This window comes from Hippocampus guttulatus, chromosome 4, assembly GCF_054856545.1.
Source record: "Hippocampus guttulatus isolate MCC_2025c chromosome 4, RoL_Hgut_1.0, whole genome shotgun sequence".
Taxonomy (NCBI): domain Eukaryota; kingdom Metazoa; phylum Chordata; class Actinopteri; order Syngnathiformes; family Syngnathidae; genus Hippocampus; species Hippocampus guttulatus.
This window is the reverse complement of record NC_141264.1, coordinates 5,692,515-5,933,769: the sequence shown is the minus strand read 5'-3', so window position 1 is coordinate 5,933,769 and position 241,255 is coordinate 5,692,515. Positions and strand designations below refer to the sequence as shown.

Sequence of the window (241,255 nt, the reverse complement as noted above, 5' to 3'; positions counted from 1 at the left end):
CAACATGAAAGTAAAGCGAAATGTTCATCTAACCTACGTCAGTCACAATTCACCATGTCTTGGAACCCCTTGTAAGGCAGCCAACAGTGTCCTCTTGCAGTCGGAGTTAGACATTGCACCCTCTTACACCCCCCCCCCCCCCACGCTGTTCTACATGTGTTGTAATGTTGAGTAAAAATTGGTTGAATATTTTTCTATGATATGTTCATATTTTTCATGTTTAAAAACGTACAGGAGCTAACATTAATAAAATGTTTAAGTACTTTCGAGTTTCATTAGATTTCAGTAAAGTGACTTGAAGTGACAGCTTAAAAACAATACACAAAATGTGATTGTGATCAAGATCATTCAGAAAATACATTGTGAACTTTCACCCCCCCCCCCTCCCCCCCATATTGTCTGACCCTAGTTTGAAATTATTTCTGCCATGCATATCATGTCCTTGATGGACACAGCGAGATTATACATGTATAGTATAGCATCTCATTAATATCAATCAGTTCATCGGTCCGCAAAATGTGTTTGTATTCTACTACGGTTTTATTGGACATGTTTGTCGAAAAAATGAATTCTTTTCTTCAATAGCAACCCATGCAGCTTAATTCCGGACGTCTCTGTGGGAGCTTCTTTCTGTATTGAATAAAACTGTGACATGCTACGAGGCATGCTTCATTGATGGGAAGCTGTTGTTATAGCAACTTGCAATGCAGGGTTGTTGGGCTTGTCTATTCATGACCTCCTGTTATTTGATTTCCTTGATGTACATATTCGAATCTTATTTATCCCAATTGTTTTTAGGTCATGCTTTTCTCAAATGAACTTAAATTTAACTGCCAATTACTTTTAAAAATACTTGTTCATTTCTATTCAATTTGTTGAGTTGGAATTTGTTTAGTTTGGAGTTTGACTGTGTTCCCAGCAATTTGCCGTCCGAGACAAGTTAGAGACAGACAGGAAGTTGCTAACGCAAAAGTACAATGCCGCAAATACCACATTGACTCCCAAAACACCATAATCACCAGTCACAACTCGACCATGTGCCACAAACTGTTCTTAGCTATGTTTGGCAGCTTTTCTAATCTTGGAGAGTCAACCCGACTGCAAAAAGAGGAGTCTAACGTTTAGGATGGTTACAATAACATTCTGTTCGGATATCCAACTCATGTATTTACTGCTTATTAATATTCACTCCACAAGTTGTACTTCCGTTTGGTTTGTCAACCGCGTCATGGCCAGTTGTCACTTCTCAAAAATGCTCCTTCTTTGTGTTATTCTTTGTGCCAACTCTGCTTTTCTCTGTGCCTTCTTTCATTCATTCATCCTCATTGACAAATTGACACCCCAATTCAGCTGGAGGACTTGAGAAGTTATTTGTTTGCTGCTCACCGACTACCCCTCATTCAGTACAGTTTCTGTTTCATTTAACCCCTTTTAACACGCTACAATGGCCTGAATGCATTTACACTGTGGAACACTTGTTTTGTCATTTTTTCTTTAAATTATAAATTAATATTTACCTCAAAAGCAGGAATTACTTTTCTTAAAATATAATTTATTTTAATGGGGTAATAAACACAAATAAATAAACAAAAGTCCTTTTCAAGTGCCACCTTGCTGAGTTCTGTTCGTTTTGCATTTTATCACACTTAAACGGTGGTTGTGGCTGGAGAGTGGAGAGGGACAGAGGTGTGCGATCGCAATGTCGCTGCTCAATGCTCCGTGGCACGTTAAAATGTCAGGGGAAAATACAAGCAACCTTAACCAATATATTAAAAATGTGCATCTCTCCTCACAGAAATACTTTGGCTCTGCACAAGTTTCCTTTTACACTAAATGTCAGGTCGTGGTCTGATAGCAGACCGAATGGAGTGTGGAAGACACAAATGCAGAGTCAGACAAATGGCGATGACAAAAAAAGGGTTTATTACAGAAAAGCGAGGGACTGACAAAGTATTCAACAAAAGGTGCTGGCAAAACAGGGAGCCAGAGAAACTAGAACGAGAACACAAAGCGCTTGCCGATTACAAGGAGAGAATGATTTTCGAGAACACAAAACAATAGAGGTTAGTATAATAAACGAAACCAAGTGCGATACCAAGACAAAACAAATACTCACAAACCCGAACGACTACGACGAGGAGGGCGACTAGAAGCATGAACGAGACATAAAGCACATGGGCAAAGCGGTGAACAAGAGCAATAGTCCGACGAAGGAGACAGGTGGTCGGTGTCTTGAGTAGGCAGCACAGATTGCCTGATTCAGCACAGGTGCATCGCTGGAAGGTGACGCCCCACACTCCAGCTGGTGCTGAAATCCATCCATCCATTTTCTGATGCGCTTATCCTCACAAGGATCAGGGGGGGTGCTGGAGCCTATCCCAGCTGTCTTCGGGCAGTCGGCCGGTTTCACCCTGAACTGGTTGCCAACCAATTGCAGTAGCAAGCAACTACGTTAGGCAAAGACATGACATAAGTCTAGAAAGACTTTCTTTAATGTAAGGGCACCATTGTGCAGTCGTACCATCCATGTGCAGAGTCATCAAGCAAAGATAAAGTGATTAATGGTGCGGTACTTACTGTGACGGTTGTGCAGATGATGCAGATAATCGGTGCACCATTTTTACGTGACCAGTAGTAGTAATTGTAGGACAACATTAGGTGTGCAATTATGCAGAAAGTCCTTAAGCACTTTAAAGTGTCTAGTGCTGTGGAATATTGAGCAACGACAACTGTTCAACTATGGAGAGAACTGGAGCTCAAAGGATCAGTGCTGTAATACTGTCCCTCGGGGGTGAGCAATTATAAGAATGAGATCCACCCTATGCCTCTCAGCTGGCCTGGAAACACATTGGATTCCCCCGGAAGAGCAGGACGTAGTGGCTAGAGATAGGAAAGTCTGCGTTTCCTTGATAAAGCTGCTGCTACTGAGGAGCAGATGAAAATAGATGGAAGGATGGATGGAGTACTATGCTGTTCTACCTGATGTAACTGAATTATAAAAACATATCCAAACCCTGAAATCATAGACACATTTGAAACATTTCAAAAACAAAAATATATTACATCATAATTACCTGTACTTTTCCGGCGACCTAACTGCATTTTTGATTGAGGAAGCCAGTAACTGATGAATGGGGGTGGGGGGGTTGTGCAATTAGTAACTATAAAAAAGTAATTAATTTAAAAGTAAGTCACACAACATTGCCCCTGATGCACATTCATATGGGTTTATGGCCGCGAATGAGCACACATGTTTTTGTCTGTGCTCCAGCAGACTGGAAATACCAGAATGAGTCACTGGCTGGTGGCTTTAGGGCTGTGTTTGATAACACAGCTGGGAATGCAGTGAAAAAGGAGGTTAGACAAAAACGCCTGGAAAAAAATGCATTAGGGAACATTTCCGTTTGGTGTATTTTGAAACTACACTACATACTGTCAGCATATTTTAGACTACAGGTACACAAAATATTTTTAAAGTGGAGCTGGTAATCTATAATACATGTTCTGTATAAAACATGTTCTGCATGTGTGCGTGCCTGTGTGCTTGCATGTGTGTCTACTCAACACTCATTGAGTCATATTTGCTTTCTAAGTCTGCCTGAAAACCCCTCGAAGCATCAGGCAGATGTAAACAGATTTAATGTCATTCAAGCTGCCTCTGTATCTCCCATACATTTTCAGTCTTTGTCACTGACAACAAAGCATTTCTATACATTGTTTGTACCTAGTTCATTGGTTGTAATTCGGGATGGGCATTGGACAAAGTGTCCTTGATTGACTATCAGAATAATTAAATCATTGGATGACTAGTGTTTGGATTGCACTGCTTCAGCATTGTCGTTAGGATACTTTAAATTACATCAGCATTGTTTTGGCTCGAACTTTTCTTAATTTCCCGCACAAAGTGATGATTTTTTTTTCCACACAATGACTCTTTCACACAACTTTCCTCCCTTTTTAAAAAAGTTATTTTCAATTGGATCTCTGCAAGGACTGTGATGGTCAGCTGCGATCGGCTCAGGAGGCAGAACCAAATGACGTCACTTCACTTTGCTATGACAATGCAAATTTACAATCTTTGTTTGAGTCCAATATTTTGTGCATATGTATTTATTTGCATATGGACATTTATGGTTATAATTTTCTGTTAAATCTTATTCATATTCCTGACTGTTTCATGTGCTTGTTTGTGGGGCTGAATTGTTTGGATTTTAACCTTGGCCATCATGTGGAGCTAGATTCTGAGCTTGATACAAACCCAATTCCAATGAAGCTGGGACATTGTTTTAAACATAAATAAAAACATTAACGCACAATACAATGATATGCGACTCATATTCAACCAATATTTAACTGATTACACTACAAGGACAAGATACTTAACGTTCAGACTGATCAACTTTATTGTTATGGGTAAATAATCATTAATAATTATTTGATTCGAATTTTATGTTCCAAAAAAAGATGGGACAGGGTCTTGTTTACCACTGTGTTACATCACCTTTTCTTTCAACAACATTCAATAAACATTTGGGAAGTGAGGATATTAATTCTTGTCAGTGGAATTCTTTCCTATTCTTGCTTGATGCTTCAGCTGTTCAAATGCCATTGAACACAATCTTCATTGTGGTATTTTACACTTCATACTGCGCCACATGTTGTCAATGGGAGACAGGTCTGGACTGCAGGCAGGCCCTTTTACTACGAGGCCACGCTGTTATAACAGCGGTGCAGAATGTGGGTTGGCATTGTCTTGCTGAAATAAGCAGGGGAGTCCATGAAAAAGCATATTTTTCTCCCAAACCTGAATATATCTTTCAGCATTAACGGTGCCTTCACAGATGTGCAGGTCGCCCGTGCCAATGGCACTAAAACAGCCTCAGCAACAAGAACACACTGCCAGATAAACTGGCCCGCTTTAACACACTCAGCATTGACAATGCAGAGTGACTGTAGTGTATTGTCACAGAGGCAGCAGAATGACCCCCTCTCACTGGACCGTCAGCTGATATGTGCCTAAGTACTGAGGAGGACTAATCCCCGAAAGGCAGCAGGCCCTGACATCATTGCTGGCCAGGTTTTGAAGGTCTGCTCTTCAGAGATGGTAGAGCTTACAGACATCTTTATCCTATCCCTTATTCACTCATCTGTCCCCACCTGTTTGAAATCCACCACAATTGTGCCGCTCCCCAAGAAAAACCCAGTAACCTGTCTAAATGACTCCTGCCTCAATGCACTCACCTCAGTCGTAATGAAGTGCTTTGAGAGAGTAGTCATGACGCACAAAGAAGGCAGTCACAGACACACTGCACACCCTTCATTTTGCTTTTTGTCAGAACCTCTCCACTGACTATGCCGTCAACACCGTCATCCATACAGCTCTCACGCACCAAAAAAAAAAAAAAAGAAAAGTATGCTTTCATTCAGCCGGCCAGCCCGATAAAGCTTACCGAGAAGCTGCTTACCCTCTGACTAACCACCTGCAACTTGGATGGACAGATCTCGGAAAGTCAGAGTTGTTACCTGGACATCAGGCACTAGAACTGTGAGCATGTGGAGCCCACAAGGCTCTGTGCTCAGGCCTTTCCTTTACACCCTCTTTACCCATGAGTGTCATGGTGACGGTGCATGGTGGTGGTGGACCCCAAAAAGCAGGCAAGAGGGAGGAGCAGGTTGTACTTCACGAATTGTATTAAAACACAGAGAAACGAAATCCAGAACAGACAAAGTCACGAAAACCAACAGGTGTGCAGCTGCAGAGAGAGCCCTACAGTGGCACCTGTTGGTCACAAACCGAAACATGACAATGAGTGCATCTCGTCTCCATCTCCAGAATGAGACCACTCTCATCAAGTTTGCTGATGACATATTGTCATTGGCCTAATCACCAATGGCAAGGAGGCAGCCTATGGGAATGAGACGACGGAGTTCTAGTGCAGTGAAAATAATCTGTCTTTCATTGTTGTGAAGATTGAAGAGATGATTATCAAGCCAAGATGAATGCTTGCACCGTCAACAATGGGACTTTGGTGGAGAGGGTGAAAACCTTCAAAAATCACTTTGTACCAACATCATCGATTACCTTACATGGACCCACAAAACGTAGCACATCTGGAAGGCTCAACAGCAAGTGACGAACTTTGGAATCCCCCCCAAACTGCTCAACAACTTCTAGAGATGCACGGGGGAGAGTGTCCTGACTAAGTTAATGATAGTCTGGTATGGGAACTGTGCCACACAGGACAGGAAGGCTCTCCAGCATGACATTAAAACTGCACAACACATCAGTAGAGTAGCCTTCACACCACTTCACCACATATATGACAGCTGGGCCACAAAAATGATCAGAGTTATCACACATCCAGAACACACGTTTCAAATGTATCCCATCTAGCAGATGCTGAACAAGCATGATGTGTGCTCATGTCCATGTCTCAATCCACCTTATTCCGACGCATTCTAGCAGATGCTTGTTCAGCATCTGCTAGAAGCCAGAACAAGACTTAAAAAAAAAAGCAACAACAACATCACACAAAAAAACAGCTTCTAACCGCAAGTCATCACACTCCTGAATGAATGACATCACAATCTGTCAATCTCACTGGGAATCCTGCTCACTTGAACAATTGACCAATACCTTTGCAGCCTGCAATACTTGAACAGCCAAAATTCAAGTTCTTTGCACATTATACACTACATTTTTCCAATAACCCGTCTTACGACTGCTGAACTCAAGTGAACTTTTTTCTAAATTGTGATTATGTACATTGCCTAGACCCGCTCAATTTCCTTCAGTATTTATCTTTCATTATTTAAAATTGATTTTAATCATTTACATTTACTTACAAATTCTTTGTATTAGTGGAAGGAGACGAGTGATGTATAATTTCCGTTGCTCGTGGTACCGTTGTGTTTTTACTGTGCGTCGGACATTGTCACGTTGCTTGGTGGTGGTGGACCCCAGAAAGCAGGCAGGAGCAAGGAGCAGGTTGTACTTGAAGCATTGTATTGATAAAAACACAGAAAAAACTACATCCAAAACAAAATCCTGAAAACAAAACGAATTCAAAGTATCAAACAAAACCCAGGCTGCGGCTAAAAACTAACAGTCACCAAAACATGATCGAGAACATGACAGACAAACGTGACAGCTACAACAAACAAACAATGACCCGACAATGAGTGGTCGGGCGGGAGTCCTTTTATACAACTAATTACATAACGACCAACAGGTGTGCAGCTGCAGGTGGAGCCCTACAGTGCCACCTGTTGGTCACAAACAGAATCATGATCGACATATCTTGAATAAACAACTTGGCTTATGGTGTTCCAAGAGGGCCATCACAAAAACAGCAAAAATATTATGGACCCTGCTCATGCTTTCGCCATACGGTACTCTGTGAAGAAATACCGTGTAGCTTAGCCACTGGGTCATCAGACGTCATGGCTAGCATATGTTTTTGGCTAAACTGTATGTCAAACTTCTTCTTCACTCATTTGAAACAACATTTTGCGAATGGGAATGTCGGTGCAGCAGTGGAATGTTGTACAATGTGAACAATCGCCATCTGCAGTGCAACTGGACACTGTTCAGGAAAGGTCTGTGAAAGAAGACATGTCAGTCTTTGGAAGGCTTGGGATTTTAAGGATGGGATCATGAAAGTACTATTTTAGCTGGAATTTAAAGGGCAGTTGATATTGCATTAGGCCCTGTGAGATATTTTTTTCCCCCTCCATCAGCAGTGAAACGATATGGCGCTCATGAGGAAAGAAGTCACATTTTAATTCAAGGCGAATTATCTAATTAAGGAAATTGCATTGCACAGAGTGTGCTTAATGAGTAGAACTTGGCTCTGGGCTAGGGATACCAATTAATTGTGAGTAGGGCAGGGATGGTCAACCACTTAGAGGCGAAGAGCCACAATCTTTGCTGTGTTACTGCAAAGAGCCATGTCATAGACATGGGCAAATTCAGTAAACCACTCCTGTCTCATCCCCTCACTCACGAGCTCTCTTTTTGTCATCTTACGTTGTCATTCATTAAGCTTACACAACTTGAATACATTGGTATCTCTGCATTATTTTCACATTATTTTCTGTCCCGACAGCTAAAATGCTATAGCGTGTGGCATAAGGTTGTACCCGCAAGTCTGGGAGAAGCGCTCCATGCACATTTCATTGACAAGAATGCAATGAAAAAATTCTCCTGTTAGGTCTATCTCTGAGTGCTACTCAATATTTCATCTGCATAATATTGTCAGAAAAATGAATGATGAAATGAAAACAAACCCCATCAAGGGGGGGGGCGGTGGGGAATGCAGCAAAATACCACCCTAACTTCTGCAAGTCACAATTCACAATGCTCAGATAATATGCTCTGAATGGTCCATGACTTTTTTGATGAATATTCCTTCCAAAAACCAAAATGAAAAAAAAAAACAGATAATGCCTCGTTTTCTGTTTTCCGATTTTCTGAGTGTTTTAGTTTTAGTTGGTGCCTGTATGGTGAGGCAGAACTTTAATGTCTAGAAAACCCCAAATATATTGGGGGAGATCCATCCAATTTTTGCAGTGGTTCTAAGTCGAGAAGTCCAATACATTTGGGTGAAATTTGATCATGGATTGCAATTTTCTGACATCAGGAGAAGTTAATGATCTGGAGACTGTTTTTCAACTTTGGCCTACTTTGTCCTTGTATGACACTGACTTGTTTTGTATTTTACTTTGTATCCGCACGTCTGACGTCTGCAACAAAACAAACCACATGAAAATCACTTGGATATTCACCGCGTTATGATGTGTGCTCATGTCCATGTCTCAATCCACCTTATTCCGACGCATTGAAGGAGTAATTCTACTTTTCACTAGGGAGGCAAACGAGGCAAAGAATTTCATTGCATGGTGTGAAGAATGCTTCTGCTGGTTACATGACACCAAATGTCTTTGATTCAAGTATCTTGGGGCCTTGTTCACAAGTGAGGGAATAATACAACGGGAAATCGACAAGCAGATCGATGTGCCATCTGTCATGATGCAGACATTCTATCGGTCTGTCGTGGTGAAGTAGCTGAGCCAAAAGATGGAACTCTCGATTTACCAGTTGAGCTACGTTCCTGCCCTCACTTAAGGTCATGAGCTGTGGGTCGTGACCGGAGGAACCACAAGTGGCCGAAATGATTTTCTTCCGCAGGGTGTCCGGGCTCTTGCTTAGAGATAGGGTGAGACACTCGGTCATCCGGGAGGGGTTCAGAGTCGAGCCGCTGCGCCTCCACATTGAGAGGAGCCATATAAGGTGACTTGGGAATCTGATTCGGATGCGTCCTGGACGCCTCCCTGGTGAATGGAGATCGCAATATCTGAAATTCTTCAGTCCTACCATACACACTACAAACCTGAATCTGGAAGAGAGATAACATTATTTTCCAAATGAGGTCTCGTAGAAGTGAACATTACTTTTAAATCAAAACCAGATCCCTGAGAGAAAAACCTTTTCGCATATTTTAAAAAGTGTGAACACACCCTAAATAACTTGTTTATTAACAACTCTGAAAGCACATTTGTTGGTTTCTCTCTCTCTCTCACTCTCTCTCTGTGGCGGAGGAAATACTACAGGGCCATGTTCCACTAATAAATCAGTCACACTCCTAAAAACCTTGTCGTTACAACCCTGAGTCATACAGAAACCAGAATCTTGAGCTTAGTGCGCTAATGCAAAATGTTCTCACCCTGCTCAACTTTGGCTGACGAAGACATGCTGTAACACGTCCGTGTTTTCAAGTTAGCATTGGGCTGTGAAGGGGACTCCCCGTGTCTGACAGTGATGGAGATAAATCGGAAGGAAAGACACAGAAGTATAAAAGGAGGAGTTACACCAAGTGGGGAGGATGCGCGGAAAATGGAGTCGCTTCAACATCAAAGCGATCTCTTCTGAGGACTCAGCAAATACCGCACATTAGGCTGCGAGGATCCCCACTTTATCATTGGTTCTTCCTGTGTGGCTAGACATCTTCACACTTGGAGCTTCATTTAAACACTGACATAAGTCAACATCGCCCCTCTACTTCCTTATGTCACTGCTAGGAAATACAGTTTAAAAATACTAAAGTGAAAAGGCAATAAAAATCCTCATATTTTGGGTTTTTTGTAAATGTTTGATCAGAATATTTCAGACAACATGGTTTTATTGTCAGTTACAACAGTTAACTTGCTTTATTTCAGACAATGTTGAACTTGTGACATAGAAATCACATTGTTAGAGTCTATATTACTGGTTAAAAATATCCATCATTCCATTTTCTGATCCACTTATCCTTTGTTTGTTTTGTTTGTTTGTTTGTTTGTTTATTGAACATAAAACATATATACAGTAATAATTTGACAGAAAATAAGGTAGATAAAAAAAGTAAAAAGAAAGAAATCAATCTTCATTCAACACAGTTATTATGTTCAAGGGAGTAGGAAGAAGTAAAAAACTTATCTAGTCCTACCCCGTTATGTGATTGTATCTAATAAATCATTTTTATATCAATCAGAAAAGTAAGAAGAAAGAAGTCTCCATTAAGGCTCATACTTTACCCTTAACCGTGATATTTTTACAACTTTTGGTTTGTATCGGGATTATATACTTCCACACCCTGACACTCTTGTGTCAATTTTCTCTTAAATTCATAATGGATATTTATATACCTTTCTCTATTTATCAACTTAGTTCTGATTTATCATTATATTTAATGTTTTGAATTTATCATTTTAACTCTGATTGATGTAGGTTGTTTGTACTATTTTTTTGAATTTGTTTTTTAACTCAGCAAGCGATTTACTCATTTTCAGGTCCGTTTCGAGATTATTCCACAGATTAACACCTTTGATAGATACACTTCTTTGCTTGATGTTTGTTCTTGTTTTGAGTTTTTTGAATAAGTTGGTACCTCTTAAATCATAGCTGCTTTCTCGAATTTCGAAAAACTTCTGAATGTTTTGGCAGAGCAGGTTATTGTGTGCTTTGTACATTAATTGGGCGATTTTAAAGTCAACCAGGTCATAAAATTTCATCGTATTTAATTTGATAAATAGTGGATTTGTGGGTTCCGTATATTTTGATCTATTAATAATTCGAATTGCTTTTTTTTGTAGGTTGAGAATAGGGAGTGTGTTTGTTTTGCAGGCATTTCCCCATATTTCCACACAGTAGGTCATATATGGTAATAATAATGAAGTGTACAATGTGTACACTTCATTATGTTGTGTACACAAAGTGTTTAAAGTGTTTTGGTACTAGTTAGAAATAGTATAATGTCGTGATTTGGAGAAGTAGCTTTGTCGTCTCAGACGTTTTGCCTGCCTTCACGGCACTCCTTTCGGATCCAACTCTTTCAGCACCAGACGAACATCGTCTTTTCTGATACGAAGTCCATGTTCTCTGCATTTACTGTACATCCGTGGATAAACGTATTGGTGTCCTGAATGCTCCAATCGGTTGCAAATAAAGTCAACCAGGATGTTGAATGTTTTCTGACGAAATAGTCTTCTTTTTTTCAGCAGCTTCAGATGTCTTTCGCTTATTTGGGAACTGTGCTCAATATCAAGAGCTGATTTTGTGTCTTTGTATTTCAAGCCAATTGCAAAGTAAAATTCAATTAAACTTGCCCATGGGTGGAAACGCTCCATGTCTGTTGTTTTCATTTACACGGAAGTAACCGCGTAAAAAAAAGTGTTCCCTTGCAAAAAACAAAAACAAAAACTTTGCGTTATCTCGCAAAATTTGTGAGGGAACACAAAGTTGTTGTTTTTTTTCCCATGTCACCTTAGGGCAGGGGTGTCAAACTCATTTCACATTGTGGGCCACATACGACCGCGGTAGATGTCAACTGGGCCGGACCATTAAAATTATACCATACTCTGCTATAAATAGCCAAAATAATATATTTTACCTTTGTTTTGGTCTGAAGAAGCACAAGAACATTGGGAAAATGTTGAAATTTAATGAACATATCTTTTACAAAAGATTTCATGAAGCACCTTAGATTTCCTCGGACAAATGTGCAATTTTCTTTTATCATTCACATATATATGCATTGCAACTGATCCCATTGATTGTACAAAGGCAAAAAACTTTAACAAGTAATTGGTATTGAAAAAGTATATATAGTAATGCATTTTAAGATTAAACAAGATTTTTAATGAAAGGAATTTTTAAACCATTAACACGTGCATATAAAATCTAAATTTAATCCCAGCCTACACCTTACAAACTAAGGAGAGCGCTATTAAATGTGTAAAGAATGAAGTATTCATATGTCCTTGATAGCGTCTGCTGTTGTCTTCTACTCTGATCAAAACAGTGTGTCCACTAGCGGATACGCCATGAATTGCACCTTATTTAAAATCTTCATTCAACTCACTTTTAAATGATCCTGCGGGTCTGATCGAACCTCCTTGGGGGCCGGTTCCGGACCGCGGGACATATGTTTGATAGCCCTGCCTTAGGGCATTGGTGTCAAACTCCAGTCCTCAAGGACAGTTTCCTGCATGTTTTCCATCTCGACCTTGTGCAGCACACCTGATTCAAATGATCAGCTCATCAGCAAGCTCTGCAGAGGCCTGATATCGATCCTGGACGGCGGCCCTTGAGGGCTGGAGTTTGACATCTCTCTGTCAGAGTCTCAATTTAAGTTAAAACATGCCAAAAAAAATGGCAGCAAAATGTCATTACAGGTATTTTTTTAAAATCCTTATTTCTTCATCAGAACATTACCTTGCCCATTAATATTTAATCACATTAACAGTAAAATTAACCCCCACAGATAACTGTACGGCCTTCCACACTCCTGACTTTGCTTCAACTAGTAGAAGCAAGCAGCTGGACACCAGGAACACTCGCTGCTCAGTGTAAAGGATGTGGCCAAATGCTAACAGGAAAGCGCCAATGAGATCCACTGGGTGTTATTCTAACAAAAGACGGTTTGTGATTGAACAGGCAGCGTGTGGTCAGGATGAGCGCTGATTCTCTGCATGAGACAGATCTGCCCCTCAAACGAGTTGATTTGACCATGGCGAGAAAGACGCTGTTACAACAAATGTCCTGACCGTTTGATCCTTGGGATATTTTGACACAAGAGTACCACTGACACGTTAAGACGTTAAGATACCTGACTAACATACACATGTTCAACACAAAACAACAAACAAAAAAATGTATAGCAGGAGTCTATTGCTTGTGTTTATTGGATTACTTCAAGTTAAGATTAAAATGTGCATATATTGTTAGCATTTTCCCTCTTTGCCATCACCACTACCCGTTTTGTGGTCACAGCCTTAAAAGTCAAAGATGTTCAGTGAGCTTAATTCTCCACATACAGTATGTTAAAGTCTTAAGTCTTAAGCTATATCATCAATGACTACATTTCAAGCTAGGTCTTTGCGCCAATTCAAGTTTTATGTTTGATTGAAAGAAGAGGCAACTCAGATCTTCTCCTCAAAGTAGCCCACATCAGAAATTCCAATTTTGTCCTCCTATTTTTGTCCTATTAAATGTAAGATGTGCCGTTTATGTGATAATATGCAATGGCATGCTTGTGCGCCAGCATAGCCGGTGGTGTATATAAGTTGGGCTATGTGTACACAGCTTGTCTAAGCAGGCAGAGGCTGTCTCCTGAGTAAATATGGTGAGCTCCAGATAACATTCATTTGGGAATAACAAGGACATTCACTCACACCCCCACACACCACACTGCTTGGCAAAAGGCAACAATAACGGGAAGTAGAGTAACATTTCAGCAGATTTTGATGAACTTTTAGGATATTTTAGCTGATGCCACATCTTAAAAATCTGGCTTTTTATATCAAATTATCTTTAGATTTGCATGACCTCAATGTTTTTTTAAAGACAAGGGTACATTTTAAGTCTTGTGCCTGGCCAGACTGTCACTTAACTGCAATTAAAGTGTGCTGATGTTACAAATGGCTCAGCGACATCTTTGGCCCAGGGTGGCTCCAAAGAAAATTGAGGGGACGTATTCACAAGCAGACACCCCGCCCAGATATCATAGTGCATGTTTTCAGGAGTTAAACATCAGTTTTACTCACCCAAGTTCAGGTTTTTGTTTTTTAGAATTATTCAACTGGATGATGTAAATGAAGCATATTGGTCAGCGGTTGAAATGAGGAGAATAAGAGAGAAATAAATGAGCATTACCGTCACATGAAATATGCACTTAGGTACCACTATTTGATATGAACGTTTAATCGTAATATTGTTAGAAAAATGGAAAAAATACAATCTGAAATATATATTTCACTCCAGATTTCTTAAGTAGTATAAAATACAATGTACAGGTGGACAAAGTAAAGCGGTATAGGACTACAGTGCAATCCCCCCCCCGCCAGTAGAATATACAGAGCAATCTTTGTCAACTCTTTCAGATGAAATCCAAGAGGCGCAGACAGAAAAGATCACGGCTGCAACAGCAAGTCGTGCAAAATTCACAGTTGAGGTCAAAGTAATTAAATGTGTTTGCACTGAACATTCAAAACCCAGCTCATCATGCATTGTCCAAAATTCTCTACTGTATGCGTTTTCTTATTTTTGTGAACAACAAATATACAGGTAATCATTAAAAATTATTCCCAGACTGTCTTCGTGCTTATCTTCTCAACCTCCTCACTTTATTAGTTTAATGCAGTGGTTCTTAATCTGGGTTCGATCGAACCCTCGGGGTTCGGTGAATCGGTCTCGGGGGTTCGACGGCGCCTCTGCCTTGGAGGGTAAGACACACGCGACTCAACACGTCAATTAGTTATAACACGCCTGCTTGGCCATCACTGGCTGCAGATGATCACATGACATTGCTTGTCCAATCAGTGCTGCGGGAAATTTAGTTCGCTCAGTAGTCAACGTGTGACTGTCGTGATAGTATGTCGTAAAATTTAAAAAAACTGTACTTATGTCGGATGGATGGATGGATATATATATATATATATATATATATATATATATATATATATATATTTTTTTTTTTTTTTAACAAATTCAAGACATAAAAAGACATTTTTTTTAAAAACAGAAAAATATCAAAAATCAAATTTCAAGACATAAGTACATCCATCCATCCATTTTCCGAACCGCTTGATCCTCACTAGGGTCGCGGGGGGTGCTGGAGCCTATCCCAGCCATCTCCGGGCAGTAGGCGGGGGACACCCTGAATCAGTTGCCAGCCAATCGCAGGGCACACAGAGACGAACAACCATCCACGCCCACACTCACACCTAGGGACAATTTAGAGCGTCCAATCAGCCTGACATGCATGGTTTTGGAATGTGGGAGGAAACCGGAGCACCCGGAGAAAACCCACGCAGGCCCGGGGAGAACATGCAAACTCCACACAGGGAGGCCGGAGCTGGAATCGAACCCGGTACCTCTGCACTGTGAAGCCGACGTGCTAACCACTGGACTACCGGGCCGCCACTATATATATATATATATAATGTATATACTGTATATATACAGTATATATATATATATTTATTTATTTATTTATTTTTACGAATGAAAGGTTCTATGAATGTGCATATTAACTGGTTGGGTTCGGTACCTCTAAGAAGGTTAAGACCCACTGTTTAATGGTGCTGTACTCGTTTGCATGCAACATGTGTGTTTTGTTAAAAACTTAGCGGTAACTCAAGTAAATGAATGAGTTCTTGATAGTCGGTTGCTACAATGTGTTCAGGTGTTGTTCTTTGTTGTTGGTCATGCTCGTCCGTCCACAGCACTTAGAATTTCACACGAGTCTTCTAATGCTCTCGTTGTGGTGTTTTTTTTCTCAGTGACCGGCACATGGCTCAGAGCAAAAGGCTTTTCGCTCTCATGTGTATGTGTACATATACTGTACTTTGTGTGTTTGCCCGCATGTACATGCAGCCCTGTTTTGGCATATTTACCATTCCTCTCGGCTTTAGTCTTCTTGCCAAGTGCTTTAGGTTGTTTTGACCGAGTCTGTGGGTCAGCAGGGGTCACCAAAAGGATGATGGTAATTGAGTGACAAAAAGATCACAGACGGAACTAATTGAACACTGTTCACTGTCAGAATCACAAAACTGAGTGAGAGTTGTGGCCAAGTGACAGTGAAATATATCAGCAAGGCAGAAAATAATCCTCTTCATTTATCCTCCAAAATACAAATACGTCTGGTCACATGATGGACTTCCATTCCTGTGATGATTTGGCCGTAGTCTTAATTTGAAATCCTCATGAAAATTCTTCCAAAGCTGTACAATTACTACGAAGTCAATATTCAAGTACTTCCTGTGCTCAAAAGACCAAGATCCATTGCGGATAGAGAAGTGGTTCTTGGAGGTACCGAACCCAACCAGTTAATATGCACATTCACCGAACCCTTCATTAGAGGGGAAAAATATATATGTATATATATAAATAGGGCAAAAAAGTAAATACAATTTCAAGAGATAATCCATCCATCCATCCATTTTCCGAAAGTATACTTTTTTTTTTAATTGTACAATGTACTATCACGACACTCACACGACTACTAAGCGAACTAATTTTCCCACTGCACTGATTGGACAAGCAATGTCATGTGATCATCGGCATCCAGTAATGGCCAAGCGGGCGTGTCATAACTAATTGACATGTTGAGTCACATGTGTCTTACCCTCCATGGCAGAGGCTCCATCGAACCCCTGAGACCGAGTCACCGAACCCCTGGGGTTCGATCGAGCATGTGCAGAACACCAACAATGTTCCATTCAAAGGAGGTTGTCCAATCTCGTTTATATGATCATTTAGAAAGGGGCTAACCCAGGGGTAAAATATGAGCATACTGTATTTGGGTTTTTGTGTACTGTATGTTTACATGGTCTTTTAAAATCCACATATTGCCAATATTCACGTTTTGAAAAGGTTATTGACTGCATGTAAATGTAGACACTCACCATTATTGTTCCCTTGTACTGTATGTGGAATGATGTGACAATGTTGCTTATTTTGGAAGCATTTCAATATTTTGTCTATTCAAATACTGTATGTCAAGATGACTTGTACAAAAAACAAGGAGAAACAAATCTCCTTTCAAGGTCTTCAGTTTGTTTGGGAGTTTGTTCAGTTTCTCGACTAAGGCTAAGCCATCTGAGGAGATGGCATCCTTAATTTGGCTTAAGGGTCACACAATTGGAATACCACAGTCACTTGACATTATACCACAATTGTGCTACATAGCTCTTGCTGTAAAAGTATTGTCTGAGCACCCTGCGTATCTGAATTTTTTTGGCTCTTTGGCATTCTGCTCAAAGTGCTATCAGACGCGTTGAATTTGTTAAGAAACCGGTACATCAAACATGAAGTGAGCTGCAGGCAGAGTGCTTTCAAACAATAGTCGGAATGCTGTGCTCTCTTTCATACCGAATATCTCCTTTCAGAATTATTCCCGCTTGCATGCTCGATAACTTTTTGTCTATTTATCTGAGTTAATATTTTCCACTTTAGTTCCAGATTAATTCTAACCCTAATACTTTGCCAAGCCCTAACTTCATTGACTAAAACAACATAAGGGTGATCCAGTGGTCAGCGCGTCAACCTCACAGTTCAGAGGTCGTGGGTTCAATTCCAGCTCCGGCCTCCCTGTGTCGACTTTGCATGTACTCCCCGGGCCTGCGTGGGTTTTCTCCGGGTACTCCCACATTCCAAAAAACATGCATGGCAGGCTGATTGAACACTCTAAATCATAGGTGTCAAACTCAAGGCCCGGGGGCCAGATCTGGCCCGCAACCTCATTTGATGTGGCCCGCAAAAGCAAATCAAAGATGTCAACGTTGCAATGATCCTTGCTAAAATCTTGACCAAAATTTCAAATTCTCATTTGGAATAAATAAGAGTGATACTGTAAGCATTTTCTTGTGACCAAACCCCTCATTACAGTAACTTCAACAATAGATGAACAAACCATTATTCTTGACTTCTTTTATGGTTTCAATCATAACGGCCCTCCAAGGGAAACTGTAACTAAAATCTGGCCCGCGACAAAAATGAGTTTGACACCCCTGGTCTAAATTATCCCTGGGTGTGAATGTGAGCGTGGATGGTTGTTTGTCTCTGTGTGCCCTGCGATTGGCTGGCAACTGGTTCAGGATGTCCCCCGCCTACTGCCCGAAGACGGCTGGGATAGGCTCCAGCACCGACGCGACCCTTGTGAGGATAAGCAGATCGGAAAATGGATGGATAATAAAACATGAGTGAATCAATTCAATGTCCATTTGAAAAGATGCAAGATTGCCCTTTTGACAGTGAAGTAAACATCTCATGTCATCGTCGGTTGTGACAAGCTGGTATTCCTCTTCTATGCATGTTGCTTGAATAAGATTTAGCTTTATCGTAAAGCAAACATTAACTTAGACGTTCAATCTGCAATATCCCAAAACCCTGCACACCTTTCCCAATTGACCAAAGCAAAACATCCTGTAGCCCCATTACTCCTACTGCTCCTTAAAGCGAACAGCAATACACACAAAGAGGCGCACTAAAGATAACCCTCATCAAGTAAGAACCACCCACAGTATGAAACCGTATTGTGACAGCATGTAAAATTCTGGTGAGCATACTTTATCAAGGGGTGGCCACACTTTCAAATAAAATCAACAAGTCAGTCCTCCTGATGTGCTATGCCATTACTTACCATCTGAAGATGCTTATTGGCCCGGATAATAGGAGTTCTTTCTGTGCAATGTTTAGTCATACAAAAAGCTAACCAATCCAATTTTGTTTTAATTATGTTGAGCTATTAAACGTTAGTCTGGATTGGTATGTAACATTTACAAACTGACGCTAACGATGTGACTGTACGAGAAAGGCTGCACATCACCTTAAATGCAAGTATCAGCAGAGTGGAATAATAAATACTGTGTGAGGTACCCATGATTTCCTGGGCAATGTTTAAACTGCTCTAAGTGCTTCTGTAATATCTTATATTGAGTGATGGCCCAATTTGTCATGTTCTTCCTGGTATAGAGTCTTCCTGTCGTGTGAAGTCCTGTTTAATTAGCTCGATACTACTGTATATATGTATACCGCCTGCTTTGTTTGTTCCATGTTGAGAATTTTCAGTTGTTATAATTTCATCAGAACTAAGTTGTTTGCATCTTAACAATGTATTTTTCTGCGTATTAGAGGATTCGAACTTGATTGTTGCACTTACTATACATTTCTAATTCCTTTAGCCCAAGGCCTCTTTTATTAATTCCGGTGACTGGAATTCGACCTCTGCTTTGTGTATTTTTTCCTTTACAGTGATTGATGGTCTAGCCAGGAATAGTCTGAACTATCTACTTGTCATCCTGACTAATGGGTGGATTTACTTCAGTATTGTCAATTCTTGTCCATGAAGGTTTTTATGTTAACTCAGGAATGAAAGACACATCCTACTGTCCTATTTCTTCCACCAGTTCAAAAGCCGTATACTTACAGGCTCTCATTTAAGATTTCATAACAGATGTTTTTCCCCCTGTGTTTAGCTATGTTGAAAGAATAGCATAGACCCATATAGAGAAAATGAAAGGGAGAAAAGCACTTAAAATGAGTTACCTGTACAGTTTTTACAAATACTGTTTGTGTATGCATGTGAGAATATATATCTGAGAATGTGTACATCATGTAAATAGAGCTATGGGAAGAATTATGAGACCGCCTTGTTCATTTTTATCTCTGGTGCCACATAAAAGTGTAAGAAGTCACTAACTGACACAAAAGAAGAATGTTATCCTTGTTTACGTTTATGGGATCCACTCCTATCTGGATTATTCCGAATCATAACAAGACTGTCACATAGATAGATAGTCTTGTTATGATGAATGAAATAAAATCCAAAACGAAAAAGGAAAAAATAGGTACTCAGGTCAGATCTATCTATCTATACGTGAAAGTGCTTACAGTTTTCACAGCATTATTTTTAATAACTATAATTACAATTAGTGTATTTTTGTATTTATTATTATTATTATTATTATTATGGTTGCCACAAAATTTAATTCTCTTCACTTGGATGGCAAAAGGTACAACCAACCTCTTCGTCCATCTGTTGCCAGCTTTGTGATCAACTGTATAAGTCTAAATTTCAAACTGAGTAAATGCATTTACGACTAAATTGAGACAAGATCATTATTTCAATATGCATACTTTCTATTTTTTTGGGGGGGTGGTGATTTGCCATGAGTTTTTGTTTTTACGTGCCTCCACAGGTTGGAAAACACAATCGAACAATTTCATCTCCGCGATGTTTGCGCCACACTCTATTCACTAAAACTGGTTTTCTGAGCCCATGTGGTGGTGTTCTTTACTCATTGATGTCAGTTTTTGATGCCGTGCCGCCTGAGGGACCGAAGGTCATGGGCATTCATTGTTGGTTTTAGGCCTTGCCACTTACATGTAGAGATTTTTCCAGAAAAAAAGTAATTTGTAATTCATAGATAATACATTTTTGAACACGCCCAACACTTTCTAAGGAAGGAAAAAAATTGTTTTATAAGACTTGTCATATTATCTAAAATGAATAGAGTAATTTCGTCAGTCCGTCACCGACAGACGTAGGTTTTGATGGACTAAATGCCGACGGTAACGGGGGGTTGTCCATCACCCGATCGTCTTTAACCCCAGTGTGGTCAGTCTAATAGTGACACCCTCCCATTTCACAAAGCATTGGTGACCAACTCTAATCTGTGCATCCAACAAAACTCAATGCAGCTCTGCTTACCTTTTGGCTCTGACATTTTTTCATTTGGTTTACTCCACTGGTGACTTGAAAGTGGCCAATCTTTACCCTGCCCAGCTCCCAAATTATGTACGGAGGACGCTCTGTGTGGGTCGGTATTATGTAACTGAATTGTGGCATCCAAATTAGCTTAATTCAGAATGACTTGCTCACAAACACATCTTTGGAAATAGGCGGCGAACAAAAATATTGACTTGGTTGTCTAATTTCACACCTCATGGGTGGGCAGGCACCACAGTGACCAAACTATTTTGTACAAACAATTAATCATTCACTGCCAGCGGCTTTGGAGCACTTTGACATTTTCAAGACCTGCAGGATAATGAGGTCAATATCATTGCGTTACCAAACTACCAAATGAAATAATAGGCTCTCCGTTTCACTTGTGTCTTTTTCAGTTCTTTTCTAATGAGCAGGGGTGCTGAGCTGCCGGCTAGGCAATATAAAGTGAACCGTTATGTACATTTAAATGCAATTTCATTCCCACGTTTAGGAAAGAGAAAAAACACATTTTGCTCATGGGCAGTCAATCAAGTTACCAGTCGCTTGTTGGTAGCACCTTGGTTTTAATATTAACACACACACGCAGGACATAAAGCGAGCTTTTCCCATTCCAACTCAAACAGAGGACAGCAGTACTCTTTCTGACCACCTGAAACCTTTTCGAGCGAGGAAAAAATAACTATTAACTATCTCCACCTGAACATAAATCCTGATCTACCATTAAGTTTAGTAACAACGACGACTGGTAATTGTGTCGATAGGTACTGAGTGGTAGAAGGTAAGATGTGTTCCACATATCCTGGTTTAAGGCAGGTGTTTATGATTTCCACAGCGACTGTCCTGTCTGTACATCATTTGACTGTGTATCATTTGAAGGTAGGATATTCATCTGTGCAAAGAGGGTGCACAAAGCATGGTCAGGGAGACTTTGGTAGTATTTATGCATGTAAGTAGCGTATGTTAACACGGTTCTCCAGCTTGATTAAAAAGGAAATATATCCATCCATCCATTTTCCGAACCACTTAATCCTCACTTGGGTCGCGGGGGGAGCTGGAGCCTATCCCAGCCGTCTTCGGGCAGTAGGCGGGGGACACCCTGAACCGATTGCCAGCCAATCGCAGGGCACACAGAGACGAACAACCATGCGCGCACACACTCACAACCTAGGGCCAATTTAGTGTGTTCAATCAGCCTGCCATGCATGTTTTTGGAACGTGGGAGGAAACCGGAGCACCTGGAGAAAACCCACACAGGCCCGGGGAGAACATGCAAACTCCACACTGGGAGGCCGGAGCTGGAATTGAACCCGGTACCTCCGCGCTGTGAAGTAGACGTGCTAACCACTGGACTACCGGGCCGCAAAGAAATATTTTTTGAAATAACAAAAAATTCTCTTAAATTTGAGGGGTTCTAGGATTCAATTTAGCGATTGAGTATTCTCAAAAAGCCCCATGTTGACAAGTATACTCGTCAATGGTAGCAGACGCGTTTTAAAAGTCAATTTTCCATATGTCCCCTTTAAGGGTTGTATATTGTGTGGTTCCTCTGTTGACAGAAACCCTTAAAAGTTAAACATTGTGTTCAGGTTTTAAAGGTGGGAGTCAGTGACCCAGTTGGAGCTATTCAGTTTTTTTTTTGTTGTTTTTTTTTTCATCTCTCATTTGAAAGTAGACGAACATATGTGACCCCTGCAGCCTGCCAGAAGTGCATTAGTGTGTGTGTAAAAGACACAAACCTTCAGTGCATTGCTTGGGAACGTTGTCCGGTGTGTTACTCTTTGGGTTTCATGTGTGAGAGTTGGCTAGGTAGACATACAGCAGGGTGGTGCATAGGGAATGAGGGTGTACTGTATATGTGTTCAGTGAAGCTTGTTATCTGATCCATTGTTAATAACCGTGCATCAACGTGTGGGACTGGAGTGTGGGAGCTACGCTTGTCCCTGGTACTCACCTCTAATCTCCTCTCCCTTGGGAAATATTTTTGCTATACATTTGCCCCTAGAGGTTCTTCCATAATATGATCATTCATTTCTACTTGTAACCTTCTTACGTGTATGTAGGTCCCCCTTTTTTTGTGGGGCGCGTGCAAAACTACCAAACGTTTTAAGCACCATATGTAGAAGGTCTGAACATGAGCTAGTAAAGTTCCCGCCTCCTACCTGTTGCAAAACAGACATGTGTCACTTCTGTGGCAGAAATGTGAGTCTCAGCCTTGAAGACTGGATATAATATTACTTCAAACTCTCAATTACTATTAACCTGAATATTAAAACCCTTTTTGGTCATCCCCACCCAAACATTTCTTCTGTTTACTAAAAGTACATTATGAATAGATAGTGTGCTTATAGAAACTGCTTCAAAAATTACACCAGGTGGGTAAGTCTACACCTTGCTGTTTATCCAAGAACAAAAACTTGATTGTTAAAGGGCAACCAAGACTGAATGGACCACACCTCACTGTTTTTCTACAAACACAATGGAAAGGGCTCTCCCTGTAACAACAGTGATGGGTGATAAATAGAATTCACTGATCTTAAATTCCTAATTGAGTTTCTTTGAAGGTGTCGACATCTTAGCCTTGAGTTGACATGAACAAATATAATCAATTGCTGCCTACCGACTAAATGTGGTTGAATTGTTTAGCAAGTAAAAATGGGTTCAAGTTAATACCTATCACACAGACGGTCTGGCTTTCCATGGATATCGAGACTTGACCTTTAAAAAATATTCCTCCTTTAAAGGTCAAGTGTGAGGTAATTTTAGAAAGTCCCAAATGAAATATTTTTATGTCACAAGTAAAATAATTAAACTAAATTAAACATTACATAAAGCATGAAACATTGTTTTCCCAAGGTGAGATTCTGACGAGCGACAAATTCGGAAGTGTGACATCGCTTCAAGGACAACAATAGCAGGGCTCATTATCTGAGAGAATGCACGTGTTTGAAGAGTTGGAGGAAGAGGAGGTTGTTGGCAAGATGTATGTAGGACCAAACCTGTCCCAGCCAGATGCTAAGGATGCCAGAAAGGTTGTGCCCAAACGGCCGGACATGGAGTGGAGATGTGAGTCATTGAGACTGGAAGGACGGTAAACTATACAGCCAGTTATTAACAGAGCATTATTGCTTGAAATTTGATAATGTGCCATGCCGTGAATTCCAAACGATGGGATTACCGACTTAGTTGTAAGTATTCCGTTCTGTTGCGTTATTGGCAACTCAGCACATATTGGCAGCATTGTTAGTTGCAAACCATTACACAGGATTACACTTATGTACACATGTAATACTTTGAATCGAATGCTTTCATAAACAACAGCCAGTTAGTCATATCTGTTGCCAGCCAATTGCAGTGCACACAAATAGACAACCATCCACACTCACACTTACACCTAGGGATAATTTAGACGAGATTGTTCCATTAACCTGCCGTGCATGTTTTTGGAATGTGGGAGGAAACCGGAGTACCCGGAGAAAACCCACGCAGGCACGGGGAGAACATGCAAACTCCACACAGGAAGGCCGGAGCCGGAATCAAACCCTGCCCCTCTGCACTGTGAGGCGGACGCGCTAACCTGGGCCGCCCACCTGAGCAACAAAGTGATTGAAATATATCAGTCTGGAAGAGGTTACATTTCTAAGGCTTTGGGACTGCAGCAAACAGACGTAGTGTTAAAAAAAAAAAAAAGTTACAGAGACATAATTGGATCGATCGAGTGTTTCTCACAGGACTATGGGATGGTTCAAAGAAATGGAGTGCTCTAGTGACATAGTGTTGAGAGAATGGCCAACAATCTGATGTGTGGCTTCAGATTGCGTAAACTTCGACAATCAACTTTCGAGTAAGATGATTCCCAGAGGATTTCGTTCCCAGCACACACGCGTGCAGAACTACTGGTATTATAATAGCAACAGAAGACTTGTTGAGATCGACTGATGTAAATAAAATCCATACAACGAATGACACATTTTTATCGAATCACATCTTCACTTTGGCACAGTGACATATTATCTGTTTAATATTAACAGCAGTCAAACCACATTTGCAGGCTTTTAGGTATGCGGGCAGCATGCTGTGCATACACACTGTCCCCATATGTTTTTTTTTTAGATGGAGGTAAAGTGTTCTCAAACGCATTGCTTGTTTGGGAGGTTACTTAATACAGAATAACTGACACCACTTCAAGTGGTTTGCAAGGAAAATGTTTGACAGGACCTGCTATAAGAACGACTTTAACACGAAGCGTTTAAACATCTCTGTGGCATATGCAGCATTGTGTTAGTAACCTTTGATCTTTATACAACCACCGATGGTATTTGCAACTCATACAATAGGTCTTTTTTTTTCAGTATCCCTTGGTTGTCTCTTGGAGGATAATACTTGGCTTTAAAGAAGCTGAGCTCTTTTCACCTAACTTGATGTTACCTGCCTAACACTTTTTCTGTGTGTGTGTGTTAACTTTTTCCACCCCTCTCTCTCATGGTTCCAACTTGACACCAGTTAAAAAATTTTAAGTTATATTGCTCATTCTTTAGGAAACTACAATCAGGAGACCCTTCAACTGAGAACATAAGCCTAAATAATAAAATTCAATGCAAGAGTACAATAATGCTGTTTTAATGAATACTGTCAGAAAAGTATTTACTTTCTTTATTATGGTTGTCATTTGAATGGTAGATGTTGAAAGGCATTTCTTAAAAAAATTCAGAGCGGTTCAGATCCACAGCCAACTATGACCCCAACAATTATGTGTAGTCAGGTTATTCAAAACGGAGCTTTTGATCATGGATAGGTATTAGTTTTTGACAATATTACTACTCTGAACGATACTGCTTAACCATTTGGTGCCTTAACGGTGTTCTTATCTGTATTTATTTTTATTTTTTGCTCGTTTGGAAAAACGACAACATTTTAAATAAATGCACTTGTCTTGCAACTACACCAAAAAGTAATGTAAACTAAAGACATTTAAAAAACAAAAATGTACATAAAAAGGTAGAAATTGAACAGATCGCTATTATATTGTTAACATAAACCTGCTGGGGTCGAAATTCTGCCCAGGAATTGTCCAAGGCCGTCCCTTGCCCAAAAAATAATCATCAACGAGGGATGGCGGGGGGCTTCTCAGAATCCTATCCTTGAAACTTGCTGACCTTGCGTCCCGTCCTCCCCAGCCGATGTTTTGGCTTCGAAGGTGGTGGGCCTGGGACCTTGGAGTCGGAGCCACTGTTACACAATTAACGAGCCCAGACATCAGACATATATATATATATATACACTGTATATATATATATATATGAGAGCTGTCAAATGATTAAAATATTTCATATTAAAAATGCAACTGTCATAATAACTCGAATTCACAAAAATTTAATCGTGATTACTCACGCATTTTTTATCGTTTCTGAATTTCCTTTAATATTTTTTGTTCTATTTTTCCCCATTTTAATGCTCTCATCAACATGGAATCACGAATCAGTTTTGTATGTGCAAAATGCAAATATTTACTGAAATAACAATTTCGATTTTCAATTTTACATGAACATTTTTCACTTGTAGCAGTTCTTCACACATTATCTCTCACACAACATTACTGTCCATCAACAACAGTGAAAAAAAGATTTTGTCACACAACAGCTGCTTTAACAGCTCTTTTTATGGAATCAAAAGATTTTTCTGCTTGGCTCTCAACGAAGGCGGACGCTTTTTGCTCAGCTCCTGCCCAGTGGCGGTTCTGGATCAATTTCACTGAGGGGGCCGGGCTGGGACCAGGGGTTTTGATGGGGGGGCACATTCAACCCAGGGCTAAAAAGACAGATTGGAAATCTTATTTGACTTTTTATTTCTTCAGACTTTGAAATTGTAGTCATAACATTACAGTGATGAGAAAAAAACAGTATTAGGAGGGCTAAAATGTCTGCAAGCGTAACAATACGCCGTGTCCATCTGTTGAGAATATTCAAGCCAGGGGATGATATGGTACCAGCCTGCCGGGGACAAAAATTGCAAATACACTGAAGCTAGATGTTTTACATGCATATAATTATCCAAATTTTAAAAGGCAATGTCTTATATATTGATCCTGTTAAATAAAAATTAAAATAAAAAGGGAGACTAAAAAAGTTACACACACACACACACACACGCACGCACGCACACACACACGCACACACAAACATGCGCACGCACACACGCACACACACACACGCACACACAAATAGCACTCGTGTCGTGGTAATTTCCTTCTCTGCGGACTGCTTCTCATTTTCCCGCTCATTTTTAAGTGGCGCAGCGCACTAAAGGGTCCGACTACAATGTTAAATCATGCACTTTGGTTCCACCTTTCGCGTCGGCGACTCGGCACGACTGCGTAATCTACGCTCGGAGTGGGGGCCACAGGGGGGACCAGAGTCGGTGCTACAGGGGCACTGGCCCCCGTTGCTCTCCACGCCCCCCAGAACCGCCACTGCTCCTGCCCTCACCCCCACCCTCTCCTTGCTCGTCACTTAGTCTTTGTGCTGTCTTTGTCTAACTTTTCTCCTAGCCTCCTACCGTATTTTCATCTGAAGAACTAACCATGGAATTAGTTGACTGGTCTCTCAATACAATGGACAAAAAATTTTTCGACGAAAAGAGCAGGCAGTGGGGAGCCTGCTTGCCCCCCGATGACATTGCTGCCGGATACGCCCTTGATCCATGGAGAAAGTGGAGAATGGTGTGCCTGTCAATACTGTCCGTTGGGGATGTGGAAGACATCTACATTATCGGCCTTTTGATAACAGGTATGCTGCTGTTTGGTGTTGGCAGCTTTCTGTTCTATCGCAAAATTCAACCGACGGGAGCGGCTTTATTGGAAGTGAAGAAGCTGCCGGTCATTCTGGATGGTTTGGCGGGAATGTCCAACACTCAGACTCAAGTGGTGACTGAGCTCAACCGCAATATTGATGCGGTTTTGGAGCGACTCCGTACGATCGACAACAACATGGAGAAGTTGGAATCCGCGCCGCGGAAAGAGATTGCGGATTTGGCTAATCGGCGCCAGTGAAGAGATACAGGCCACGGACTCAAGGCTGTCTGAAATTGTTGGCGGCCGTCCCTCCAAAACAAACAACGCTATCTGGCCCTTTCCCCTGGATGGAAGTATGCATGGAATCTAGGGCCCCCACCATCACCCCCCTCCTTCTCGGCCATGGACTGATAAGCCGGGACTGTCTTCATGAGCAGACCTCGACGAAGCAGCTATGACCTGTACATGCATACACATACACAACTGGACAATCACACGCGCATACACATCCTTATTATCACCGTCTTCATCGCTCTGATTCTTTTCCCCCGTGACGTAGTATTATCTGCAGAGCGCTCGGTGACCGTGCAGCTGGTCAGTTAAGCTGCGTCGCGGTCGTCCTTCCCATCCATCCGCCCTCTCATTACATGTTATGTCTTGTGACTTGTTGTAACTGTCATATGCTTATTTATGTGCTTGGGTCTTTTTTTATCCTGGACTTAAATTATCCTCAGATAGTTCGAGCGTGGGTTTTTTTTCCCTCTCCCTACCCAGTGTTTTCCTTTCTGAACTCTGACTGTAAATTTCCCCATTGCGGGACAAATAAAGGATATCTTATCTTAAAACAGAGCAATATAACATTATAAAGTGCACATCTAAGGTAAACTAGTACTCAGCCTATAGTGGATTTAAGCCATGGTTGCATACTTCGTTTTTCTCAAGTTTGCTGTAAACATAGCAGTTAGGCTATGTTGATTCTGTTGGTCCTTCTTGCGCGGAAGTCTCTCTACGGTTTTGTGTAGACATCATTTCGAATGACTACACTTGGTTCGATGACAACACTGGAGACGTTTTATTTTCGCTAGGTCGCTACCAGTGCACCGCTGAACTTCGCCGTCACTGTCAGACGAACAGAGAAGCTCCACCCGCTCTATTTATATGGACACGGAACACTGTAACCTTCCACACAAAATAGTTCCAAATAAGTAACAATCGCGTCAGTGGCATACATCGTTTACCTGTATGATACAGGTAACTTTGGTCTTGTCAGTGGAGCAATCTGGCAACTTTTTAAAGGTAAACTTTCCATTCATAAACTCTTTAAGTATCCATTTTCGGTGTCTCACGCAGCTGTGGCTGGCAAAACAAGTGTGCGTGGACCTATGCAGCGCGCTTGTTGTTTTGTTTCTGGTTTATTTATAGAGCAACGTAACATCCGCTTGTGACGTATGCCGCGTTAATCTCGCGAGAAAAAATTTAATCCTGTTAAAATTCATTTAAATTAATGCCAATAAAAACGCGCTAAACTGACAGCTCTAATATATATATGGTTATTTAGCTTGATGGACGTTTGTATATAATACTACGTGTCATGTCGTAATATGATCCGGCAGCACTCCATTATCACAGGAAGGCAAATCACCAGTACCAGGACTTTTTACCCATCCCTATTTTTGATACAGATTTTGTATTTAAGGTCATCAGACTGTGAAGAAGTACCTAATGAAGTGTAACTCCAAGAGACAGCAAAACAAAGTGCAGAGGACCCAGTGACTAATTTGGCCTTGTTGGGTCACACAAAGACTCAGGTCTGGGCTTGTCAAAAGCTCATTGTGTTCATTTTTTGCATCTGGCGTGAAGAGGATGTTTTTGAGAGATGCTTCACAGATAGGAACTCGAACTCCGAGCTTCAGAGGTTTGAATTTGAACCATAATTTGAGTTCACAGTTGTTTTATCATCATCATTATCATTTTTATTGTTATTATTATTATTTTGTTGTGATGTTGGTTTACAAAAACTACAAACTCACTACAAACTCAGATGACCTATTACAGCTACAGGAGGAGGTTCATAGAAAGGGCCTGTATAATCTGCTGCATGTTGTGTACAGTGAACTTTCCACCCATCTGATCGACTGGATTAAAATTGTTTGCTGTTTTCCATTTTCTGCAAAATCGTTGATAACTTGCGCAATCTATCTTTGACGTTATTGCTTGGATCCACGAAATATGACAAACAAACACAACCTAGTTCACTCAGGTCCTCTTGTGCTGCAATAGTGTTTACGTAAGTAAGTAATTTTTCGTCTTGTCTCGACCATCCAATCACAGATTAATAACGTTCACGTAGTGGTGGTGGCAGTGTGATGATCTGTGGCTGCTTTGCCACCTCAGGGACAGGACAACTTGCTGTGATTGATGGGACAATGAATTTTGCCGTCTACCAGAAAATCCTGAAGAAGAACGTCCCACAATCAGTTTGCGCCCTGAAACTCAAGCGCTCTTGGATCATGCAGCAGGACAATGATCCAAAACACACTAGCAAGTCCTTCTCTGAATTGCAAAAATAAAATAAAAATAAAAAAGGTTTTGGAGTGGCAAGTCAAAGTCCAGATTTGAAGTCAATTGAGATGCTCTTGTGTGAACTTAATCGGGCATTTAATGCTCGAAAACCCTCCAATATGGCGGGGGTTGATGCAATTTTGCGAAGAAGCGTGGGCCCGAATTCCTCCACAGCAATGTGAAAGACTCATCACCAGTTATCGAAAATGCTTCATTTCAGTTATTGCTGTCAAAGGTGACACACCCCATTCATACCTGTCAACTTTTCGGAGCGCCAACCTGTATAAACTACCAAAAAAATCCTTATAAAGAGCAAAAAATCCTTATAACATACCAAAGAATTTAAATGTCAAAATAACGGCAACCCCCCCCCCCCCCACGAAATTTTCAATGATATTTATTGTAGATCTCCATAATACAATGTCTGGTTAATGTCTAATCATCATTCTACTTAGTGGCATTACTGTGTTCAGAGTTGTATTCCTGCGTTACTTTTTTCACCAACTCCAAATACTGACCCATCGGCTCGAAGTTACAGCATCCATTCATATTTACTTCGGAAATGAAAGCATTCGAGTAGCCTAGCACTATTCTGGGCAAAAGCAAACGTAACTACCTGTTGGGGGGGGGGGGGCACGGAAATTGTCAGAATCCGTATGATTTGTGCGATACGGCCATATAGTAAGATTCACCACAAAATCCGTATGAACTATGGCTAAACCGTATGAGTTGACAGGTATGCCCATTGTTGGGTTCAAGTGGCAATTACGTTTTCACATTGAGACAGGTAGATTTGGATTTTTTTCGTGTCTAAATAAATTAAATTGGCATTTAGAAACTGTATTTTGTATTTCCTCGAGTTGTCTCTGTGTGATATTAAATTTTTTGTGATGAGCAGAATTCTTTGTGTGTCATAAATATCCAAAGAATACAGAAATCAGCAAGGATACTTCTTCACGACACTGACAAGTGTATACTGTCTTAAATCGAGATTTAAACATTTTCATGTAATTTCTGAAGTTATCAACAAAGAGCAACTTTCTATTTGTTCGTGCTTTCACTGACTGGGTCTTAAACCAAACCTTCTTCGTGTTTATGTTCTTGTAACCTGTAAGGAAAGAAAGCTATCATGTAATTTGTTGTGACGCATTTGGGTTGTCTATTCTTACAGTGTGAAAAGTGATGAATCCAGGAGGAAAATGCACCACACAACCACACACACACACACACATCATATTTGACTGATGCAAAACTACAATTGGATTCAATGCAAAAATTAAATATCGGTTCCATCTAAATTTTAGATGGTATCTGAAGATAGCTCAAGTAGCTTCGGTCAAATTTCAGTATGCCACAATATATATGTCAAAACAAAACCATTTTATAGTGACCTCACACACTGATGTTTCCGACCCTTTCTGGTAAAGCAGAATACTGCAAGAAGTGATATGATTATCATCATCCACCAACTGCTTGGGTTCTATTTTGTTCTTTTTTATCCTCATTTGTTATGGTGTGCCTGCCATTGCTGGCAGGTGCACATACCACTGACTTTTGTTTGGGTATTAAAAAATAATGACTAGTGTTCATTGAAAGGAGAGGCAAAGGACCATCTTCGGGGCCCTCCTCACATGGGAGCATTGTACTTCTATTCACACAGCATTTTGAATGTTTGGCCACACACTTGTAGTGTGTGAGGCTGGTGTCAAGGAACACGTTTCCATTTAGTTTCAATGCTTTCATCAAATTATCTCCGCAAGATATTGCTTTGAAAGGCTCGAGCCTCTCGATTCAATGGCCATTTACCAGCGCTTTGGGACTGTCTCCAACCACATGCCGCTTAAGCCACCATAGCTAACCCGCTCATAGGAATCACTGCTTACATACACACAGACAACTCACTCAAGCCAACATAGACTCAGAATGAGCACAGAGTACTCCCGCAGCCATTTTTGGCATTCTCTCATGCCACTGTCTCAGTGGGACGATTTCATTCAATTGACCAAATGGTGTAAGTAGCTGACAGAATTACAAGCAGGCATGAAGGATGGAGACTCACGGTCATGAAAAACGTCTGTCATTCCATTTGTAATAATGAGGTCGTGAAAATTCTCACGCTTCATAAAGAGAGCTTTAAAGTCTCATAATAGAGACATCAAGAATAGAATAGGATTGCTGGTTGATTCAACCCTATATCGCCCTGTTCATAGTATAAACAAACCCTCACCTCAAGTCTATCAGCTCCCCCTCCTAGACCCACTCAAGTTTGCCGATAGAGCCAAGAAACTCCCCTCAGGCAGGAGTTTACGGTCCATTCAGACCACATTCTCCCTCTCCACGAACAGTTTAGTCACTTCGGCTCTAAGACTCATGAACTCTCAATAAACCAGTATGACTTAAAACTTCACACCTACACCTGATGTCGATTGCTCATTGCTTAGCTTAGTGCACAGTGTTTATTTAGTTTTTTTTCTTAGTTGACTTGTAGTTTATAATTTGTATAATATCCCATATTTTCTGGAGTATAAGTGATAGTTTTTTTCATAGTTTGGCCGGTGGTGCGACTTATACTCTGGAGCGACTTATGTGTGAAATGGTTAACACATAGTACACATCACATGTTATTTTCACATTAAACCGCAGGAGGGTGCTCTCGGGTTATGTTGATACTTTCCACGTTGGCGGTAACTGAGAAAAACAACTTACGATGACTCTGACGTAAGCAACGTAGAAGAGGAAGTGCTGCATCTTCTACCTCCGGAGTGGGCGGAGTTGTTTAAAAGTGACACCGAGCATGAAGATTTCATTTGATGTCGTGATTTGGAGCAACGCTGATTGTTTGGTAAATTTGTTAGCATGTTCTTTGTGCTATAGTCGTCTAAATAACTCTTAATATGTGATGTGAACATACCAGGCACATTCACAGTTCGTTGTTTAAGCGTCATTGTCATGTTCCGTATTCGGCAGCAGGTGGCACGCGTTCACTTCTGCCGCCTGCACACCTGCTGCCTATTTGTCAGTGATTGCACCTGCTATATCTAGGCGCTCCGGCCGTGCCACTGCTGTTGCCCATATTTCACAAATTATTATTCGATACCATTCGCGGTTAGTTACATTTTCGTCGTCCCAAGGGAATCATTATATTATCGTGCTTGATCTAGTATTTGTATTAACATACGTTCCTTGCCGGTTTTTGCAAGCGTTTTCTGTTGTCGTGTTTTCTTATTTTCCTGGTTCTCGTTTTTTACCAGCGTTTTCTGTTGTCGCGTTTTTCCTTTCCTGGCTATCGTTCTTTGACCAGCGTTTTCTGTTGTTTATTAGGCGGGATTTTTGTTTGTAATAAATATTATTGTTTTTACAAAGTCCTTGTCGGTGTCTGCTATTTCGGGGATCCGCTTGTTTTCGTTTTCTCCGTTACGTACGAAGCAGTTCCCTTTTCCTGCTTCGTGCGTAACGTGACAGTCATGTAATGTTACCATATCGTACACTTATTCAGCCTGTTGTTCTCTACTTTTATTTTTATTTTAAATTGCCTTTCTAGATGACATGTCTGTTTTTGGTGTTGGACTTTATCAAATAAATTTCCCCCAGAAATGCGATTTATACTCCAGTGCGACTTATATATGTATTTTCCTTCTTAATTACGCAGTTTTTTGGCTGGTGCGATTTATAATCCGGAGCGACGTATAATCCGAAAAATACGGTACTTTATTATTTCCAATTGTTTCACATTGGAAGGCCTGGTGGATGACTGGTTAGCGCGTGCGCCTCAGAGTGCAGGGTTAGATTCCGGCTTCTGCCTTGGTGTGGGATTTGCATGTTCTTCCGTGCCTGTGAGGGGTTTTCTCAGAGGAACTCAGGTTTCCCCCCACATTCTCAAAACATGCACGATATGTTTATTGCAGTGTTTTTCAATCTTTTTCGAGTCAAGGCACATTTCTTTCATTGAAAAAATCCCGCGGCACACCGCTTGCTGAAAATGTGAAAAAAAAGCTTATTTTAACAATTAAGTGTTATATTGTTATTATAAGCATTTTTTAACATTGAAAAATAACGCTATATTACAACATGTTGTATAGGAATCAAATCAACATCAATCCAATATTTTATAATTTTTCATATTTATTCTCACTCGGTGTGATAAATGGTTTGGATGAACGCAGATCTGACATCCTGGCAGCAATCGATGAAAGACACAATCTCATTTACAGTGGCTTTGCAGGCGGGAAGTATGAATTGCTCTGCCAATTTTTTGATTTAGCCACAAATTCAGCGACACGGTAACTTGCTTTCAAGGCTCTCTCGTTTACCTTTGCGGTTTTTCTCATGCACGTTGCTTGTTTCTCCGTGTGTTCACACAGGAGAACAAAATACTCCACATTGTTGTTTCGAAGTGAAGGGTGTTTTCTTTGGAGATGGAATTTAAGCTTACTTGGGACAATAGAGCTGTTGGATAGTTGCTTTTCACCACATACCAAGCACAACGGAATTGCATCTGCGGTAAAAGTAAAGATAGGCAGCCATCGGCAAGTGCTCTTCAAGAGCCTTGCGGTTTTTGTTTTGTTTTTTGTCTTGTTTTGTCACATGGTGTTGTTGTTACGTCGTGTGGACCTGATGTGGACTGTTTTCAGCATTTTTGGCCATGACATTCGGCAAAGAAGAAGAATCTGTGCTTGTGCGCCTTCTCGGCAGCACACGCGCACCAGCACTGATTTCTTGATTGGGAGGAATGTCGGCACCATTTGACTGTCGTTGCTGGACATCCTTGGGGGGCTTGTGCCTTGCGCCTGAAGTAGGCAGCATTTTCACAGCCCCGCTTTGTTCAGCGAAAAGGTCGTGCTGATGGACAGTCTATGGCTGGATGGATGCATGGATTGAGGAGCCGACGATGAGAAGAGAGGAGCGTCTGCGCGGAGCGCCGATGCGTATGTGGAACTGGGAGTCGTGGCTTGGAATTGAAGCGAACTTACATGGGACAGGAGAAGACAGCCAATCTCTCTTTTTCGTTAATGGATGCGACAGCTTCTTGTTGCTTTCAAGCTTAGCTTGTAGCAGACGTGTGTGTGCACATTGCAGCATGACGTCTTTGATACACTGGTGAAAAGGACATTGATTCGCTCCTGTTTCATCTAGAACTGCTTCAGACAACAACGTGTATGCAGGAAAGTGGTTAAGAGTGCACGATTGTCTGTGTCTCATGTGTTGTTTTGTATTATTTTGTTCTTTTTTTGTTAACTTTTCTTTTGATGGCGGCGCGGACACCCGCAGTGGCTCCTCTTGTTTTGTATTGAGAGGGAAGAAATTTCATCTGTGCTGTGTGTTCCACATACAGTACATTTGACGATAAAGTTTATCCAATGCAATCCAATCACGCCGGAAACTTCGCTTGTTTCGAAGAACAAGACAATTCGCTAGCTGCTGCTGCTCCGTACCAGTATGGAAGAGTACTGGTACTACACAATTATTCTGCCGGATGATAGACCGCACAGGCATACTGTATACATATTGGATCATTTCCCCCAGCACACCTGACAATATCTCACACAGGGTTTGAAAAACACTGGTTTATTGAACACCCTAAATTGTCCCCAAGTGTGAATGTGAGAGCGAATGGTTGTTCATCCTCATGAAGAGAGTGTGGGACAAATAAAAGATATCTCATCTTATCTTATCTTATCAAAGTGTGCCCTGCGATTGGCTGGCAACCGGTTCAGGGTGTACTCACCTACTGTCCAAAGACGGCCGGGATGGGCTCCAGCACCCCCTGCTACCAAAAACATTCCTAATTTTGAATGTATCTTTCCCTGACAATGGTAGCAAAATTGATTCTGATTCTGGTATCCGAGCTGTGATAGAGTTGGAACACAACGTTTGATGCTATTCCATTGATGTTAGGACTATATTGTGAGGTTTCACATCTGACTCTTACTTCTCCCACCCAGTTGTGTTGTGCTGAAAGCTATTGGTGCTGTCCAAAAGTTTGTGGGGGGGGGGGGGGTTTGGTCACATTTTCTGTTTTTCCTGGAGATTTTGTACATACACGTTATAATTATATTGCTCGAGGAGCTGTTCAACAAAAGCTGTTTTTCTTAAAATATTTTTTAATCAATCATTACGAAAATGTTCTTTCATATGTGAGCCTTTTGGTACTTATGTTTTAATGAATTTACTCTCAAAGAGTGAACTGTCAACTTCCATTTGTGTGTTACAAAACAAGAGATATTTATGTAACTTTCCCTGAAGCCACTTGCGTGACTTCTCTCTCCTTATTAGTGGGAGCACCATGAACAAAATGTTTAGGAAAGGGCTTCAGTGCTGGATGTGTGCTGCTGTTTGCCCAGATGAAGAGAGATTTTGAGTTGGTCAGACGACTTCAGAGATTCTCGTCATGAGTCACATGGTCCAGACAAAACAAATTCCTTTAACAACAGTATTAGCACAGTGCATGTGTTTGTCTCTCTGTGCACGTTTGTCAGCAGGTTTCTTTCTGGTTGCTGGAGAATGACACAAGGCATTGAGATTCCACCGATTTGACAATTTGTGTTCCAGACTCGGAGCAACCGTTTGAACTCAAAAGGCTCGGTTTCTGCGTAATGATTGGATGAGCTGAGCTTACCCTCGTTTGAATGACCAGCAGCCGCCACTCTTTTCAAAATGTGGGAAATGTAAGAAAGAGAGAGATTTATACAGTAAGCATGCTTCAAAAATGGATCATTCGGAATACAAGTTAAGAGCCAATCACAGGGAAAATATAAATGTAGACCCTTTAGAGCAATGCTGATCCTTCACTTAAGCTACGACACGTTTTGGGACTGTGAGCTGACGTGCATCCCACGCAAACATCGGGAGAATATTTAAACCCAACACAGAAAGGTCAGAGTCAAGTTCGAAACCCACAACCATTCTGTGTGAAGCAGATGGGATGACCATTTTTGCAGCGTATCCACCGGACCGATTTTAATGGAATGTCATGAATAAAAACATTAATTTGTTTGTGTTCTCTAACATGTTGGACACCTGTCCTATCGCTGGGTATAAGAATAGAAATAGGACAGAAAAAAATTGCCGTTTCAAAATCTGATGAGAATGTGGAGCGTTTTGATTGGGGGTGGGGGTGGGGGGTTTAAAAAGCAAAACATCAACAGCAAATCGGAGTTAATGATTTCCCAATAGCTTTACCTGTTGAGCTAATCTACAATCACATTCTTACATTCCAGGGGAAAAGAAAGGAGGGTCTCTCTGCACTTTGACATTTCTACACCCAAATGGGAGTGTCCACTGCTGTGACAACAGCCTGTTTTCCAATGGCTACTAATCTAATACTATAATCAAGAAATAAACAAGATTTTTTTTTACTTTTTTTTTAATAATAATAATAATGATGCATTTTATTTAAAAGCGCCTTTCATGCCACCCAAGGACACTGTACAGACAATAAGAAAATACAATGTAAAAATTAGTAAACGAGATATTATATAAAAACAGGACATAAAATCATAAAAACATAGGAAATGGAAGAGCTATGTGTTGTAGGCAATATAATAATAATGAGCCCATAAGAGGTGTCAAAGCCAGGTCCACAAAGTAAAAACGCTGCCACGGTTTGGCTTTAGCCACAGGTGCTTCTCCTTAAGACTTTCTTTACTTGCCTTTTGAATAGAAGCAACTGTGGCTGATGTGACATGCATGCACACAAAGCATGACTTTGAGTGACGTGCACTTAAAAAAAAAAGACATCACGCTGCACAGTGTTGATGGAAGAAAATTTAGTCCTGCATATAGGGCCACTTTATCAATCTCATCGCCAAAGGAGCAAGGTGGGAGGAGGTACATATAATTTGGGAAGATGAGACAATGCTCCTCAATCACCTCTTTAATGGAGACATCTACTGAAGAAGACGTCGTGCCATTGCGTGTAATAAATGAACCCTGTCACCACAAATATCCACTTTATTCTTCATGTTTTAAATTTAAGTCAAATGTTGAGACAACTACCGTTTCTCATAACAACTGTGCAGATTTACAAATGAGGTCAGTAGTCTCCTGAGAACTCTCTCCCTCACCCACACAAAGCACATAAGCACATATTTGGCTTTTGATGACGTTTTGGTCAGATGTGTGCGAATGAGCGTTCATACTGCAAACGCATCCCCTACGTATCTGATTTATATCCCATATGAAAGCGGCCCGGGTGGGATTTGAAAAAAGAAAAAAGAGATCGTAATTGTAATGTTCACACTGAATGGAAAAATTTGATGTGTGTCCCATACTGGAAACAAAATTCAGAATTGAGATGCAGTGAGACGGTAGCTTTAGATTACACAGGCTCTTTTTATTACTGAGTGGTGTTCATTCAACACATTCTATTATTAACACCTTCCCTGAACTTTTAACACATTTCTTTTGTTCAGAATTATGTGAAATTATTTTCCCCCAACTCTATACAGTAAAATTGCCTTTTAAGAGCCAACCATATGTAAATTCCTGTTTTATTTATACATATAATATGTAAAGTATAATATTAACTGCTGTTACTTCCCATGGAAAGTTGCGGAAGAATCTTGCACAGGCATGAGGATTTCACGGTAACGATCGTTTCCGGTAGTGTGTCGTTTCCGTGGGATCATTTTTACGATACCGAAAAATCGTTTCTAGTAAAAATCAGCACGCACTAGTTGACTGTACGCGATCGAATCTCTCCTGTGTGATCAACACAATTTCACTGTGGCTGGATGTGTGTTTTTGGTGTGTTGCGTGAGTGTTTTTCTTCTAATCTACTTTTGTGTTTTTGTTTTTGTTTTTTGAGTGGTGGGGGGGCGGAAGAGATAACATTATGTGCGCATGCGGGTTGCTATTTTAGACTGCACGCTGAGAAAGCACGCGGATGTCGGAGTGAGAAGGCAATGAAAAAAACACAGAAAGGTGTATTACTGACGACATTTAAGCCAGTCGGATTTTTCTTTCGAATCATCCAAAGAAGGGCGTATCATTAAGCTCACGTGTGATGTATGGACAAAACAGAGAGATTCGACGGGAGGCACCTACTGTACTTTAAGTTGGTCATTAGATCTAAAGGCTAATCGCTCTGAAAAATAATATGAAACAGTCTCAGTTATTCTATAATTTACTAGTTGACATGGTAACTTTGTGAATAAAACATTCGTCACAAAGTGTAGTAATACTAATGTTAACTGTCGGTTGAACTAACAATGACGTATGGTACATTCGTAGGTCAAATAATTGATAGTTGATGGATAGTCGATTACACAGTGCATCGTCTTGGGGTTGCAAAGAGGATGTCAAGCCATGTCAATACTATAAGTCTTTATGTAGTAACAAGGTTATTTTAAAAAAAGATTCATCACATGATTTTAATCATTCAATTCCTAATACTGTACATACTTTTGTATTAAGAAAGGGGGTGAGTCGCCATTGATATTAAGTTTATTTACATAAATAGTACACACGCACACATATTATCATGTTAACAGTCTCAGGTTTACTTGTGGCCCATGGTATAGAGCCAGATTTTGTGGAATGCTGTATTCATGATGCCATATGAGCACAATAAAAGTGTTAAACAACATATTTTGATCCATTTCTTTTATTGAATAAACCTGGAGTACACAGCTGCTGATTCTGTTCATTATTAATGCATAGTTTTCAAACATTTACCCTTGAAACTTTTGAGTTTCAGAATTCTTGATTATGAATACCAGTCAAAATAGAAAAATGGGTTCCCATGATGAACGTTTACGGAACCCAAAATTAGCTACTGTGGTTTCCCATTGGGTAATCCAACGGAACCAACAAATGGTTTCTGTTTATTTCTGAAATCCTCAGGCCTATTGCAACTGAAGTTCGCATTGGTGCCAGTTCTTCACAAGTTTGAATAGTCTAAGCAGCAAAAAAGACGGATGTGTGGCATACATGCATTTTTACCATTGTCATCATCGGTAGCCAATACTCTAAATTATCCCTCAGTGTGATTGTGAGTGCGAATGGTTGTTTGTCCTGCGATTGACTGGCAACCAGTTGGAGGTGTCCCCCGCCTACTGCCCGAAGACACCTGGGCTAGGCTCCGACACATCTGCAACCCTCGTGAGGATAACCAGATCAGATAATGGATGGATGGATCAGCGGCAGCATGATTGAATGTGAATTTAAAGAAAAAAACAAACATTTTTCTAAGTCAGCAAAAATGTCTTTTTTTGTACCGGTTCCTTTTCATTCATTCATTTTCCGAACCGCTTGATCCTCACTAGGGTCGCGGGAGGGTGCTGGAGCCTATCCCAGCCGTCTTCGGGCAGTAGGCGGGGGACACCCTGAACCGCTTGCCAGCCAATCGCAGGGCACACAGAGACGAACAACCATGCGCACTCACACTCACACCTAGGGACAATTTAGCGTGTTCAATCAGCCTGCCATGCATGTTTTTGGAACGTGGGAGGAAACCGGAGCACCCGGAGAAAACCCATGCAGGCCCGGGGAGAACATGCAAACTCCACACAGGGAGGCCGGAGCTGGAATTGAACCTCTGCACTGTGAAATCGACGTGCTAACCACTGGACTACCGGGCCGCCCACCGGTTCCTTTTCATATACAAAATTCATATGAAACACAAACAATATTATGAAATTAGTTTCTAACTGATTCAGTCTGGCACCGCAAGTCTCTGAGGGCAGGGAAAAGTCTGAACATAATAAATCAGAAGTTCCTCTCATGGGAAATGGGAATGCATGACTCATCCTTCCCAGCGTTCCTTTGATCTGACTTGAAATTAGGTTGTCAAAATGCTGTGATTACACTTCGTTCTGGTCTAGTGAACCACTCAGTGATCAGCACAAACCCAACCGCTATATAATTGAATAAGAGTGTTTTTCCTTGCGTGAGAGCATGACACACGGGTGACCTGCTTTCGGGGCAAAAATCACACACTTCTGCGAGAAAGAGCTGGAAATGGTGACATGCGAGGTCTTTTTCTCACACATGATCCTACATTTCCACCTGTCAGAGATGGAAAGTGAAACACACACACACACACACAGACTGCAGAAGTAATAGGAAGTGGCAATCAGGAAAGCAGCAGGCAGCATCTGTTTCCCTCTATTCATCTTTGGTGATGATGATGATGATGTGGATGAGGAGGATGGAATCAGATGAACATCCTGTGCGTCCTGCGCTTACGTGATGGCCCGCTGTGTTTCATGCCAGTGCACATTTGCAGCTGTGACACTGGTCAGAGCAACGGGGCTTGTGAAATGGCACAAAATGTGTTTTGCCACAGATGACAACATTGTTTACTTCAATGGAAAAAGTACTTCACGAAATAAAGCATTTACCAGATTTATAGCATTTATCCTGGATTCTAAAGTCACAGAGCTGAGGGGAACAATTGACATGAGATGCTATATTAAAGGAGGGCGTGAAGACTTGGTCCTTTGCTGATCACAATCAAAACAACTGTCAATCATATCAATGTCTGCAAAAACAGAAAGTGAAAACCGTTGCAGTGGAATATGCACACATAATAGTTCGGAGATGTGTTCTCTATAATCACTGGAGTGTGCAAGCCGTAGACTCATAGTGGCATTAAAAACACATTTAAAACAGGTAATATATTTCAGTCGGTTGTTTTTGTAATTAAAGAAAGTGGGGCACTAAAAAGTAAAAACATCATACTCTCTTCAAATGGCTGGTATGCTTTGTACCAAACATAAGCAGCGTGCCGGCACATCAGTCAGTCAAGCAGAGCACTCATCAAAGTCACACAACAACATTCACAGATTTTGGAACTCTGTGCATACATAAGGCGGGGAGCCTTATGTATGATTAGGCGGCTCGTCTATTTTGCGGGAAAGTTAAGACTTTTAACTATGCCTTATGGTCGTAAAAATACGTTACTGTTTTCCCATTTATCAAAAAACATACATGGTAGGTTAATTAAACTGTGAGTGTGAATGGTTGTTGTTTGTCTTGGTGTGCCCTGAGTTTGGCTGGCCAGTTTAGGGTGTACCCCACCTTAAAATTTTCTGTTTGGTCTTGTGGATGTCCTCAGCATCACTAATGCAGTTATCTGTAGTTTGCATCAGCACCCTGTCTTAACATCCATGTTCCAATCCACCTATCCACACAAGGATCACGGGGGGTGATGGAGCCTATCCCAGGCGTCATCGAACAGGAGGTGAGTACACCCTGAACTGGTCGCCAGCCAATCGCAGGGCACACATAGACGAAGAACCATTCCGCGCTCACACCTAGGGAAAATTTAGTGTTTTCTATGAACCTGCCATGCATGTTTTGGGAATGTTGGAGGAAACCGGAATACCCAGAGAAAACACACACAGGCTCGAGGAGAACATGCAAACGCCACACAGGACGGTCAGAGCCGGAATCTAACCCTGCACCTCTGCACTGTGAGGCCGACGTGCTAACCAGTCGACCACCGTGCTGCCCTGTTCCCGAATAGCAATTGCCATAATTTAACGAGTACACTAACTGTCTGTGACTGAACAAGTCCCAACTGCATAACCAACATTGAGGTCCACTCTACCATTGCACTTGCAGGAGGGACTGGCAGGATCAGGATTTGACATTTAATAGGTGGATGTGTTTGTATGTGTCAAGAAGACCAATAAATCAATGGCACCCTGCACCGATACCACACACGTGTGGGAACTTGTTTCAGTGTTCACACCCACTACCACACACTAAATACATAACTCACACATTTAGATATGAATCGAAGAACTGTAGCTGTTTGCTGGCTTCCACCCAGAAATATTGAAAAGTCTGGTAAAAAAAAAAAAAAGCGTGTCACTCTCTTTGTAATCGTCATACTGTTTGAATTTCTTACATACACAAACAGCACATCAAAAGTCATATCATTTCCTGATAACATCAAGTTTGTTTGCCGGCGAAAGCAGTTGGGAAATGCGGGAGATTGACAACTTGAGGCAGTGCATACGGACTCATGGTTGATGTTTACATGAGTACACAATCTGGAGTTCACAACCATGACCGCTGCACCTACAACCTTGCCTCTCTGATAAATACAGAATTGCACTTTGCACTTGGATGGTTGAAAAAGCGGGTGTAGATGAAAAAATCGTTTAGTACTACAAATATTATCAAAATTCCCCCCATCAAAATTCTGCTGACTCGTTTGCAGCACTTGGTGGGCATTGGTGGCAGTGCTCTTGAGTGGTTTAGGTCCTATTTAGCTGACAGAACCTTCTGTGTCAGCCTTGGCTGCTCTGAGTCACGCACTGCTCCCCTGTCATGTGGTGTTCCACAGGGCTCAATTCTGGGGCCTCTGCTGTTCTCACTGTATCTGCTCCCATTGGGTTCCATCTTAAGGAAACATGGTATTCCCTTCCACTGCTATGCAGATGACTGCCAGATCTATGTCCCACTGAGCAAGAAAGACGCCTTCTCATTAAGGCCACTCCTATCCTGTCTGGAAGAAATCAAAACCTGGATGGCACAAAATTTCTTGAGATTCAATGAAAAGAAGACAGAGGTGATATTGTTTGTTCCCAGTGGCCCTTGTACATTCCATCCTGTAGACTTGGGCCCCCTGTCTCCTTATCTTAAGTCAACAGTCTCAAACTTGGGCCTTAAACTGGACAGTGATTTCAAACTCGATCGGCAAATTGGTGCCGTTGTTAAATCCAGCTTCTTTCACCTTAGACAGCTGGCCAAAATAAAACCTCTCCTCTCACATGAACACTTTGAGACAGTAATTCATGCCTTTGTCACATTCCGGCTCGATTACTGCAATGCCCTTTACTTTGGAGTCAGCCAGTCCTCCATTAAGCGCCTTCAGCTGGTCCAGAATGCCGCTGCTCGCCTCTTGACTGGTACTCGTAAGAGGGAGCACATAACTCCTACTCTGGCATCCCTTCACTGGCTCCCCATTCATTTTAGAGTTATTTTCAAGATCCTCTTATTTGTTTTCAAATCTCTGAATAATCTCGCGCCACCTTACCTCTCTGAGCTCATCCGCCCCTACACACCTGTCCGGCGCCTCAGGTCTGTGGACCAGACCTTATTAGAAGTACCAAGAACTAAACTGAGGCTCAGAGGGGATCGAGCCTTTTCTGTTACTGGTCCCTCTCTCTGGAATGACCTCCCACTGAACATTCGGCAAGCCTCCTCGCTGCCCATCTTCAAAACCCTCCTCAAAACTCACTTGTATTCTTTGGCATTCGACTCAGCATGACTTAGATTTGTTCTTGGTTTTACTGTTTGGTGCTTTCTACCGCCTTTATTACCGATTTGTCTTACTGTTTATTGTGCATGTTAAATTGCTCCATGTACAGCACTTTGTATGCAGCGATGGCTGTTTGAAAGTGCTCTATAAATACTGTTGACTTGACTTGACTTGAAATCACTTTGAGGTTAGCAATACATAATGATCAAAATGAAACTGTTCATCACATTTATACAACAGTTCCAACAATGTTGTTGGGCAAGGGTCACGTCCATGAGTGATGATATACAATACAAGAGAACTGGGACTTTTAACTTTCCACATCACTCCGCCTCTCTTCTAATTGGCCTCTATCATCTGTCAGTAGTTCGACATTGCTGTGTGTTCTTAAGAACTATCAGAAAGATGAACACATTTCCTGAAATGAGCATTATGCGCAACCAAGTCCCAGAGGTTGAAGTGTTTGCTTCCAATTCAGGTGGCTGGTGGAGCCTTATGGCAGGAGGCCCAGACAAAGCAGCTTTACAGATATTCAACTTCTACACCTTTCTTTTTTTTTGCTTTACATAAGATTGAATTGAATTGAATTGAATACAACTTTATTGTCAAATGTGCTGTACGTTGTCTTCATGATCTACCCTCAATGATCATATTCGATGTTTAGGCTTTGTTCATATACAAATATCAAATCATACATTGATATATGATATATGCATATGTGTGTATAAAAATGTCATGGGTGAAACTGTTGCTTTTTTTGTTTGTTTGTTTGCTTTTTTGTTTTTGGTTAGATTTTTGGGCACATATGCAGTTCCACCCGACCTGGTCCTGTCCATCTGGAAAACCACTGACAGAAATAGACTCATGAAAGCAGAACGGAGCGAAATGAGCATTTCTTTTGTTGAATGCCAGCGCTCTGGTTTGTTTGTTGTCTTCCATCTATTGTTTTTCCAACAGATGATGCACCAAGGTTTTGTCTGCCTCATTAACTCTCATTGTCACTTCACACATGAATGAGAGGAGTCCTCCTTTGACACATTCTATTATCTAAAGCTGTAAAACACATGAAATGTCTGCTCTTTTATGCCACATGGTCACGGTTATATGGCCAGCAATTTCTGAACAAGAATATGGCTGAGTTACAGTTTACATACATTTTTTATGGCCTTTTACACTGTTGTTCATTATCCACTTTGAATAACATACACATACACCATATCGTTTCTGTTTGGAGTCTATTCCACATGATTTATAAGTCTTATCTATGGAGAATGTTCCATTTTTTTCCTGTCATCAGTCTTGTCTCCCTGCAATGATAAAAATAAATAAATAAATGCAGAAAGAAAAAAATACATCATCTCATTTGTCTTAAATGAATGGGAGATGAGTGCAGAAGAAGAGCTGGGGACATATGAGTCAAGTCAGTGAAACGAACCGGCGCATCAAGTTCATAAACATCAAGGCCAACTGGCTCTCTAAATCACCCTGTCATTGCTCTTGTCTCCCTCTGAGAACACACAGCTCGCTTTTGTTTTCATCTCATGCCATCTATTCAGTCTTTCATCAAATCTGGAGCATGTGGAGGGCAAAACGAAAAAGATGCATAATTTGAGTTCGCATCGAATGTTGGGGAAGCTGCAGACAGAAGAAAAAAAATCAGCACTTGGTGAAAATATATATATATATATATATAAAATATTGCATATATATATATATATATATATATATATATATATACACTAATGTTTTTTTCAATATAAGTGCTAACAGGAGGAAATCAGTGAATTACAGTACAATTTTTTCAACAATCCAGAACAAAAACAAGAAAACAACCCTGACTAACTTTGCCAACATTCCAAACGGGTTTCAATCAGTCCAATCATGATTTGAACTACATATACTCGATTTATCTCGGAAAGAAAGAAAGACAGAAAGAAACAATGAGCACACAACTGAGTAATGTAGAGCTTTCATGAATACAAAGCTGAAGTTATTTCAGAGAAAGTATATCATTGCAGTCTAATTCGACACAATCTGGAATAGAAGTTGAGAGCAACAACCCCGCAATCAACCCCGATCGTCCTTCTGTGCTTGTTTCAAAATTCGACAAAGCCAGCTAGTTTGTCGTGCAATGTCGACTGATGGAACCGGCATCAGGCAGCTGTAACACATGTCTTTATGGAACATAAAACCTCATTTTGATTGAAGATATCTTGCCGTCTTGTCATACATAAATCACCACCAACAAACCCATACAAAATTGCACATGTTGCGGACTTCAAAAGCTTCGCAGACAATTTATGGTTTGAATGACGAGCAAGTGGACTTTCAGTGTCTCAACAGACCCAGCAGATACTGCTGTGATCAAATATTCATTCATTCATTCATTTTCCGAACCGCTTTATCCTCACCTGGGTCGCGGGGGGTGCTGGAGCCTATCCCAGCTGTCTTCAGGCAGTAGTATGGTGCTCGATTCCATCAAGCTCGATTCCGTCAAGTTCTTTGACATGCAAATATGACGACCCTGTGCATCAATGACTTTAGGTCACAGTCTGATTCCCAAAATAAAATAGTGTCATCATTTCCTCTCTTAATGCTAGTTGACGTGGCAGAACAGCAGCCTGGCCTTACAAGCTGTTCCTGCTTCATTATTCATGAGAAGGGTCGTCTTTAGCGGCTTCTTCGCTGTCGGTGGATTTTACAGACGGGGTACATTTTGGCACATTCTGCACCTTTTGCTAAATAAATAATGTCACTGACAAGCTGCATTAATCAAGGGCAGATTAGCATGTTATTCAGGGGTCACTGTTCCATTACTCGGGGAAAAGGTTAATGCTGATGTATATTGCTCACGAGCTACGCTGCAAAGTATATCATACGTCTGTTCAGCCTGAAGGCGTTAACATTTGCTGACTGTATATATTCACCTTAGTCACTCAAGCTGTGCCACTCGATCACTTTTGTCTATTACAAGGTTTATCGATTGGCCACGCCAGAATTTTATTGAGTTCTGTGAGATTAATGTTCATAACTCCTGGAAGTGAAAATGAATCACGTTATTTCTCGCTACTATCACCAGTAGATTGACATCTATTGTATATTCCACAGGAACGTATAACACCCCCCCCCCCCCCCGCCCCATCCAGGTTATACGTTACAATTCGATTCAAAAGCAGTCGGCTTTCAGTGCTCTTCTCAAATAAACTCAACTGTCAGCTCGCGTTTTACTGAATGTCCTTCTTAGATCACGTAACATGAGGAAAAGGCAATTGTTTTCTTTTTCCCAGGGGCATTTAAAAATTGTATTCACAATGAAGAAAATTTGGCTCGTACACAGTAGCAGGATCAAAAGACATTTTGCGTTGAAGATGCTTAGATTCCGCATACAGGTATTGTGCATGTATTGCATTTTTTCTTCCTGTCTTGGATGCGGAAGTTTAATTTATGAAATTACTGGACATGAGGGGAAGGATTCAACTAAAAACAAAAAAATGGTCGGAAACCAATGCCACTTTTATTTCAAGGTTGCATTACTACATATTGTTTCTTTGACGATTCATAAAAGTTCATTTTTTCATTGTGTATGAGCCTTGATGGAAGATAGGTGTCCAATGGAAAGACTAGTTGTTGCAATTGTTGACGATTTGTGATGCGCCACATGTTGAAGAGTCCTTCACACAATTTTATGCAGTTGGTGTGGGAACATTTCAATACCCCAGTCAGATATCATTTACAGTATAATAAAAAAAATTACAACAAATCTAATCATATGTTTGAATAATCAAAACAAATAAAATGCACATTCGATAATAGGATGTTGGTGTATTATCATGTCTGCATGGCCAATGCGCTTGATTCACCTTGTTTTTCAGATTCTTACTTGCTGACCAATTAGAAATCAAAATACAGTGGTACCTCTGCTTATGAAATTAATTGGTTGATTCGGTCATCTGATTGGTTGCCCTCTATGTCAATCAAGTAACGGGATAGACGATAGGCTGACGTAGTACGTTCTGTGTATTAAAGCGCTGTTGTTTGAATGGCAGTGTTTTCGACAATTGTCGTGTGAAAACCCAGGAACCGCATTGAACCAGCCAGAGAGCCGCGAGTTGGCCACCCCTGGAATAGAGTAAAGAATAAAAATGATGTTCATTTAACTTTTAACTGCATCCGCATTGTTTTTTTGCCCTCTTAAGTGCATGTTCTCTCTCAGAAGTGTTTTTTGCCTGGCGTTTTGCAACCAACTGATCTAAGGATGTTTGCTTTTGTCGGTTTTTAACAATCCTTCGAAAATGTCCTGGGCAAACATCAGCATTGTGAGCGATCGCCCTACTGGTGAACACTTTTTCCAGGTGACTCGTATTTAAGTAAAACTATCCGAGCCCCTCATGGCCAGAAGACACTTATCTATCTATATTACACGCATAGACTCATACGGTAGAGGTCCCACTTAGGCAACGGGATGCCAGGAAGATGCTAGGTAATAGCCAATGGCAGAGCAGCTATCACTATGTTGCGTTCAGGAAACTCGGAGCTATGAGTAGCGGCCACAAAATCCGCCACTACATCTGGGAAAGCCAGACGCTTACATACCACTGTAATGGCCATATTAGATTAAATCCCACACAACAGCAAATATACTGTAATGCATATCTCGCATAACAGCTTAGCACACAAATACACACATGCAACACGTGTTTCCAGGTTTTATGATGTAAACTGCAGTGTTTGAGGTTAAGAGATGCATGCAAGCTGTGTTAGCTCACTGACCTTGCACCACCCCACACACCTCCGATGAGCTCACCACCAAGTGGACGGAAACACACACACACACACACACATGCAACACTTTGCTAACACTTGTCTCTTCTTCAATCCACTCCCAGTTAACAGAAAGTACTGTACCACAATGACAAAACAGTCCACTTATCAAATGTGTAATACACCGAGTCATGTAAGGAAAAGCCTTTGTCCCACTCCACTTTTTTCTGTGCAGTAACTTTTTATTACAAGGACTGATCTGGATGTACGAAGGAGAAATAATTCAATCAGAACCATTCAATAATAAGACGACTTATCTCTGGACATGGAAAACGCTATTGTGAGATGGATGGGCCTCTGGGTGGAGTATCTTCGAATGTTACTTTCTTTTCAGTGACTTGCGCTTGTGTGTTACATTCCTTCTACAACTTCTCACTTGGAGCACAGAGCTGTATGATGGTTGTAGGTTGGGAAAATGTGCACTTATTACCGGTATTTCTCTTTATCAAAATACACTTGACTTGATCAGTTGACTGAACGACAATAATATGAGCATTCAGCTTTTAGTATCTCTAGCCTTAGGTTTGTTAGGATGCCAAATGACAGCAATCTGCGTTCATGTTGACTGAGGCCCACTTTTGTCCTAAATGCGATGATGGTCCATGGTCCAGGTCCCAATGAAGGCAAAAGCTGAATTGACACTGCTGTTGCCTATTGCGTCTATTGCGTGATTTATTCACACTTGCATTTCAAGTGACACACTTTGTTGACACTGAGAGAACAGTACTTGCAATGTCATCACGGAGCAGTGAAACACAGAAGTAAAGAATGATAAGATATCCTTTATTTGTCCCACACTGGGGACATTTAAATTTACAAATGACATAAATAACCTAAACATTAAGTGTTACATACTGTCAACGTGACCTGCACTGACTCCTTCCCAAATTAATTTAAACGTGGCGTCATTCCACAGGCTCCCACTGGTGGACACGGCGCGAATGTCACATATTTAGACAAGTTTTCAATGTATGTGCTTTCGCTGAAGTTAAGATTTAAGGCAGGGGTGTCCAAAGTCGGTCCTCAAGGGCCGCTGTCCTGCCTGTTTTCCAGCTCTCCCAGGAGCAACACACCTGATTTAAATAATCAGGATTCTTCAAATGCTGCCTCAGAGCTGGCTGATGAGCTGATCATCTGAATCAGGTGTGTTGCAGCCACGAGAGATGGAAAACTCAACTCAACTCAACTGGCAGGACAGTGGCCCTCCAGGCCCAGAGCTGGACATGCCTGATTTAAGGTGTGTGTGTTTTTAATGTATTTATTTGCCTGATTTGAACCCCAAGTATATGTCTTTGGTAGCAGTCGGTCTATTTCAGTGACAGAAGGCTCGCGTTGACTGTTGCACATCCACGGAGTGTGTTTATGCTGAGCTGTCATTGGAGTATACACTATCTGACACACTTGTGTTTGGAAGAGGGATAATTTTGATCTGAAAATACAGTATACCAATCCATGTATTACTTTCTATTTCTGATGTGTATCCAAATTGTGCCACTCGTTTTGATGCAATGTAAATCCAGCCTATGTACTACATACTCGCTATCATATGAACTAACAAAGACTACATCCCAATAAATACATTCACTCACTCATTCATTCATTTTCCGAACTGGAGCCTATCCCAGCTGTCTTCGGGCAGTAGGCGGGGGACACCCTGAATCGGTTGCCAGCCAATTGGAGGGCACACAGAGATGAACAACCATCCATGCCCACACTCACACCTAGAGACAATTTCGAGTGTTCAATCAGCCTGCCATGCACGTTTTTGGAATGTGGGAGGAAACCGGAGTACCTGGAGAAAACCCACGCAGTCCCAGGGAGAACATGCAAACTCCACACAGGGAGGCCGGAGATGGAATTGAACCTGATACCTCTGCACTCGTCGTCGACGTACTAAACACTGGACTACCGGGCCGCCCCCAATAAATACAATGATTTGCATATTTTTGTAGTTTTTAATTAAGACTACATATAAAACTAAAACATAAAAATATTATCTGCTTGGACCATCTATGGTAGCAAGCTATGTGTCGTGAAGAACAAGATCCTGGATACCAGCGGCTGAAATGAGTTTTTTCCGCAGGGTGTCTGGGCTCTCCTTTTGAGATAAGGTGAGAAGCTCGATCATCCAGGAGGGGCTCAGAGTCGAGCCACTTCTCCTCCATGTCGAGAGGAGCTAGATGAGGTGGCTCAGGCATCTGATTAGGACCCCCCCCTAAACGCCTCCCAGGTGGGGTGTTCCGGGCATGTCCCACCGGCGGGAGGCCCCGGTTACAACCCAGGACATGCTGGAGAGACTATGTCACCTAGCTGGCCTGGAAACGCCTTGGGATCCCCGGGAAGAGCTGGAAGAAGTGGCTGGGGAGAGGGAAGTTTGGGCTTCCCTGCTAAAGCTGCTTCACTCCCAACCCGACCCCGGATAAGCGGTAGAAAATGGATGGATGGATGGATTATCTTCTTAGGAGAGGGAGTAAATGTGAATTTTGCATTGACTGTATTATATTATCATGACATAAATATTTGGGTTAACGTGTAACGGGTTTTGATAAATTCAAAACATTAAATATAATGATAAATCAGAACTAAGTTGATAAATAGAGAAAGGTATATAAATATCCATTATGAATACAAGAGAAAATTGACACAAGAGTGTCAGGGTGTGGAAGTATATAATCCCGATACAAACCAAAAGTTGTAAAAATATCACGGTTAAGAGTAAAGTATGAGCCTTAATGGAGACTTCTTTCTTCTTACTTTTTTCTTTTCTGATTGATATAAAAATGATTTATTAGATACAATCACATAACGGGGTAGGACTAGATAAGTTTTTGACTTCTTCCTACTCCCTTGAACATAATAACTGTGTTGAATGAAGATTGATTTCTTTCTTTTTACTTTTTTTATCTACCTTATTTTCTGTCAAATTATTACTGTATATATGTTTTATGTTCAATAAACAAACAAACAAACAAACGTCAAAATTCAGGTTTCTGAAACATTTGGAATAACCCATCGACATGTGTGAGCAGAGACAGTTACTCCCATATGCATGTTCATTGTGATCAACTGCAATATCCATCCATCCATTTTCTAATCCGCTAATCCTCATATGGGTCGCGGGCATGCTGGAGCCTATCCCAGCTGTCTTTGGGCAGTCAGCAGGGTATACCCTGAACTGGTTGACAGCCAATTGCAGGGCACACATAGACAAACAACCATTGGTGTTCACAATCACACTTAAGGACAATTTAGTGTTCCATTAACCTGCCAAGCATGTTTGTGGAATGTGAAACTTGAGCACCCGGAGAAAACCCATGCAGGCACGGGGAGAACGTCCCAACTCCACACAGGAAGGCCAGAGCCAGAATCAAACATTGCACCTCTGCACTGTGAAGCCGGCATGCTAATCATTCGACCACCGTGCCACCACAACTGCAATATACACATTTAATATAAAATTTTCACGTCTTACTATCTGTCATTAATAAAAGCCATTTCATGCCTGGCACTCACCACACTAAGAAGATTGTGGCTCCAAAAGAGCGGTTCTGTGCTGCGTCAGCACTTGGCACGTTTGTTTATCTCTGCTTGTGTACAACAGTAGGTTACACGACAGGCACGGGATGCTTCCTGTACTTGAAAGGGCAAGATACCTTGAGGAGCACCCGCAAAACACAAGCGATGTCCCTTTCAACTGAGGTATTTATGTGTTTACGGTATTTTGGCATTTACAGTTTATGGCCAAATATTGGAATTGGAAAAGTAGTAACCCAGGGGTTTTATCGGGGTCTTTAATTGAAAACCCTAATATGGGCAATATGTTTACAAGGCCTTTTAAAGCCATGTAGTGACTTTCAAAGCCAAAGTATTGATAATGTTTGTGTTTTAAAAGGGTTCTTGATTGCATGTAAACATAGTCAGTGACTTTACTGATCTGAACATGAGTGCCAGTGGCAACTGTTCTTTTAAGGCATCAATCTGCTAACAGTCTTTCATTATAGACTTCAGTTTGGCAGTGTTTACAGTCACCCGCGTGTACAAGGAAAGGGAAACCGAGACAGCGTGTTGATATCAAACGAACCTGTTTAACTGCCACTGAGGACTGAAGAGTCATTAATGTCAATCCAAAATCAAAGGAGTCGACAAGTAAGTCAAGAATTAGCAACCGCACACCGTCATTAATACAACCGCAGGATGAAAACATGTTCCCTCTTTGACAAGCGACGTGTTGGAATGAGACGAACGGGGTTGGGTGGCAGCAGCTTGTATCGGGTGACCACCTTGACGTGAATCATGAGAAAGCTGACAGACAGCGGCCTCGGGACCCATGTTATCTGCACAAGGCAGAGTCAACGTTTGAAAGCAATTTGGCCACAAGCACACTATTGGGTATCACTATTAAACACATCCAGCACAGCGGTTCGGTCTGGCTCGCGGTTCAGAAGTTTGGGGTTCAAAATCTCATAAAACTACTCGGAACCATCAAAATTCACATGCTCATATGTACTCATGCCCACTCTGAAAATATCAAAACAATCACCCTTATTTTGGGGATTTTATAGGCATTAAGTGTTTCCCTATCCATTAAAAAAAAAGCCAAACGTCCCTTGCTGTCAGAAAAACGCAAAGATCTTTCAGAAAACACGAACATCCCTCATAATGAGGTGATCATTTTCTGAGGTTGATGTGGGCATAGGTAGAAATGTGCACGTGAATCTGGGGGACAGTCGATCATAGTTTTCTAACATGAAGCGAGGTTAAGCGGGCCAGTGTTCTCTGTAATAGCCAATCACGTTTATGCGTGACGTCATGTTTGCTTGTGAGAGTCTTGCACATTTAAAAAAGAGAATCTGCAAGTTTTTTGTTTTTGTGTTGTTATTGGCGTGTCATGTGGCATGCCACGTCTAACATGATGTATGTGTTTGTAAATAAAGAGAGCTGAGGACATTGCTTGGTGGTTGGGGGGGATCGGGGAGGCAGGGGGGCGTTGAAAAGTTGTCGACGGGTTGTCATGCACTGAAACAAATTCCAATGTGCCTGTTGCAACTGTAAGCCACAGAAGAGGAGCATGGATTGAACATGTTATGAGTCGCTGAACTGTGTCGAAAACAAGACAAAGTGGGGAACCTTTGGTATCAGACGTTAATGGTAAAGACAATTTTTGAAAAAGTTTTCATTTCAAAAACGTGTGCATGATTTAAAAAGTAGCAATATTTTATTGGCCCAACCTGTCTATTGTCTTAAGGCAGGGGTGCGCATTACGTCGATCCTGATCTACCGGTAGATCTAAGACAGGTCCCAAGTAGATCCGAAGAGTGTCGAGGAGAAAAAAAACAAACAACCATTTGTGTGTCTTTGTACACGTTAGTAATATATTTTTTTGTGTTAATGTACGCTGCACCCTAATCATCCTATCAGTCTCGTTTTCACAAAATAAATATTTAAAAAAATAAGATAAAGCAGGTAAATCTTGAATTTACGGTGGTGCGTGATTACGTCACTGGGAATTGTTAGCACTCAGCAGTCTGCAATTGCAACTTGTGATCAGAGCTGTTGCGCTCTATCTTTTATCGTCATTATTCTCATTCAGAGTTTGCTTTGTGTACAATTCACCGAGGGCACGGGCAAAGAATAGGAATCTAGGAGGGCCCAGGGAAGCACTTTAAAACGGTACGTGTGAGCTACGATAGTTAACAGGCTGCAAAAGTGCATCGCATACCTCAGTTTCAGGCTGTTTCTCAACATGGCGTGCGTGTGCGTGTGTGTGTGTGTGTGTGTGTGTGTGCGCGCGCGCGCGCGTGCCGGTAAGGGTAGATCCCGTGAGGTTAGTTGATCGAAAAGTAGATCTTCGGTCCAAAACGTTTGGGCACCCCTGTTTTAAGGGATAATGCTACTCCATTTAGGTAAGGAAGAGATGATGCTTAAAATACTGTATATAAACCATACACGTTTTTTTTTCCCATATGGACAGATTCATTTGAACTATGTCCTACTTTTTTAACAGAATTGTCAAATAGAAATTCCAAATGCCCAACCATCACCTTAATCCGAAAGCCCCATTTCAAAGAATTCATTCATGTTTTTACACACATTTACTTTTTAAAAAACTGCAAATGGGCACCTCATTAGACATCACTTTGGCACTAAAATGAGTTTATGGCATTTTTAGGTCTTTTTCCAACCATTTATTTGAAAATGTATTCTTTTTTTTTATGTTGACTTTAATGAGGGATTAACTATTGCTAGTAAGGTTGATAAGACATGTTTGTTTTACTGGACTCAAATGAATTAAATGATACAGGTAAATATTCTGTAGTAAGTAATCATATTTGCGATGTCCAATCTTTCCTTAAAACAGAATTTCCTTATGTGGGAAACGACAATGGTACATGTCCTTTATGAACATGCAAGTATGTTAAAAAAATACATGTGTATTCACTTTCTAGGCCTGCTGAATTTGCTAAACTTGAAGTTCAAATGCACGGTGGCTCACACCCAAACATGGTCAAAATGAATTAAGATGTTTCAGGAAGTGATCTCTACTAAAAGTGAAACTTTTTAGACTAGGGACAGGGACCCCCACCCCCTCCACTTGGCAAGAGCATGGCCAGACATTGAAATCTATATGGGGGTGGGGGGGGGGGGGATTTAAAAGCAGAAAGCTCTCAACTGCGAAGTAGACTTGCTAACCGCTCCCCCAACCCCTCTCTAATGTAAGATCTCGATCAGCAATTATGGCTTTGGGCAGTGATGTACTTGAGATTTGGTTGAGTTTTCAATCCGGTTTTATTGACTTTAACCACAGTACCGGTAATTGATAGAATTTTCTGTCTTCGGTAGTGTCAACGTTGTTACATTTACAAATCCAGACTGAAAAAAAAATCTTGTGCAGTTGTACATAAAGTTGTGGCTAGTGAGGATGCAGTATCTAAACTCTTGTTGGTCATGTCCAACGTGAGCAAAAAATAAAAATAAAACAAATAACATTTACACATAGTGCTGTACATATAAATATTATTACTATGCACTGATGATTACAACGAAAATATTTATGAATTTCGATCAGCACCAGAGTCCTTTTAATGACGCACCGAATCATGTCCTATTCATTGTAAATAGAGCGAAAAAATTAAAAAGAACATTTGCTTTAATTGCCTGCGTGTTCAGACAGCAGAGGCGGCAAGTGGGAAGTGGCCTGACCCTGGAAGACTTCGCCCGTAGGCTATGTGCAGGTGTGTTACTTTCATGGTAACATGAGCTCGCAGGAGTGTATTCACGTCTCTCTTTCAGGCTGTCGCGATTAGAGCAGAAGCTCATGCAAGAGTGATCAGGGAGTAACGACCAGCATACACATGTATTCATTCATACATGCTTGAATTCACACACCTTTCACCGTGGCCCCAGTCTGTGCGAATTCTTTTTCCATTTGCCATATAAAGCCAAAGCAAAGTTACTTACAGAACGCCGAATATAACGCCGCTCTTGACATGCTTCTCGTGCTGAAAAAAAAACAGCCACGCTACAAGTCAGAGGTTTTGCTGTTTATTTCGACACATACAGTCATGTGTAATTATGTGCTATAATGAAGCCACACTGGAGCTGATTGCATATCTGAGGGCATGTGGAGCCTGTGAGTCGCTGATCTGAAGCCAGTGATTATGAAAGCGATGTTGCCATGTTGCGGCCTGGGAGAACCCGACAAAATGGCCCTTAACTTGGCTCCAACAAATTTATGACTCTTTACTATTTTACTACTATATCAGACATGTAGGATTTGTCACCACAACAGTCTTACAATGCAATCCAACGGTGTTCATGTTAGCTTACCGTTCTTGCTTATCTGACAAAAAAAAAGTAATAATAATAATAATTGGACTACCTAACTAGATTGTTAAGGAATAACAAAATAAAGCCTAAAATACTTTTTAACTTGAAAGTTGCTGTGACTGAAATATATATTTCTAGAATTGTTTTCAAATCTGATGGTTCACGGCTTGAGACTCACAAACACAATAAGATGCAAAAAACAAAGACCAGGTCGGTTACTCAAGACCCGAATAAAAGACCATGTCTCAAAGAAAATGGTTTATTTTGTTTTCAAAAGGGAAATGAAAGATTAAGGTATGACATTTTGATCCACAAATGTCACAATGTCATGATCCTCATACTGCCTTGTAAGAACTGTAAAACACACTCTTAGCGCAACATGAGAAACTCAAATTTCATAGCGTCATCCGGGACAGTACTGAATTCTGTTATGTTTATGCAATGTGCAGAATTACTGCAGGTAATAATCCTAAAATATTCAAATGTTAACTAACTGTCATTATTGCAAATAAAATAATGTCTTCATAAAAAGAGAGATAAGTTAATCTTTTTTCAGTGCTCGAGAGTAGCGGAACAGTAGTTACTCTGTAACCAAACATTCAGAAAAAGTAATGACACTGTCTTGGAAGGACCGACGATTGTGCTGTTTCCACCCAGGAGAATTACAACTACTACTGGGCTTACGCACTTTACAAAGCACACAGTTGAGTTTTTCATGATTCATGACAGTATTCATGTGCATTGTTTGTTTTTTCGATTAGGCCGAAATGAACTGATGTCATATCTATAGGGCCTTACAAAGTCTTTATCAAAAGTATTCATATTCGTTTCAAGATATGTCAGCCATAAGTCAATAGATAACAACATAGACAGTGACTCGTGCTTGTCAAGTTATGGCCACTCAACAACAGCTTAGCATCCCCCCCCCCCCCCCTCCTAATGGTAGTAGATCATTATTAAATAATGACATGACTTGCAATTCACGAAGCAATCCTTTTGCCACTAATTACGGGAAACGGTTCAGAGTGACCATAAAATATTAACTATGGCGTGTGGTTTTCGCTAGAATTTGCCAAATATAGTGAGCCCCCCCAGATTGAGGACAACACCATGACAACGAGTTGAATGAAGTCCTCCGAGGGCCATACAGAATATATGAAAAATAGAATACGATTGAACAAATGTTTTGTCGTTACATTATAATTGTGTTTTGGAAACCAAACCCAACTTTGAGGTTTGACTTGTTTTTTGTTTGTTTTTAGATTTGCCTGGTGGGCTGGATCAAATAATCTTTCATCCCATGGGTTCCAGTTCGCCGCCGCTGTTTTGTAGAGTGGTAGCATGCCTATAATGCATTCGCGTAACCTTGTGGCTAACCTGTCAGAAGAGTCGCAGACTGTGCTGTGCTTAACCCTGGAGAACCCACGGGGTCAAATTTGGCCCCTATAAATTCTGCTACTCAAATGCTACCCTCAAATCCCAAAGGGTCAAATTTGGCCCTTATCCTAAATTAGGATTAAGGCATTGAATATTTGAAAAAAATATATATCTTGGTGTTCAGTGAACACATAGCAGTCATTGAATGTATAATTCATCATTTTCCAAAGAACCAAAGGTTTTATTGGGTTCTACAGGGTTTTAAATGTGACCGTTAATAGGAAAATACATGAATATGGTGGTCAGAGCCACTCTAACAGGAAGCTCGCTTGCTCTCATTCCAGGTGAGAATCTTTTTGTTTTCTTTTTTTCTTTTACCAAGTTAGTAGTTCATTTCAGCGTCAAACTCATTTTTGCGAGGGCCACGTTGCAATTTTGGTTTCTCAGAGTTCCGTTGTGACTGTGAAGCCACATCTAGGCTGAGGTAGAATTGAGTGATTTACTCCTTACATGCATAGCAAATTGATGGTGACTCGTTTTGGAACCAGAGGTCAGAAGAAAGCTGAGGAAATTGTTGGATTTGTTTTAAGAAGTGGTTTGGAGGCCAAAAAAAAAAACATGTTTGAAATATTTCAATGTTAAAGTAAATCCAAGAAATGTGGAATGGACGCAACATAATTTGCTTTCGTTGTACATGAAATTATTTGGCAGACCTTGAGTTTGACACCTGTGATTTGATATATTATATTGACATGCCAATATGGTGTACTTTTACAGAGTTGATAAAATAGCCCAAGAAGTGGCACTCTTTGAACTCACTCCGTGGTCACAAGTCAGCCATGGCCTTTCAAACCAAACGTTCGCTTACTCGACTAAAAGTAAATGTATGACTTTGCAATTCTAATAGCATTTGGATTGAGGTGCGTTGTTAGTCCATGTTATTTGGTTTAGACCAGAGACTCACACACAGGAGGGTTGTCAGAGTCCTGACTGTGCATGGAGCTCAAGCCTGTGTCCGAGTCCTCGTCGTTGGTGTTGCAGGCCTTTGACAGACCTCGAGCCTGCTCCACCCAAATGCCGCTCTTCTCCACTGGCATCACTGCGCCCTCATCTACCTTTGTTTCGTCGTCGTCATCATCATCATCATCATCATCCTCAGCATCATTATCGTCATCATCCAGTTTGCTGTCCACCTGATCTATTTCCATAGTTTCCACTTTGGCCAGTAGGTCCAGCATTTCAGTCTCCTTGCTCTCCAGGAGTGCAAGACTCAGGTTCAAGTCCCCCCGAATGCCGTCCAGGTCGGTCTTGAGTCGCAGGCCTATGTAGAGGCTGGTGTTCAGCTGCGTTTTGATTCTTTCCTCCTCCAACACCAGCTCCTCTCCAGACACGCACTCCAGCACGGGGGGAGCAGACAGGCACATTTCCGACATTTTCTCATCTTCTCTCTCCTCCCGTCGTCGCTTCATCCAGCGAAGGTTGAGCTCCTCTTGGATCTCCGCAGTGATGCTCTCCATGAGCGCCTCTCGCTCCGTCAACTCCTCCTGCAGCCGCACCACCTCCTCGCACTGCCGCGCGTACTCCTCGAACTGGGCCAGCGCTTCTGGAGCGATTTTGTGCGTACGGTCCTCCGGGAACGCAGAGGAGTCCTCCAAGTAGGCGTCCTGCACATAGTTGACGCCGTGTCTCTTCATGCGCTCAAAGTGCACCTTGGACTCGTAGCTCTCAATCTCCTTATCCAGCTCCTCGAGTCTCTGGATCTGCTGGCGGATGGTGTGATCCTGCGAAAGCACCAAATGGACCAAAGTTTCCATCTTTTCCGCGGAGCTCTTATCTTTACCGAGCGCTTGCTCTTTCTTTTTGTTCATCTTGTCCAGCTTTCGGAAGGCCTTCCTCACAATGCGCCTCTGCCGCTCCTGGGACAAGTTGTTGGCTGTGGCGGGCCAGCAGGTCCTAACGGGGGCCCTGATCACTCCGCCGGGACCCCAATTCTCCCGACGTTGGACCACACGGGCCTCAGCACTCCGAGGCCCATTGTTGGGAAGTGACGCATCATTCTTGACCAGGACAAAGCGGACGTTCTCCTGCTCGTCCCCCCAGGCGCTCCATAGTCGGAGGATTTTGGTCTTGTTGGGTAAAATCCTCTCAAAGCCCCTCCATTTCTCCACCATGCAATAGGACTGAGGGGGTCCTGATAGCATTCCAGCTGAGGCACCTTGCCGCAGGTTCTGGTCCTCCAGCAGGACTTGGACCACATCGGTGCATGTGGTCCTCTTAGTCAGCCCTGAGACCAGCTTCTCTTCCCGGCAGACCCACACAGAGACTTTGCCTTCTTCTGGCTCCATGTAAACGATTAGAGAGATGCTGTTTTTTTTTTTTAATCAATCCGTGGAACTGAAACGCCGGTGTCAGAGTCAATCGAACAAAAGTAAAACTGACGGCAAAATTCCTAAAGTGAATACTGAAAGGATCAATGAGTGTCAAAGCTCATTTCGAAAGTAATTGCATCCATTTCTTGTCCGTCGTCGACTCCGCACGGTCTCTTCCCGCTGCGTGGACATCGTGTCACTCTGTCCCCGGCAGAAAAAACGAGAGCAGAGAGCACAAGGCGCGCGTGCCGGCCTGTGGTGGGACAGGCTGCGTGTGTGTGTGCGCGCGGGAGACAAGAGCAGGCTAGTGGAAGCTTTGAGCCCCGCCCCCTCTCGTGTTCTCCTCCTCCTCCTTGTTCATGTGCACAAAAACAAATACAGGACAGAAATAAAATACAATTGGGATTGAATTAAGACGTAAACTTCGTTGTGCTATTGATACCAAATGTGAGTACAGTTACTCCAATTCTAGTTCTAATTCTTGTTTGCACTTCTTTCTTGACTTAGTGTAGTATAATAATAGTACGGCAGAGGCAAAACGATGTTTCACAGTACACAACACAATAGTTGAACCGACAATATCTGAAAGAATGAATGATATATTTAATTTTTTCACTGTGTTACTGCAAAGAGCCATATCACACACAAACACACACACACACACACACACACACACACACACACACACAAACGACAACCGGAACGTCATCGAACAGAATGAATTCGAAACACAAAGACAAAGTTTTTTTCGCACCCATTTCCTCCTCCCAACACTCGCGCTCCACTCGTCCGCTGGCTCCCAATCGATCGCGATTGACGTACTGGGCACCCCCACCTTAAAATCTGAGGTAATTCGCTGACTAGCTTAGCGTTTAGCGCCGAGCACCGTTGTTTGCGCATGCACGGTGATTCAGTTGTCATCTGATTGGTTGCCCTGTATGTATCGGGTTTGATGATAGGCTGACGTAATAAATTCTGTGTATTTAGCGCCGTTGTTTGAATGGCAGCGCCACCGCCGAAGCGTTTTTGACGCTTGTGATTTGAAAGCCCGGGAGCCGCATTGAGCCAGCCAAAGAGCCGCATGTGGCTCGCGAGCCGTGGGTTGGCCACCATTGATATATTTGATGACCCATACGAAACAGTCCCATGATGAACATGAGCCAGGTTTTTGCACAGCTGCGGGCCTTGTTATAAAAAGCCAAACAGATCTGATGATGATAAAGCACAGCTGTGGACTCATCACAAAGCAGATGAAAATCCGTCTATTAGGTCCTACAGAGTTATTCATATATTGCAGTTAAAAGTGTATGACTCCATTATCCTTTCTTTAACTATTTCAGGCTTAAGTATGGGCGAGGAATCCCATAAAAGGATTCATCTGTCTAAAGAGCATTTGTGTGTGAGATAGAGACTGTCACGGTAATGCTGTGTGTCATTAGTCTGTTTTTATCTAAAACTCTGCTCTGAAGAATCCATGAGGTTTGTTGGGAGACAAGCGCAAAGAATAAACACTAATAATCACGTCTCACACACACACACACACACACGGAGCAGGAGTGTATGTACACAAAAGTAGATTTGAGAAGGACGATTTGTCTAAATGTGGTGTCTCGGCTATGAGAGAACACCGCCTATTTTTCTAATCTTTGAACTAATTTCCTGTGAGGTCACCATTGCCAAAAACAGAACAGACACAGACACTGCCAAGAATATTTAAAATAACAATGATAAATGATTTATTCTTTCTAATTCTAATTAACAGGGACATAGAGTAAGGAAAAGCTCATATAATGTCACATGCTAATTTAAATAGATAAGTCATCTTATTGCTCTAGAGCAATTATCAACCGGCCTACGGGTCAATTCCGGCCCGTGAGACCAGGCCCGTGCCGAATCAGTGCGGCTTGGTGAGACCAACAAGTGGATAAATTGTCACATTAGCTGAATGGGCCACCTTGCCTCCACTCCCACGGTCTTATCTGCAATATTGGAAGCAAACCACGTGATCATTGCTGCCGTTTGGACCAGGGGAGCTAATGCTAGCTTTATGTTATGTTGACAAGTGACGAGCAAGTTGTTCAACGCCAAAACTGTGCGTTTATAAGAAAGAAAACCCACCAGACAATGTATAAATCTAGATTGGATTGTATTTTATGTTTTGTTTTTATTAGCACATAATGTGGGGTTGCAGAAATGCTCCTGACAGCTGTCTGTGGAGAATGCTCAAATCCATTTGGATATTTTGACACTCATTTTGTAGTTGATTGCTTCATTTGTTTCTACTAAGAGATTAACATCTTAACAATCAGCATGAATGCTACTGATATGGGTATGCGGGAATACTGTATTCCACTTTTGTATAAGAAAAACTAAAAAAAATCTGTCATCTTTGCATGAGCACACCCTTTTTCCACTTCTCTTGATCAAACTGCTCATATTATGTTGACCGAAATTTTCAAAAGGGGGCTTTGAAAACGCAAATTGATATTGGACTTTTTTCTTTCAATTGCACTTTTTTTTCTCTCTTGTCTGACCCTCAGTACAATGATACTACTCTGTGCTACATGGTATCTGCTTTGACAACAAACCATACTACAATACTACTTATAATAATACCAGCAACAATAAAATCTGCACATAAAACAATATTTAATTAGTCATTAAAAAAACCTCTTGGCAACCCTGACATAATTTGGCTCTCAGTGAGAACTAATTGGGGGATGCTAGTCAAGAGCAGTGTGTTTTATCTTGACAATAATTAATTCACGACAGGTTTGTGAGAGGTTTTCACTTTCCATGCATTTTAAATAAGCACATATGATGTAAAGTTTAGTACTCATAGTCTGGTTCCCTCCAGTGTTCACAAAAGGACATTACACCGCATAGTCCAAGACCATCCAGGTGCAAATCCATCAATCCATCCCTTCATCCATTGTCAATCCCTCTTGTCTTCATTGGTGGCGCGGGTAGGTTGGAGCCTATCCGAGTCGATTTTGGGCAGGAGGCAGGGTACACCCTCGACTGGTTGTCAATCAATTGCGGGGCACATTTATATACATGTTTTGCTCTTGTAAAATTTGGCATACTTTGTGCAACATAGACAGACTGTTGGCAAATTGGCAACTTTTTGAAACCACCGAGCATGAAATATTACAACTATTTGTCATTGAGCTCATACTGCAGTCCAATTACAGTGACAGGATGTAATTCACATTAAGTTTTGCTGATAGACAGACAAATCGTGACAAAACAGCATTTTGGAACTGGCCATTTATTTGAAAGTGAATCGCATATGCATACAAAGTCTCTACAAAGCTAGAAAAGATCTAACATACTTTAGAGTCATGTGGGGAAAATGTTACAAAGCAAAGATCAGACCCTGTGTGGTACCAATAGACACGTCAGCGGAGTTTGGATTCTCCTGCATGTTATAGTACTCTCTTCTTCACAAAATAGGATGGAAATTAGGATATCAAACATCTGTAATAAACGTTATTGTCACTTTTATACAAAGCACCTTAAAAAATAACAACACCGACCAAAAAAAAAAAAAAAAGCAAAAATCTCCCATTCTTCAAAGATGGGAAGCAAATATTCAAGGCCATTTGAGAACTTGTTACTGGGTTTCTGTGCCACGCATGGTTCTAAGTCTCCCAAGAGAACACAAACAATACATTACAATCATTCACAAACTTAGCAGGTGAACTTTGAAACAATTTGAAACACATGAAATATTCACCATTTTGGAAGGAGGGCTTTTTTATTAACTAGTAAGGATGTTCTCTCGCTGGAGGAGTGCCAACCAAGTTGATAAAAAGTGTCACAAAAGTATGCTTTTTAGAAAATATGATTACATGTGGATGTACAGTTGGACAACTACTCTGCTACTCTTCGTTGTCTTTAAATGACAAGATTTATTGGACATCACTTCTCAGAAGGATCATTGTTTTTGATTTTTGCTTTACTTTTTTCCCCTTTCCAGTTTTACGGGCAAAGTACAAATCACTGAAAACAATTTTCTTAATTTCCGACTAAACGCATGAATCTTAAGTGCCAAAAATGTAAACATGTATCCAGGAATGTGTTCACTGCAAATCGGCCAGTGCTAAAAGTTTGGGGACAGTGTTAAAAACAGAACGTCGGTGTTGCATTAACACGACTGTCGTCTTGGATGTAACACTGAGACATTGTTAAAATGGGGTGTCATCGGGATTCGACCCTGACTGGCAGCCATTTAAATTTGAAATGATGTCCGTAATGATTGAAGTTGGTCGCTCGAGACAATTTATTTTCAGTATCATGATGGCCGCAAGGCCAGTCAGGTTCATTAACATGTTTTGGTTCAAGGAGGTGTAGGCCTCTAGACTGGCGAGCTGCATGTTTATTCAAACTTACTTACCGTGACTTTTTGGGGGGACTGGTGAGTAGTCCAGCGGATTCCTTTCAGTCTAATAAGCGTCATTTGTCAGCCGATTGACAAGCAATGGGCCGAATCTCCAAAATGTAACATGGAAATGCGATGGTAAGAAATGCCATGTGTCCTTGAAGGAATTTGACTGCATGGAAGAGTTCGTCGGAAAAGTTAATGCATGCATTATCTATGTCTGTGGAATTGCTCATTCTCTTCCACAGTCTAGAAAACAAAGCCTCGCCAACTAGTTACCGAGTTGCAAAAACACCTCTCGTGTTATCTCATTTGGCCATGCAGGCCTACAGGAAATGGAGTTGAGGATGTCATGTTCATCGTTTTGTGCCCGTATTCTGCTTTGCTGCCATTTGGTTTTGAAGGTGGCTCAAAGACTCTGCAAGACCACAAAACGTCTGAGCATGTCTCAGGTAATGAATGCATGTCCACCATGAAACGTTTGGCCAACCAGCCAGTTGTCGAAAGTATAAAAATCAAGGCAACGTTCACGCACAGAGAGATGCACGCCAGGTGAAAGGGTCTTGTAAAAACTGCAATGTCTAGTGGCGCCACCACCTCCTGGGGGAAAAAACTCTGGAACTGACTGCCACAATGAAATGACTCTTTGTGCGGGTACTGCGAATGAATTCGCTACTTTCAGAAAAATTGTTAACATCTTGATGACGGTAAGACATTTCTTCTTCTATTGGGTGCTGAACATTTATTAAATGTTACTTTACACACCATTTGATGTGGATGCCTTTGTTAAAATGAACAGCCTAGGTGTTGAATTAACACCAGCACATTTGTAGTGTACCGTTCGTTGGGTGGTGACACACTCCAAACATCAGCGCTGTTGAATCTCAAAAATGAGCAGAATAATTAACAGTTAAATGGTGGTTAACTTACAGGGCATTTGTTGGATTAAAATACAGAACGGAACCAAGCAGATTGTTTCTACAAGTTAGTAGAGTTATCTCTCAATGAAGAACATGTGCCCAAACCACTGCATTGTTTTGAATGAGGCATCTGATACTGTCCAGTCTCAACAAGATCACTACACACAAGTCAAACACATGTATAGTGCGAGCAGATGCTGCTACGGCAAATGATCCAAAGTGTTTTATTTACAATATGTGGGATGGCAAAAACAGCTACAATGCAATGACTATCAGACACCGAACAGAAAAAAAAAAAAATCCTGGTAGTCCAATATTGGAGGGTATGTAACAAGAAATGCCTCATTCTCTAAGTAATTGTTGAACACTGACTACCCTCCTCCCCCTCAAAAAAAAAAATCAAAGAATTTAGTGAAAAAGAGAAGACACTTTAGTTTCCAGACAAAGGCACTTCATGCCATTTCACATGACATGGACCAACCAGCAAACATCACCTGCTACAATGCACAGCTTTTGGTTTCTAATATCATAAATGCATTTCTTCATGAATAGTGAGTGACCTAACAAGAAAGAAGGTACTGCCTTTAGTTGTTTAATGTGAAAATTTTCTTTCTTTTGGTATTTTGCTTGACTTAGAATTGGGCATAACGCGCCGTTTGCGTCTTTGTGCGCTGTTGTGGGGTGGAAATTGACTGGAAAGGGACACAGCCAATCCACGCTGTGTCCCTCATATGCATAAAAATCTGATCGGTCGAAGAGCAAACACGACTACGCCATGCCTGATGCTGCTGAAAAAAACAACAACATGGGGATCGTACACAAGCCATTGGCTTGGAATCACAGAGCACTAACTCCTGAGCTAAAATTGCACAATAACTGCAATGGAACGTACAACTGAGGCTGGCATCTATTATACATTTTCATATTCGGGACCTCCAAATATACTTCCTCTAACTCAGCAAAATATTCAATCAACATGCACATTAATGCGATTGCTCATCAGCCGACCAACGTGCACCTAATACATTTACGTTGACCAGAGAAATCGTGTGTGTGTGTGTGGGTGTGGGTGTGTATGAAATTGCATGCGCTGTGGATGAACACACACACACACACACACAATAGTTACAAATTTGCAGACGCGCTGGGGGACGAGGCAGAAACGCCCACTGAGGCGTAGCGCGTCTACTGAATTTGAAAACATGCTGAATTGGCCCATTGCCCTGTCAGGGAAATGTCGAGGTGTCCATTTTTACTGTGAGCGCAGACTACTTTCTGTTACTAAATTGCTGGATGACTCAGGGGCGAGGCAAACTGTGCGCCGAAATGCCCAAATGGCCGCAACACGGCCCCAAAGACACTAGACTTGCGCTGGGCCAAAAATGAAATTACGTCCATTTTTACGCCGAATGCATGACCCTATTTTCTGCCAAAATAGGGTCCTCGGTCTCTTGAAACACATTAGCTGGCCCACCTGTGTTAAAGCTCAAGTAAGCTTATGTAAGTCCACTGAATGGCATTGATTTGGAGGGATATCATCGGTTTGGCTTTTTGTTTTTTTTCTCGAAAACATTCTCCTAACTTGTAAATCAAGAGCAACTGTGTTATATAAAATTCACTGTGCTTTCCAAAAGATCCTTTACAACATAGTTGATATTTCACATCGTCACTACATCTAAATCAGTGTGATTTCAATAAAATGTACCTGAATTGTTTAATTTTGCTTATAATTTCTTATTAACATACATTTTTGATAGTTTTCCTGGAATTACAATATAGTGTATATATATTCTATTCATAGCAATTTCCCAAAGTTTTTTTTTTTTTGACGAAAACATACAAAATGGTAGAAAATTTTGATTATTTTCTTTGGGACAGATTTTTATTTTTTTTGTGTGCAAGACTGCAGTTTGCACTATTCAGCATCGCTACTTGTACGAAACCGCCTCTGTACTGTACTACCTAACAATGTGACAGTGCTATTTCCCCTAAAATGAACTTGCTATGGTTATTGATGATACACAGGGTCTGATCTTTAACACACACACACACACACACACGGTCGCAGGGAGTGAGGAATATTAGAATTTTTGTCTTCAAATAGGTAAGAAACAAAACAAAAAAAAAGTGAAAATAAGTGGCAGTAAATGGAAATGAGGCTTTGAGAGATGTGACATCATCAGGTGTTATCAGATCTGATTTATCTGGTTGAATTGAAACTTGTCTCGCTGTAGTTGTGATGGTGCTCACACTTTTGTAGATTTAATTTCAGCTCAGCTCAAATGTCAAATTCTTACATCATGAAAAGGCCATACGGGTGTAAGTGTGTGTGTGTGTGTGTGTGTGCGTGCGTAGGCAAAGGACAGGGAGGAGAGGAGGGGGGGTGTTATTATTCCTTGATAAGACGATAGATGTGGTGCTGTGCTCCATGCTCATTGTTTGACACCTCAAACACGCAGGCCATGCACAGCAAGGTCTCCTGAGTGTCCCTGTTGCTCACGACCTAAAATCCCCAAACATGAAGAATCATCAGAAATGTGTCTTAGAACATAACGACGTCGCACATACTGTGTTGTATGCTCACCAGCAGAATAGTGAAGTTCTCCAGTACACTGTTCATCATGTATTTCTCTGGCAGGTGTTTGAGCTTGTGGACGAAGTTGATCATGTATTCGCACATCGGCGAACGACTGATTCTGTAGACGAAATGTCCATTCTCAAACCTGGCGTACTCCGTCTGTGGGAGGAGAGCAGAAATGTCTCCAATACAACCAACGGAAGCCAGAATCTTCACACTTCCTGTCTGGAAAAGTGCGACTGAATTAACTGAGCAGGTCAGAATAGGTGGGTTTTCGTCTATCGGTGCATTCGTTACTAACTGGGTTCAAACAATACAGTAAATATTCCCATCCCCGGAATTCTATGGAAAGGAATATCCTTCACCCGGAATAAAAACCTATGCATTAACATTTTGACTACGATATTACGTGTTACCGGAACTTGCGTAAGCGGAAATTCCACTACCCGTAACCCGGATGGAGGTGTAATGCCGCGGGAGCTTAAATACACGTAACACCCACCCGATGCGACGGAAAATACACAACGCTGAAACAAGTTTTCACTTCGCGTTTTTCGATCATCAGATTCTAAACGACGACGTGTAAGTGATTTTTTATTGCCGTGCGTTTTACTGTAATTGTCAATGATTTTACCTTTATTCACTTACGTCCTGGAGAACGCGGCACTATCTTAAAAGCAGCACCCACTCGACATGACCGAAGAAACGTGTTCGCTTCGCCGTTTTCATTCATCAGATTCGAAACGAAGACGTGTAAGCGACTTTTTATTGGCGTGCGTTTTACTGTAATTGCGAAAGATTTTAACTTTATTCACTTACGTCGTATTGATCATCGCATCGAAACTGTAGAAGAACTGTAACGACTGGAGCGGAGCGAGTGAAATGCAACCGTTTGAGCGAGGCTGGACACAAAGTTAAAAAGATCCAGCAGACACTTGGAGTCGGAAAGACGCAAATTTACGAAACTTTAAAAAACAAGGCATCGATTCAACCCCTGATGACAAGCCACCATCCAGCAAGGAAGCAATGCAAATGGCAACAAAAATCCTTCAGTATGCACAAGAATTACCAGACATCGGTGATCAACGGGACAGTTACTTGCAACTAGCAAGAAAACTGTATGACACGCAGGCAAACATTGTCATAAACCAAAGAATGCATCCAACAAAACAATCCAAAATACACATTTTTTCCCCAAGACAGAAAAAAATAAACATTAAAATACTGTACGCATTTTACTGTTGTGATTTTTTTTTGGGATACACCTGTATTGCAGTTTTTGTTATATAAACAGTTTTTGGACAATATATTTTTGTATTTATTGATTGTGTTGTTACACGTGCATTTTGTCAACATACTTGCAGGTTCATAAAGGACATGTACCATGCTCATTTCCCAAATGAGGAATTTCTGTTATCAGGACAAATTGGACAGCGCAAACACGAGTCCGTACTAGAGAATATTTACTGTAACAAAATTCCTTGTTCTTGTGTGTATGGGTGTACGAATCAGAGTGGAAAGAGTTCCAAGAAGAAACAGGCCATTTCCAAAACACCAAATGAGCCTGTGGCAGTAAGCGATTCAACACCGAGTGGACCGAGGAAGTTATCGTGTTTGTAGTGCTCATTTCATATCTGGTAAGTTATCGTGGCCATTTGTTTGAACTTCACTTATATGTCGTGAAATGTTGAGTAAGTGGGCCAGGAATTGTGGAATATCAAGGTGTTTGACACTAGTACTAACTAGTAACTGGTCGCTAACTCATTCAGCTATGATGAGCTCCGTGTAACTTTTAATTCGTGAGCATTATGGCTTTTGTGATGTTTACCTCAGCTGTTTTTCCCAGGGCATCATTGAACACCTCAGAAGCTTACATTTGCGAACATTTGCTATGCCCGCCAATAACTTAAAGAGAATTGCGGCTGCCACCTGATACTGGTTTTGAGTGCCAGAATTGAAAGCGAGACCAGCGTACCGAGTCTGTGTCTCTCCAATGCAAGATCTCTGGTGCATCAAGAGAGAAAACTCTCATTGGTGAGTATGACACTGAAATGATACACAGGCTGATTGTACATTTTGCCATTCAATGGAAGAACATTTGGTTTTTCTGCCTGACACTATCCAGAGATAAAGAGACATTTTCTTTATGTATTATTTGGCCTTTAACCTAACTGCAGACGAGATATGCAGTACAAAGTGCTTGTGGATTTCCCAAACAGCCATTGCAGCCTTGTACAACCAAGTGAAAGAAGGCATTATGAAGGAAATGAAAGACTACAGATACAGATAGTACTGTATGTGGCGTACATGTTGTGTTCATATTTATTAAATGTTGTTAAAATCAATTAACATGATCAGTCTTTTTCGTTATTTATCCAAGGTGTACATTTCAATGCAAACGTTTGATAGCCTTGCGAATTTCTAAATAATTGCATTAAAAATGATGGACTATTTTTGCTCTAACATCAACAGGATATCAGTGGTACTTAAAAAAAACAAACGATACTATCGTTTATCGTCATAGTTTCTGGGTAAATAGATCATTGGGGGGGGGGGATGTTATCTTGACTCGCCAATAAATAATGTAAATACAGTTTACTGACTGAAATGAAATATCTATTCCAAAGCTGTGCAGCTTTTCTACAAACAAACATACAAAATAAAAATTATCTATTTATATATAAACACATAACACGGGGTAGGACTAGATACATTTTTTACTTCTTCCTACTCCCTTGAACATAATAATTTTGTTGAATGATGACCGATTCTCTTTCCTTTTTACTATTTTACTTACTTTACTTTCTGTCAAATTATTACTGTATATGTTTTATGTTCAATAAACAAACGAAACAAAACAAACAAGCCGAGCAAGTTTTCTGGGGGAAAGCCTGCATTTCTTTAGGGAGTAGAAAGAAATACAATCTTACCTCCACCTTCTCGACGACCTGCTTGCCAAAAGAGCAGACCTTGGTTGAGCAGGTAATCGTCATGTTCTCTGAGCTCTCATACTGGCTAGTGACCCCATAAAAGGCCGCGGGGTCTTCTTGTGCATTGTAATTTAGGTCAGCCTGCCGAGAGGGAAACAAAAAGAAAGAATGTCGTAAAACTACACAAATGAGATGAAGAGACAACCTTCACTTATGTCTCAAGGGTTATCTAATTCTCAAGTTTGCGTGGCTCAGGACGATTCTGCTCAAATCAAAACACTGGTCAAATAGCGCCCTCTGTTGGCTACCACTGTTCATACAGGAACCATATTCAAAATGCCTCACATTGATAACAATGGCCTTACCTTTCGGATTATAGTTTGCAGTCGGATAGAATTGCATCACATAATATTACTTTAAAGAATGTGAAGACATTTTTTTTAAACTGCATAAAATAATCAAAATGTTAAACTTGATAAATAAGTAAGTCATCGTTTATACCTGTAAGGCATTTGTCTCTGGCAATTACAGTAAAAGCATTATTACCTTCTGAAATATCCCTTCAGATTAAACAAGTGACTGAAAACGTTGTGGGTGATTAGTTTTATACATATTGTAGGTTCGGGTGTTCCTTATATTTTAAATTTTAACAGTTGATGGTCTCACTCAATGAAGCCACTTCACCAGGGCTAGGGGGTGCTATAGCCCCGTCAGAAATCTGTGTAGCACAGTTAAGCCCCTCTTGCATTTTATTTTACATTCTAAAATGTATTTAGAAATGATTTCCTCAGCGCCTCTATGTATCGGTCAAGCCGCCCCTCCATAAGCCTCTGGAGTGAAAAGTCCTGGAGCCGTGCCTGCTCTCACCTCACCAATACGCTTGAATAAATACAAGAAATGCTTGGCAAAACCTGAGAAACATTTATATATATATGTTTCGAAGTTGCTCAAGACCTTTTAAGTTTTACAGATGTACACAATGCATATTATTCATATTTCTTCTGTATTATGCGATACATTATGCTAACATGTACAATGTAATCAAATTGAATAATGTGTGCTTCTGGCAACCGTGGACTTGTTTGACCATGCAGTCCATTCGTATTGATTCTCGGGGACCAGCGTGGTGTTTTACCTGCATCACCAAATGAATCTAGAAATGGAAATCTTATAGTACCGTATAGTATGTACTATACAATATTTATAGTTGATCTCAGCTGCTGGTTTTGGTATTTCCCAATTAAATCTGTTGTTGGGAGCAATTTTCATGCCAACTCCTGCTTTAATTGTGATATGACTGTTACAGGAGGAACACCTCGATGTGAATGAAGCACAAGAGACAATATAAACTGAGACAATGGCAGAAGTTGTTGTATTTTTGTCAATGTTTTATTATGTGTTCTGTTGTATTGTTCTTATTTTATGCTAAATGATCTTTAAAGCACTTTGTTTCAGCTACGGGTGTCGTGGAAGGGGATCGTAAACTATGATTTCATATAAAGATGGATTGTATTGTATAAAAATGATTCCGGAAATATGAATTAAAATTTCCAAGGCCTCGAGCAATCTGGAGATACAGCGAGTAAAAATACACAATTTTGCAGTTTTTTACTGGTATCCTCTTACCCACACATTTACAAGGTGAGAGTTAAACATTTCACACTGCTGCAATAAATCTCAATTAAACCTCAAAACATTTGTGGAAACCCCAATTTAGGTCATTCATTCCAATCTAAACGGACTCATATACAGTACTTTGTATTATACGGATTCACCACGCACCATGACTGTAATGCATTTAAAAATATATACATTTAATGATTATGAGGTACAACTAACAAAGCCTCAAAGTTGTCATGGAAGAGTAAAAAGGAAAAAAAAAGAAAGACTAACCCCGGACAGGTCGCCAGCCAATCACAGGGAACATTAAAAAAAAAAAATCTTTTTAATGTAGAAATTGGGTACAAATTGGCCTAAGAATAATTTTATATGCTGTGAATGCCACTTTTTGAGTTAACTACTGGAATAAAAGAACACTGTGTGTGTGTGTGTGTGTGTGTGTGTGTGTGTGTGTGGGTGTGTGTGGGTGTGTGTGTGTGTGTGCGTGTGTGTGTGTGTGCGTGCGTGCGTGCGTGTGTGCCCCATCCAGTTCAGCAATCAAATTATTGGGAACCTCTGTCGACCTCATTATTAGAACTTGGTTGTTTTCTCAGAACAACTTTTGTACTGCGTGCTAACCGGCTTCAACATCAGGTTATATACCACTTGGCTAACAAGATCCAATACATGGGCTGCATCGAATATCAACTATTCTGCGGGAACAAATCATTTCTATTATTTTAACAAAACAGGGTGTATAATTGAAAATGGTGTCAAACAGCACCGCATCATTCCAGGACATGCTTTTTGTTGTTGTTGACACTTTGAAATGAGCATTTATCTGAAAAGGAAAATGATTTAATCTCTTTTCAAATTACTTCCTTAACAAGAACGATTTATTTTCAATAAGAAACCAAAACGTTATGTTAAGAATTGTAACGGTTTAAATGTAGTATTTGTGTTTTGTTTTTTTTAACCATCTGTAATCCTCATGTAGAATTCATCCAACAACACTTGGAAACAACACCGTAATTAGAATTACATTTAGGCAGAGAAAAGACAATATTCAGAGCAGACTAATGAGAACACGTTGCTCCTCAATGACTAATTGAGAGAAGTGAGGATGGTGTGCACAACTTGTAATGAGTTCTCCAAGGACAACAGTGTGGTGGGAGTCAGGTGCATGTGTGCCATGAACGCACACACACGCACACACACACACACACACACACACATACGCATATCAGTGTGCTTTTTTGTTAAAGGAGCATAATGTATATATTGAATAAAGTCGTCGCAAGCTTATTTAAATAGATTCAAACATTATTTTAACCCAACTTTTTCGCATGAATTGGCTGGCAACCAATTCAGGGTGTCCCCCGCCTACTGCCTGATGGCAGCTGGGATAGGCTCCAGCACCCCCCGCGACCCTAGTGAGGATGAAGCGGTTCGGAAGATGAATGAATGAATGCTTTAAAATACATATGTGATTTCCTTTTTTTTTTTTTGCAATATTTGCATGTGAATGTGTTCGATCAATTAAATCTTTAGTCTAACCACTATTGTGTTCCTCGCTCGCTCGCTAAGGAGACCAGTCTCTGTGAGAAAATGTGACATCAATTTAAAAATAAATTAAATTGTAAATCAAAAAGCATTGCTGAGGAAAATCTCGAATTCCCCTGGTACTTCCTGTCCATTTGTCGAGTCTCTGAAAATAATCCACGTCGAATCACACACTTTCCCAAGTGACACCTCTTCAATGTACCTGATGTTTATTCTTTTATTGCCTTATGATGTCAAAATAAAAGAAGCCGAGGTTTCAGCTTCCCAGCTCAAACGGTTTTCCCGTTATGGCCCATCAAAGTTTAAACATGACTTTGTTTAAACTTTGGGGATCCAGGAAAATCTATACACATTATCATACTATTTCGGGATGTTTTCTGAAAAATCCTAAATCCAGTAAGTCGGTCAACTGTTGTTGAACTGCCCATTCATGTGTCTGACAGCAAGCGTTGCAAAAGCCTGATAACGATCCTGATCATTTGAATCAGTTGTGTTGAAATAGGGAGAAATCTAGCCTAATGTGCCCTTGACGGCCCTGGTTCAGAGTGAATGAGTTGGAGACGTTTTTATTGGCTCAAAATGATGACGGCAGTTGACTGTTGATGGGGCAAAAAGCTCATTCCCAACATCATGTGCCCACGTGGCTATCTAGTGGCCGGAAGTAGGCCTGCGTGCCTTGAAACTCTGGAAGTCCAGCAGAGTTCCCAGCTATCATGCTAAATCATGAAAAAGAGGAAAAGACGAGCCCAACCCGGAGCTCAAAGGAGAAAATGTTAAAACCCTTTGCATATATATTTTATGATGATAAATCAATTGAAACCCCACCAACACAAAATATTTCCAAGATATGGACCAGCATAATTAAAACAATGTATTGCGTCATGAAAAAAAAAATCCACTTTTAAAGGGTTAATATATCTAAAAATTGTATACCTGCGCTTTTTTCAAGCACCTATTCTGATAGGTGGGGTCAGACTACATAGATTTACAATTTACAGGTCTGTATCTACCTTAAAATGACAGATGAGGGTCTCCAAATATGGTCTAAAATTTAGTGCGCAATTCCTGGATCCCAAAAGTGGGTGTGACCCTCCAACTTGGACGGGCCACAACTTGGATTCTTTCATTTGACATTCGTTGTAAGGCACAAGAGAATAAACGGCAGGCAAATTGAAGAAGCGTCACTGGGGAGGTTGACGTGGAATTATCCCGAAATCACACAACAATGAAGCACCGGCTGATCATTTCTGTTCAATCAAATTGTCCATAAATAATCACAACAGCTCTTGGGTCTCGGTGATGTTTAACGTCAGATGTATTTTGAATTGGAGATGGAGTAACATGGGAGTGGGGAGGTGAGCAGGTGTTCAAACAAAGCCAGTGTGTGTTCGTCACTGCGCCGCTTCCATATCCCAGGTGGAAAGACATCACACATATAGAATATAGACACACCCTCCCACTTGCCGGCACAATGGAAAACTACTGGATGACCTACAACCCTATATTGGACAACACTGAAGCCGATTTGAATTTGTTGGGTTTGGAATAGAGATGGCGCAAACCACGAATATACAATATGCAACAAGTTCAACTCAGTTCTGCGCTCACCCAAAACTTGATGAGATAGAAAGCATTTTGCGGGCCCTTTGCAAACAGCTCCTTCAGGCCGCCTTTCTTCTCTGGGAACTTGTCGTAGATTTGCCTGATGTCCACACATTCCAGCAGGGGGTCGCTGTAGCTGGGATTGCTCTGGTTGATGTGCACAAACAGGTGCTTGTTGCACTGAGGAGTGGAAAAGAATGGACATATCAGACGGCGACAGACACAACAAGAACATTTACAAGCAGGGTTGTCAATTATGGCATCAAGGTTTCGGAAATTTGTGACATGGTTTATTTATGAATTCTTATTGATGAACTTCAAGCCATCAATAGATTTAGCCATAGTCTTGTCACATTGGACCAATGAAACTGTCCAAGTCTGTCTTCACATTGTAGCTAATCAGCCATTTGCGGTTGGAGTGTGCACGCCTGAGGAGCAGGTTGCTTGATAGAGAAACGCACAGGTTTATGTGCGTAGTGGTGACGCAGCTGTGTAAGGTTCAATTGAGAGCAAAAAGACAAATCTCGAGTTGAGTTTAAGGAGCATAGGGAACCAGTGCCATAAATACAGCCATCTCAGCAGTGCGATGCCCGACTCTTTGCCCGTTTCTTTGGTTAGCAACATTAGAAAGAAGGAACACGAGAAACTCGAGAAATACCAAGGGCTCAGAGAGGAGCTGGAGAGAGCCTGGAAGGTAAAGGTGACAGTCGTGCCTGTGGTGGTCAGAGCACTCGGGGCAGTGACCCCCAAACTAGATGAGTGGTTGCAACAGATCCCGGGAACAACATCGGACATCTCAGTCCAGAAATGTGCAGTGCTGGGAACAGCAAGGATACAGCTTCCTGGCCTCTGGTAGAGGACCCGAGCTGAATGAGGGACGGACACCACCCGAGGGGTGAGATGAGGATTTTTATACTGTATATCCGACTATCCATCCATTTTCCATATATGTATATATATATATATATATACAGTATATATATCTCCATATCTAGATAGATAGATAGATAGATAGATAGATAGATAGATAGATAGATAGATAGACAGACACATACACACACACACTGATGCCCCCCCCCCCAACACACACAGAGTAAATTACGCTATTTATATTTACACACAGAGTGTACACAGTATATGTTGGCTGGTTTCAACTTGAGTCTTGTAATTCATATTAATTGGGCTGTAAAGGAGGTAAAAAATGTCAATTAAGTTCCCTCATACAAATTAATCACACACAGCACAGAAAGTCACATTAACTATCTAAGCTTTCATAGAAATCATATTAATGTGCGTTGAGTTCTTGAAGTACTCAATAATGTTTCTGCCTGTTGTAAGTTAAAGTATCGTGCGCAGTAATTAAAGTAAAAAAAAAAAGATCAAGATGAATGCCGGCTGTCTGTGTGTGCAAGGCAGAAAAATGGCATTGAATCCATTGTGTGGCAGCATGAACGATCGACTGAAGAGCTTTAACAAGGTTAGTCATACGTGGACACACAATGGAGGCTTAACGTGGGCTATCTGTCATTTGAGTGTGTGTGTGTGTGTGCGTGTATGTTTGTGTGATACTGACTGCTTCTTGGTCTCGGTGGGTTTCCAGGAACGACGAGAACTCCACCAGCCTAAGTTTAGTGGTGCCGATGGAGCGACCCTGCCATGCTGGTTCTCTGTGTGACTCGGCTGCAGGACGCTCATAACCTGAACCACACACACACACACACACACACACACACACACACACACACACACACACACACACACACACACACACGCAGTGGGGTCAACATTAAATTATGTTTAATTACAAATTAATGCAACAGCATTGATTTACATTTTTTTAAAGCAAGGCAACAGCCCTCAAAAAAGATTCCATCACTGTTGACAATATCAAACAGATCTGAGTAACAAGCAGTCAGGGCCAGTAAGGCCTTCTCTGCTGGCTGAAGCACTAACCTTCTTTTACAACCTAAATGTAATATTTATTCAATGATATTGCATTACTTTATTCCCAACGCTCTACTCTCTTCATTTTGTTTTATTTCTCGAGGCTGCACTGCTTCCAGTACTCTGTTCGATATTATTTTTTTTTTTTGTGTTGCCATGTCAGTTTCATCTGCTCTGAGCCTTCTGAATCAGTCGTATTGGCCAATGTTACTTCAACTCTGTGAGCACTTGAACCAATCAGACTTCAAATTCATCATGGCCTTCCAAGATGTCCTCTGATTGGTCGGTCGGAGGAAGTCAAGTTTGATGCGCAAAACACGTCTGTCGCAATCTACACAAATTAATAATCCATCATTTCGAGTGAGTATGATGTATTTTATGTCACTTGATAATTGATTCTGATTCTGAACCGCTCCAGATGACGTGGCACAGTTGCATGTTGTTATAGTGCTTTTTTTTCTGCATGGGAGGTTTCTATAATTGCGGCATCGTAAATTGTGGCATAAGAGGTTACAAACGCAGACTGATTCATGTCATCTTGAAAATGACATTCTTCTGAGAAAAATGTACTCTTTCCAGATGACACTGCTTTGCAATCACACGCTATGCAGAAATATCCCAAACCTAAAACCTGACTTTAGTTATCATCTCACTGCATTCCTGTATTCCATGGAACCTTTATGTGGTGTTGTTTTTGTTGGCCTGTTTTAGTTTAAGTCTCGTCTTTGTGTCAAGCTGTTTTTATTCATTTTTGTCATGTTCATACTCTGATTAGTCTCGTCAATTTTCAGTCATATAAAAATGTCAGCATTTTCGTCTCATTTTCGTCATTTAATCTTTTACAATTGTCAATGAGGTCTATACTCTAGTTCAGGGGTGGCCAACCAGTCAGAGACAAGAGCCAATATTTTTACTGTGTTACTGCAAAGAGCCCCACACACTCACACACACACACACGACGATGCACTCGCGCACATATGCATGCACGCCACGACAAGCAACAGCCGGAGCGCCCGACCATAAATAAAACATTAAGACACAAACACACAACCCCCCCCCCCCCCCCATTTCCTCCTCCCACCGCTCGTGGTCGACTTGGGACCAGTCTGCTGGCTCTTGGTTGATTGCGATCGACGTATTGGGCACCCCTGCCCTAAAAACAGAGGTAATTCGCTGACTAGCTTAGCACTGAGCACTTAGCGCCGTTGTCTGCGCATGAGCGGTGATTCAGTCATCTGATTGGTTGCCCTCTATGTCAATCAAGTAACGGGATTGATGATAGGCTGACGTAGTACGTTCTGTGTATTAAGCACCGTTGTTTGAATAGCAGCGCCATCGCCGAGACGTTTTCGACAATTGTCGTGTGAAAGCCCGGGAGCCGCATGGAACCACCCAAAGAGCAGAATGCGGCTCGCGAGCCGCGGGTTGGCCACCCCTGCTTTTAGTTGATGAAAACCGATGACTAGTTTTCGTCAAAGATACTGATGACATTTTTGCAGATGTGTCAAATTCAGGTCCAGAAACTAAAAACGCTGCCACAATTTGGCTTTCGTCCCAGGTGCTTCAGTCTGGTGGCATTTCAGTCAACTTTTCGTCAAAGAAATTTGTTTTGTAGTCTCTTTTCAGGAATGCAATTCTATTTAAGCCTGTCAATATCGTTTAAGTTCCTAATCGTATCGACAAAAGCAACATTTTCCTTCAAGCCAGACCCAATTGCAACCTTCTAGATCCAAGAATAAATCCATCTCAGACACAGAAGAGGCTCTGACTTGAATTACTTTGTGATACAACATATTTGTTTTTTTTTTTGTATGTTAGACGCGCAAACACAACCATTTAAATAAAATATTATCGCAATGCCGCCAACACACACAAAAACACACACTCACTCACGCTCCAGCTCGCGCACGCACGCACAGACACACACACACACACACGCAAAGTGAAATATTAACAACAGCATCATTGTTTGACGCTGGTTTTCGAAATAAGAAACTTAACATGATATGAATGTCTTGAATGACCTCTGTTTCTTTTCGGATGCTTTGAGAATTATTATCAGATTAGTTTGAATGTGTGATTTTGTGGCCACTTTTCTCCCCCTTTAATTTTTCCACAACACATTCATTTTCTTCTCTACAAGTCTACATGTAACAAAAGTGTGCCCAAATGTTTGTTGTCTAAAGAAAACCCCCGACTGGTCGGCCATCGCTCCCTTTCTCTGTGTTCAACTGTGCTGACCAAGTTGTCGCCCACCGCATTCTTCTTCTTCTGATCCAAATGCTACCGCTAGTCAGGATGGAGTAAAAGACGCCGAAATAACACATGACAATCCGTGACATTTCGACATGTCTCGTTTTAACGTCGTTTTTATTTTGGAAAGCACATTTAGATTCGTTTTTATTGGTCAAGCATCTGGCATGACAGATTTAGTTCACATTATCGTCACATGACCAGCATTTTCGTAGTGTGTGAAGATATTTTGTCCTAATTGTCGCTGAAAACAGCGACACTACATTTATGCATCTCCATGTCAGTTTCATTATGTTTTACTTAATTCCACTCTCTTATTGTTCATGTTGAGTAAGTAAGAAATTGTGATGGCTAATTTGCTCTTTCAAAATCGCTGGAAATGCAAGGTTTTTTAAAGGTCAAATGTTTTATGTGTGAAAACAATGCTGATGTATTTTTTTTTCTTCGCTCGCTTTTAATGTTAGGCTGCCATGCCACTCTGGCACACAAATTTGTAAATGTGACCGTATTGTCAGTGCCTCACCAGCCATGAGCCTCACCACTGTGTTCAATATGACAATCTCATATAAATAATGTACGGTACATAAAAAAAGATTTTTATGATATTTAAACAAAATGTTCATAATTTTGACTGTCAAAATTGGAAAAACATAACAGTCAGTGACTGCATGCACAATTAAATAAGCTTAAATTGATTGCTATATACAATCGAAGGAGACAGACGAACCCACTTAGTTCTACTCGGGACCTTTCCTCAAAGCAAGCCTCATGGTGACCTGGCCCAATCAAAGACTACTCTATGAAGAAGCAGCGGCCTAAAGAGTAAGCAGGAGGACCACCTGTTCGCTTCAGAGAAAAGAGATAATTGTCGTGCGGTTCCTCTCACCTGTGATTGTGGTGGTCCCTGCTGTCTGCACTGAGTAGGCTTGCTGCGAGAACGGCTTGATGCTGAGAGAAAGAGGCAGAAAGAAAGGGCACTATTAAAAGGCTGAAAGGACACAAGACACAGCATGGCCAGTCACATTGTACCTGCGGCGTACTGAAAGGGATTACGGTGTGTTCTGTGACTTGGAGAGAACACTTGCACAAGCAAAAGAGGTCAAGAGGGTCTAAAAGCTATGAAGGTCTCATTTCATATCCTCATTACCGTTCCGCAGTCATGTGACTTCAACTTGAACTCTAGACATGAAGGATTATTCTTATAGACAGGAGGGTCAAATCTAAATACGCTAAATTTAAATGAATTAATCTGTTCCAAACAAGAGAAGTGCTTTTTCCCCCGCATGAGCAACACAACTTATCACATTTTGGGGTCACACCAAACTACATAAATGCAAAGGCTTTTACGTGTCATTTTTCCAGAAAACATCTTGATTTACAGTGGGAGTCTTTAAAGAACAGTGGTAATAAAAAATGTATTACCCTTATTTTTCTGTCCAGTGGTACCTCTTTGTAAGTAGAGACGTGTTGTCCATGTAAATGCCCGTATCCGTTCCAAGCCCACCCCCCTCGTCCTCCCAAAACAAATTCTGATATAAATGTTTGCTAAAGCATAGAAATGCATCAAAATATGTAACAAATACATTTTATACATAGATTTTATATTGCACAATAAATGAGAGTTGTGCATAACGTAAAAAAACAAAGAATACACTAAAGAATAAAAATGATGGTCATTTGACTTTTAACTGAGTCCTCATCGTTTTTTGCACTCTTTAGTGCATGTTCTCTCTCAGAAGTTGTTTTTTGCCTGGCGTTTTGTAAAGAACTGATCAAATGACGTTTGCTTTTGACGGCTTTTAAGAATCCTTTGAAAAAGTCCAAGGCTAACATCAGCATAGTGAGCAATCGCCCGACTGGTGAACACTTTTTCTGGATGATTCACATTTACATAAAACGATTGGAACGCCGCCTGGCCAAAGGGGCAAATGACGAGGACGCTGCAGAGACACAGAGCTATCTGTCGATCTATCTATCCAAACTCAGACACATAAGGTAAGGTCCCTCTTAGCCAATGGTATGCCAGGATGATGCTGGGTAGTAGCCAATGGCAGAGCAGCTCCAAGTATGTTAGATACCTTTTGGATCTTGAGATTTCTTTCTTAACAAGAGGCAATTTTTTTTGCTGTTGAAACGTTTCAAAACTTGAAAACTTCGTATGAAGAGACGTTCATAAGTAGAGGTACCACTGTATAAGGCCCCTTCAGGGTATAAGGCCCACCTTCAATGAATGGCTGATTTTAAAACTGTTTTCATGAATAGACTGCACCGCATTATAAGACGCATAGAATAGAAGCTATAGTAGGGGCTGCGGTGGCGTTATGTATCCACAAGAGCAGAGGTCCCCAACCTTTTTTGCCCCACGGACCGGTTTCATGTCAGACAATATTTTCAGGGACCGTACTTTCAGGCCGGATAGATACAACAATATAATATGATATGACCTGCATGAAAAGTGTGGTATTTTCAAAACATAATAATAAACACGAATCATGACACAAGGAACATCCTATCTGGCCACAATATTCTCTGGTCGCTATGTTAACATTCAAAAGTGCCTTCAAAATAAGATACGCAGCAAATAAAAAAGCATGAAAAATCACCATCGCCGCTTATATCTTGGTGCATGTTGATCTCTCATTGAGATAAAGCCGTATTTGAAATAGGACTCCTGATACTGTCTATAAAATGTAGCCTACTCTTTCTTGAAAGTCGTAGGCTCCTCTTCTGTCTCCTGGCTGGGCCTTTTACCCTTCCCGAAAAAAAAAGAAACTTTTCTCAGAAATTTGTTTTTTATTCATTCTCCTAACTCCTGCGTTTCCTCTCCTATACGTGACAGCGAAGCGCACCTTCAGAGTCCCGCTTCCCGATCTGCTCGGAAAACGGTCAAAAGTCGACAATATTAAATGTTAAATCTGTTAAATATTTATGAGTGCAAAACCTTATGTTTGTGGTCGGTACCGAGTTTGTCATGGCTTCTCATATTCCTTCAACTACTTTTTCTTCTGCTTTATATTTGGTTCAAATTACCGGCAGTAAAAAAAAAAAAAAATTGGCATGTGTACCCGCTTTTAGCAATGACACGATTGTGAACACAACATAAGGGATGCCCGGTTTGGTACATTGTTAGGAACTAGCACGAACCAAGTGCCAACGAAATTATTTTGAAGTTGTTATTTTAAGGTCCAGTTCCTACATCTTCCCAAAACAAAAACTGGGAACACATTGCTGCTTAATTAAAGGCCACTCATACACACTACAATGCGATACACGTGATATTGAATAACAATAAAACAGCTTGAAAGAGTGCACAATGTGACTTACTCTTCTGAGGCGGAACTCGACTGTCCTCCAGGAATCATCCCCTGCCACAGCTAGAAATACAAAAATAAATTAGTAAGTATGATGAGATCAAGTTAGGAATCGCATTGTTGCACATTATAGGACCAGAATAAAAATACACAAGGAATCGGGAGAGTATTAAATTGTATAAAAATTAGAGATACCGCGAATGAATATCATAATTTCTTTGTCTATATTGGTTAAAACTGAGCAAAACGAATCTCTGAGCCAGGAAATAAACATAAAATAGTTGTTGTTTTCTTTTTAAAGGTGCGATCGAATCTTGTGCAGTTTTTCCAGGGCACAAGTTAGTATCGAACATTCAGGAGCCTTTTAACAACCTCGGTGACCTCAACCCCAGAACTAGGAAAGCCTGCCTCAGAAACCCCAAGGGAAAGCATTTTGGTGGAATTGAGTTCATAAGTATTCTCCCCACTGATTCAAAACATCCCAAGTCAAAGTCAGCATTTGCCCCATCCCCACGGTGCACTGCTTTCTCCCCTGAGACACCTTGGCAACAACAAAAGCTACGTTCCATTCGACCAACCAGGACCATCAGCTGCCTCAGGATTCCCACAGGCCAAAAAGGCCCGAAAGGACTTCTTCTGCTTGAGGGAAAATCTCACCGCTGGTGCCCACCAACAGGCTCGAGGGTTGCCGCCATGACAGTCACTCATCACCTCACGGCCACAGCTCTGGTCGGCCGCCTCAACAATGAAGGCACGGAGCATGGTTCAGTCTGACTCAATTTCCCCCCGCTTCCCCCGGGATGTGAGCAAAGTTCTGCCGGAAGTGTGAGCTGAAACTCCTTCTAACAGGGGACTCTGCCAAATGTTTCCAGCACAACATTACCAGTCACCGCTCGTTTGAGTCTGCCAGGTTGGACTGGCATCTGCCACCACCATCGGAGCCAACACCCTCATCACCTGAATGTCCAAGACATGTGGCCGCAAGTCCGATGACGTGACCACAAAGTCGATCATTGAACTGTGGCTTAGGGTGCCCTGGTGCCAAGTGGACACCCTTATGAATGAGACACGATGAGCACAGAAGTTCAATAACAGAACATCGCTCGGGTACTGATTGCGGCGGGGTGCAGTTCCTCCCAACCGTACCCTTATAGTTCTTACTGTCATTGCACACATGAGCACTGAAGTTCCCCAGCAGTATGAGGGAGTACAGAGGGAGCTCTCTCCAGCAACCTTTTCCAATGTCTTCAGAAAAACTTTGGTGCCTACGCATAAACAGCAGTGAGGACCCATTCTCCATCTAAAGGTGGAAGGAGGCTACCCTCTTGTCTACCAGGGTGAAACCAGATGTACAGGCACCAATCTGGGGGGCAATAAGTATACCCTGAGATGTTCAAGCACTAATCAATCTCTCCTGACGTAAATACAAGGGTGGCCCCTCCTGAATCATGCTCATGAATTCCGTCCTTGTGGCCATGTGAACAACATGCATGCCCTGAGATGTAATAAAGTACAAAATGCACAAAACTGTCCATGTCTTCTTTCTCAATGTCTTCTTCGCTCTTTGCGTTTGTCGCTTCTGCTCTCATCTCGTGCACTGATTTGCTAGGTAACAGCCAATCAGAGGGATCATTTGTCTCGATAGCCCGATTTGAATCAGCCGAAAATGTCCCCCCCAGAGACCCCGACAACGGGTCTGACTTTACAACGGTGCATTCTACACTAGGCCAATGGTGCATACAAACTTCCTGACAGCTGACATGTGAGTGGTGTGAAAGAGGCCTTAAAACCTCCAGGATAGTTGCCCTCGAAGTTTGGAGTTTGACACCTGTGCAATAATTTACCGCTAATTTTGAAAAAAACTTTACCTCTGGTACTGAAAAAAAAACACGGTATAATCAAGGGACATTCGATTGAAATGGAACAAGTAAATAACATTAAAAAAAATTTGGTTATAGCTATTATTGGTAAAATTAAGAATGTTTTGAACACCAAAGCATAACATGCATTATTAAGAGGTTGCTGTTACATCCATATATGACATATGGTATTGAGTTTTGGGGAAATACATATAAAGCAAATACAGAAAAAGCAAAAAAAAAAAAGCAAAATAAGATAAGATTAGATAAGATAACCTTTATTTGTCCCACACTGGGGAAATTTACAGTCTACAGCAGCAAGATTGTGGGTAGAAAGAAGAAATAAGAAAAACAAAGTGTTTGCATTCTTTAATAAATAGTTTACTTTAAAAAATAGTTCGTATACTGTACAGAGACAAGTTAAACATGAAGGGAACTCATGTACATACTCGGTTAAAAGTGTAAATCTGTGGAACAATTATGGTAATGATTTGAAAATGTGTGGTTTGATTATTTATTATAAAGAGATGTTTTAAGTCACAGTACTCATGATATATAAGAACCAAGCATTAAAGAAAATACATAAAAATTGTACATTTTTGAGTGTGCAATTTTTTGGTGGAACCCGTTTTGCTTAAAAACTAAAACAAACCTGTTGCTTTTCATGACTTTAATTCAGATGTATTTATGTTTAGGGGAGGATGAGTGTACGCCAGCACGTGTTACCTGTGTGCTTCCAGAAAAGTTGGCCCGCACGATTCCCGGTAGTAGCTTGGTGTGTATGGCAGTGGCTGAAACGATCTGAGAAGAGGACATGGATGAGATGCTCTGTAGTGCTTTTTCCTTGGCATTATGATCCTACAATGAAGCAAACACATAAAAGAAGAACGTGTGACAGAACCGTCAACAAAATAAGCAACACACAATCCAAACTAAAAGCAAGTATCAACCGGAGTGACGAACTGAGCCATTAACAGTTGACATGACAGTAATAGAAAGAAAAATCTCTTCAAAAAGTCTATTTCTTGGGTTGGCTATAAATTGAAGTTCAGCTTTTTAGACTTGGTCCGAGCAGCTCCTGAATTATGACTTATGGAGCTCACTCGCCATCTCTTGATTTCTTGCCTTGCTGACTCCCGGGGCCCTTTTTTTGTCCCGAGTGCAAATCTAGCACAAATCACAGTCTACATCCGCGCATGGGTGGAGTTTTCTTTCTTTTGGGATTTTCATAGATGCATAGTTAGAAACGGGTGTTTGCCCCATTGTGGGAGTGAACACAGCCAACTTGGTTCTCGGCCAGTGGAAGCGGCTCCTCTCATTCCCTTAAAATTCAGTGCACGAGAGGCATACAGAGTCTTTGACATGACAGAGGCAGAAACGGACTCACTGGAGTCCGTGCAGGAGATCAACATTTGCAACGTATGTTTTTAAGAACATCTTCATGTGCGGATGATGTAGAGGTGGCTGCTTTGAAGTAGGCACTTGGAGACTGTCGTGTGTTCGTGTGACATACACTCCCTTGCCCATACCTCACACAGCAGCATCCATGGGAGGCAATAATAATAATAATAATAACAATGATAATAATAATGATGATACATTGAATGAACTGGGTGGGCCCGGTGGTCGACTGGTGATTGTGAGCGTGGATGGTTGTTCGTCTCTGTGTGCCATGCGATTGGCTGGCAACCGGTTCAGGGTCTAACCCGCCTACAGCCCGAAGACAGCTGGGATGGGTTCCAGCATGCCCCGCGACCCTTGTGAGGGTAAGCGAATCAGAAATGGATGGATAGATGGATGGATGGATGAACTGATTTCTACAATAATTCAGAGGGTACAATGCATGCTGCTGTCATATTTACAAATGAAATACGATAACATCCACCACACAAGCCAGCAAAAATATGGGGTGGGAGGCCAGCGGCAAATGTGTTTCGAGAGCTTCTTCAAAAAGGGGTACAGGCCAAAAAATCTGACAGAAAACAAGCCTTCAAATTTCAACATGTGCAGTTGTACTTCAGGTTCGTTTTTATTGCAACTTGATTTGCACTCGCAGCTTCCTCTACGTAATATGTCGTGGCAGGCTCGCAAATGAAGCAATGACCCCATCAAAACAACCTCGGCACATGCCCGAGCCATTAAAAGACAAGCGAGACAAGCCCATAGAGGGTTGGTTTTTTTTTAAACCCTATCAGGGGCAGCGGTTACTACAGTGGACAGCTTATCATGTTATCAGGTTACAGGGTGCATGAAAGGGTTAAGATTATCCTAAGAAGGGACAATCTTGTTGGATAGAAAGAGCCGCAGAATGGGTTGTACATTTAATCTTTTTTTGTTTATTTATTTTTAAATAGGTAGATTTTTCAATATTTATTTACATGAGACCTGGTATGGGGATCACTGACATGCAATATGCCTTTTTACAGCATCACTGTAGACTGCAGAAGATCCACCTTATTCCTGGGAGCTCCCGTGTAGAAATGATTATGGGAGCGGCTATTCCGTTTGTTCCAATGGCTTTCGTTTCACAGAGTGGCATATTTGAACATTTGATCTCCTATTCAAAGCGCCAATAAGTCCCTGTGACATTCAAAAATGTGTTGCACGGCTTGGGAACTTGTAGCTGGTTGTACTAACAACCAGAAGAAGTACAGTCTGACTTCAAGGGCTATGTTTTGAAGATGCACCCCGGACGAGCAGAGGAGGTTGTATGTGATAATCGGTCCAGTTCCCAGCACCTACCTGGGGATGAGGAACACAAGATTAGGCTGAAAATTACTACCAAACTTATATGTGCTCCTCTCAGATTATGGACAAAAAGTCAAAAAACTGGGCAAAACAAACAGTGAACTTTGTGCTTGTGTTCCGACAGCCAACCAACGGAGAAAACTCACTGGGTGCCACTTAAAGATTGAGAGCAGTGTCACATCAGGTATGATTTTTATGTGTATGGTGCACACAACACTTTAATATTGGTCAATCAACAACATGTAATATTACCTTGCTCGGAAGAGTTCAAACTGGATGTGATGTGTGTTATGAATGTTGCTGCTTAGTAATAATAATGAACAATTCCAGAACAGACATAATAAATTGTTAAACTATGCAATATTTTCATCTTAATCTGGAAAATAATGTTGTTTCTGTTATTATATACGAGGTTTCCTTTAAGCACAAATGTGATGTGGTTACCATGTAAAATTAAAGGTTTATTTGAGTCCTACGTGTGCTTTAAGTAAGACTGTGTCTAACCTCTTTTAACAGAACCCGACCAACTTTATGGTAAGGTGGATCTCCCATGTTGAGGATGTCAACAGCATTTTCCAATTAGTTGTTCGGTTGTGGCGATGTGGCCTTTGTGGCAAGCATTCAAAGGAGCAAAATGTGTCAACATTATATACCCAGAACCATACTGTCTTCAAACCCCCAGTGAGCTGAATGTCTACTCCGATTGTTTTATTGGAAAGTTTGCCCACAGGCAAGTACAGTATTTACTCTTCAATTAATAGCATTGACACACACAAGAAGGCACTCACAGACCCCAGCGTGTCTTCAACAGTATCCACTGTACAACAATACCAACATTTGGTGGAAACCCGGCTTGGAAGCGAGATTCTGAAGTGGAAAAAACTGACTTATATGCATTAATGTATGGATATAAGAGATTTTGAGGAAGTGGATGATAAGAACCGAATTAGACAGGAAGAATCATAAGTAGCATTCTTTGCATATAGTTGGTTCTTGCTCTTTGAGCAGGGTAGTTACTGTGTCTTCACTTGTCATAAGTTGTTATCGGGTACTCCCAGCATGGTAACATTTGCAACACGCTCCATTTATTCGGGACCATAATTTCCTTTATCTTATCCTTGTCATGGTTCTGTTTGTGGCCAACAGGTGGCACTGTAGGGCTCCGCCTGCAGCTGCACACCTGTTGGTCATTGTGTCATTATCTTGTTTGTTTAAAAGGACTCCCCGCTCATTGTTATTGTTTGTTTGTTGCTGTTGCTGTGTGCACGTGTCATGTTTTGTTTTCTGTCTTAGGTTTTTGCTGCTTTGATTTCTTGTGATTTTGCTGGACTTTATTTGAATGGGTTTTTGAGTTAGTTTCTCCTGTGTACTCCTGTTTGCATTTTTGTTAAATACATTTTGGTCAGCCACCCTTCTCCTCCCTGCCTCCCTGCTTTTTGGGGTCCTCCAACTACCCCCTCGCAAAACGTGACAATCCTACCTTTATCTTCGACTGGAATTCCCTTGATTTCCTTCTGGCTAAGACCTGGATATGACTGGAAACCTGTGAGACAAATAGTGTAGAGTACAGTAGAATACAAGCCAATGCAAAAGAGTCGAAGAGAGAAGAGGAGATGACAGAAAGAGCGGAGGAAACAACCAACAGTGGGTTACCATGGTTATGAAAGGACTCTTTCCACGCAAACACACTAGTCCCCTGACAACAGACTAGATCCGTCTACATGCATCAATTGAGTGAGCAGAGATGGAACACCGGACCAAGGGCTGAGGTATTCCTACTTAGTAGTAATTGCTCTCATATACAGTACATATACAATATACCGTTAAGTATAGGGAAACCAACAACATTTACTTTGTCTTGATGGGCAAAACTGTATATTATCACGTACATATGGGACAATGAAGTGATTGAAAAAAAAAAACATGCTGACCGGATCCAAACACCCTCATTCTTGCGTACCTGTTTTCTTGTCCGCGTTTTTCCTGTGCGGAGTTTGATGTATCTTGCTATAAGCTCATTTCGACCTAGAAAGCAAAGACAAAACAGGAATTATTTCCCCTGCTGGACTGTATGTACACAGACACGCACAACTACCGAATTTTCCAGACTAGTGGGCACATCACAATGAGTCTGTTTCATAAATTGCACCACCTTATGTGACGCATTATCTTTGTGAAACATTTTATGTTGAATATCCATCCATCCATCCATTATATGAACCGCTTCATCCCCAGAAGGATTGCGGTATATTGTATGTTAAATAGTTTATTCTAATTGTACGATATGTTTATTTGATAGATTTAGCGCTATTATGCGAGGTTCAGACCAGACACAAAATATCGGGTAGCGACACGTGTCTTACTTGCGTTTGTTTGCCGTGCAACTACACAGGGGTGGGGTCAAGGGGAAAAGAAGAGGGGATCCTCCAACAGACGAAAAAAAAAATTTGAAACACCAGTAATTACACTGGTGACCAGCAGTTTTGTTGTTACTTTGGCTAATGCTAAATGCTACCTTGGTTACCAGCTGTAAGCAAGTCAAGCGCTCATTCTTATCCATCCATCCATCTATTTTTTAATCTGCTTATCCTCACAGGGGTCGCGGGCGTGCTGGAGCCTGCACTCATCATTATCCAACCTTTTTTCTCGGCCCCGGCGGATATTGGAAAATGGCTGTGTCGTTTACTTCACGGCCCCACATCATAACAATGCAAACGTGCGTTTGGTCTGACCAAGCAGTACGCACTACGTTTCCCATGATTCTGAGACACAGACGCAACAAGTACTTGAGCTTCCGTACGACGAAAGCACAGATGCCTGGTAGCGATTTGATGCTGCTGCGGATGAGAATGACAACGCGAACATCAATGTGAGGGTAAATAGGAAAAAATGTCACTTTTTGTTTACCTTGTTAACTGCTCTGCCACTCAGACCGCAATGATATTGACCCACATTGTAAAATTGGAAACGTGCTGCCAGAAATGTTTAGCACGCACTAGGTCTGACCGCAGCATTAAGCTAATAGGACATTTATCATGACACGCAAGCAAGAAGTAGTTCTAGCTCTGGTATCACAAAAATATGGAAACATGCGAGCAATTACATGTGGACAAGAATGAGAATGTAATCGGAAGGAATTTGAATGAAAGACAACAAATTAATGAGCTGTTATCCATCCATACAAAAGGTGGACAGGATGAAAGGCGCACTGTCAATTTTTTTGAGAAAATTTAAGGACTTTAAGATTGTTTTATGGTCCAAAATATACTTTATTTAGCTTTTCTTTCGTCACAATCACAATTCAGATGACACTGAGTGGTACAATTTGGCATTACTGATCCAGTGACCCTGTAACATGCAGCCAGCCTCACTCCATGGAGCTGGGATCATCATACTTCTCTCGAGTCGCACAAACACACACACACACACACACACACACACACACACACACACACACACACACACACACACACACACACACACACACACACGCACACATGCACACAATCAGGCACTACCAATAACACGCCGTGGCTCTGAATACACATGACCCAACAATACAAGCATTCATGCAGACTGGCCACCCCTCGATTAACGAAAGCACCAAAGCCAGCTGTAACCATGCTTACATGGGTGCACATGTGTGAGTGCATGCACGCACACACACACACACACACACACACACACACTGACAATGCTGAATAATTCAACCAATTGAATAGGGAGCACAGCATGACCTGGCTAGTATAGATTAGCGCAGCCCAAGAAGCAATAAAGGATAAAGTGTGTGTGTGTGTTCAGTCTTTGTAGAATATGCCTTATAAAGCACATCGGGGTTTTTTTTCTTTTTTTGGACGAGGCTGTCTGAAAAATTATGTGATGTGTTCGTTAGTTTGCAAACTAGTAAACATGGGTGTTTAGTCTCTTGTTTGGTTGGTGTCCTACAGTGCTTTCTGTTCCAATCAAGTGAAAAAGCAAAATCAGGCCAGCTGGCTAACTGATGGTCAAGATCAGCACAAAGCCAAACCTCAACACACAACCCAAATGGCTCCCAACAATAGCCCAAACTAACTAAGCAGATGGTGAGTGTGTACATGTGTGCACGCATGTGTGTTTGTGTATTCTGACCAATCGCACTCTCACTGAGATAGGCAGCCGGCAGCTTAGACTGATACAATCTACAGCTCCCCATGCAGGTGTTTTCCTTCCAGCAGTCAAACGCTGCCACTGACAACAGAACGCACACACTTAGATGTACATACATGCATGACTGCCAACACACTTGTGCGTGCAGACACACACACACACACACATGGACACAGAGAACAAGCCCTGGCTTCGGAGGCTGACATCTGACTCCAGAGGGGCCAGCTGGTCTTTCTAGGAGGCTTAACGGTGAATTATCATCCTTCACTGACCCTGCGGCACACATCTTTCTCGCTGGCCCTCCCTCTTTTTAAACTCTCCAACACGTACACACACACACACTTCTTCCCACTGTAGATCTATCTTCTGTTCTGGCTGTTCCCTTTCCCCTCCTCTGTCCCTCTCCAAGTGAATAGGCTTCTGCTCCCTCCCTCTTCCTGACTCTGCCTCCCGCTGTACTTGCCCAGTGAAAGACTTCAAGGCCAAAGTCAGATGGTCATTAACCGTGACCAACAGAAGCCCCGGAACACACTGTAAGGAACAGTGGTTGTTCCAAATGATTCTAATCAAAGTATTTGTATTCGTACAGAAAGAGAGCAACACCAATCCAAAGAAAACACGCAAATCTGTCACTGCTGGGTGACAGTAAAGACGTAACAAACAAATCAGCAGTGAAGACGTTTTGACCCGCAGGATGTGAACTCTGGCCCAGAGTTGGGTTTCACTCATGCCCGTGTGGACAAACATGAGGAGGGTATCTATTATAAGACAAAAAAATTGAGTGTTTGAGGAAGACTCGGGGTGAACTGTTAACTTTATGTTGTACCTCCAAGCACCTCCTTGTTCACTGTCAGTCTATGCAAAGGATTGCCCTTTCCCGTGATGTGTCTTTGTTTTTAGTGTGCCTTTTCCAAGGGTAACTTTCTTAGAGATTCTAATTGGCTAAACTGACGGGCTCACATTGAGAAACAGTGTTTGACAGAAGGCAAATAAATTTTTTGTGGACATTTTTTTTATGTCAATGACAAATTTGGTTTTCAATACCAGTATATGATTGGAAGAAAACTTTGAAGAAAACACATGAAACTACATTTTAAAGAATATATACCGGTAATTTGTTTTATCCATCCATCCATCCATTTTCAACACCGCTTAGCCTGAACGGGGTGACAGGGGGGAGCTGGAGATTCTCAGAGCTAACTTTGGGTGAAAGACGGACAACACCCTGAACTGGTGATCAGCCAATCGCAGGGCACATATTGAGATGAACAACCATTCACACTCACATCCACACCGTCACTCAGTGAGAACTGATCCCATGCTGCCCGCTCGCTGGTCAGGTGAGTGGACCACTGTACCATCAGTGACTAATTTGTGTCATGGATGCAACATTTAAAATTACCCAAAAAGTGGTCAAAAAATCATTTTTTTTTAGTATTTTCAAGTGGTGTGAAATGATTTTAAATGTGATTTTGGCCAAAAGCCAAATATCAGAAATAATACAAATTTGCAGATGATGCACTGACCGAAAATTGTCCGGTGTGACTGAGTCCAGGAAAAACAAAAAATCTGTTTAAGTATGACAGCCATCCATCCATCCATCCACTTTCTGATCCGCTTGTCCTCACAAGGGTCACGGGGCATGCTAGAACCTATCCCAGCCATCTTCGGACAGCAGGCAGGGTACACCTTGAACTGGTTGCCAGCCAATCACAGGGTACACCGAGACGAACAACCACTCGCTCTCACACTTACATCACACCTAGGAACAATTTGGAGTGTTCAACCAGCCTGCCATGCAAGTTTTTGGAATGTGGGAGGAAAACGGAATACCCAGAGAAAACCCACGCAGGCTCTGGGGGAGAACATGCAAACTCCACACAGGAAGGCTGGCGCAGGAATCGAACCCTGCACCTCTGCACTGTGAGGCCGACTCGCTACCTAGTCAACCACCGGCCCGTCTAAGTATGAATTAAATGCTATAAAGAGCATTTGGGAAGAGTGAATGCAGAGTATTGTATAAATACACAACTCAGCCTGTTCTAAAGAGAACATGAATTGTCGATCCTTATAATGTGTGTCATTTTACTGCTCATTATATTAAATCTCTGCTCCATAATCCCACAAATCCCCCATTATTCACCTTGTTATTCTTGCTCCTTTTGATAACAACTCATTTCTAATTTTTGACGCATTTCTTCAACAAGAACATCACGGCATCCATGCACATCTCTTCTTCCATTTCTATTTCAGCCTATTTTCCTGCAGCCAGTGGGGGGTATTTTTAGCCCCAGATAGGTCTGTCACACTAAGATATTACCTCTTTCATTTTTTGCTCATCTGCAGCTCATTCTAACTTTACTGGCACACGAAACCACCATTAATGACAGTGAGGTGTCGGGAAAATGGTTTTAGGAGTCCTCAGATAATATACGTTCTGTTTTCGCTTAAGTAGTACAGGCTTTCAACTTTTTTTTTTCTTGCAGAATACTCCATGTTTTTGCCAGCTCTAGGTAGTTTAACAATCATCAAATTTGCAATCTGGACATATACTGTAGGCTTAGATCAAGATTTAAGGAGACATATTGCGATTTTGTTTTTACTTTCCTTCCGCGATTTAAAACAGCCCACCGGTGTCTTGATAAAGTGTGTGGCACTCATTCATCAATATAGCGCAAGGACTACAAACTATCACCGTTTGACAGAATATTTCTGTGCATTTTGTTAATTTCTTTGCAGAACGGCTTGCTCACAGATTTTCTTGGATGCTTAATTTCACACTTGAGACACAATGATCTGTATAAAAGTTAGTTTTCTATAAGTATGCCGTCTTTAATGGTGTTGCTTGAGCTTTTCAAAGGTGATTTAAAAAAAATGTTTTCACTATTTGGAGTTTGAAAATGCTGACCAAATAGGTCTTTTTACAAATGAAAGTGTCACAGCGTCAATGCTGGAAAAGGCAGTCCATGAAACAAAGTTTTGATGGACATATAACATAGCATATATTGTCATGTTTCTTTGGCTCCAGATTGCATGTGACAGCATTTTTTCCAAATGTTTTGGAACTTATGAACAGCGATCAGTGTGATTTGTTCTTATACTAAGTTATTGTGTTGTAATCATACCAATTAGTCTGATTTTTTTGGGCCAACTGTTGCTCATTCCTTCTGAAGATTTCACATACGGTTCTGTGCATTGGCTTAAAAAAAAAAAGGCAACGTGAAACTCTAATTGTAACCAAACTTAGCAATTGAGAAGGGCTTTTGCTGTCAGTGTGCATGCATGCGTATCGAGCGACAACTGTGAAAAGTGTGAGCAAACGTTGACACATCCAACAGATACAAGGCAGCAACAACATTTATTTGGATGTACCTGATAAATGTGAGCAAACTATCCTCTTCACAATGCACACCAGCTGTTCACAAACTGTGCCTGTTTCTGAGCAGGTGGCGTGAGGTGGCTTTAGCACAGCATTTCACTGAAGCAGCTGACCACTGCTGCTCAGAACACAGATGAGGAGGGATTGGGAAAGGACCAAAGAAAGACTACGGGGCCCAAAAAGCAAAACAAGAAGATAAAAGCCTCAATAAGACGAAGAGGTCCCACACGATAATCTTCAAAATGGACTAAGAAGAGAGTAAGGCTGTAGAACAAATGGATTTGGGCCAAATGGATTTTGGCCATGTAGCACTACCAAGCAAGCGCCCCCCCCCTCCCCACACACACACACACAAAAGACTCCAACAGCATCAGGAGTTAAAGAAAAAGAAGTACTTCAAATCAAAGATCTTCTTTTTCTACTTATAGAAGCCGCGATCTGACACGGTATAATAAAGAATTCACTAGAGAGCACTCTGCAAGCAGAGAGAAGGGCGAGAGGGAGGCACAGCTGGTGGCAGCCAGAGGACCATCTGCTCATTATTATATTAGTTCAAACATGCACCCACACACAAGTACAAACACACATTCTGGTGTCCGTGTGTCGTGGGGACCCTTTGGGCTCTTCAGCTCTCCCGTGTGGACAACGGCTGTAACAGTGTAGGCTTGGGGTCACGTTTCAGCACTACATGGCCACTTGGGGTGCATCCTTGTCGGATGTGGTCATCACAAAGCTAAGCCCTCTATTTACGGGTAACCCTGCCTGCTGTGAGAAACACATCATGGGAAGCCTGCCCACAGGCGACTCCTTCGACCACTCCTTGTGGACTTCATGGAACTGTCTTTACATTGTCTTGGTAGTCCGCGATTGAACTTTCAAGAGTTTCCTGACCTTGGCGTGCCCAATTTTCTGGCTAGATTTGGAATGATGAAGCTTCCTGGCTCGCAATGATATTCGTAGGTGAATTTCAGAAGCTCAGCCATCTCTGTGTGCTTCTGTGGAACTATGATGTCTTCCATAATTTTTTCAGGGGTTGACCTTCCTTTCCAAAATGAGCCCAATTTACACAACTTGCCTCGCATGTACCACAGGTTTTTTTTTTTTTTGGCCGATGTCACACCATTGTTCAACGTGAGCTGCTTCACGCCAAGAATGACTTGGATTTTTTACAATATCCCTGACTGGGAGAGGATTCATTACTCGCATCACACTACAAAGAGCGGATGCTTACTTTGAATTTCACAGCATTACCTTGCATAAATAAATCAGATGAAAAGTGTCTGTGAAATGGTTGGCAAAACGTATACTGTACAGTATATGAAATTGCCATTCCAGGTTGTCATCATTAAGACAGGGAATCAACCGCATTTGGAAGGACTAGTTGTCTGTGGCGAATATATTCAGGTGTATGGGGTCCACAAAGCATGTCCAGATTAGTTCATACTTGATAGATTAATCTCAAATGGTTTCCCTTTTTGGTGCGCAAAGGTCATCAAGAGTGACGGTTATAACGAGTTTACAGCCACAAGATGTGATGGTAAATGCAAATAATAAATGGGCTGACCCATACAGCCTTTTTCCACTTTTGGCACTCAGAGCGCTTTACACTGTTTCCTCCTTTAACTACTGATGAGGCAGAATCAGGAGCAACTGGGGGTTCAGGTTCTTGCACAAGGACACTTCGACAAGGTCGCAAAATTGGGGGCTTGAATTCAGGACCTCAGGGTTGGGAGACGATGATGAATACGCACACACGTGCAAATACAAGCAGACAAAAACACACACGTGCACGAACGCACGCGGACACACACACACACACACACACACACGCGCACACACACACACACACACACACACGCGCACACACACACACACACATTGACAGTGTTACATCCATTCTGCAAATTTCTGACACCCCATGCCTGTAATCTGAGAAAACCACAGTTTTGGCTTTTAACAGAACTCTGGCTCTGTTTTATCCATTAATTTTCTGTCCATTAGGATTGCGGATGTAGGAGGAAACCGGAGGACCTTGAGAAAAGCCACGCAATATACAATACAGTGATCCCTCGCTCTAATGCGGTTCACCTTCCGCGGCTTTGGTGTTTCACGGATTTTTTTTGTGCAGTTTTTTTCATGCTTTTAAACAGTGAATTGCGTTCTGCATCCTGATTGGCGAAGGCACTGACCAACGTGAACAGTCTCCACGCCTCGTCTTTGTACATACAGTACATACCCCACAATGTCGACGAAACATTCTGCACCGGCAAAGGCACCTGAGGATGCGCTCAAGCAATATTATTTTACAGTACAGTATTTCCAAAAACGGTTTTGGTTTTAGAGCTATAATTACCATTTTTTTCTAAATCAATTAATCAGTTGCTTTTTAAATTTTATTGATTAATTAGATGTATTTTGATGTATTTATTTAACAATGGGGTGGCACGGTAGTCGACTGGATTGCACATCAGCCTCACAGTGCAGAGGTGCAGAGTCCAATTCCAGCTCTGGCCTTCTTGTGTGGAGTTTGCATGTTCTCCTCATGCCTCCCTGGGTTTTCTCCGGGTACTCCGGTTTCCTCCCACATTCCAAAAACATGTGTGTGCCATGTGATTGGCTAGCAACCAGTTCAAGGTGTCCCCCGCCTACGGGCCAAAGACAGCTGAGATCGGTTTCAGCACGCCAGCGACCCTTGTAAGGTTGAGCAGATTAGAAAATGGATGGATATTTAACAATTGTTAATTTCTTATCCTTTTTTTAAATTGAAAACAGGACATTGATTCAATTAGACACTGCAGAAAATCCACAAACAAATTATGACTCAGTAACTACAGTGGTTTGTAACAAGTTAGAAAATAGGGGGAAAAGCATTTGTTTGCCAATTACTTGTTCTGTAAACACATCAAGATGATCACTATTCACGTTTACATAGGGCCTTGTATTCCAATTAGATTGAAACCAAATTACCACGTGGAAAGAAATGTCATTTGTGTTAAAGGGGTGGTATATTCCTGGTGCCAATCCTGCTGGAGTATGAGTATGAAATATAATAATCGTAATCATCATCATCATCATAATTTCTTCAATAATTCCGTTAAGTGTATGTACAGTATAATAAAACGTAGAGGGAAAATAAGATTGCTTCGAGTAACATTTACATTTTCAATTGCAGTCCCTCTATCTGACCACAAGGTGACTCCCGCATAACCTGTCCTTGACGATGAAGAAATCAGTGACGTCATATCTATGCTACACCTTAAATATATCAATAAAGAAATATAAGAATGACTATTGAGATAACTGCAGCGATCAAACTTTAGTGTCAACAAGTCCAGACAGCAACTGCTCATTCGAAAATTCTTTGCGGCCATCGAAGGTTTGAGCTGAGCACATCGAAGCGAGATGCTAATGCTAATGCTAGCACTCTGCCGATGTCGTGGCAACGTAGATACTCCTGAAGGAAGATTGCATCCTCTGCCCCTGCACCTTGAGTTGACATGCGGATGTTCTGATTTTAATGCAACAAATTATATACTCTTCCGGATATTCCCTGCAGTGTGTTTCCGTTCCAGTACAGTAATTGCTGTTTGGGGCATTGAATCCATCGCTAATGCGATGTCCTACTGTGTGAGTGGTCATTGAACGCACCTCGAGTCAACGAGCGAACGCAAGTGAGCACAGCAGGCTGCTTGCTTTCATTTGCTTCTCCGCGTAGCTATCGATCGTTGAATCCAAGCACTTTTTTTCCACAACCTTGTTCATAAAACCGCTTTTTCAAATAACACGGAAGTGTGTTCTTCGTGTCTTTAAATGAAAACAAGCAAGTAATGTTGCACCGCTTTCACCCATTGCGTGTGCGCTCCCGCAGAAGTTGATAGAATTTTTTTCAGGGGTAACTCCATTGGCGCAAAGAATCAAAATAGCATTCTCATGTATTGTTGTTCCTATATGTTATAGATTAAATTAATTTGAAGTCAGTCACTTTTAGGGTTGAACAGATTGTTTTCATTTCATCAGTAGCATAATAACAGTGTGATAATAGTAGAGACAATCAGGCGTCCTAGGGTGAGGCCTTTATTTGTGAACATGGCCTAATCGCTTTATGCAGGTACATGTTTGCATTTTGCTGATTCATTGCAAAATGCATTGCTTGGCAGAAACAAGTTGTTCAATCGTGCCACACAGTGGAACAGGTTGAGAGGGGCTAACATCCAGGTGGCATCTAAAAAGCCTCCACATTTATTATCTGAAGAGCTGTTATATGTCTGGAGAGGTGCTGCTGTTTTAGTTAGCCACATAGAAAGCAACATCTAATATCCATGTGTGAACAATACTTCAGCATCAATGCATGGATAAATCAGAGTAAATAAGCACTGCTTTTTGTTTTGTTTTGTTTTGTTTTTTGTTCTTGAGGGCAAAGGAGATTTCTATTTGGGGTGAGGTGTTCATTTGTAGCGGACAACAAACCTGGCAGGTCATTGGGGCATTGCTGTTACAATGCAGACTATTATTGAATGAAAACAGTACAATTTATGAGTGAGTATTCCTCCTGAAGTGATTTAGTTCATTAGCACTCACCATACATCTTTCCTTCATCCGACAGTATAATTTTCCTTCTTCCGCATGGCGGGTAAATGGCAAGGGCTTCTTGGAAGCTTTGCTCAATGTCAGGGCTCCACACCCCTTCAGGGTCCCCGTCCATTGTCTTGTCCCCTCCAGAGTCACTCAATCTGTCGATGTCGTCCCCGGGACTCTCACTGCCACTCCAACTGCTACGTTCCATCCTGGCAGCTAATGTTGACAAGCCGAAGCGTGGTCAGCGCACAAGGCAGCAAACTACTACTACTTTGTTTTGGAAGGGTCGCCCCCAAATTGTTTACGATCCAAAATATTCCCCCAAAATTGGTTGGGAAAGCATAGAAAAGAGAACAGTTGGTCAAAATCCCAGGGCCGCTGGCAGGAAGCCTATGAAAACAAGACAAAGGAAAGAAATGTTGGTGTGATGTTCGCAGAGAAAATTAACAGATCAAATCACTCAAAATGATCAGTTATCATTATTATTTAGTCGTCAAGATCCTCCTAAACATTATTTCTGGCTGGTTTGTCAGAACATCTGCCTGGACGGGAATAACTTCTTTCATTGCCACTCGAATAACATCACCGCTGGAATTACGTTTATACATATTCTAGTAAGAATGAATGCCAAATATGTTCATGCTTCAACCAACATGGTATGGAGGAGTCCAGTGGTGTCTGTGCTTTATTACCCCGACCCGCATCTAGTTTGCCTCAAAGAAACTCTGCCAGTTATCGTTCAAAATAAAGTTTAACTTTGAAGAAGGATGTTGTTTCTGAGCTATAAATACAACAATAATGGCAGTGTTTCAATTCGGCGGGAAAGTGGGAAATTTAAACCATGAGTCAATTTTCACCCAACGGCAATCCTGGAGTGTTGTTTGAAGTTCATTCTGCCTGATATGAATAAGACTCATAGCAGACATCTAAAAAAAATAATAATAATCAACCAAACCATCAGAATAAACACATATTGACAATGGCCACGATTCATAAACAGTCCAGGTCAACCGCATGCACAACACTGTCCTAGATACCTGATGACCTGAAATTGCATGCACTTATTAACACCAAAATGTCTTCCTTTGAATTGAGTCTAGTTAACAATTTCTACTTTTAATGGATGAACTTACTGTATGGCTCACAAAAGTCCATAAAAATATCATTTGCGAGTGCAGAGTAGACGGAGAGCATATGCGCACTGCTGGAGGCATATTATTGCATCTTGTCATGATCAACAACAACAACAATTTTTTTTTCATGTTTTCCTACAATACATTAAGTGGAGCAGCAAACACTGCCCACCGCAACTAGCGGATAAGGAGAAGAAGAAAAAAAAACAACGGTTGCCAGCTGCCTACAATTCTCTTAGAACCCCTACGGTAAACAGCAGGGTTGGCACGGTACACACACACACACACACACACACCATTACGCAATTGCAGTGCCAGCTCCTTGGGCAAACATGTCATTTTGTCAGGGCTCAACTGTTCACACTCCGCATGCTCTGTCCCTTGCCAAAGTATGAACAAACAGTTTGAATTGTCTGTGTGGTGGTGGGGCTCTGGGAAGGGGGGCGGGGCTCACAGATTAACACATGTACATATATCCAACAGGAGCAACAAGGTCCATACACTTCAGCAGCGCGTGACAACTCAATAGGAACAAACAAGGTCGCAAGGGGACATCAGACGATTTGGACTCGCCAGAACATGCATGAAACGAGATGTGCTGTTTTCACGAAGAGTGTTTGTCCTCTGGTGTCCCTTCCGTGCTCATTCTCTTCACTTCCATTTATGTTTCCTCTCCAAATTCCTGCCCTTTACTTACACCCCCTCTCTCCTCTCCTGCCCAAACATCCCTTAGTTTTCCATTCAAGCAACAATCTATTCATTTAGAAGGCTGGATGTCTTTGCCACTGCTCTGAAAATGTGAGTGACAGTGTGCATATACAGCTGCTTGTCTGCAAGCGATCGTACACCCCCAGTAGTGCACACATGCAAGAAATCCAGACTTTGGCCAACATTGATTTAAATGTCTTAGAATACTGATGAGCAAGGATGAAGAGCTGATATTGCAATTTGACATTAATGAAGAGAAAGTCCATCCATCCATTTTCTAATCCGCTTGTCCTCACAAGGGTCGCGGGCGTGCTGGAGCCTATCCCATCTGTCTTTACGAAATAGGCGTGGTACAGCTTTAACTGGTTTCCAGCCAATCACAGAAGACACATAGACCAACAACCATTCATGCTCACACTCACACCTAGGGACAATTTAGAGTGCTCCATTAACCTGCCATGCTTGTTTTTGGAATGTAGGAGTAAACTGGAATAACCGGAGAAAACCCACGCAGGCACTGGGAGAACATGCAAACTCGGCAAAGGAGGGCTGGAACCGGCATCGAACCCTGCACCTCTGCACTGTGAGGCCGACGTCCCAACCAGTTGACCACCGTGCCGCCCCTGGAGGGAATGTCTGAATGTCTGAATCAAAAACGAGACATCCCTTCTACGTCTTTGTTTTGCTTATATGACCCACAAAGCGGGTCCTCATTAACCTACAAAAACAGTGGATTTGACATTCATTGTTTGCTTCCTGCCCTGATTCACATCAGAAAACTTCGAAAAAGAAACCGTTAAGTAAAATCAACCAATCAATAAATACCGCATTGGCCCGAATATAAGATGGCCCTGATTATAAGACGACCCCCTCTTTTTCAAGACTCATTTGAAAAAAGACTTTTTGAACACCAAATAAATTTTTATACAGAAAATAATTACAGTACATCTGAAACAAATAATTATAGCAATATATTTGAGAGAAAAAGCATCTTGAAGTTTACACCATAACCTGGCCAATCTTCGACCCACTTTTCTTCAGACTGTCGCTACGTTTCTGTTTTCTGTTATCTCATCTATTATTTTCTTCTATTTTCTTTCTTACCGCTATTTTTTATTTTACTTCTTTGTGCTACCGCTATTATTATTTTTATTCTTCGTAACAGGGGTTTGCTTTGGCCTGGGGAGTCAAGTTCAGCATTCGCTTCAATGATATCTGGCGCCATCTAGGGTCGTGAATGGGATAATGTCTGGACCCCGAATATAAGACGACCCCCACTTTTTCAGTCTTATTTCAATGCAAAAAACACCGTCTTATATTCGGGCCAATACGGTAAGTGCCACTCTGTGACAGAAGGTAAACACACAGATGGACATAAATTCGATATTTTCATCGTTTCATTCGTCATTTTCTACCACTTTTATTTCAGGATCACATTAAGACAGCCCCAGCTGACTTTGGGCACATTTTGGGTAAACCATGGACTGATTTATTTTTGTGTTTGTTTGTTGTATTTTTCTCATCTTACTGTATGTCAGGTGCATCACCTGCTCATATACATAACACCAAGTACCGTATTTTTCGGATTATACGTCACTCCCTATTATAAGTTGCACCAATCAAAAAATGTATAATTAAGAAGGAAAAAACATATATAAGTCGCACTGGAGTGTAAGTCGCATTTTGGGGGGAAATTTATTTGATAAAATCCAATACCAAAAACATACATGTCATCTTGAAAGGCAATTTAAAATAAAAATAAAATAGAGAACAACAGGCTGAATAAGTGTACGGTATACTAACGTTACATGACTGACATGCCTGGTAATGTCAGTAATGACGTAACATATTAAGAGTTGTTCAGATAACTCTAGGATAAAGAACATGCTAACAAGTTTACCAAACTATCAGTTTCACTCCAAATCACTAAATCCAATGAAATCTTCATCCTCTGTGTCACTTTTAAACAACTCCCCCAATTCGGGAGTTAGACGATGCGCCGCTTCCTCTTCTACGTCGCTTACGTCAGACTCATCGTCGATTTATCAACACAGGCCAAGAGCGCCCTCTTGTGGTTTAATGCGAAAATAACATGTGATATGACATAATCACGTGTTAATAATTTCACACATAAGTCGCTCCAGAGTATAAGTCGCACCCCCAGCCAAACTATGAAAAAAACTGCGACTTATAGTCTGGAAAATACGGTACATTTTTGTCAGTAATTTCCATGAAACGCCTTTTGCAATGCAAGCACGCAAAGTTTTCAATGCGACACCAACTGTTAGCTTCCATTAACGCTCAGCTTGATGATGGAGCAAATGACCATTGGAGAGCTTTGAATGACTTTTGGCGTTTTTGAATTTATCTGTTATCGCTCATGATGAGGGAGTTATGGAAGGGGCCAAAAGGAGTTTTCATGAGCTACTCGCATGAGAGGGCCCCAGGAACAGATGGATGCTGGAGAGAAACATTAGTCACACAACAATCAACTCTGACTACTGGCCCTTCATATCCTGAGTTACCCCTTCTTCTCTGTGCGTGTTTGTGCGTGTGCGCACGCGTGTGCATGCGTGTGTTGTCAAGCAGGCCTGGGACACTCCAGCCAGGACAGCAGGCTTCACGGTGTCAGTGCCAAACCCTCGGCAGCACACACGCAGGGCATTCAGCCACAATCCTGCAGCTGCCTTGGACCCTCACGTTCTCCCTTGGTGTTCCATTCTTTTCCTGTGAAGCCTACTAGTTTGTTGCAGCACCGCTACCAAGCCAAATACATGCATGGGTTGATGTGCATGTAAAGCCCATGGCTAAAAGCCTCCATCGCTCCACGTTGTTTTGATCGTGTAAAATCCGGCTCTTGTTTGCACACCGAGAGGGTATAAACATGTTGCACCTGGATTCTTGTTGGGACTTAAATCTTATCACAAGCTCTTCCTTTCCCTGCACTAATTCTTCGATTGGATCACTCGGCAGCATCTATTTTAAATGCTTCCAGCATGGACACGCATGTGTGTGTGTGTGTGTGTGTGTGCGTGTGTGTGTGTGTGTGTGTGTGTGTGTGTGTGTAGATAGATAGATAGATAGATAGATAGATAGATAGATAGATAGATAGATAGATAGATAGATAGATAGATAGATAGATAGATAGATAGATAGATAGATAGATAATATGATATTTTGTCATATTTTGCCTTCAGATCAAGGACCCCACTCAGTTTTACAGCAACTGAATATTTCAGTAGGTCAGCAGATTCAGGTGAGCTTTCATTTGTCTAGCCACTTGAACAGCCTCCCTAAAATTGTTCATGTATTGCTCATGTTTTTCAAACAGTTGGAAATTATTCAAGATTACCACTGCTGATGTACTTTCTGTCCCTGAACTTGACAAGGTCTGACACACATCAAATCAATTTCTCATTTCTCTGTGCTGTATGATGTGACAGCAAAAAAAAAAAAAAGCCAACTAGAACAGTTTACGTTTATTTAGGATTAATAAGAGGCCGTTTAAACGGTGACAGCTACGTGATGGCTCCCATTTAATATGAGTTTGAACGTGATTAATGCTGAACACAGTCACATCCTTGGTTATAAGAGCGTGTGTACAATTAAACCACATTAGGGTTGGGCGAGACCGTTTAATCATGGGTGTCAAACATACGGCCCGCGGGCTGGAACCGGCCCCAAGGAGGTTTGATTAGGCCCGCAGGATCATTTAAAAGTTAAAAAAAAAATGCAAAAAAGACACGGAATGAATATTTTTAATAAGGTGCAATTCATGGAATATCCGCTAAGGTACACACTGTATTCATCAGAGTAGAAGACAAAATTGTTTGATCAGAGAAGAAGACACCCGCAGTCCCAGTCTGTCACTGAAACAGATCCAATACAGCAGACGCTGTCAAGGACATGTGAATACTTTATTCTTTCCACATTTAATTGCACTCTCCTTAGTTTGTAAGGTGTAGGCGGTGATTAAATTTAGATTTTATATGCACACGTGTAAATGGTTTGAAAATTCCTTTCTTTATGAATCTCGTTTAATCTTAAAATGCATTACTATATTTTTCAATATCAATTACTTGTTAAGGTTTTGTGCCTTTGTACAGTCAGTGGGATCAGTTGCAATGCATACATGTGAATGATAAAAGTAAATTGCACATTTGTCTCAGGAAATCTAAGGTGCTTCATGAAATGTTTTGCAAAAGACATGTTCATTAAATTTCAACATTTTCCGAATGTTCTTGTGCTTCTTTAGACCAAAACAAAGGAAAAACATATTATTTTGGTTATTTATAGCAGAGTATGGTATAATTTTAATGGTCCGGCCCACTTGCCATCGACCGAGACCGTATGTGAAATGAGTTTGACACCCCTGGTTTTAAGAATGAAAGGCAAATAGCAGAATCTTAAAATAAACTCTAAAATATACAGGGAGTCAGTGAAAGGAGGCCAGATATGGAGTGATCTACTCCATATCTGCTTACTTTAACTAGCTGTCCAAGATTAAAAGAAAAAGCCAACTTGAACAACAGCACCTATTTGTTGGTCCAATTTAGAATCACTGTCCAATTTAAAACCCAAATTGAGACTTCTCTTCGCTTTCGATCAGATGACAAGAGCACCAAAGTCAACAGGATGAGATGTACAAGGGCCACTGGGACCGAACACCATGGGTGTAACTTAATTTCCGTGCCAGCGCAAGTCTAGTCTGCCGTGTTTGGGGCTGTGTTGCGCCTCTGGGGGTTGCGGCGCACAGAGTTGCAATTCCAAAAAGTATTGTTGTCACTAAATGAGGACAAGGAGTTATTCACTGGAGATGACACAGAAGTCATGGCAACCGCAAAGCTATTATGATATGTAGTCGCAAAACACCAGAATAAGGAATGACGTGGCCCCAGTAAAATCCACTTTTCAGAGAGTAACCGATTGAGCAGCAAGTCGGTAAATCAAAAGCATTTTTTTTCTTCAGTTTTCTGTCCTCATGCTTTGCATATGTACCTGATGCGATTGCAGGACGGAGGTTCAGACCTCGTTCATCAACAGGTGATAAAATATTTCACAATTGCTCGACAAAACAGGTGCGAAAAGCAATGGCAGGTGAAGGAGCAGGAAACAGTCAGCAGCAAAAACGAGAAGGCCAAATGAGGCTCAATGCAATTCCCACATTTCTTGTCAGTGGTCATAAACAGCACCTGTGATAACGATCTCAAACAGCAACAGCGACCAACCAAAGACACAACAGAATGTGGTGGTTATGCTGCCGCAGCTTGCGCATCTCCTCCCAACACGATACCCTTTGATGATTGCAACCTGAACACAGGTCATGTGATGAGGTCACACGCATTCTTGACAACTCCGAGTGGAGGAACGTGACAGCACCACTGCATAGATGGAAGGATCCAGGCCAAACTGATGAATGGATAAACAATCTTGCGAGGGACAGTCAATACCACACATACTGTCGTATTGACAGTATGTGTGGTATTGACAGAATGGGTGGCAAACTGCAGAACGCCGGAGTGGACCACCATCTCACAGCATGGATCATAGACTCCCTCACAAATCGGCCGCAGTACGTGAGGTTGCAGAGCTGTGAGTCGGACAGGCTTCTCTGCAGCACTGGAGCGCCGCAGGGGACTGTTCTGGCTCCATTCCTGTTCATCCTCTACACCTCGGACTTCAGACACACCACTCCAAACTGCCACCTTCAGAAGTTCTCCGATGACTCTGCGATTGTTGGCCTCATTACAGAGGGGGACGATCGGGAGTACAGGGGACTGACGAAGGACTTTGTGGACTGGTGCCAGCAGAATCTCCTCCAGATCAACCCTAGGAAAACTAAGGAGTTGGTTGTGGATTTCTGCAGGAAACAGTCCTCACCGGCACCGATGAACATCCAGGGTATGGACATAGAGAGGGTGACCTCCTACAAGTACCTAGGTGTTCTTCTGAACAACAAACTGGACTGGTCTACAAACACGGACACCCTGATTAGGAAGGGACAGAGCCGACTCTTCCTACTCAGGAAACGGAGGTCTTTTGGGGTTCAGGGGTCGCTCCTTAAGACTTTCTATAACTCGGTGCTGGCCTCGGCCATCCATTATGGCATTGTCTGCTGGTCAGGCAGCATCTCAGCCCGGGACAGAAAGAGACTGGAGCGACTGGCCAGGAAGGCCAGTTCTGTCCTGGGCTGTTCCCTTGACACTCTGGAGGAGGTGGGCAACAGAAGGATGCTGTGGCTATGGAAGGAAGCTAAAGGCTATGATGGGCAGTCCCTCCCACCCTCTCCAGCCTGCCCTGACAGCACTAGGTAGCTCCTTCAGCCAGAGACTGTTAACTCGCGCTGCAAGAAGGAGAGATACCGACACTCGTTCCTACCGACTGCTGTCAGGCTGCTGAATGAAAATAACAACAATAATAATAATAATAATTACATGATGTGAAAAACAATTGTAAATAGCACTGCGATTTATCCCTTTTGTATTTATATTGCACTTAATTGAACGGTGTTTGTTTGTTTTTTCTTCTTTCTTCTTTCTACCCACATTTTTGCTGCTGGAGGCTGTAAATTTCCCCAGTGTGGGACAAATAAAGGATATCTTATCTGATACCACATTTAGATGCAGTCAATAACCCTTTTAAACCCGAATATTGGCAGTATTCTGGTTTTTAATGGCCATTTAAACGTGCAAAAACCGGAATAAAACACCTGGGATACCCCTTTCCCAAGCTGAATATTGGGTCATTTCAACGCGATCGGTCACCTCCTTTGAACGGGGCTTTTGCTTGTGTTCTGTGCATGCTCAATTTTACAAGGAATCTTGGTCTTTGTAGTACAGGAAGTTCTTCTTTCAGTGGCAATTAGCAGAGATGCTCCTCACTGTAGCTAGAAATAAACCACCGGCGGCCGTCTTACGTTGCCACTCGCTAAGCGAGCCAAACTTGGATATGTCATTTTCAGTCGCTACACCGAAAATGATACAGTCTGTATATAGACGCTGCGCAAATAAGCAGGGCGCAGGTGCTCACGCGCGCTGGAAATGTTAAATTAGGTACCAGATTTAAGGGTGTCACTGTGAATTTGCGCACTTCGCATATTGCAGCTCAGTCAGGTCAGCCTCAATTCGAAGCCGAGTCAGCCGCCACAACAGTCCGCAGGAGGGCCGCCGGTGAGATTGTCACCTCCGTGTCGCTGCGATTTAGACAGTCCGTCAAATATTTCCTTCCACAGAAGCGATGCTTGGTGCAAAAAAAAAGAAAAAAAGGGGACATAGGATTGTAGCCCTAGACCACTCTGCTAAATAAGCTAAATAAACACAAAGAAGTTTCAGTCAGTTATATCCCTACATATTAATGATTATCCTTGCTCAGATGTCAGTATTCAAGTCCATCCATGACATGAGGTGTCGGGTTGGGAAAAACACAAGCAGCAAACAAAACCCAAGATTTTTGAAGCAACGCACCCAATTTTTCATTTTCGTTTTGGGACTGGCTTTGGCAGTGTATCTTCACAAATCCGCCGACAGATAAATGGACAGAAATTATCCCAAATCTTATAAAAAAAAAGTCTCTGCAGAGCCATAGACCACTTTCTTTGCCCATTTAAATGTAATGGTGGGGTGTTCCAATACTTTTCCATATCATGTGGATCTATAAGGTTCCTGTGTAATCAGAATAGTTGAATTCATTATGTATAACTGATTTGATGTTTTTTAGAAGCAAGTGGCATTTGTGGAAAAACATAATTATAATATAAATATAAATATATATAAATAAGACCTGCATGCTTTTATTGTGGTGAGAAAACTTTGATTCAGAGGAAACCCATTAAACACCATGTCTTCATTAGCAATGAAGCGCGCACACACACATGGTAATTGGTCCCAGGCTGCACACGAAGGCACCGATTGACTTCTTCCATGGGAAATGTGATGAGAAGGTTTCACTCTTTTGTCTGGTCAACGCACTTTCTTGCTGAGTCAGAGGAAGCCATTATCTAGCCTTTTTCTTGTGGATAGTGTGGGGACGGATGTCTCTCTCACACACACGCACACACACACACACACATATTTGTACACACAGAACCACACAAAACAATATCTGTCACGGTGTCACCAGAGGAAAGAGGCCAGGGAAGGTGAAGCAACACCATTTAATAAGTGTGAATTTAGGAGCAATACCGAGAATGACACTGGTGTGTGAGTGTGCGTACGTATAGGAACATTTCAAACATAACACGACAGTACCCCGAACATCCACCACAATTAGATCCTCTTCCATCGAATATTTGCATTCCCCCAACCACACACACACACACACACACACACACACACACACACACACACGCACACACACACACACACACACATATAGGGCAAGGCTGATAGAAATCCAGAAAACATGCTACAGTGTCTAAGTGTACATGGAGTTGCTTTTTAGACAATCCGAAAGCTTTTATCAAATCTGCTCATTTCCTGTTCTTCTCTCCCGAAGCCGTGTAAAACACAACCGGATTTGAGGGTTAGCAGAAGAGCTTTATTGACATGACCAACACGATCATCAATGCCAATCAAACGTGTTTTCAAAAAGAGCCGGCACAGAACTGAAACTTAACACCTACACAAGGTTTTGTGGCTGGGATGTTTTCTCCCTTCTCATCCATAGCTGAGGTCATGAAACAGAGGGACATTGTTTCCGTTTTTAAATCAATTCTAGACAAAAATCTAGATGTTACCAAGCTCTAGAGAAAAGAGACACCAAAAAGAAACAAGACCTGAAAAACAGATACACTTGTTGAGTGCACTATTACACGCACTGAATAGCATGTTAGTGAATGTTTTCTTTATAGCCAACTGTATTTTACAAAGAAATGTCAAATTATTTGAAAAAGTGATAGTTCAGCTTGAGATACTTTCAGGTGTTTAGTTTCCCAGAAGCATAAGAACAACCCCCACGCCTCAACCCGAGACATGACCTTTCACACTGATAGATAGTCAGCCACAGACAGGCAAGGGATTCATTTTTTTATAACGAATCTTTGAGAACAACAATTCAACTCTGGCTCTGTTTGCCATTCGCTTGAGAACAGCCTACAAATGGAAACATTTTAAAATGGGCCTCAAATGATTTGAATTCAAGCCGTCAGTACACTTCTCTCTTCACATCACCGATTCCAGACATCCACTTTTTCACACTTTGCACGGACGGGGGTGCTAGTCAATTTTGGGCCATCGATGTTTTCCTTAGAAATGTTGAAGAGGAATTACTCTCTTTTCGGCTCGTTTAGCTGTGCAGATATTTGCTGAAGACTTGGTCTGGGTTTTTTTTTTTCACGCAACGGAGATGCTCCTTGGCTCGTGCTTATGGTCGCGTTCAGAGACTAACAATTTGTGAGCGCATTAGCTCATTCCAAAGGTTTTGTCATCGATAGTTCACACTTCAAATAAATTGCAACTAGTTGCTGGAGAAATTATGGCCAGCTTCCTGATTGCTGTCAATGTGCCCTTCAGCAAGACACCCAACCACCCAGGCTCAGCTCAGAAGTGTAGTCGCCATTTGAGTGACCCATCACTCCTAACATCTGTTTGTGCATGCAAATGTTTGGTTGGGTTCAACCAAAAACAGATCAGATACAGCAGTGTTTCATTTCCCTTCAGGGATTATAGGAATTCTCATTTTTTTAAATAAAACTTCAAAATGTCAACACTATAGTGTTGACATTTCTATGAATAATATCTATCTATCTATCTATATAATATGAATAACTATCAAATGACAAAGATTGGTGTGATGAGAGTGGGCTCAACACACATTCTGATGACTTGCTTTGATTGATTATTAACAAAAAGAAAACCTTTTCCTGCACCAGCATTATTCTAAATCAGTGGTTCTTAACCTTGTTAGAGGTACCAAACCCAACCAGTTAATATGCACATTCACCAAACCCTTCGTGAGTGAAAAATAAATATATTTTAAAATAAATTCAAGATATTAAAAAAACCCTCATTTATTAAAAACAGAAAAAAGTAAGTAAAATTTCAAGAGATAAGCATACTTTTTTTTTTTAAAAATTGTACAATGTACTATCACGACAGTCACACGTTGACTACTGAGCGAACTAAATTTCCCACAGCACCGATTGGACAAGCAATGTCATGTGATCATCTGCAGCCAGTGATGGACAAGCGGGCGTGTGATAACTAATTGACATTTTGAGTCGGGCGTGTCTTACCCTCCATGGCAGAGGCTCCGTCGAACCCCTGAGATCGACTCACCGAACCCCTGGGGTTCGATCGAACCCAGGTTAAGAACCACTGTTCTAAATGCATTGCGTTTATCACATCTTCATTATTGTATCTGCACAGCCTTTCATTGTACTTCACAAAAAAAGTTCAAAACCAAAGAAAAAAGATCAATACATATGTTAGTTTAGTGCAGTTCATGTGTTCAAAGGGAGTACAAGGAAGTCGAAAAACTTATCAAGTCCTACCCCTTATTCTGTACAAATTATTAGAATGATAAATTTGATTAATCACACACTGACTGTTTAGGCGCTGCTATATAAATAAAGATGTGTTGTATTGTACTCAAGAGGCCTTTCCCAAAGTCCTATAAATCTATTTTGAATCATTCTGATAAAAACGACATATTTTTACCATCACCCACTCGTTGTCAATGTATTAAAACGCAATGCACTGCGGTTACAGTCAGGTCAATCTGATAACATTTTGACGAGGTCCTATTCGATTACAACATAAGGACAGCAGAGCAAAGACTGACGGGTCATCGCTGGGACAGCTGAAGACAACAAAAATCAAGGTTGTATGAAGAAGGAATCAGGCAACAAAGAAAGCCGTTTCTCAGTTGGTAGCGCACATCATGTCAGCTCGGCCAGCCGCGAAAGTAGGCAAGATGGAGCTGAAATCCCCACTTCCTGTTCGCCTCATGCTGGGCTCAGGAAACAAGAGGTTGATTCAGGCTTCCCAGTGAGGGTGAGTCACTCCGCTTTATCTCCTGGCTACGAGCCAACAAAGCAATGGGCTCAGGACAACACCGATGAAGACATATATCGAGACGGTTGGATATGGAGCCATTTTAAAATGTCAAATCAAGTTTAAAAAAACCTGCAGATTGAAGATACTGTAAAGTAGCCTTGAAATTCACATACAAAACATAAGGCATAAACGTAATGATTATAGGTTATATTCTTTTTGAAATAATTCATTGATTTACTTCCATGAGGACGACTGAAATCCTGGACAATCCAAGAATATCTGAAGTTCAAGTGCACCTGGTCTAAACATGTAACTATTGTATGGCATGCACACCACCTTTTAGGCAGTTTTCCTGCGGCAAGGAAATTTAACTTGTCTTTTACCACAATCATTTTCTGAATTTAATTTGCACATGTTGAAAACTTTACTTTTTTTTTTAATTGGGTCTCTCTACATTTAAGTTTCAAACGTTGCATAAAATAGCTGATGAGCGGCAAGGTAGTCAACGCTCCCTGTCAATCAAGATTAAGATGAACATCGATCAGTCGTCTCTTCAGGCAGCCTTCATAGCAGACGATTATAATGACAGGAATTGCGTGTCTGCTACGGTCGAAGACAAATGGGGCAGAATCAGACACATTCCTTTTTTCCCGTCACATAGATGTTGGCCGGCTAAAACCGGTTCTGATGTCCACACCGTTGTCACAGCACAGAATATTTTGCCAGAACACCACAACAACATTAGCAATTAATAGCAAATCTTATGAGTGCAACAGTTGTACAAAAGACCCTTACCAAACACATTAAAAAAAATGTTTTAAAGTTTGTACGGTACAGTGACATACAACCAAAACCTTCACTCCTCTTAAGAAACGCTGTCAAATGAGTACCTTTCTGACAGAAAGTAGAAAGTTATCTTTGGCCTACCAAATGAATTGTTCTGTGAATGCAGTGCAGCAATGAGATCTTACAATTGAGCATTTGAAATCAAGAAACGGTCTTTCAAATGGCACAAAATCTCTTTGGTGCATCTTCTGTCTATGGTGGGACTTCAAGCAAAACATCGGCATACACCACATAGAACTTCAGTTCAGCGCGCATTAAAGGGCATGTCTTTTTCTTTCTCTTTAATATTTTGTATAAAGTAATCGTTAATGGGAACCAAAACCACCCGCGATAAATGAAAATCCGCGAAGTAGCGACCAATTAACATTTACAGGGGAAAATATATATATATATATATATTTTTTTTTTTTTAAGTCCGCAAAAGTCCGCAAACAGTCCGCGAGAAGCCGCAAAACAACAGTGAATCACATAGAGCAACATATACAGTACTGTACTCCATGTATATGAAAAAAATTGGTTTTTTAATTTTTTTTCACGAATATGTTTGAAAAAATCCGTGATGCACTGAATCCGCGATAAACGAACCGCGAAATAGCAAGGGATCACTGTATCATGATCAGAAAAGAAGGAGCAATGTCTTGTTTTTTTTACCCTGAGTGACACATTATGTCTTCCGCTGCACCAATGAGAAAGCTAATCTCGGCGTTTACGATATGAAGAGGTGTATTTTGGGTCAAATTTCAGAAATGGCTATTGGAGACGAACTGAAAGAAAGACAAGCACAGGCCCCAGCCGCCCTCCTGTAGCCACAAACTAACCCCCACCTCCATAAGCAGACCCACTCATGTCTCCCACCCCACCCAGGATGATGCCCATTGTTCCCCCTATCCCTTAAACAAAGCCGACCAAACTCCCACACCAAAACCCACCCTCCCTTTGCCACCCCCACCTCCACCCATTGCCCCCTGCACCCCATGGATCCCACCCACTCGCTCAAGAGTGTAGCTCTAATAAACTGTCTCTGCTGCTCCCTAAATTTCATTACATATCCTGTAAAAAGTACCGGGTTTTTTTCTCCACACATACTGTCTAACGATCAGGGATCACATTGACGGTACACTATACTTAAGAAGTGGACCCTTCCTGGAAACTAGCATCAACATCATGATATTTTGGAGTAAATTGGGTCATTGTGATCCAGGAATTACAGCTGCTTCGGGTTTAGGTTAAGTGTTTTCAATAAAATTATGAAGTGGGCACCAGGGACCCCTTTTTATCCTGAAACAAGAGTTTATTCCCACATTTGCAGTATCACCTGTTGATGTGTGCTAATGTGAAGGATTATGAATGATTTGCCAGTCAGGCAGACTATATCTGACGTCTTTGAAAAAGAAAAAAGTCTGGATGCCAGATTTTGTCCTCATGTCAAGAAAGGAGACAACAGATGACACAAAAGGGAGCAGCTTGCAGCAAGCAAGTCCACCATACTGAGACCGCATTGGTTCAGTACATGAACACACACACAAACATGCACAAGTACACAGCAGTTGTGACTAAAGCACACAGAGGCCATATGGTGCGTCCTCATACACCGACGCCTGTTGCTGCTGCAACAATAGACCTGCCTGGCCGGGACAGCAAGAGGCAAACACATACACGTACACGCACACACACACACACACACACACACACCAAATGGTCGTTAGTCAGCCGGTCTGCGTTGCTTAGTCCCTGAACAAACGCCTGGATTTGCATTCTGCACCTCCCTTTATCGTCCTCCCCTTCCTCGGACACACACACACACACACATGCACGCACACAAACGCTTCCACAGTCTACAGGTGCACGGAGCACTCAAAACAGATGTCAACGGAATGAAGAGGCTGGGGGTGGAGGGGGAGGAGGAGAGCAGGAAAATGGGGGAAACGAAGGGAGGCTGTTTGCCCAGGGTGACTGAAAAGCTTTGTACACACCCAAGCCTGAACACAGCAAAGACAATGACCCAACACACACACACAAATATGTAGTTACACTTTCACAACAAATTCATCATTGTAAGGGAATCATCATGGCAAGTTTTGGATACAAATTTCCAAACAACACTAACTATATACTGTAACTGAAAATGTGTGCAGCAAATAAAAAAAAATCCAACATAAAAAAACTGTGCAAGCATCACTTTGTCATATTTTAATGTAACAACTCCTTTTAGCGTCCACTACAAAAGGAGTATATACGACAGTGCATGGTGGTTAATGGTAGTTTAAAAAAACTCACATAAATGACGATCGTTAGGAATTCTGTCTTGTGTGGAAATGATTGTTGTTTGCTCATCTTCAAGTGTGACATGTGCTACATATATCCATCCATCCATCCATTTTCCGATCCGCTTTATCCTCACAAGGGTCAAGGGGGGTGCTGGAGCCGATCCCAGCCATATTCGGGCAGTAGGCGGGGAACACCCTAAACTGGTTGCCAGCCAATCGCAGGGCACACACAGACGAACAACCATCCTCACGCCTAGGGACAATTTTGAGCGTTCAAACAGCCTGCCATGCATGTTTTTGGAATGTGGGAGGAAACCGGAGTACCCTGAGAAAACCCACGCAGGCCCAGGGAGAACATGCAAACTCCACACAGGGAGGCTGGAGCTTGAATTGAACCCGGTACCTCTGCACTGTTAGGTCTACACGCTAACCACTGGACCACCGGGCCGCCCTTGCGCTCTTTATATATTATCTTATATTATCTATATCTATATCTATATATATATATATATATCCATCCATCCATCCATTTTCCGAACCGCTTGATCCTCACTAGGGTCGCGGGGGGTGCTGGAGCCTATCCCAGCCGTCTTCGGGCAGTAGGCGGGGGACACCCTGAACCGGTTGCTAGCCAATCACAGGGCACACAGAGACGAACAACCATCCGCGCTCACACTCACACCGAGGGACAATTTTAAGTGTTCAATCAGTCTGCCATGCATGTTTTTGCAATGTGGGAGCATGGCATTGGTACCGACGCGGCACATGCGGACCACATTGTGGAAGTGTGGAGTTTGCATGGTCTCCCCGTGCCTGCGTGGGTTTCCTGCGGGTCCTCCGGTTTCCTCCCACATTCCAAAAACATGCATGGCAGGTTAATGGAACGCTCTAAATTGTCCCTAGGTGTGATTGTGAGCGTGAATGGTTGTGCGAATTAGAAAATGGATGGATGGATGGATGGATGGATGGATGGATGGAGATATATGTTTTTTGAAGATCATTATTGTTATGCAAATGTCTGGAAAAACAACAACACATCATCAAGCAAGAACATTTTCTGAAATGGCCAATATTACCACATCAACATTTGTAAAGTCCCTATTAAACATGTCACATTTCACTTCTATTGTATATCACATATACTGTATGTGATTAATTGTGAAATAGAGAGCTGCTACTAATTGATAGTGATGTTAAGCTAGGCTAGCCTGCAATTTTTTATTTTTTATTTTGGAGATATATGATTTTCATTTTCACTTGATATTGCTCATATTGCTCAAGTACACAGAAATCCTCACATCTTGCCATAAGAATTACAAACAGTCATTCCAATAATATACCAATGGAGATAATACAACCATAATAAATTATGATTTTCTGGATAATGTTGAAGGATAATGAATGGAAGCATCAGCATTTCCGTTTTTAACCCTTTAAGTGCCAAAGTAGCAACATTGCAAGAAGCAACATTTACAATATACCATTCTCTGGAAGCAATTTCAAACTGCATGCTTTTGAAAACTCAAACCTGAATCATTTTATTGAAAAAAAACTGACGCCTCAAGGATTAACGTTAATTCAGCGAGTTCACAACGTGATAACAAAGTGACATTCCGCTTTTAAGTCTTTTTTTTTTTTTGTAATGTAGTGTAGTCGTACTCTGAGCATGTGTGCGTGCGTGTAGGTGAAGGGAGGCTGTGGCCTGTGTGTGTGCGGTGCCTGGGGCCTGCCCGCCGCTTGCCTGCCTGTCTTCCTACCCGCCCTCCTCCCTCCTCCCCGCCTGCCGAGCAAGAGAAAAGCCGCCGATGCAACAAGTCCTCCATTGACTCTCAGCTTTGTAAACTGCCTGCAATGCCTGCGTGTTTCGATGCCTTCTGCTTTTTCCACGAACCGGCCAGCCACGGTTCGGAAACCCCACCGATGCTTCCGTTTGAGGGAAGAAAACAACATTTGTATCTTGGGAATAACGACTAAAAGTGGAAGGAAAGCGACACCGGAGGCTCTGAGGTGCACACGACAAACACTTAATACTTTCATATTCTTGGAGATACACTGAAAAAATGAGCTTTATGTGAGTGAGTTTATCTTCCTTCCCCTCGATGTCGACGAAACTGTTTTTGAGCACTTGGAGCTGTTCGTCCGACGGTTTACTAGCGAAAAGCGGAGGAGGGGACTCCGCCTGGATAACTTACCTCGATTCATTGGCCTTGTAATCGCTAAATTCCCCCACTTTTGCGCACACGGGTGCATCCGCAGCATGTGGAAGGTCCCCCGGCAACTTGGGAGCGTCCACTCGGTTTTGGTTTGACGGAGAATCGGGCGTGCTGAGTGCGTAAAATGCGCCGGGTCCCTCCAAGGATGCGAAATATGCGCGGAATGGGAGCAGGAATGAAATGAACGCGGTGGACTGAGTTGAACGGGGCGGGGTGACTGGCGTCACCCTGGATGGATGAAATGGAGTGAGAGAGAGAGAGAGAGAGAGAGAGAAAGACAGAGAGAGATGGGAGCATGGGTGGCAAAAAAAAAAAAAGAACGAAAGAGCTGGCTGGGGGGAAGGGACCTGACTGTAGTGGAGGCACACGGCTGTGTTGAACAACAAAAGAAAGAGTGCGGCGCCCAAACTCTTTCAATGGACCAAGAGAATAAGAGCAAGCAGCTGACAGCAACTCCAAGCAGCGTCAAACAAAACACTGACAACCATGACCGGCTGTAACATTTTCAACTTTCCTTGCTACATGAAGACAAGTTGCTCAGCCATTGCTGTTACAAACCAAAAGTACTCTTTTGGAAAGAAACGCGAGCATTTCAACACTTATTTTTCTCGTTTTATTGATATTCTATAAATGTAGAATTAACTCATTTTTCTCGATTGAAGTTTAAAAAAAGAATTCAGCTATCTGGCAACATGTTCATTATATTGCATAAAACACACATGCTTAATTTACATCAAGTTGCTGTACATTGTCACTTGCTGAAAAGTATACAGAAAAAAGAAAAGAGTCTTGCCAGCCACTTGTTGCTAGGCAGATTCCTGACACAACAATCATTTATGCCTTACACACAGGCCATTGAAAAAAAACAACATGCCAGCCACACCCGCTCGGCTGCTCCAATGGCAAATTTAAAAGCCAGCAGCAACAGGAAGTCAGGCAAACACACACTCAGGAAACAACGCCTAAAACAACACTACAGCAATTGTGACACACAAATATTCAAATGAATTAATTTCAGAATTGAATCACTGCATCATCACTTCAATGGCAGACGATCTGAACAAGCCATTTCCAAATTTATTCGGGGAGAGAGAAAGAAGGCCACATTTCTTGAAAGGCCCTTTGAAATAACTGAGTTGGTAAATTGGCGGTTGAAGTGCAGCCTTTGAAGGACCTGGCCACGGCACGGGAGACAGCTTATAGTTGAGATGGAGAGGATGCAGACAGACCGCCCGGGTTTGTGGCAATCATTTACTAGCTGTGCTGCAAAGCGGCTGTGCCTTCTTAACTTCTTAAAGCACCACCGATCGAATAGTTCGCATCCAATCAAATGACATTTTAAAGAGGAATTGGATAAACTGACTGATGCAAATAAAAATGGGTTAGTCCAGAAGTGGAGGGCATTTTCTGGCCCACCCTCTGGACCTCTCAAATAACACTGGTCAACATTTTTTTACCATTTAAAAACAAATCAGATCTGTAAGTAAGCTTTTTTTAGATTTCATAATTTATTTTTTTTGCCCTGATTCGGAATCTGCCCTCTTTTTTCTCTAGAAAATCACATTTCTGTAGTAATAATAACAATAATAATAATAATATGTAACATAGTATGTTCAGCAACAGGTAGATTTTTTTTCCTGAAACATCGGAGCTATAAATTACTATGCATTGTAAAATCCGTACGGTGCAAGCTTTTATAGGTCAATCTTAAAAGTAAAAAATAAAAATATCTCAAATACCTAATGCGTTACAAAACAAAAAGGAAAGATGAGTTTCAAATCAGCGTCAAAAATAACATTTAGGAATACATAAAACCATCTCGGATTCAAATTTGCTTTGAAGTCCTGAGTAAGGACAACTATTCAGATATTTGAGTCTTTCTGCGTGATTATTATTTTTATGTGGGGGGGGGGGGGTAATAAAACTATACTTTTATCATCCAAATTGTTCATTTGTCACACAGTAGCCTACTTTTACCTGAGGGGAAAATCAAAATAGTGAACTGACTTTCAAACATACGCAGCACAGTTCTGATCACGTTAATTAAATTGTTTGAGGAAGATTTTAATTTAAATGCCAATTATTTAACCTTTTTGTACTTTAGGATAGGATTTGATTTTGGTAATTATCTTTTTTATTTACTTTTGCAGTGATTTTTAGTTTCCCTTTGAGGGTGTTTTCGCACCAGAAAAGTCCTTTAGATTGCTTGTTTGGTCTGGACCTATAAAGCAGACTTTGGGTTTGTAATGGCTTAATAAAGATGTTAACCCCGCCAAAAAATAACAACACAAACAAAGAAACAAAAACGTCCACATCTACTTTGTGGAAATGTGACTATTGCGGAGTGTGTGTGTTGGGGGAGGGGGGGGGGGGCGCGACATTTCTTGCCGTTTACATGCTTTCTGTAAGATGGTCTCATGTTAGTGATACATAATTGTGGCTTTTATTTATAACGGTGTTTATTTGGTGTGATTCCTCAACCATTACAATGCCATTGTACTGTTTCATTATTGTGTGGGAATTGAAAATCTTGTAAATAAATTCCATGCTCAAAAAGTGAGATGACCATCTTTAAATTAACAAAACACATTTTTCAAATTCTTAAAGTATGCTAAACCCATGAACTGATCCACGGGCTACTAGTTATACAACAATTTTTTGGTGGACATTTTGAAGCTCTTTTCACTGTAATTTTGAAATTAAAATGTAAACTTATTTCGTTGTGGCTTAACCATATGTGGCCCCCATTAAAAGGGCTGCACAGCAGGGATCCCACTTTTGGGGAGCCACTGCCCTAACCAGAAAATCTTTTGTCTCTCTCGCTCTGTCAGATGTGTGAATGCATCAAGCGGCCCGCCTCATAAAGGAGTTGTTGTTTATTCCTAAGCTCTCCCTATCTCAGGTTTCATCCCCTCAGGCGAAGCAGGACTGTCATCTCCCCAAAGGGAGGGGCTGTGACATAAAACAAACGCAGATATGCCAGGGTCACAGCCCGGAACACCTACTGAAACCCAACACCACAAGCACCTAGCAAAGCGTTAGCAGCCACACGACAACATTCCACCCAGCAGCGTGTTTGGAGGAAATATTCACGCATACCCGTGCACAGCTGAGCCACACGTGCGTCGTCCACACACTGGCTGTGTGTGACGTACATCCAGAATGTGTCGCGACTCTTTCCTTTGCTCACAGCCACACCAAGCAAGACGCTCAAATATTCAACACAGTATCAGTCTGACCTCAAATATGACCTCACCTGGTTTCCTTATGTTTTATTAACACAGCCGGGGCCTGGAGGCCTAAATGCTGAACTATGCTTTGGAGCAACTGAATAGGAAGGACTTCATGTGTCTGTAAACCACTGCTATATATATGTCACAACGCTGTTTGACTTGGTTGAATTCAACTATAATCTTACCAGACTCTCTTCTGAAGTCTAATGTGTCAGTCTCGGGTGTAAGGTGTAAGCCAATAAAATCAACACCCACAAGGTCTTTGAGGTACAATGGGAATCATAAAACCTGCAGGCTTTCTTTGACTTGGCTTAGTGAACTGGCAGACAGAGCATGAAGTTATGTAGCGTTTTACATCAGCGCTCATCTTGGGCCAGAAAAACCTGAAAAGCCGTCCGGCCAAAGTCTTAGAAACACAGAGGTGACCTGCAGTGGGGTCAGTCCAGCAAGGCGCCTCTCACAGCGGTTGTTGGGGCAAACAGTTTTAACTCATTCAACAGGTGTAAAGCACATTTGGACTTAGTCTTTACAATACAGAAGAGAATCATGTACAACATAGTGAGAGAGGCTGTCACTATCTGGGTCATTCCGTGACTCTGATTCAATGTCCCAGAGTAAAGGGCCTGTAACAGGATCATCTAATTGTAACTGTCTCAACTGGGAACGGTTCACAAGCGAAACAGGAGGCACGGCACGAAAGTCAAAGCTGCCAATGACAAGCGTGCACAGGTAAGAAGTCTGCTGGACTGTCGCAAGTCAGAAGCAGTGGATTGTGCGATAGCTCATCAGGTACATTGTTGCATGTGCCAGGCTTGTGTTGTAAGTGAAGTGACCAGCTGGCAAGTCGGAACTTGGGATAGTGAGATAGTGACATGCATACCTTCAACTTATGGACAAAAGTGCTCAAGGGCCCATATCACAGCGAGGCTCTCCTTTTCTGAAGTGCTGTAGGGGAGATCAGCTCTGTGAAGGGAGCGGCCACAACATGCTCACGACCCTTGTCATCCTATTGCATTAAAGCAGCACACAGACCAACGTCGGAGGCGTCAGCATGGGTGAAAAAGGGACACTTGAAGTCAGTGAAAGACAGGACAGGAGCTGACGTGACACGGTCCTTCAAGGTGTCCGTAGCTCTTTGGCAGTTGTTGTCCCGGCGGAAAGCTTCATCCTTCCGTGTGAGAGCGTGGGGAGGTTCAGCATGACGGCCATAATCCTGAATGAAGCGACGATAATGTCCCATCGAGCCGAGGAACTTCTCAGACATGCTTCATTGCAGTGGGAGTGCTGAAATCTTCGACCGTTTTAACTTTGTCTGGGTCCGGTTTAATACCAGATGATGGCCAGAAGCTTGGAGTCTGTCCAGCACTTCCTCCAGATTGGGCCAGTGCTGTTCAAAGGGAAGTGAAGCGATAACAATGTCATTACACGTTTTGTAAATGAGACCAGCAAGCACAGAGTTCATGAGTCTTTGAAAAGTCAAAAGTTGAGACAAATTCATCCCTCTCAAGACTCATTGATTGACTCTAGGCAAAAGTTAAGAGTCTTTTTGGGTCACTTGATTCAGACCGCAAAAGTCCACACAGAACCTCTGGTCAGTGGCGGTTTTGTTGACAATGACCATTGGATCAGCCCAAGGGCTTGTCGAAGGTTCAATAATATTGTTCTTTGTCATTTGCTGCACTTGGTCTGAAATCACAATTTTTTTATTTTTTTTTTTGCAGGTCATGTGCAATCGGGTAGGAGACTCACAGGTTCACATAGATTATCGAAGAGCTTAAAAAACACATTTGAAGACAAAGTCTAGCCCGCTAGCACAAAGCCTCGAAACTGTGCATCCATTTGACGTGCAGCAATGTTCTGCAATTGGTTCTTGTAAATCCATCTCGTCAAACGTTTCCTCATTCATTCCTCATTTGACTCATCAAAAGAGAGCAAGAAATGAAGTTACCTCCGTTCCTGTGCCAGGTCGCTTTGCAATAGGCTTCAACATCATAAACGTTCGGGTGCAGGCACCTCAACTGCAGTATGTTTTGTTGATGTGACTGATCATCATTATCTGTGTCACATGTAGTCGATGCCAAGCATACCCAATCATAAATATTGTGCAACGTGCTCAAAATTTTTTCACATACAAACAAGGGGACTTCAGATTTCATCAATGCTTGCATCTTCCACATTAAAAGTGCATCTAGATGTGGAGCCAGACCAGCAACTTGGACGCATTGTTGTGCCAAATGGAATTTGTGATCAGAGCACAGTCTAATGAAAGGAGTGCTTAATATGAAGCTTGTTAAAAGGTCACCAATACAAGGACGTGTCTGGGGGTTTTTTTGAGGGGGGGGGCGGGCTGTGACAATTTGGTGAAGCTGGTAAAGTATGTCTTCAATACAAGTAAACAAACGGATAGCGAATGAAAACTGAGCTATGACTAATGCTTTGTTGATACTTCAAAATTAGTAAATCTGTAAATGAAGTAATTAAAGAACACTTGTGAACAAAAATTAATCAAACCTTCATATGATAGAATGTATTGTGTTGCAAATTCAGAGGAAAAAAAGTATGGCATTCATGAGTGCCATCGCATTGACATTCACCATAACCTTGAGCTGTACTGCCGTTTTCATCCCACTGCCGGGAGAGGAGAGGGTTTTTTTTTGTGCACACTGCATTTTTCACATTCACTGAAGCAATCTTAGGCATAATTGGAGATCTTTTTATTTGTATTTAGTTCCTGCTGTTTTGATTGCATGGTTAATGAAATGTTCTGTTTGTTTGTTTGCTCAGGTATTTATCTTCCGCACTCGATTGCATTAGTTGCATTTGAGTACCGGTACTCGACAAATCTTGGATGGAATTATAAGCAATGACTCCAGACACAATAGCACAAGAGCAACTTCAGTCACCAGGGTGCGAATAGGTTTTTTTGTAAACTCTTGCATATATACAGTCATTATTTGATCCCCTGCTCAATGTTTCTGCCCCCCCCCCAAAAAAAATTAATAAACAACATTTTAATGGTTGTCTATGGATTATGGCGAGAGACAGAATGTTGGTGAAAAATACAACTATATATACATAACTTATAAAATACTGTGAATTTTATTGCGTGAAATAAAGCAAAACCTAAGTTAGTACTTATCGGCCTTGTTGGCAAGCACGGTGATGACACGTTTGTTAGTGTTGGACACCAAGTTTGCACACAACTACATACCTAATATCTTTAGTTATTTAGCATGATGTGTTCTAGTTACGTGTGAGAAAAGACACTTTAATATGCCATGAGATGTTTTTTTAATGCTTTCTATTTGTACTTTTCTTTAGGTATCAAGCAGTTATAGCAAGAGTGTCAGCATCATGCCGTTTTATGCCTGTTTTATTCAACACTAGCATTATTTTTTTGTTGTTTTGTCTCAACAAGAATAACGGCAACGCCCAATGAGTCAGACCGTAGTGAGATAAGGCTGGTTGGCAGTGAAGGTGTGCAGATTGCCCTTTATTTGCATACCAACTCCAATCCATACTCTTCCTCATAGGCACAGATGGCACGGGGGACACACTACCCCCGACTCCTTCATGATGACTGCGCAAGCCCCCCCCCCCCCCCCCAGCACAAACACACACACATACACACTTTGGCCAGGGAAGACAACATATGAATAGCCACAAGTACAAGCACAGGACAGCAAAACCTGAGCTCAAAAGAATTCGGAGGTGACTAGTTGCTTCACTTCCAAAAGTGGGTCAAGAATAATTAAATAAAAACAGTGGATGAACACACAACTTTGCTGCTACTACTGCTAGGGAAGAAGTAACATCTAATATTATAATAGAATTTCATTTCATTTTAGATAATGCCACTTGGCATGCGGAGAATTCCAGCTTCAAATACGTCCTACGTTAGAATGTTTGGTATGCACAAAAGGGTACTTTACTTTGCAAGAGCTCAGAATTATATTTTGTAGAAACGTTTTTTCTTTCTTTAGGTTCTCTCCATACCGTCATTACGACTCATTCGCTTGCTCTTCATGCTGCTGAACTCACTGATGGCATCGATATTGTTGGGGGCAACGTGGCCTTCTTTCCCCCGCCATTCGTTGAATTTTGGACGAGGAGGATATTAGTTATCCAAATACAGGCTGGAGTCGATAAACAGTACCTTCAAAGGGTTTATTTGCAGAATATTCTGGCACCCGCGGTTTACAGACAATGACTGCGGCGGTCACGAGTGCAAAGAAGGAAAGGATTCACAACTCTTGGTACCAAAACTCATGGTGAGGCATCAGGATTTTCGTTTGTCCTAAACCAATTCTTAGCTTGTATCAACTGGTGCATTCTTATGTCTGTGCGTCTCTACAAGGTCTCCAGTAGGGAGTGTTCCAATTTTAAGTGATGATTGCTTCAAGGACGCAAAGTATCGCTGCGAACATGTGAACGTTATAGATCATGACTAAATATGAGCAGAATACACACTTCAATATATATGCGAAATAGATGGATACTACGTGTCTGTTTTGGGCTGCTTTGTTTGATTTTTTTTTTTTTTTTTGGTGAATGTTTTACTGCTTGGCATATTTTACCTGCCGCACCTCCTCCAGTGCACTTTGGGGTAGCTGCAGGGTCATCGCCTAAGTACCACCTTTACAGATTTCACGTTCCCTGGATGACGCTTTCCTCTAGTCTAGACATCCTGGCCTAGCTTGTTTTCTATTCCATTCATCATGGTCGCACTGATGAGCTTATTTATCATCGTTTTGGTCTCTTTGCTGCTGGCCTCGCAAAGCGAGTCAAAGGGAACAGGAGAGGAAAAATTGTGCACTCTGCTGGCAGATAGAGTACTTGCATTTAACTTCAAGCTATTCTCAGACGTATAGTATATTACATCGTGTACCATATTTATATGTTATACCAATATCCAGCTGCTCGTTAGAAACACCCAAAGTAAAGTGTTGTGTCCGAAAACGTGAGGAGACGACTTGCTTTGCCAACGGTCTTTATTCAACTGCCGTAACAGGTGTGTGCAGTCACTCAACCACTGCTCTGCGACACTGCCGTAGCATCGTGGCCATAACATAGGATAAGTGTCCAACTCAGGTCCCGGAGGGCCGCTGTCCTGCATGTTTTCCAAGTCTCCCTGTTGCAACACACCTGATTCAAATGATCAGATCATCAGCAAGCTCTGCAGAAGCCTGACACTGAACCTATTCATTTGAATCAGGTGTGTTGAAACAGGGAGACTTGGAAAACATGCAGGGCAGCGGCCCTCCAGGACCTGAGTTGGACACCTATGACATAAAGGGAGCCTTAATGTTAGCAGGCCAATGTGATGCGGGCAACGGAATGGTCCTTAGTTCCTGCGGCGGGCTCTCAGCGTACTCACGGCTGCCCGAGACGTCCTCTCTGTAGCAGGCGAGCGTTGATGCACCGCTCCCTGGCTGGCTCTTTTTTTTTTTTTAATGATTTTTCATTCTCCAGTTTTTAGACGAATTAATTTATAGGAAAAGCTTTGCATTTAAGTGACTATAGTGTTACTTTGCAATAGCTTTGGAAAAGCTTTATTTGTGTTTTTTATAATGATGTGCAAGGAAGCGTTTACACATGGAGTGACTGTGGGGTACATCCATCCTGGCCGGAGTTTTGGGGGTCCGATTACTCAATGGAAAAGTCGTTTGGAGAATCGATTCAATAGTGACAGCCCTCGTCTATTCAATCACTACGGTCATTTTTGTTGAAATTTCAGCATTACTCTGTACAAGATTTAGGTCAATATATGTACGGTAGAGTACATATTTCAGACTGTGTATACAGTATACTGTAGTTCTGGCCCCTTGTGGATGGGAGAATATCAAATAAATTCAACCTTGTGAACTCAATTCTGGCTTGTAACACTCAGGTGTATGTTATCTAATCAATACATGCTGGAAAATCAGTTTTCCAATAAATTAGGACCGCTTGTAATGAGTGTATGTTTTCAAAGTAATTAAAAATACTGAAAAATATTATTAACTTTAGGTGCATCATATATGTCAAATATAATTGTTCTACCTATTATTATGTTTCCTGATATCCATTCATTCTCAAGTAATAATTGCGCCTTGGCTAAAGTGTTTCTGACTTTGACCAGTGAGGGGAAAACACACTAATATAATCAAACTTGTATTTGCAAACTAGCAGGGTTAGAACCTGAGCCCAGTGGACATGGACAACAATCTATCGACCCCTCAACATTGTTACAGAATGTTGCGTCTTATGTGGGAGAAATTTTGCTCTGTGCACAAAAATGCAGTGCATGCTAACATATCATGAGCCAATTTAATAGATCACTTATTTGATCACTGGTCACCATCACAATGGAAAAGATGCTTTCCATCACTATGCCAGAAAACCGACTGTGAACCTGGAAATATTTTTTGTGCTACCAGTAATGAGTTTACATCCACTTCGTCTGAATACATGATTCATACACTCTTTCAAAAGGTCAACTGTTCTAACTACATGATCAGAATGCTTACTGTACAGGTTACTAGGATTCTTGCGGGTGGAGAAAAATCCCTTTTCAATTGTCAATATATATATATATATATATATATATATATATATATATATATATATATATATATATTCATTCATTCATTTTCCGAACCGCTTTTATCCTCACTAGGGTTGCGGGGGGTGCTGGAGCCCATCCCAGCCGTCTTCGGGCAGTAGGCGGGAGACACCCTGAACCAGTTGCCAGCCAATTGCAGGGCACACAGAAACGAACAACCATTCGCGACCACACCCACACCTAGGGACAATTTGGAGTGTTCAATCAGCCTGCCATGCATGTTTTTGGAATGTGGGAGGAAACCGGAGGACCCGGAGAAAACCCACGCAAGCACGGGGAGAACATGCAAACTCCACACAGGGAGGCCGAAGCTGGAATCGAACCCGGTACCTCTGCACTGTGAAGTCGACGTGCTAACCACTCGACTACCGGGCCGCGCATATATATATATATATATATATATATATGCGCGGCCCGGTAGTCGAGTGGTTAGCACGTATATATATATATATACTGTATGTAAATATATACACAGTATATGTATGCGTACCTGTAATGGGAGTGTTTCTTACAGCCCCGTTATGTTAACTGTTCTGTAAAGCGCTTTGTTACAGCTGCAGCTGTTGTAAAAGCACCATATAAATAAAAACAGATGTATTGCATTGTATCTCTTCATATATTGCTTTCACAACAGCTGCAGCTGTAACAAAGCACTTTAGAGAACATACCAAACATTGTGATATTCCAAGTATTTTTGTCCTCTTACTTTAATTCAAGGTGCTTTCTTAGCATTGTGGTGAGTGCATGTTGTCGCAACCTCGACAAGTTCCATCTCAGTGAGATCACAAAGTTGGCCAGAAGGTACAGCAAGCTTCCTCTTGCTTTTGTGCTCACACATGCTGCTTTAGAGCCAGTTGGGAGCAGCCTCGGCTCCCTCAGATTCCTGACATTTATTGGACGACAGAGTCCCATGCAGATGTGAAAGATAGCATTTACAGGATTGGCCTTAAGGCTCCATTTTCATGATGGGTATTGATCAAACTGCTCAGAGGAGGAGATGGAATGAATGAACTTGTCAAAAGAAGTCAGAACCTCCCTTACTCTTCCGCTGCATCTCAGAGTGGAGCCTGCTGATCTAATCAGTGTTACCTTTCATGTCTTTCTGTTCATGACAGGTGATCAGGGGACACATTTGAATTAGGGATCACACTGCACGGGGGGGGGGGGGGGGGGGGGGGGGGATTGAACCCCGGAGCCCCAGGCAAGATGGACCATGAAACCCATTGAAGAAAAAAAAAAGTGTGAATGTGCCATCATATCTTGATTATATTTTACGCCACGGTGCCTCAGTGAGAACACACTTGGCAAGCCTACCACCACTTTCCTCAGTTGAGGTTCAAGAATAATGTCATCCAAAACCACGACGACTGTTCCCTCAAGTAAGTGAATGGCTGTTGTCACGCATGATGTAATCAATCATGTTGAGAAACTACATCCGTTAACTTTTGTCTCCTTCAGCTATCCGTAGCAGATGGCGGGAAGACTTGGCACCCTCTTGTAGGGGACACACGCCTTTATTCACTCTAATTAGCGATTACATAAAAATTAATGTTGAGGTGAAATAAAAAAAAAAGTTGGGACCTTATTAAGTGTTTAATGAAATAACGAACATTGAAAAAGTCCCAAAAACCCAAGTTATTATTCTGTTTTGACACGTGTTAAATCCACAAGTGAAATTTAGGAAATTTGACGGCAGTGAAGATACTGAAATACTGAGGCCATTGTTAGTTTTTACTTCATGAAAAACAATGGTGGTGGCACCGATCACTGAGCTACAGTTCTTTCAGTCAGCTGTTTTTCTTCCGATAGACAATGGATTCCGTTAGTTATTGGAGAAATAAACTTCCTAAACCCCTCGCAGTGTCATGAATATGGATACTGTATGTGAAGTTTTACTTTGTACATCAAATCGCGTGGTTACTGTGGCATGACTATTGAAGATTGCAATTAGATGAGAAATGATGGATTCAGCGACGGGCGGGCTGACCTACAGGGAAGGTGACATTTTCCCAAGTGGGCCGCAGGCAGTCTGGTGGTCCGATCTTATTGTTTGTTTACACTTGGTTATTGGCATTTCACACATAAAACTTTTGGAGTTATGTTGATCAGGTAGGCATTATTTTAAACCACAATTCTTGTTTGTTATCATCTGTCTTTTATATTCGTCAACTGCATGGCCATGTGAAGCCCTTTGAAACTTTTCAGTGATTAAGAGCGCTATAAATTTTTTTTACTGGAGTTGTTTTGCCATCATTTCAAGTAAGATTTCTCCAGTGGCTTTTTCGTGTTTTTATATATGTAGCTGGCATCGGACGGAATCCTCATACCGCCAAAATCAGCACCGACCTATTAATTAATTAATTACATCATCAAAGAGAGCGAGCCATTTTTAACACTTCAGAATGGTCAAGTTTGTAAAAATAACATCCACATGCCTGGACTCACCAATAGTATCGATTTTTGAAAAAAATACTGCATTTCCCAAACTGTTTATGTCATGAGCCACTCTGTTGATAAATCCCTGGTCACTTTTTATCCCCAGGTTGGATTCAACATTTCTGTTGGATAAAAAACGACAATGAAATCAGCAATTACTGTATTCATAACTATTATCAGGATAAAGCTAAAACACTAAGAGCGCGACACCCCGGTGAGTAGCTGAGCCAGGTGAAAGTGACACAAAAGCAAATCAATGTGTCTCTCTTTTGAAATGACACAGAAGTAAATTTAGTGTTACTCTGGGTCCGGCAAAAGATAGAGTAAGCAATTTCCTGTCATTGAAGAGCAAGACGATCATCCATTGCGGCATAACTGTGTCCTCTCAGTCAGAGATATGCAGTTCAGAGTCCCCATGTGACTCCCACAAAGAGCACCGATGTTATAATCATGTAATCGTATTAATATAACAAGGTCCTAACTAGCACTGTGGAATTGTTCCCCGGGCGAAGGAGGGCAGAGGAAATGATGGTAACATGGTTTTCGGATCCCTCAGGATCGGTTGCATCTGAGAAGACATTAAGCTCCAGATACGATTACTCGAGCAAAATGCTTCTCTGCTGCAGGCACACAAAAACGACTTGCACACTGTCCACATGCCATCCCACCATTTTCTATGCCGCTGGTTCGAATTAGTGTCAAAGATGAGTTAGAGCCAAGACCAGATGACTTTTGGGTGAGAGGCTGGGTACACACTGGACTGGTCGCCAAGCAATCTCAAAGCACATACAGTATGGACAAAAACGAGCATTCACGCCTGCGGGCAATTTAGAGTCTCCAATTAACCTAACATACTTGTTTTGGGAATGTCGGAGGAAGCCGGCGAGTCAAACCCAAAACCTAAGAACTGTGTGGCAAGCATCGTATAATTTTGGGATACTTTTTATCATTGAACGGTTTGACAAACTTGATTGTTCACCCTTGAGCTTTGTTTATTATCTCCGTAGGCAAAAATAACCATTCTATCCTGATTTATTTATTTTTTTGCTGCTGAGACAATTGTTTGCTTCCTTTTTAGGAAAAACGAATACAGCTTGATTGAGATATTGGGCTATTTATTAAAATGACAGATTAGAACATAAATACACCAGCCTATCCCAGTTGACTTTGGGCGGAAGGCGGACTACATCGTGGGAACACCCATAATCCATTGTCAGTGTGACAAGCAATTTTGCATGGTTGAGCTCAACAGCTCCTAAGCCACTTTTTCCACAAAGATGCAATGGAGTTTACAACTTGTGTTGGGTTGCGCAGGTGAAGCACAATATTGTTTCAATTTAGGACTGCATAAGCAGGAGGATATCGTGACATACGTGAAAGCTGATCCACAAACCCCGGTGCACCCAGGATGCAGTGTTGGTGGAACAGAGCGCAAGACAACGCATAAATAAAAAACTGAGCTGCAATTTAGCACATTTGACTGACGGAGTCCTGGTTGCGCCTTGTCTGCAGATCAGTTTCCACCATTTCCACCAGAAAGACCATTTTTGCATGGGTAAACCGGGTCCTAAGTCTACGACAATATCGCTTGTGTTATATAATAGCTAACTAACATTGGCTGCGGAAGCACCATTTTAGTTTATTTTCTTAAGACGTCCCGGACATGAAGTAGTCAGCCCGTTATCAAGTCATGAAAGTTTAATCAAAGGCATATCAAGAGGAGCAGAAACAGCTAGAATAATATGCCAGGAGAAGTGTATTACATTTACAATAAATACAATGATGATGTTTCAATAAAAATGTGAAATGTGTTTTTTTTTTCTTCAAATGTGTCTAAAGGTGTCCCTTCAAAGTGATGCTGCATGGATTAACAAGTGTGGTCATTTGTAAAATGGTACGTATGAATTCAAATAAAAAGCACATTTCAACAAGAAATTGATGGATTTATAAGACAATAGCATGAGGTCCATTGACATAGAAAGTCTCCTTTTTGTTGCTTGGGTCCTCAGTCAACACTCCTGTACCTGGTGAAGAGATTGTAGAGGACCCGCAGGGTTGACTTAAGGTCACAGTTTACAATGTCTGAAAAGGGAAAAAGAAATGCAGTGATACAGCTATCGTGACAGAGCTAATATTCACAATAAAACATTGTGGTATCTTGTGGGGGTTTTTTGTTTGTTTTTTTTGCTAAAGTCATGTGCGCCACAAAAATGTCTAATAATCTACCACTTAAATTGCAATGAATACTCGCCAACCAGGTAACACTGAGTTGTTTTAAGATGGATCTTCACGTAACGAAACAAAATGATGAGTTTTTAGAAACCTTATTTTTATATTATTAAACAGATAAAAGTGGAGGTTTCAGTTTTTTGTGGAGAATGTCCCTGCATTTGTCACAAAGATGACTGCGTAACAGTTTCGTACCTTCTGGCCTTGGCTTTGGTCGCTCCAGCCCCCCATCCTGCATCAGCTCGAAGGAGAAGGACACATTATGCACCTACGGCGAGAGTGAGAAAATATTACACATTACACATCATTTTGCCCCCCATGCACCTAAATGAAAGCCGAACACTGCTCTGTGGCAAGCAGGAACCCCGAGGCTAAATGCCACCATACACTATGTGCTGCAGAAACTTCATTAGTTATCCATATTATCCATTTTTATTAATTTTCTAGTTTTAGACTTTAAATAGAAATCATTATAAAAGTGAAACCTTCCTAAATGTAAGATAGTAGTACAGTATATCCATCCATCCATTTTCTGATGCGCTTATCCTCACAAGGGTCGCGGGGGTGCTGGAGCCTATCCCAGCTGCCAATCGCAGACGAACAACTATCCATGCTCACAATCACACCTAGGAATAATTTTGAGGGTTCAATCAGCCTACCATGAATGCTTTTGGAATGTGGGAGGAAATCGGAGTACCCGGAGAAAACCCACGCAGGCACGGGGGAGGACATGCAAACTTGCTGTACGTATATTATGAAATGTAAAAATAATAATAAACCAATCTAAACTATGTGTACAAGAAAATTATGATCCAGGCTAATTTGCAGGTTCTTACTACAGTACTATGAGAGCTGAATGGATTGAAATAGTTCATCATCATCGTGTGTGGCAGTATCGTGCAGTAAAACAAGATGCTCTAAGTAAAAAATGAGCATGCGCGTGGTGCACATGGTGCGCGCTCACGCCCGCACACACACACACACAAAACTGAGCCCCAAAGCCCTCACTCCAGTCTTTCCCTGCGTAGAAGAGATTACAGATGCTATGGGCTCCTGCCTGTTCTTCCAAGCCAGAACTGTGTGTGTGAGTGTGTGTGTGGAGTTGTGCACATTGTATCAGGGATTGCCATTCTGCTTCACAGCTTGGCAGGGGTGGCTGGCCAAGACCGTTACAAAAGGCTACTGTGGCGTCTCCGTAGATTGCCTGTTTAGAATACCGCGGTACTAGAGAGGCCAACAGAGAGGAGAGATGGCTGCGCATTGAATGGGCTCTGAGGGAAACAGATGGGATGAAACCAAGCCTGTGAGGGCAGACCTGGGCTATGCGTGCATGATGCTCCTCAGAAAAATGGAGCATCAACTTAAAAGTGTTTTTTCAACCATGCCGCAGAGTCAGAGACGAAATGGAGAAAAAATGTGCACGCTCAACCTTCTGGTCAAAATTTTCTGGTGTGAGGAAGAAGTTGTAGAGTGGCACAAAGTATCCCTCCAGCAGACCCATCAGCAACACCAGATAAACACCATCTGCAAACTGACACACAGCACAGGCAGGTAAACAGAGCAGATGTCTGGTCGGAGACAATGCAGAAGAATAAATGACACAAAAAACAACCCCCCCCCCAAAAAAGTCACTTCACTGTCCTGACCCATTCCCATTTAAGTGGTGCAGAAATGTTATTTGTGTGTGTACGAGCATCATACCTGCGTTTCCAATTCAGAAACTTCTAAGTTGAGCTTGTTCAGGTGTTTATTCACAAATGTGATCAGTGTCTACGAAAACACAAAGTCACTCATTGATCAGACACCCAAAAAACAAAAAACCCTACAGAGACAAATGAAAAATAAGTTCTATTAAAAGGAATGATGGTTGGACAACGGTGGGCTGCACTGCTGTGTATCCCCTAGTTGTGACTCTCCCCTCTTACATACCTAGCCAATGTTAGCTTCATTTGGAAGCAGCCTCAAGAAGGTCCATTTGGGACTGTCTCTCACAGTCCAAGATGATTTGCTTTGAAGAGCTTAGCTGATGATGCTCTAGGTGTATTTGCTCCAAAGTGCTGAATTTCGGTACTTTGCGGGAGTTCAATGTTGACATATTTACTTGTGGTTAAATGTTTGCTTTAAGACATTTCATAATATAAATATGTGGTTCATGAATCAGCAGTGCTTGTGCAAAGCATCACTACCTTTTTGACAACATTCAGTTTATCCGGCGCATGGTCAAACAGGGTGTCAAAAGCATCACGCTCTGTGGGAAGAAAACGTGGAATAAATCATTAAACCCAAAAAGGAAAACAATATGTGAACATAACGAGAAGAAAATTATTGGGCAATAATACTGTATGTGCTAACGACCTACCATGTCTTCCAGAGAAAGCCCTGGCAAAATTAGAACAAGAGAAGAGAAAAAAAGTCAAAATAAAAATCACAGGTCATTTCATGTTATTCACAATTTCACACTTGAATCTCTATAGAACAGGAGAGAATGAAAAACAACTGCTTCCAATTCAACCACAGAGGAATGTGGAGAATGGGGAGGGATTAGAAATGATTGAACAATAGACGTAGCTATGGCATCATAATTACATTGTGGAGAAGCACAGGTACATCTCGGCTATTGAAAGAACCCGGGCATCATTTCTGTGAGAGGTCCACGGTGACTCCATACTGTCACATGATCTTGACAGCAAAACAACACTGCTGGCTACTGATACAATGAATGAAGAGCTGCAGCTTCACCATGTAAAGTTTTAGAAGTCAAGATGGCGCCCGAGTAGGCAGCCGTCGGCAAGTGTTCTCATGAGCCTTGCTTTTTGTGTTTGTTTTGTCACTTTGTGTTTGTTGTTACGTCGTGTGGACCTGATGTGGACTTTTTTCAGCATTTTTGGCCACGACATTCATCAAGGAGGAAACTCTGTGCTTGGTGGTTGCGCCTTCTCGGCAGCATGGGTATACCAGCACTGTTTTTGCCTGGGAGGAATGTCGGCGCCATTTGACTGTCGTTGCTGGACAGTCCCGGGGCGCTTGTGTCTTGCGCCTGTAATGGGCAGCGGAGAGATCGGTGCTGTTGAACGGTCTGCGGCTGGATGGATGTAAGACTTGAGGAGCCGACGATGAGAAGAAAGGAGCGTTAGCGCGGAGCGCCGATGCAGATGTGGAACTGGGAGTCGCGGCTTGGAATTGAAGTGGATTTACATGGGACAGGAGATGTGAGCCAATCTCTTTTTCGTCAATGGACGCTACAGCTTCGTGTTTGCTTTCAAAACTTAGCTTGTAGCATACGTGTGCACATTTTCAGCATGATGTCTCTGATCCACTGGCGAAAGGACACCTTGATCCTCTCCTCTTTCATCTATAACTGCTTCAGAGAACAAAGTGTATGCAGAAAAGTGGTGAAGATTGCACGACTGTCTGTGTCCTATGTGTTGTGTTGTGTTATTTTTGTTATTTTGACTTCAAAAATGGCGCCGCGTGAGTGGCTGCCTTTCCAGCAGCTCCTATATTTTGTTGTTCTACTTCTTCCTTTCATAACTTTGCTGCTGTGAATCTGGAATTTCTCCATTGCGAGACTAATAAAGGTTTTCTTATCTTAAACAGGGGACCTATCATCTCTCATCTTAATGTTTGGAGTGTGTGTCATGATCCTGTTCTTGTGTTTCTCCAGCAGGTGGCAGTGGAAGGCTTCTCTTCCAGCGTGCACAACTGCTGCCAATTTGATCATCATGTTTAAGCCATGTAATTAAGGACTGCCAAGATCCCATGTTACTTGTCAGATTATTGACCTTGTTGCTGCTCTTGCTCAAGTGTTGTTTGTCTAGACCTCTCGATCTCGTCAAAGTCGTTCTTGATCCCTTAGTTACACGTTTTGTAAGTATCATCATTGTTTAGTCATTTGAACTTGCTTTTGTTTGTCGTGTAAATTGGACTCTTGCCATTTTGTATTCTCGGTATTCCATGACCTTGCCTTTTGCAAGCGCCTTTTGTTGATTCCACGTTTTCCCTAAGTCCTTGTGACCATCGTTTTCTGTTTTGGACTTTGTCGGCTTTGAGTTTTAGACAATAAACATTTTTGTTATTGTATTTCGTCTGTATCTGCATTTCTGGGATCCTAAACATTATTTGGTTAGTTTCGAACCTAACATCGTGCTTTGGAGAAGAACTACGGCTGAAGTTCAAATGTCACTGAGGAGGAGAGGTCTGACGGAAATCACACATTTCACTACAATTACATTAAGTGTGTAAGCAAGGGAAAGCAAGTCTGGGCAATACTCCTGCTACTGTGCTAAGAACCCTACTATTTTTACTCTGACCATGGTCGTGCGTGTGATCCTGTGTGTGTTTGTTGTCCTGCTGTTATCTCTCTTATTGCAGTCGCTTGCTGCACAGCAACGTAGATGTGTGAGTTGCACGTGTCTGTGTGTGTGTGTGTGTGTGTGTGTGTGTGTGTGTGAGAGAGAGAGACAGAGACGCTCTTGTTCAACTACAGGTACCAGTACATCGCTTGACTACTTTACATAGTACAGTATTTCTGTCGATTGACTGAATTAAATGTACAGAGTAAAAGTTTGGCAGAAAGCACAGCATGCAAATCCACGGCCAGCAAGTATCAAACCTCTGAATACTATATTTGTGTGTGTGTGTGTGTGTGTGTGCGCACGCGATTCCTACAATGATGTGAAAATTGAATTACCCTTGAAGACCCGGAGTCCCTAACGTCTCCTCTTGAGTAGCACACAAAGCTCGGTCACTAGTACTTACGGCTATAAATTGGATGAAGTGTTTAAGTAGCTGAAAATTAGTAAAGAGTAAAAATGTTGCCAAAATGACTTTTTTTAAAATTCACAGTGTCAAATTATCTGATGTTTTCGATGAATAGTCCCAACATATTTTTGCTGAGTTGAGAAAAGTTGAGTGTAGTTGCTGCCATGGTTAAACTCATGTCATTTCAGTGAAAGCAACCCTTTTTCATGTGTGGCATGCTCTTGAGACCATCAACTAAATTCCTTAAACGTTGGCAGTCACTGTGGCTCACTTATCATCTCCAGTACTCTCCATCGCAAAACATACTGTCTGTCAAAAATGGAAAGTCTTTGTGCTCTGTAATCAAATCTTCAGTGTGGGACCCAAGGCTGAAAGGATATTTCCTTGTGGTAGAGATGCAACTTTTGGTAGGCGGTATCATCCATCCAACAATCCATTTTCGGATCTGCTTATCCTCACAAGGGTCGTGAGGCGTGCTGGAGTTTATCCCAGCCGTCTTCGGGCAGTAGGCGGAGGACATCCTGAACCGGTTGCCAGCCAATCACAGGGCAAACAACCATCCACGCTCACACTCACAACTAAGGACAATTTAGAGCGTTCAATAAGCCTGTCATGCATGTTTTTGGAATGTGGGAGGAAACCGGAGGACCCGGAGAAAACTCACGCAGGCTGGGGAGAACATGCAAACTCCACACAGGGAGGCCGGAGCTGGAATTGAACTCGGAACCTCCGCACTGTGAGGTCCACGCGCTAACCACTGGACCACCGGACCGCACTAGGCGGTATCACTTGTACGTATGGGTGAACATCAAAAGTCTATTACTTACTCTGTGTTCCCAGTAATTTCTTCCTGAATTTGTCTGGATTGCAGGATGCCCTCTCTTTTCTGAAAGCCAGAGAAGGGCTATGTCATTCTGACAGGAAAATTATGCCAAACATCTGTAAACACTTGGCAAGAGTTCGTAAAAAAATTAACACAGACAAAATAGCACAAAAATGTAAACACGACCATGGTGTTGACGCTCACCTGGACCACGACGACTTGAATAGAAACATGGTCCGGCAATCTGATTGGTGCTCTGAAGTGTTGTGACAGTGCTACCAGCAGATGGAGGATGGCAACGATACTCTTCGCATGAACCGCTTTATGTCGTGAAAGAAAGAGAAGTCATTAATCACTGATTCATCAAATGAATATTTGCTTGGCAAAATCTGAATTACCGTATTGGCCCGAAAATAAGACGGTGTTTTTTGCATTGAAATAAGACTGAAAAAGTGGGGGTCATCTTATATTCGGGGTCTAAACATTATATCCATTCACGACGCTAGATGGCGCCAGATATAAAGAAGCAAATGCTGAACTTGACTCCCCAGGCCAAAGTGAACCCGTCACGAAGAATAAAAATAAAAATAGCGGTAGCACAAAGAAGAAAAATAAAAAATAGCGGTAAGAAGGAAAAGAGAAGAAAATAATAGAAGAGATAAGAGAAAATGGAGAAACGTAGTGACAATCTGGAGAAAAGCAGGTGTTAACCGGCAGCTGAGGAGAAGTTATGATGTAATTTACATTTCAAAAACCAGAAGCCATTCATTTATGGATGTGATTGCACTTTAGATTTGAATGAGGCAAAATAACATGCTTTTTCTCTCAAATATATTGTTATAATCATTTTTTCAGATGTACTGTAATTATTTTCTGTATAAAAATGAATTTGGTGGTCAAAAAGTCTTTTTTCAAACTTGAGTCTTGAAAAAGAGGGGGTCGTCTTATAATCAGGGCCGTCTTATATTTGGGCCAATACGGTATTTCTACATGCAGTTCCTAATCCGAGTCCTTGTTATTCTTCTTCTTAAAACAAATTAAAATGTCACACTTATGTGTTTACTGCTCATTCCCTTTAGGAATTTTCAAGTTGTGTGCTACGTTTTAAAAAATTCATTTATTGGAGATATGATACCAATGGAGAAAAAAATGGATTTGTAAACTGTTGGACAAATATAAAATCATTCCTTGACTCCCCTGCTCTGTTTACTGTACCTAATAAAGCTGACATCATTACATTTTGACGACAAAAGTCGATGAATTTGTGATGGTAATTGAATGACCATTACAGTGTCACTTACAGTCAACATTCCAGCGAATATTCCTGGTGGAGAGTTTGAGTGAGTCGTTGATCCGTTCCAAAACAGTCTGCAGCTTCTGCTTCTGGGCGATCTCTGACTGCGTCACCTCCGCCACATTGAGTTTCTCACCTTCCAGCTTTTCTGAAAGCCATCACAAGCATAAGGAATAACCACGGCGAGCCACATGGACGAACGAGAGCAGGGCGAGCCACACGGAGGAGCGAGTGCGAGCGAGCCACATTAACGAGCGATCGCGAGTGAACAACACGGACTCCACCCATCACTACCTGTTAAGGTAGGTTCCATTTTTGCTTCCTTTTTTCTCCACAGGCATCGGCGGCGGGCGGAGTCCCTGGCTGATCCCCTGCTCATTGGATGATTCGTGGTAAGTATGGCTTCGTGCTCCACTTGCACTAATTGCATCCTTCTCCCCCTGCTTGAGGGCCGTGTACGTCAGCTAGAGCAGAATAATGTGGTAACCGCAGATGTGGCTGACACTACAGTTAGCGTGGGTTGTAGTCAGCCATAAGCGGCCTGCTAATTGCAGTGAGACTGCTAAGACGCATAGCAGTTCCCCTCCGTCTCGGTCTACTGGTTTCCTCACTTTCGTGAGAGGTGACTCCATCACCTGTAAAATAAAACTGAAAAATCCAGCCATGCTACTGTGTATTCCTGGAGCCAGAGTGCACGACATTGAAGCTAACCTCATGGAGCTGGCACGCAACAGCTCAAGACGCATGCGAAAGACTAACAACACGAGATACTCTGACATAGTGACAGACGTCGGCTCAAACGACATTAGGATGAGACAGTCACGAAGTTTGAAAGTGGCGACGGGCTGAGACATCAATCCAAAAATGTTTACGCTGAGGGAATATGGAAGCTTGTGCACAGATGGGAAAAGTGTGTGACAGTGCTGGGAGACTACATTGACAAATTTAAAAAAAAAGTTAGCTTCTATCTGTGTTAGAAGTCCTAAAAAAATCACTTTATTTATTGAATGACCCTCATATATAGACCAATATGAAATACTCATATGGTGATACACTTTCCAGTCATATCACCCAGCCCTAGTATACGTTTGAAATGTAGCCTGTGAAAATGTGAATCACGAATAACTCAATGAACTCACCGAATAATTTCTGCAGGACCTGTCCATCATAGAGATCTTCAGCCAGATCCTTCACAATGATCCTTTCGCCAACGAGAACATCATTTATCCAGTCGATCAACACCTGTGTTAGTGCATGACAAAAGGTATTGCAAGAATGTAAATTTGCTGTCCCCCCCCTTTTTTTTTTTTGCTTTTCATCCGTCTACATTTTAATGATATTGTTTATTTCCTTTAAGGTTTGTATGCTGAATGTGCCATGGACTCTTTCTTTAAGTTTCCCTTCTTCAGTTCTCGTTATGATTTCACTCTGGTTTTCTTCAATTAGATTGATTAGCAAACATTTGTATCGTGCTGCTATGCTGGAGAAATGTTGTGATTATATTTGATTGTGAGTAAGATTCCCACGTTCACGTCTCGAGCTTGGCTCATCATATGTGGGATGTAGACTCAAGTAAGATGTCGGAACGCTTTCTGGCAAAACTCACCTTCATAAGTTCTTGCAGTTTTCGGTCGTTCTTGGAGTTTGGATCCACCATCGTACGCACCTCATTCTCCTCTAGAAGATGAACAAGATGTCTGTTATGGTCTAAATTTTCTTCCGGCAGGCCATCAATGTTGATAACAATGTCATTTTATTTTCTTTGGTGGGATGATTGATGACTCGTCAGCCCTTTGCGCGACTGACCCACCATGGGACATCCAGACAAATGTGTTTTATATACTCAACCAAACAGTATTTCCCAGTGGAAATGGGGCTTCATTGCCAAGTTCGATATTTCCCTGCTTGGAGAAAAGTCTGATATTTGTCTTATATATTGTCATTGATCTATATTCCACAGCACCAGCCACTTTAAAGCACTCAAAGACTTCTGTACAACTGCACACCTAAAGTTGTTCTCCAAATATTGTTACTGGCCACTTGAAAAATGGTGCAACGATTACCTGCACCAACAGCACAACCATCATAGAATCGTATTCCACCACTGATCACTTTAGCTCTGCTAGACACTTTGCACATTGTCTCACAGCAGTCATTGGGTGGTACGACTGCTAGATGGTAATTCTTATTGACAATACTAGTGAAGCCTGTACTACCGGAGACAAATTTCTTGTGCGTCTTACATACTTGGCCAATAATGAAGATTCTGATTTTTGTATGTCAAAAGTCAGTATTTGCATATTCTTCAAGGCATTCCAATGAATGTACAGGGTGAGCGCAGCATTATGGTTTCTCAGTTAAACCTTTTTTTTATTTTTTAAATGACAATAGATTTCTAAAACAGTCTACAGCTTCTCAGTACTTTTCTACTATTGAAGCTTCATGTGTAATTGAGGGACTGTCATACAAATACCAAGCATGGTGTCCTCAGGGTCAAGCTCATAGTGGGTGGGGCTGAGAGGAAGGTTGATGGCATTTATCCCCTCTTCCTGAAGCTCAGACACTGGAGTGACAAAAACAGATATGAATTACATAAAACAACATCATTTTGATGTCAATGATAAACTCACTGGGTAATTCAATCTCTTCTATTTATATTCGATGTGTATTACGCAGGCGGCACGGCGAGCGACTGGTTAGCGTGTCGGCCACACAGCGAAGAGGTGCAGGGTTCGATTTCGGCCTTCCTGTCTGAAGTTCGCATGTTATCCCTGTGCGAGTTTTCTCCGGGTACTCCGGTTTCCTCCCACATTCCAAAAACATGCATGGTGGGTGGAAACACAAAAAAAGTCTGAGGTTCACTGCCTACAGAATCCGCTGGCACATCATCCAACTTTCATCGAAGGTTCTGCGTTGCAAAATTTCCAATTTCAGTTGACTGGCAAAACAAAATGCCAAAGGTAAAGATCCATGTTCAAGAAAAGTATTTTTTTAAATACCGGTACCTTGCTGAAAAGAAATGTCAGGGTTTATTTTTCAATTCACTTCATTTAATTTAAGGATTATTACTGATGCTTTAATTTTTGTAAAATTACATTTAATAAGTATGATTGCCTCATTTGCTGAAAAATGAAACAACAAATTTGATGAGATCCATTGCACTATTTCAAAAAGAACATAGCAGAATTTGTATTTGTTGCAAAAGAAATGGGTTCATTCCATGCCAAATCATGCCCCCCCAAAATTGAAAATTTTAACCAAGCATATTTTTGATTTTACTGAAACTTGCTGTACTTGTTGATCGGGATGGTACAACACTAAATCTCATGTTTTAGGTCAGTCAAAGCAAGGGTTTGGGAGCTATGGCCAATCAAATTTTAATATGTTTAGCAAAAATCTTTTTGTTCACATTTTGAATTGAATACTATTGAATATATTATGAATATTTAATGTTTGTTTTAGAGAACGTGAGAAATTTAAGGGAAAAAATGTTCATGCCACATGATTTGCAAGGTCAATTTAAAGGTCAAAAGGTAAAGTTGGGAAAATATGAACCAATATTCTAAGTGACTGCAAATTCGGATTCCTTGTTGAACGCTGTTTCCAACAATAACTGTTTTGTGAAAAATGACCTAGGACTTCCTCAGATATTAGGGTTCAAAGGAAAACGGTCACGCCCCTTTTTGCCAAACGGATTAAAATTCAGTGGGCCGTAGCTCCCAAACCCCTGGTATAATTGCCGTAAAATCAACATTTCTCTTTCGTTTCTTGCCACAGTGCCGTTCACTTTCAGGCGCGATATTGAAAGATGTAAAATCCTCCACCATCGCAAGTTATCTCCGCTTTGCTTAATCATAATGTGCGTGCTAAATTGCTCCACCCCTCAACATACAAAATGAACCACACTGCAATTCTACATGTTTGGCAGATGCACTCCTGTGTGTGGTTGGTTAGTAGATCATCTTCCATATCTGTGTAAGAAACCAAGCAGGTCTGAAATGAATCCGACCCATAGGTGAATTTTATTGGTTAGGGGGGACCAATAAAGAATACACTTGGCCATTTCATATCAAGCAAAAACACAAAACTGGGAGAAAAAAAATAGTGGCAAGAGTGTCTTGTTCAAAAACAAGTATTCAGGAATCATGCGAGCAAACTCAGCCTGTGTCGTAATGTGGCCAGCTGATTTTGTTTTCAAAATGAGCACGGTAAAATAGGGGAAAAGATCTGGTTCCCTTTTCTTGTGTGTCACTCACTGACTGTAATGAAATTTTAGCTATGAGTGAATTCATGGGGAACGCTATAACCAAATGACCACTGGATTAATCCAGAAACCTGTTTTTACTGCATTTTCATGTCAATGATGAAACAAGTGTCTGACTCCGGGCAAGGATCAACATTTGTACTACTTTCGAAAAGATTTGCTGCTTGAGCAAAGTGAACTACAATCTCACGTGTCATCAAGGCCCACAGTGTGGATTGCCAAGCGCATCACTTCCCTTTCCTCTTGTGTCTGTGCTGTAAATGCAGAAATGTGTGTACAGTCAAGCAATAACATCAATGCATCTGCACCACATGCATGAGAATTAGGCTCTTTGTATGTGAGGAAACACACAGCTGACGTATTTCACACGAAATGCAAAGCGCTCCAGCATCCCAGGTCTGCACTCCTCCTTTCAAGGCTGAGCACACAATTCTAAAAACCCTCGACCACAAAACATGTGTTTCACTCAGCATAGAGAATCGTGTCCGACTTCCCTTGTCTTCTGTTCAGCGTTGTCTCCATCACGCACAGTTGAGATCTGCCTATGTGCAAAGAGCATCCTTATGAATATTGTTTAGTCCACCTTCTGACCCTCCCCTCTGTCTATTTGATTAATCCTATCCTGTGCCGATCAGTAGAGCACTGTTAACGTCCTGATCCTGTCTTCGCTTTCGTTCTATCTAGCTATTACTCCACTTTACAATGGCAATTACGATGGCTGCTGATCATAAGTGTCACAGTGACTCAAAATTGAATCAACGATCGCCGAAAAAAAGTCAGCTGGCCAAGGCCTTCCATCAAATCATAAAACACACACGAACCAACGCACGCCGAGTGAGTGTGCACGTGTCTCTTGTCCTGCCAGTGTGAATTTGATGCCATTATATGCAACAGCAGAAAATGAGGCTCAGCTGTGGAACAGCAAACCAGAGCAGCACCAGGTAATCATCCATTTAATAGGAAACCTTTCCACTTTCATGTAAAAACGCTTGAATATCATGCTCAAAGAGGGAAGGACGTGTTTCCAATGATGCGACAGAAAGATCCCATTCTTGACTTCCAGTTGACATCCTCAACAACAGTCTCATATTTTGGTGTTTATTCAGCCATTCTGAACGAGTTGCATACTTTACTTGATCATCTGATCGTGTTCTGATCATTTCAGAAATGTCAAGAAACGGCGGTGAATAACATCCTATTTCTCAATGTTTTTAATTTTAAAAAAAAGTTTAAAATATCATATGGATTTCATTCCACTTCACAATTATGTCCTGCTTGGTGTTGATTCTATATTTTGCAAAATTATTTATTCCTCATTATGAACTATTATTAATTATGATTGTTGTTCAACGATTACCCACAACAAAATAAACAACAACAAATAATTGAGCTACCTTTTGGGTGCTCATTAACTCATTCACTCCCAAAGACGTTTTTAAACGTCTTTTCAGACAGTCCAGAATCGGCTGGTACTGAATGAGTTAATGCATGAGGGTACTAGCTTGCCCGTTTATTTCTCCCACAGCCGTGCCAATAAATTTATTTTGTCTTCCTGAATCAAGTCTGCACCTGGGCAGTGAGAAGATTATTCCATCATAGATTTGGCATTTTGATTGTTTTTAACCATGTGAACAAAGTTTAAAACAATAACAACTGCTTTAAATGAAAGAAAAAGTGTTTTGTAACACAAGTGAGTGCCCCTGCAAATCTTGGGCCTGAAGTAGTTACCTGGGTTTGCCTCATGTAAACTCTGCCTTTGTGAGTCAAAATACTGTCTGCTCCACTTTGCACTTTTTAATGTGTGGTTTATGCGATTAGCAAAACCAAATATGTAACACACAAATGTTACACAAATACATTACATATTTAACATTTCACATATAGTGTCACTGTAAAATTAAGAGTGCATATTAAAAGCGTCTGAAAACATTATTTGGGATGCGAAGAGCCAGAAACAGGCACATGCCAATGGCTGCTCGCTGCCACACTTTGAGTCTGGCCCATGTACGTGGACAGGAAACACACAAATCCAGCTAATTGGAATAAATCATTATTGGATTTAAAAAAGAAAATCAATATAAAGCACAGACTAGTGCACCAAAATTGAAAATAATTTGATTGTATCTTTTTTATCCCCCCCCCCCCCCCCCACACCCCACACACACACACACATACACAATGCAGCTGAGGCTCTGTTCAGCTTGCCCCACCGCACTTGACCCCAGGTCCTTGACGTAAAGCTTAGTTTGGTCACCTACAACTCTTGCCATCACAGCCTGCTGCAGTGTTTTATCATTTTAAATAATATAATAACAACTATAATTTAAATAATAATAACTTAAATAATAACTTTTGATTAGACACTAAACTGCATTTTGTTTGTCAATACTGTACTCAACGACAAAGTTGAATTTACGATACTAATAATATACAGTACAGCTCAATAGCCTTGCGGTCAGATAACTCTGTCTGAACCCAACCCCAACTTCGGGGGGAAGTTTACCTGTAAAGTTGCACAAGAACCATTGACAAGTCTGTCGTGTATGGTGTCGCACGAGACTCATGGCTTGAGAGAGTCAGCTTATGAACTCAGCGAAGCGAGCATCTATTTCTTACTCTGCGCTTGTGTTTTGCCTTTGAGTATGTTAAAGGGGAAGACCAACATATGCCAGCTTTGTAAAGATGTAATCGAAACATTATGATTCTAAGTTCAGTGTTATGTTTTATAGGGAGATGCATAAGCCATTTCAAAACTACAATGCTCATTAACATTAAACCATCATTAATGTGAGGAGCTATTGTATTGTTTTGTTTTTAAATTTTACTAACTCACGAATAAATTTCGTAAATGGCTGTATAACCCTTCATATTACATGACTGTAATTGTTTTATTACTTTCTATGGGCACAAATCTTTCCACATTAAAACGTAAACAGTGGCTAACCAGCTACGCGGAAAAGAATTTCTTTTCCACGATTATTGTTAAAAAGCAGTTAGTGGGTGGAAGGAGGCGAGCCTTGACAAAGACCAGCAGAACGAATTCTTTACCTTACATGGATAAAGACACGTAGTCCAGATAGACAAACTAGACAGTGATTTCTCAGTGATCTGACTAAATGAAAAGAAACAAAAAAATAAATAAATACCACAGAGTCAAAAGTGTTGTGTTATTAACGTGCGGAATCGATGTTTTTCGGATTTTGACCTGGATCGCCCTTACTCGGAATGCGGACTACTGGATGTTCAAACAACACAATCATTTCGTCCTCATTTACAGCACTAGGCACTAGTAACACATGCCGATTCATGACTCAGCGTGCTGTTTACCTTCTTTAGCTTTCTTCCTCCTCGCCAGAGTTCCACCAAGTTTTCCTAGGAAAGAGTCGTCTTTCTTTCTCGAAGAAGGAGATTTCGGCGTCGTTGGCGATTTAGGGGAAGACGGCGACTTCTGAGGAGAGGAAGCCATTGTAGGAATAATACTTCAAGCCAACGATGCTCGATTCAAACTTTCGAGTTTACTTGGAAATTAAAAGTTTGTTGGAAGTGGGGGCGGAAGAAAAAATCCCGGTCGACACCCTAAAGCGGAAATGGAATTCCACACTTTTCCTCCCGAAGTTGGTCAGTCAAGTGAGAGGCCCCGCCTTTCCGGAGGAACGTCGGCTCAAAGGATGGACGCAGTTTGGCCCACTTTTGTCGTTTTCGGAACTTACGATATTTGACAACAAATAAGAAATACTGTACAACAAAACAAAATAAAACGAGGATGTCTGCAAAATCTGAACTTTTTTAGTCTGCACTGTAAAGTTTGGTTGAAAAATCGTTTGTCTTTCACATACAGAACTGAGAATATACTGTCACCACAAAATGAATCAAATCAATCATATTCATATTTGTTATTTATCAGTGGGAAAACATGTAAATCCATTTTATTATAGATTGGGTTCATTTTAAAACAAACCAAACGGTATAAAACCAACACATGTTGCAACAACATTTAAATAATACCAAATTAAATTTGGTTTCATGTGTCTAATTCAAGTTCAGCAATCAATTGTGGTTACTTCGCAGGGAATAAGACATCCACTTCGGCCAAAAAGCTAAGCTAAGCAGCAGTTGCTGGTTCCTGGCTAAATTCACTTTGAACTACAGAATATCGGCACACTCCATTCTCAGTCATGTAGCTACTTATCTTGTCACTGCATCCCGGATTATTGGCTAGATATACTGTACATGAAAGAGTGAATCACTCAACTGTAACTATTTCTCACATTACAATTAAATGAGAAGTGCAACATGAAAAAAAACACCTTCTGAGGCTACAGCCGCTTTCATACTGGCCATTTTAGCTGGCATTTCACAGCCTTTGTCTTGCTCTTTTGAGTAAAATCCAGATACAGAAGGGTAAACTTGCCTTCTGAGCTAGTATCAGGCACAACGCTGCTAGTGTATAAGCGGAGTGAAGTTTAACTCTCAAGGCTCACTTAATGCTTAAAGCGATTTTAACTGTCGCACTGATGTCTCCCTGCATATATTTACTGCCAATGAAATTGCAAAGCCATAACAGTTTCCTGTGAGTTCTGCTTCAAAGGGACCAGCTAATAAATCTAGGGTGCCCCGTTACACCAATTTTTCAGGACGGCAGTGTGAAAGCGCTTTACACACACATACAAACAGGACACACATTTATATTAGTGAGCATAATATACATGTGTAATTACAAAGTTTTAGCTGTGCAAAACTGAAACCCCAGGTGAAGTGCCCGGTTAGTCCATGTGGTAAAACGTGATCATATACAACAACAGCCATATCTGTCAACAACCCAACTTTTGTAGAAAGAACAGCAGTTGTGGCTACAGGCAAGTTGAATTATGAAGTGAGCAAAAAGGCTGTCAAGTCATTCACAAGTCGTAAATAAACTAAATTGACATCAGATATTAATCTTTTCATTTGAATCATTAGTTCTAGTTTGGTTCTTCCTCTCAAGTCTCTTCAATAAAAAAAAAGAAAAAAGAAAAAACAGTTTAATAAAAATCTTAAAAGTCAAGACTTTTAGTTGTACGTATCCCATTTATGAGGAATGACTGAAACGGAATGGTAAAGAGTTTACTTTTCTTCTTTAAATTTGTGTTGTACATAAACCTCTTTGGACATTTGATTTGCCCTCCCTGGCTTGCATCTGCCCTGGACTCACTTTCTTTAATCATCACCCCTCAGCCCAGCCTCAACTGACTCCCAGCTATCATTAGCCTGGGCCCAATGAAACTCGTAGCCTTTAGACAGCACAAGGCTCTCCAAATCCTGGTCTTCAGCTCTCTCCATCAGCCTCTGTTCCTCAAGTTTAGATACCAGCATGTCCCTTTTCTCGACCGTCCTCATAATCTCAGACAGGATCTCCTGCTCCTTCTGGAGCTCAGAGGCGCTCTTCTTTGTATCTGGGGAAGAGAGAGAGGGGGGGGGGGGGGGGGGGGAAGCAAGTGATCAATTACAAATGATCAGCGCAAAGAATCCCTGCTGCAAATGTAGTTGCATATGACAGGTTTACCTTCTTTATTCATCCTGCGTCGAAGATCTTGCTGAAGTCGGCCCTGGGTGTCCTCCAATTCAAGCTCCTGAGCACTGAGACAGAGAGAAATAAATGACCTCTACTGGTCATAGATGGAAAGTGCATCACCACTGACAAATCTGATGTTTTCGTGTTTCTCACTCGGATGCAGTCACTTACAAGATCATGAGGTCAGATTCATATCGTACAAGTCTGTTCTTCTCCAAAACCAGTTGAAACCAGGACTGGTAAAGTTGGGAATATTCTTCATCATTTGTTTGATTGTCAGTTCCTTGGAGTCAAGAGACAAAAGCGCAAACAAGGAGCGATATGGACAGTAGGTTGGGATTGGGATTTGAAGGGATTCAAAGAAGGTGGTCAAGGGGATTTGAGGTGACACAAGAAGTTAACACAACATATTTTAGAGGGCCGAAAGATAGTAAAATTAAGAGTTGTTATAGTAGGTCATTCCATAACTTAAACCATATACTGATGCAAACACGCCCACAGGAGGATCACATTTTGTACTTGCCGCCAAAGAGATACTGCACAGTGGAGAACAAATCTGAAGAAAACTAGATTGACAGTTTCCGTAAATGGTCTGTGTATCTATCTCAATTTGACTTTTCTATTATTGCCGACCTGTTTTTGCCATCTACATGTGCATGTGTATGCGTCTTACTACATTATTCAATACCTGTTTCTCCCCGTATAAGCTTTTCTATAGCCACTCCTCTTTCCTCCAGGTCTCTTTGTTTCTCTCCAACCTCCTCTAGTTGTCGCTGAATCACCTGAACAAATCAAAACAACGCACGATGCATTCACACTAAAAAGGTGATTAACCATCTGAATTGTACATAAAGTAAAAAAAAAACCCAACGGATACAACAATCAACAACCGCTTCGAGACGTTGGCGGGAGTTTGGTTGGAAAAATATCATGAGATTTTTTTTATAACCCCAGAGATGACCGGGAAATACAAACAAGGGCAGAGTGAGTGCTGGCGGTTATGTGGACAGGACAGATCTGTAGATCATGCACACATATTTTGGAAATGTCGAAGGCTGAAAGGTTATTGGGAAGGGGTTTGGAGAGAACTGAAGAAGATACTCGGATATGAAATACCAAAGACCGGCTTAGTGATGTATCTGGGCGATATAAATCAAGGAAATGTACTGACGAGTGACGAGTATTTGGTGAAAGTGTTGCTGGGTGCCAGCAAGAAAGCCATAACAAGAACATGGTTTAAAACTGACCCGCCAACAAAGAACCTATGGCTGGAAATAGTGGGAGAAATATTTGAGTTGGAAAGATTCACATACATATTAAGGGTCCAAGTAGGGAAGTTTAAAACGAGATGGGAAAAATGGGAGGAGTACAAAAACAAATGAAAGAGGGAATGACACCACAAATCGGGAGAGGTCACTATAGATTACGGATATAAATCCAATAAAAGGGACACTTGTCACTGTTGATCACAATATTCTGCTATTTTTATTTGTATGTGTGTTGTTTTTTTTTCTCTCTTTTTTTCCCCAAATATGTTTGTATGTCATTCGTTGTTTCCTATGTTAAAGGGCCATCACATTCATGTATGGACGTTGTTGTGGAAACTAAACACGGGTGGAAATGTACGACGTCCACTGTATTGATATGTTCAGATTTGTATGGTCCTATGTGTGGTTGAAATAATAAAGATGCTAGTTACAAAAACAAAACAAAAACAACAACAATAAAAAAGACATTGTACTACTGCTAAAGTAGGTAATATGCAACTGCAGTAAGAATCACTACCTGAGCTCTATGCAACCTCTTTAGCTGTTCTCGTTTGGCCTGTTGGGCCACCGTCTTTTCTTGCTTCTGTAGTTGTCTTTCTGCTGACACCTGAAACCAGAAGTATTCAACGCTTAATATATACACAAATTTAAAAAACACTAACACACAGGGGCACTGCACAGAAATAGTACATCCAAGTGTACGAACCTTTATATTGGTGGATTCGCATTCATCATCAGTTGAGCTGGGCTCCTCCAGACTCTGCTGACTGGAAGCTAGATAAAAAGGAAATATTGACACTGTTGCTCAAAGACTCACACTCAAGTGGGCATTTAAGACACGAAATTCCAACAAATAAAAAAGCAGGCTTCTATTTGTCACGAAAACATTTGCAAACTGCTGAGAAGTGTATGGCTTCCATATTTTTTTATCTTATATATGAATGTACTTAACTTCTAAGAATATACACTAGGTAATAAGGTCCAATCTCAGGTTGCTATATCATGACACTGACTGTTGTTTCTCAGGTTGGTAAGGATCATCCTGATTTCCTTATGGAGCTCCTGGTCTTTCCCGTCAGTCTCTGACGACTCCCTCTTCCTGAGCCTCAAGGAGGAGAAAAGGGTAATCTTCCTTTTGGACAGTGATGACACTCCATCACTGAAGACCCTTCCAGAGTCTCTGCGGCCTTTCAGGGAGACTTGCTGCAGCAGAGACGGCAAGTCCACACCAGCCTGATGGTTTCTAGCTTTCTTCTCAGTGGATAATTCTGGTTCAGCAGAGTTGAAATTCAGCTCTCCCTCCGACATAGGCCTACGTCTGGGTTGGCCGCCATGTCTGGGCCTCCTGGTGAAATGGAACGAAACTGAAAGTGTGAAACATATCTACTCTGGCATTCATCACAGAAATAGATAATCACATCAAACATTTGAAGGAGAGACTTGACAAGAAAGGTTCCAGTACAAACAAGAGCAGCGCTGATGTGGGGTACATAATGATGTCTTTACAAACATTGTGGGGGCTGTGATGGAGCTGCTGGAAGGATTGGTCACACTAAATGTCCTCCTGAAGGCGTTGGCAATAAGATGGAATGCTGAGAGCGAAGCGGCAGAGGCAAATTGGCTTTCAGCTAGTTCTCCATGTTGGCTGGAGTCCGCCTGAAGCTTATCTGCTTCTCTCTCTGCTTGGACCTGATAAAACATCAGAGGGGAACGGGTAACACAGGTCATTATGAGGTGAAATTAATTTCTCTTATTTCTCACTGGACTATTTGCATTATACAAGGAGAGCGATAGTCATGTCTCAACCTGGCGATGCATTGTGGTCTTGGCGTCAGTTGGAATTGTAGTTTCCTCTGGAGTGCCCAGCATGTCCCAGCTCAAGAGTCTCTCTTTCTCATTAAGAGATAAGATCAAACGTTTCTTTGGGCTAGTTGAGTTGCATGCTGTAAACTTTTCACTCTTCTCACTTCTCTCTGAGAGATGTTTGAGATCAGATGTCTCGCCTCTAGAAGCCTGAGTAAAGAAAAACAAATTCCTATTTAGTCATAAAATACCCAACACTGTTGAGGGTGGGTGGGGGGGGGGGGGGTCTGTCAATGTACGGTTTGTTTTTCAGACGACTCGATCTCCTCAAAGTCAGAGTCCGCTTCAGGAACAGTCTCAGGTCCTTTGTCCCGCGGCCAGCTTCGTTGGAAGTTTTTGACAAATCTCAATGGGAATCCTGGGAGGGGCAGGAAAATGATGAGAAAATAATGTTTGCAAACATAAAGCATTTGCTTTATGGGAAAAACAATCATCAGTGGCAAATTGCATAGTTTGGTCAGTATAAGAAAGCAGTTCCCTAGTTATTACTAAACCTTCACCCCCACCCTCCCCACATTGGTCTAATTTAGCTTTCGATTATCACAATACTTCAAGATGAAGATAGAAAATGCCCTTAAAAGCCAGAAAAGTTAGCTACGGAGAAGTATACTCACTTGCTCTGATTCTTTGTTTCCAGCAATTACTGTGTTTGGTCTTAGAGTGACCGACATATACTGGGGGAAAACAGGAGACAACATCATATACTGACTTTTGAAAGTACCGGTAGAGGGATGACATATGACATTCTCGCTTGATCAGTTCAACATTTGTTGGGTGGGGGTGGCAGGCAGGTTTGAACAAGCATTGCCAGCCAGAGACAGTTTCATCCCCTGATTCATGTTGTAGTTAGCAGAGATGATTGCTTGTAGGAATGATTGCAAAGCTAGCTACACCCCAGCAGTCACATCCTTATTTCCTTGCCACCCTGAAGTGGAAGCCCAGCATTTATCTAAGCATCCTTTAAAACAAGAACATTGGGATAAGATAAATGAAAGGCAAACTGTAGTTACATTTATAAGTCACAACATTATAACTACTTGATTAAATACAGAAGCTGTATTTAATTAGGCACAGACACATAGTAAAATGCAGTGCTGTTCTGTACGTTAACAAATTAAAACAACAGTAGTAAAACATATTGCTCAACAGAAATGCAGACGGCCACAGAATTTGGTAACCCCACCCCGAAAGAAAAAAAAAACCAACAGGCTGTGCTCAAAAATAAAACTATTAACCACCATTTCTCTGCCATTAAATCTGAGTAAAATGTCATAACTTAACTATAGTTGGGGTGGGGGGTTGTTAGCCATAATGAGATCTCAAGGACTAATTCAAACAAAAGAACGTTTTAGACAGTAACAAGCAAAACAGATTATTATCCTGATGAAGACTACACTTTCAGTTTTTTTATCTCAAACTATGGAAGATGTATGTCTATATATTGAATACTGTATATGTGATCTAAATCATGGACTGAAAACCACCCTGACCTTCAGCACCCTTCGCCTGTGTGACATCGCGCTCTGCAGGCTTTTCTATGCAGGGCACATCGAGGGTTTCCACAGCCATGCCTGTTTTTCCAGGATCATCGTCATGCTGTGAATGCATAATAGATGGCCTGTCTGGAAGTTAAAAACAACAACACTAATTGGGTATGGGATATGAGCTGGCAGTCAAGTTCAAAGTACAGTGAGGGTGAACTAAGTACACTGTAGCACTCACAGTCTCAATGAAATTGATAAATTAAACAATTGCACCAGTTACTGTTTCACTTTTAAACTTGACAAGTACACAGCCGTACAATGCAAGGGGGAAAAAAGTAAATACAGTATGGATTCAGTTTCTCCAAGTCTAAATTTGGCTGAAACGCTGCCAACTACTCTACTATCATGTTACACAAAAGTTACAGGACAACATATTGCAATAGAGTACCGTACTCACGTTAAAGGATGTCAACATTTTACAGTATTTTTCCAAAGATGGTTCCTCTCAATCAGATAAAATAAAGCAAGAAGGGAAGAAAGAATGAAAGAGAGACAAATGGACAGAAGGAAAAAAAGAAAGAACAAACGATCAAACAAAAGAAAAGCATGTGAGGCCAATTCCTTTTTTAGCATAAACTGTCGTAGACTGAAACATTTGAGTTTGACATGGGAATATGAAAGAAATAAGAAAAAAAGGTATTTACATTTGCATATGAGGAACAACTTGAAAATAATATCTGCAACAATTTGTCAGAGAAGACCAAAATTTAAGGTGACCATAAGTACTGGAACAAATGAGACTACACAAATTTAAACTCTTTAGGAGGAAATATTTTGTGTGCAGTAACTGCATTAAGCTTGTGACCCATTGACATGATAAAAGTGATGAAATTCCTCTTTACTGATCATTCTAGAGCAGTGGTTCTTAACCTTCTTAGAGGTACCGAACCCAAACAGTTAATATGCACATTCACCGAACTCTTCATTAGTGAAACATAAATAATGTTATATATATATATATTTTTTTTTTTAAACAAAGTCAAGATATTAAAAAACACATTTATTAAAAACAGAAAAAAGTATACTTTTTTAAAAATTATTGTAAGACTTACTATTACGATAGTCACACGTTGACTACTAAGCGAACTAAATTTCCCACAGCACTGATTGGACAAGCAATGTAATGTGATCATCTGTAGCCAGTGACGGCCAAGCAGTTGTGTCACAACTAATTGACATGTTGCGTTGGGTGTGTCTTACCCTCCATGGCAGAGGCTCCGTCGAACCCCTGAGACAGATTCACCGAACCCCTGGGGTTCGATCGAACATATTAAGTACCACTCACTGTACTAGAGGCTTTCAAACTCAAATGTTTTCAATCTAAAAGAAAAAAAAATAGGCCCAAATAATTTTGGAGGTCAGTGGACTTACTCTTGTCGTTTGATGTTCCCATTTCGATTGGCTACAGGTTTGTGTGAAGCGATTGATCAGAGCCACATGTGAAGTGTTGGAAAAAGTGAAACAGTATCACCACCCAAAGAAAAAAATCTTGAGGAAGTCAAAAGTCCAGAAGAAGCTGATAGCCAAGGTGATTCACTTCAGCTTTGCTCAGGTATGAAATTCCCTTGGATGTGGTTGAATTTGTGGCATTTTAATATACTGCCCTTTTTTTTCTGGCCTTTCAGTTCCAAACATGTGGTTCTCTCAAGCTGACAAACAACTACGACAAACAGGTGATTGTTGGTCAAATAAGCACTAAGGCAGACGGAGGATTTTCTTGACAGATGACAGCGAATGCAATTGTTAATTGTGTGGTTAATAGATATAGATTTTGGGTTTTTTTTGGGGGGGGGGACAAACTTGATTTCTACTCCAAATGAAATCAAACTAGCCGACAATAAAGCACCAAACCATTATGTTATCAATTGGATTTATTTTTAGTTCTATTTACATTGCATAATTTTAACAGATTATGCATTCTTTACAGCGTTTGTGAATAAGGAAATAAAAAGGCTGGTGGACTGTATCAAGACCTATACCTACAGCAACGCAGACAATTAATATTCATGGGATATAGAAAGTGAACACACCTTGTTAAAAGATCAGATTTTTCCTGAATTAAAAAAAAGGAACCAATTCAAAACCTAGAATCTGTAAAAATTCAAGAATGTAAATGTGTCAAGCGATAAAACAACAAAACTAAAAATCCAACGAGAAATGTACCCTAAAATGAGTGTACGACATGCCCTAAAACAAATCCTTACCCTTTGCTTTAATGACAGCAGTTTTCTGATGTAAAAATCCATCTACCAGCTCATTATTCCTTTAAAGCCTAAACACTGTAAATAAAGAAAAAGCTGCATCCAGTAACATTAAAATCATTTTCTCCATATATTTATTTTCAATTAAGTCATACATACTGGTTATGGGTCAAATTATTTATTAAAAAAACAAACAAACAAAAGCAAAACAATTTAACCCTTTCATGCACCCTGTAACCTGATAACATGATATGCTGTCCACCGCAGTAACCACTGTCCCTGAAAGGGTTAACGTATAGTGTGATCATGAGCAAAAAAGCAAGGGGTGTGTTCATTTTGTATATTCCCTGCATCATATTAAATGTCTCATGCTGTGTGGAAAAAGCAGCTAGTGGGCTTCTAATCTTGGACAAATTCTAGCAGGTACATGACAGAGATCTGGAGAAGGGTTCTGAAGGGAGGAGGCCTTCTTCTGTAACAGAGGGAACCACACACAGATGTGGACACAAGCGTTACTTTCAAACTAGCCGTAAGAGAAGGATGGATGACGATGATGCAGCAACTGAGGCAGGCAGACGCTGTGTTGGTATAAGGGCGTTAGTGAGGAACTGCTAAGCACAAGGGTTACGAGGCTCACATTTGATGTTATCACTGCCATGGAACAAACGGTGACAATGCCATGGATATGTCCAATAAAAGGTTTAATCTGTGCGTCACAATTATTACAACTGGGAAAGTATTAAGAAACGTCAGCATATTGCCACATCTTGCATTATGACCTCAAATGGGTACTAGTTACAACAGACAATGCCAACTCTCACCCTTCTTGCATCAATCGCAAGTTGTACTGCCTTGTAAATGTTCAACAGACTGAACAAAGTGAAGTGAATGAACGAAGGAAATTTTGAGGAAAAAGGTCCAAGAAGAGTGTTGGGGACAGAACAAATTGACATGCAGAAAAGGAACTGAAAAAGCAATTGGATTTTTACAAACTCAAACCAGAAGAATTTAATTCAACAGTCAAAATGGAAATTTTTTGGTCTTTTTTTCAAGCACAAAATTATATAAATATTCTGAGTTAAAAAAAAAGAACATTTTTGTTGGCTTTAGGCAAAATAATAGTAAAAACCAAAGTGCTTTAAAAAAATAAAAGTGAGACAACAAAATGCATGTAAAGGTTTCACAAATGTTCTATTAGATAGATGTTTATCATTGTTGTCCCAGTACAACACTATCAGATTTTTACTTTGCAAGATTACATTGATTTTAAACCAAGGACGAAAAAGTGAAACAACATAACCATGAACAAATTAAAATATTCCGTTAAAAAAAACAACTTTTTGGCAGTTCCATTGCAGTCATGGTGCAGCAGGCAAAATGCCGTGTCAACAGCCATGTAGAATTCTTGTAGTGTCAATTCTTATAGTTCAGTTAAAAGCATGCAAAACATTCTAAAAGTTAGATTCAGGAGCACGTTCTTGGTTATTTGCAAGTTGGAATTCAATGCTGCATGAACAACAGTTAGAGTTTTCAAACATTCCAACTCCGATTCATTATCAAAAGGGGTATAGGTAATCATTTGCACTTGTTCAGAGATGTTGATAGTTTAAGAAGCCTTGAACAAGCAAATAGCATTACGCATGCATTCAGGTCTTTACAACATCCGTACAGCATAAATGTGCTGCTTGACATTAGGCTTCAAATGGCATCAAGTTGGATAAAACTAAATGGTGGAGACAAACAATAGAAACTAGTCAGGTGATGAATAGTATATCATGATTATAAAAATCGCCTTGGCCTTCCAAAATATATTCAATAAGGCACTTTGGAATGCAGATAAGAAAGATACGAGACAACTCTCGATGTATCGGGAGTAGATGGAGCACACTTATGTGAGACAAAGCCCGAGACTACTTCCGCAGCTCAGTGGACACGAGTTAGCTGAGCCTCCTGGCTGATCTGTCCAAGCACCTCATGCATTACGCAGAGCAGAGAACAGCCCATGCCCAGCAACTCAAACAGGAACACATAGTCATGTGAGTAGCTTCTGACATGGGTACCCACAGCTGCGAAAGACTCACGCACACTGCCCAAAAGATGTCCAGGAATCACACACACAGCCCGACTGGCATGCCTTGGCCAACTCAGGCCTCGCCTGAGCAAGGAAACCAGAGTACCTGGTGGTTGTGTCTGGATGCCGCTTGCCACTGGGTTTCTCCCCTTCTCTAGCACCAAGTCTGTGATACGGTTGTGGTCCTCCTACCCAAATCAATCACACAGGAGATTACAGAGCACAAGACAATGATGGTTGTGTATTCAGAACTAGTGGACCACGTGACTAATTTAGTTGATTTTTACAAGTGACCTTGTATTGCAGAGCTCACTGAGGTGCCATAATTAGGTGAGATGAATAGTTCAGTTTCTTTACTAACTCATAGGTAAAAATAAATACATACATTAAAAAAATAATAATTGTACAGTATTTTCCACACTATAAGGCGCACCAAAAGGCATTCAATTTTCTCAAAAGAGCACCTTATAATCCGTTGCGCCTTATACATGGATCAATAGTCTGATTTCTTGGACGTAGTTATGTTAATTAGTTAGTTAGTTATATATTATTTGTTATGTTATGTAAAGTACTTACAGCTGCAGTAGTTGTGAAAGCTCGATATAAATAAAGCTGTCAAGGGGATGCATAACGTGACCGTAGCCACTATTGTAGCCCTATCTATGAAAACAGTTTTAAAATAGGCCATTCATTAAAGGCGCGCCTTATAGTGCCGAAAATACAGTAATAAAAAAATAATTTAAGGGATGCAACTAACTTTTTATGAAGCACGAGAAATAATATTTTTTAGTGCTGTCATTTAAACGCGTTATTATCGGCGTTAATTTAAATCAATTTTAACGTTATAAATTTTTTTATCGCGAGATTAATGCGGCATCATGTCACAATGGATGCTCTATAAATAAACCGTAAACAAAACAACAAGCGCGCTGCACAGGTCCACGCCCATGCCTGTTTGACCAGCCACGCAGCGCGAGACACCAAAAACGGATACTTAAAGAGTTTACGAATGGAAAGTTTACTTTTAAAAAGTTGCCAGATGGTTCCACTGACAAGACCAAAGTTACCTGTATGTTTTGCAGTCGTAAACTGAGCTATCATCGTAGCACGTCGAGTCTGAAATGCCACTTAATGGCCAAGCATACAGCTGATGTGAGTACTCCGCCCCCTCGTCTAAGACAGACAGCTATGGATAATTTCAAAGCGAAGAAAATGGATAACACGACGAAGAACAAATTTGCTGATGCCAGAGCTAAATGTATGGCTACTGCATGCAAGCCTGTCAACATTGTCCACAGCTAGACTCAAGCTGAAATCAGTCGCATTGCATCTAACGACTCCACTACGGATTGCCAGCGAGAGCCTCCATTACAAGCTATGTACAGAAATTGTATGAAGCGGAGAAGACGCTATTTCGGGAGAGAAATAAGAGACTAGGTTGATGAGTCTCTGGTGAATAAAGAGCAGGTAGCCTGTTGAGTCACTGACACGATTGTTACTTGTTTGGAACTATTTTGTGTGGAAGGTTACCGTGTTCTGTGTCCATATAAATAAAGGGGGTGGAGCTTCCCTGTGTTCGACAGTGACTGTGCGCTGAGGCACGTCGAGAGTTCAACGGTGCAGTGGTAGCGACCACACTGAAAAGAAAACGTCTCCAGTGTTGTGCCTCGAACCAAGTGTAGTCATTCGAAATGATGTTTCCACAAAACCATAGAGAGACTTCCGCGCAAGAAGGACCAACAGAATCAACATAGCCTGACTAAGTATGCAACCATAGCTTAAATTCACTCTAGGCTGAGTACTCATTTATCTTAGATGTGCACTTTATAATTTTATATTGCTAAGTTTTGATTCCCTAAAAAGAGCTGTTAAAGGAGCTGTTCTGTGACAATTTTTTTTCACTGTTTTTGATGGACAGTAATATTGTGTGAGAGATTATGTGTGAATAGCTGCTCCAAATGAAAAATGTTCATGTAAAATTGAAAATTGAAATTGTTTGAGTAAATATTTGCATTTTGCACAAAGAAAACTGATTCACGATTCCATGTTGATGAGAGCATTATAAATGGGGAAAAAAATAGGACAAAAAGATATAAAAGAAATTTAGAAAAGATTTTTATAATGTGGTTAATTGCAATTAATTATGAGTTAACTACAACATTTGCTCATTTAATCAGGATTATATATTTTAATCGTTTGACAGCACTAATATTTTCTGATTTAGATCAGAATTTTTTTTGAAATTTTCATCCCTTTATTGAAAAACAAGCCATTATTTCAAATTGATTGACAGTGCAGAAAATGTAAAGAAATGGATTATAAGGACTGGTTTACTCTGTACCATCTGTAAGAAAATCAACAAAAATGTTGAATATTTGTTTACTTATGCCTTATTTTGATTTAATATAAGTATAATCAGTGTGCCTTCATGGAGGACTACAGAAACCAGAGAATATGTATTGCTCAGAAAAATTAGAGCATGCACTTGCAATGAAGTTGGGACATTGTGTTAAATAAAACCCAAATACCATGATTTGCAAATTCTGTTCAACTTGCCTTTGATTGAATACAGTACAAATGACAAGATATTTCAATGATTAAACTGATAAACTTTGTGTTCAGCATTTGAAATTTATGGCTGCAACATGTTCTAAAAAAGGTTGTAGAATAATATAACTTACCTTTCTTTTCCTGAAGTGTGCACTGGACTGGTATTGGGTATAATGCATCTTACAGTAGAACTTTGCTGAAAGAGCAATACAAACATCTACAAATAAGTATTTCACAGGCAATAATTTAATTTCAATGAAATGGTTAAAGTGATTAAATAGTACAGATGGATCGTGACTCAACCATACCCTCATATGAGTTGAAGGTGTGGCCGCCCAGTCGGAGAGTGCAGTTACAGACGTCACAGCGGAAACACTCTCGGTGGAAGAAGAAGCCTTCAGCACTCAGTCTCTCCATGACATATACCCGCTTGGAGCAGAAGTGGCAGATATCGCTGCCACCAAGTCCGGAGTGGAAGTCTTTACGTCCCATACACTGAGAAAAGACACGCACAAGGTTCAAGTAACTTTCTGGACATGGAGTTTCTTTTTATTCCAATGAATAGCTGATAAGAATATTCCAGAAATTAAGAAATAGGAACATCACATGAATGAACTTTCCACAAGTGGGGGGAAAAAAGGAGAATATCTTACTACTGTATGAATATTTTTCCTAGGCCTTCTTAGGAATCAATGCTGGAAGAGTAAGAAAGAGTATAAGAGCAACCTTGTTTAAATCCACCAACCTTTTTATATCCTGTATATTAAAAAAAAAAATCTGGATATCTTGATTTGACAGTATGTCTATCCATGAGGAGGTGTTGGGAATGTTTTAGCAAGCCCAGTTGCAGAACCAAGACCCTATCAGCAATGTTAAGCAAGCATAGCTTTGCAGTGCTTTCAGAGGGAGTTTTGTTCCAGGCACTGTTTTTTTTTGTTTGTTTTTTTTAGTTGAATGCGATAGAGTGCACAATGCAAAAGTGTTGGATGTCTTTTGTGTGTTGCTAATTTAGTATCTTTTCAAACAAAATGGCAGATGAGGCCATGAATTTGATGGTTAGCACACATCTTACCGTAGCAGCACCGGGCCTGTGATCTGTCTCATAGAGGACGGCTAGTATTTGGGCTTTAGCGTCTATGGTTGATGACACCTTTCCAACTGTGCGCTAACATCGACACCAACGGAAATCAAAGGACAACAGAGGAAGTAGTTCACACAAGAAAGTCAGAAGGAGAACAGGTGACATTGTTCTTTCCCTTTAAAAAAAACCTGGATTGAGGCTGGGCTATTAAATGGTACCTCTTTACTGTAGATTGGAGCTCCAGTTGGACAACTCTCAGAGCGAATGACTCGTTTTGGGTCTTCAAGACTATAACTTCCATTGAACTAAGACATACAGCAAAGGGAAGAGCAACCTATTAAAAACAGTGTGTCTGTGCTGATCCTTGTAAATGAGGTTTGTAAGCATGCACAAAGGGTACATGCCATGCGTGCTGCTGCTTCTGGCACACATCTGTTACCTTTGCATGTATACCACATTTGTGTCTCTCCGATGTCTCATGAGAAGTTTCGTGCATTTGCCGTGTTTCGAGATTGCCCTGAGGACTGTATTCTGTCCCTGTATTTTCTTCTGATAGTGCAAAAATTGGACATGAAGAGAAGCTGATTTCAGCGACAGGAGATGCAGCATCCTGGCTGGCATTAGAACCAGATATTTCAGTGGGGACTTTGCGCTTACTAGACGGGGCATCCACATGACAAGTTTGCTGTGTACTTTCAGAGACGGCATTAAACGTGGGAGAGGGAGATACTTTCTTGTGCTTGAGGTGAAGAGGGTTAAAGAAACCAGCCTGAGCAGTGGGGTCAGGGATAGGGTGGACCACAGGGTAGATTTTGGTGCTTTTAGATGGAAGAATAGAGGTAGATAGTTCAACCTAGAGAATAGTCAAACGTTCAAGATGAAGCAGAATAAGGACAACAGAAATTTAAGATATTGCTGGCATCGGGCGGAATCTTCATCTGTCCAAAACCATCACTTTTCAGGAAAGCCCCAAAGCACCCCCCCGCCCCCAACCCCTAATGTTTGTTCAACAATTAACAATGCATCATCAAAGAGAGCAAGACATTTTCAACACTGGATTGGTCAATATTCTGTCTAACTAATACCCACACATGTGGAATGACCGATAGTATAGAGTTGTAAAAAAATATTAAATTTACCAAATTGTAACACAAGAGGTTTGTGCCCAATGCCAGCAATATACAAACCCGATGATGAGCAGAACCTGTGCTTGAGGGAGAGCGGAAACATGAACAGGAGTAGGTTTGGTGGAGCCAGTAAACAAGGACGAAAGGAGAACAGCTCTTTCCTTGATTGTCTTTTGTGCAAACTGTCTAGTTGTCAGCCTCTCGGCATTATTCTGCAGGGCGGAGCAATAGGAGGCAGAAATCAATGAGAAGATGGAACTACATCAAAGGAGATACATTTGATATTTAATTCTAAGAAGCAAACAACTGCTAATGGCATCAAATTGTTAAATGCAGCTTTGTGTTTTCTTTCATTAAATGCCAATACAACCGTGTGTTCACCTGTTGCATTTCCTCCTGTGACCTTGATGAGGAAAGATCAGTGTTCAACAGAGAAGAGGCAGGATAATGGCTGTCTTTAGCAACAGGAGAAGTGCATTCTGTGTGGTGTCGTTCAGGAATTGTTGAGCGCAATGGGCTATTGGCATGCGAGTGTGACGGAGAGCGACTTCCGCTTATGGAGTAAGAGGCAGGATTTTCCAGTAAACGAAGGTAGATGGAAGGCTGAGGAGGTGGAAACAGATAGAGGAAGCCACAGGAAATATGAAGACAGTGATAACTATGTTTGCAGTGAGAATGCAAGATGGAAATGAATGAATTTGTGGAGCGTACCTGCCACTTGGGTTGTGGGGGGGGCAGATGAGGAGAGGGAGGGGGAGCATCCTTAGGCTTTGCAAAGCGGGGATTTTCACCCTCCTCCACCTCCTCATTTGAGAGAGGAAGTGTGGTGGAGGGAGGTGAAAGAGGTGAAGAACAGGATGGGCTAGGTAGGTCATCCTCAAGCTGATCATAGAAGGAATGGGAAAAGGAAGTATAGAAAAGGGAAATGAAAGAGGTGTCTGGAAATACAACATTATAATACCATGTGCTGTGTGCATACGTCCATGTGAGCCCACATGTGTCCTTGTGTGTGAAAATCATCAGTCTGTATGAAATGCACTGTGCTGCAGCACATTAGTGTTCCGTTAAAAACTGGGACATCATCCCAAATTAACAACTCAACTTAATTGGTCTGAAAATTATTTGTTTTCTACATTTAATGCAAGACTTGATTATTTTTGGAGGAGCATTTTTGCTAATCAATGAATCATTTGAAGAGCAACTTTGTAATATTGCATAGCAATTTTTTGTGGATTAATCCCAGTGACCTGAAACGCTGAAATATATTTCACTCTAAAGAGCAATTATATATTCAAAAGAAAATAAAATCTACAGTTCCAGTTTCTTAAATTCACATAGCAGCAAACGATTTTCAATTACAAACACAAATAGACATTACAGTTTAAATTCATCATTTGTTGGATCAACAACATAAGGAATTCATTAAAAAGAAGCATTAACACCTTTGACGTGACCTCACTTCAGTAGCAAGCGAATGACATGGTTTATTACAGCCGTTTCATGGCTGTGCGTTTATGAGCTTTTAATGCAGCTGACAAGGAATAAGAAATATTCTTTATAGGCTACTCCATTGGAGGTTTTGGAGCATTCAAAACCAAAATGAAGACATCTCAAGAGGGAACAAATATTTCCTTCATTTGACTTCACCAAAACCCGACAAAATACTCGGACACTCGGAGTACTACAGGGGCCGTGCCTACACTGAGCAAAACTTATTATAGAAGTACCGTAAATTCTGGGCTACAGACCGCACCTGATTAAGAGCCGCATGCTCAGATTTATGAAGAAAAATCAATTTTGTAATTATATGCGCCGCACCATATTATAAACCGCTGGCCAATGAGTAGGTGGGGGTTTGCTTCTGCGTCCCTGCCGCCTGCTCTAGGTGGCAGGGATGCAGGCGCTCCGCCTTCGGGTGAGGCCGCGGGCGCGGTCCCCCGCAGAAAAAAAACGCAACAATTTCTTAAGGTTAAAATAATCTCCATATTTTTATGAGCATGATAAATGCATTTGCACAACGAAATTACGCTGAAACACATAAGAGGCCAGACAAAGAGAGATCTTGATGCGCATTTGCGTAATTACGAGGAGAAATACTGCAGCCCACTAGGCTTTAAATAGAATAATGCAAATCATATAAATGGGAAAAGATATATGAAATTATTTCTCTAGTCAGCCGCTTAAAAATGATCATCGTTGGCAGCTTTAGGCCCGATGCTGCGCGGCTCAAAACACAGGTAAAATGTGTTCTCTCGTGGCCGCTTCTTTTCAGTATGACAGAGGAGTCACCTTTTTTATTTACAGTGCGAGTGAGGGGCAAATCAAATGTGCATGGGTCTTTTTGGTTGTCTTTTTACACTGGCTCAGTTCTTCTTGCCGGACCGGCCTCCACCTTCGCACCATCGACTCGTCTATGCCAAGATTACGGGCAGCAGCTCGATTTCCTTCTTTAACTGCCAGAGTGATCGCTTTTAGTTTAAAAGCTGCATCATATGCTTTTCGTCTGGTATTCTCCATGTTGATCAGGGTTAGAAGAAAGACTGAAATAAGGAAGTTGTGATTACCGGTAATCATACAATTTCATTGGACCCGTGTACTCCTCATTTATTTTATTGGTCGACTGTTGCCAGGTAACACATTTTTCCCCGCTTCGGCAAAAGAGCAGAAATTGAGATTAGTCATACAATCTCATTGGACCTCAGTGAACTACTCATTCATTTTATTGGTCCATGTTTTTCCCGCGATGGAAAAAAAATAATTAAAAAGCCACTTCATATTACACGCCGCAGTGTTGAAAGTGTGGGAAAAAAGTAGCGGCTTGTAATCCGGAATTTACGGTACTCGTTTGATGAAATGATGGTCGCGGGCAAATAACCTATTTGTCATTTTTATATTAAACAAGCCACAAATTCACTGGCATTCATAACTAATGCAGAGCTCAGACTGCAGAGCTTTTTTTTTTGTCATTCATGACTGTTGCTAGGTCATATTATTAGTGGCCAGAGACCTCGCCCAAATACATAGTATTCCTGAAAATTTTGTATGGCAGTGTGCATCAGGTTTTTGCCTTAGTTCAACAAAACCTGGTAAACACTGGTCTACTTTATGCCTAATATCTGACTTTAATTTATTTTAGTATGGTTTCATTTGATTTCAATGTAAATTGTATTAATCTGGTAATTTATTATGCAATAGTACAACATCAATGGTGTTGTGCTTACTTATATTTTGCAGCTGAATTCTACAGTCCAAGATTCTTAAAAGTATCCAAAATACATCCCTGCCTTGACTTTTAAAAGCATGCTCATAATTTAAATTACTCATATAATAAATTATCTTTCCCCAATTGAAATGAATGGGAATGCCATTCATTAGTCCTTGCGCCAAAATGCGTTCTTTCTTGTGTGGGCCACTTTCCTCTGTGCGTTTCACAATTGACTGAATTAGCTGCAATAATAACTTCTCGCAGAGGACAAATAATGAATGCCTGTGAGTATTGTCTGTTTACATGCTTTGCAGAACCATTTATGTTCAAATTGCCGTTACTTAAAAGGGTTTAAATTTATTAAACATTGATAGTTTTGCAAGTCCGTTTATGGAATTTGGCAGTTTGTGTTAGCATTAAGCTAGCGGATATTAATATAAGACAAGTTAATGTGTTTTATGGAACTGCACAACATGAATTTCTCAGTTTTAATTTGAGAGTAAACTTCAAGTGCGAGTGGCAAGAATCTTATTTTTAAACTATTGATCACAAAATGCGGATCTGCCCATTCCTGTGAAGTGAGCTCAGCTCACTGCCACCATCTAGCACTCCTACAATTTTTGCTCGCAAATCGAAGAGGGGGGAAGAATTGTTCTTTTTCTTTTTAAAATCAGTGGAGTGATAGCTTGTATCCTTAAAAATCTCTAAACCTGGTGAATCCAAAATCGATGTAGTCTTACACCCTGCCCCAAACAATTCAAAGATTATGTGTTTTACTGTAGAATGAGTTCACTTTTTTGGGATACTCTATGTAATTCTCTCCTTCCAGTTATTCTGCAGCAATGAACGCTGAAAAAAAGACAACACTTGAAAACTCCATGGTCCAAGGGTTAAAAAATAGTCCAAAGGCTGATGTATTTACGACTTATTCATATCTGACCTTGCCATGCATTTTTTCTGCCGAGTTCTCCTCGAATTTGGCCAGCAGCTGTGTTGCCATGGATCGGACCTTGTTCTCCTGCACTTTCCCACCCATACCTGCTGAGGGCGCACTGTGACAGGATAACTGATGCACGTTGCAGGACCCAAGGAACAGACAGTGTGAAGAATAGTTATAAATGAGATCAAAAGATAGATATGAAATATGGCTCATTTTTCACTCTTTCAAATATGATAAAATAATGGAACTACCTCTGTGAGGTAGCTGTTTCCCTTACGTCGCCTCTTATGAACAGAGTCGTCGTCCAATTTTTTGTCATCCTGCAAGTGAAACCACAGGATTCCTTGATCATAAAAATGAAAGCTAAACATTCTAATTGAGATAATTGAGCATTTCCCTTGCAATGTACATCCTGCAGACATTGTCAATCCATGCGATCAGAGATTGAACATTTATATGCACAACTTGGACCATTGTGCTGTCTTGAGAGAATCTAATAACATTTCAGTTGCCAGAAGAGAAGATGGTGCTCTTATTCATGAAAAGGCAAAGAGCTGATGAGCTGGGAAGTGCTATCAAGCCTTTCACGTTCAGAGAAATACACAATTATACCATGAATAAGTCAGAACATTCACTTAGAAGAGTGTTACACAACCTTTGGTATCCTCTTCCTGGGCTGGCCTAGGTTGCTTTTTGTTGATTGCCTTTCACTATTCTCATCTCTTTCTTTTGCTCCTGTAATGTAGATGCATAGTATGTTCATATTACGTAAAGTAGGAAATACTTTAACAATGAAGGCATGGGATGAAACAAAGCATTCACACGTATATTTGGATGTACACTCAACATGAATGAACACGTTTGACGCCCTAAAGTAACAATTTAGAGATAAGTGATACCAACACCAAAGACATTCAAGTTCTGCAGGATATTATGAACAGAGAAGGGAACAACTGGCAGTTGACAACACAATTGTTCATTTAAAAATGCAATTACTACGTGCTGCTTCTTGCATGCCAGATGTACATTTTGTGTTCTAGATTTATTTCTTTCAGTAATTGAAAATGCAATACAATGATGTTATATGGACGTTGTTTCAGTTGCCAACAAATATCACTGCAATTCACAAGTCTCAAACCAAGCAACGGAAACCAAGACAATCAAGCCTGAGGCCAAAAAACAAACAAAAACCTCCGTCAATAAAAATATTCACAATTACAGTCAAACCTCGGTTTTCGAACGTCTCTGTTCTCGACCAAAAATTGAGTTTTTTATGCCTCGGATTATGACCAAAAATCGGTTCTTGACCAAACTGAGCGCACTTGAATGCACCACTTGACTCCTCTCGCCTTCCTTACACGAGGAAGTGACGCTTCCTCGGGTAGACATAGTAAGTGACGCTTCCTCATGTAGCGTTCCATTGTGAGCAGACATGTTCAATATACGGTATATATATATATTTTTTTAAAGAGCGTGGTTTCAGTTTTCGAACAAATCGGTTTTCGAACAGCCTTCTGGAGCGTATTAAGGTCGAAAACCAAGGTATGACTAAGTATTATTTGAAGTCATTGTATCACTCTCTTGGTTTAATTTAACCTGGTCTGGATTTACACCAGTGGTTGAAGTTTAAATAAAGCAATTCATATTAAAAGGTCACGTGTGAAGTAATTTTAGAAAATCCCAAACGAAATAATTTTATGTAGGGTAACAACGAAACAAAATACATGAAATAAAGCATGAAAAAAATAATTTATATTTCGTAAATGTAATCGCCTTCCTGAGGTGAGATACTGGTAAGCGACAAACCCGGAAGTGTAGCATCACTTCAAGACTATGGGAAGCGTACAAAGCCAGTCAGAAACAGATTGGGAAAGAGACGTTTCAAACCTATCTGGGGGGTTCCAGGTTTTGGAAGAGTTGGAGGAAGAGGGGGTTGTTGGCAAGATTTATGTTGGACCATACATGTACGAGCCAGATGCTCAGGATGCAGAAAATGCAGTGCCCAAACGTTTGCTTGACTCAAACTCAAAACTCAAAAGATGCTTGGCCAAGTTTACTTCACACTTGACCTTTAATGTGACCAGCACTGATCAACAAAGGATGTGTTTGTATCAAAAATAAATGAAAAAAAATAACTGAAGAGATAAAGAGTTTATCTAATCCACATAATTAAATTTTCTACTTCATTATAAAATAAACTGCATTTGCAAAGGAAACTTATATGAAGCAATTTGGTATAACAGAGAAAAAGTCAAGAAATAACTGATTTTTTTTACTCTGACCTTTTTTGTTTCCAGGCAAGTTCCTAAAGGCTACGTAAAATTTGGAGAGGTATAAAACCATGAGCAGCTTGTCTGGTTCAGCACCGGCAACCATCTCCTTCCCAGTCGTCACTGGCTGAATCCCAAGGTGACGCTCAGCCACATCAAAGGCCAATTGATTGTTTGCTGCTACTTCATCCTCATGAAGGGAGTCATAGTCACTGAGACAGAAAAACAATCACATTGACATGTTTGGAAATAAAAAATAATTCAGACCTGGCATTACTCATCTGCCAAGGACCTATTTTTAATGTGCCAAAGGGGCTAAACTTGACTTTTGCATGACTGCAGCAAACGTTTCTTCTCGTCTCATATACATGTTTTAATGTCAAAACAAATCTCTTCAGTCCCAGGCAAAAATAATCAGTCAGAATACCATGAGTGCATTCTCACATGAGTTCAGGCCTCTGCTTATGTATGAGAGCACAAAGGGCAAGGCCACTCCTCCATGAAGATGTCAGGTTGGTGATGTCGACCCCTCTGTAGCCATTTGTCTGTCTCTGACACCATGTCAGCAGCCTGTCAGGGCGCACCTCACACTCTGCATGAGAAGGAACATTATTCACATTGCTGATCTTAAAACATCAAACGTCAAAATGTGGATTTGCGTAGCATCTTGTGAGTCAAAAAGTGCATTTTCTGCCTCATGAAAACACACTAAAGAGCAAAACTGAGAACTATAATTTTTTTCAGATACTTGAACCACAAGAATGACGCAAAAAGATTTGCTGGGCTGGACGGACATCACTACGTGTGGGTAAACCGAGATCCAGGCAAGCTCTGAGCTAATTATCCCACACCAGCTAGCATAATCATCGCCTCCAAGGCAAGGAATAAACTATACTTCTGACAAATATCGTCATGAAGGGATGATGAGGAAAGACGGAGAAGCGATGCTAATTGTTCAGCTAACCTTAAGACTGACATGTAATCGTCAAATCGTAAAATTCAGTGCTTGGGTGATCAACTACAATTTTCACAGAGATCTGGCTCTAACCGCGTTAAAGCGCAGAGTAAACAACTTTGAACAGCCAAATGGTTGCCAATTTAAAAAGTGTCTTATTCACTACATTACACAGCTAAACAAATGAATTACATTACGACGTACATCAAATATCTCCGTCTAAAACTGAAGAATCCTCTTTGATTAGCATCAGTGTTGATGCCTGTTATTTCTCACTGCGGATTGAATCGTGGAGACAGGAATTGTAACAATTTTAGGTATTCTACATTTGACCAGGGAATGCACATGCATAGATTTCACAAAGTGCTGCGTTACTTAGCAGAGGTGTATGTCTGCCATAAATGTGGCAAAGTAAACAACGATCTTGGAACGTATGGCGAGTTCATCATTTGAACAGCCACTAAAGACGAGCCCACTGCTGAAGTGCCATGGCGAATTTTTGTTGCTCACATCAGGTATATATTTCACTAAATCGTTCATTATTTTGCAATCAAAAGCCAGTGCTACGTGTTGTTTTAGCTGCTGTAAATGAAACCAAAGTTCAGATGGGAGATGCGTCACAAATGCAACATTGTTTTGTATCAAGGTCACTAATCAGCTGAAATTTTGTTTTCACAAAAGCTCATTTCCAACGGATTATGGAAGCGGCTACATTTTTAAAACGTATTCATATTATACATCCATGAATATTCTTGTGAGCCTCACCTCCTCTGGAAAGGTTGACAGGTCTACCTATGGTACCTTCAAGGTGAGAAAAGTCCTGTTTGCCATCAATGAAGAGGTGTCGCACCTTGGAGGTAGAAAGTAATGTGATGCTCTTTTGTGTCATGTCATATGACAAACTTTTATTCTTCAAGAAACAGTGACATTCAGTATACATTATCCATCGATACCGATTATGCGGGGTCAGGTCAAGGGAGTGGCAGTTTTAGCAGGGAAACCCAGAATTCCCTCTCTCCAGCCACTTCATCCAGTTCTTCCAGGGGACAAATACCCTCTAGCCCCACTTCTGAAAAAGGGGGACACCCTGATCAGCCAATCCAGAGGCACTGTCCCCAATTTCCATGTGATGTTGTAGAGGTGTGTCAACCAAGATAGCCTCAAATAATCCAGAGCCTTTAGGAACTCTGGGTGGATCTCATCGAACCCTGGGTCCTTGCCACCAAAGAATTTTTTTAACCACTTGGCAACTTCAACGCCAGAGTTAGACGCGCCCATCACAAAGTCCCCATACTCTGCTTGGTCAAAGGAAGGCCTGTTGGAGGAATTGTTGAGGTCTTCGAAGAATTCAGCCCACTGACTCATTGTCCTGAATTGAGGTCAGCAGCACCCCATCTCCAATAGACATAGTGTTAATGGCGCATTGCTTCCCCCTCCTAAGACTATGGATGGTGGACCAGAAGTTTCTCAAGACCGCCAAGAAGTAGTTTTAAATGGTCTCACCAAACTCCTCCCACACCCGAATTTTTGCCTCGGCGAACACTGAAGCTGTATTTCGCTTGGTCTGCCGATACTAATCAGCTGACTCAGGAGACCCACAGGCCAAAACGGCCCGATTAGACTCCTCCTTTAGGTTGACGGCATCCCTTATCGCTGGTGTGCACCAAGACAGGCACCACCCACGTTATCGCTACAGCTCCGGTCGGCCGCCTCAACAATGGAGGCACTGAACATGGTCCACCCAGACTCAACATCCACCCTCACTCCATTGGGTGACGTTCTGCCAGAGATGGGAGTTGAAACTCCTGATTGGGGAATCTACTACACATTATGAGTAGACCCTTTGCAATACGTTTTTGGGTCAGTCAGGTCAAACTGACATCGTCCCCCAACACACCACCAGCTGGTGATCATTTGACAGCTAGTCCCTCTCTTCCCCCGTGTGTCCAAGACATGCGGCAGCATGTCCGATGCCATGACTATGAAGTCCATCATCGAACTGCAACCTAGGGTGCCCTGGTACTGGAACTGTCACTACTGAATATTTTTAGAATCAATTCATTGATTATGCATTAAAGTGTATTAGAAACCCTACTTCTTACGATTAATGTTTATTAACAAATTACTGTTTGTTTGGTATTGTTTAGTCATTAAAAAACAACCACCAACCAATATCACATAAGAGAGGGATCGCTGTATTCTCAGCCTTTTTGAAACCGACTCAGTTACTGGTTCAATGTTTTCCAAAGTCAAAGCAGATGTTTTGTAATGTCTAATTTTGATTAAACACAAAAATATGCGATCTGTTTTCATGAAAAAATAAATACAAAAATCTGAAAATAATTATTGTTGAGAGGGTGATAGAGGATTTGGACAACATAAAGTTAAACAATGTTTTTAAATGATGACTATTAGTTTTTTTATTAAAATAGTAATTGATTAATTTGATAATCGATTAGTTGTCAATCAATCAATTAATTTTGACACCTCTACCTGGGATCAAGTGCACATATTGACAAACTTATGTTTGACCCAGTGAAGCACTCCCTTCAAGGACTCCAAAAAGGGTGTGTACTCTGAATTATTGCATGGTGGTAAAACAAACTGTCAGGACCCATTGCCCCACCCAAAGGCTACCTTCTCGTCCAGAGTGAATCCCAGTGCACAGGAATGATGCCCAAGCCTGCTTGGTGCCTCTCTCTGTGGGCAACTCCAGAGTGGAAGAGAATCTAGTCCTCAATAGGACTGATACCAAAGCCCAAGCTATGGGTTGAGGCGGCCCCGACTATGTTTCGTCAGAAATTCTCCACGTTGCACACGAGCTCGGGCCCCTTCCCCGACAGAGACGTAACTTTCCACAGCCCTACAGCCAGCTTCAGTAGCTAAGGATAGGAAAGCGAAGGTCCCTAACTTTGATCATCACCCAGCTCACATTGCAGCCGAGCCCTATGGCCCCACCCACAGATAGTGAGCGCAAGCGAACGGGAACACACGTGATCCTTTCAGACTGTGCCCAGTCATTGTGCCATGGGTGCACTCGTCTTCAAGCCCCACCTCCGGGCCTGGCTCCAGAGGCGGGCCCAAATGAAAAAGAAAAATCTAATATTTGAAAACTGTGTTTTGTCTGTTCCCGCATCTCTGATAAGTTTGCCATGGGTGATGTTACCAGGGCAACTGAAGGCCCAGACAACTCAGCTCCTGGGGTCATGGGGACACACAAACCCCTCCACCACGGTATGGTGACGGCTTGCATAGGAGCAGTATACACTAATTATATTTAATTTGAGAGCCACATGATTTAACAAAAGCCATTTCAACATAACCCAGAAGCACAATGGCACTCCTTTCTCTAATAATGGTGATTGATTAAGAATAGTGTCAGACTGACCTGGTGGGGGCGTACATGGCTGGAATTTAGGTTGGGATAGCGGGTTGCAGGATCAATGGTATACTGATCGAAGTTTTTACTGATGTTCTCTGTCGTGGTCTGAGGCAGTAGCCGGTAGATACTCTCCCTAGGGAATGACAGAACAAACATCTGAGGAACTAATTTCAGTATGACACTGCATGATTAAGCATTTTGTAAAAATACCATTAAAAAAGGCAGGCAGAAGTGGTGTTTGATTTGATCTTTATATCGAACAAAAACACATTAGCAACAAAATAAAGAATGAAATTATTAAGTTCGAGAAGGAGGATAAGAAAGCATAAGGTTACCTTGTTCTGCCTCCTCCTTACAATTCAAATCATCATCTATGACTGGTTTGCGTGTATGAATGTGTATCATTTTCAAATTGCATCTCAACGTAAAGTCTCTTAGAAATCTAAAAATAGATTAGTATTGACAATAAAACAAATAAATAGAAAACAAAGAATAAATACATTACATTTTCTAAACAAAATCAGCTTTCACGCCCTATGTACATGTCCATGAATGGTTGTTTCGAGCTACCGGTACATTAGAATTCATTAATAAGACTGAGACGAACTCTCTTCTAAGACTAATATGGACAAGTAGGATGCTTCACACATCCATAAGATTATTTTGGTATATTTCAAGGCAATACATACTTTAAGCATAATTTGAGCAGTTTTAAACTTCACCAAGTCCATGAATTTCAAGGTACCGGTACATGACTTGATAAAAAAAGGCAGGGTCGATGTAACATGATGTACACAGCATTTTTGTGATGTGTAAATATTTTATAAGTTGCTTCAATGGGTATTCTCCCAGACATCATATTAAGAGATATGGAACAACAAATGTACACTACAGAGTGTGCAATTTATTCAGATTCAGGATCTTTAAGGTTTTGCACAATCTTGGAGCACACATTTTCCATGACGTTTCCAGCAAAGCTTGTGCGCTATTAAGACACGCAAAGTCTTCACTATAAAGCCTTTCAACTTCAACATCGCCAATTTCTGTGTGTATTTTATGCTTTGCAAATATCATCAACTTTGTTTTTTTCAAGTACAGTATAAAGATAGCTTATGTCAAACCAATGTTTGCATTTATGCATTTCATATACGACCTCTTCTGAAAGTCTACCCACAACATAAAATATTTGTATAATATGCAAAAACAACACATTTCAAGAAAACTAAAATACTACAAATGTCAATAAATAAACATATAACTTAGGTCTCCTATAAACAGTTTGGATCCTTTGACTGATGACAAGTTACCGTATTTTCACGACTATAAGGCGCCATTAAAAGTCTAAAATTTTCTCCAAAATGGACAGGACGCCTTATGATGCGGAGCGTCTTGTCTATGCGCTGAGTTCCAAAATCTGACTGACAGCCGACACGCTGTTTATATAGAGAAAAGGCGGAAGTGACTGTGGACAGGCATGCGGCAAAGAAGTCGGCCAATCAGTGAAGGGTGGGCGTGTATATATACATATATGGAGAGAAAGAGAGAGAAAAGGCAGACGTGAGTGACAGGCATGCGGGGAAGAAGTCCGCCAATGAGTGAAGGGTGGGCGTGTAAGTGGACGCTAAAGGGATGCTACAAGCAGGTACCAACACCTGTATAGAGTGTGGCTATGTGCATTGTTGCAAAACAACTTCGGTTTTGGTTTCCAAGAACCCCCGAAAATAAATTCTACAAAGAGACACGCCTACGAAGCTCAGTTCAAACTTCAAGCCATCGGTTATGCTTTTGGCATGCGTGCCCATCTCACAGCAGCGGTGAAAAACCAAGTCAAGCAAATGAACTCTGAGCTTGCCGTTATTCCCGGAGGCTTGACTAAAGAACTCCAACCGCTGGACATCGGCATCAACCGGGCGTTCAAAGTAAAGTTGCGAGCGGCATGGGAACAATGAATGATCGATGGCAAACACAACTTTACAAAGAGTGAGAGGCAGCGCCGGGCGAGTTACGCCACAATTTGCGAATGGATTGTGGCTGCTTGGACGAACGTGTCTGCTTGCACTGTTGTTCGAGTTTTTGGCAAAGCCGGCATCATTTCTGTGGAGCCACATGGCAATGAGAGTGACTGACAACGAGAGGGAACACGGCGTTTTTGATGGATTACCGGTACTTGCACAATTGTTCAATTCTGATGCAGAGGATGAGGACTTTGATGGATTTCTGGGTGATGATTGATCGAAAAACGTGAGTACATTGTACGATGGCTAAATAAAATACAACGGAACTCCGTTTTGCTTCGTTGCCTTTTTAAAAACGTGTTTTTAGCTTGTATCTGTATGTCTTGGCATGCTACCGTATGCTACAAGCTAACGTGTTTTTAGCGTGCGCGCATGCATGCCGTATGTTTAAGCTGGCGTATGTTTTACCACTTTAAAATTGCGCCCAATAATACAGTGCGTTTTGTCTATGTGTAAAATACAGAAATAGCACCCATTAATGAGACTGCGCCCAACCATACGGTGCGTCGAATGGTCGTGAAAATACGGTACATAAAATGTGCCATCGGCTTGGCTGTATGTTAATGATTCAACAATTGCAGTCTCTTAATTATATTCTTTACCATGGACATATCATTTCCATTCCCATCAGTGGAAGTTTAAATGATTAAAAGTTCCGTTATAATGTCATGCTGCTTTGTCAACGCCGCCATTTCACTTGCCATTATGTTCATTGCGGTCTTTAAATCATCCATGTCCTTCAAGTAGTTTTGTCATCTTTTCCCTTGGTAAATTGGGCCGTAGCAGATCTAGATTAGAGGCAAACCGCCCTGTCATAGAACCTGCGCTGTTCAGCAATTTACTAGCAGTGAGGAGTGCTAGCTGGCGCCAACAACTCCGTCCCCTGGCGCTCAATGAAGCTGCCGGTTGCAGCTTTTCGCAGCCCACTATCATTCTCGACTAACAGGCTGTAATGTGAATCCCAGTCTGACGAGTGTCACTTTTTATGGTACACCCCAACGCCAAGCCTATGCAGCTCTGCACCTGTCAGATTGGAAGGTGATGATAAGCACGGGCTCTGACGTGGAGCTGATGTACAACCACAAATCCAATGAAGTCAGGAACTTGTGTTAAACATAGATAAAAACAGTATCCAATGATTTGAAAATCATGTTCAACCTAATTGGAATTGAATACATGCCAAAGAAAAGATATTTAAGTGTTATGTCTACAATATTTCGTGGCTTGTGTGTTCGTGAGCCCCTATTCCTCGTGTGTGTCTGAGACCACTTTTAGTGTAAAAAAATTAGTCCTTTGACATAGCCATCATCTATCCATTCGTTTCTCCACATTATTCATTCGCATGTTATGAAATCTTGCCATAATTAGTATTTTGTTATTGTAAAGTGTCCTTGGGTGTCTTGAAAGGCGCTTATAAATAAAATCTATTATTATTATTATTATTTGTTCATTCATTTCGTCACTATATCACGAAGTCAAGATGGCGCCCGAGTAGGCAGCCGTCAGCAAGTGCTCTCATGAGCATTGCTTTTTTTGTTGTTTTTGTGTTTGTTTTGTCACTTTGTGTTTGTTGTTACGTCGTGTGGACCTGATGTGGACTTTTTTCAGCATTTTTTGGCCACGACATTCATCAAGGAGGAGACTCTGTGCTCGGTGGTTGCGCCTTCTCGGCAGCATGGGTATACCAGCACTGTTTTTGACTGGGAGGAATGTCGGCGCCATTTGACTGTCGTCGCTGGACAGTCCCGGCGTTTGTGTCTTGCGCCTGTAATGGGCAGCATTTTTCACAGCCCCGCTTTGTTCAGCGGAGAGATCGGTGCTGTTGAACGGTCTGCGGCTGGATGGATGTAAGTCTTGAGGAGCCGACGATGAGAAGAAAGGAGCGTTAGCGCGGCGCACCGATGCGGATTTGGAACTGGGAGTTGCGGCTTGGAGTTTGAAGCGGATTACGTGGGACAGGAGAAGTGAACTAATCTCTTTTCGTCAATGGACGCTACAGCTTCGTGTTTGCTTTCAGAACTTAGCTTGTAGCAGACGTGTGCACATTTTCAGCATGAACTGCTTCTTTCATCTAGAACTGCTTCAGACAACAAAGTGTATGCAGAAAATTGGTGAAGATTGCACGACTGTCTGTGTCCTATGTGTTGTGTTGTGTTATTTTGACTTCAAAATGGCGCCGCAAGAGTGGCTGTCTTTCCAGCAGCTCCTATATTTTGTTGTTCTACTTCTTCCTTTCATAACTTTGCTGCTGTGAATTGGGAATTTCTCCATTGCGAGACTAATAAAAGGTTTCTTAAATCATTCGGGTTACATTAAGACAGGGATTCGGGAGTGTTGATTTATTTTATTTTATTTTTTTAACTCTTCACAAACTTCCACACTAATGTTAGACCAGAGGTCGGCAACCTGCGGCCTCGGAGCCGCATGCGGCTCATTCATCCTTATATTGGGGCTCTGTGTGGCTTGGAAAATAAATGTCTGATGGGGAAGTGTGCGTTATTTGTCTCACAAACGTGTATCACTTCTGTTATGCTCTCACAGTATACTAGGTGGAGGTGTTACTATAAAAATACTATTGAGATGAAAAAGGAAAGAGAGGTAATGGTGAATATAGTGAGTTGTACGAACTAGTGTTAATAGCCTGGTAAGAAAATACCGTGTTTGGCTACACTCTGCCCTTGTTATATTGCCTCCCGACACCACAACCTCTTTCTTCAGACCTTGTGCAATTTCTTTGATCAGCCTTCTCATTCACCTTCTTCACAGATCTTTGCGAGCTGTTGACATGTCAGGGCAGATTTGACAGGTTGCATGCGCAGAAAGCCCAGCAACACCAAAACTGCACAATTTCTGAACAAAATATTTTATTTGTGTTTGTTCGTTTGTTTAATTGTAGTTGTAAATTCGAAGATTATTGTGATCTCTAAATTAATACAATATATAAATACTGTACAGTAATTGTATTATTTTTGTCACTCAAAATATGCGTCACACTCTCCCACAGCCTGGCAAATCACCATACACAATATGCTTTTGGAGTACTGTCGATCTTAGGATCCACAGATGCATCTGAGCAGCTATTTTCCATCATGAACAATGTTAAAAACAAACAGCGGTCACGCCTCACAGATGGCAGGTCCTGCGTGAAGATGAAGGTGATTTCCAACAGCCCTGATTTACAGACGCTGTGAACAAAGGTTCAGGATCAGAAGTCCCGTTTACCAGGTAAAATAAATATTCAGGCAGTTATTTTGCAAATATTAATTTCATTGTTCAGTGAAATAGTGCTCTATTTTTCACTGAATTATTAAATTCAGGTCAAGGCTCCGCTAGACGGTCTGAAAGCCAAAAAGATGACAGCTCACAGCATTTGTTTGCTGAATGCAATTTGTAAAAAATGTTATTCTGTTTTTATTTATTTATGTTAATTGAGTTTGTAAAACAGCAAGGCAGCCCTAGCAGCCGCCTGATAACTAGCGCAAAGTCAAAAGTTTGCCGCAGCTCTCCAGCGTGCCTCACGAGCGGCGCTGAGCAACATGGCGACTCAGCAAGGGAGAGACTATGGAGAATAGGACAGCAGTGGCGCCCACGTGGGCATGACTGCAACATCAGGCCAATGGAGGAGTGAACTGATTCATTCCTTTACTTCAGACTGTTTCAGACCAGTAACGAAGTGATGTATGTCCTGTGTCGACTGTCGAGGCTATCAGTATATTTAACACAAATTTCAGAAGAATTGATTATTGGAGCCATGTACAAGCTGTCCGGTTGTAGTCATATTAGTGCCGTACTGATGAGCCAAGAGAAGTTGAGACGCATAATATTAAGTACTTATTCATGCTACCATATCTATATATAATAGCTGATTCCAAAAGTCAGATTATATGCGTTTAAACTAGAGCTGTCAAATGATTAAAAGATTTAATTGAATTAAAAACCCAACTGTCACAATTAACTCAAATTACAGTGAAACTCCTCAAGAACGAAACCTACATGGGCGAAAATACCCCCTAATGTGAAAAAACCTTCATGCATTAACACCATTCCCATTCTCCTGCCCCCATATGACGAAAAAAACCCTGTTGCGTTATACAAAATCATTTTCTCTGCTCTAGCCTCGCGAACAGATTCACTACAACGAAGTCTAATCCAACAGCGACCTCTACTGCTTCGTTCGGAAACGGCAACAGCAACCACCACACTGGTTTACGCAGCTCTGAGTTTCCTGACGCAACATACTCATAGCTGCTCTGCCATTGGCTTACCAAGCATCATTCTGGCCTCCGATTGGCCAAGAGGGACCCACTGTCTATGTGTGTAGCTGGATCGGTGGGAGATAGAGTGGAATGAATCCGATTAGCTGCTCAGAGTAAATTGCTTATGGCTCGACGGACATTCAAATAAACGAACGTTTCCTCGAATGCTTTACTTGTTATTATGCTAAAAACCTTACACTAACTGGAGCGCTAATTAGAGAGAAGGAGAGTTCCATCGCGCTAACTATGGCCATCGAGTTCATTGCATGACATCAGCTGAGCAACACTGTCTTGGGTGGCGATCGAGGGGAGGTCGAGTTGGAGACAGTGAGATAGTGGAAAGAAAGGCCACTGGATCCAGGAAGTATCTGTCATTTTTAGATTCAGACGCAGCATGAACGTTGCATTGCTAAAATGGCTACAAAACGGACCTTTGGATGTCAAGCAGCTAAGACAAGAAGCGCTCTGACGCTGGAAGAGAGGGTAATAGTGATCAAAAAGAAAGACGCAGGAAGCCAAATAAAAGATATTATCCAAGAAATTGATTTAAGTGAAAGTGAATGCTGATCGTAAATTTCGCAATTTCTTTCCCTTTTTTCTTTCTACACTAACTATATTAAGTGTGAAATAAGTGTGTGCTCATACTTATGCACTACTGGAATAAAATTAAAGAGTACACATACGATTGTGTGTGCGTGTACACATACGTTTGTGTGTGTGTTTAAATCTGAGATCAAATTTGCTACAGTGAAAAAAACGTGAAAAATGTCTTGCTGCAAACATGATTTCGTTGTAGAGGAGTTTCACTGTACTCACACATTTTTTATCGTTTCTGAATTTCCTTTTATATATTTTTTGTCCTATTTTTTACCGTTTTAATGCTCTCATCAACATGGAACCATGATCAGTTTTCTATGTGCAAAATGCAACTATTTACTGAAACAACAATTTTGATTTTCAATTTTACATGAACATTTTTCAACAGTGAAACCACACAACAGCTCCTTTAACAGCTCTTTTTAGGGAATCAAAACAGAGCAATATAACATTATAAAGTGCACATCTGAGGTAAACTAGTACTCAGCCTATATGTGCCGCTGAACTCTCGACGTGCCTCAGTGCACCGTCACTGTCAGACGAACACAGAGAAGCTCCACCCCCTTTATTTATATGGACACGGAACACTGTAACCTTCCACACAAAATAGTTCCAAACAAGTAACAATTGCATCAGTGGCATACATCGTACTCAACAGGCTACCTGCACTTTATTCACCAGAGGCTCATCATCCTAGTCTCTTATTTCTCTCCCGAAACAGTGTCTTCTCCCGCTTGGTGTACCTTGGTCTTCTCCGCTACGTACAATTTCTGTACATGGCTTGTAATGGAGGCTCTCGCTGGCAATCCGTAGTGGAGTCGTTAGACGCAATGCGAATGATTTCAGCTTGAGTTGCGCTCTGGACAATGTTGACAGGCTTGCACGCAGTAGCCATAGATTTAGCTATGGCTTCAGCAAATTTGTTCTTCGTCGTGTTATCCATTTCTTCGCTTTGAAATGATCCATAGCTGTATGTCTTAGACGAGGGGCGGAGTACTCACATCAGCTGTGTGCTTGGCCATTAAGTGGTATTTCAGACTCAACGTGCTATGATGATAGCTCAGTTTACGACTGCAAAATATCCAGGTAACTTTGGTTTTGTCAGTGGAACTGTCTGGCAACTTTTTAAAAGTAAACTTTCCATTCATAAACTCTTTAAGTATCCGTTTTCGGTGTCTCGCGCTGCCATGGCTGGCAAAACAGACATGGGCGTGGACTTGTGCAGCGTGTTTGTTGTTTTGTTTCCGGTTTATTTATAGAGCAACGTAAAATCCGCTGTGATATGTTGCCGCATTAATTCCGCGAGAAAAAATTTAATCAAGTTCAATTTTATTTAAATTAATGCCGATAATAACACGCTTAACTGTCAGCTCTAATTTAAACATTTTATTTTGTGGAAGTTTTGCTATTTGTCATTTAATATTAATGGTATTTGTTCTGAAAAGCAAAACAACAGAGTATTATATTTCAGAAGAATATGTTGAGATGCTAGTTTATTTTTCTTTATGTTAGAGTAAACCAACCATCGTCAGGTCTGAATTGGTACTTGTTTTGATTGATTGATGAAGTGTGTTTCTGCAGTCTGTTCTGATACCTTGTTGTCTGGGGCAGCAGGGTTATATCAGATAAAATTCAGAGGCTGTATTATGGGCCTTTGCCCTCTGATTTCAGCGAAGCAACAAGTGATCACGTGAAACATGAGCAGACAAATGAATGCAAGAAATGTAGTAAAGAGCCAAAATGTTACTTCATTTCTGAAGACTTATAGGAATGAGATCATTACATTTGTCAAGTTTACTATTTTGTAGGTTGAATACCAATTTGGAAGCATCACAGTTAACGCGAGCAGGGCGACTATAGATACAAACTTGGATCAAAAGTGACTTGTACTTTCAAGGAGAAAGGTTTGGGGATTGGGGGGCCCTTAACTAATACCATATCTAAACATAGACTGTACTATTTTGATGGTGGAGAACCAAAGAGAGCGTGATATGCTTTGGATACGCATCTTTGATGTTGTATTATCAATTTTGCTCATATAAAAACCACCAAGGGTGATTGCAGAAAACATATTTCTTGTGCAAGAAAGAAAGACAATGTCACACGAACCTCTCTGCCAGTATCTCCAGTGAATTCTTGCCCTGTGCAAAGGCCTTCACCATCCAAGCTGTGTCAAAAGCTGCCAGAAAACCCCGTGCGCAACCTGTACCCATTGGCCAAAAAGGCTGTGAAGAGAACATAATAATCATCATCCTCTTGGGCAAGCACGATCTTTTTTTTTCTCCCCAAGATCCAGCTCGTGCCGATTTCCGCTGACGATACATACCTCAAGCAGACTATCTCCCACCAATGCAACCAGTATCTGATGTCCATGTTTCTCCCTGATCAAAGCAGCATTCTCTGAGGCATACATGCTGGTGAAGTCAAACATTGCTACATCTGGCTGCCCGTAGTGGTTGATAGCATAGTCCAGTGATGGTAGCTGGTAATTTGTGCCAAAGTCTGCTGCCTCACGGGCATAAGAGAGCAAACCTTCCTGGTTTACATTGTCACTGCTTAATAAGCGTTCTGTTTCTACATAGTCCTAGATGAAAAACAAAAAGATAAAGTGCACAATGTAGATCAAGTTGTACAGTCAGAAAAATATGAGCATTTATTTCTGCATTCCTTACTGCTAATTGACTCTGACAATATAAAAAAAGGTAATGTAGCCGCCTGCATCTAATGTGGATTGGTCAAAATTGTTCTGAAATTAGAGCCAGATTATTTCTTTCTTTCTTTCTCTTCCAAAAATCCTCTCATTGACTGAGGCTCAACCAATCTATCACTACAAATACAAGGTTTTATTGTCAAGACATATGGACAAAACACATGTATTAAGCCAAAATTTTTGCAATGACAATGAATTTAAAATGGCGGGTTTGGAATGGTTCTTCAGTGCACAGCACTTTGAGTTGCATTTCTATGAATGTACAGTGTTATATGAATAAAATCTGATTGATTGAAATACATTTATAAACAAAATACTCCGTGTCCAAATTAAGAGAATGCTTTCATGTTAATGTATATGGACAAGTCAACTTACATTAATAATGACCCCTTTGTCCAGCAAACTCTGCTTCTTTGCAGTCATGACAAAATAATGAGTGTTGTCCCTGTAGTAAACAATGTTCTCCAAGTCAATTCCTACAAATATGAGGACAGACAAGGTCCGATTTTCAGACTTAAAACAGACAATCCACAGATACACAATCATGTTTTCTTGGTGTGTTTTTCAAAGCATCTTATTAATATCATTAAAAAATAGTGTCACAGAATGCCGCAAGATTCAAAGTGTGGGAAAAAAAAGTCGTGGCTCATAGTCCAGGAAATACGGTATATGACAATTTTATATCACACACAGACACGCACGCACATACACACAGTTTAGTGGTGCTATATTTTGTTTATTGACCTGTTTCTTCCTTTAGTTCAAGGAAGAACTTCTGGTTGAAGATAAAGGCCACTCCACTTATCTCTTCCACTTTGGCCTCTGCCGTGGTGTTTCTGTTGACAAAGTTAGCCGTAATCGCAATGGCCAGCTTTCCTCGAAACTCCTTGCGGCTGAAACCTACCCAAAGTAAAGAAAGAAATGTGACCAATTACAGCCAAAGTGAATGCAACTTGAAGTACAAATTATATTCTACCATTTCAGGGGAATCATAAATCGTTTGAGATTAGACCGTAGCTGAACAACGAACTGGCCTAATAATAATTTGTCTCTAGCAAATAATTGTATGCTTCTGGCCAAACATGACCTAGTTGATCATATTTTGGAACATGGGACATTTTCAATAAGAAAAAGTAGATTGGTATTCAAAATATGTGGCTCATGGGTTGTGTGAGCTGTAGTTTACAGCCATACTACTACAGTACTGTGAAAACACCCAATCACCTGATCTTGACAACGGCCGGAATAAAATGTGGCCAGTGGACCAGATGCAGCTTGGAGGTCAACCTATTAAGCACATCTGGTATAGAATATGACTGGATGGATGAATGGTTGGATGGATTTTCAGCTTTTGTTTGACTCGCCTCAATTTTTAAATTGACTTTAAATGGTCGTTCAAAATCCTCAGATCAACATGCACAATAAGAACATACAAACAACATTTACACAGCAAAACTGAGGTGAATTTGCTGAAATGAATACAGAGTGGTGAGCAATTTACAAAATTTTGCCGACCCACCATTCGTCAGCTGCCTGGGCATCCGTCTGTCATCATCAGTCATTCATTATTGTACACTATATACTGTATGTGAGACTCGGCAGCCAGACTCTTATATAGTACAGAAATATGACAATATAAAGTAGACTATTAATGCACATCGACTCAAATGAAACTGAACTGCATTTCATGTTTACCTAGGTTATCTTCTTTATTTGCATCGGTGTGATGATGTTGATCATTAAAGTGGGTAAACTATGGGGCAGGGGGATACTTTCTTCAAGGCCTTGTACTTTAAATGGCACTAATCTTAACAATGAGCCCAAGTTTTTTAAAAAAAGTTAATGACCTTAAGCACACACTCGGCTGGACATTTTGCAATACTCGGCTTCCACTTAAAAGTGTGTAAACAGGAAATGTTTTAGTTAGTGATGGAGGGTAGCGTTGCAACTGTGCACCTCATTTCCACTTAAAATAAACAGTGCTTTGACTACAGGGTGTATGGCAGATAAATACATTGCTTCGATCCTGGATTTGGGTGGACAGTATGAACAATAAGACAACATTTAAGGAATGACTAAAAAGCACACAAGTACAATAATTCACAATATAATTCCGGCTGTAATTCCCTTTCACATTACCTACCATCTAATGTGTTTTTGCGTCCATCAGCTCCAATCACCACATCAAAGTCAAAATCTGAGACAGAGTGGCTTGAGGGCTGGATATCTGCTCTCCAACTCGGACCTAAGGGGGGGTTATAGCAAAGCACTTTGATTATCTTCTAACCGTTGCATACAGTAAGCGAAAAAATTAATCTACATAAGAAGATGACAGGCAGTTGGAAGTGATGTCTTCAACAGTAATGATACTCCCTTGATTTCAGAGTGGGCAACATGGGATTGAGTATGGGAACGCTTTCATAAGAGACTGTTTCAGTGCCAGACTTATGATTTGAGTGAGGAACAATTGAATAGACTGAATGCTGATCCCTCCTCCACCCGTACCCCTACAATGGGTGTCAGTCATGCTATTTGTGGACCTGGCCAGCCCCTATCCAAATATTGGGGTCAACTCCAATTGTGGAAAAAGATTTTTTTGAAAAAAAAAACCCAATTAAAAACAGTTTGCTTTAAGTACGCCTACAGCAAATACTGTGTAACTTGAGATAACTTTATACCCAGCACGTGTGGTAGTCAGTACTGCACTGTAAATGAAGCCACTTGAAGCAGTGAGGAGAAATGTTCTGTCGCAACAAACTTACTGTCATCAGTCTGTTCTTCTGGTGGCTCCACAAGTTTGAGGAATTCCACATTGACATGAACCTCAATCCCCAGAATGAGGCAAATTTTAAGCAGCATCAACTGGAGCTGACGGATACCTGGAAGAGACATGAGCACGTACGTAGAGCTGTAATGCATGGTGGCTGTGAAGTGCGAAACACAAAAACTGAACACAAAAGCACATTTTTTTTCTGTTGCGATCAGCTTTTTTTTCCCCAAATTAGAGTTAGTGATTTTTGCTTTGCTGCTGTGGTCAGTCTTGTTTATATGAGTTGTCATTTGTTGCTGTGATTTTGGTTTTTTTTTCATTTGCCGTTGTGTTTCATTCTTTTATTTTATTTTTTAATTTTGCTGATGTGTTCAGTTATTTGTTATCGTGTTTTTTTTCATTCGCTGTTACAATTTTGTTTTGTGTTTTTTGATAGGTTTTTGTGTTTAGTTTTTTTGTTTTTACATTTGCTGGTGTGTTCAGTTTTTAGTTTTTGCACTCTCGGGTCAGTGTAGTATTACATGTAAAGAAAAAACGAAAAAATTAATTACATATTGGCATAACACACACATGTTAAATGTTCTCCTTAATTTGTACTTTTCATCCACCTTTTTTTTTATTGAATGTTTGTTGTGCATCATGCTAATCTGTGTTATTGTTCGATTAGTATTGTTTTATCTTATTATATCTTACTATTTTCAGTACTGTACTTTTGTGTTACAACTGACATTTGTAAATCTGTCCAGCCATTGAGGTCATACTGTATTTATTTGAGAAGTGCTGTGAAATTAAGGTCAAACAGCTCTGACAGCTTGAGGGCTATGTTGATTCCTAAATATTTAATATTTCCTGCAGGGAGGTAAAAATTTGATGTAAGAGCTGTTACTTCCTGTCATCCATGAGAAGGGATAGAAAAGTGGATTTTTTTAGGATGAGTCAATACTTATGAAGTGCTGTCAATTACTTAATAACTGAGAGACGTGTTTACTAATGAGTATTGGCTGTTGTGGGAGGGTCAATACATCATCTGCATACAAGATTATTTAATGTTCCATGGATAATGCTGTGATGCCTGTAATGCATCATTTATCTTGTCGTATTCTGGCATGCAAGTGGTTCAATTAAAATTGAGTTGGAGAGAGGGGACATCCCCGTCTAGTGCCGTTGTGAAGAGTGAATTGTTATGAAATTGACCCATCAGTGATAACTGTGGCCGCTCGTGTTGGATATTGTGCCCTACTCCAGTTAATGAATGACTGTCCAAATCCACATCTTTGTAACGTTGCGAATAACAATTGCCATTTGACTCTAGCATTATTTCCAATTTCCTTCTGTTTGAGAGCTGTATTAAGATTAATATTTTCTAGGTGCAATGGAATGAACGTCTTCCTTTCATAAAATCGGCTTGATCTGCATGTATAATAGATAGAATGACCTTTTCGATTCTGTTTGTCAGGGCTTTGCCAATGATTTTTACGTCTGTATTGATTAAAGAAAGAGGACGATAGCTCGATGGCTGAGTGGGGTCTTGATATGGTTTTAAGAGCTGCGTGGTTAAAGCCGTTTTCATAATGGGAGGTCTTGTGTTAGTTGTAAGGACTTAATCAATCATTTGAAAAAATTGAGTCCGTAGACCAGAAATGTTTGCAGAACTCAGCAGGGAAGCCATCAGGGTGCCTTGTTGCTTCTCATTTTAGAATTATTGCAGAATTCATCTCGTGTTAATGACTGATCGAGGGGAATTGGTTTGTTCTGAATTGAGGTAAATGGATATTGTTCAAAAATATGTAAATACCTTCCATATTCTGGTTATGAGATGATGGGTACAGATATTGATCATTGATCATCTGAAAATTGACTTACTGATATGATCGATGGAGCCAGCACAGAACTTGCCATAGAACTTCTTGGCCCCTAGGCCTCTGAGGTCTTCAATGGTGAAGGGCCAGAGATGAAGCACATTGTTCCTGGAGAAGGTGTCCCTCTTCTCAATCACCACCACCTTACAACCCAGCAGGGCCAGTTCAATGGCTGTCCGCAGACCACAAGGTCCACCGCCGATGATCAGACACTAAACAGGGTTAGAGAGGAGAACAAGAACGGCTAAAAGGGGAAAACAAGTTGTGCTCGTGATACCATTTATGTGTCGACTCGTACTGTGGAACTACTTGGAAATGCAAAAAAATTGAATTTTACAGGATAAAGATCAGAGGTGGGCGCATCAGTAAATTTTTACGGGCCATCATTCGTCAACGGATGGGCCACCCGTCCGTCATTGTCAGTGCATCATCATTACAAGCCGAACCAAAACTGTTAGTCGGTCACTCCGCCTATCACACCAGCAAGCAGCTGCTCTTATATAAGATATATCTTATATAATATATCATTAAACGCCTCTCGAGCAGAAGGCACGAAGACTGAGAAGGAGAAGGTCGTGCCTGTAGTGGCTTGAGTTAAACAAATTAATAAAATGTATGTTTTAAAAAGAACCAACACAACAGCTTTTTTTGTTTCGGAGCTGCAACAGTTTCTCTCTCTCATCCTTTTACGGTGTATTACTGCGGTGAGTGACATAATGAAACGTGTTTTATTGTCAGTAGATGGTGGCAAACAGAAATGACTTCTATTTGTGTTACAATGCCCATGCATCACCATTCAAAACGAGTCATTCAAATGATGGCGTAACTATGTCCCCTTCAAGCCTGTAAACAGAATTGTTCAGAGATCGGAATGTTTTCCTTAACCTGAATATTGACAGCATGTAAACAGTCACTGAGAACTATATTTTTGTGAGCAATTCTGTCTCTTACCCGAGTTCCTTGACAGGCTTTGTTCTGGCTGTACACTTTTTGCTGTGCCCTCTTGTCCAATTTGGTCCACAGAGCTTTGACCTTCCAGGAGGTGACAGCTGTTTTCAGTGAGCTGTAGAAGTTGCTGTAGTCCATTGGATCTAGCTCCAGCTGCCTGCAGAGGATACTGAAGGCCTGCAGAGTCCCTTTACATGTGGACATCTGGACAAAGTTCTCAAAGAGCTGGCTGGCCTTAACTGTGCGCTCATCCTCCGTCTCACCCATTCTGTCTGATTGTTACCAGGATGTTGCCATGCATATCTGGTTCTGGAAAATAAAGCATGAAAAATAAATAAATAAATAGATTGTTACACTGATTGACAGAAAAATAATTATATATATATATATATATATATAGTATATACATACATATATACACACACACAAATATATATATATATACATATATATACAGTGAAACTCCTCTACAACGAACTCATGTTTGTAGCAAGAATTTTTTCACAACAGGGGGTTTTCACTGTAGTAAATTTGATCTCAGATGTAAAAACACACATACACACACAAACGTATGTGTACTCTTTATTTTTATTCCAATAGTGCATAAGTATGAGCACACATTTATTTGACACTTCATATAGTCAGTGTAGAAAGAAAAAAAAGGTAAAGAAATTGCGAAATTTTACGATCAGCATTCACTTACATCAATTTCTCGGATAATGTCTTTTATTTTGCTTCCTCCGTCTTTCATTTTGATCACTTTTACCCTCTCTTCCAGCGTCAGAGCGCTTGTCTTAGCTGCTTGACATCCAAAGGGCCGTTTTGTAGCCATTTTAGCAATGCAACGTTCGTGCTGCGTCTAAAACTACCAATAACAAGTACTTCCTGGACTACTGCGCATGTATAAACCAGTGTGGTGGTTGCTGTTGCCGTTTCCGAACGAAGCCGTAGAGGTCGCTGTTGGATTAGACTTTGTTGTAGCGAATCTCTTCGCGAGGCAAGAGCAGAAAAAAAAAGATTTCGTATAATGCAACAGGGTTTTTTTCGTTGTATGGGGGGCAGGAGAATGGGAATGGTGTTAATGCATAAAGATTTTTTCACACTAGGGGGTATTTTCGCCAATGTAGGTTTCGTTGTAGAGGAGTTTCACTGTATATACACACAAACACATACACACACACACACACAATTTACAAACGGTATATCATTGATAGAAATCACACCTTGAATAGTATCGTTCTTGTCACTGATGCCTGAAGTCCTTCATACCCATTCTTAGCCTAACAAAGTATTTCTATTCTTAGCTTCAGGATAATCAGAACAAATTGAGCAGGGAGTAAAAAGGGAGCTCAATAGCAGTTTTTGTGAAGGAGAGGAGGAACAATTGCATAATTCATAACTAGCATCATAGAAAATATAAATGTACATTCAGTCAGAGCCTCTGCCATGATAGAATGATCAAAATGACTGACTTGTGGATATTAATTGCAATTCTCTACAAAAAAAAAGTACAGTGCGCATGCGGCCAATGTAAGTGCTACCGCATTTTGGCAGCTGGTGTCATTTACTGTGCTGCGGTCTGCAGGGGGAACAGAATCCATGCCAGGAACATGCCAGTGAGGTTATTGAACAAATCCCGAAAGGGTCAGATTACAATTTGAGACATGTAAGACAATGAAGAGGAAGTCTCTGATAAAACCCCCATCTTGACACGGGTTGCTTGGCCCAATCTCGCTCAGCTGAGTAGTCATGTAGAATAGTTCAAGGAATTATATGAGTTGAAAGGCCTTTCTCCCCACCAGTAAGCATAGGCACTGAAGCCAGGATGTTGCCGAGTTAAAGCGACGCTGATGACAAGGTAACATCCTCGGGCAAAGAAAAAAACTGTATATCCATTGGGAGCATGTTCTTACAGTCAAATTGTATGATAAAGTACGAGACAAAAATAACGCATACCAAACCCACCCTCTAAATGAGGTGATGGCAATATATGAGGCTTGTGAATGTAAAATGGTGGAATACAAAATAGGTGGAAGGAGTTTTTGGTGCTAAAAAAATCCACCATGATTGTGGATTATACGATAATGACGTGTTGCTGAAATCGCCAAACAAGTGAATGCAATAAAATGAATTGGGATTATTTTAATGTTATTGAATTGTTACGGCAAAAATAATTTTAAAACAATACATAGACAAAATTCAAACAGGTGATGGGGATTTCGTGCAGCAATTACAAGGTCAAAATAAAAGTTACTTAAGAGTGAACATTTGGAGACCTGTGACAACAGCAATGATAGTTAAAACTATGGACCTGAACGCACCAGCTACTGGATCAATTGGGCTTTCAATATGAAATGGAAAACAGTAAACTTGGGTAAAGGAAAGGTTACATTCCAAAGGCAAGAACTGCTTGTAAAGGGCACTAAAAATAGCCTCCGGGCGTCAATGTGGTGCCTTACTAAACGTGCGTGTGTGTGTGTGCGCTTGTGCTTTGACCATACATCCCTGCATGCATGCAGACGTACACTGTTCAAACTTGATGAATTTGGATCATTTTTTTCCTACAACATATTTCGTTCCTTCCGCTGCTCCCCAGAATGCCTGATAGGATTATGATTGTGTGTGCGTGTGACCGGATAGGTATTAAATATGGAACAAAGACTCACAAAATCCCACTTGCAAGCTGAGCTTTGGTTCGGAAGCTGAAACCTCATCCTTCCCATGCTATTCAGTTTCAGTCAACCACACATAAGCCTTTTAGGAAATTGAAATATTAATTTTAAATCACTTTAAATCAGTGGTTCTCAATTATGTTCTGTCATGCCACCCCTAAGAAGAAGAAAACATCTCACGCCCCCCATGACTATAAATAGTATAATTTCTCTATATAATTGTTATAAGTACACCTCTGCATAACACTGTATCCTTATTAACGTATAAGTTTAAAAAAAAATCAAAATAAAAAAGCATGTTCCCCGAGGCCAAACGCGCCCCCCTTGACGGAGCCTCGCGCGCCCCACTATTTGAGGACCACTGCCTTAAATTGACCTTAATTATAACTTCAAGGATCTACTGTATTAAAAAATAAATTGCGAGAAAATAATCAGCATGCTCTCTTTGTAGCAGAGCATGGTTCACATTGGACAAACAGTTAACACCAAATTAAGTTAATAAAATTTGTTGAGTTTTCAACACCAGAATTTTTTTCCAGTTTCCGTAAGTACAGACAATCTGTTTTTGAAACAAATCCCTAAATCCCACCTTGCACCATCTGTCTAATTCTGATTCTAAATCTGATATATACCGAAATTTCCTCTGACCTATGAACTCAAGAGAGGTTCATCATGAAAACAGTGATACACAGAGGCTGGTCATGGGAATGACTGTGACCTGTGAAAGCTGCATTGCAAAAAAAACAACAACAACAACAACAACAAAAACATTGCATCATGGAAGAGGAAGTAGTTCATTTGGTCTCCTTTGGGCATTTGTATGTTTAGTGGCGTCCAACTAAAAGAGCTGAGCATCCTATTATTCCACTCCAAACCTTTGCCTTCAATTACAGTTAGCCTGATTAGATCTACAATCCACAAGTTTGGCCAGAACGATGGGAGACTGGTTAACACATTGGTCAGCAACCCGCGGCTCCGGAGCCGCATGGAGCTCTTTCATCCTTATGTTGCGGCTCTGCAGGGCTTGGGACAATAAAGTATCCGAGTAAATAACCAAAGTGTTTGATAGAAGTCTATGTTATTTGTCTCAAAGACATGTGTCACTTCTTTCTTCAGACCACGTGCAATTTCGATCATCAGCATTCACCTTCTTCAGAGACGTTTGCGAGCTGTTGACGTGTCAGGGCAGATTTGACAGGCGCTATGTATACATACATACATACAGTACATACACACACACACACACACACAGATACATACACATATATACTGTACATATACACACACACACAACTCAACTCAATGCACTCTCTTGCATTGTCAATTTTAAATAATGTCCTTGTTTTAAATAAAAGCATGGAAATTTTAAATCCTTTTTTTTTACATCCAATTGCTCAATGAGTGAAAAAAAATAATCCACATATTGAAATAATCCTGAGTTGCGTTGAGCCTTACTGTGCTCTGAAAAACAACTGCATGAAGATAAACACGAATAAAATTATTAATCACCTTCGTTACTTGTATTACTGTTTAACTGCCTTCCTTGTGCAGTTCGATGAAAAGAATTTTGCTTCACACTGTGTTTTGTAGTATTTGATTTATATCTTACTACTTCTTGTAAAATGGTTTAACTCTTTATTCCATCCTTTTTGGCTCATTTGTTTTAAGTACTTGTTGTTTGTTTATAATATGTCAAAAAGTATATTATCAATGGGGAAAAAGCCCAGTGAGGATCCAACACAAGAGCCTGTGCCTAAGGGGATTTTTTTTTCTCAGACAATACCAAAAGACCTACTTGAAATATGGATTTATGGTGATGGGTGATTACCACACATGACCAAAGTCCGCTGTGCACAATATGTGGCGAGTGGCTCTCCAACGAGCTATTGAAATGAGCTCAAGTGATTTGTCAACAAATGTCGGGCCCTGAGAGCGTCATACTTGGTGGTTAACCGCATTCCTAGGGTTAAGAAGTCAGTCAATATTCATGAAAAAAAAAAAAGAATTGTGTTTACCTTTTACTGCTGATTATAAGAGAATGGGAAAAAGGAAACATCACACTTTTTTCCTGATTAAAGGAGAGAGCCTATTATTTCATTTGGTAGATTCATTGAATATATAATCACTGAACACAATGTGTTATGTGGGCCTTGAAGAATGTCAAAACACTCTAAAATGCATGCTATGATGATAGCTCAGTTTACGACTGCAAAACGTAAAAGGTAACTTTGGTCTTGTCAGTGGAACAATCTGGCAACTTTTTAAAAGTAAACTTTCCATTCATAAACTCTCTAATTATCCGTTTTCTGTGTCGCGCGCTGCCATGGCTGGCAAAACAGACATGGGTGTGGACTTGTGCAGCGCGCATTGTTTTGTTTCCGGTTTATTGATAGAGCAATGTAAAATCCACTGTGACGTATGCTGCATTAATCTCGCGAGAAAAAATGTAATCACGTTTAAATTCATTTAAATTAATGCAGATAATAACACGCTAAACTGGCAGCTCTAATTAAAACATTTTTTTTAAATCACAAGACGTACCATCACAACAGGCATACGTTGACAACTGAGCAAACTAAATTTCCCGCAGTACTGATTGGACAAGCAATCAAGTCACAAATTCTCAAAGAATATACTTGATATAAAGAAATTGTAGATGGTTTCACTATACTGGGAGAAAGCAGCGCTGACAGTAGGTAATTACGTGCTTCCTGGCTATTAAATCTAAATATAAACTATTTATAGCCGTAGTGCTCAGCGGTATCAGGCAATCTATCAGCCACATCCGAAACGGCCCAGTCCTGCGACCCACAGTGGAGGATGACACACCCAATGTCGAACATGTAGATAAAAGGCTGTCACAAAATGCATGCCCTTCATCACCTACAGCTTTGTATAAGGTGGGAGGGGTATGAGCAGTGGAGTTGGTGATTCATGTTTAATTACAGATAAAGTGTGTTGTACCCTTTCCCAGTTCCCCCGAGCAAGGGTACACAGTTAAGGATTTTTCTGATGTTAGAGTTTTTATCTTTGGCAAACCTAAAATAAAAGGGGGGGGGGGCATTTGCTAGCTTTGGTCATACTGTGTGTGGGGTGCTCAAGTAATTTCAACACATCGACCCACACACAAAGATTCTCTTCCACCACCGGTCAATAATCCAGCCCTCTAAAGGAGAGAAGTCACGTGCGTGATCACATGTGACTTCACAAACACGACCAGGACTATCCGGGCATATGCCGATGGTTGCCAAGTGTTTCCAAAGACAGAGGCAATGTCAGCAAGGAAATACTTGCTTTGGAAAATACTTCCTGTCCCGTAGGGAACCCACGTTTATACAAAAACGACAGCGGGTAGGCCGCCTACCACCCAAAGATGGTTGGGATAGCCTCCAGCACTCCTACGACCCAAGTGAGAATAAGAGGTTCAGAAAATGGATGGTAGAACATCATGTAGGCTACTTGTTTTATTTACCGGCACTTCGTCATTCATCAGTACAGTTAGTCAAGTTGCTCAGGAAAACTTTGCATCAGCCCACGCATACAAAAGACATCATCATGATTGAACACGTCATTATTTAAAATTGTCGACCCCGACTGATTTGGACCCTGTTGTCGGGACAAATCCACTTATAAAACAGCTCACAAATAAGGATAATCTTATAAAACATAAGAGGGTGTTTGGCGTCCATGGTCGGGAAGAGGCAAAATAGGGACAAAAACAGCCTGACTTTATATGTTCCCCACCTTCGTCGAAAGCAAAATGGTGTAAATATACTCTTACATTAGTTAAGCCCTTTTACCCACATCCGTCATTTGACATCTTTTGGATGAATGGGCTAATTTCAAATCAGAATGTATGTTAATAACTGAAGAGCCACATGTTTGTTTTCTTGTGCCTCATGACTTGACTGGTGAGCAGTCAAGGGTGGGTAGAACCTTGCCAAAACTCAGAGGTAGGATTCAGCTCGCCTGAAACATTACTGAGAATAATTGATGTCGAAACTGGATGGACGGGCAACACAATTCATGACAGTCTGTGTATTCAGATGGAAAATTTCTGTGTGCTGATTTTTATGTCCGCACTACAGGCGCACCAAAAAGTCTTCCATTTTCTTAAAAGCTCACCGAGCGTCTTAAAATCCGGTGCGTCTTTTGTATGGTCATTACGGTAACACGTCGACTCCAAGATGGCTCCTTCCTGGAGACATGCTTCCAATGTTATAACTTGCTGTTGGTTCAGTGAACTGTGCCGCTGCTTTATTAAATAAGTTTGTGTTGCAACTCCGAAAAAAGGAGAGCTGTGGTGTTAATTTTTTAAAACAGTTTCAACAAATACAGGTACGTCTGTCTGTCTCCGTGCCTTCTTCCATTCGATTCGAGAGGCATTCAAGACCGCCTCCGAAAAACGCAGACTAATGATTACTTCAATGAAATTACAAAAATTGAAAAAAATACATAAAAACTGAAAAGCAAGCAAGGATATCACAAAATAAATTCTATAGCCCCCCCTACAGAATCTATATGGAGATTTCATCATTTGTGAATACACAACAAAGGAATAAGTAACTACGACTGACATCTTGTGTTATTTTGACTTCAAGATGGCGCCGCGAGAGTGGCTGCCTTTCCAGCAGCTCCTATTTATTTTGTTCTTCTACTTCTTCCTCTCATAACTTTCGCCACTGTGAAGTGGGCATTTCTCATTGTGAGACTATTAAAGGTTTTCTTATCTTATCTTATCTGTTCGTACTGTTGGAGCTACGATCAAGGAAATGCCAATGCGTCTTTCGGAGGCAGTCATGAACGCCTCTCGAGTTGACAGGAAGAAAAGAAGGGAAGGAGACCAGCAAAGACGCACCTGTATTTGTTGAAAAAAGGAGAGCTGTGGTTGTGGTTTTATTCTTTTTTTTAAACGCAGACTTTGTTAATGGTTTTCGCAGTCTCAGCAAATACAGGTACTGTACGTCTTTGTCTGTCTCCATACTTTCTTCCGTTCCACTCAAGAGGCCCCCTCCGAAAAACGAAAATAATGCATCAAAACAGAAAATCAAGCGAGGAAATCACAAAATAAATTCTGTAGGGGGATAGAATGTATTTTGTGATTTCCTCGCTTGATTTTCCGTTTTGATGCATTATTTTCAATTTTCAGTTTCATTTACGTCCAGTAATAGGTAATTTAAATTTTTCAGAGGCAGTCATGAACGCCTCTCAAGTTGAACGGACGCGGAAAATACGGTATTTTGAATCAAACACATAAGTGCAAAATAACTGATTTTATCATTCATTTTCTTTTAGTCAAATTAACTGATCACTTTGTGAAATATTTACTTTGATTAGCAAGATGGGTAGCTATATGTAGGTGCTAAAACACCTGATCTTTTTTTAATTTATTTAATCGCCTATGTCAAATGAAACTAACCCCTGTACACCACGTTAAGTATATCAAGTCCATTTTATTGAGTTGTGATCTACCTCAGCCCGAGTGAACACAGTGTTCTGAAGGCCAAATGTTTACAAGTACTGAGACCAGCTTTGACTGTTGCATGCAAGTACTTAAATCAAACCCCTAATCCTCATAGCATGAACGCCCCACACTGTAGATGACAGAGGCTGGATTAATCCCATAAATGTGTCAGCATCACACTTCCATAGTACACCAGAAATGGATAATAACCATTAAAAATTAATCATAGAAAAAAAAGCTAGACATTCGCATATCGTAATCAAACAAAACCATGTTTGCAAAAAGATACCCAGGAAAGTAAGATCATGTTATCTGTTAGGAATCATTCAATAATAATGATGTCACTGCACTGGGGTTGTCCAGATCACATTTTTTTAAACCAGAGTTCAAATCCAAGTCACTTGATTTTGAGTATGTTGATACTGAGTCCCGATCCAATGCAATGATCTTTTTATTTGGGTAAAGGTATTCCAAGATAAGACCTTTTGTATACAGCTGTAAATCAGCAGTTGTTCAAATCAAATAAAGATTGGGTGGTATCAATAAGATTTTAACAATAATGCTTATCGACCCGGTCTGTATTATATGTTCAAAAGAGGCCTTTAACAAAGTGTTTCTCAAGCTATCTAGTGAAAAGATTATCTGACATACTCGAGCTCAACTTGGCCTTTCTCATCTGACAGCTACCCATATTGCGAGCCAGCAGCACTTAGCTCCCTGGTGTATTTTTGTCGCCTGATCTCTCCCCCCAAAGCTGATATGCGCAGCGTCACCCCCATATAAGTCAACCACTCATTCCAGGAACTAACAGCGTGTGCCATAATGGATTTTTTTTTTCGTGGCACCACACACTGAATGACAGAAAGATAAATGAGAAAAGACTAAGAGGAAATGTGACACTAACATCTTTGGTGTCAACTGCAACAGTGATAATAAAAACAATTTTTAATTCCAGTAATTCCAAACATGACTCTCATATTATCCAGACCTTGTCATAGCTTTGAAATTCAAAGCAGGGTGAGAAAACCAGATATAGAACAGAAAGGAATGGCCCTCCAACAAATACTATAGACAGAATATGTAATACTTTGCCAATACTATACACATACAGTACATTACTTTTGATATGTACAACAGCAGCACTGACATACTAAGACGCTTCGTGTTTGGAAAAAGCGCACGAAGAACTACACCAGCAACATCAGAATACGTCGCCACACGGCACAAGCGGGTTTGCTCGGTTACAGCCATACTCACCATTCTTCATTTCACTTTTTTATGCTAACGTCATAGACGTGATTGCCATACAAATATTTCCTGTAATTTGATCAATAATTGATAGGCAATGGTATGTTCTAAAAAGGGCTGCAAAATACGTGTATATTAAAATACATAGTGTTATGGCAGAATTGTATGCTTTTATCTGACAGCCAATATCCAATCAGATGCAACATTAAATCCACATTGGCATCCAATAGATGAACAACATGTAGGGACACAACTCACAAATACCTTTTTAGTTTTTAAAATTCCTTAGATAAGGTGAGCCTGCTTACTGTGCCACATGAACATGTTTTTTTTTTCCTTTCAATAGATAAGATTGTCATTTCTTTAGGTTCATGTTAAATATCGCAATATTCAACACCCGTACCGTGTATTCTTCCAATATCGGGCAGCCCTCGTTCCAACTGCTTTACATATTTAGGTTTTGTTGCTGCCTTAAAGGGTGTGTCAAGTAAAATCATGTTCCTTGCAATATGTTGTATGTGGCCCCACTAGTCTTAACACGGGATTTTGATTCATATTGCATTTTTGGAATATGAATGAAGAAGCAAAATCATGTTTATACTTGTGGGACCGCATCCAACAAATAGAAAATGTTTGACTTGACTTCTCCTTTAAGGGTTGATCTCTGTTACAAACCAGGAACACTTGCGAAGTGTATACTTCAGAAAATCCTCAAAGTGAGCGTACCGCTTAGAATTTCGTCAGAGTCCATTTTGACAAATTATTTTGCTTTGATGACTTTTTGTCTCCATCTACTGTAACTGAGAAATGTATTTATTTTGAACAGAGGTCTCAAACTAAACTTATGTGGGACCCAATGGAGATAGAGTCTTGGTTGAAACAAGTATTCGATAAAAAAGGGGTTCAAGTATTCCCCCCCCCCCCCAAAAGTACAATCAATCCAATTCCTCAATCTTTATTATATAACAGAAAAACTTCTTCAGAATGTGAACATTGTTGACCCCTGGCCTCATGTGCAAAGAATTCGTACCTTTCAGACTAAAACACCGCAAACGGCCAAATCCAGAAAAATGCACACACACACGCACGCACGCACACACACACAACTATCTGGATAGATGAATCTGTATGCGCATGAAGCTAAGCAACTTCCTTTCATAAATCTCAATCAATGCGAAAATGTTGGTGCATCAGACACCTCGCCCCCTCTCTCTCACCCTTATATAAATATGCAAATTGGTATAAAATCTGACTGGTTGTTGATTGGTTGCACATCACTGTCAACCGGCTGCATGCAAATGTTCCTCTGGGCACACCACAAACTGTGCGAAGTGGGTCCAACATGTTGAATATCCCGATTCGAGGTCGAACGTCCTCTCGAGGTGTTGAGATCAGTCTGAGCACACCACACACGGCAGGATTACCTGCTAAGATTACCTTTGGAGCCATTACGAGATTTGGGGCCGACCTTTGATTAGCAGAAGGGGAGATTCGAAGCTGAAATCGGGTCCATTATCCTGTCGTGTGGACAGAGCTTAACCTTTCTCTTCATGGCGACTTTTGAAAAAGCCATGACGAGGACTGGGTGACAGAATATATTTTCCTTCTACTTGGTGTCATTTCAGAATTATGATTAGCCAAATGTTGTCACGAACATGAGCAATGGCAAGACAAACTCGAGAAACAACATGCACACGCACAAACGCACGAAATACAAACCACCCAGGGCAGGGGTCGACAATCCAAAATGTTGAAAGAGCAATATTGGACCCAAAAAACAAATAAAAACCAAATATGTCTGGAGCTGCAAAAAATAAATAAGCCTTTTAATGAAGCCAACACATCCTGTATGTATCCATATTAGCTATATTAGCTTACTATCAAAATGAGTAAGTTGGCTACAAATACACAATGAACCTTCATGATATTTTTTTTTCCCTACAGTGCATCCTGTCTAGCAGGGGTGTGCAACCTTTTTTGACCGATATACTCGCTTTCGATATACTTTTCGCTCAACCAGCCTCCCGTTAACGCATGCGAGGATACGCACGCACTTACACACGCATGACATAATGAGCAACAGCCATAACGGCTCCTAAGATGAACGATGCACGGGACGCACTTTTGCAGCATGTTAACTATTGTACCATTTAAAAATGCTTCTCTCAGGCCTCCAGATTCTCATTCTTTGCCAGTACCCTCGGTGAACTGGATATGAAACGCCGGGGGGGGGGGGGGGGGTGTTGTTTTTTTAACCACAGTCACCTGCCTGGCATCCAGTCCTGCTAATAAAAAAAGTGTGTCGCAGGCTATGACGCAAATCTTCGTTGACAAAAAATGTTGAAATTTAATATTTATTCGACACATTCTTACAGCATTGGAAAACATTAAGAATGTTTGTGTCATGTTTGTCCTCCTACAGAAACCATATTAAAACAAAAAATGTATTTCCCTCTGACATCTTTTTCCATTTTCAAACATTTTTGAAAAAGCTCCAGGGAGCCACTAGGGCGGCGCTCAAGACCCCCGACCCAGGGCAACGACATGGCCAAAAGGGTGGTGGACGCATCAACATTTACTGTTGATGTCGAACAGGGGGCTGCAAAACATCACATGAGGCATAAACGACCTGTGCGGCGCAACATTGAGACCTCTGATTTAGCATATGTAACACAAAATGACAGACATTAAAATGTCGAATCAGTACCTGCACGGATTACTGGCTAAAATTTTCAACCCATCCTTCTCAAACATCTGAGGAGGTATTGCTTGTATATAAATAAATAAATCAATATAATATCCTCTATCTGGCACAACTGCTGTCAAGCTGAGGTGAGTGCAAGGTTTTAAACTTCAGACTTCTGTTCCGACAACTTCCCTGAGGGGTAACTTGAGGAAGAAAGTGCTGTCCCACTGCGGTTACAGTTCCAATAGGTAGACCTCGACACCCCACTCGCAAAATGACAGGTAAGAGTACAGTAATGTTTGTCCCATAAAAAATGGAATATGAGATGGTGTTTCTAGCTTGAGTGAACTACTTCTTAGAGAAGACCAACATCAAATATCTCTCGCCTTTTCTTTCACTTCGACACTTGAAATCTGAGCAGAACATTCTGTCGTATCTGCTCCCCGTCTCTGGAACTCACTGCCACTCCAACACAGAAACATAGTTTGTTTCACCCACTTCAAATCACAATAAGAACACACCTGTTTAAAACTGCCGACTCAATACGATGACTTTTGCTTTGCCTGTACTGTAATGTATTTAATTTTGAATTGACTTATCTCATTGTACTTTTCATTGTTGTTTTATTGAATGGGTCCTTGAGTGCAAAGAAAGGTGCCTCTAAATAAAATGTATGGGTACAATGAACAGAAAATTTTGGTTAAATGCCCAATGCACACAGATGTCGGTATTTTGTAAAGCAAGTACAATTCTTGCAACAATATCATGTTGTGCATACTAACCCGATTAACCACCTCCAGATGGATATGTAGTATTGCAGAAATAGTGTTCCCCGTCTTTGATGTGCTATAACTCCGGTGTTAGCCAGCTACGAGCCTCAGCATCGCAACCAGGTAAGTAAAATATGTATGAAGTTTGGCAAGAAACAACCAGGTAAAAAAGAGAAAGAAGTCCTAAGGCAGTTGGTCTACCGCAGAGATGACAACGTATTGAAATTTACCATGCTCTTTTAAAAAAAAAAAAAAATCTTTATTGAACACATCTATGGACAATTGAACGCTACACGAGGAAGCGTCACTTCCTCGTGTAAGGAAGGCGAGAGGAGTCAAATGACGCATTCAAATGCGCTCAGTTTGTTCGAGAACCGAAATTCGGTCCTCATCCGAGGCATAAAAAAACTCGAAATTTTTGGTCGAAAACCGATTTGGTCGAAAACAGAGGTTTGACTGTAATGGCAATACTAATCCTTTGTGAGCCGTCACCTTACCGTAGTGGAGGGGTTTGTGTATTGTTTGTTTGTTTATTGAACATAAAAACATATACAGTAATAAATTGACAGAAAGTAAGGTAAGTAAAATACTAAAAGAAAAGAGAAATCAGTCATCATTCAACACAATTATGTTCAAGGGAGTAGGAAGAAGTAAAGAACTTATCTAGTCCTACTCCGTGTTATGTGTTTATATATAAATAAATAATTTTTATATCAGTCAGAAAAGAAAGAAAGAAAGGTCAAAGTCTCCATAAAGGCTCATGCTTTTACCCTTAACCGTGATATTTTTACAACTTTTGGTTTGTATCAGGATTTTATACATACACACCCTGACACTCTTGTGTCAATTTTCTCTTGTATTGTATTGGATATTGCAGTACCTTTCTCGATTTATCAACTTAATTCTGATTTATTATTATATTTAATTAATGTTTAGAATTTATCACCTTAACTCTGATTGATGTAGGTTGTTTGTACTATATCTCAATATTGGACTGTATCTCAATGATCCTAGGAGCCAAGTTGTCTGGGGCTTTATGTCGCTGGTACACGCATGGCTAAAGGGTCCTAGGTGAGGGACGAGCTGAAGTATGGCTCAAAAGACCCCTTATGATGAGTACAATATATGGAACTCCGTTGCCCTTGCCCAGACATGAGTCGTCAGGGGCCTCCCTCTGGAGCCAGGCCTGGTGGTGGGGCTCGCTGGCAAGCGCCTAGTGGCCGGGCCGACCCCCATGGGGCTCGGCCCCAAAGAGGCAACGTGGGTCCCCCTTTCCATGGGCTCACCACCGATGGCAGGGGCCAAAGGGGTCAGGGGCTAAGGTGAGCTGAGCAGCGGCCAAAGGTAGGTCAGGTGGCGGTCAGATCCCCGGCTGCAGAAGCTAGCTCAAGGGACATTGAATGTCACCTCTCTTGCAGGGAAGGAGCCCGAGCTGGTTTGCGAGGCAGAGAATATTTGACTTGACATAGTCGGACCTGCCTCCACACACAGCCAGTGCTCTGGTACCAGCTCTCACGAAAGAGGTTGCACTCTCTTCCACTCTGTAGTTGCCCACGGTGAGAGGCGCAGAGCAGGTGTGGGCTTACTCATCGTCCCCACCAGCTCAGTGCCTGTACATTGGGGTTCACTCCGGGGGATGGTTCCTGACTGTTGTTTGTGTCTATGCACCAACAGCAGTTCAGAGTACCCACCCTTTTTGAGTCCTTGGAGGGTGTGCGAGATGCCACTCCCTCATTCTGCTGGGGGACTTCAATGCTCACGTGGGCAATGACAGTGAGAGCTAAAGGGACATTAAAAATGTCACCCACCATTAGCCATGCTTTACCGGGCCGTAGCCGTTTGGCATATTCCAACAAGTGTGGCGATTGTTATGCTATGATGAATAAAGTTGCTGTTCGCACATAGTTGTTGTCTGAAAAATATTGGACATAATCTGACGAAGTATCTTCACTTTGTGTCTCTGCCTTTGTTTCTCGCTGATGATATGAATCTATGAAGACTAACGGCAATCGGGGTGGAGTCAAGTCATTAGCTTTCAGCTGAATTTGGATGTTTGCGAACCTCTTTTTTTCTAAATTGAGAAAATATATACAACACAACAATCAGACAATCCAATTAATATCTTTTAAATGCATACATAACAGTTTAACAAAATAAATTCTATATTAAATTAACTAAAATTATAATAGTTCTAAGAAAGAAAATAAATAAAAATAAATCTTTCAAAACTGTGATATCCTTGAGTTAATCTTTCAACATTTATGAATGTATAGCATTTATTGATTTACATTTTTATGAGAACAAGAGACTTAAAAATCTACCTAAATTTTTTTTATTATATTCATTTATTTTTGTTGTATTGTTTCCTTCATGTTCAAGTCTGAAATTTTATTTTATCAGTGTCTACAGAGACGCTTTTCATTGAGCGTACATTTCTTTTTTTATCCCATGTAAGTGGCTCCAACTTTTTTTTTTGTACTCGGACCACAGAAGCCCCTAATTTGAAATGTTAGGGGTCCAAGTAGAAAATGCAGGGGCACAAACTGTAAGTTAAGCTGCAAAGTAAATATTCATTCCACGTGTTTGCTGTACATTACTCATAAATGGACTTAAGTGTAGAGCAGAAGAATGAGTGTGACACCTCTGGTTAGAGGGGAGGAGGGGATGGATGGATGGATCATTACATTGGAATTTTCATCTACATTTGGAAGAGTCCTGATCCAATCTGTGGAGATACAATTCCAGGAGTGTGTGTTTGTCCGAAGTTTGCCATTTGAGAGCAGAAAAAGATTGGAATCATGTCACTTGAATATTTAGCGTTTGTAGCGCCACCTGTTGCTTTGACATGTACTTGGCTGCCTGAAATCAGTTTTCATATAAAATGAGGTTTTAATTTCGTGGATGGTGCTCTCCTTGAGAATTTTAGAAGAGATAATAATTTACAACAAGGTGACTTTTGACACTGGTGAAATATAAGCAGGAATCGCATTTGTTCAAAGCAGAACCTAAGCCTCGGGGTATGAAAATTCACAATTGGCTTCAGTCTTTGTGAAAACAATTTGATTCAGCAGAGACGTACTTGGAGCAAAGGGGAATTCATTTCATATTTTCACGATTTAACGACAACGTTTTCAATTTCCATTTCTTAATTCAGGTTCGTATCGAAGCTATTATAAGTAGAATTAGAATATTCGTGGTCATTGCAACGTTGTTCTCGACAGTGGCTGCGCTCACTGCGTCTTTTCGGCAACTTGTTACGACATTACGGCTTTCCTGAATTAAGTCCATGAACATTACTCCTTAGCTCGTGGCCTTCTTACGTTCACCTGTTGTGCTTCCCCAAGGGAGAAAGTGTAAATAAACTCCAGCGTGTTCAGAAAAAAAAACGTTCACGTTCAAACGGGTTTGTTAGAAAGAGTCGAATTGCCTGGGGAAATTGCAGTCAGGTGCGAAATTCAAAGGAAGGTTCTTCATGGGCATTAAGTCTTGCTCAGCTACTTACCGCGGGGTTCATTTCAGTAAGTCAACGGGCTGTCGGTACTGCTCAGTCTTTATTCCACGCTGTCTCACAAATAATCTCCCCCAAGTAATGGCACAAGTTGTCTTGAATGCCGAAACGCAAGTGCGGTTGTTGAGTGCGCTGTTTGCTCCTTATATGACAGCTGCCCGACTGTGACTGCTTCACTGAATTGAATAGCGGCATAAAGTTATTTGCTCTGAGTAATCACACGCTTCCGTCTTGCCTTTCAACATAAAACAAATCAATAACTGCTTTATCAGCAATTATAAATGCCGATTACTATGATTCAGTTTACACAAAATTCATCACATTAAAATATCACTCATTATGGTTTGCATGAGTGCAAAAACTGGCTTCACAATAGGTTTGCTTAACAGGAAACGATATATTTTTCAGGTAATTTGACACACGACGCAAATTTAAAGTATGCCACTCATTAGATATAGCATCATTCAACAACTAAAACGTTCAGTGCAGATTAATCACTTTCCCCCCTTTAGAAGCATGCATCATCATGAGATGTTAGGCTTTAAAATGACAGTATATGTCATCATGATATTAAATTCATTCATTCATTCATGACATGATGTCATGAGGATCCCACCTCATACAACTCTGACACCACTTTGATTGGCATCGTTCCATAAATAGACACGGAGCCCATTAATCAAGCAAGCATATTTAAATGTGGATATGATTCAACTACAGGCCATTTTGTATTTACCAATACCAATACCAAACATGTTGTCACAAGCAGCCACGTCTGCTTTTAAATGTTATTATTTGTTGTGGACACAATAACTGACACTTAAATTTGCCTCCAGCTGATAAACAAAATATATAGTGATGAAAACTAACCAGTCAAAGGAAAATAGGAAAGCGTCCGACAGAACTGGATGAATAGGTCAGTAATACATTCCAAAGTAAAGGTGCACTTTGTACTACATATAAGGTATTCCACAGTTTAATTGTACTATTAAAAATAATATAATGTCTCATTCCGCTATTTACACCAACTTGAAAGAGACCGTATAGTCAGGGATTTTTTTTTTTATAGTCACCTTTTATTTTACGATACTGACCGCTGAAAGGTGAGGTTGCCAAGGGTACCACCAGGTATTTGGGGCCCCCATCTATCCATGATCTCTATGTCTTGTCCTCATTTGGGTCACAGACTATTTTAGCCTAGCCCTGCTGAGTTTTGGGTGCACTAGACTAGTCACCATTCTATCACAGGGCATGTTTACAGATACAATACAATACAATACAATGATTTATATAGCGCTTTCACAACAGCGGCAGTTGTAACAAAGCGCTTAACAAAACAATGAACATAAAGTTAAATAAATAAACACAACTCATAACATAAAATACCACGTGCACACTTTTAGACAATTTAGTTCAAGGAGGAGGCCAGATTACCTCAAGAAAACCCAAGCAAACATGAGGAGACCATGCAAATAGGGTCTATTTGAACCCAGAATTTCGTAACTGAGGCAGAAAATGCAGGAAGTACTGCAGTGACATTAGCTCAGGGAGCTACTCTCAGGTGCGAAGCATATTTTTTTTGTTCAAATGTCATTTGAACATGGTCTCTGTAAAAATAAACCAAAGCAACCCACTGGCAACACGGTAACTGAGTGCTTATCCCACCTGCTCACAGTTCTCTGGTCAGGGTTTTGAATCTAGACCTCAGTCTCCCTGTTACAAAATGGGTTCGATTCCAGTTCCTGCATTCCTGTCTGGAGTTTGCATTTCTCCCCTTGCCTGCGTGGGTTTTCTCCAGGTACTCCAGTTTCCTCCCACATTCCAATAACACGCGTAGCAGGTTAATGGAACACAATTTAGAGTCTAAATTATACCAAGGTGTGATTGTGAGTGTGGATGGGGTTTCCTCTATGCACATATAGAGGATGTGGATGGTTTTTCCTCTATATGTGCATAGAGGACAAACCATCCATCCATTTTTTTCATTTTTTTGGATGGATGGATGGATGGAGGTGTGTGTGTGTGTGTGTATTGAGAGCTTTGTTCTGTTGCAATGTTGGTGAAAAAAAGCCAGAATCATTTTCAACGAATAAGTGCTTTTGGAGTGATGAAATGCTTAGTAATAACATTTCATCTGTTTGTGAAACCTTCATGCATCCAGTGTACGTTTTTCGATTCACGATGCCTAACATGTTTTGTCCTCTTCTGCCCTCAGGTGGCAAAAAACTGCTGTGACAGACGATCAACATTTGTCCTTATAATATTCCAATTGAAGATTAGGTAGAATGACGCAAGATACATCATAAAGGAATTGTACATTAAATAGACATATTTTCGAGGATGAAGAATGCCGATCAAGTAAAATGAGTATTGTGTGACATATGACATTGAAATATTGGGACTCGTTTATAGAGAGGCACGCTGCGCTATGGACGGAGTTTGGAAGGCGCTAAATTGCTCTTCAACACAAATTGTGACGCCGGTTTTCTGGTGACGCCCACATTAGTTCTTGTCTGGTTGACTAAACGAGTCTTTAGTTAACCCATGACGATGTCAGGCAGCCTTTAATTCAAAGAACGGCCCCGTGGCCAAACGAGGTCTTCTGATAAAATCGTATTACACCACCACCGTCTGTGCAGCTACCGCATGAAATGTTTACTTTCAACCATCTTGAAATTGGTCAAGTCTTCAAGCACAGGTGCTTGGGACTTGAAAAGACAGCACACGGGAGGAGATTCCCAAAGCGACAATGTATTTACAGAGCAATGTTACAACCCAACAAGGTACGTTTTCTTTTAAGACGTTTTATTGCAGTGTGTGATTTTTATGATTATTATGTTCATACATGCATAAGTTGGCTATATGGGTTAAAAAAGGACTTGCCACTGAAATAAATGCATGGACGTCACTTCATTGGGACAAATGGGAAACCCAAAATACGAATGGAATCCCGCGAATACAGCGTGTGTGTGTGTGTGCGCGCGTGCGCACATACACGCGCACACGTCCGTGTGTAGATAGATCGATAGATTGATTTGTTTTTAGGCCAATTTCTATTTTCCACACAATTCGCATATATTATATATTGCATTACTGTATAAATCTCCATACAAGCGCTGTATAGAAAAAGTTTACTTTTAAGTAACATTATTACCGGTGCATTTGGTGACACAATGAAGTCGAGACGACACTATGTAGAATGCATACATGAAGCCAAAGTTTTCAGCGGTACTTGCATGCATGATGATGGAATTGTCAATAAGAATGCAGATGATTTTGTTCACAGCAGCCTACATATTTATTTCCATTACCTTTTAAATTTATAGATCTCCCCAACTTCAAGAAACATTAAGGACCACCGGAAGTCAATAAAATGTGCTGACAAAAAACAAATATCACCACCATCGAATCCTCCTCAGATGACTGAATTTGGTTTAATATGTCAAAAGATCAGCTACCCACAAAACCAGATGCACCAAGAAGGCATTTCTAAACCTATCCAGGTATGTTCGAATACGGTGTTGCAGTTTTATCACTATTTCGAAGTTTGTCAAGTTTTATTGTAAATGTTTTCAGTTTCTGTTTCTATTCAGGCATACAAAACAACCATCAAGAACAAAATCTTCACTTTCAATTTACCAAGTATGACATATGAAAGTAAGAACTTCACGGCACTAGCCTTTCAAATGTTTTTTTTTAAATGACAAATATGTAAAACATAATACAGTATCTCAATCTGTGCACAGGTATACTTAGAGATAACAGACGATATTTGACACCGTATGAGCAAATTGAAATTAAAGAATACAGAAAAGTCTGGTACGTAGGAAAAAAGGATAGTAAAATTCGGGTGCAAACCACTTCTGAGGAGGCCAAGTCATTTGATGATGACCAAGGATTCTACAAATCAGTAAGTGTAGAACTACTTTTTTTTTGTCTTCACAAAATATATATTTTTCCGGAAGTGTATTGCTGCCATGCCAGAAAAAGGTTCCCCACCATGTTGTAATATATATTATTATTATTATTATTATTATATATCATTTAACGTGATACATTTCATGTTACAATGTAATAACAACAGTAATGCTCAATTTGCGTTTTAGCAATCAAAATTAATACAATGAAGAAAATGAAACCTTTAAGGAGTGTAAAAAAAAGTCATCTGTCACAGTCAATGTTCAGGCTTTATTTGATTAAAAAAATAGTGTTGTCTTAAAGTTTTACCTTCAAATTATGTTCTTTATTTAGGCAAAGCACTCAATTGTGTTAGGCTGTCCTAATTCAATGAAATTGGATTAATTACATAATATAAATAATCACTTTAGTTTAACTTGAAAGTTGTTCCATTATGTACACCATATTTAGAAAATTCACATGTCATGGTAACCGTGCGACACACGTCTTGCAAGCAGTATGCCTCTTTGGCGCATGATTACAGTTATCTGTCTTTTAGTGGGCAGCACTGTGGGCACCTGGTTAGCTCGTCGACTTCACAGTGCAGAGGTGCAGGTTTCAATTCCAGTTCTGGCCTTCCTCTGTGGCGTTTGCATGGTCTCCCTGTGCCTGCTTGGCTTTTCACCGGGTACTCCGGTTTCCTCCCACATTCCCCCCACAAAGCATGCATGGCAGGCTATTGGAGCACTCAAAATTGTTCCAAGGTGTAAGCGCCAATGGTTGTTTGTTTATGTGTGCCCTGCGATTGGCTGGCAACATGTTCAGGGTGTATCCTGTCTACTGCCCAAAGACAGCTGGGATAGGCTCCAGCACGCCTCTTGTGAGGATAAGCGCATCAGAAAATGGATGGATGGATGGACGTCTGTTAGCACTCTCTACTGGTGAATTGGTGAAAAGTTCATACAGCAGTTTATTGTGTATTGCCAGCACAGGGTGAAAAGAAAAATACATTTAACATAAGCAGCGGTCTATTTTCATTTTTTTAGACTGGAAGTGGAGATTTGATAACAAAATGATAACATTGTAACATTGTGTGACGGTAATGAGATGAGTGGTTTCTCAATAGAAACCACATGAATTATAGCTTAGTGTATTTTACTATTTTTTTTCATATTTCCGCAATCAAACCCGGTTTATAATCGAAGTGCTTTTTCATAACTGGCATTGCCAATGTTTTAGATTCAGGTTTCCTGCGATTTCAATGGAAAGCTTAATGACATTATTAAGACTTGTTAAAAAAAAAAAAGACAAAAATTAAGTTTAAATATGGTATACCTGGACGGTCTTGTAATATGACATTTGTCAATTTTTGTCATTCACTCTTTGTGTCAATAAAATTGAATTGAATTCCCCTGCTACAAATCTTTTTCTTTTGGATCCCAAAAGTATGTACATTGGAGTGACTGCCCTATCTGCACCACTTCACAGGCACTCTTTATAAATGTTTTCTGCACATCTGTAGTGTGTATTGTGAAACACTGCTTGACATATTTCTCATCAATTCATTGCTCAATGACTTTTTCATCAACAGAGGATTGGCGATCACCTGGCTTACCGCTTTGAAATATTGAGGGTGATAGGATCAGGATTTGCTGGAAAAGTCCTAAAGTGCAAGGACCACAAGACAACAATGCTGGTGGCAGTCAAGGTCTTTCGAAACACGACCGAGTAAGATGTCACCAAACCAATGCGTAGAAAAAAGACTAGTTAGTTCGGTAAAAATAAATTAATAAATAACTAAACTGGTTTAAGCACAGAATTTGTATTCTATGAGAACGTGTCCAAAACTTTGATTGATAAATGAATAGTCAATAACATTTTGAGGTTACGAAAGTTGCACAATGAACTCGTTTGCACAGTAGCATTAAGATGTGTTGTCATTCGCCAGGCTCACTTTACTGCTGAAGCCTACTGAATGTTTTCCATTTACAGTGGTACCTCTACTTAGGAACGTCTCTTCATACGAAAATTGCAAGTTACGAAATGCCTCCACAGCAAAATATTGCCTCTAGTTACAAAAGAAATTTGAAGATACGAAAGGTAAAAATGCAGTATGGATTGCTACTCGCAGCTTGGAGTTTCCTGAACGCAACAAGCTGCTCTGCCATTGGCTATTACCTACCAGCTTCCTGGCATCCCACTGGCTAAGAGGGACCTCTACCGTATTTGAATGTGTGTAGATAGATAGATATGTGTCTATGCAACGTCCTCATCATTTGCCTTTCGGGCCATGAGGTGTTCCGATAGTTTTACGTAAATGTGAATCCCAATAAAAAGTGTTCGCCAGTCGGGTGATCGCTCACTCTGCTGATGTTTGCCTGGGACATTTTCAAAGGATTGTTAAAAGCCGATAAAAGCAGACGTCCTTTGCTCAGTTCTTTACAAAACGCCAGGCAAACACCACCTCAGAGAGAGAACATGAACTAAAGAGGGCAAAATACGATGAGGACACAGTTAAAAGTTAAACGACCACCATTTTTATTTATTCTTTGTTTTTTACATTATGCACAACTCTCATTTATTGCGCAATAATCTAATTTGTAACAAGTATTTCACATATTTTGATGCATTTTTATGTTTTAGAAAACATTTATGTCTGAATTTGGGGAGGGGGGGGGGGCTTGAAACGGATTAGGGCTTTTACATGGAAAAACACGTCTACTTACAAAATCTTCTTGTAAAGAAATTTCTTCCGGAATCAATTTCATAAGTAGAGGTACCACTGTATTTGTCTTTATGCAAATATTTGGCGTAACTATGACTTGACTGCTTCGTTAGCATGCTTAGCATAGTTCACATTAATAAGCGTTAATAATAGATAATGCCAAGATTCGACTTCAATTCAACTTTGTGTTACGTTGGAACATCACTACCTCTTAACGTTTGTGAAAATTTGCACTGAGTACTGCACATTTTATATGAAATTCATCACACATACACCAAAAAAAGAATGACCCTAGACATGTTTTTGCTTCTAGGGGTCATGGGTTCGCAGAGGCAGAATTAAAAGTCTTGAAAACCCTGCAAAAGTTAGACAAGAGCAACAAAGCCAATATAGTTCACATGAAGGAATACTTTTACTTCCGCAGCCATTTGTGCATCACGTTTGACCTTTTTGAGTAAGTTGACATTTTTATATACCGGAACTTCTGATTTGTGCAGCAAGAGAACTTCTGAGAATTCAATTAAGATTTATTTTCAGAAAGGACCTCTTTAAAGCCTTAATGCAGAGCAAGATGCGACGACTCCACGACGGGGACATTAGAAAATATGCCACAGATGTGCTTAAGTGTCTTCAAATACTCAAAGGCATGAAGATTGTTCATGGTGACCTGAAACCGGTAAGGGACATGTTATATTTGTTATTTACCTTTAACTTGATTTAACTAAGACACCCACATGTACACGTGTAGATTAAAGAGAAGAAGTTTTCATGAGATGAGAAAAAGATCATCTGTGAAAGGCACACGCATGTAGCTTTCCATCAAATCATGCGCAAAGGCATCAAAACCAAAACAATGGAGGACCACAGCATTGTTGTGCTTTTGCTGCTGAAGGGATTGGATTTGTCCATCCTTCTCCAGCAAAATGTGCATACGAGGTGTGTCAGAAGAGTTTCAGGACTGATTGAAAACATATTTTTCTCATCCAAACTACAAGTTTTTCTCTTTGAAGTAATTCTCCTACGATCCAACACACCTTCGCAATACTCCCTAACAGGCTGATGTTCTTCTTGGTCATGAATTGACAGCAGATGCTCAGGGTATTGTTTGTATTGCTTATGGTTAGGCAGCCACAAGGTGTCCTGCCACAACTCTCACCTATATTCTCACTTTATTTAATTGGTCCTATTGAGTTTCAATACATGTCTTCTGTCCTGGCCAAGACACTAGGCAGAAAATTGCACAATAGACATGAGACACAACAAACACACACTTGACAACACAGTCCCCACACAGAGCAGTAGACATTACACAGGCTAGCTAATACAAGAACAGATAAAATAAGCCCTTATGCAAAAAGAAAAAGGGCATTATACCTTCATGCTCGTGCCAAGTGGTAGGAGAGATTCTGGATTTAAGGTGGCTTGAAGTTCATTCCAACATTTGGGCTCAATATTACCGGTATTTCATTTTCTGGTGAGCTTCTCCCTTAAACAACATTGTAGTAAAATAAAAAAAATAAAATAAAATAAACACAGAATTGAAATATGAACTGCAACTTTTCTAACACACCTCTTATACTGCATTGTCGAATGCTAACACAGATAGTGTGTCTTTGCTAGCCACTGTATTGCTTCATCTTGCATAACAATATTTAAGCAGACTGATTTTAATATTATTTTTTCCATCAGCACCCGTGAGCAGCTGAGCATATTTGAGCAAAAAAATTCTGTTTGCTAATCCATTAACATGCATCAGTGCGCCATTCAATTGGTCAAAACCAAAGACACCTTTTGATTGTGCCCTCCAATGCTGCACATTTCACATCAGTTCTTAACAGGTTATCTGTGACAGATTCCTTAATTGCTCATATGAAAGTGCATTTTTTTTCTTCGGCATTGGTTAGATATGTGTGTTATGCAATAAGGAAAAGAACACAAAATGGGAATTAGAATGAATCATATCTTACAGGGAGTAGCTTGATGCGTACTCTGTATCCTTATTCTTCACAAAGTGTTGCCGTCATTTGTACGTTAATAGCAGCATACATCGCTGCAGTTGCGTGTGAATGACGATCTTTTCACAAAGATGTGATCCTTACCGTGATTCTTTTGAAAAATAAGAAAAATTGTAATGAAGTCCTTATTACAGTAGCTCAACTATTGGTAAAATTCTATCCAATCTTTCTTTTTGCAGGAAAACATTCTATTAGACAAGGAAAACAATGCTGCAGTGAGCGATTTTGGAGGCTGCATATTTTTGAAAGACAATGGCAAGTGTATCTTTTTCAACTAATGTCACAGGTGAACATTTAGAGTCCCTGTAAAATAAAGCACTCAATAGCAAAGTGAAAGATGAGAAATGTGACAACCAAAAAAAAAAAAAAAGCAAGTTTCATACACTGATGTAAGTTTCAAATGAGTTCAGTCAAACCTCGGTTTTCGAATGTCTCTGTTATCGACCAAATCGGATTTCGACCAGAAAATTTGAGGTTTTTACGCCTCAGATTACGACCGCAAACCGGATTTCGACCAAATTGAGCAAACCCGAATACGCCACTTGACTCCTCTCGGCTTCCTTACACGAGGTTTCCTCGTGTGACGTTCATTGTGAGCAGATGTGTTTGTTGTGATTTATGCAAATCTGACTGTTTTTTTGGGGGGGGGGTATTTCTGCATAGTGTATTAGACACTAATGATGGTCTAATAAAATAGTTTCGGATTTCGAACAAATCGCTTTTCAAACAGCCTTCTGGAACGGATTATGGTCGAAAACCAAGATATGACTGCTTGCATTACTGAGCGTAAGAGTGATTGAATGTTATGCTTAAGTTCTGATTTGGCTATAAAAGGCTGAATTCAGCTTGAAATTCTTCATTCCACAGATGATAAAATGCCAAGAACTCACTGAACCTCTGCCCGTATTGAAGAAGTTCATTATGCTTCATTGTTCTTGATTAAATACGTTTTGGTATTTCAAATATGGACCGTATTTAAAAAATGTATTTTCAAAGGTAATGCAACTCACTGTTGATATTGTCAGAGAGGCCTTAACAGGATTTATTTTTCATTATGGCAACCACAGTGATGAGGATATCAAGTAATACCTCTCTGACTGTCAGTATAACCTCAGGATCATATATTCTCCATATCATTTTGTTAAAGGCCGCTTAGTTGATATCGTTCTTTGGCTCGTTGGTGTTTATGGTTCACAGAAGGTATGGTCCAAGATGATGACACACATTAATCTTGCAAGTGAAGAGCAGCCAGCCAATTGACTTTTTCCTAGTGATGTCAACAATAATTGCACAGAACAAGAATGGCCAGACTGCTGGTCAAATGACCTGATAAGGTATTCATTAATTTTACAGTATTACAGTTGTTGATCGTCTATGGCACCTTGTGGACACACGATGAAACAAATCTTCATGTTTTTCTTCCATTATGTACAAAAGTTTGACCCGATTAAGCAGTATTGTATAGTATTGAGCTTCTGCCAGTTTATTGGTAACAACTGTTTTTGAAACTGATGGGTTTTTTTAAGGGAATATAAAGGGCATGTTATTTGGCATGTCATGAAGAGGAACTGGTCGCTGTACTCTGAATACAAATGACAGCAGAAATGGGCAAATTGTTAATTTAATCTCTGTCGTATGTCTCGAATATTGGAAGCAGTGAAATCTGGTGATTGCAAAGGGAAGAAAGCGTTTGACCTTCCGGTTGGACCATACATTCTCAGAACTACCATAAATATCGATCTATCTAGCTATCTTTAGATAGAGAGATATGTATGCAAGATACATATGTATATGTTTATGCATATATACATATACATACAGTATGTATCTCTCTCTCTCTCTCTCTCTCTCTCTATATATATATATATATATACTGTATATTAGAGCTGTCAAACGATTAAAATATTTAATCTAATTAAAAACGCAACTCATAATTAACTCAAATGAACTAAAAATTCATCGTGATTACTCACGCATTTTTTATCGTTTCTGATTTTCCTTTTATATTTTTTGTCCTATTTTCCCCATTTTAATGCTCTCATCAACATGGAATCATAAATCAGTTTTCTATGTGCAAAATGCAAATATTTACTGAAATAACAATTTCGATTTTCAATTTTACATGAACATTTTTCACTTGGAGCAGTTATTCACACATAATCTCTCACACAATATTACTGTCAATCAACAACAGTGAAAAAAATATTTAGTCACACAACAGCTCCTTTAACAGCTCTTTTTATGGAATCAAAACAGAACAATAAGGTAAACTAGTACTCAGCCTATAGTGGATTTAAGCCATGATTGCATACTGCATACATAGTTTTTCTCAAATTTGCTTTGAACAAATTTGGCTCGGAAGTCTCTCTACGGTTTTGTGTAGACATCATTTTGGATGACTACACTTGGTTAGATGACAACATTGGAGACGTTTTATATTCAGTGTGTTCGCTAGGTCGCTACCACTGCACGCTGAACTCTCGACATACCTCAGCGCACCGTCGCTGTCAGACGAACACACAGAGAAGCTCCACCCGCTTTATTTATATGGCCACGGAACACTGTAACCTTCCACACAAAATAGTTCCAAACAAGTAACAATCGCGTCAATGGCATACATCGTATTCGACAAGCTACCTGCTCTTTATTCACCAGAGGCTCATCAACCTAGTCTCTTATTTCTCTCCCGAAACAGTGTTTTCTCCCGCTTGGTGTACCTCAGCCTTCTCCGCTACGTACAATCTCTGAACACAGCTTGTAATGGAGGCTCTCGCTGGCAATCCGTAGTGGAGTCGTTAGATGCAATGCGAATGATTTCAGCTTGAGTCGAGCTCTGGACAATGTTGACAGGCTTGCATGCAGTAGCCATACATTTCGCTATGGCTTCAGCAAATTTGTTCTTCGTCGTGTCATCCATTTTCTTCGCTTTGAAATTATCCATAGCTGTCTGTCTTAGACGAGGGGGCGGAGTACTCACATCAGCTCTATGCTTGGCCATTAAGTGGCATTTCAGACTCGACGTGCTACGATGATAGCTCAGTTTACGACTGCAAAACATACAGGTAACTTTGGTCTTGTCAGTGGAACCATCTGGCAACTTTTTAAAAGTAAACTTTCCATTCGTAAACTCTTTAAGTATCCGTTTTTGGTGTCTCGCGCTGCGTGGCTGGTCAAACAGGCATGGGCGTGGACCTGTGCAGCGCGCTTGTTTTGTTTCTGGTTTATTTATAGAGCAACGTAACATCCGTTGTGACATGTGCCGCGTTAATCTCGCGAGAAAAATTTTTATCCCGTTAAAATTCATTTAAATTAATGCCGATAAAAACGCGCTAAACTGACAGCTCTAATATATATATATATATATATATATATATACATACAGTATATATATATAGGCCGGCCCGGTAGTCCAGTGGTTAGCACGTCGGCTTCACAGTGCAGAGGTACCGGGTTCGATTCCGGCTCCGGCCTCCCTGTGTGGAGTTTGCATGTTCTCCCCGGGCCTGCGTGGGTTTTCTCCGGGTGCTCCGGTTTCCTCCCACATTCCAAAAACATGCATGTCAGGCTGATTGGACGCTCTAAATTGTCCCTAGGTGTGAGTGTGGGCGTGGATGGTTGTTCGTCTCTGTGTGCCCTGCGATTGGCTGGCAACTGATTCAGGGTGTCCCCCGCCTACTGCCCGGAGATGGCTGGGATGGGCTCCAGCACCCCCCGCGACCCTAGTGAGGATCAAGCGGTTCGGAAAATGGATGGATGGATATATATATATATATATATATATATATATATATATATATATATATATAGATATAGATAGATAGATATGTATGTGATATGCATATGTATATACATATGTATCTCTCTCTCTATCGATAGATAGAGAATATATTTATACAGATAGATTATATATATATATATACAGTATACAGAGAGAGAGAGACACACACACACGCATGGGGCATAGAGGCATGAAAATGTAAATATAAAACAAAGACAACATAAGTAAGCATAAAATGAACTCTTTAAATTATGATTTTATTAATTAAGGCAAAATGTGTACGTGCGTGTGTGTGTGTGCATGTGTGTTTTTTCCAAATTACTTCACAGTGGAGACAAATAATACCAGGACATAAAATTCCATCATATAGGAAACGTAAGCATTGCAAACAATTAGTAGCTTATGTATGTCTTCTATATGATCTACCACAGATAGACCAACGATTTACACTCTACCGTACATGTCTCCAGAGCTGCTCCTCGGCAAAATTTCGACGCCAGCAACTGATATGTGGAGCCTGGGCTGTATGTTGGCCGAACTCGACAGAGGCTATGCTCTCTTTGGTGGCCATACCAAAGCGGACATGTTCTACTCGATCACAAGAGTAAGACTGATTCATCACAAAATCAAACCACAAGCCCCTCCAGTTTAATACTTGTCTTGTTTGAGCTAAAATTTTGGATATCAATTCATTTCAGGTGCTTGGCCTCCCACCAATGGAAATGCAGGTTGAAGCGAATGAAAAAAAGTTCCGCATTGGTCAGCAAAGTACACTCAGAATACTTGTCTTCATGATTCTGGCAGTTATTGGCCTTTCTTCTCTTAAAGGGGAAGCCAAGTGAAATATTTTCTTGACAATAACATGTTGCTGTGGCCCCACTTGACTAAATGCGGTATTCTGATTGATATTGTGTTTGCAGAATATGAATTAAGTGTCAAATTCCACCCGTTTTTATCCATTTTGCCACTTGCTGTTGATTGAAAATGACATCACAGTTGCTCACGGCTCAGGTAATGACCAATCACGACAAAACTCAGAAAACAGGTGAGCCGTGATCAGAGGTGTCAAGTAATGAAGTAAAAATACTTATCTCTACTTTAGGGAGTAGCTATTTTTAAGCCTACTTTGCATTTCTATTCATTACATGTTCACGCAAATACCTAGTTTTTACTCCTTACACACAAAAAGCCACCTTACTATTTCGTTTAAGATTGATTGTGTTCATTCTAGTACATAAATGTTCAAAACACCGATCCGGATTGCCCCATGATAGATCGAGTGATTTTGATGAGCCGTATAAACATAGACCATTTCGACACTCTATTGGTTTGTATGTGATACATTGCACCTGCGTGTGACACAAATCACAAATCAATAACAACTTGCCACACTCAAACTATAGTGCAGACATATAGCTTTCCCGGTAAGATGTCCGTGTCCCAACCACCCACGGGCACCGAGTAGGTTCATAGATTGAAAAGCCAGGCCGCCATCACACATTCATGGTCGTACTTGGAAACGTTATTCTAAAACAATTCCTTTCAAAAGCACTTTCAAAAACTGACCGTCAAACTACCAATGGTCCTATTTTTTGCTTCATGTAACACACATGAATGCTCAGTACTACATGAGACTTTTTGCATTTTAGGACTATTCGAAGGGACCATTTTTAATGGGTTGCAATTAAAGTCGCAGTAGACTTCAATGTAACATTTTTAAGGAACCTTATAGCCTTTTGAAAACAGTTTTTGGGTGTGTTGGTGGGATAGTGCACAATAGATTTCTGTGATGTGGCCCGGTCCTTAAAGTCAAGTCAAAAACTTTGGGCTGGGGTGGATTCATCTGATGATTATTCTATTAAACTAGATTCATCTGAAAAATATTTACACTATCAGGGCACAAGATATTGAAAAGAACATTTTTGACTTCTGCTCGGATGCATTTCCCTCCCTCGCATTACATTTACTTTTTCACAGTAAGTAATTTTGAATCATTCCTTTTTCTACTACAGTAAAAACTTGAATTGATACCTCAAACTCTACTGAATTTAAAACAAATTCAAATATCTATACTTCTGCTTGAGAAATGAATATGAATGCGTTTGACACCTCTGGCCATGATTGGTCGTTGCCTGAGCCCTGACCTGGTGGGTCATAAATATCACCGGATCAACTGCAGTTCACAAAAAAAAAAAAAAAAAAAAACCACACACTTTGTTGCATGCACACACAATTTGGATAAGTACCTGTATAAGCTGTTACATAAGAACACATACAATGTTTTTTTTAGCATATTCATCTTAAAAGATCTTGAATTATGACTTAAAGGGGACAGCAACCCAAAAGTGATCTTTACAGTAATATGTTCTATGCGCTCCCACCACTCCAAACATGGCATTCTGATTGTTATTGCATTTGTGAACTATGAATTAAGCAGCAAACTCCACACGTATCCATCTCAGAGAGCTCACTGGTTTTCTGAAGTTGAGCCATGATTGTTTGTCACCTGAGTCTTGAGCAACTGTGATGTCATTTTCAGTCAACAGCAAGTGGGAAAATGATTGACCCCTGAGATGGCTAAAAACAAGTGGATTTTGCTGTTTAAGTCATATTCCACAAACGCATATTCAAGCTGTGTTTAGACTTTAAGAGCACATTTGTTTGTAACAGTTACTGATGAATGAAGCACAACAGCATCGTGACTTGCATTGCTTTTTGTTACCTTTTCCCTTACTTTTTTTTGTGCAGGTAGCCCAGACATTGAATCGACAAAACAGCAAAAAAATACACTGGCCGTGAGGATAAGATCAAGCAATCCAAAGTTTCTGGATTTCATTTCATACTGTTTAGAGTAAGCGTACATATAATGACATACTTACCGTATTTTCTGTACTATAAGCAGCATAGGATTTTAAGGCGCACCTTCAATGAATGGCCTATTTTAAGACTATTTATATATAGGGCGCACTGCATTTTAAGGCGCAAAGAATAGAAGCTACAATTGTGGCTGCCGTTGCACTATGCATTCACTAGATGGAGCTAAACGGAATACAATACAACTTTATTTATACAGTATAAAGCCTTAACAACTGCTGCAGCTGCAACAAAGCCATGAGAACTGGTCAAAAACACGGACATGAAACATAAATACAAACGGCATTGAAAAACAAGAAATGAAAGACAAAAGTGATGAAGACAAATTGATTCAACAAAAAGACACAGAAACCTCGTGGGCTCACATCCACAAGGGGCTAAACATCCTTAGAAGTGTTGCTTGTCTCCTTCTTCCTTCATTTGGTCAGTAGTTAACTATGCTTTTAGTATTATCTTTGTTTCATTATGGCTACCCAGAGCTCAGCAATTAGTGATCTGTTTGAGTGTGTTTTGGCAATTAGTGTTATAGGTTACAGGTTATAGGTTACAATTTGTTCCTGCAAATAATTAGCACTAGATGGCAGAGGAACACTAACAGTGAAACAACTCAATGGGGAATATAAAGAGACTGCAACACCATATATAAGGCCCATTGGATTATAAAGGGCACTGTCGGCTTTTGGAAAAAATTAATGCTTTTAGGTATGTTTTATTGTGCGGAAAATACGCTATATCATCAAAGCATAGATGTTTATGAATGTCCATTCAGTGAATGAATATTGTTTATCAGATATGATACAAAGAAACGCCTAACGCCAGAACAGGCTTTGCGTCATCCATGGATCCTAAACACAGATGCAGCCAAACCAATGAAGACAACGATTAAAATGAGTGAGTCAACACTAATGCTATACAACAGCGTTTGAAATTTAGTATTAATTACAAGTTTCATACCACTTTGGAACAGACTGAAATATCTCGATGAACACTGGAGTTCCATGACGTGGTAGTATTTGGTGATCTTTTCAGTTGAAACCAAAGTAAACCCTTTGGAATTAACTGGAATCCATACATTTCATCAAATTATCATTAGAAAGTGATCAGATTTTTGCCTGCATCACAACTGCACATGGTTTCTTAAAACTTGCCACACAACAGTGTTTCCATGTTTTGATTGAACACAATGGGCTCTACTTTTGTTCCCAGTGCAAGTTTACCGCAAAGTGCAGTCTTAACTGTGTGCATGGGTGGAGTTTACTTTTGGTATTTTGCTGGACTTTGCACAGGTAGAATCGGGCCTTACGTAGCCTAGCACCACCCCTCATTTGCGTTAAAATCAGGGTAGTACGCCATGTGTTTGACGTTGCGGAAACAGAAATAGACTCCGTGATATTGGCAGGCAAACTGCTAGGTCTTAGCTTGTGGATGATGTCATTGGAAATTTGTGAATGAAATCCGATGACAGGAACCCCATACATCCACCAAAATCACGTTCCATGTGTAGCACATTGGGCACAGTGCAGAGATTGGGGGTTCGATCTCAGCTCTGGCCTTCCCATGTGGAGTTTGCATGTTCTCTCCATGCATGTTCTATTCTATCCGCTTTATCCTCACAAGGGTCACAGGGGATGCTGGAGCCTATCCCAGCTGTCTTCGGGCAGTGGGCGGGAGACACCCTGAACCGGTTGCCAGCCAATTGCAGGGCACACAGAGACAAATAACCATCCATACTAACCCTCACACCTAGGGACAAATTTGAATGTTCCATTAACCTGCCAGGCATGTTTTTTGGAATTGGGGAGGAAACGCACGCAGGCCCGGGGAGAAAATATATATATATATATATATATATATATATATATATAAAAGGAGAAAGGGCCGCCATATATATATATATATATTTCCGGGCACTCCGGTTTCCTCCTTAACTACTATATATAAAAAATTCCTCGTCTCACCCCCCCTCGGGTGGTGTCCGTCCCTCATTCAGCTCGGGTCCTCTACCAGAGGCCAGGAAGCTTGAGGGTTCTGCGCAGGATCCTTGCTGTTCCCAGCACTGCGCTTTTCTGGACTGAGATGTCCGATGTTGTTCCCGGGATCTGTTGCAACCACTCATCTCGTTTGGGGGTCACTGCCCCGAGTGCTCCGACCACCACAGACACGACTGTCACCTTTACCTTCCAGGCTCTCTCCAGCTCCTCTCTGAGCCCTTGGTATTTCTCGAGTTTCTCGTGTTCCTTCTTTCTGATGTTTCCATCACTTGGGACCGCTACATCCACTACAACGGCTTTCCTCTGCCCTTTATGTATGATCACGATATCTGGTTGGTTCGCCATTACCATTTTGTCAATCTGGATCTGGAAGTCCCACAGGATCTTTGCTCTGTCATTCTCCGCCACCTTCGGAGGTGTTTCCCATTTTGACCTTGGGGTTTCCAGTCCATACTCCGCACAGATGTTTCGGTAGACTATGCCAGCCACCTGGTTATGGCGTTCCATGTAGGCTTTCCCTGCCAGCATCTTACACCCTGCAGTTATGTGTTGGATCGTCTCAGGTGCCTCTTTGCACAACCTACACCTTGGGTCTTTTCTGGTGTGGTATCTGGTTCTCAATGGCTCTGGTGCTCAGGGCCTGCTCCTGAGCAGCCAGGATGAGTGCCTCTGTGCTGTCCTTCAGGCCAGCCCTCTCTAGCCACTGATAGGACTTCTTGAGATCGGCCACTTCAGTTATGGTCTGGTGGTACATCCCGTGTAGGGGCTTGTCCTCCCATGATGGTCCCTCTTCCAGCGCCTCATCTTCTGTTCCCCATTGTCTGAGACATTCTCTGAGTACGTCATCCGTTGGAGCCTTCTCCTTGATGTATTCATGGAGCTTGGATGTTTCATCCTGGACAGTGGCTCTCACACTCACTAGTCCCCGGCCTCCTTCCTTTCGGCTTGCGTACAGTCTCAGGGTGCTGGATTTGGGATGGAACCCTCCATGCATGGTTAGGAGCTTTCACCTTCGTTGAAAGGTTTGGAACGTTTTGCGATCAGCGTTGCTACCGCGTAACTCGCCGCTGTGGTGTTCTCGTTTGACTCTCGAGCTCTTGCAAAATACTGCTGCTGTGAGATTAAACGAGCTTCAAACTGCTTCAATTTCTCGATGCGTTCCTTGCCTGTAATCATGTCGTACATGTCAGCGTGTCTTGTTTGGTAATGTCGCTTGACATTATAATCTTTAAAAACAGCCACTGTCTCTTGGCAAATGAGGCAGACACAGTTGTTGCGTATTTCATTGAAGAAATAGTCCAATTTCCATCCATCCTTGAATCGTCGTCCCTCGCAGTCAACTTTCCTTTTTCTGTTGATTGTCGCCATATTAGTAAACTGGGAGGTTAATATGTGCACGGAGTGATGTCTCGTTGACTCGTGAGTGATGTCTCGTAGAGTGCTACTGCCCTCTAGTGTCTAAATGCTATTACTCATTTAGTGAATGCTATTACTCATTTAGCCACTAGAGGGAAGCAGCACTCTATGAAACATCACTCACCAGTCTACGAGACCTCACTCAATGCAAAACGTGTCCCATTGCGCCCGACCTGCGGGCCAGACGGCACTGATTTTATGACAGAGGCCGAGGGCCGGATGAAATTCGACCGCGGGCCGGACTTTGGACATGCCTGGCTTAGGGGGTTCAGTCCTATGCAGAACAGCAGTGGGGTGAGTGCATCACCTTGGTATATGCCACATTTGATGGACGCTTGGGTAAGTGGCTTGCCATTGGCTTCAAGTGTGGTTTTCCACATCCTCATCGAGTTCACAACGAAGGCTCTTAGGGTCCTGTTCACCTTATACAACTCCATGCATTCAGTGATCCATGTATGTGGCATCGAGTCATAGGCTTTCTTGTAATCAATCCAGGCTGTGCACAGGTTGGTACGTCGCGACCTGCAGTCCTGTGCGACTGTTCTGTCAACCAGGAGCTGATGTTTGGCTCCTCTGGTATCTCTACCAATGCCCTTCTGTGCTTCGCTCATGTATTGATCCATGTGTCCACTTATCTCAGCCGCAATGATGCCTGACATGAGCTTCCATGTTGTGGAGAGACAGGTTATTGGCCGATAGTTGGATGGGACTGCACCCTTTGAGGGATCCTTCATGATCAGGATCGTTCACCCTTCGGTTAGCCATCCTGGGTGAGCCCCATCCCTCAGCAGCTGGTTCATTTATATATATATAGCGAGAGAGAGAGAGAGAGAGAGAGAGAGAGAAAGAGAGAAATCTATCTATCTATGTCATATAGATCAGGGGTGCCCATTAAGTCGATCCTGATCTACCGGTAGATCTAAAACAGGTCCCAAGTAGATCCGAAGAGTGTCGAGGAGAAAAAAAACAAACAACCATTTGTGTGTCTTTGTACATGTTAGTAATATATTTTTTTGTGTTAATGTACACTGCACCATAATCATCCTATCAGTCTCCTTTTCACAAAATAAATATTTAAAAAATAAAATAAAGCAGGTAAATCTTGAATTTATGGTGGCGCGTGATGACATCACCGGAAGTTGTTTGCGCTCAGCAGCCTGCAATTGCAGCTTGTGATCAGAGCTGTTGCGCTCTATCTTTTATCGACATTATTCTCATTCAGAGTTTGCTTTGTGTACAATTCACCGAGGGTACGAGCAAAGAATAGGAACCTAGGAGGGCCCAGGGAAGCACTTTAAAACGGTACGTGTGAGCTACGATAGTTAACAGGCTGCAAAAGTGCATCGCATGCCTCAGTTTCAGGCTGTTTCTCATCATGGTGTGTGTGTGTGTGTGTGTGTGTGTGTGTGTGTGTGTGTGTGTGTGTGTGTGCGCGCGCGCGTGCCGGTAAGGGTAGTTGAGGTTAGTTGATCAAAAAGTAGATCTTCGGTCCAAAAGGTTTGGGCACCCCTGATCGGACGGACGGACGGACGGATAGATAGATAGATAGATATACACAGTTCTCTCTGGGGGCCGCAGATTTGGCAGTAAAGCCCAGACATCCCTCTCCCCAGCCACTTTGTCCAGCTCTTCCAGGAGGATCCCAAGGCGGTCCCCAGACAGCTGGCGAACTGTTTACCCATTGTGTCTTGCCCGTGCCTTCCTCTCACTGCGATGTGTCTCTTAACACCACATCAGGAAGGCATCGAGGTGACATCCTAACCAGATGCCTGAGCCGCCACATCTAGCTCCTCTCGACGTTGAGGAGCAGTTGTTCTCTTCTGAGCCCCTCGCAGATGGCAGTTTCCCAACCTATATTTAAGAAACAGTCATTTCAGCCGCTTGAAGAAAAAAAAAACAACAACAAAAAACAAAAACGCCCTTGGTTCACTGAAAACCCAGCATGGCACAGCATGTTCTGCCAAATTATCTAAAAAACATGCTCTTCTAGGCTTGAGTCGTCACAAAAATCAAGATGCACCAGTTTTTATGCTCGAGCACGTATACGCTGCGTACAAGAATAGAGCCCCAGGTGTGAAACCACCACTTCTCTGATGACACATGATAATTTGTACTGAGTGGATTTGTGTCCACACAGCCTGCTTTGTTGCATTTAAAAAGACTGAAAATAATTTCTCTTTTTTTTTTCCACCCCCGCACAGGTGTGAAAGCAGCCAAAACCAGCTTGCTAAAGAGAGATAAAATTGCACCACCACTGTTGCAGCCATTGGTACCACAGAAATAGTGACATTTGAACCCTTGGACACTGGCATTGTACGTGTATATATGAAAACACATGCATGTATGCAAACATTTAGTGAATCACAACAGCAAAGTTGGCTGAGTCAGTTGTAGAGTTTAGAGAGAAAGCAATGGCAAGAGGCCGAAGCCCCCCACTACCAGTTTGAAAAGCCATGACTCCCAAGACTCTTAAGGCTCTGCACACCTGCATAAGGAATCCCCGAACTGACTGAGAGAATGCCTACGTCTCAGTGCCCCACAAATGGATACTAGAGAACATGGCATCATATGGGAAAACAGCCTGCTGATGGCTGTCAACAGCTCAATGCTGAAACAACAGGAAGTCGGCTCCAAGACCATTGCACCTGTCACTTTCAAGTGCAACATATATTGCGAGAGTGCACACTCCATTTACAGTATTCTATCGTGCCTTTCTACCTCCATGGTACTCACCAAGTAATGGTGAGTACTGACACAGCATCGAGAGTAATTTTGACAAACTAGACTGGTTCTGAGTCATGCCACTCCGTGCACCCTGAAGTCCCCCAACAGATCATTGCAAAGAGGATACGGATGCAGATATAATGTGATGCTTAGGCAGGTATTGACAAGCCACCTCAGTGACAAGTAGTTAAGCATTGGACATCTACGGGCATCATTAAATAACCAGCTGATATTGTCACTTGAAATGTTGCTACCTAATGGTGTTACGACAAGAAATTTGATGATCCACTCAAGGTTCCTCCAAGAGTTGAGCATCATAAAGACTGTTAGAGTCACAAAAGCAGACAAAATGAGGAGCATCCTTGAATAATTGGGGAAGCGTCCACAGGATTAACTGCATTTGGTAGTTTTCCTGTTGGAATATTGTTTGTGTAGAATTTTGTTTGTAGGTGATTAGGAATCCCCATTTTTAATGTTTTGCTTTTTGTTATTTTTGGGAAGATTCATGTAAATTTAAAAATCAAATGGACAAATTAAACTTTGCTTATTTTTTCAAGCCTGGTATTGTTCCAATGTCTCTTCTGCACATGCAAATTCTTCTAGTTACCACTTTTCAGCAGAAGGTCCTGATGTTTCAGTATGAAACAATGCCCTGTTCTTTAAATACTGCCAATTAAGTTTCCATAAGGTTACTAGTAAAGTAAATTATATATAATTTATAAATGCACACGCAAAGTGCATTTATAATTTATAGATGCACTTTGCGTGTGCGAATCTGTGCCCAATGAGTCAATTTCTGCTTCCGCGATATCAAGCACTGTGAGCTTCGACTGCCCTAATTTGAAAGGGAATGGGAGGAGACTTCCCCTCCGTGAGTCGTCACCTTACCGTGGTGGAGGGGTTTGTGTGTCCCAATGATCCTAGGAGCTAAGTTGTCTGGGGCTTTATGCCCCTGGCAGGGTCACCCATGGCAAACAGGTTCTAGGTGAGGGGCCAGACAAAGCACGGCTCAAAGACCCCTTATGATGACAAAAATATATGGACCAAGGTTTCCCTTGCCCGGACGCGGGTCACCGGGGCCCCCCTCTGGAGCCAGGCCTGGAGGTGGGGCTCGTTGGCAAGCGCCTGGTGGCCGGGCCTACACCCATGGGGCCCGGCCGGGCACAGCCCGAAGAGGCAACGTGGGTCCCCCTTCCCATGGGCTCACCACCCATGAGAGGGGCCAAAGGGGTCGGGTGCAATGTGAGCTGGGCGGCAGCCAAAGGCGGGGACCCTGGCGGTCCGATCCTCGGCTGCAGAAGCTAGCTCTTGGGACATGGAATGTCACCTCTCTGGCAGGGAAGGAGCCCGAGCTGGTGTGTGAGGCAGAGAATTTCCGACTGGATATAGTCGGACTTGCCTCCACACACAGCCTGGGTTCTGGTACCAGTTCTCTCGAGAGGGGTTGGACTCTCTTCCACTCTGGAGTTGCTCAAGGTGAGAGGCGCAGAGCAGGTGTGGGCATACTCATTGCCCCCCGGCTCAGTGCCTGTACATTGGGGTTCACACCGGTAGACGAGAGGGTTGCCTCCCTCCGCCTTCGGGTGGGCGGACGGGTCCTGACTGTTGTTTGTGCATATGCACCAAACAGCAGCTCAGCATACCCACCCTTTTTGGAGTCCTTGGAGGGTGTGCTGGAGAGTACTCCTGCTGGGGACTCCCTTGTTCTGCTGGGGGACTTCAATGCTCACGTGGGCAATGACAGTGAGACCTGGAGGGGCGTGATTGGGAGGAACGGCCCCCCGATCAGAACTCGAGTGGTGTTTTGTTATTGGACTTCTGTGCTCGCCACGGATTGTCCATAACGAACACCTTGTTCAAGCATAAGGGTGTCCATATGTGCACTTGGCACCAGGACACCCTAGGCCGCAGTTCGATGATCGACTTTGTAGTTGTATCATCGGATTTGCGGCCGCATGTTCTGGACACTCGGGTGAAGAGAGGGGTGGAGCTGTCAACTGATCACCACCTGGTGGTGAGTAGGCTCCGATGGTGGGGGAAGATGCCGGTCCGTCCTGGCAGACCCAAACGTATTGTGAGGGTTTGTTGGGAGCGTCTGGCGGAATCCCCTGTCAGAAGGAGTTTCAACTCCCACCTCCGACAGAGCTTTTCCCATGTTCCGGGGGAGGCGGGGGACATTGAGCCCGAGTGGACCATGTTCCGTGCCTCTATTGTTGAGGCGGCCAATCTGAGTTGTGGCCGTAAGGTGGTTGGTGCCTGTCGTGGCGGCAACCCCCGTACTCGCTGGTGGACACCAGCAGTAAGGGATGCCGTCAAGCTGAAGTCCTATCGAGCCTTTATGGCCTGTGGGACCCCAGAGGCAGCTGACGGGTCCACCATCCGACGTCTCAGGAGGGGGAAGCAGTGCACCACTAACACTGTGTACAGTGGGGATGGGGCGCTGCTGACTTCGACTCGGGACGTTGTGAATCGGTGGGCAGAGTACTTCGAAGACCTCCTCAACTCCACCAACACGCCTTCCTTGGAGGAAGCAGAGCCTGGGGACTCTGAGGTGGGCTCTCCTATCTCTGTGGTTGAAGTCACCGATGTGGTTAAAAAGCTCCTCGGTGGCAAGGCCCCGGGGGTGGATGAGATCCGGCCGGAGTTCCTCAAGGCTCTGGATGTTGTGGGGCTGTCCTGGTTGACACGCCTCTGCAACATCGCGTGGTCAACAGGGAGAGTGCCTCTGGATTGGCAGACCGGGGTGGTAGTCCCTCTTTTTAAAAAGGGGGACCGGAGGGTGTGTTCCAACTACAGAGGGATCACACTCCTCAGCCTCCCTGGTAAGGTCTATTCAGGGGTGCTGGAGAGGAGGGTCCGTCAGGAAGTCGAGCCTCAGATTGAGGAGGAGCAGTGTGGTTTTCGTCCCGGCCGTGGAACAGTGGACCAGCTCTACACCCTTAGCAGGGTCCTCGAGGGTATGTGGGAATTCGCCCAACCAGTCTACATGTGTTTTGTGGACTTGGAGAAGGCGTTTGACCGTGTCCCTCGGGGAGTTCTGTGGGGGGTGCTTCGTGGGTATGGGGTACCGAACCCCCTGATACGGGCTGTTCGGTCACTATACCACCGATGTCAGAGTTTGGTTCGCATTGCCGGCAGTAAGTCGGAATAGTTTCCAGTGGGGGTAGGACTCCGCCAAGGCTGCCCTTTGTCGCCGATTCTGTTCATAACCTTTATGGACAGAATTTCTAGGCGCAGCCGAAGCGTTGAGGGGATCCGTTTTGGGGGCCTCAGTATTGCATCCCTGCTTTTTGCAGATGATGTGGTGCTGTTGGCTCCTTCAAACGGGTCTCTCCAACTCTCACTGGAGCGTTTCGCAGCCGAGTGTGAAGCGGTTGGGATGAAGATCAGCACCTCCAAATCTGAAACCATGGTCCTCAGTCGGAAAAGGGTGGAGTGTCCCCTCCGGGTCGGGGAGGAGATCTTGCCCCAAGTGGAGGAGTTCAAGTATCTTGGGGTCTTGTTCACAAGTGGGGGCAGGAGGGAGCGGGAGATCGACAGGCGGATCGGTGCAGCATCTGCTGTGATGCGGACGTTGTATCGGTCTGTCGTGGTGAAGAAGGAGCTGAGCCAAAGGGCGAAGCTCTCAATTTACCGGTCGATCTACGTTCCAACCCTCATCTATGGTCACGAGCTATGGGTCGTGACCGAAAGAACGAGATCCTGGTTACAAGCGGCCGAAATGAGTTTTCTCCGCAGGGTGTCCGGGCTCTCCCTTAGAGATAAGGTGAGAAGCTCGGTCATCCGGGAGGGGCTCAGAGTTGAGCCGCTTCTCCTCCACATCGAGAGGAGCCAGATGAGGTGGCTTGGGCATCTGATTCGGATGCCCCCTGAGCGCCTCCCTGGTGAGGTGTTCCGGGCATGTCCCACCGGGAGGAGACCCCGAGGAAGACCCAGGACACGCTGGAGAGACTATGTCACCCAGCTGGCCTGGGAACGTCTCGGGATCCCCCGGGGAGAGCTGGAAGAAGTAGCTAGGGAGAGGGAAGTCTGGGCTTCCCTGCTAAAGCTGTTGCCCCCGCGACCCGGCCCCGGATAAGCGGTAGATGATGGATGGATGGATGGATGGGAGGAGACTTCAATTGGCCAGTAGTCGGCTGCGTTCTAACCCACAGCAGCACACAGTCATATTCTTTTTCCACCGGTGAAGCAAATTACCAAAAGAAAGAAAACTCCACCCATGTGCAGCGTTAGACTGCGCTTTGCACTAGACTTGCACTCTGCACAAAAATAGGGCCCGATATGTTTAAACAGTATTCTGCTTCTCTGAAGGCTATTCCAGCTCATTTATAAGGCAAGAGGTTGGGCACACCCTGGACTGATGACCAGTCACGATACTCAAAACGACTCACACAAACAAGAATTCATGTTCACAATGACATACATCCAATACAATGAGAATGGTATTAAAAATAATTTAGTAAGTACATGGCGACTCAAGATGTAATGCCTATGAGCGGTGCACTTAAGAATCACTGATTCAGACGTTTCAGGTATGAACTCATGGCCACCCATATTTGAGTCATGGGTTCCCCCTGTCCACTCCAATGAAAAATTTCTGGCTACGCCACTGAAAGGACCTTGTCTGACCTTTGGTTGAAGGTGAAGGAGGCACAGCCCCACAGATAACAACTCTGCTAACCGCTGTGCCTATGTTGCGGCCATGTTGACAGTGGCGAGTTTGCCATAAAAAGGCAATGCATGTACATTAAAAATATGTCTCATTTCGCTCAGTTCTCAACCGATTTTCATTTAGTTTACTTTTTGTCAATGTCAAAACGTGCTAACAATACGGAAAATTTAAAAAAAGATTAAGGTTATTCCCAGTTCTCTTGTTGAATTTGTACGTTTTACACAACTATGCAGCACAATGTTCCTGCATCCATCTTACTTGTGGTGTTCTTCCCATCCACACACATAGAATTCATGACGACTTTGTCCCTTCAAGCTTAATGTAGTCAGACATCACAAAAGTGGCGCACCATATTTACCGAGGTTCACATCTCGCAAGGCAAAACGTAACCTTGCTTAAAGCGAAGGTTCATTGGCAGTTTGGGCCCAACGGGGCCACGGCTTGCACTTGCGGGGAAGAATGCAAATATTAGTCGTCTTTTTCGGGCGCCTTACGTAACTCAGTTACAGCCAGCGTGGACACGTGTTTTGTTCACATTACATCCGCGCCACGTGGGCCAATCGGCCAATCATCAGTGTATTTCTTGTAATGCGATCACCTGAGTTACGTGGCCAGTTTGGATGCCTTTATACTGTAATGAACTGGAGAGAGTGTTGGAGCAGTGTATGGGAAGGTCTGCATCTAAAGCCAACCCTAAACTAAGCTTCAAACACAAAAGCAATTTTGTACAGAGACAAGACCACGACAATCGAGGTGCTTCTTCATACCGTGACATTATGAATTTTGTGAGAACCCCACTCTTCACTTCGTCCTCAAACGAATATTTTAGACTGTGAGAGGAAACCACACTACTCAGAGAAAGCCCATACAAACACCGGCATTTGTGTCAATTCCACACAGACCTCTCAGAGCCAAATCCAGGACCTTCTTGCTGTGGCTGATGTGTCACCAAAATGCACTGCAGATACCTTCCTATACCACGAATGGTTGTATGTGCTTTATGGTTGACTGGCGACCAGTGACGGGTGGTGTCAGCCTTTCGCTCAGTTGAGGTGAGCTCCAGCTCCACATGACCCTAAACAGGATAATGAATAGGAAATGGATAAGTGTGTATAGTATACCATGTGACAAAGCTTTCAAATGAAGTGGATTCTAACAGTGAAAAAGTCAGAGTTTGCCTTATAACTGAGGAAAAAATGTGTTTCTACATGTGTCAATGTGATGAGCAACAGAAAATAAGAATAATTCTGTCCCCCTGACGATGACGGTATGAAAACTCCATCCCCAAGCCTACACAGCTGATATGTATTCAGACCTTGTCTCGACTGCATCAAGCAACCTCCTCCTCCTCACTCTCTGTCCCGCCTCGTTTTTCCCTGCATCATCTCTTTGGGATATCCAGAATCCAGCAAGGGGAAACCCCAATCACCTACATTCGATGTAAAGGAAAAGGCAAGTAACCAGCTTCATCAATCTATCGTTTTCTCCCTTTTTCATTTTCATGAATTAACTCTGTAACATTTAAACATTGTCAGTTATCCTTTTCTCAGCAAACTAAAATCCCTAATGAGGAGCTAATCTAAATTCCAAACAGCTCTTTACATTTTAAGTATAAACTGCTTTAACTAAGAATGATGTACATGTTAAATATGTGACTGTACAACAAACATTATGTATAACTATCCTCATACAAAGTCATTGGAACAGCGAAAAGCATGTTGTCTTTTGATTTATTTTTTTAACCTGATGGTTGATCTCCAGCTGGTACATAGTTTGCTTCCTGATTCATTGAGCTAGATAATAAAACAATTTCCCTGTAAAATCTTCACTTGTTACATTATTTTGCTGAGAGTAAATATGAGCTTCACTCAGATTCTTCTGAATTTGTTCAAGTGAAGTATTAGAATTGCAGTGAATATAATCAAATCTGGGCAGCACGCCCACACTCCAAAAACATTCATGGTAACTTCATTGACTCTAAATTGCCCTTAATTGTGAATGTGAGTGCAAATGGTTGTCTGGCTTTATGTGTCCAGTAATTGGCTGGAGACCAGTTCAGGGTGTACCCCGCCTTTTGCCTGAAGTCAGCTACGATAGGTTCTCGTACACCATGACCTTGGTGAGGATAAGCAAAACAAAGAATGGATGGATGATAAAATGTAAAATATTTACGATATCATTCATCCATCGATCCATTATCTGAACCGCTTTATCCTCACGAGGGTCAGGGGCGTGTTGGTGCCAATCCCATCTGTCTTCAGGCAGCAGGCAGGGTACACCCTGAACCAGTCAGTCGCAGGGTGCATATCGACAAACAACCATTCACACTCATAATCGCACATACATACAATTTCGAGTGATCAGTTAACCTAGCGTGCATGCTTTTGGAATGTGGGAGGAAATTGGAGTTCCCGGAGAAAACCCACGCAGGCATGGGGAGAATTCCACATAGGAGGGCCGGAGCCGGAATCGAACCCTGCACCTCTGCACTGTGAGGCAGATGTGCTAACCAGTCGTCCACCATGCCACTAGGATATTACTATCAGTTAAAAAGAAATAAATCAATTATATTTATCTATCTATCTATTGTCACTTTATAAGATAAGATAAGATAACCTTTATTTGTCCCACACTGGGGAAATTTGCAGTCCACAGCAGCAAAATTGGGGGGTGGGGGGGGGGGGAATCAAAGTGTTTCATTGCACAAAATAAATGTTTCGGAAAAGAACTGTACACAGTTCAATATAAATGCAATATAAAATATAGCATTAGCAATATATTTATAGAATAAATACACTATAATAAATTAGCAATAGCATAGAAAACACAGCATAAGGTGGCTGTGCTATTTACAATGGTTACAGGTTTTCACGTATGTTTATTCAGCAGCCTGACAGCAGTCGGTAGATTATGGATATAGATTATGAAGAATTTATTATATATATATATATATATATATAGGGGCGGCCCGGTAGTCCAGTGGTTAGCACGTCGGCTTCACAGTGCAGAGGTACCGGGTTCGATTCCAGCTCCGGCCTCCCTGTGTGGAGTTTGCATGTTCTCCCCGGGCCTGCGTGGGTTTTCTCCGGGTGCTCCGGTTTCCTCCCACATTCCAAGAACATGCATGGCAGGCTGATTGGATGCTCTAAATTGTCCCTAGGTGTGAGTGTGGGCGTGGATGGTTGTTCGTCTCTGTGTGCCCTGCGATTGGCTGGCAACTGATTCAGGGTGTCCCCCGCCTACTGCCCGAAGACGGCTGGGATAGGCTCCAGCACCCCCCGCGACCCTAGTGAGGATCAAGCGGTTCGGAAAATGGATGGATGGATGGATATATATATATATATACTGTATATATAAATGTTTTTTTTCAATGAAGACAAATGGTACTGAAAAGGAAAAACATCATTTTAGTTCACTCTTTAATTCCATTTTCATGGACAATATTGTGCCATTTAGGGCGGCCCGGTGGTCCAGTGGCCTCACAGTGCAGAGGTACCGGGTTCAATTCCAGCTCCGGCCTCCCTGTGTGGAGTTTGCATGTTCTCCCCGGGCCCGCGTGGGTTTTCTCCAGGTACTCCGGTTTCCTCCCACATTCCAAAAACATGCATGGCAGGCTGATTGAACACTCTAAAATTGTCCCTAGGTGTGGGTGGTTGTTCGTCTCTGTGTGCCCTGCGATTGGCTGGCAACCGGTTCAGGGTGTCCCCCGCCTCCTGCCCAAAAACGGCTGAGATAGGCTCCAGCACCCCCCGTGACCCTTGTAAGGGTAAAGCGGATTTGAAAATGAATGAATGAATGTATTTTGTGCCATTTATTGAGTTAAGAGTTAAGAAAAATGTCGCTTTTTTTAAGCATTTGCTTTAGTCGGCTCGCTAGTGAAAGAGAAAAGCGTTGCCATTTGGCATACTCCTCTCATCCAATCTATAACTGCATCACTGCAGTGAGCCAGACGAGACATCAATCTCAAAAAAGCAATGCTTTTGGATCCTTGACAAAAAGTCTTTTGAAAATTACTTTTTTTTTTCCTCAGTGATGGCTGAACATTGTATGATTTAAATCGATGTTCTCTGTGCACCACAATACTGGTGGTGAAGCAAAAGTCTAACAGCGCAGTGAGCACGATGTCAGTAAAATCAGTCAAAGGAAGATTTTCACTCTTGCATTAGCTGATTAGCATTGACTTTTACGTTTCAGTGGTAAATCAGTGGCTCATTTGCGATTATGAAGGTTGCGTTGTGAGGTTCTTGGCAGATTTATCTTTTAGACAACAATGACTGTGCAGGTATTCATGATGCCAAGCACTCAATTTCTATGATCATTTAAGAACTAAGCAGGGAGTGATTATCGATGGGAGGACCTTGAGTCATCGTCAAATATTTCATGGCATAGTTAATGGCCTCGTATGTAACTTGTTGACCCCATAGACAGAGTATTTATATTCTGCTTTTGTAAGCTCACACTTCCTTTAAATTTGCAAGAGGTGTGCAAAAAGGGCCATAACAAATGTGGTGGTGAAATATACATGGTTCGTCTTTCTCTTCCACGAACACTGACAGTAAATCATTCATTCAATCATTCAGACTTCATTTTGCGCTTGTGGTTCGCTCCCAAACTTTGCATGGTGAAAACCATGAGAGTGTTAAGCAGAAAAGTGGGGCATTTTCCACTACTTTTATGCAGTAGGTGCCCATTGCCAGTTGTGGCCCAGTCTTAGTAGAACACACTAAACACGCTTACTGACATGTGTGCAATCTGTTAGCTATCTGACAACTGCAGTTACTACTCGTCACACCTGTCGCCATGGACGGGCAATCGGGGGCCATGCCCACCCACCAAGATATTTGTGTGCCCTCCACTTGAGACACAGAAATTTAAAAATAAACAGTTTTTAAAATGTATTTTTTTTAAAAAAAATCTTGAGTCATCGTAGTCGCTATTTTGTGTGAGGTTTGTTATTAAAATATTCAAAATATAAAAAAGAATAGTGTGATTGTGTTTGATTGATGGCCAGTTTAATCTGCAATGACCTGAGTGCAAATAATATTTGGTTTGCATGCTTTTGTGAGGAATGCGTCAATGTTGGTATGCAAGAGTTCTGCACATTTTTTTAAGGTGAATCTGTGAGTAATTTTTTTGTTTGGTTTTTGTGGTATTGTGTAATTGTATGACACGTATGACCCGTATGTTTTTGTAAATCACGAGATGTGAACAAGGAACCTGGGTAGAATGACCCCACAACAGTACACCAATCGAGGAAGGACACATTACTCATTCGAAACGGTTTCATACCAAAATAAAAACACAGAGCGTCACTAAAACCTTTTGAGATCTAAAATAAATATTGTTTCTCTTTTCTTTGCTCTTTGTCATTATAAGCGGGATGGCCCCTTCCGTATGAACATCAGCGTGCTGGCCATATTGAATGTGACCATCATATTAGCCATAAAAGTTTTATTCTGAAATCATGTGAAAATTAGGGGTTCATGGTGTTGGGAAAACATGTAATATGCGATATGGCTGTTGAATACTGCACAATTTATATAATTGATGTCTTGAACATGTACCGGTGATCCAGTGGTTAGCGCGTTTGACCTCACAGTGCAGAGGTGCAGGGTTCGATTCCGGCACCAGCCTCCCTCTGTGGAGTTTGCACGTTCTCCCCGTGCCTGTGTGTGTCATGGTCGGTGGTAGAGGACCCCAAAAATCAGGCAAGAGGGAGGAGCAGGGTGAACTTGGCAAACTGTATGAAGAAAACACTGAGAAAACTAAATCCGGAACAAACAAAGTCCTGAAAACAAAAATAATCCCAAGTAACAAACAAAACCCATGGCAGAAGCAAAACACTAACAGGAACAGAATAAGCAACAGAAACAGCAACAATGATCCGACACTGAGTGGTCGAGCTGGGAGTCCTTTCAACAGAAAACCTACGAATGACATGATGACCAACAGGTTTACCGCTGTCGGAGGAGCCCTACAGAGCCACCTGTTGGTCCCAAAGAAATCAACCATGACGCCGTGGGTTTTCTCCGGCCACTCCGGTTTCCTCCCACATTCCAAAAAACATGCATTGCAGGTTAATGGAACACTGTCTAAATTGTGTCGAGGTGTGAGTGTGATTGCGAATAGTTGTTTGTTTCTGTATGCCTTGTGATTGGCTGGCAACCGGTTCAGGGCGCCCCCGCCGACTGCCCGAAGACAGCTGGGATAGGCTCCAGCACGCCCCGCGACCCTCATTAGGATAAGTGGATCGGAAAATAGACGGATGGATTTAACATGTATACTCAAGGAATTAATTTTTTATACAATGAAAGAAACAAATTTTAAAAAATGAATAAATGAATCTGGCAAAATAAGCACACTCCCTGTATTCTAAGCTTTTTAATTGTACTGTACTGAAATTACTTTTTACAATTATATGAATTTTACACACTATATATATATATATATATATATATATACTGTATATATATCACATCTCGCCTCTGCGATATGTACCACCGGACCATAAGTGAAGTGGCTGATCTCAAGAAGTCTTATCAGTGGCTAGAGAGGGCTGGCCTGAAGGACCACACAGAGGCACTCATCCTGGCTGCTCAGGAGCAGGCCCTGAGCACCTGAGCCATCGAGGCCCAGATATACCACACCAGACAAGACCCAAGGTGTAGGTTGTGCAAAGAGGCACCTGAGACGATCCAAAGCATAACTGCAGGGTGTAAGATGCTGGCAGGGAAAGCCTACATGGAACGCCATAACCAAGTGGCTGGCACAGTCTACCGAAACATCTGTGCAGAGTATGGACTGGAAAGCCCAAGGTCAAAATGGGAAACACCTCCGAAGGTGGTGGAGAATGACAGAGCGAAGATCCTGTGGGACTTCCAGATCCAGACTGACAAGATGGTAATGGCGAACCAACCAGATATCGTGATCATAGATAAAGGGCAGAGGAAAGCCGTTGTAGTGGATGTAGCGGTCCCAAGTGATGGAAACATCAGAAAGAAGGAACATGAGAAACTCGAGAAATACCAAGGGCTCAGAGAGGAGCTGGAGAGAGCCTGGAAGGTAAAGGTGACAGTCGTGCCTGTGGTGGTCGGAGCACTCGGGGCAGTGACTCCCAAACGAGATGAGTGGTTGCAACAGATCCCGGGAACAACATCGGACATCTCAGTCCAGAAAAGCGCAGTGCTGGGAACAGCAAGGATCCTGCGCAGAACCCTCAAGCTTCCTGGCCTCTGGTAGAGGACCCGAGTTGAATGGAGGGACGGACACCACCCGAGGGGTGAGACGAGGAATTTTATATATATATATATATATATATATATATACACACATACGGTACAATGTATACACACACACACACACACACACACACACACACACACACACACAGCACCAGTCAAAGGTTTGGATACATGGACAAATTTAAATGGCCTCACAAGATCAAGAAATTCACAAGAAAGATCAAGAAATAATTGCAAAGGTTAACAATGAACCCCTGGGGGTTGATCAAATCCAGGTTAAGAACCACTGATCTTAACTTACCATGAAACTTCTCTCAGTGAAGTAGGATAAAAAACATTTGTATACAGCACCCAAGAGAGCAGCCAGATATTTTCAGTCTATTTAAACCAATGGTGTGTCAATCAAGATTACACCTAAAATCATTTAAAATCTTAACAAGGGCAGCCTTGCTATGGTTTAACTTAAAACTGACTGATACTTTTCGAAAATATTGAAATTGGCTACAAAGTCAGCAACTTGATTAAAAACTTGTTTGTAATATTTTGCGTAAAAATGGTAAGTTTGGTACTGATTTACTACAATACTGTGCTTTCATTGAACATTGTGTAACAGTGTGGTTTTGAGTATGTGTTTTTTGCGCCAGTAATGGGCAGCATTTTTCACAACCCCGTTTTGTTCAGTGGAGATGTCAGCGCTGTTGGACAGTCGGCGTTGGTGCGGCTGGATGGATGGCTGCTGAAGTTGAGGATGAGGAGAGAGGAGCGTTGGCGCAGAGCGCCGATGCGTATTTGGAACCGAGAGTCGCCGCTTGGAATTGAAATGGATTTCAATGGGACAGGAGAAGTGAACCAATCTCTTTTTTCGTCAATGGATGCTACAGCTTCTTGTTGACTTTGAAACTTGGCTTGTAGCCGACGTGTGCACATTTTGAGCATGACGTCTCTGATCCACTGGTTAAAGGACACTTTGATTCTCTCCTCTTTCATCTCAAACTGCTTCAAACAACAAAGCGTGTGACGGAAAAGTGGTTAGGACTGCACGACTGTCCGTGTTTTATGTTATGTGTTGTGTTTATAATTTTACTTTATGTGAACTGTTTTGTTCAGCGCTTTGTTACAGCTGCCGCTGTTGTGAAAGCGCTATATAAATCGGCATGTATTGTATGTATAAAGTAGTGGTGAAGTATGTGTAACTTCTATCATGAAAACCTTAAGAAAAGATTAGCATTCTAGTCTGGCAATGACCACCTCCTTCACCTTTGTCAATGGCTTTGGCAACGATGCAAATGTGTGATTAATTGCCAGCTAACAAAGATTGTAAAGTTAACTTAATGAGGCTCTTTTTTTTTGTTCCCTTGGTCATGATATGTACATCCATGTGTGAATGAGCTGTTCACTTTCCCTCCATGGATGCTTGCAATCATCATTGGGTGAATAAGGTAATGTCAAATTTGTCACTGATTTCAATAAAACATCCACATGAATCATTTTACCATCGCTATCTGACAACAAAAGACTGAATGGGCTATATGGCGTTCGAGAGCAGGCATGTCCAACTCCGGTCCGCGAGGGCAGCTGTCCTGCACGTTTTATCCAAAGTATGTCCCCCTCCTCCAACACACCTGATTCAAATGATCAGCTCATCAGCAAGCTCTGAAGATGCCTGATAATGATCCTGATCATTTGAATGAGGGGTGTTGGAGGAGGGGGACCAAGTTTGGACACCCCTATTCGACAGAATTCACAGAAAATGAAATTGGGTGTTTGATTTTCATTTGCATTTCATTTTCACATCGGCTGAATGTTCGGTTGACCGGCAGACTGATGACACTGATTAATCCTGTGCCACCAGCTTTGTGCTGTTCTGCCACTGGGATTAATGAAGGATCTCTCCCTCCCTTCTTTGCATGTGTGTGCTTGGTTACACACACAGCTTTCTCCTTCAAATAATTGACTGACTCCACACTGTCTCAAAGGAATGGTGTCATTGGGACAGTGTGGTCGGAGATTGAGCTCAGTATAATGTCACAAATACGAAATTCATCATGTTTCACGGGTCATCAAGGGTTGCACTGTCTGCTTT

General features: G+C 41.4%; 5 protein-coding genes and 1 long non-coding RNA gene across 10 annotated transcripts; 2 read left to right on the top strand and 4 right to left on the bottom strand.

Moving 5' to 3' along the window:
- The first annotated feature begins 52,765 nt into the window (after window positions 1–52,765).
- On the top strand, window positions 52,766–70,959 carry LOC147205750 (uncharacterized). Its single transcript, XR_015100693.1, has 4 exons — window positions 52,766–52,858; window positions 68,675–68,880; window positions 70,127–70,251; window positions 70,461–70,959. It is a non-coding gene; the product is annotated as an uncharacterized LOC147205750 (long non-coding RNA).
- Window positions 57,232–60,997, bottom strand: LOC147205751 (ras association domain-containing protein 10-like). Its single transcript, XM_086110212.1, has one exon. The coding sequence runs from the start codon at window positions 60,706–60,708 to the stop codon at window positions 59,311–59,313; it is 1,398 nt and encodes a 465-aa protein (XP_085966338.1). The 5' UTR covers window positions 60,709–60,997; the 3' UTR covers window positions 57,232–59,310.
- LOC147205749 (transcriptional enhancer factor TEF-1-like) lies at window positions 63,985–118,883 on the bottom strand. Its single transcript, XM_086109058.1, has 12 exons — window positions 118,664–118,883; window positions 100,527–100,913; window positions 90,384–90,448; window positions 89,904–89,966; window positions 86,402–86,533; window positions 83,830–83,879; window positions 81,392–81,453; window positions 77,882–78,006; window positions 76,315–76,488; window positions 71,545–71,685; window positions 68,621–68,773; window positions 63,985–68,539 (listed from the first exon to the last, which is right to left on the bottom strand). The coding sequence occupies exons 2-12, from the start codon at window positions 100,729–100,731 to the stop codon at window positions 68,426–68,428; spliced, it is 1,284 nt and encodes a 427-aa protein (XP_085965184.1). The 5' UTR covers window positions 100,732–100,913; window positions 118,664–118,883; the 3' UTR covers window positions 63,985–68,425.
- Window positions 118,884–132,055: 13,172 nt separating this feature from the next.
- On the bottom strand, window positions 132,056–147,934 carry LOC147205748 (alpha-parvin). The gene is made up of 13 exons (XM_086108217.1): window positions 147,656–147,934; window positions 142,538–142,627; window positions 141,671–141,741; window positions 141,204–141,306; window positions 140,072–140,212; window positions 138,975–139,090; window positions 138,775–138,833; window positions 135,546–135,565; window positions 135,373–135,434; window positions 134,888–134,956; window positions 134,616–134,717; window positions 133,382–133,454; window positions 132,056–133,039 (listed from the first exon to the last, which is right to left on the bottom strand). The coding sequence occupies exons 1-13, from the start codon at window positions 147,792–147,794 to the stop codon at window positions 132,963–132,965; spliced, it is 1,122 nt and encodes a 373-aa protein (XP_085964343.1). The 5' UTR covers window positions 147,795–147,934; the 3' UTR covers window positions 132,056–132,962.
- Window positions 147,935–148,211: 277 nt separating this feature from the next.
- Window positions 148,212–206,002, bottom strand: LOC147205747 (F-actin-monooxygenase mical2b-like). 5 transcript variants are annotated; one of them, XM_086108657.1, is made up of 38 exons: window positions 205,834–206,002; window positions 189,495–189,800; window positions 188,548–188,755; window positions 186,677–186,793; window positions 186,058–186,159; window positions 184,659–184,814; window positions 184,290–184,390; window positions 183,531–183,788; window positions 183,314–183,429; window positions 174,343–174,469; window positions 171,720–171,804; window positions 170,444–170,591; window positions 170,012–170,211; window positions 168,385–168,464; window positions 167,981–168,049; window positions 167,730–167,855; window positions 164,296–164,466; window positions 163,966–164,187; window positions 163,662–163,796; window positions 163,115–163,310; window positions 162,897–163,006; window positions 162,676–162,762; window positions 162,449–162,541; window positions 161,685–161,871; window positions 161,508–161,572; window positions 158,933–159,014; window positions 154,501–154,632; window positions 153,625–153,684; window positions 153,250–153,368; window positions 152,954–153,160; window positions 152,658–152,836; window positions 152,161–152,492; window positions 151,854–151,921; window positions 151,665–151,754; window positions 150,568–150,661; window positions 150,051–150,162; window positions 149,871–149,944; window positions 148,212–149,760 (listed from the first exon to the last, which is right to left on the bottom strand). In XM_086108657.1, exons 2-38 carry the CDS (start codon window positions 189,756–189,758, stop codon window positions 149,525–149,527), a joined length of 5,208 nt encoding a protein of 1,735 aa, XP_085964783.1. In that variant the 5' UTR covers window positions 189,759–189,800; window positions 205,834–206,002; the 3' UTR covers window positions 148,212–149,524. The 5 variants fall into 5 exon arrangements, with proteins under 5 accessions (XP_085964783.1, XP_085964782.1, XP_085964784.1 ...); XM_086108656.1 differs by having other exon boundaries at window positions 162,897–163,310; XM_086108658.1 differs by lacking the exons at window positions 163,966–164,187; window positions 164,296–164,466 and having other exon boundaries at window positions 162,897–163,310.
- A 2,479-nt stretch (window positions 206,003–208,481) lies between these two features.
- LOC147205746 (dual specificity tyrosine-phosphorylation-regulated kinase 4-like) lies at window positions 208,482–227,093 on the top strand. The gene is made up of 13 exons (XM_086109586.1): window positions 208,482–208,622; window positions 209,166–209,342; window positions 209,433–209,496; window positions 209,586–209,749; window positions 211,328–211,464; window positions 212,775–212,915; window positions 212,999–213,137; window positions 214,656–214,731; window positions 218,686–218,858; window positions 218,953–219,013; window positions 221,003–221,105; window positions 221,919–222,019; window positions 226,737–227,093. Exons 1-13 carry the CDS (start codon window positions 208,491–208,493, stop codon window positions 226,817–226,819), a joined length of 1,551 nt encoding a protein of 516 aa, XP_085965712.1. The 5' UTR covers window positions 208,482–208,490; the 3' UTR covers window positions 226,820–227,093.
- Window positions 227,094–241,255: the final 14,162 nt, after the last annotated feature.

What these genes read in the sequence shown, in the direction of transcription:
- LOC147205749 (XM_086109058.1), bottom strand. Translation starts at nt 100,731, where the DNA reads ATGGAACGTAGCAGTTGGAGTGGCAGTGAGAGTCCCGGGGACGACATC. An exon ending in GGATGAAGGAAAGATGTATG is followed by an intron (nt 90,449 to 100,526) that starts GTGAGTGCTAAT and finishes TTTGCTTTCTAG; the next exon opens with GTCGAAATGAGCTTATAGCA. An exon ending in AGGTCGTCGAGAAGGTGGAG is followed by an intron (nt 68,774 to 71,544) that starts GTAAGATTGTAT and finishes CTCCTCCCACAG; the next exon opens with ACGGAGTACGCCAGGTTTGA.
- LOC147205748 (XM_086108217.1), bottom strand. Translation starts at nt 147,794, where the DNA reads ATGGCTTCCTCTCCTCAGAAGTCGCCGTCTTCCCCTAAATCGCCAACG. An exon ending in TATTCGCTGGAATGTTGACT is followed by an intron (nt 139,091 to 140,071) that starts GTAAGTGACACT and finishes CACGACATAAAG; the next exon opens with CGGTTCATGCGAAGAGTATC. An exon ending in AACTGAATGTTGTCAAAAAG is followed by an intron (nt 134,957 to 135,372) that starts GTAGTGATGCTT and finishes GTGTTTTCGTAG; the next exon opens with ACACTGATCACATTTGTGAA.
- LOC147205746 (XM_086109586.1), top strand. Translation starts at nt 208,491, where the DNA reads ATGTTTACTTTCAACCATCTTGAAATTGGTCAAGTCTTCAAGCACAGG. An exon ending in CAATGTTACAACCCAACAAG is followed by an intron (nt 208,623 to 209,165) that starts GTACGTTTTCTT and finishes TTAAATTTATAG; the next exon opens with ATCTCCCCAACTTCAAGAAA. An exon ending in TTCATGGTGACCTGAAACCG is followed by an intron (nt 213,138 to 214,655) that starts GTAAGGGACATG and finishes TTCTTTTTGCAG; the next exon opens with GAAAACATTCTATTAGACAA.
- LOC147205747 (XM_086108656.1), bottom strand. Translation starts at nt 189,758, where the DNA reads ATGGGTGAGACGGAGGATGAGCGCACAGTTAAGGCCAGCCAGCTCTTT. An exon ending in TGGCTCCATCGATCATATCA is followed by an intron (nt 186,794 to 188,547) that starts GTAAGTCAATTT and finishes TGTCTCTTCCAG; the next exon opens with GTATCCGTCAGCTCCAGTTG. An exon ending in GAATCTGACCTCATGATCTT is followed by an intron (nt 149,945 to 150,050) that starts GTAAGTGACTGC and finishes TCTCTGTCTCAG; the next exon opens with TGCTCAGGAGCTTGAATTGG.
- LOC147205751 (XM_086110212.1), bottom strand. Translation starts at nt 60,708, where the DNA reads ATGGAGCCAGAAGAAGGCAAAGTCTCTGTGTGGGTCTGCCGGGAAGAG.